This window comes from Hyperolius riggenbachi, chromosome 2 (genome assembly GCF_040937935.1).
Source record: "Hyperolius riggenbachi isolate aHypRig1 chromosome 2, aHypRig1.pri, whole genome shotgun sequence".
NCBI classification, from domain to species: Eukaryota; Metazoa; Chordata; class Amphibia; order Anura; family Hyperoliidae; genus Hyperolius; species Hyperolius riggenbachi.
The window spans coordinates 133878327-134166684 of NC_090647.1; the positions used below are offsets into that span (position 1 = coordinate 133878327).

The window sequence follows — 288358 nt, forward strand, 5'->3', positions numbered from 1 at the left end:
AATATTTAGTGGTCCTCTCTTTCCCCTATACAGTTCCCGGCTGTCTAGTGCTGTGTTCCTCCCCATAGGGCTTCCCTGGTGATCTAGGGTTTACCCTCCAGCATAGCTTCTCTGGTGGTCTTGAGTGGGCCAAAACATAATGCAATGTGGGGAAACCACCTGAGGGCCAAATTTGATGGCTCTGAGCGCCAGATGTGGCCTATGGGCTGGAGGTTGACATGTACTGTATGCTTTAAGGCAGTTTTCCCTAACCCTGTCCTTTGAGACAACCAACAGTGCATGTTTTGCAGAAATCCACAGAGGTATTCAGCTTTGCTGCAACACTAATTACCTCACCTGTGAATGTTTGTGGTTTCCTGCAAAATATGTGCTGTTGGTGGGCCTTGAGGACAGGGTTGGGGAACTCTGCTTTAAGGTATGCAAGCACTCTTTTCATTGCAGACTAATTTGCATCATTAAACTTGTGCATTTGTTTGTTTCAGAAATGCGGGTAATTACATGCTTTTTTCCACTTCTTGATCTGAAAAAACATTTGCTATTAATTAAGCATACTTGCAAGAGTAGTGACTCCATATTTTTGCCAAGCGTGTAACTTGTGGCTTGCAGACCTTTATGAGAAATACTCTAGGTGTGAGGTAGGAGTTCCCTCTAGTGGCAAACAGCAATAATGCAGCTGTGTTTTCATCACTATTTATGAAAACTGCAAGCGATTCCTATTCACAGAAGTTTTTCATTCAGTTAAAATCCACAATTAATGAATTTGTAGGTCTGGGCAATCATTTCTCCAAATCCTTCAAAAACTATATGATGAATTATTGTTATCGGACTACAGGGTTTAATCACAAAACGTATCTCATGAATTACCTCACCCGACATACATTTTCTCCTCAACTGGAAGGAGATCTAATTCATGAGATAAGACAGATAAGCACCAAACACATCTTTATGTTGTGTCCTCTGGCGGCTCCTTGGCACACTGGCACTTTTTTTATTATGACTTATGCTGAGGGCAGCTGGCAGGATGGCTGGAAGAAGTACCTTCTCCACCCCCCATAGATGGACCAACAGGAATGTTGAAGCACGTGCACTGCATATGCTTGTGTTTGTCTAACATGCAATGATTGGCCAGCTAGTAAAGGAAGCTTTAAAGAAAACCTGAACTGAAAATGTAAAGTCAAACTAAACATACACAATCTCTTTCTCCTCTCCTGCGCCTGTTTGGCCACTGCGATCAAGGGAATTATCCGTCCTCCATTTTGAAAATGGCCATTACCTCATAACAGATTTCTGGCCAGCACACTGTTAAACAGTAACATCGCCCACTTGAGCCATAGGGAAACATGGACATCACCTGGCACATCAGTTGTCCTCTCAGCTATAACTGGTATATAACTGAAAGTAACTGATATATTTCAGTTCTAACAAAATGTTGTCAGAACTGGAAGGGATCATTGTCAGAAGAAAATGGTGAGCTTCTGAGAGAAACTGATGGCAAGGGAACTATGTAAATTTAATTTGAAGTTACCTCATGTGTTTATTTTAAATAATTTGACTCCGTTCAGGTTCCCTTTAAGATATGGTGTATTTAAAGAGAACCCGAGGCGGGGTTCTCACAACGAAAACCCAATACAGAGGCTGGGTCTGCCTATAGAGCCCAGCCTCTGTTGCTATTCAGATCCCCCCTAAATCCCCCCTGCGCTCAGCGAGGGGGGTTGTGGAACTAGTGCGCATGGGGGGTGAAGGTTTGTGGGGGGGCCTGCCTAGGGCCATTTTTAGTGGCGGGGAGGGGGGGCGTGCAGCACAGAAGGGGAGCAGTGGGCACACAGTAGTGGGGAACCTATACTGGGACACCTATAGACCAAATGCAAAGGAGAAAGGAAGACTGGGTCTCTACCTGGATTTAAGCAATTGTAGCAAAAACTTTTATTGTGCCATAGCAGCTGAAAACCACAACGTTTCGGCCCTGCGGCCCTTATCAAGTGTAACCAAATACAACCAACGCTCAAATATATATGACCAACTCAATAAAAAAACACACCCAAAACTGGGCGGGCACATGCTTAGTTAGAAACAGAGAGAGAGCAGCCATAATTTAAAGAGACAGTACAATCCAAAGTTTTGCAGAGGGCCCAGTGATTTCTTTTTACACTTGTTTGTATCAGTTTTGCATGTGTCTCTGTGGGTGTGTTCAGGTGTACATTTTCGGTCCAGTCAGATTAAACTGATAGGAAATGTATACATAACTGACAGGACATGTTTGTACCGCACTACAGATTATTGTGTGAACTAGGCCCTATAGATCTGCTGTAACTCATAAGATTAAATTAGAAAGCAGCATAAGGCTAATCTAATAAGGATGTAATAAGGGATAATCATCCCATCTCTTAAATCAAAATGGCAACAAAGTCCATATGAGAGGTATTGTCACACGGAGTCAACCAAAGCAAAGACCCTAATATGACCTAACTTATATACCAGAAGCAGGAGAAACAAATCTGAGGACTTAACTAGCAACACTTAGGCAGGGAACACACTTGAATGTTTTTGTGCGCGTTTTGTCAGCGTTTTCTGAGAACTCCTGTTAATCAATGGGCTAGTTCACACTTAATAAGTTTTTTGCAAGTTTTTTGCACGCAAATAAATAAACTGACATTCTGCATGATGACTCTGCACATTTTTGCCAGTTTTCTCTATCAATTACATCAGTTGCTGTGAAAAAAAGTGCCCATTTTCCTACATAGAAACACACTTAGGGCTTGATTCACTAACCAGCGCTAAGCCGGTTAGTGTGCCCTAAGTGTTAATGTGCGCAAACCACGGCGGTAGGTGGTTTGCGCCCACACAGTTGAAACAATCCCGCTCACTGCGCGGGTAATAGTGCGCATTGCTGGCCCTTAGAAGTCGCACCCGATGCAATGAAAATGACGCATCGGGTGCCCATTAAGCAGCGCTATGATGCGCCATTTCGGGGGCACCCGACTTTTAAGGGCCAGCGGGTGCAACTTTATTGTCGCACCGCGCACTAATATCGGTGCACCCACGCTGCACGCACAGTGCACAGGGCCGCGCGCAAAGTAGCTTTGCGCACACTAGCGGCCAAAAAGGGCTTTTCACACCGGCGCTAACACTTAGTGCCGGTTAGTGAATCAAGCCCTTAGTGTGCAGAAAAAGTATGCAGAAAAACGCACGCAGAAAACTGAAAGACAAGCGTGTTCCCTGCCTAAATGTTTTCCCTTATGTCCTCACCACTCCCCACCAGCGCCCAATTTAATTCCATGCACCAGCAGCACCCAGATTGATCCCATCTTACCCACCAGGACCACCCAGTGAAATCCCTCATCACTACTTCCATTGCAACATCCATTATGATCCTTCATACTCACCTACCCAACCTGCATTGAATTTCATAAAACAAACCTGAAAAAACGGCATGACAACAAAGTGGTGGCAAGGCTGTGTACTATACAGTCTTGTCATATCAGCAGCATAGGCTGCTACCAAAAATGAGGCTCTGATTAGCTCCAGTGAACCCTGTTTTGTGGCCGGACTTTCAGGTCCGGAAAAGTAGCCAAGATCTGACTGCTGCATCTTATCTGCAATACTCCTCAACGTATACCAGAAATACAGTTTAGTTGTACTTCAGTTGTACTTTTTCAGTCTGGATACTGATGGGAAATACCAAGATTGCATGATACTTGGCTGCCACCTGCTGGGCATGTCGATAAATATTAGTATCAGCTTCTTTATACAGTACTTGATATTTTATAAAAAGCGGAGAAAGAACCCAGTCAGACATAAATTACCTTATGTCATTAAGAATCTCTGCAGGAAACCCCACTAGCATAAATATTCTCAGGCGATGATCTGCAATTTTACATGGTGCCTGCACCGTGCCCATCAACTAACTTATTCTATTATTATTATTGAATTGGTTGAAAAGTGGTGCCTCTAAGTGCAAGCCCAACTGACGATGCAACCAATTTCGGGCTGAAATTGGTCATGTTAATGGATCGCGTCTGATGCAAGATGTCGGGCTAAGGTTGGTTGAGCAGGTGTGCGGCAGTACGGTGGCTGATTTCGGAACGAGCAACGAAATGACAAAACACCTGCCACTGCCCCTGTAACGTATAAGTAAATTGGGGGGTAAATATGCCCCCCATGAGTGCATTTATACATTACCTGTTCTGTGTCAGCCTCCACATGATGTCCGTCTCTGAAACCTCCGGGGTGGCTCTTCCGTCAATTCTGTACACGACACTGACGCATATCGTGTGGGGCAGTAAGAGCAAAGGGCAGTAAGTGTAAAAGACCTTGTAGGCATCTGCGGCCTTTGCCTTTCCCGACCTCTAGAAAATAGCATAAAACTGTCAGCAGCGGTTTATGTCTATGGTACATCAAAACAAACCGGGCAACTGTATCCTTGTTCCGCTTTCTTATTTATTGTGTCTTGATGCCAAACATATTACAAGCATACATACAGTCTTGATACGTCAAACCTGTTGCAGATGTCAGCGCTGAGGTGTGCCAGGGTGTGGGTGACCAGGGTAAGGGGACTGCACAACGCCGTTTCGCGCCTGACTGGCGCTTGTTCACGTGCTGGTATCCTGTGTTCAAAGAAGCGCCGTGCGGCTTCCTGTATATATCTTTGGAAGCCGCACCCTGGGCGCTTGTGATTGGTTGGTGGAGCTGGTGTCACTAGGGGTCGGGGGTGAGAGGGGCGGGGCCACGCCGACCAGCGGCGAAGAGTGATGATGCGCTGCATATCCATGGGGAACGTGGGCAGCGTTCAGGTTGCTATGGCAACAAATGACTGTGTTTCATGCAGCTTACGTATAGTGCAAGTGAAATAACATGTGCATTATTGTGCAACATTGAAAACATTTTTAAAACATTATTCTTGATTAGTGTTCACATCTAAAGTGCTCTGTGCTTGTTCAAATGAGTGCATAGGAGGAACTTCTAACAACATTATGGAACAAAATGCAAGCATGCTATAGCATGAAGCAGAAATCATTTTATCATAGTCACATTTACTTGTTACCCACCAGGTTAAAATTACCTCTTTATTTCTAAATCTAATAAAACCTCTATAAAAAACCAAACCCCTTTAAAAAGACTGGGGTGATATTATCTATTCTGAGGGAGACCCTGGGGATACATAATCCTCCTCACTTTTCTGGACGTCCACATCCATTGCTAGGAGTCACAGGCAGGCATCCATCGATTTTGTCTGCTTGGATCTATAATCTTATTAGTCAAGGGGAGGGGTACATAAAAGCTCCATGGGGTAAAGGGGTACATACTTGCATCCTGCATTATGGGGCTGCAGGGTCGACTTCCCCTACAGCCACAAAGGGAATACAGATGTATGAAGATCAAGTGTACCAGATCCATGCTATATGTCAGAACTGCAATCCGGGCATTCCATATAAATATTATAGATGATACGTGTGCTTACGTTACAGGGGCCAATGTGGGGGTCCACCCCCTCCCCATATAATCTTACAGCACACTGAGACGGGTCCATTTATTAATGGATCCACATTGCTTATTGCACACGTTTTTTCGCTTTTGGGTCCTGTGTACAAGGACTTACAAGCTAATAGCCCAGATTCGTTATGGCATATTCCAGGGTACCAGTAAGAAAGGAAATAAAGAGAAAGGGGGAAGGGGGAAAAAAGAAGTCACACATTCGGGGAAGCAAGGGCCAATGGCTACCCGGACCAGGTTTTAGGGTTCCAAGGAGGTCAGAAATCGATAAAGGCCAGTGGGGGTAGAAAGAAGAACTTGTGTCTTCCAAAGCCCGGACACAAAGATCTCACAACCAAGGAGAGGGAAGAAAGGGACGGACCTATCCGGTTAGCGACATAAGTACAAATCACGGACTCAAGAAGGCAGGGGCCAATGGTTAAACAGACTACGGTTTTGGGTCTCGAGGAGGCCAGGGTTCAAAACAGACCAATGGGAGCAGAGGGGAGAGCATGTGTCTACCAGAACCCGAACATAAAGATCCCACCACCAGATGAAGAAAAGAGAGGAAGGGACTTTTCTGGTTTATACCATGGGTGGCTCCTATCCCATGGTTTTGAGGTGCCGGACCCATCGAGAACGAGGGAAGCTTATGGATCAATGAAGCAAGCTAATTCCAGCCTATCATTGAGACCTATTGGTCCCATTGCTTCCGTGCGTAGAATCACCCGCGACTCCCGCCGAGTCAACTCACGATCCCGATCTCCACCTCTTCTGGAGGGGCTGACATGCAGGAGACCCGCAAATCTCAAGCATTTGGCATTGCCTCCATGCGCTTCCCTTATATGCTCGATAAGTCGGGGGCACCCCTTCCCAGATTTAATGGACCTAAAGTGCTCATTTATTCTCTCTTTAAGGGGCCTGGTGGTTTTGCCTATGTAATAAAAATCACATGGGCAAAAGACCACATAGGGTCCGGGTAGCCATTGGCCCTTGCTTCCCCGAATGTGTGACTTCTTTTTTCCCCCTTCCCCCTTTCTCTTTATTTCCTTTCTTACTGGTACCCTGGAATATGCCATAACGAATCTGGGCTATTAGCTTGTAAGTCCTTGTACACAAGACCCAAACGCGAAAAAACTTGTGCAATAAGCAATGTGGATCCATTAATAAATGGACCCGTCTCAGTGTGCTGTAAGATTATATGGGGAGGGGGTGGACCCCCACATTGGCCCCTGTAACGTAAGCACACGTATCATCTATAATATTTATATGGAATGCCCGGATTGCAGTTCTGACATATAGCATGGATCTGGTACACTTGATCTTCATACATCTGTATTCCCTTTGTGGCTGTAGGGGAAGTCGACCCTGCAGCCCCATAATGCAGGATGCAAGTATGTACCCCTTTACCCCATGGAGCTTTTATGTACCCCTCCCCTTGACTAATAAGATTATAGATCCAAGCAGACAAAATCGATGGATGCCTGCCTGTGACTCCTAGCAATGGATGTGGACGTCCAGAAAAGTGAGGAGGATTATGTATCCCCAGGGTCTCCCTCAGAATAGATAATATCACCCCAGTCTTTTTAAAGGGGTTTGGTTTTTTATAGAGGTTTTATTAGATTTAGAAATAAAGAGGTAATTTTAACCTGGTGGGTAACAAGTAAATGTGACTATGATAAAATGATTTCTGCTTCATGCTATAGCATGCTTGCATTTTGTTCCATAATGTTGTTAGAAGTTCCTCCTATGCACTCATTTGAACAAGCACAGAGCACTTTAGATGTGAACACTAATCAAGAATAATGTTTTAAAAATGTTTTCAATGTTGCACAATAATGCACATGTTATTTCACTTGCACTATACGTAAGCTGCATGAAACACAGTCATTTGTTGCCATAGCAACCTGAACGCTGCCCACGTTCCCCATGGATATGCAGCGCATCATCACTCTTCGCCGCTGGTCGGCGTGGCCCCGCCCCTCTCACCCCCGACCCCTAGTGACACCAGCTCCACCAACCAATCACAAGCGCCCAGGGTGCGGCTTCCAAAGATATATACAGGAAGCCGCACGGCGCTTCTTTGAACACAGGATACCAGCACGTGAACAAGCGCCAGTCAGGCGCGAAACGGCGTTGTGCAGTCCCCTTACCCTGGTCACCCACACCCTGGCACACCTCAGCGCTGACATCTGCAACAGGTTTGACGTATCAAGACTGTATGTATGCTTGTAATATGTTTGGCATCAAGACACAATAAATAAGAAAGCGGAACAAGGATACAGTTGCCCGGTTTGTTTTGATGTACCATATCCATTTAGACTTTCTTCCCAGTGATTGCACCGGTTGCACGTTCCTTTGCTTTGGTGTACATGTTGCCATATGGAGCGTAGAGGTGAAGAGAAGGGACTTATGCAGGCTGTCTTTCTGTCCTCCCTCAAGAAACAGTACTGAGTGTCGGGTGGTGTGTGTTGCTACAGTGTACTACAGTGGTTTATGTCTGCACCCACAACAAGGACAATCACAATTATTCTTCACTTGGACAGTGACTGGTCTATTTAATGCCTAGATGGCCTGCCCAGTGAATTTCATAAGTTACTTTCAACAACTGTCCACTGGGTAAAATGAGCTTTCTTGTCAACTCTTAACTCATTGCTGCGAGTGGGCAGAGCATCACTTTACAGCCTCCAATTGTCTCAACATACTTTCTAGTGACACCTACACTAGGATGGCTAGATGCTTAGCCCTTAAATAACTAAACACTAATTAAAGTCCCATCAAGTTGTTCAGTGGCAAATAAGGTCAGTGGCTGAGGCTCAGTGGAAGCTGAATCCCCTGTATCATGGCTCTAAGATCTTAAATTGGTCCTCTGCAGTTCAAGCTGCACTGCACTTACACTTGCAAACCATTTTATTATGTTTATCTGCATTCGATTACATAGTTACCTGGCCTAGGGATGCATCCTTCATATCCAATGGTTCAACAGCAGCACCATCTGGCTAGGGGATAGACTATCCTTTCTTTTGGCAGCATGTTCCTCTGTGATCTGACCTGTTTGGCATTCTGACTCTATTAAGTCTTTACTATGAATGTGTAGTAACCACTATGGATGTTGCAAGCAATTGTGTCAATATAATAGAAATTCTTGACGTTTCATTCTCTATGGTCCTCAACAGTGTCCTCTTTAGGTATTATCATTAACTCCTATGTAGTAGCTGATTGGCTACTACCCGTAACTCACTGCTTGGGTGCCCAATTACAGATATTGAACACAAGCATCGATTAGACGCCTGTGCTCATAAGAAAGAGAAGCTGGAAATAGGTCAGTGGAGACAGGAGAGCGGTGCCCTAGTAGCGGCATATATACAGGAAGTGCTTACTTTCTGATTATGCGCCGTTACTAGGGGAACCGCTCTCCCATCTCCACTGCAGGTCACCGCAGATATGAGGTCTCTGGCAGCAAGGGAAATCCCAGGATAATGTGGTGGAGGAGGGGGCCGCCCGACTCGATCAGGTAAATGAGTGACGGTAGGAGGGACATGCTGGCTAACTATACTGGGGGCACCTATACCAGGCTACCAATACTGGGGGCACCTATACCAGACTACCTATACTGGGGGCACCTAAACCAGGCTACCTGTATTGGGGGCACCTATACCAGACTACCTATACTGGGGGTACCTATACCAGGCTACCTATACTGGGGGCACCTATACCAGACTACCTATACTGGGGGCACCTATACCAGGCTTCCTATACTGGGGGCACCTATACCAGTCTACCTATACTGGGGGCACCTATACCAGGCTACCTATACTGGGGGCACCTATACCAGACTACCTATACTGGGGGCACCTATACCAGGCTACCTATACTGGGGGCACCTATACCAGACTACCTATACTGGGGGCACCTATACCAGGCTACCTATACTGTAGGCACCTATACCAGGCTACCTATACTGGGGGCACCTATACCAGGCTAACTATATTGGGGGCACCTATACCTGGCTACCAATACTGGGGGCACCCATACCTGGCTTACTATACTGGGACAACTATACCTATCTATACTGGGGGCACCTTTACCTGGACACGTATACTGGGGCAACTATGCCTGGCTATCTATACTGAGGGCACCTATACCTGGCTACCTATACTGAGGACAATTATACCTGGCTAACTATACTGGATCCCTGTCTCAAGCCATGTGAAGATGCTCGATTTTCAATGCCGAAATGTAATCTCATAGCTCTGCTGATAAAGAATCCTTTCAGTAGACATATTCATATTTTGTTCTTTACACTTAATTTTGCAATACAGAATTGTCTTCCTGCTCTTCATTTATTCACCCATATTTTAATCACAGCCATATAAAACACACACATAGATCGGTTCAATAAAGCAATACTGTCAAATGAGACATGTTTTATTGTCTTATTATGAAAAAAGGCTATCAAAAATGAATTTACAAATATAAAATACACACTGTACAAAACAGTAAACGGATTTACAAGCTATTAAAAAATAAAACTTTTTTTGTGTGTTTCATTATTTTGTACATACACATTCTTTAAACCTTTGGATGTAGATAAGAAATAAGGTTACAGTATCCTTTAAGCATCACTCCCATACTCTACATTTATATTGTTTTTGTTCCAAAGTAAAAATGAAACATACAGTAATATGAAGAAAATAATGAATTTCATTGAGGATAGGTGTTCTTTGGCATTTTGTATTAGGAGAACTTATTGTGTAAGAAGAACCCTCACAGAAGTTAGGATAACTTATTGTGTGAGAAGAACCCTCACATAAGTTATTCCTTTTACTTCATGTCACTATTTAGGAGTGATTTCAATTAGCTACAATCTTCAGGCCATGACTTGACAACCTCCATGCTTGACTAGAACATCACCTTGTAGCTCAGAGGTCCTATTTATCCCTGTAAGAAGGGACAATGGTCAGGAATCAGGAACCTTCACCTATGAAAAGCAAGGGGCTGAAGTAATTCAAGACAGAGCAGAATACTAATTTTCCCAATAGGGTTAATACTTCAGAATTGTACAGACATACGACTGGTGACCAATCTAACTGCAAAATGTCATACTGGGCAAAAGTAAACTAATGTCGCTAATGTAGCTTTACTAAAGGAGGTGTAAAAAAGATAACCTCTGTTAGGTGCATATAATTATATAAAATTACCCTAAACCTGAGTGGGTATCTGAAGTGAACACAGTTTCCCCTCACTGTACATCTCCCTCAGTAAAATCACCTCCAGTGACTTGGAGTAGATATGTAGCTAGCGGAGTCCGAACTTCCAGTCTCCACACTTGTTACATGTTACTGAACAATGCGTGATTAGCATAGATCAGCAATGTGGAACTCCAGTCCTCAAAGGCCGAGGTCCTTACACATTTTTGGCACATCTTAAATGAATTGATGGGACAAATCAGGAAAGGCGTGGTTCATCAAGTAGAGCGCATTTCTCTATTTTTCTGCCCATCCTAGAGACTGGCATGAATATGGTCCACGAGGACTGAAGTTTGACACCTGTGACACTCGTGGTATAGGTCATGGATCTAGTGACTCGAGAATACCAGCAAGCATACTTCTCTTCTAATAAAATAATTCTAAAAAGAGCTAGTTTTGTGTTAGGCCAGCGTAGAAAATGGAGTTCAGAGGAGTGGTAACAGTCCTATCCTGCTCTCCAAGTGTCAGTGCAAGCAATACCCCACTCACCTCTTATCTGTGAATAGCAGCTGTCAATGACAAATTTACAAAGTTGCAGGCAATGTGCTATATAATTACAGTAAGCAACTAAGCATACAAAATAAGGGGTAGAGGATCCAAGTAAATCACTTTATTTGGAGTCTTAATTTTCCAGCATGAAGTCATAGATGCTTACAGTTCTATATAGATGCCAAACTGACCCAACCAACAGTGCACCTCCAGGCTCCATATTGTCCACCGACCACCCTTGTCTATAGGACACAAGCTATATATGCCAACTCGTCTCTCATGAGGCCTTATAATAGATCTGATTTTAATTTGAACTCTGCAGCTCTGTGTCACTGCTGTATAAAGCAGTGGGCTTAAACTCGTGCACAGCACACAATGAAAAGTCTTTATTCCACATATAGTTGCTGATGAAATTCACTGCTCTGTGTTTGTTTAGCAAAGTGCCCAATTAGTTCGTATCATTAGCTGTGAATAGACTGCAGGAACTCTGTTAAGAGATCTGCCACAGCTGTCTTCTCATACAGTTACACTGAGGCTTAACCCTTTTAGTGCTCCCTGGAAAATTAATCCAAGTTAAAGGTACAATTTTTTTTAGGATTTCCATGGCCCTGGCATTTTTTTCTTTCTAAACAATAGGTGCAAAGGATGCTGGGGGATTGATGTCATAACTCCACCCCTCATGTCCATGTGATCTAATCTAGGCAGGCAAACAGACATCTGAAATAAGAATTATAGCAGACAGACAGGATAATACAGTCTACAGCAGTTCTCTATCGTCTCCTCCCTGTTAAACACCATGCAAAGAGATATAATTTTATCCAGGCAGGCAGAAAGAAGGTAGGGGGGGGGGGCAGAGGAGGGAACCTGGCTGGAGGGGAGGACACATGCTGAGGATGTACGGTACTTTAGAAATAAGAAAGTGCTACTAAAGATATAGATGTGAGTCTGTTCTATCCACTATGATGTACCAGATGCAAACTTTATACGTTCATCTAACAGTACACAGTGCATTATGGATCCATTTGAAAATGGCGCCTGCGAATAATGGCGCATGGTGTTGCCGCTAATCCATTTTTCGCTTATCGCTATTTAACGTTGAAGCCTTATCATTATTTAGCGTTAAAGCCTTATCGTTATTTAGCGTTAACACACAGAACCCTCTATGTACCTATCCCTAAACCCTAAACCCCCCTGGTGGTGCCTAACCCTAACCACCCCCCTGATGGTGCCTAACCCTAACCACCCCCCTGGAGGTGCCTAACCCTAAGACCCTTCTGATGGTGCCTAACCCTAAGCACCCCCCTGGTGGTGCCGAACCCTAACCACCCCCCTGGGGGTGCCTAACCCTAAGCACCCCCACTGGTGGTGCCTAACCCTAAGACTCCCCTGGTGGTGCCTAACCCTAAGACCCCCCTGGTGGTGCCTAATCCTAACCACCCCCCTGGAGGTGCCTAACCCTAAGCACCCCCTGGTGGTGCCTAACACTAAGACCTCCCTGGTGGTGCCTAACCCTAAATCTCCCCTGGTGGTGCCTAACCCTAACCTTGACAGTGTTACATTAAATCCATTCACCGTTTTGCAGTTAACCCTCCTGGCGGTTTGAAAAAAAATCGCCAGGGGGCAGCAAATCTTTTTTTTTTAATTTTTTTTTTTTTTTCATGTAGCGAGACAAAGTCTCGCTACATGATAGCCGCTGCTCAGCGGCATCCCCCCAGCCCCTCCGATCGCCGCCGGCGATCGGAGATCCGGAGATCCCGTTCAAAGAACGGGATCTCCCGGAGGGCTTCCCCCGTCGCCATGGCGACGGGGCGGGATGACGTCACCGACGTCATCGACGTCGTGACGTCAAAGGGGATTCCGATCCACCCCATAGAGCTGCCTGGCACTGATTGGCCAGGCAGCGCACGGGGTCTGGGGGGGGGCGGCTGCGGCGCGACGGATAGCGGCGAATCGGCGGGTAGCGGCGGCGATCGGGCACTGCACGCAGCTAGCAAAGTGCTAGCTGCGTGCAGCAAAAAAAAAATTATGCAAATCGGCCCAGCGGGGCTTGAGCAGTGCCTTCCGGCGGCTTACCCCGAGCTCAGCTCGGGCTTACCGCCAGGAAGGTTAAATAACGTCTGCAGTTTGGCTTATGTAGGTTAGCTATTGATAAATAACGTTACTGAGCGCAATGGCATCTGCTGTTTGGCATATGAACGGCGCTATTGATAAATAATGTTACTGTGTGCCGTTTTTCTTCTTTTTTCCCTGTGCACCATTATTATGCAGTACTAACGATAAATAGCGATAAGCGTATCTTTTTAATGCGGCGCCATTTTTATGCATGTGCACTGTGCGCCATTATTCACTGATCCGAGAGTACATATATGTAATGCTATTCAGACCTTTTTTTGGCTGGAGGTGGTCTTTAAGAAGTTTTAGGAACAGAAATAATTTTGGGGAATCTGTCACAATGGTAAAGGTCAGTTTGTGAAGCTTACAGATGGACTCCGCCAATATCTGACTCTTAAACTTCATCGGAATTCCACTTCAGCGAAACCAAATGATATAAACGTTCCAGAGATACTTTGCAGCTCACCAGTCACAGAATGGCAGGTGTTTTGTTTTGTAAAACATTCCCTTTAAAGAATACAAGTTTTTTTTTAATAATATACTGCACTTAGTCACCTGTGGCATCCATGTGGCACATTAACATCACATATAAGGGAACCTGAGGAGTTGATAAAGGCAATAACATGGCAGCTCTGAAATCTCTGGTGTCTCCATTTGACCAGATTATGACTAGAGTGGCGGAAGAGAGATTGATGGATTATATTCATCATACTATTACTATTTACACAGTGAATTGGGAAGGCTGGGCAAGCTCCGGGATATTTGAAGATGGAGATTATACCAATATTTCCTAGGTTGGCCTGTGAATGACAAACAGTGTCTAACTGCTTATGCTATAAAACTATATTTGTCCCAACAAAGATTTTACTGAAATCTGAGATTATTTAGAAACTTTTGTTTTTTTAGTTGTTTGTTCTATGGTTGCCTTTAGGGTTGTACACTTTATTGCACCTGACTGATACTGTCTTCTAATGATAATGTAAGCTTCTATATGCTTGACTTGATTGTTTTGTATTATTTCCATTTTTTTCGAGTTTATGCAATAAAGACTTAGTGAAAGAAATCTCTGGTGTCTCTATATATCTGTTGAGGTTCTGTTTTACTGAGGTTGTGCACTGCTAGCCAAAGTAAAGTTATTCCAACTAAAACATTATTATGTTATAGAAGAGATTGTGTCACTGTTACAAGCAGCTACTTTAGGCCAAACGTGGAGATTAAAACACCCCAGTATTACTATGAGGGCTCTTTTACATTAGGGCTCTTTCACATGTGTGAAACAGTGAAGTGTGAAACTTAATTGAAATTCATTATGTAGATGCCAATTATTAAAATAATCTACTTGAAGGTATTATATTGATGATATGGGAACCCTACCCCCCACCTCCACATGCAGCTTAATGATATGCATGCTGACTAATCACAGCAAATGGATTTCAGGACCACAGGAAATAGCAAGCATGCAAGTATGTTGACACCACGGGGAGAGATACTGTGGCAGTGAAGAGTAATTGTTATGAATATGTGGTGTGTAATATCTGCATGCCTGTAATTTCTGTATGTATTTCTAATGCTTGAGAACCTTTCCTTTTACAAGTTTATGCTTTCAGGGAAATATGCTCTTCAGTATCCATACAAATAATGCATACAATAACAATAAAGAATCAAGTTGCGTATAGATCCTAAGTACGAATAGTTTTTAGGGGGCATGCTGGTTTCATCCTTGAATTTGGCCAAAGGATGTTGTCTAGTATGTAATCCTGAGTTCGAGGCACCAGTCCAGACACATATTCAGGTAGTTAAAATTCCCCTTCATCGACTGTTTACAGGACCACTATTGTGAAAAATGTTAAAATGTAAGATAAAAATGTGAGTAAAATGCTCTATAAAGCACCTTTTTTCGCTTTATTGCTGTCACACAATAGTTGGTAAAAATCTGACATGTTTTGGACTAGTCCAACTCCTCATGGGGGGATCAGTACCAACTTTTATTTTTTTATAGAAGCACTCCTAGGAAATTATATTTAAAAAGGTGTCAGTCAGCTTCCAGATTCATTTGCAAGTGCTTTTGCAAATAAAGAAATAACAGAGTTCCCCATGAGGAAATGGATTAGTCCAAAACCTGACAGATCTGTCAGAAATGTACTACCTACTGTAAGTGACAGTGATATAGGGAAAAACAAGTCATTTATAGTGCATTTCACTCTGGGAGAAATGTACATTTATATGTATGTATTCTATTTTGTACAATTTTTTTTGCGATAGATGTCATTTAAAGCGGAATATAACCCTGCATTTCAACTTTGCTCTAAAACATTATTTACAGCATATTATATGCATAAAGCATTTTTTTTTTACTAGACCAGCATTGGAAGGGTTAAACACAGAGGTTTAAAGTTCCGTGGAGAGATATGCAGAAGTTCAGATTGTTACATTCTATTTAGTTAAATGTATCTATTGAGAAATGTTACACACTCTTTGGCTGTCCTCCAGCTCCTTCTCAGTCAGAGAGAGTGAGTCACATTCAACACTTAGATACATTTATGTAAACAAAATGTATCTATGTCAGCTTCGGATGCGACTGCAGAAATCTCCAGGAACTTTAAAGCTCTGTGTAACCCTTCCAATGCTGGTCTAGTAAAAAAAAAAAGCTTTTTGCATATAATATACTGTAAATAATGTTTTAGAGCAAAGTTGAAATGCAGGGTTATATTCCGCTTTAAGCATTCATTTATATTACTTTCATAGCAAGCACTAACACCCATTTAAAAGTAAAATCATGTCATCTTTGCCTGCTGATTAATTTAAGGTCTCAAGGCCAAAGATGGACAATCACACAGAGCAAATTCCACCAAGTATAGATAAATGACTTAGTAAGAACTATGGATAACCATGCTGAGGCTGTAAAGTCCATGCATGTATTTTTTCCACCTGGCAAAGTAGAGGAACAAGGCAAAAGTTGTCAGGTATATTTACACTTCCCAATTTTCCCAAATAAACCTTATTTGAACCAGAGCTTGGAGTTCTGTATTAGCAAAGTTGTGCTTATCTTGACTGCAACCAATGGAAGAAGAACACTTTGTGATTGTGAGTTTAGCAATATTCCTGAGAACCTGACATAGATCTTTTAGTATCCAGTGACATATCCACTTATGAAATCAGGCAGTGCAAAGAGCAATAACAATGTGCAAAGTCAAAATAAAGAAAGATGGTTTCTGATCTGTTACTGCACTTTGGGCACTGCACTTTTCCTCATTACATAAGTCCCTCTGTATAAATGATGGATACTTTACTATACTGTCACCAAGCTACAGCTCCTGACTAGCTATTGTAACACAGCATATTAACAATTCCAAAGATAAAATGACTATGAAAATATCTGCATGTGGCTCCTGGCAAAGTAGGATGTTGTGGTTAGAATTAAACAGTTCAGGGTTACTGTTAAAAAAAGAAACGTGTCTGCTATTCTAGGCAGAAAAGTATTATGATTAATGTTTAGTAAACAGATAATGAAAGATTTTCAAATACTGTACATCTGACAAACATAAAGCAAATGTGCAAATCTGTCATAATGAATACATTTATGACACAAAGATAAGACATAGTATTGGAAAGGCTGCACGTTTCAGTGCCACCAAAACTAAAATATTGCATTTTTTGTAAGCACACTAAATAAGAATGTCCCAGCATATCTGTAGAGAAATCGGGATAACGACCAAGCTCTGCACCGTGAATGATCCATTAGATCTGGGCAGTTGTCACTTATGTCCCCATGAGAGAAGTTCCAGGTTGCTCAAGACATAGTGTTCAGGAACTTATTTTCGCCAGCTAAAGAAGACAGCATAGAGTTCAAGTCTGCTACAGCCATGTTTGGAACCATGGTTGATGGATTGCGTGGTGTGCTCAAGTGTGAGGATGGTTGAGAGGATCCCGACAAGCCAGTTGGAGTCACATTGTCTGACATTAAAGATGTGTGGTCAGGGTCATCTATGATGGCAGCAAAATCAATCTGAGTGTTCTCTAAGTCCAGACTGTCCAAAGGATTTGATGTTGGGCAGGAGCTGCTGTATGGCATGGAGTCCGTCTTCATAAAATTCATGTTTGAATTGTACTGTCCATGGCCATCACAGCTGCTTTGATGATTTAGTGGGGGAGCAAACTTTTGAATTCCTGTTTTAACATGATGCATCTCACCTTGCCCTGTGTAATACATAATGCCAGTGGTGTCATTGTCTGACTGAGAGTGAATGGGGGGCAGAGGCACCATTCTTCTAGGACTAGACTCAGCTGAATGGTAAGATGGACTGAGCTGTGGTGGACTACCCACATAGGTGGACTGACTTGCTATACTGTGTTGCCGACTTAGTGTCTTTGGCCCACTGGGTGGATGGGGAACCATTTCATAATTGTAACACTGACTTCCAGGACTTTTCAAAGTTTTAGTGTGATTTGTCTGGCTGTCCTGTGAGTTTGGACTTAATAAGTTGCTCTGCACCTGTTTTCCCTGATAGTTCATGTATTTAGGGCTGATATATGCCTGGGAATGTGGTGTATTCCTATGTTGATTCTGCCCTGTATCCACATCCTCCCCTGTGCTGTTCATCATTGGCATATTTTTAGGTTGTTGGTCCCACATCAGAGCTTGCTGGGATTGTACATAATTTCTCACCATCATCTCTTTCACTTGCATCATAGGCGTGTGTGACCTACGTCCTTGAGGGCTTAATGCATTGGGATTAAGGGCAGCATTGTAGCATGTATTTTGCTGGTTGTCCGGTTGTCCTTGATAATCACAGGTCATGTTTCCTGGGGACATAGCCATGGTGTTTGGCTGGTTGAAGGCCTGTTGCTGTGCAGCATGATGCTTCATGTTTTGGCAGGAGGCCATCGAGGACATGGATTGATGAAACTGTTGTTCTGGTTTAATCTGGACTTGCCCCAAGTGGTTGTACTTTGGATTATTTACATACATACTCTGTTGACATGATGAATTGTTATTCCCAAGGGAAACTTGTTTGGCGGACTCTGATATTGCATTGGAATAATGTCCCTGGCAATTATTTCCTGGTGATAAATGTGGTTGCATTGCCTGATGGTTTGGACTTTGATTGGCAGTCATTTCAATGGTTGCTGAGCTTACTTCGTGCCACTGAATGGGTAAATTAGAGTTGTTGGCCATTTGCCTTGGATTTTGGTACGTCTCACTGTGAGTTATCATCTGGCAGTGGTTGAAATCTGAATGACTTAAAACATTGCCTTGGGCAGAATGACTGTGTGGATTTATGGGTAAACCACTCATAACTCTTGGAGAATTTGGGTATGCATTTTGATGTTGAACATCCAGCCCTTGACCTTGGTGACTTGGATTAATTTGATTAGTTGAAGCAGCCATCTGAGACCCTTGATAGTTCATATACTGCTGCATGTCGTTATTGGCCAATGGCATCATATTGTGTTCCTTATTGTGAGATGGTCCACCTGTGCTGGTTACTTCCATAAACACATTCTCACTGATGCAGGGTGGCCTAGGTGAAAACATATGTCTATGTAGGTTTACATCAGAGCCTCCATAACATTGTTGTTGACCAATGGCCTGTCTTCCCATCATGGCTGTATTCATGTTGGACATACTTTTGAAACGCTGAACTTTGGGAACTGCCTGAGGATCAGCCCCAGGCCTGGCTGGGTCACTAGCTCTTCTTATACCAGCCCCTGGAACCTGAGCTGGGTGAATTATTCCTGCCCCATAAGTATGGTACTCGTTATTGCTATGCCTCCTTTGAGAGCTATTACCTAACATAGATGGTCCTCGACAGTCACCAATAGGATAAGCCATTCGATTATTTAAATTAAATCTCTCCATGTTAGGAAGAGGTGTAGGTGGTGGACCACCAGTGGCCGCAGCATATTTTGCTTTTAGTCTGTACTGCTGTGCTGGAGTTAGGCCTGGAAGACAAGGGGCACCGGAATGTCTTAAAGAGTCTGAAGTCATTTGGTCATATGTGTCCACCATGTTTCCAAGATCACTTGCTCTCTGGTTGGAAAGATATGGTGACACTACTGAAGACCTACGGCTGACAGTATATGCTGAACTCATCGTACTGGTTGTGCTGTTACGTCTGTCATTCAGTGAGCTTATATGATCATTAGAAGACAATTCCATTAGGTGGTTGCCATGGCTCATAGCAAGGGGACTGCACATTCCTGACATTTCTCCCTGAGAAGCTGTGGATTAAAAGAAAGAATGTTAAGAAAAATTGCACTGGAGGAAAATTATTTAGTTTTTTTCTGGTTTAGTTTAACCATTTAATAACCACTTCAGTCAATCTGGACGGATATATCCGTCCAGATAGACTGTACTGCTGCTGTTGCCTGAGTCGCGCTCCCGCTGCCTGCCATTACCCCCCGATCAGTGAATGGGAATATAATTCCCATTCACCGATCTAAGTCCCCCGCAGAAAAGCTTGTAAATAGTGATGGACGCAAATTAAAAAAATGCACCTTTATTTCTAAATAAAATATGAGCACCATAAATTGTGATAGGGACATAATTTAAATGGTGTAATAACCGGGACAAATGGGCAAATAAAATACATGAGTTTTAATCATGGTAGCATGTATTAATTTTAAACTATAATGGCCAAAAACTGGAAATAATGAATTTTTTCAATTTATTTCTTAATCTTCCTGTTAAAATGGATTTAGAAAAATTTTTTTTAGCAAAATGTACTACCCAAAGAAAGCCTAATTAGTGGCGGAAAAAAACAAGATATAGATCAATTAATTGCGATAAAGTTATTGGCGAATGAATGGGAGGTGAACGTTGCTCAGATACATATGATTTTAGACACTGTAGGCTGAAGTCGTTAAAGAAACATATGGGATTCTATTAACATATTTGTTCTATTGATATATTATTTTTAGTATTAAAGGATATCCGAGGCGAATAAGATTGTAAGAACGAGGGGAGCAGGCATGTACAGGGAGCAGTCCTCATGCCCACCGCTCCCCCCCATTCACCTCTGTCCCCCTGTGTTCTTTCCTAAAAGCCAGCAGAAGCTGCTTCCTGCTCGGCTGGGTCAGCAGCAGTGCACAAGAACTAGGCCTAGCAGCGCATTATTGATGATGACCCCATGGCCACTATGAGTTATCTATGAGCACATTCTCAAGCCACCCCCTGCACGCCTTCATACCTTTATTTATGTCTACCACACTCATACCACTTGCCATGCATGGCTACAAGACTTCTCTCAGGCTGTGCCATTTAGTGGACTTCTTTTCCTTATTCTATAACACTGTCCACCACCTTAAATTTTCTCAAAACCTATTTCTTCACAATTGCCCACCCTCTGTCAATTCACTAACTAACAACCAACACTTAAAGAGGAACTCCAGTGAAAATAATGTAGTAAAAAAAGTGCTTCATTTTTTACCATAATTATGTATAAATGATTTAGTCAGTGTTTGCTCATTGTAAAATCTTTCCTCTCTCCAATTTACATTCTGACATTTATTACATGGTGACATTTTTACTGTGGGCAGGTTATATAGCTGCTCCTAGCTGTTTTGGCTGTGACAGACAGCTGTAAACAGCCATTTCCTGTCTGTGAACATTGTTACATTGTGGCAGTTTGCCCAGAGTACCGCGGTACTCAGAGCTTCTTGTGGGAGGGGTTTTAGCACAAAATCAGTCATACAGCGCCCCCTGATGGTCTGTTTGTGAAAATCATTATATTTCTCATGTAAAAGTGGGTATCAGCTACTGATTAGGATAAAGTTCAATTCTAGGTTGGAGTTTCTCTTTAAGACTTTCCTGCTGTATCCAATATCCTATCATCTCTGTTCTTCCATACTCTCTATATTGCTATTATGTATATGTATTATGTTATATGTTAGTCAAAAAACCAACCAGAAATATAACAAACATCCCATGGTACATGAAAGTACCTTCTGTAATGTTATTATTTGTTATTATATGTAAGGCTATCAAATTTCTTTTTGCATTACCTTAGCATTACTCACCTGTATTATGGATAGCAGGTAATTTTACAGACTTTCCCGAAGGAGGTGCCTTTCGCATCTGGTTCAGTTTGTCAATTCTGAGGTTCTCCAGCTTCCTAAGGGCTGACGTTCCTGCAGTTCCGACAGATTCTACAGAAGGAATATCATCCAGGTTGGAGAGGTCCTCAAAGCTTCCTCCAGCATTGGCATTCATTTCCACGCCACTGTCATTATTGTTTGTACTGCCTAGAGGAGACCTTTCACTGCTGCAAGATGACTGTCCTCCAGGGCTGGGCTGGGACTTCTGTGGAATGACAAAAAGATAATGCTAATTCAGTTGCTTCACAATGTCTAAAAAAAAAGCAACATTTTGGTTCTCACTAAGTCTGCTGTTCTGCATTTACTGCAGTGCACATACAAAGATGTAGAAAGGGCCCATGCAGGACAACAGGGATTTATAAAACTGTTGCCTAGTATGATCAGCAGCAGTCATCGTGGATGACACTGATTCAATGTCTGTGAACAGGTAAACTGATGAAATCAAACTGTGATAACAATTTAAAGTGATCCTGTAGAACATGACATGGTTGCAAATGGGTAGGACGGCAGCCTTCCTACACATCCTACGTGACCCTGCCAACTCAGCAGCATAGTCCTTTGGTGCTAACAGGTCTCTGCTGAACCCAACCAAGTCTTGGTATTTAGTCATATACTTCTTTCTTTTGTCATGTCTCTGCCTACTGCTACTGTCTCCTCCCATACTGGTCACATTCTACTCAGCCCCATACTGACGCATTGTCTATCCTCTGTACCAATGCTGTGGACAAGGATGAGTCATGTGGGGTGGGGGATAGAGGCTTGGTAGTTAGGCCCCTAGCTGAGTTCTCATCTGACTGGAGGGACTCTCCAGAGACCTAAAAACGATTGCAACCAGAGTGGCAGAAGTGATAAGGTGGCCTTACTGCCAAATAAGATCACAATGACCCACTACTGGGTTACTACAAGAGTGGGGAATTCAGATTGCTATAAATCCCCTATCATGATAAGGCAAAGCTTAAAATAAAGCTGAGGAAAAAGGCAATATTTTTGGGGATTACACCAAAGCAATGAATTCTAGTTTTTGGTGTAATGGTAGTGAGGATTGGGGGAGTTAATTATCAGGACTCCCCTTCCTGACAGGTATAAATAAACGTGTTGAAGATAAGAGGGGTTAGAGCTGGTTAAGTATTTGGGTTAAAAGCCTGGTACACACCTTCAATTCTGATTGGTCAATGATTTAGTGTTAGTGTAAGGAAAGAGTGTACTATATTGCAAGTTAAAAGTGAGGCAGTTTGCAGGGCACTGGGTAGTAGATGGTTACACTAATTATTAGGCAGAGGATAGGCTATTAGGTTAGTGTAAAGTCAAGTACACATGCATGAGGGATGTCTGGGCAGAGATCAAAACTCAATCCCTTGGACGACAGTTCATGGCTGAGGCTGCACAGACATGCTGATAGCCTGTAGGCTCACAATGCATTATGTTACTATAGAAGGGGGAGGAGGGTTGACAGAATGGGTGGGTCAAGGGTGAGAACAATGCCAGCCAGTGTTTTACTTTGAGGGGGTTATTGGGCTGCCATAGATTTGCTAGATTCTCAGCAATCATGTCCTTTACCGGACTTGGTTGAGAATCATCTAGTGTGTATATGATATTTAAAGGGAACCAGAGGCCCCAGAAAAAAGATTTTATACATACCTGGGGCTTTCTCCAGCCCCATACGCACGGATCGCTCCCACGCCACCGTCCTCCGCTTCCTGTATCCGGCGGTACCGGGTTCTGTAGTTTCGGCCAGTCGGCGGCAGCACGCGGCCAAATGTCCGGATCACAGGGGCTCCCGGCATACCCTTACGCGTGCGGCTGCATATTGTGCAGTCGCAAGCGTAAGGGTATAGAGGGAGCCCCTGCTCATGCGGACAATTGGCCACGTCCGCCGGAAGTGATGGGACCCAGTACCGGCGGATCCAGGAAGCGGAGGATGGTGGCGTGGGAGCGATCCGTGCGTATGGGGCTGGAAGAAGCCCCAGGTATGTATATAATGTTTTTTCTTTTTATAAGTCCGGCGTCTCTGGTTCCCTTTACGGGTAGGTAAGATTGTTAAAGCCAGTTTGGGTCAGACAAGGGATTTATACATTATGAAACTGTGGAAACTTGATATCTAGCACAGAATTAACCAGGTGCCTGGATATTTGGGTCAAATAAATATGTACTACATACATATTTCAACCGTTTCTCACCAATGACATATCTGGCACAGTTAGCCTCCCCTCTTCCTTCCGTGCTTGGGAAGAGTTTACTTCTAAGTCTTGCTGGATATCACTCTTCATCCCTTGAGGTCCATTACCCTCATGTGAGGAATGGCTCCGAGGCAGGCCATCTCCACGGTGTTTCTTAGTGATGTGAGCCTCAGGACCATGGACTGTCTTCACATGCTTTCGTAGAGAACTAGGATCAGTATACCTCTTTGTGCAACCCGGTATCTTGCACACATAAGGTTTCTAGATAAGATAAAATGTAATTATTATTATTATTATTATTATTATTAAACATACTGGTTTGAGTTATTCAGTAAATACATTACCCACAATTTAAATATAAGTGCTGTAACATTGCCTAGGCTGGCCTTCTGCACAATCTAGATGTACATCAGAAGTATTGAGTGCTTCGATCAACCACATTTGTCCCTCACCATAGATTATCATACTTGTCACATATTGAATTTCTTGTAGATCCCATTTATGGCCAACCTCACTGGTTGTTTTATTTCTCAACAATTTATCAAAATGTATGGCAAGTTATTAAAATGCATAAATCCTGTACAGCACTCGTCTGTCTTTATTTTGGAGAGGCTAAACTTAAATCTTTTTGGAAGTATCCACCTGTCCCTCTGTCCTCCTTTTGCCTCTCTTTTTGGCCTGATGCATATATATATATATATATATATATATATATATATATATATATATATATATATATATATATATATATATATATATATTTGCCGAAAGCCCAATAAAAAATATATCACATTGTGCTAAATTTTATGTCCAATCACTAATTTATTGCCATGTTTGTCTTCAAATGCTGATGCGCTTTGAGTCCTATGGGAGAACAGCGCTTTACAAATGTTATTGTATTGTATTGTATTGTATTGTATTGTATACTAGAAGATTTGGGATGGTAGAAATATCCAATGTGGTTTTAAAATGAAAATGTGTTTTGCTGATACATTTTTTATTGTGCCTGACTTGAGGTCTGATGAATGTGTAACTGAAGGTGTGGTGGGGGCGTGTCCTTTGCCCAAATATGGTTGCACCAATACTGTACAAGTCTTCTCAGAAAGTCATCTCAGAAAGTTATAATCCAGTATCTTCCAGTTGCCAGTTTGCAGTCTATGTCATACCTCATTGGAATGAGTGCGGTTCTGGTGCTTTGCTCGGTCAGAGGCATTAGAGAAAGCTTTGTTGCAGCCTTCATGTTCGCACACGTAGGGCTTTTCTCCTGTATGGGAACGCAGATGGGTCTTCAGGTTCTCCAGACGGGAGTAGGCTTTGTTACATCCCTCAAACTGCCAGGAAAATGAAAACACAGATTGAGTTTATTTAGAAGTTAGACTTGGGAAAAAAATCTGACAAAAAACATGCTTCTACTTCTACTTTCAAAGACTTATAAAATCCTTATACAAAATTGGACACCTGATCAGAATGCAGGGCAACAGACATAGTGAGCAGAAGTGACCAAGAGGCATGAGTCAACAAGCAAGAGACTTTGCACATGCCCAATATGGGCTCACATGGCTTTTGACAAGGGAGAATATCTTGCAGAGGAGAGGGAGTCAAGTACTCCCAATGCAAACTGATCCAAACGTTAAGGGCAAGGCATTCTTCCCCAACCAAAGTACCCCTGAGAAGGTGCGGTAATAACATGGGAGCTCATGGTGTAATCTGTCATCCTTTTAAATAGAGGGCAACCAAAACCACCCACAGCCAGAAAGTTAAGTAAAAGGTGTCTTCTGTCCTCTTGCTTAAAATTGTTAAAAGTAAAAAACACCCTCAGTACTATAAAAAAATTATTTTAAAGAAACAAAACACATAGGCTCATCCGTAATTAACTTTTTTCTCTTGAGTTATCTCCTAGGAGATCATTTTCTTCTTTCTTCTTTTTAAAATAACTTTTCATCATTTTACAATTGGTGAAAAGATACTATCAACATTATTTTGAGTATTTTCTTGCTTGTTTGTGGTTTAAATGGCTTTTATGACAAGGTGTGATAATATCACAGAGGAGAGAACTCAGGAGAAAAAGTTAATTCCATATGGGCCATGGATATTTCAAATGTTAATGTACCTTATCAAGATTAAAACAACTTAATATGAGACTCTGATAAGTAATAAAATGTACTGTCAATGTTTACATTACAAAACAGAGTCATAGGTAGCCCATAATATCAATACACATTGTCTGCAGGTGCTATCAATGCTCCAACAGAGATATACTGGTACTAATGATATAAATCCATGCCTGAAAAGCAGTATCACCAGCTACTTGCTGGGGATAAAAATAAAGAATTGATTTTAGATTTTATGTCCGACAGTTACTCTTTAAGAAAAAGTTAATGCTTAAAATGTGAAAAAATTATTTGAAAATAAAGTTACAGAGACAGGTTCTTTTTGAGATGAATCTTACAGTGCACTTGTGAGGTTTCTCTCCAGTGTGTCTTCTCATGTGGACCACAAGCATATACTGGGCCTTGAAGGGTCTCAGTTCCCTGGAGCAGTCCTGCCAGTGACACACAAACTCTTTCTTCTCCCCGTGGATATGTTCATTGTTGATGTGCTGTGGAAGAGATATGTGAATAGACCACTCTAGAATGAATGTGAATGAACAGGGCAGGAACCCTTATTACACTTTTGTGCACCTTGATTAGTTAGGTGAATGGCAATACAGATGTGATACATCTATCTAGTATTTTCTGTTATGAATGCATTGAGATGTCTGTGTTTGCAGGTGTACATAAAATAATATAAGCAAGGGGAAATCATACTTAGAAAAAATCTTGCACGGTATACAGGTGGACTGCGAGAAGTACTTGTGTTCCATGAAAATGTATACTTTACTCAAATGACAACTACCAAAGTTAACTAAAATTCTAAATGCCACATATATTTCTAGTAATTACTAGCAAATAGCAATGCAAAGGCCTCTTTTTTCATATTTTCATTTCTTATGTGAAGAAAATATGACATTTACAGATAACAGTGTTCACTGTGGGAGTTACAGTACTATGGAGGAGTCTAGCACATCCAACATACAGAAACAGTCCTTACTGGCTGTAATCCTTTGACTCAAATGTCTTCAGAATGACAGAAAACAGAGATATAGCAACAAATTAGTATGCAAATAACTCATCAGTTGCAGCTCTGTGTGCCTTGTTCCTATATCTCTGCTTCATGCAGTTCTAAAGTAAAAAGTCAGAAGATTACAGCCAGGAAGAGCTCATTCAGAAAGGTGGGTGTAAGCATCCAAGAACAGGAATTAAGTAAGGGCCCTTCTCTTTAGATCCTTTTCTCTGTAGTTGAAAAATGTCTCAGCTGCTCACATATGATCTGTGTGGAAGCAGTGTGAGTGGTCAGGGCAGAAACAAACATTAAATTATTCCTCTGTGAATAGTGACAGGTAAGTGGCACCTATCTACCTGGTACAGCTCTGGCCTCGACGCTGACTTATAAAGCAGGGACCTGATAGACAAGACATTTACTTCACACAGGCTGTGATAAGAGACTTCTTAAAAGTCTTCTATTGTTACTGGCTAATAGCACTATAGGTATGTGGGGTTTACCCCTCAACAGTTTATTTGATAGTTGTCCTTTAGGGCTGGTTCAGACGGACGTTTGCAGAGCGTTTACAGCCAGCATTCAGGGCTTGGTGTTAAACGCTCCCATTCAAGTGAATGGGAGCGTTTGTACCAAGCTTTCAAGCGCGTTTACACAAACGCGGCGTTTGGGTCCCGATTTTCCCTGGCGTTCAAGGAGCCCCTGGAAGCTACATGTAGCTTTCAGGGGAGGTTAACCGCGACGGCTAATGTCCCCCTAGGGGAAGAAAAAACGCGACCGCATCCAAACGCACACGAACGCTGCTAAACGCGACGCCAACGAACGCAACGCCTCCAAACGTCCATCTGAACCAGCCCTAAAATGGACTCTATCTAGAAAAGCTAGGAATTACATTGAGAAATAGCATAAGTCAGACTGAGAACATCTGTCTTACATGTACAAGATGCTCCTGCGTATCAAACTCCTTAGTACAGTTTTCCCAGTGACAATTAGTCTCATACACGGCTTCTGGTTCATGTTTCCCGTCTTCCTTCTCCAAGTCATCGCGACCATCGAGCAGCCCGAGCAGCGGATCCTATTTCAAAGGAAAACAATGAACAGATGCCGGAAAGTATTCTGTATAACCTGATCTTTCTATTTTTATAATTTCTTTGAAATGCATACAATATGCTGTATGGTATCTGGCAATGGAGTGGCTGCACTTAGAACTTATTCTGTTTTAGGCACAGGAAAATGCTGACTCCCCTTGGTACATATTCCCTTCCTTCTTTCGTCCTACCGCCACATATGTTAGATGGTTATTGTCGGAATTCACAAATGAACTGCTGGAAAAGATATCTTCTTTACATAGAGAGACATCGATGGACTGTATCAGTTAAAGGAAACCTGAAGTGATAAGTATATGGTGGCGGCCATATTTAATTCCTTTTAAACAATACCCTTTGCCTGGCAGCTCTGCTGATCTAATTGGCTGCAGTAGTGTCTGAATAACACAAGAAACAGGCATACAGCTAATCTTCTCAGTTCTGAAAATATTGTCAGAAACGCCTGATCTGCATATATATATATATATATATATATATATATATATATATATATATATATATATATATATATATATATATATATGTATTAGAGGCAGAGGATCAGCAGGATAACGAAGTATCTGGTATTGTTTAAAAGGAAATAAATATGGCAGCCACCATATCCCTCTCACTTCAGGTGTCCTTTAAGATATGACAGGATATGAGCTATTGCATGTTATTAGACTTACTGAGAATGTAGTAATTGTCTTAAGTACAAACCAGCTTGCACTTCATTTATTGATGCTGGATTTATCCATAAGGCTCCAGAGGTGGCCAATCAAAACTAAGATAACAAGTAAACTAAAAGTGAAAATATTGTTCTTTCCATCTAACCCTAAACAAAGCCACAGCCTAGTGTCTTGTGGAAAATATAGCCTTGAACCCAAAGTATTTAAACCTGGGCAATGGAAAGTGAGTATAGGATGAAAAACTACATTGTTGGAGGTTAGCTCTATTGAAAACCGCATGTCAAAACTAAAAAAATCAGCAGATACAAAGATAGAAGCTGATGTAGTCGATGTGAAAGTAACAATTACAATAAACTAGGTGAAGACTTGAACCTTCCTGTAGGGTGGTGGAAAGGGAAGCAGGAAGGAAAGAGGGCACATTTGGACAAAAAGGGCTAATGGACAAAAAGGGCGCCACCATAGGCTAAAATGCAAAATATCTGCTATTGGGCGCCTGACAGGAAATTAGGGCGCCCAAGAAATAGCGGTTGTAGGGATTGTGTTAACAAAAGTTTTCGTTTACAGAATAAGGTTTATTACAAATATTGTTTATAACAAATTAATTTTGACTTTTGCTTCTACTTATTAAGTTGTTTTTAAATTTCGCTTTTAGGAGGTTTTACTTATTTTTTCGTTTTTAAATTTCGCTTTCAGGAGTGTAAGTAAATTTTTGTTTACACTTATGGTTTTAAAATTCGTTTTCATACGTATAATGCTTAAATATCGTTTTGAACCTTATTGTATTAGAAATACATCGCTTTTGGTATTAACTTTAATTTCAGAATTATAATGCGTCGATTATAGTTTTCAGATTTTTTATCTTACTAATATATCTCTTTTAATATTACCATTATTTTAAGATTTTTAATGCGTATGTGATTGTAAGGCTGTTTATTCCATTATACTTATATAACTTTTTCTATTTATAATATTTTTAATGTGTATGTGATTTTAAGGCTATTTATGCTATTAAAAATATGTAAATTATTCTATTCATGTTATTTGTAGTGAAGTATTTTAAGGATTAAATGTATTATTGTTTATATGTGTGTAAGGGTGTTTGTGCAGTGGGGATGGTTAGGGTTAGGCAACACTAGGGGGTGGTTAGGGCTAGGCTCCACCAGGGGGTGGTAAGGTTTAGGCACCACCAGGTGGGTGGTTAGGGTTAGGCACCACCAGGGGGTGGTTAGGGTTAGGCACCACCGGGGTAGGGTGGTTAGGGTTAGGCACCACCAGGGGGGTGGTTAGGGTTAGGCACCATCGGGGTGTTAGGGTTAGGCATCACCAGGGGGGTGGTTAGGCACCACCAGGGGGGTGGTTAGGGTTAGGTACCACAATGGGGGTTTTAGGGTTAGGCACCACCAGGGAGTTCTAGGGGTTAGGTACAGGGAGGGTTCTGTGTGAGAGTAGGGTTAGGTACAGTTGCAGTAAAATACCTGTAACATCTACAATTGTATTACTATGCTTAATACAAGTGTAAATATCGTTTTTTGTTATAGATGGTATTTTGCCGTTTCATTTCCGTTTATTCAAAATAAAAATATTTAGCGCTTGATTTTTGTTTATAAGCTATAAACGAAAAATATTGTTTTATAGAAAAACTTAATTAGATAAAAACTTAATTTTGGCTATATCCTGCTCCCTTTTTTCCAGGTAATTGCTTCAGTCGCATCAGTCTGGGTATTCTGCGCATGCGAGGGAGGTCCACTCATGCACAGTAGACCCAGACCGGACCTGACTGAACCAGTTACCGGTGCTGATTGAGGCTCGACGAAAGACCGCGGGAGGACGGCGTGGGACTCACATGTGTTTATGGGGCTGGAGGAACCCCCCGGGTAAGTATTGAATCTTTAGATTTAATTATCTCTGGTACACTTTAAGAGCTCTGCCTCTGACACAAGAGACCAGGGTTCAAATCTCTGCTCTTCCTATTTGGTAAGCCAGAGCCTATTCAGTGAAGAGTTCTTGGGCAAAATTCCCTAACACTGCTACTGCCTACTGAGTGCGCTCTAGTGGCTGCCTCACAAGTGCTTTGAATCCAACGGGAGAAAAACGCTATACAAACGATTTATTTAGACAAAATGCAACATGTAGAGGCTGACATGTTTCAGACCTAATAGATTCTTAGTCATAGAACAAAGGTCACTACACACTTCAGTTTGTTTTTCATCCATATTGTTAATGTGACCTCTACCATCTGATAAGACTCAGAATTTGAGGGAGGGATCACACTTCTGCTGGAACCACAGAAGTTTTCCGCAAGAGTTTTGCCGCATGATATGTTCGTGTTTTCACGCATGCGTTTTTTGACATTAGCCAGTGAGAAATGGCATGTAATGTGTGTAAAGGAGTACAGGCCGTATATTTTTTCTGTGCTACACAGAATCGCAAAACACAGCAGCCCCATAGAAAATCATTACATGTGATTTTGCATTGCGGTAAAACGCTGCTGAAATGCATGAAGTGTGATCTCTCCCTGACGGTGTGTAGGCAGAATTCATGCAGTCTATTAGGGAACAGACACAGACAGACCATAACCTTGATATTTGCTATTAGTAGTGTTGGTATTCTAATTTCACTAACCCAAATTCAAACACCAACACTAGCGATTATACCTGAGTGCCAGCTGAAGCTGGGCTTGATATATCTCCCTCTGATCCCTCCTCCAGGCGTTTGGCGTTCATGGCATCTAAGCTTGTGCCTGATAATGGCTCTGATTTCATCTGCAAAGAAAACCGATGCATTGGTATTGGTATGCAGGGGGACACATATTTCCAGATAAGTTAGCACTGCGAATAGACACCCCTCCATTTAGAGGAGAAAATTAAATAATTGTTTCTTTTACATTCAGTATTATCTGTATTTTTGTTGGATACAATTTAAAAATATAGCAAATAGATAAAATATAGGTAATCTTACCGATATTCAACTATCGTTTTCCCTAATGCATCCCTCATACTAACTTTCATCCACCTATGCCTAACAGTAACCTTCCCCCTACCTATGCCTAACACTAACTCCCATCCACCTATGCCTGACACTAACCCACCCTCACCTACACCTAACATTAACCTTCCTCCTACCTATGCCTGACACTAAGCCTCCATACCTATGCCTAACACTAACCCCCCACCTACACCTAACACTACCCTCTATCTACCTATGCCTAACACTAGCAGCGTGCCGCAGCCAATACAGGTTTGGCTACATAATAGCCGAACCCTGACGCCCAAGGAACCCTGAGCACTATTTGCTCACCACTCCCACTATGTCTGCCATTATCCGAACGGTGACTACACGGTAGCTGACCTTTGTGCACCCCTTACTGACTCCAGCCGCTGCTAAAACCGATGTCCAGAGTTTGGCTAGGGGCGCTGCCATAGCTGCAAATTACATTGTGGTCTATGGTAGTGCCACATCCTCTGAACAAGCCATGTGCCATGATTACCTGCTTTGCATAGACAAGAGAATATAGGTGGGTGGGGCAATATTTGCTCACACAGACAGGAGATAAATGACTATACATCTCCTTGGGGAAATGTATAGTCATTTATCTGTGGCCATGATCATATACTGCAGAAACCATATACTGCAGCACTGCTTCAAGTTATTACTTGTAAATGGAACAGTTGGGGAAATGTATAGTCATTTATCTGTGACCATGACCATATACTGCAGCAACCAAATACTGCAGCACTGCTTCAAGTTATTACTTGTAAATGGAACAGTTGGGGAAATGTATAGTCATTTATCTGTGGCCATGATCATATACTGCAGAAACCATATACTGCAGCACTGCTTCAAGTTATTACTTGTAAATGGAACAGTTGGGGAAATGTATAGTCATTTATATGTGACCATGACCATATACTGCAGCAACCAAATACTGCAGCACTGCTTCAAGTTATTACTTGTAAATGGAACAGTTGGGGAAATGTATAGTCATTTATCTGTGATCATGACCATATACTGCAGCAACCAAATACTGCAGCACTGCTTCAAGTTATTACTTGTAAATGGAACAGTTGGGGAAATGTATAGTCATTTATCTGTGACCATGACCATATACTGCAGCAACCAAATACTGCAGCACTGCTTCAAGTTATTACTTGTAAATGGAACAGTTGGGGAAATGTATAGTCATTTATCTGTGGCCATGACCATACACTGCAACAACCAAATACTGCAGCACTGCTTCAAGTTATTACTTGTAAATGGAACAGTTGGGGAAATGTATAGTCATTTATCTGTGACCATGACCATATACTGCAGCAACCAAATACTGCAGCACTGCTTCAAGTTATTACTTGTAAATGGAACAGTTGGGGAAATGTATAGTCATTTATCTGTAGCCATGACCATACACTGCAGCAACCAAATACTGCAGCACTGCTTCAAGTTATTACTTGTAAATGGAACAGTTGCTTATGGAAGAGCATATAAATCTGGAACCCTCTATAGATCTCTTGAAGTATTATATTATTTTGTGTTTGTTTGTTTCATGCTTTTTGTGCAGCTATAAATAAAGGGAAAGTAATTCAGCACATTAAAGTTTTTAGCATGTCTTTTATTTGAAATAATCATGACACTATTGTGATATATTCCTACTTCATAAGTTGTTTGTCCAGAAAACTTGGCTTAAAGGGACACTTAAGCCAGAAAAAAAAAGGTTTTACTCACCTGGGGCTTCTACCAGCCCCCTGCAGCAGTCCTGTGCCCTCGCAGCCACTCACTAATCCTCTTGTCCCCCGCTGCCAGCTATTTTCTTTTTTGCCGACAGGCCCGTCAGGACTGGCCATGCGTAGCTTTTTCTGCATTGTAATTAGCGGTATTGTGGGCCGCAATGTATACAAAAATACGCGTTGCCGCATTATGAATGCATAGATATGCGGCAACGCGTATTTTTGTACGCGTTGCGGCCCGCAATAGTGCTAATTACAGTGGGGAATGCGGAAAAAGCTACGCGTGGCCAGTCCTGACGGGCCTGGCGGCAAAAATGAAACTAGCTGGCAGCGGGGGACCAGAGGATTAGTAAGTGGCTGCGAGGCACAGGACTGCTGCAGGGGGCTGGTGGAAGCCCCAGGTGAGTAAAACTCATTTTTTTTTCCTGGCTTAAGGTTCACTTTAAGACACTTTAAATAGGCTGCGTTACTTTTACCAATCCCAGTTTTTGCACGTCTCACATTAAATACATTAGCGCTATGAATATAAATCTGTTTTTTAGGTTTCCATTGGCTCCGGAAATGATCACTGGATAGATAGAACACACCCACCTGGCAGTGCTTGATGGAGGTGCGAGACTGAAGAGCGCCCACCCCTCTGCTGGATAAGTGCTCGTGTGAGTTGTAAGACATATGGGCGTTTGCTCCATAAGAGGTGCCCTGAGGCCTCTGGTGATTGAGGCAGTTCTGATACCCAAGCGATGGACTGAAAACAAAGTAAAGTGATTTAAATATAAATTAACATTTAAAAATACAAACTAAATTGTATTGCAGTATTGTCAATAAATAAGAATATATTGATCCTAGAATTTATACAATTGTGATTTAGTGAGTCAGACAGCAGCCGTATGTGAGTGAGGTTATATATACTTTACCACATCTAACAGTATATGTCTACCTTAAAGTGTACCTGAGGTGAGAGTGATATAGAGGCTGTCGTAAGTATTTCCACAATACCAATTGCCTGACAGTCCTGTTGATCTTCTAGCATCAGTAGTGTCTGAGTCACAACCCTGAAACAAGCATGTGGTCAATCCAGTCGGACGTGAGTCCTAGCACCTGATCTGTATGCTTGTTTAGAGTCTATGGATATACAAGTACTAGAGGCACAGATTCAAGGAATTAAATATAGTAGCAATAGGTAGAGTTGGGCCGAACCTCCGATTTTAGGTTCGCGAACCGGGTTTGCGAACTTCCGCGGAACGTTCGGTTCGCGGAAAAGTTCGCGAACCGCAATAGACTTCAATGGGGAGGTGAACTTTGGAAAAAAAAATTCTGCTGGCCACAAAAGTGATGGAAAAGATGTTTCAAGGGGTCTAACACCTGGAGGGGGGCATGGCGGAGTGGGATACACGCCAAAAGTCCCCGGGAAAAATCTGGATTTGACGCAAAGCAGCGTTTTAAGGGTAGAAATCACATTGAATGCTAAATGACAGGCCTAAAGTGCTTTAAAACATCTTGCATGTGTATACATCAATCAGGTAGTGTAATTAAGGTACTGCTTCACACTGACACACCAAACTCACCGTGTAACGCACCGCAAACAGCTGTTTGTGTAGTGACGGCCGTGCTGGACTGGTGCACACCATGGCGAGAGTGCAGGTTTTGGTGGCTTTACAGCCCATATGGTCGCCTGGCTGATGTAGCTGAATGACAGAACAGTGACTGTCCAGCTGATCAAATTTGGTCTGACCACAATGAAGCAACGACCTTACTATCTTTTGTGTGCCCCCCGAGACACTCATCTAGGCGCCGGTCATTGCTTCATTGTGATACGCAAGCCCCTTCACCACAGCAAGGTAATGATCACGAAGGGGAATGGGCGCATGTACATGCCTTTTCTTTTGTTGTTGCAGCTGCCCGCAGTGCAGCCAGAAAAATTAGGCAGTCATGTACACGCACCAGAAAAATGATTACAGCGGCCGCTGCTAGCAGCGGCCTAAAAAATTCAGCAATCCGCCTGGAGTCCCGGACCCTGTTGGTGGTGGCGGAGAAGGTAGTCAAGCGGCCTGCAGGCAGACATGCTGTGTGGAGGGACTGGGAGCGACTTAGTCTTCTTGGGGCAGGCCAGGCAGCCAGTCACACGGCGTGCAGGCAGAGATGCTGTGTGTGCGGGGACTGAATTAGTCTTGGGGCGGGCAGCAGCCCTCCGGGATCCATGCCTCATTCATTTTGATAAAGGTGAGGTACTTAACACTTTTGTGACTTAGGCGATTTCTCTTCTCAGTGACAATGCCTCCAGCTGCGCTGAAGGTCCTTTCTGACAGGACGCTTGCAGCAGGGCAGGAGAGAAGTTGGATGGCAAATTGGGACAGCTCTGGCCACAGGTCAAGCCTGCGCACCCAGTAGTTCAAGGGTTCCTCATCGCTGTTCACAGCAGTGTCTACATCCACACTTAAGGCCAGGTAGTCGGCTACCTGCCGTTCCAGGCGTTGGTGGAGGGTGGATCCGGAAGGGCTACGGCGAGGCGTTGGACTAAAGATCGTCCGCATGTCCGACATCACCATGAGATCGCTGGAGCGTCCTGTCTTTGACTGCGTGGACACGGGAGGAGGATTAGTGGCAGTGGTACCTTGCTGGCGTTGTGCTGTCACATCACCCTTAAAGGCATTGTAAAGCATAGTTGACAGCTGGTTCTGCATGTGCTGCATCCTTTCCACCTTCAGGTCAGTTGGTAACAGGTCCGCCACTTTGTGCCTGTACCGAGGGTCTAGTAGTGTGGCCACCCAGTACAGCTCATTCCCCTTGAGGTTTTTTATACGGGGGTCCCTCAACAGGCAGGACAGCATAAAAGACGACATCTGCACAAAGTCGGATCCAGTACCCTCCATCTCCTCTTGCTCTTCCTCAGTGACGTCACGTAAGTCAACCTCCTCCCCCCAGTCGCGAACAATACCACGGGAAGGTTGAGCAGCACAAGCCCCCTGCGACGCCTGCTGCGGTTGTTCTCCTGCCGACGTCCCCTCCTCCTCCTCCTCCCCCAAAGAAACACCTTGCTCATCATCCTCTGAGTCTGACTCGTCTTCTGCACACGACTTCTCTTCTTCCTCCTCCTCCCCCCTCTGTGCTGCCGCAGGTGTTGAGGAAACAGCTGGGTCTGATGAAAATTGGTCCCATGCCTGTTCCTGCCGTAACGGTTCCTGGTCACGCTCATTCGCAGCTTCATCCGCCACTCTACGCACAGCACGCTCCAAGAAGTAAGCGTAGGGAATTAAGTCGCTGATGGTGCCCTCACTGCGGCTCACCAGGTTGGTCACCTCCTCAAACGGCCGCATGAGCCTGCATGCATTTTTCATCAGTGTCCAGTTGTCGGGCCAGAACATCCCCATCTTCCCAGACTGTTTCATTCTACTGTAGTTGTAGAGGTACTGGGTGACGGCTTTCTTCTGTTCTAGCAGGCGGGAGAACATGAGCAGGGTCGAATTCCAGCGAGTCGGGCTATCGCAAATCAGGCGTCTCACCGGCATGTTGTTTTTCCGCTGAATTTCCGCAAAGCGTGCCATGGCTGTGTAAGACCGCCTCAAATGCCCACAGAACTTCCTGGCCTGCTTCAGGACATCCGCTAAGCCAGGGTACTTTGCCACAAATCTTTGAACAACTAGATTCATGACATGTGCCATGCAGGGTATGTGTGTCAGCTTCCCCATATGCAAAGTGGCAAGCAGATTGCTGCCGTTGTCGCACACCACGTTGCCTATCTCCAGGTGGTGCGGGGTCAGCCACTCATCCACCTGTTTCTTAAGAGCAGCCAGGAGAGTTGCTCCAGTGTGACTCTCCGCTTTGAGACAAGACATGTCTAAGATGGCGTGACACCGTCGTACCTGGCATGCAGCATAGGCCCTGCGGAGCTGGGGCTGTGTAGCTGGAGAGGAGAACTGCCACTCAGCCAAGGAGGAGGAGGACAGCGAAGAGCATGTAGCAGGAGGAGAGGAGGTTGCAGGAGGCCTGCCTGCAAGCCGTGGAGGTGTCACAACTTGGTCCGCTGCGCCCTGCTTGCCATCGTTCACCACCAGGTTGACCCAATGGGCTGTGTACGTAATGTAGCGGCCCTGCCCGTGCTTGGCAGACCAGGCATCCGTGGTCAGGTGGACCCTTGACCCAACGCTCTTCGCAAGAGATGACACCACTTGCCTCTCAACTTCATGGTGCAGTTGGGGTATGGCCTTTCTCGAAAAGTCCACCAGCCGGTATGGTAACAGCTGGCGAGCTAACAGTTCCGCCACGCCAGCTTTCAGACGCCGGGCAAGGGGGTGACTGGCCGAAATTGGCTTCTTCAGCTCAAACATTTCCTTCACGGACACCTGACTGCTGCTGTGGGCAGAGGAGCAGGAAGCACTCAAGGGCAGAGGCGGAGTGGAGGAGGGTGCCTGTGAAGGTGGAAGGGAGAAAGCGGCAGAAGCAGATGATGCACCTGAAGGAGGAAGAGGAGAAGGAGGGTGACTTTTCTTTTGTGTGCTGCTGCTGCTTTTGCTCAGGTGGCCATCCCATTGCTGTTTGTGCCTTTTCTCCAGGTGCCTTCGTAAGGCACTTGTCCCTACGTGAGTGTTGGCCTTTCCATGGCTCAATTTTTGTTGGCAGAGCGAACAGATGGCTTTGGTCCGATCTGAGGCACACACATTAAAAAATTTCCACACCACTGAGCCACCCTGGGATGTGGGCACTATGGGGACCTCGGCAGCTGATGCTGAAGGGCAAGTTGGCTGGCTGTACATAGGTGGCGATACATGGTGCCGGACACTGCCACCAGCTGTTTCTGACGAAGAGCTGCCCCAGCTTCTTTCAGCAACTTCTCTCCTCCTACTACTCTCTGACTCCCCCTCTGAACTGTCCCCCTCTTCATCTCCTCTATTGGGAACATACAGAGGATCCCTATCATCGTCATCATCGTAATCATCCTGCCCAGCTTCGCTTGCCTCAGAAAAATCCAAACATGCACCATCAGTAGGTCCTTCATCCTCCTTACACGTTACATCCATAGTGTTGCCGCGTAACTCAGACATATGAGCTGGTGAAAATTCATCTGGCTGTAACAACAATGGCTGTGCATCAGTGATTTCAACACTAAATAATTCTTGCGAAGTGTCAAATGCAGCGGAAGTGGTGCTAGTAGTAGCGCTGGTGGCTGAGCAAGATGAGGTGTTCTGTGTCGCTAAATACTCAACCACGTCCTGACAATCTTGGGACGTGATGGGACGTGCCTTCTTCCGAGCACTGTACTGTGGGCCAGGTCCACACGAAATTACATTTACACGACCTCGCGCAGACCTGCCGGGTGGCCTTCCTCTGGCTCTGGCACTACCTCTTCCTCTACCTGTTTTGTCCATATCGGGTATGCACGGAGTGGTATATCACACTGCGTGCACTCACGTAGGTAGGTGGGTTCACTTAACTGCACAGGTATGCGCACTGATGCGGTGGGTTCACTGAACAGAACAGGTATACAGTGGCGGGTTCACTGAACACAACAGGTATGCAGTGGCGGGTTCACTGAAGAGGTATACAGTGGCGGGTTCACTGAACACAACAGGTATACAGTGGCGGGTTCACTGAACACAACAGGTATGCAGTGGCGGGTTCACTGAACAGAACAGGTATACAGTGGCGGGTTCACTGAACAGTACAGGTATACAGAGGCAGGTTCACTGAACACAATAGGTATGCAGTGGCGGGTTCACTGAACAGAACAGGTATACAGTGGCAGGTTCACTGAACACAACAGGTATGCAGTGGCGGGTTCACTGAACAGGTATACAGTGGCGGGTCCACTGAACAGAACAGGTATGCAGTGGCGGGTTCACTGAACACAACAGGTATGCAGTGGTGGGTTCACTGAACAGGTATGCAGTGGTGGGTTCACAGAACAGGTATGTAGTGGTGGGTTCACTGAAGAGGTATGCAGTGGTGGGTTCACTGAACAGGTATGCAGTGGTGGGTTCACAGTACAGGTATGCAGTGGCAGGTTCACTGAACACAACAGGTATGCAGTGGTGGGTTCACTGAACAGGTATACAGTGGCGGGTCCACTGAACAGAACAGGTATGCAGTGGCGGGTTCACTGAACACAACAGGTATGCAGTGGTGGGTTCACTGAACAGGTTTGCAGTGGTGGATTCACAGAACAGGTATGCAGTGGTGGGTTCACAGAACAGGTATGCAGTGGCAGGTTCACTGAACAGGTATGCAGTGGTGGGTTCACTGAACAGGTATGCAGTGGTGGGTTCACAGTACAGGTATGCAGTGGTGGGTTCACAGAACAGGTATGCAGTGGCGGGTTCACAGAACAGGTATGCAGTGGCAGGTTCACTGAACACAACAGGTATGCAGTGGCGGGTTCACTGAACAGGTATACAGTGGCGGGTCCACTGAACAGAACAGGTATGCAGTGGCGGGTTCACTGAACACAACAGGTATGCAGTGGTGGGTTCACTGAACAGGTATGCAGTGGTGGGTTCACAGAACAGGTATGCAGTGGTGGGTTCACAGAACAGGTATGCAGTGGCAGGTTCACTGAACAGGTATGCAGTGGTGGGTTCACTGAACAGGTATGCAGTGGTGGGTTCAATGAACAGGTATGCAGTGGTGGGTTCACAGTACAGGTATGCAGTGGTGGGTTCACAGAACAGGTATGCAGCCAGGAACAAGCTAAGCCTAACTAATCTTTCCCTATGAGAGACAGTCTGCAGCAGCTCGCCCTACTCTCACTAATGCAGGCACACGAGTGACCGTAATGGCCGCCGCTGCCTACCTTATATAAGGGGGGTGGGGCTCCAGGGGCTAGTGTAGCCTAATTGGCTACACTGGGCCTGCTGACTGTGATGTAGAGGGTCAAAGTTGACCCTCCATGGTGCATTATGGGGCGAACCGAACTTCCGCAAACATTCGCCTGCGGGACGCGAACGCGAACCACGGAAGTTCGCATGGAACCGTTCGCAGGCGAACCGTTCGGCCCAACTCTAGCAATAGGGTATTGTACCGTGTTAGCCATCATGACAGCCTCCACATCACTCTAACCTGGGATTCCCTTTAAAGCTAATATGTGGAGAGGACATTTAACCATCCAGAACATATTGGGTTGTGGGAGGATAATGGATGATCTCGAGGATGCCTACACAGCCATCGGGAGAACATAAAAACTGTTAAACACAACTATGTAAGAGTGTTGTCATATCCTGACTAGTCAGACTTACCAAATGAAGAGATCTTGCAAAACTGGCTTGAATTCAGTACATTGTAATGTTCTTTGGTGGCAAGAGTGTACATCCCTTGCCTGGGTCATACTGGTCCAATCCAAAAGAGTATTATTGGCAGGACCAAATACATTTAGCATTGCCAAAGCATGGGAGGGGATGGTTGTGGGATTATAGGCATGGGGAGGGTATAGGGGGTGCTATAGGGGGTAACCAGTCCATGGGGTATGTTCCTCTCAGTTGGTGACTGGCAGGCAGTGGCATCTCAGGCTGCTATGTGCACATTCCCCAGTAAGTTTCCTCTCCTCAACTGCAAATAAATGTGTGTATTGTGCAGAGATTTTGTAGGTACATAAGATGCAATGTCAGCAAGTTGTTATTAAAGCAGCTGTGGCTGTCATGGGGAAAATTGGCATGATCATCAGTTGCTAGGCCAAAGGTGCAAGAATTTCAGAAATAGTAGAGCGAGTGAACTGATGGCAGGTGGCTGTGGTTAAAGTGGTCCATGAGCTAACATGCTTCTAAAGGTGGTTGTGCTGGATATTAGCAGATAGTAACACACAGGCAGCAGATTTTAACAAAAAAAAAATAAAAATACATAACATATACCTTATAGTCCCAATTGATAAGTGACCATAAGAACCATTGGCTGAAGAACATCTGGAGTTGATAAATGCCACCAGAGAGTTGGGAGATGTCCGTATCATGGTCTGCAGGTCAATGCTGGCATCTGACAGAGGGGAAATAGACATAGCCCTCTTCTTGCTTAGCTTTACTGAACTTCGAGGGGTAGAGAATCTCGATCCTACATGATATAAGGAAGCTGTTACAGAATTACTAGAGTCCACAGATATTGCATTATTTGTATTATGTTGCTACAGCATGTGTTCTACTTTTTTATGAGTGTACTTTTGACTTTCTTCCCTAATCCCCTTTTTGTTGCTTTATGCACTGGAACAAAAACATAATTACAGATAACTGGATCATAACACTAGGACTTCAGCCACTTATAAAGAGTGGGAAAAGGAAGTCCTGTTGTTTATGGCTCTGCACTACCTTGTAACTAGTGTGAACAGGTGCTACTGATTCCAACAGAAAAAGTCCCACCAACAGTGGAATGTTGACATGCCCTTAGAGCCGGGGCATTACTAAACTTAATAGGGCCCCCCCCCTGCAAAAATGATTGGTGGGGGCCCCTTCGTCCCCGAACCCCATGTGATTGGGAGCTGGCGAATGGCAGCAGAGAGTGTTCTGCTGTGAAGCATCTTCTAGAAGCAGAAAAACATTTCACAAGCTCCTGCACACATTTTTTGGTGAGTGAATGGGAAGGTTTATTTGCTAATTGGCTGCACTTGCGGTTGGGGAGAGGGAGGTGGAGGGACTCCCAAAGCCCCACTCCCCCCCCCCCACAATGGCAGAGTCGCAGGGGTGATTGCTACGCCTATGCCTTAGAGTGATTAACTTTTACTTCTTGTACCAAAGCCATGACAGGGAAATTAACAGAGTTCTAAATTTTCCCTTTATTGTTAATGTGTATTAAATTGTATTGCATGTAATATTCATAATATGCAACCCAGTTTGCAATTGTCAAATGATTGACCTTACAATTTAAGAGGTGATAGGCAAGAAGGAATCCAAGAGCTTCAACTTCATGCTAATATACTGTATGCCACATTGCCACATAATAAGTGAGGCCCTGCCATTTTGATTGCCAAGTTACCTTGGTTTTATCTTCATAAGCTTGGCCTTTCTGACAGCACCCCGAGTATTTATTGTATCAGTTTTAAATTAGTGCAGGCGATGACACCTGAAAAGTTGCAATTGTTTTCTGCAATGTGCATGTAATTACATTTGCAGGAAGGGAGAAATTATTTGGGCATTTCTGGATGGGTAGCAATTAACAAAGAGCAATTTCCTGATTGGAAAACATTGCTATTTGAGCATCCAGTCCCTACCAGACCAGCAGAATAGACTGCAAACTGCAATGGGAATATTATTTTATTTACATTAAATTATAAGATGCCATTTGTCATGGCATTTTTTTTTAACAAAGGAAGAATGTCCCTTTACTCTGCTCCCAGTCTAATTGTAAAGTATATGTGAACCACAACAGTGAATTATAAATTGTCTCTCCTAGCCCAGTCCTGCTTTGCATGCTATTCAATTTTATGTTGATAAAGATGTTCAAAGCTGGCTTTCCAAAGACAGCTGCCGAGTGAGAGAGAAGTAGGCAGAGGAAAAAGGATGGTTTCTAATGATTAGCAGCATGTACAGCACATATATAGGTAATCATTACCACTACAGAACTAATAAAGAGCTAGAGCAGCAACTGGAGGAGGACCCCATTTGGGCCCTTTAGGTCCAGGTGTCCTGTTGTGGCTTCAGCATCTGCATCCTCTATTGCTATGCCAGTGTTAAGGGGTAGGGATGGTCAATGAGATGCAAATAATTCTGAGATGATGCTTTATGCAAATTTTAAATGCAAAATTTGGGGCACTTAAAAAAAATAGACCAATAAAATCCTGCTGAGGTGGTCATATCCTGCATCAACTCTGAATTATTTGCATCTTATTGACCATCCCTTCTCAGGAGTTATACTAATACCCCCAGCACGAATGGAGCCAACTAATTTTTTATGTGATGCAAATGCAGATAGTGGAAGAGCAATATAAGAAAAAATTAGAGGTGGCAGAAAAAGCAAAAAGGGATGAGGAGTATGATGGGTTGCATAAACGGTAAGGAGACAAATATACGGGGCACACATAGTGGAAGGTCAGCGGCAATGCTTTCGGTAATGGTGGAACATTGCTGGTCAGAAGAGTGATATGAAGGGAACACATGACATCTCTAGGCAACAGAATGTTGGCACTTGATGGCACAAGACAGCCATGCTTTATTTAAAATCAACCATGGTTACAACCTTTAGTCCAACTTTCAGCATCCAAATGTAAGTACTTACCATCTGCACTAGCCATATGGTCACTGGTTTGTGCCAGTCCAAAGCTATGGTGGCTGGTCATGAGGTTGTTCTGATGGCAGTAAGGCATCTCATGCATGCCTAAAAAATATATGCAAATTATAACACATTAGATTATGATTTCAGCTCAAGAGAAATAATGTATGCTCGAATATTTTGCAGTCAAACTTTGCTATGTCAGCAAACATGGTTCTCTCAAACAGAACTCTCCCATCCTATCGTCTCCAAAACTGCTTTTATTTCCACTGGACCTGTCAATATAAACATTGATTACTTCAACAAAGGTCAGCTGGTCAGATGTCTGAGTAGACACACAGTTTAGAGAATACTAACTCTTTTGTTTAGCAGATATCGTTTGAAGGACAAAAAATGATACATTTGACATAAATTTCAGAAAATAGGACGTGTCCCAGACCACTGGAGTTGCTTTGTGTAATATGAGGACTGGAGCCAGTAAGACACAGCGACAGCAACCTGCCAACCTCCATGTTATGCTAACTTCCATAGAATTTAATGTGTAAGTACTTCCAGAGAATTTCTTTGCAGAAAAAGAAGTCCACCTTGATCTTTAATATGAATAGTCTGCACACCTGATTTTACCTTCTTTGCAATTTACTCAGTGTCAGGTCAGTGTAAGGAGCCATAGTTTGTAGCTCATAGTAATGATTATGCACCCAGAATTCAGATCTAGCTTTACTAGGGTTGCCAACTAATTGTTTAAAAACTGGACACATATGGGCTGCATAGCTTTTTGTAAATAATTAGACCCAGTCAAGGCCTTAGCTGTGTTCAATCGGCCTGAAATCATCTGCCGTTCATATTTTTCTGGTTGGAGGATGAGATAGTAACTGCAGTCTCCACTGAGCTCAATATATGTTTCCCCAGGTACTTAATGACAGTACATGAAGCACTCAGGGACAAGCCGAGTCTACTCCTGGAAACTTCAGAGTGAGGAACACAGACCACTGTCATACAGAATCCTGCCCAGTTATAAAATACTAAATTCCTGAACTTCTTATGCCTGGCATTTTTGGCCATTGCCAATTAGCAGGCATAAGTTCGTAGTGCTCGCTATGCTACATTGATAAGGCGTGTTAGCTTTGATAAGATGTGATATTTTTTCATAAGGTGTGATATCTTTTCATAAGGTGTGATCTTTGATTAGGTGTGATATTTGAGTTATCACGGTTTAGTGAATCAAGCCCATAATGTGTACCTTCTGGAATTGGTCATTTGGATTGCTTGAAAGTCTAAGTAGTATTTACAGGGGCGCTTGACTGCTTTTCTTAGGACAATGGCAGAAAGATAGAGACAATGGGCTTGACTCACTAAACCGTGATATCACACCTTATCAAAGTTAACACACCTTATCAGAATAGCATAGCGAGCGCTACGAACCCATAGGGGCTCAGGGCAGGACGAGTGCCATTGCCAATTAGCAGGCACAAGTTTGTAGCGCTCGCTATGCTACTCTGATAAGGCGTGTTAACTTTGATAAGGTGTGATATTTTAGTTATCACAGTTTAGTGAATTAAGCCCAATGAGTGATAGCTGACAGATGCAATGCAGTCTATGTGTATTAACGATTTGTGAAAATACGTAACAAATATATATAATCATGCAGCTACAGATCAGGAGCTTCAGATAATTTTCACATTGAACATCAGAATGAATGAAAAATGTAATCTCAGTGATTTTTACACCAATGAAGCCATACATAGGAAACACCAGCACCTCTGCACTGGTGCACTAATGCTATAGTGAGCAATCCACGTAAAGGTAATTCGGGGTTTTGGCAATTGCCAAACCATCAAATTACTTTCCCCTCCGAGTTGTTACAACTTGGAGGGGAAATACGCCGCCGGGAATTTGAGCAGCAGTAGGGTGAGTCATCATTCGGCTCACCCTGCGCCCAGCTCACTGGCGTTGGTATTACACGTACGCTCAGCCTACCACTAACCATGAGCAAAAAAAAAGTTTTGGGGTTAGCACTTATACTCTATGAAAAAGTTTAGAAATCATACATTCTGCCAGGGCTTGTAAACTTATGAGCACTACTGTATGTTGGGTTCCACTGCTGTCAGGTAAGGACAGAATACTGAGGCTGCAGTGGACAGAAGCTCACCAACACTGGATATTGCCTCGTCTGAGGAATGTTGACTAATCCTGAGAACCACAGATGGTAGAGTTAGAATTTAGTGCGCAAAAAAAAAAATGAATGGACCCAACCTGTCATGTGTTAAGAGTACAGGTTAGTGGTGGTTTGGCACGATGGAATATTTGTAGCTTGTACAACTGTACAGTCTGCAGAAAATGCAAATATGATGACAAAACCAGAAGCTAAAAGGAATGTTCCTGGGACCATCATCTTCTGAAACACAAGGCATGAAGCTCTGAGGCTGTTTTGACGGCAAAGGGAGATCCTACAGAGCATTAGTATAGTGCTCATAATAAAGTTCTATGTGAGTGTATATAATTCTTTATTTTTGGTTCTACATAGTGCAGATTTGATGTTGACATACTGACTAAGAAGAGCATAGTCAGAAAAGAAAGCGTTTCTTTGAACATAATCCAAAATCTGAAGGGCACTTATCAGTCAATGGATGGCACTCAGCACCAAGACTGTTTGTTGTATTATCTCATGGAAGATTGCAGGAGCATCACTTCTGAGAAGTGGAAATGCTCTGACCTCAGCGTGGCCTTTTGCTCAGTTATCTGCACCCAGTTTACAGACAGAAAGTGTGTGAAAAAAGAACATTCATCATTGCTCTTAAGGATAGTTTAAGTGGACAGTATGCCAGCATTTAAACACCATGTTTAAAAACCCAACCCCTACTCTGGGAAAAAACTGTGAAAACTCATTTCATGCCTATGTGCCAATATGCCATGGGAAAAGATGCACTGTGGTTTTCAGATTTGAGGACATCTAGAAACCTTTATGGGCATAAGTTCCTACAACACACACAAAGCTAGAGAATCTCAAACTGCCAAATAAATCAAATGTAGGCTCCTTTCACACTGCATCTGTTGCATTGGCATAGCTAGAGATTATTGGGCCCCATAGCAAAACTATGATGGGGCCATCAGTTGTAGGCACTTTTGAGCAATGCCACCTACCCCTACCTTATGGATATAAGTTAATTGGGCAATTTACATTCTCATGATATCTTCATTGCATATAGTCCATGGGCAGTAAGACAAAGTGAGAGGTTGGAGAAACACAGGCAAGGTAATAGTGAATACATCAAGTACCACCTGAACACCCTCTGCTCCAGGGCCCCATAGCAACTGATATGGCTATTGCTATGCCCCTGGCAAGGAACAATATAATCACATACGAACATGATGCAATTATATGTCTATCTATGGTACATTCACATCCACATCGGCTCTTCAGTGATGCAGTGAGGCGGGTTACGTTGGGTTAATGCACAGCATGCAGTGCGTATAGAGGGCAAAGTGTGGTTTACAGTGGCGGTGAAGCATACTTTTCATGTACTGTATGCTTCACTGTATGTGTCACATTACGCTTTTAACATGCGGTATAACTTTTTAGCACCACTGATTGCAATCTTTTTGCAGCTAGTAAATATGCATCATGCCACATCTTCAGGCATCAATGTAACTGCAGCAAGCTATGTTTGGGTACAAACTAAAAAATCATTAGTAGATCAGGCTTAGTTCATTACGGTAGTTTTTAGCACAGTTGAGGTTGCACTTTAATCACATGAGGTCACATCACTGTTCACTGACCTTCGGCCATGACATTAGGAGACCTCAAGTAGCAGTGCTCCATGTAGCCATTCATGGGAGGGTTCATGGAGTTGAACATAGCAGGTGGACACTGGCGAGATGCCATCATGGGACCGTCTTAGTCACTGACGCATCTGAGAATATATTTTCAGAAGACCTGCAAAATAATATAAACATATTGCTATATATACTACTACATAAACATGAATACAGTATACAAACATATTTTAAATGTAACATATACAATTACAATTTTAATACAATAAATCAGCATTTATGCTATTAAAATATGAAAAGTAACCAAAGTCCCGTGTCTATAGGCGCCTTAAAGTTTTATGAAACTCAGTATTTCTGCTTTGCTCTAAAATATTATTTACAGCATAAAATCTACACCAGACTTTCCCTGGAACTCCAAGGTTACTTGAGTACTCTGCATGGGTTCCTTGGCATTTCCCATGATCGTGGGGTTGTCAAAATAATAATGTGCACATCAGAATAAGGAGACAATATAATGAGGGACACTGTAGTAAGTGGTAGCGAAATAAACAGCCATCCCCACTTTTATAGTCCATGCCACCTGCAAAATAAATGCAGGAGTTCCTCGAGATAAAAAAATAAATATTTGCAGGGGTTCCTTGAGATCCAAAAATTATTTGCAGAGTTCCTCCAGGTTAAAAAGATTAAAAAAGGCTGATCTGCACAGTCACGGGAGGTGAGAGCATAGAGCGTCAAATCGCCAGTTTAGGTGCATTACGATACTGGCAATCACACGTTGGTTGCATTTTTTTTATAAATTAAAAGTTCTATGAAGTTTACATTGGACGATTATTCCTTAGCACATCAACTATTCTGCTGTGGTGCTAATTACATGGTTCACATTAGCAACTGCAATGTGTACAAGCGACAGTAGGTGGTGCTAAAATAGTACAGTTCTGTGCAAGTAAAAAAAAAAGAAAAAGAAAAAGTGACTGTATCCAGATGGGCCATGTCCGAATGAAGCTTAATTTCCCTTTTCTCGTAACTGTAGGTGGTCTGTGTAAAACCAGAAAGTGACTGGGGTTATTAATAAGTAACCTAACAAACCAAATCAGCTTTCAAGATGTAAGTAATAAAACAAACACATTCGCAAGGAAAATATTTTGAAATTATTTGCAGAGTAAGAGGACTTGCACAGAATTCCTTATATTCCTCATGCTGTGGTCTATAGCGTACCAGACTCTCATACCGCTGACACATTTTCACTGATACACTTTTACTCATAACAAGAGGTCTTATTTCAAAGCCAACCCTCAACATAAATACCTGCTCTTCCTCTGACAACCAGCATGTACTTATTGCCATCTTCTAACCAGTCTAGGGCTGGATGCCCTATTGTAATTGAAAAATCACTCTCAAAATGCTGATTTTGCAACTTAAAACAGAGTGATTCCGGAGCGTTTTAGAGGAAAGCAATTTTGGACCATCACGTTCCTCTAATGAGTCACTCCAAAATTGCTTCAGGTCCTGCGTTTGTGATTTTGGCAAATCGCAATCACTCTGTGGGCTCCACTCCATTCACTTTAAAGTATACCTGAGATTAAAAAAATCCGAAAATATATATATACCCGGGGGCTTTCTCCAGCCCCCCTCAGGCTCACTGGTCCTTCGCCATCCACCTCCGCCGCTTGGATCAGGTAGGTGGTCTGGCAGTGGCGTCAGTTGGGGAAACTGCGCATGTGAGGTTCCGCTGCAAGTGCACCCCCTCATCGCGCTCTTGTCATCGTGAGCGTGTAAGGGAGATCGTGCGGCCGACCGGCTGAATTACTGGGCCACCTAGCATAGGATCTAAGCGGCCTGGGAGGATCGCGATGGACCGATGAGCCTGAAGGAAGCTGGAGGAAGCCCCAGGTATGTATATTTTTTTCATCTCAGGTATACTTTAATTAGACTAGCACTTTTGGAATTGCCGGCAATTGTCAGCAATTTGAAAGCACAGATAAAAGTGCTCTAGTGCGCTATATCGCTAAGAATATGGGCTTAACCCCCCTGGCGGTATGATTATTTCTGGATTTTATGGTCTTTTTAAAAGGTTTCAGACCATAAAATCAGGAAAAATTCATGCCGCCAGAACGCCAGCAGCAGCCCCAGCACTCACTCATCTCCCTGGGCTCCAGCACTGCAATTTTACCTCCGTCCTCTGGGTGGCGCTGTAACACTTTGGCGAGATCTATGACGGTGATCTCACCAGAGTGATTCAGAGCCTCCAATGATAGGAAATAGAAGGGCTACCGACGCCTGGATCCCCCGGGAGGTGAGTAAAAATGCCTGCTGCGCGCTATACTCTGCATAGAATTTCCAGCGCCTAGCCCGAGCGTAGCTCAGGATTACCATCAGGGAGGTTAATTTGTCAATGGTGTCTATAATAACACTCTCTATGTTACACAGAGAAGCCACTGAATTCTGTAATTTTGTTGAGTCCGCACATGAACAATAATGCACAGGATCTCATTTATTAAGAAGTAACATTTTCACTTTAAATCTGCAGCCCTAAAATGAGTTGGCCATTTAAGACTTCCAAGAAATTATTATTATTGATTTATATAGCACTAGCCTCTTCTGTGGCACTGAACAATTGAATACAAGCTATAGCAATACAATATAAACAATACAACCGTTAATACAAGACAATGGTGGATTACAGCTGATCCAGCAAACAAATCAACAACAGATCTTCACGTAGGGGTGGAAGAAATGTACACATATTACACTTATCATCTCTTATTAAGTGACAAAGTGAAAAAGACCCCTGGTCAACCGACCTTACATTCACTACACTAAATGGTTAAGGGATAAAACACTAAAGGGTTAAGGGATATACACTAAAGAGTGAAGGAATAGGACAGTAGGTAATGGGAAACTGTGTATGAGAGATGGTAAAGTAGAGGTTAATGGCCGAAGTGTCCTATGTGAGATAGTATGCTTGCCTGAAAAGGTGAGTCTTTAGGTTACACCTAAAAAGGGTAAGTGAGGGTGAGTGGCAGATGTGTTGAGGGAAGGTGTTTCAGAGAAGGTGAGAGGATGGAGAGAATGCTTGTAAGTAAGAGTGAGAAGAGGTGTCCAGAGAGGAAGACAGGAGAATATTGTTAGAGTGGAGATTGCGTGTAGGATGGTATCTAGAAATACGTTTATTTAAAAGAAAAGGAGCTAGGTTGTACAGTTGACCAAATTCTTGCTTTAGTATAGGCCATACACAGTAGATGAAACAACAATTTACTAACAATACGGTAATTTTACTGATTTAATAATGAATTGTTAGCTTCAGCAGACAAAGAAGTTATTAGATTGTTGGATGAACGATCATAGCATTCGTTGCAAAGAGGGCAAAATGTAAGACAATCGTCCAACACTAAAGCGCGCCACTAACAACCAACGTAAGCTGCCAGACTTCCATTGTCTGTGGTCCACCGAATATACCAGTGCACATTGGATCAGTGAATAATGGCGCACAGCGCCTATGCATAAAAATGGAGCCACATTAAAAAGATACGCTAATCGCTATTTATCGTTAGTACTGCATAATAATGGCGCACAGGGAAAAAAGGAAGAAAAACGGCACACAGTAACGTTATTTATCAATAGCGCTGTTCATATACCAAACAGCAGACGTTATTGCACACAGTAATGTTATTTATCAATAGCTAACCTACATAAGCCAAACTGCAGAAGTTATTTAACTGCAAAACGGTGAATGGATTTAATGTTACACTGTCAAGGTTAGGATTAGGCACCACCAGGGGAGATTTAGGGTTAGGCACCACCAGGGAGGTCAGGCACCACCAGGGGGTGCTTAGGGTTAGGCACCTCCAGGGGGGGGGGGGGTTAGGGTTAGGCACCACCAGGGGCGTACTTAGGGTTAGGCACCTCCAGGGGGTGGTTAGGGTTAGGCACCACCGGGGGGGGGGGGGGTGGTTAGGGCTAGGCACCACCAGGGGGTCTTAAGGTTAGGCACCACCAGGGGGGTCTTAGGGTTAGGCACAACCAGGAGGGTCTTGCGGTTAGGCACAACCAGGGGGGTCTTGCGGTTAGGCACCACCAGGGGGGTCTTAGGATTAGGCACAACTAGGGGGGTGGTTAGGGTTAGGCAAAACCAGGGGGGGTTTAGGGGTTAGGGCAGGTACAGTGAGGGTTCTGTGTGTTAACGCTAAATAACGATAAGGCTTTAACGCTAAATAACCATAAGGCTTTAACGTTAAATACCGATAAGTGACAAACGGATTAGCAGCAACACCGTGCGCCATTATTCGCAGGCGCCATTTTCAGACGGATCCGTGCACATGCCCATGTGTTTTCATCTGATAAAATCTTCAGATGAAACCCTTAAAGAGGAACTCCAGTGAAAATAATGTAATAAAAAAGTGCTTCATTTTTAGAATAATTATGTATAAATGATTTAGTCAGTGTTTGCCCATTGTAAAATCTTTTAAATCCCTGATTTATATTCTGACATTTAACACATGGTGACATTTTTACTCTTGGCAAGTGATGTAGCTGCTGCTTGCTGTTTTGGCAGTTGGAAACAGTTGTAATCAGCTATTTCCCACAATGCAACAGAGTTCACAGACAGGAAACTGCCAAGAGTACGTACTCAGAATATCTTTGTGGGAGGGGTTTCACCACAATATCAGCCATACAGCGCCCCCTGATGGTCTGTTTGTAAAAAGGAATAGATTTCTCATGTAAAAGGGGGTATCAGCTACTGATTGGGATAAAGTTCAATTCTTGGTCGGAGTTTCTCTTTAAGGTTGACTGTTGCATAGCAACAACTAACAAAAAAAAGTTAAAATATGCTTCCTGGAGGTGAAGAGAAAGTATAATAATAGAACTTTGCATATCTTAAGTGTAAAATACAGTGTTTTTGATAATTGACCTGGGACTATTTTTTAAGTTTTTCCCTAAATACCACTTAAAAAAAAAAAGTAAACTGTTTAAGTCAATTTAAAACAGAATTAAACTCTGTTTTTTAAATGATAAAACAGTTTGGATACTGTGTGACAAGTACAGTATATTTATTGTGAGGGTGCCAAATAATGTTTTTTTAATTCATCATGTATAGATTTTAATCCCACTTAAGGCTCCCTGCACACTGCAAATCCGATTTGCGATTCCGATTTGCGATTCCGATATTCCCTAGATGCTATCAAAAGTAAATAACAGAAAAAACGCACCATGCAGTATCTTTTAAAAATTGGAAATAGGAATTGCATGTGAAAATCAATTTAAAATCGAAATCTGAATTGCATGTAGTGTGCAAGAGGCCTTAAACTGTTTGCCAGAGCAACCAACCATGTGCTGTTGTTTGTTGGGTAATGCATAAATGTTGACCTCACAACCAAACTTTTCTCTTTTCCTGCATTGGTAATGTTGCTCACATAAATCACTCATAATAAATGGTCATTACCTTACCTGTACAGCTTAGATCTGATTGGCTACTGTAACAGATACATTTCCTTTGATTATTGCGTGTGTGACGTAAGTCAAGCCAGTAATATGAGAACGCTGTGACTGACTTGAAGTACGTCAGACGAATAACTCTGAAGTGAAACGGGCTGCCTGGAAACTTGAAATGTACTTTCTCTGCATTTTTATTGGGTGTTGTTAGCCATGAAAAGAAGTAGATTTAATTCAGTTTTATTACATTATCTTTCATTGAAAACACAAGTTCTAGAGACCTGGGGAGTGAAGAATCCTTGGTGTGTAAAGGGGCAGCCTTCTGACATGTATTCCACCTACAGCCTCCTAACTCACACAGAACATTTTAAGGAAGATTACAGTATTTACAGGAACTATCTACTTAGGTCAAGGGAGGTCACAGAAGGTATTCACATTGCAGGACTGAACTGTTCAACAGCTGATAGGCTTGATAATGAGGAGCAGCTCAGCTGACACTAGTGCTGTGCTCCTCCTTCTCCTTGGGTGGTAGAAGGGAAGCCTGAGAAAAGCCAGCCATCCAGTCAGTAAGGCAGTCAGCATAACAATGGACAAACTGCATAGAGCTGCTCCCTGAAGGGATCTCACTTCCTGACAAGCTAGACTAGACCTAGCTGATGTTATTCTCTTCTGCATATTTCTCCATCACTTCAGCCGGCTCTACTTAGTCACTTAGTTGTCATCTGCACTACTTATATCTACTCACATCTACTTCACTCCTGAGCTTGCTTCAATTATTATTATTGATTTATAAAGCACCAATATATTCTGTGGCGCTGTGCAAAGTAAGAAAACAAACAAGAGGTACCTAATGATACAGACAATGATATACATCAAATATGGACAGTGGTATAAAATACAGAATTGGTGATTGCAGTAAAAAATATACTACGATGAATAAAATGTATAACAGAATGCAAGCTACCGAATGAATAACAAATTTGAAAACACAAAAGGCAGAGAGCTCTGCCCTTGCAAGCAGGTTAGGTTATCTAGTAATGAGTATAACTTTGCGAGAGGTCGAAGGGGGAATGGCCTAAGTTAGAGCATATACTTGTCGGAAAAAGTGAGTTTTGAGGGAGCATTTAAAGATTTCAAAGTTTGGAGAGTGACGGATGTGGAAGGGGCATTCTAGAGGAAGGGTGAAGCATGTGAGAAGTCTTGTATACGTGAATGCGTGGAGGTGATTCTAGAGGAGGACAAAAGAACATGGACATATGCAGATCTGAGATTGTGGTTGGGTTGGTATAGGAGAGAGATCATAGAGAGCTTTGTAAGTTAGGATTAGGAAATCCTTTCTTAACCACTTCACCACTGAGGGGTTTTACCCCCTGACCACCAGAGCAATTTTCACCTTTCAGCGCTCCTTCCACTCATTAGTCTATAACTTTATTATTATTTATCGCAATGAAATGAACTATATCTTGTTTTTTCCGCCACCAATTAGGCTTTCTTTAGGTGGGACATTATGCCAAGAATGATTTTATTCTAAATGTGTTTTAATGGGAAAATAGGAAAAATGTGGGAAAAAAAATAATTATTTTTCAGTTTTCGGCCATTATAGTTTTTAAATAATGCATGCTACTGTAATTAAAACCTATGAAATGCATTTGCCCTTTTGTCCCGGTTATAAAACCGTTTAAATTATGCCCCTATCACAATGTTTGGCGCCAATATTTTATTTGGAAATAAAGGTGCATTTTTTTCAGTTTTGCGTCCATCCCTAATTACAAGCCCATAGTTTATAAAGTAACAGTGTTGTACCCTCCTGACATAAATATTTAAAAAGTTCAGTCCCTAAGGTAACTATTTATGTATTTTTTTTATTGTACATTTTTTAATTTTTTTTTAATTACAAAAAAAAATAAAAAAATTGGGAGTGTGGGAGGTAATGAGTTAATTTTTTGTGTAAAAGTAATTTATTTGTATGGGAAAAATGTTTAGGGTGTAGTTTTACTATTTGGCCACAAGATGGCCACAGTAACTTTTTGTTTTAATGCGACCTCCAAGCGTCCTTCCGGAAGCTTGGAGCAAGTACTTGGAGGCTGGGTAAGTGTGTTTTTTTCACAATGATCGTGCTGCCCATCGGAGAGCAGCGGATCATTGCGGGGCTTAGATCAATGAACGGGAATGGATTTTCCCGTTCATTGATCTCCGGGCGAGCGGGCGGCGGCGTGTTTACTAGCGGCGGGCGGCGTGTTTACGAGCGGGAGCACGGACAGCGGCGGGACCGCGGAAAGTACGAATTTCTCCGTCCCTGGGGGTTAAAGGATGGAAAAAGGGACGGAGAAATTCGTATGCGTGGGGGTAAAGTGGTTAAAGAGCGTGTCGGTTTTATGCATAGCTCACAGCTATGGTTATGTTGTACTAAAATATATGTCCAAATGCTAAATTCTGCCTTGCCTATTATTATTTTGTGTGTATATAGTGCTGACATCGTCTGCAGTGTTTTGCAGAGTATATAGTCTTGTCAGTAACTGCCAGCTGTCTCTCAGATAGGCTCACAATTTAATCCCTACCATAGTCAAGTGACCATTGTAGTCAAGGACAAATTTGTGGGGAGCCAGTCAAATATCTGTATGTTTTTGGTGTGTGGGAGAAATCCGGAGTGCCCGAAGGAAACCCACACAAACACTAGGAGAACATACAAACTCCTTGTACATAGTGCCTTAGCGATGATTCGAACTACCGAGGACCCAGCACTGCTTGTCTCATAAGTTTGATATAAAGGAAAATGATTGATTGGCCTCAATTCACTAAGCAGTTTAGACTAGTCTACATATGGCTTTTAGTCTACTGATGGTTTGGTGTAATGTTTTAGACCTGTTTTTAGACCTGGTCTAACATTCAGTAATTGCACAATTCACAAAGGCAAACAAGGAGTAACCACGCCCACTTTTTCTGACAGAGATTAGACCAGCTGATTTCTTGTCGGTAAAGTAATTCTGTGTGGTATTTTAGATGTGAGGATGGAAACTTTTGAATTCATTATGCAGGAGTTTAATTGTATCCAGAGGAGAGCTCATCAAAGAAGAAGGATGTCAGTCATAGCTACTTGTGCGTGAATTGCATCTTTTGATCATTTCCCCTGCTTTACCCACCTAATTACCAAATGTTTTAGGCCAGGTCTAAAAACAGGTCTAAAACATTTGGTAATAGTGAATTCACCTTTGATGGAACTGACCAAACCATCAGTAGACTAAAAACAATCAGTAGACTAGTCTAAACTGCTTAGTGAATTGAGACCATTGTAGAAAGGTCCAGTGTGATTAGTAAAAGAAAATGTCTTTTGCTTATTCATTAATGATGTTTGAATTGTGACTGTAGTGCAGAGCAGTAACCAGTGATGTAGCAATAGGGGATGCAGAGGTTACAACCTCACTGGAGCCCCTGGATCTGAGGGACCCACCAGGTGCCCTTTTCCAATTGCTGCATTACCTCATTATTGGTGCTTTTGATGCTGTAGTGGTAAAGATTACCTCTATATCTGTTTTAAATAGTGGTAATCATTAACAAAACCATTCCCTTTTCGTTGGTTACATTTCTCTCTTATAGGGGCTGTCCTTGGAGAGCCAGTTTTACAATATACAATACAATAATACAATAACATTTGTAAAGAGCTTTTCTCCCATAGGACTCAAAGCGCATAGTTGTGTCTCAGATCAACACAAGACAAGGTTGCAGGCTGGACTGTGTTACAGAGTATATAGTCAGGTGTTCATAAATGCCAGACTAAAGAGGTGGGTTTTCAGTTTGGACTTAAAAGCTTCTAGGGATGGAGCTATCCTGATTCAGTATGGCAGGGAGTTCCAAAGTGTAGGGCAGCATGACAGAAGGCTCTGTCTCCAAAGGTTTTGAGGTGGACTCTGGGGGTGACCGGATGAAATGGATTTGAAAACAAAGAAAATTATGAGAAACCCCTAGTCCAAAACCTGTTGGTTCTGTCAGATTTTAACTGCTTACTTTTTTCGCTATAGTAGTCCTTTAAGTTAATTGGCTTAATTGACCGTAGACTGCGGTAGGTAAATTAGATTGTGAGAGCCTCTGAGGCACAGTTAGCTATGTGAATTGTTCAATGTTATCTATAAAGGGCTGTGGAAAATCTGTAAGGGCTGTAGAAATGCATAATAATAGTACATAGTGCCAATAAAAAAGTATTCACGCTCTTTGATGTTTTCTTATTTTTTTAATCATAAAACGTTGAATTTCAGCGTAATTATATTTTTACATTGATCAACAGAAATAGACGCTTTCATGTCTAAGTAAAAGCAGATTCCTGTGATTTAAATAAATTGCTGTATATTAAATAAAATACTGTATAGCAAAAGTCGCAACATAAGTGCATAATCAGCCGTTCCTTTCCATTCCTCCAACTCAGTGTTTCCATATATACTCAAATTAGCGTCAACTGGGAGAATAAGTCAGCCTTCTGACATTGGAAATTGTGTAGTCCTATATGTAAAGCTGAATACTCACCACCCGATGGAGGAAGATAGATCCAGCAATGTCTTCCTGACGACGAGTGTTCCACGATCCATATGCACAATGGCATGTGACGTTACACGAAAGGTGTGAATGGGAAGTCAAGTGATTGCGGTACTTTGAGCAGAGTCGTCGGCGATCTTAAAGTTCCGATCCTCTGTTACTGTTGTTAAACATCATTCACGTGATCGTGCTCTTGTACCCGCGATGCTCAAAGTATCGCTGGTCATCGGCAAAATCATCAGGAAAATTGCATTGTGGGTAACGGCCCTATGCTGGGAATACACCATGTGTTTTTCCAGCAGATAGATAATTTCCGACATGACCGATTTTACGTTTGATCATTTACCGCTCGATTTCTCATAGAAGTGAACGGAAAAAGATACGAAAAACGAGTGGAAGATAAGAGAATCGATGTGTTTTTTCCGCTCGATTCTCCACTTGATCGATTTTGCCGCTCGATTCTCCACTCGATTCTTTTATCTTCTGCTTGTTTTTCTTATCTTTTTCCATTCATTTCTATGAGAAATCGAGCGGTAAAATTATCGAACGTGAAATAGGACATGTGGGAAATTATCTGTCGAACCATCTATTTGCTGGAAAAACGCATGGTGTATTCCCAGCATTAACCACAGATACACTATTTTCTCTTACCAATGTGGTTTGTGTATTGTGATCTAATATAATCTAATTATTGACTATTGATTTGAGGAACCTAAATTTGTGATTCTTTTTAAATTAACTATGTTGTCTGTAATGTTTCCCCTTCTTTCTAATATGTGCAATAAAATGCCATGGAGTTAATGTGGTTTAATGACATGACGTTCTTCCTTTTTGGACTTACTACAATATTATTGATCCCCGCTAAACTCCCATAGATCCCTATTTAGTGCTTATGAAGTCTTCAAAGCAAGTTTTGTCACATCTAAAATTGTGATTTCCCTTCATTGCTCTATCTTTCCATCAGTATTTCCAAGTACCCCATCAGTTAATCCCCTTGTAAAAAGTACCAGTACTGCTATGTCCGCCATAAGTATTGACAGGTTTGTTACGACCATGCATGGCATCTTGGGCATCATGAACCATACTCCCTCTTATTGAATTTATCTCCATCTCTCTGTGACCTTCTCTGTGCCCGCCTCTATCTCTTGAAGGATTTCATATAACATCACGAGTCCTCTGTAGTGCCAGAGAAAGTGGCACAGCTACTCTTCCAGGTCCCACTGCTGGGCCTCCTCTGTTTGTTGCCTGCATCTCCTGTGAGTCCTAACACTGTGTCTTTTGGGTCTTCTACTTCCAAAGTCCTCTTGCCTCCCCCTGGGTTGCGATCTGCATTGTCGATATATTATTATTATTATTTAGTTTTTATATATAAAGTTAATATCAGGACCTTGGAGAGCATTGACAACATAGGTCACAGTGGTGGGATCGAGAGGAGCCAGAGGTCATGTAGGCATGCAATGTTGGAAGACAAAAGACCCAGTGGTGAAACCAGTTGCGGTATTTATGGCTCTTCCTCTTCAGTAAGTACTGCTGATGATATTCTGCAATAGGGAGGCAGGAAACCAATGGCAGCCTGGTAGGATTGGTGGGGGGAGCTTTGTTGTAAAATGTTATCTTTCCTCCACCATATTCCTTCCAAAACTCTGTGTTAGCCTTTCATATGACGGGTCATTTCACTGACCAACAAGAGAGGTCTGAAGCTCAATTCAGTTTACTTTCATATTCATCAAATTTCAGCTGCTTATATATCTGGAAACACTGAACGTACTTGCATACAATTTTCATAGAAAATAACCTCTAGCTGTTTATTGTTTATGTATTCAGTTACTTTGCTTGATGTGAAAAATGTAATAATAATATTAAAATTAATACTTGTATATATACTTTACCTACTAGTAAACCTGCCGTCCAGAAATACATAAGAGCAGCCTTTATGCTCATTGTGTCTCATTATACTTAGTGTAATTTGCATTCTTAAAACAGAAGGTATTTGCAATAATTCAGCTTTAACTGAGCAACTGTGGTTACCCACAATGCATATCTACTGAATATGCAAATTATCTCTTTATGCCCCTGAAGCCAGGCTTACATCCAGAGCTGCTGGTGTATAGCAAGCCTATAGCTTATACATTTTACAGAGCCACATCAACCCAACATGCAGACAGCCTGTTATCAATCGCTGCCATGTGCTGATAAGGACCAAAAATCCGAAACAGGCTGTCTGCATTCAGTAGTGATGCATTGTGGGTAGCCACAGTTGCTCACTTAAAGTGTAACTGTCGGGCATTAAATCAAAAATTAATTCTTTATTTTTATCTGGTAAACAAGTAATACGGATGCTAACCAGGCAATCCAAAAGTTAAAATCTCTATTACTTTTCTTGTTTATAAATGATCATTCCCCAGTTTCCCTGACTCTTATTTGGTACGTTGCAGCACAAAGGAAGTTGCAGGGCATGCTGGGTTGTCTTTTTTTTTTTTTGCTTCTTTATTTCCCCCTCAGACTTAACTAATGTACAGAAGCAAAAAAGACAACACAGCATGCCCTGCAACTTCCTTTGTGCGGCAACGTACCAAATAAGAGTCAGGTATACTGGGGAATGATCATTTATAAACAAGAAAAGTAATAGTGATTTTAACTTTTGGATTGCCTGATTAGCATCCTTATTACTTGTTTACCAGATACAAATAAAGAATTGACTTTTTATTTTATGCCTGACAGTTACACTTTAAAGATGAATTATTGCAAATACCTTGGGCTCGATTCAGTAAACGGTACTAACCCAGTTAGCATGCCTAAAGGCTTTGGGCGTGCTAACTAGGGTGCTAAGTAGTTAGCACATACAAACTACTTAGCACCGTAGTTAGCACATGCAAACTTAGCACCGTAGTTAGCACATGCAAACTACTTAGCACCATAGTTAGGACATGCAAACTACTACTTAGCACCGTGCTAACTAGGGTGCTAAGCTCCATGGTTAGATACCCCTGGTCTTGCTAATTATGATCTTGTAAAAGATAGAATATTTGGAAATTTAAATTCAATCTGAGCTCTATATATTATGTGACGATCATTATATTATTGTTAACAATACCTCTCATCTTCCACAGTGATAATAGATGCTGAAGCTACTGTTGTAAAAGTTAGGAGGCGCACTGCTACACTGCATATTCTGTCATATGTTCCTTTTCTTTGTTGAATAAACACTGATTTTTTTTTTAAAAACTACGGTGCTAAGTAGTTTACATGTGCTAACTACGGTGCTAAGTAGTTTACATGTGCTAACTACGGTGCTAAGTAGTTTACATGTGCTAACTACGGTGCTAAGTAGTTTACATGTGCTAACTACGGTGCTAAGTAGTTTGCATGTGCTAACTGCTTAGCACGTGCAAAGCATGTTAGCACATGCAAAGTGGCTTTTCACTGGCGTGCTAACACTTAGCACCCTTTTCTGAATCAAGCCCCTTTTGTTTTAAGAATGCAAATTGCGTGTTGTTTTTTAGTAGGAGGGATTTTCTGTCTCTTTTAGTCCCCTATACTTTCCTAGTGGTTTTAGGTCCCCCTGAGCTGCTTGGGTATTCTGTTGTCTCTTTATCAAATCAGCAGATACTGTATCCTACCACAACACTCTCCAGGACTGGAAAAGGTACCAGCAAATGTTACTCCCTGAGAAGACAGATCTCTTACAGAAAAAAGAAGGCATGCTATGGATTAGCCAGGTCCTCTTTCCCTGTGGCTGATGCAAGATATGTCAGTTACAGGAGAGGTATTTAATATCGGGACCCAGTTTAGCTGTGTGTATGGGTTACAACAGACAGTGTGGTGCCATTTTTCCTTTATATAAACTTTATAAATCTGTATGTGTGACAGAAGCCAGTAACCAGCTCCATTACAGGACTGCAGACCAGGCCATTTACAATCCTCAGATTCTGAACGGATAAACAAATGAGCACAGTCTTTGGAACTGGCGCTTGGGCATCCCAGATTGTCATCTAAAAATGTACTGCCCTTATGCTCTGCACACAAGAAGCCATCCAAAATGCGCTGAATGAAACTATTACACAATTGCATCACAGGACAGTTTGTAATCAAAGACACTATCATAATGAAAAGCAAAGCCGGATCTTCTACAAGGCAAACCTGGGCAGTTGCCTAAGGCCTAGAGATTTTAGAGGCCTGGAGGATGCTAGTCCCCTCCAAATCCCACTAAACAAGCCTGGTGATGATCATTAGCAGTGGGCAAAAATGCTATCATGCCCAGGGTCCCATTTCATTCCCTTTTCTGATGAAAAGCCTAAAATTCTGACAACAACTGTACTCTAAAAACATTTACCCCACTGCCGTCTGCCATGTTTATTGCTTCTCAACTTAAGAAACATCACTGTTGTCAGAAAACTTGAGAGAGTTAGGTAGGATGGCAACGGTCTCTATACAGGCCTTACAAACAAAGACCGGTACCACCTTCAGGTAGTACAGAAAACTGCTGCAAGGCTGTTAAGCCCACCTGGCCACTGCCACATAACACTGATCCTTCGCTCACTCCAGTGACTACCAATAAAATGTAGAATTCTATCTAATGGTGTCCATATATGGTACAATTGTTTTCATCCAATCTTACAATTTCTATGTAATATAAGGGAACTGCCTAAATTATCCTTTCAGTATATTCACTTAATTTACCCTTATACTACATAGAAATGGTAAGATTGGATGAAAAAAAAATGTACCGTGTATGGGCACCATAAGATTGGCCTTTTGACATTTAACTCCTTGCTCAATCTTGGCCCTGGATACCTGAAGCATTTGCTGAAATTGCATCATACTTCCCACAATCCTAGATCAAAAGGATAACATTAACTTGGTCACCCCCAGAGTCCACCTCAAAACATTTGAAGCCAGAGCCATCTGTCATGCTGCCCCTACACTTTGGAACTCCTTGCCACACCCAATCAGGACATCTTCATCCGTGAAAACATTTAAGTCCAAACTGGAAAGCCACATGTTTAGTCTGACATTTATGACTATTTCCTCTGTAACACAGTCCACCCTGCAATTATGTACTGATCTGAGACCTATTTATGTGGTTTGAGTCCTATGGTAGAAAAGGGCTTTACAAAAGTTATTCTATTGTACTGTATATAGAACTAGACTGCGTTAAAGACTTACTGTAGTAAATTATGTCACACTGAAGACTCAGCAGAGGTAGATACCGGCCTTGGGAAATATGCAGCGGGCCATCTCAGGCCCACAGGATGTGACCTGGACGGGCCAGACTTAGAAATGTTTTTTCTAAATGGCTGCACTTCATTCTATGTGGACTGAATGGAGTAATATGGGCGTCGAGTAAATATGTTTAGACTAGCTATTGCCTGGCCCACGACAATTCCAAAAAATATATTTATTTTACCCAAATACACGCTTAAGTAACATTAAATAAAGAAGAAGGTAGGCGCATGAAACGTCGCTATGGTAACAAATGTGCTGAGATGACATTCCTAAAAACCACTTAATGGACTGAGGCAGGAAAGGAAGAGGCCTCAGAGCAGCGAGAGAGGACGCTGACACCCTGCATCTGCATTCCTGCGCAGCCACCCAGCGTGAAAAGATGGAGACGAGAGCTTATTGGGCTGCAAACGCACCTGAAGGCAGGAAAGAAGACAGGAGGAGAGAATGCGAGAAGGTGCCAGCCCAACACAGCCAATACGTTTTCATAAGGGAAGGGAAAATGAAAATATGTTTACTGAGAATTGCTGGAGAGGGGCGAGAGAGGAACACAGGGATGAATATCCATTTATTGTAAAGCATGGAAACAAAAGCAGAGCTGTGCAGCTGCCACATAAACAAAACATGGTCCTGTGAGGAGGATTTATGTATGTCAGTTTTAAGGGGTATGAAATCTCCAGGACAAAAAGCAAACATCCATACTGCCCATAACAAACAGATACTATTGTCATCATTCTTTATTCACTTTAAATTCACCTTTAAACACAAAATCTACGAAACTTTTATTCAAGCCATACGTTTTTATTGTAGTTTTGGATAGAGCGAGGAGGGATTAGAATTCCTGTGACATTTGTATTGCTGTCTGTGTTCCTGTGTTCCCCTTCACTTCCTGTGGTTAGCAACCTCGTCACTGGAAAAGGAAGTGAGATAAATCATGCTGATGGGGGCAGAAGGCAATTATAAAACTTCACATGGGACTCTACCACAATTTCTAAGGGCATAATGCAGGGAGGAATGATGTCATGGTGGCCACAGTTATTATGGGTAGAGAGACATGGTCGTCACACATGATTTCTGGCTGAAAAAAAACCCTAGCTGTGGGCACCACCACTGAGGGAGCTGTATGAAAATTTTGAGTCCCCATAATTAGAAGCTCCGCCTCTTTATGGGGATGTCTTAGTAAGCTACTTTAGTCCAGGTGTTTGTTTACCACTGACTGTATGCCCTTTTTTTTTTTTTTTTTGCATCATTTGCAATACAAACAAGCTACGTTACAGGCAACATGATGAAAATCATGGGAACTTGTTTCCATTAGTGTGATCCGATTTCACCCCAAACCCAAACGTAGTGCCTGCTGCCCCTACCCTGTGGAATGCCTTGCAAAACTTAAAGGGGCACTATGGCAAAAAATGTTAACATTTAAAATATGTGCAAATATAGACAAATAAGAAGTACGTTTTTTTTTCCAATGTAAACTGAGCCATAAATTACTTTTCTCCTATGTTGCTGTCACATACAGTAGGTAGTAGAAATCTGACAGAAGCAACAGGTTTTGGACTAATCCATCTCTTCATGGAGTATTCTCAGGGATTTATTTATTTTCAAAAGCATTTAGTGAATAGCAGTTGCTCTGTTCAAAATGGCAGTTGCTCTCTCAAAAACTGTGTAGCGAGCAGGGAAGCTGGCCAGCATCATTGTTTAAATCCTTTATAGGGAATTTCTTTATAAAGAATAAAAGCCTTGCTGAGAATCCCCTATGAAGAGATGGACTAGTCTAAAACCTGTCACTTCTGTCAGTTTCTACTGCCTACAGTAAGTAACAACAACATAGGAGAAAAGTAATTTATGGCTCATTTTACTCTGGAAAAAACGTACTTCTTGTTATTTGTCTATGTTTGCACATATTTTAAATGTTACAATTTTTGGCCATAGTGCCCCTTTAATCAAGACAGTTCCAACCCTGGACACATTTAAATCAAAACTGAAGCGCCACCTGTTTAGTCTGGCATTTATGATCACATAACTTTTCCCCCTTTACACATCACTATGTACTGATTTGAGACAAGCTTGTGTGCTTTGGGTCCTACGGGAGACAAAAACGCTTTACAAATGTTTTGCTGTTGTTGTGTTTGTGTTAATGGGGGTGCATTGCAGTGAGTTTTCATGCAGCATCATGACTTTAAATAACGCCATCCGTTACAACACACAGATGTGATCAGCCCCATAGAATTGATTGGGCATTGAGTTGCCATGTAGAATTATTCTGCAAAGCAACATATGCCCTGGAAATCCACCATTATCACTAAACAGAAGCCATTTAGCAGTAAAGCAAAGTCACATGAAAACAATTCAGTGGTATTTTTAATGGTGTCTGTAGCGTTACACTTTAAGTTTGGATGTTTCACTCAATAAATACATAAATACAATAAATAGCTAACTTACAAAGGATATGCATCAGGTATGGAATTAATTACAAATGATTAAAAAATTAAACTTCCTAATATGGATTGTACAAGAGGAAATATATAGAGACCACAACAGGGAGACTAGAGGTAGTCCAACTGAACCATTGAAAGAGATAAATTAAATACATAATCTTCCTTCTGATAGTGGAATCCATTTCATGTTGTCTCCAGCAGAATGGGATCATCTACAAGGCAAATATAGGCAGTTACCTAGGGCCTGTAGAGAGACCAGGAGCCTGGTGGACACTAGCCCTCTCCAAATCTTACTAAAAAAGCCAGGTGACCATCAGCAGTGGGTAAAAAGTGTCATCTTGCCTAGGGCCCCATTTCATCTTATAGGATAGCTGTAGTTAGAATAAGGCTGCCATATTTATTTACTATTAAACACTACCAGTTGCCTGGCAACCCAGCACATCTATTTACCTGCAGTAGTGTCTGAATCACAGACCTGAAACAAGCATGCAGGATGCAGCTACTCTTGTCAGATTTGACAATGATTGTCAGAAACGCCTGATCTGCTGCATGCTTGTTTAGGGTCTGTGGCCGCATGGCTGGCCCCACGCTTTTTTGCCAGAATATTTTCTGCGGACGACCCATGATAGCCAGGCAACTGGCATTGTTTACAAGGAAATAAATATGGCATCCTCCATATACCTCTCGCTTCAGTTGTCCTTTAATCCATTTCTGGCCTCCAGCATTCATTTGAAGCATGACAATTGGGATCGAATTGGCTTTTACATGTGGCACAGACACATCTGAGTCATCTCATTCTTACAAACCAGCAGCAGTATAATAAGTTAGCGTTAGCAGTGTATGATGTGGAGTGAATGAGAGGGTGGTGCTGTCTTACTAATTCTGTTACAAGCGTGGTGGGTGTTCAGGGCTAGATCTGGTTTGGAAGCAGATACTACACAGACAACCATGAGCAGCATGTAGCTGCGGTGCTGTTATGACATTGCACAAGTTCGGTTTGCTTTGGGAGGAAGCCAAGCCAGCAACCAAGGACTAGTAATTATTTCAGAAGTACTTAACCAATAAGACACAATATTCCCTAAAGAGAATATGTGCAAGCATACATCTTTATTTCATTCCTTTCTTTATATAACGAGAGATACTGATAACTGATACTATAAATCTTACATACAGTATAAAAGCAAATAAAAAACTAGGGCATGGCCTTAGCTTAGTACATCACACACCCCTTCTACATGTAAATAATACATATAGGGAAAGTGTAAGGCTATTTTATAAGTATTCATATCCCTGGCAAATTTTCACTTAAAATTACTTTTATTCAACCAGCAATTAGATTTTTGAAGAGAAATTGCATACGTGTCTCCCAAAAGATAATAAGACGATGTACAAGACGCATTATTGTGAAAAAAACAACATTTCTCAGCTTTTATTTACATTTGAGCAAAAAGTGTCCAGTCCAAAAGTATTCATACCCTTCACAAACTGTCACAGTCTGTGGGAAAATCCAAGGTTCTATACCATTCCAAATAGTCCAAGCTGTTCTAAAGCATCCTAATTACCCTGATTAATTGGGAACAGCTGTTTTAATCAACTCAACAGGTTAAAAACAGCAGCTCTCTGCATCTGGTTTGTGGACAGTCATGGCTAATACAAAGGTGCTATGTGAGGACCTGCGGCTGCGCATTTTGGCTGCTCACAAGTCAGGAAAGTACTACAAGGCCATTTCTAAATGTTTTCAAGTTCCAGTGGCCACAGTGCAAAGTATTATTAAAAAATACAAGATGTTCCGCACTGTGGAAAATCTCAGAGGATGTGGTCGGAAGCCAAAAGTGACACCTGTGCTGCCAATGGACAGGAGGCTAGTGAGAGAGGTGAAAAAGAATCAAAGGATCACCACCAAGGCCATCCTGGTCAATCTGGGCTCCGCTGGTGGCAATGTCTCAAGGCAGACAATTGAACGGACACTGCACACTGCGGATGCAGACCAAGGAGGACGCCACTTCTCCAAATAAGGCACACAAAAGCTCGCTTGGCCTTTGCAAATGCTCATCTGGACAAAGAAGAAGACTTCTGGTCTTCTGTGTTATGGTCAGATGTAAAAAAATTTTTTAATTGTTTGGTCACAACCATGTTTCCTTCATTTGTCTTGAAGTCTTCAACCCAAAGAACACCACCCCCACTGTCAAACATGGTTGTGGGAACCTAATGCTTTGGAGGTGTTTGGAGGTGTTTTACAGCCAATGGCCAGGGAACCTAATCACAGTAAACGGCACCATGAAAAAAGAGCAATACATGAGGACTCTCAACAACAACATTAGGCAGTCTGCAGAGAAACTTGGCCTTGGGTACCAGTGGACATTTCAGCATGACAATGAACCAAAACACACAGCAAACGTGGTGAAGAAATGGTTAGCAGACAACAGCATTAACATTTTGGAGTGGCCCAGTCAGAGTCCTGACTTGAATCCAGTTGAGAATCAGTGGAGGGAGCTAAAGATCAGGATGATGGCAAGAAGACTCTCTAACCTGAAAGATGTGGAGCTCATTGCTAAAGATGAATGGGCAAAAATACCTGTGGAGACATGCAAAAAGCTGGTCTGCAATTATAGGATGCGTTTGATTGCTGTAATAGCCAACAAAGGCTTTTCTATTGATTATTGAGGGTATGAATGGGTATAAATAATTATAGATATGAATAATTTTGGACTGTACACTTTTTGCTCAAATGTAAATAAAAGCTGAGACATTTTTTATTTTCACAATCATGCCTCTTGTACATCGTCTTTTGGGAGACACCTATGTCATTTCCCGTCAAAAAAAAAATACTTGCTGGTTGAATAAAAGTAACTTTAAGTCAAAATTTGCCAGGAGTATGAATAATTATGGGCAGCACTCTATACGTAGCCTTGCATATCCTGATGTATAGTGTTACGGTGCAGCATACAGTCCATAGCAGTAGCGTAACTACAATTCATGGGGCTCACCAGCGAGACTTTGATGGGACCCCCAAATGTTCACACCCCTTCCCTTGCCTTGGCATCCATCTCACAAGGGTCATAAAACAAGTGTGGCCATCATGATCTTCACACCCATAACAAGTGTAGCCACAAAAACACCTGATCTGAAGAATGGTCCCCTGTTTGGAGTAAGGTCAGGTTGGTAGTTGGGGCTCCCCAAGGCTCTGGCCCCCCTGCAATTGCAGGTGCTGCTTCTGTCTAGTTACACTCCTGGTCCATAGTCTTTTTGCTTGCTCTGCTTGTGTTGCCTGGGAGCGCACTGCATCCAGCATATTATCCTGTAAACGCAGTGCGTTATCCTTATGGAACCAACCACACTGTGATAGCCCCATAGCAATATCACTGCATTTGCATTGTGATGTGATGATATTGTACGTAGGGATGCGCTCACGAGTAATTACGAGCAGCTAACTACTCAAATTCATGATTCTAATTAGATTTAATTGCGTCAGGTGTGCGGCTCGGAGAGAGGGGGTTAACTACCCAGCTGCCCGCCACTTCTATGCGTATCACAGCCTTGGACGTGTTCCACGACTCAGTACCGCGCACTTCCTCCTTCGGCCAGAGTCGTGTTGCGCGTCCCATTGGCTGTGATACGCATAGAAGCGGCGGGCAGCTGGGTAATTATTCCCCTCTCTCCGAGCCGCAAACCTGACGCAATTAAGCCTAATTAGAATCACGAATTCGAGAAGCTAGCTACTCGTAATTACATGTGAGCACATCCCTGACTGTCCATTGGGGCACGATGCAGCAGACATGGGCTTGATTCACTAAGCCAAATAGCATGCCTTATCAGAGTTAATGCACCTTATCAAAGTTAGCATGCCTTATCAGAGTTAACACACCTTATCAGAGTACCATAGCGAGCGCTACAAACTTATGCCTGCTAATTGGCAAAGACAAGAGCTCCACTCGTCCTGCCCCGAGCCTCTGCGGGTCCGAGCTCTTGTCATTGCCAATAGGCAAGCATAAGTTTGTAGCGCTCGCTGTGATACTCTGATAAGGTGTGCTAACTCTGATAAGGCGTGTTAGCATTGATAAGGAGTGTTAACTCTGATAAGGCATGCTATTTGTCTTAGTGAATCAAGCCCATGGTGTGAAAGGACCCTCGACTATATTTAGTAACCTTGGGAAAAGTTTCCATGTGCAAAGAGCACATGACAATTATGAAGACTACGTAGTGCATATTGCACAGTTAGAACACTTCCATGTCAATTTTACCACACCCATGTAATATGAGAGATACTTGCACAATCTGTTCTAAGTATTCAAAATCTGTTGGCCTTTATACTAAATGGAACTGTTAAAATTGGCCAATCAAAATTGAATGTGTGTCTATACACCCTTAGGCAGGGGTTACACAAATCAAAGGCATTTTGAAATGGCACCAGAAAATGCAAGTGCGCTTTCCTATGGGCGCTGCATTTTCAAGAGTCGTCTGCAAATTTAAACAGAACGCGTGCGTTGTGCGGGAAAAAGCAAAATGCTGTCCAATTTTTAAATCATGGCAAAAAACATGAACGCAAAAGGTGAATGACCATGAATGACGTCCATTTCCCAAGTGGGCTCTATAAAACAATGGCCAGTGGGGTGGTGGGCATGTTTCTAAATGTGGCAAAACGCTCATGATTTTGACAAGTGTGCTTCCTGCCTAACTAAAGTCTACAGACAGAACAGAATAGAACTGACCTCCTAAACAGCCTTACAGTGCATTAACTACAATTTATGCCCCCCCCCCCCCCCAACAAAACATTGATTGGGCCCCTCCAATGTTATGCCCTGTAGTCTTATGAGCAAGGAACTCTGAGATGCAGTGTGCCTCTGGATAAGTAAATGGATCTAACATATTTATACAATCTTGTGCTGCTACTAACTATTAAGAAAATTGTTCCCATAAATCTTTCAACAGAACATGCCTGCTTTTTGCTTGTGAATTTATGCATTGCATCATTCTGAAAATGAATGTTACATCAGTGGTGGTGATCTCAAGGGTGGTCCTAACATGGGTTAAAACAGATGTTTTAATTTTACATAAGAAATGAAGGTGTATTTTTAGCTTGGGCCTGCTCTCCTTTTACAGAGCATTGTGTGACAGGCATTCAGCAATAACATTCTCCTGCTGTTGTAAGAATGTATTTAACACCCATATCTTTTTTTTCCTTTTGTACAGGGCATTTAATTCACAATGAATGCAACTTATCACATAGCATGCTCTAAAGCAGGGGTCTCAAACTCGCGGCCCGCGGGCCATTTGCGGCCCTCGATACAATATTTTGTGGCCCGCGCCGGCAAAAGCAAAAGAGACACGGAAACAAACTATTTTTGCCTATTTTACCTTATAGTTCGCTTCAGTGCTCCCAAGTAATCTGCCGCATCCCCGCCGCTAAACGAGGGCTGCAGAGACCCCAAATCCCCCGGGCAAACATCCACGACTGCACTGAAGGGCAGAGCTTCCAGCTGTAGCTCTGCCCCTCCTGACGTCAATCGCCACACGGATTGCAACCTCTTCCCGCCCCTCTCTGTGAAGGAAGAGTGAGAGGGGCGGGCAGAGGCGGCGATCCGCCGTGATTGACGTCACAGCTCTGCCCCTTCCAGGAAATGTCGGTGGATTGCCCCCCGGGCGATTTGGGGGCTCTGCAGCCCTCGTTTTGCGGCGGGGACACGGCGGATTACTTGTAATGGGAGCACTGAAGCGAACTATAAGGTAAAATAGGCAAAATAGTTCGCTTCAGTGTAAATTTGATTTTGAATCAAAATAAAAATCAATGCAAGGGACAGGGGGCGGGAGCTGCTGATTGCGGAAATGACATGCCATCATAACAGTTATATGGGAAGACGTTAAGGCAGCCAATTAGAATTAGAACAGGCACAAGGGAGAGAAGGACTTTTTTTGTGAAATTCCTTATGCGGCCCAGCCTCATCCTGACTTTGTCTCCTGCGGCCCCCAGGTAAATTGAGTTTGAGATCCCTGCTCTAAAGTCACGTACACTGTACATATGCACAAGGACTGTTCCTGCAAGGACTGAGACTAGATACCTCAGGTTGAGAGTTCAGTGTAGAGTGCTGTACAGACATATCACTAGCCCAGAGAGACACGTCTGTTGCTATTGAGCGGGGAGGAGAGACAACCTGAGGCATTTGATGGAATGGCTCTTGGCAGGCAGTGTCAGCGGCAGAACAGAGCAACTGAAGTCGGATGTTACTAATGATCCATTATGCCAGATCTTTAGGCCTGGAACCCACTAGGAATCGCTGCAGTGCTTTGAAATCACCGCAGTGCTGTGTGCAGCAATTCCTAGTGCGATTGCACTCGTGATTCCCCAGTGCAAGCGATTCGCGCATTTTTTTTAAACAAAACTTTTCGATACTTACCAGGTGTCCTTCTTTAATCTGCAGCCCGCCTCCTAAAGAAAGTGGTCATAGGTGCTGCTCTATGACCAATCAGAGAAGTAACCTGCGACCTCTTCCTTTAGGGGGCGGGCTATGGACGTAAGGAGGAAATCTGAACACCTGGTATTATAAAATGTATTGAAATATTGCAATCGCACTAGTGGGTTCCCCACCACAAACTTTCATTGGCAAAGCAATTTTGGGAATCCCTGAATGTTGCCAAAATCGTCCTAGTGGGTTCCAGCCCTAAAGCTATGTTGGGAATCTCCTGTACACATGCTAAATTCTCAGCAGAAGCGGTCTTAATTGGCTATCTTTGCTAAGTTAAGACTGCCTCTGCTGAGCATTTCTAGAGTTGCACTACAATTAAGAAAAGTGCACATCCATCCCTAAACTGTTGCAGATTAAGGTCTCTTTTCCACAGACAGTTAAACTGTGTGCTCAGCAATTTACCAGGCAGCAGTGAGCAGTTATCTGGCAGCAGTGAGCAGTTACAAGGCAGCAGCAAGCAGTTGTGAGAGTTTGAGAGGCATTCACTGCTTATCAACTGTCTGTGGAAAAGAGGCCTAAGCAGTGCTTAATAGCACTTCTACAGATAGTGCAGCAGTGCAGGCTAGGCATGATTTGTGAAGTGCTCCTCCCCGATGCCAGGTGTCTTTTGAAGCTGTTCTGTGCTTAACCCTTCCAGTGCTGGGTATTGATGCAATACAGCAGATGTATTGGTTACTTCAGCAACAGCAATTTCCCTTACACACTGCTCTGTCTGAGAAACCTTCCTAACTCCTCCTCTTTTACAGTTTTAGGAATCTGCACTGTCTAGTGATTTCTTAACCACTTAAGGACCACGGCAATTTCTAATGATCGGTGCTGCGTGGGCTCTACAGCCCGCAGCACCGATCAGGGTTTAGCCAGGGCGATCAGACTTCCCCCTGATCGCCGCCGGCTTGCTGCGTTTTGCGGGGGGGCTCTTCAAGGCCCACCTCCGCAGCGTTTTATGCGCTCCCTCCCTCCCTCTCCCTCCCTACCTCTGCCACCATGTATTGCGCAGGCCAGATATCCGTCCTGCGCATTGTAGGGTAGGCTTCAGCCTATCATATGCCGGCGATCAATGGCCTATCTGCCGATCTGCCTTACGGATTTCTTCCCCGCGTGTTTCCATTACGTGTGCGAGCCGCGATCGGCGGCTCGCACACTGTTCACAGAGGCACCCTCCGTGAACTGGCATGGAAAGGCCGCTTGTACGAGCGGCCGTTTCCATGCTTTACCACTAACGACCAGGCGCCGCCTATCGGCGTTAGCTGGTCGTTAAGTGGATAAGATGCCTGAGACAGTTCTGCATGGATTTCTAAAAACCTACCAATATTTTGTCTCAGACACTCTTGATCAGGGGTCTCAAACTCAATTTACCTGGGGGCCGCAGGAGGCAAAGTCAGGATGAGGCTGGGCCGCATAAGGAAAGTCACAATCGCGGCGCATCACCGCCTCTGCCCGCCCCTCTCACTCTACCTTCACAGAGAGGGTCGGGGAGAGGCGGCGATCCGTGCGGCGATTGACGTCAGGAGGGGCAGAGCTGAAGCTGAAAGCTCTGCCCCTTCCAGGAAATGCCAGTGGATTGCCCCCCGGGCGATTTGGGGGCTCTGCAGCCCTCGTTTAGCGGCAGGGATGCGACGGATTACTTGGGAGCACTGAAGAGAACTGCGCTGCGTAATATGTTGGCGCTTTATAAATACAATAAATAATAAATATAAGGAAGCTTTTGCCAGCGAGGGCCACAAAATATTGTATCGAGGGCCGCAAATGGCCCGCGGGTCGCGAGTTTGAGACCCCTGCTCTTGATAAATGTCCCCCAGTGTGTGTACATGGCTATGCTCCTATCCATCTGTACATGCAGCAGTAGGGATGGTCAATGAGCTATAAATTAATAAGATGATGCAGGATTATGCAAATGCTGTATGTCAATTTATGCAGCTTGCAAATGGCTAGTGGAATTCCACCTTAGTGGGATTTGATTGGTCCAATTTCATGCTGCATACATTTGCATACAGACTTTGAATAATCCTGCTTTAACTCGAAATGATTTGCATTTCATCTATCAAGTTATTAAAGGGTACAAAATTAGATACGTACCTAAAGAGAGGGCAGACTTAGGATCCTTTTGAAGCTTCCCTCCTTGCTCTGATGTCCCCCGTCGCAGCTCTTGCGCAGCTCTTCTTCCTCCAACGTGGCCACGCAATAGCTGACCCAAACCGCCTGCGCATGCACAGTAAGTCAGTACTGATCCCCCCATTTCTTGTGGTCATAGGAGGCCTACATGCGTAGGTCATAGGAGGCCTACAGTTGAGATATAAAGAATTCTGTGTGGGCCAACTCCTGCAAGGAATAGCAGTGAGATAGTTTAGACCCTGCACATTCTGGCAAGCATACGCAATATGCATTTCTTGTGGCATTTTTTCCATGGGCAGTTGATAGGCAGTGGAATGCCTCTCAAACTCTCACAACTGCTTGCTGCTGCCTGGCAACTGCTTGCCTCTGCCTGGTAACTGCTCACTGCTGCCTGGTAACTGCTTGCTGAGCACACAGTTCAATTGTCCATGGAAAAGAGGCCTAAATTAGTCAATTGACAATTGGCAGCCAGTATATAAGTCAGGTGATACATGGTCTGAGCACACACCTATTTTTTCTTTTGTATGCAGCTATTACAGCACACTGAAGGGGTGGACTTGTGTGGTGCTGTGGGCAGACCAATTGACGTGGACAGGAGAAATATTTAATTGTGCGGCTACAGAGTGGAGCCCACCAGAGGATCCTCCAGTGGCCCAGTCCGGGACATTTACCGCCAATGTCGGCGACAGGCTAGCAGATTTACTTAGTGGCTGGGACATTTTTTTAACTTGCAGGGACACTGGGACGGGGGGACCCTAATTTTTTTACTGTCCCAGCTAAACTGTTTATGGTAGCATGGAAGAAGCCCCATGTATGGAAACCTCTTTTTTTATCAGTTCAGGTGTGCTTTAAGCCAGGCATATGCAAATTAAATCTGCCACCAATCTTTCGGTACGCCACGTCCTTCCTAATTGATAAGCTTCCTATCAATGAATTGATTGAAGCATCGAGTACACCACAGTAACTTTTTCCTGATCAAGTGACGAGGCATCAAGGATTGTACATGTCTTGAACCTGTGGAGTAACTAGAGGGGGCCCAGAGGTGTTTGTGGCCCCAACTACTGATCTTCCTTTCATCCAATACAGGGGACTATACTTCAGTACCGATGTTTTTGTGGCTACACTTGTTATGGATGGGAAGATCACGATGGCCACACTTGTTTTATGACCCTTGTGAGATGGGTGCTAAGGCTTTGAAGCGCACAAGGTGGGGGGGGGGGCAAGGAAAGGGGTGTGAACATTGGGGGCCCCCGTTAAAGTTTTGTTGGGGCCCCAATGAATTGTAAATAGGCCTCTGTCTTGAACTTTATTGAGCAGTAAAAAGCTGGCAGGGCAGCAGTCTGATCAATTCTCAGCCACATTTCTTCTGATATCTAATTGAGATAGAGTGATGCATTGATTGATACTTCTCAATCGTTTTTTGATTGGGGTGTAATGAATTATTGAAAGAATTGGGCTGCTAATGACCAGTGTAGGCCCAGCATGAGCCTCACATCCCACAGTCTGTCTCTCCAATGGTGAGCTAACAAAAAAAAAGAACAGGTAAGCACATTTTAGAGTCTCAGCTGCCCAAGAGTGAAAAGGGATCTTCAGAAATATACAAACGTACAGTAAAAGAACAGGCTGACAAAACTTGTGAAAATAGTGCATTGTTTTTTAAAAACGCAAGCATTCATTTTTTGGAAAGGCAACTTCCATCTGATTACATTTGTCTCCAATTAATCTCCCGGCACACAGCGAGCTGCAGCTGCATGTAAAAGCAAATTGGAAAAATCTGTGAAGAGGGGGAAGGGCGAGAGTCTGTGTGTGGCATTGCAAGACCTCAGTGATTCACTGGCTGCCCTTCCTCCCCCCACCCCACCCCTGCCGCAAGCCTGGAAAAAGAAAGCGTAAAAGAAATATAAAACGTAGTGGGAGAGTGTGAGAGAGAGACAGAGAGAAAGGGGAAGAGGAAAAGGGCCAAATGCTGTAAAGAGGAGACACATGGAAAAGAGGGTCAGAATACGAGTTTTCAGGGTGTTTTTTTATGTGTGGTATCTCTCATTCAAAGCTGGTCTGGTACCATAGTGATTGTGCTGTGTGAATGGGGGATAAGAGTGGAGAGAAAAAGGGGCAGTGTAAAAGCCTGGGGGAAAGGTTAGGGGCAAGAATGAAACTAAAGCTGATGCTGAATAATATTAGAATAGTAAAGTGCTTAACACATTAACTGCTGAACTGCACAAAGAGGGGGTAAGAACAGTGTAGAAGGTGAGAAGTGAGTTTTCCCGTCAGTTTGTAGCATGTATTTTAGTTCTAAGAAAGAGTATAATGGCATTGAAGTGCAGAAAGAACAACTCTAAAGCAGTAGTCCTTTTTGGGACTGTCAACTGTCAACTCTTTGGGACTGTCAACCATTGAGAGGTAGCACCACAAAATAAGTCCAGAGTACAATATTGCTGCATAAAAAGTCCAACATTTTTCAAAGATTTTCTCGTCTTGCATCAACTCTAAATGATACTGCCACTTTGACTAGCAATATGACAGCCTCCACCACACTTGTTGTGTGAGACTTACTGTCCTCGGCTCGTACACATGCTGATCCGCTCGTACACACACATGCTTATTCGCTGAGGCGATAACAATCGCCTCAGCAGATAATCAAGTGTGTGTACGGCAACCCCAGACTCCCAACCCAGAGTCCTGACTGGCCATTGCCGCATGTACAACTTCACTGCTCTCTAGGACACCAAGCTGTCGCACATGTTGTTCTGCTAATTACTAGGTGTATCATCTGGGGCACCTATTTGGGACTGTGCCATTTGGACACTAGACCCCAAAGACATCTGATACAGCACATATTGACATAGTTCATGATGACAATCATGTAAAAAAAAACTTAGAGGCTTAGAAAATTCAGGGAAGACTATGGTTAGTAGAGCTTATGGCAATGTCAGGGATGCCTGTACTCACAATAGATTGTCACCTGAAATGACCATGAATGATCATTTCTGGCAATACCAATCTAAAGTGTATACTTAATATGAACCAAGACCACCATACAACAAAAAGAAAACAAGCTTATGGCTATTACACCCACAAGTTTGTTCTTAACTAGTACAGTGCACGTAAGACAGCAAAAGGGTTAACGCTATAAATAAAAACAATAAAAATACTATTTTAATGAACATTGAGAAAGTCAAAATATTCTTTCAGGTTTTTTTGTTGAGCCCTTGATGTAATTAGGACTGGACGTGAAGTTGGCTCCAAGTCACAAGTGAATTTCATGTTGCATTTTTAGTCGATAATGTATCCTATTCAGGACAACAGAATGGGAATTTGCAAGCACACCAAAATTGGATTTCAAATACACAGAAATAAATGATTCCATTCGGATATGCTATTTCTATAGAGAACTGGACCTCTGCAGCGTAATGGACAACCAATCTCCCAACACTGACCTTCGATGTTGGGCTTGGGCTGTTCCAGACTCACATCAACAATACTACCCTGGGCTGCAGACTCTGGTGGCTTAAGGTGGCCAGCTGACTAAAAAAAAATATTAATCTAATCAACGTTTTTTTTCTACTTCTTCAACGTATAACCAGAACGCTTACTATCTAAAAGAGGCACACTTTTGAGGAAAAAGAAGGCAGAGTAATTCTGGTCTAAAGAAATGTATCATCTCTGAATGCAAGACAATAATATCTTTTATGTTTTTTGATGATGGTGACTGATGCTGTTTCCCGTGTGGTTTGTGGATATTTTGAAATTAATTTCAAATGTAAACAAAGAATCGTATTCCCAGGAGCTTCCTGAGTGAATGTACTAAACCAGAATTTTCCGATCATTTTAATGTTCTAGGTTGGATTGAAGATATTGTCTTAAACTCAAGAAATAATAAAGCTTCTCAAACATTCTCTCAAGTGGGACTTTGCTTGAGGCATCACATGTTGTTCCCAAGGCTCCCTGTTTTAGAGATTAACACAGGTTGGTTACTACTGGTAATATCCAAGGTCAATTTAGTACTTCAGTTATGAAGAATAGAAATGGGCACTTTTTCATAAAAAAATATGAGATAAAAATACAACTATAAAAATATTGTGAAAATGCTTAAGACCCAGAAAGTTCCTAAGATAGGTCTACAGCAATTGCATTAATGCAGTCTGAAAGCTGGCATTCTCTGTGTTGGCTTTCATATATCACTAAGGTAAGAATAGGGGAATGGTACTCACAATATGAAGTTTATTATCTACTAGCTGATGGCCCGGCGTTGCCCGGGCATGTATTTGGCTGGTGTTTGCCCTGCCCTCTTTTTCTAACCCTAACATGTGATGCAATTATTTAATTACTCAACAACCAAGTTTGGGAGCTTTGTGGTCTTTGGCATCAATAATTTGCATGGAAATGAAACAAATCTGATTGGTTGTTTGTGGCTCCACCCCTTTTCCGAATTTGAACCCCACTCACCCAATGACCAACTGTACCGGGTTTGAGGCTTGTACCATAAACAGTGCAAGAATGGCAGCAATTAAATATTCCCAAATTTTGTAGGCTCCACCCACTTTTCTGAATATTAATCCCAGTCATCCAGTGACCAACTGTGCAAAGTTTGAGAACCATGCCATTAACAATGTTAGAATGTCTGCAATTTACATTTTCCCCGTGAAATTTGTATTTGTTTCTGACCACTTTTTGGTTATGGGGATAAAAATTATCCTATATGTTATTCCAGGTAATGTACTATGTGTGTGCCAAATTGCATTCAAATCCGTTCAGCCATTGTTGCGTGATTAAGTAACAAACATGCAAACATCCAAACTTTCCCATTTATAATATTAGTGAGATGGTACTCCATCTTCTGTTGTCTCTTGAACCTCAGGATCATCAGTAGGATACAGTTGTTTCTTATTCCCATATTTGATAGTCTTGGTTCCTCAATCCTACAAAAAATAACTGTTTTCTCTGTTTGTCTATAATTACTATTATTAAACTTTATTTATAAAGCAAAATCGCTAACATAATACGCAGCGCACTACAATAGATAGGGGAGACATTACAATATTAAATAAGGTCACACATGGACATTACAGAATTAAACAATAGTACACAAAATAATGATGTAACAATAAACAATGAGGTGCAGATTGCAATGTAGGGATAACTATATAGCAGAAGAGTCACTGATTCCATATGGTGGCAGAGAAGAGCACATGGAGAGGAGAGCCCTGCTAAATAGGCTTACAATCTAAGAAGTGGGGGAGAGCAAACAGGGAGTGGGGGTGCATGTCCAAGGGAGGGGGTTGGAGCGATGAAGATGGCAGCTAAACATTGGTGTACAGATGATATACAGATGTGCTGTGATGACATATGCGCATGCCATCACAGTGGTCGATGTTAGTAATGCACAGATGGAAGGAGGAAGAAGACAGGCAGTGTATGGATCCCGGAGAGGTGAGTTACTGCTCCCTAAGCACTCTGCATATGCTCGTGCTACACCCTGGCCACTGCCCCCCCCCTTCCCCCATCGCTGAACCCCGGGTGGTAACCCACCCACCACTAAAAACGGGGCTGTTTTGAGTACTTCGAGCCATATCTGAGTTCAACACTACTCAGACTAACATGATGAATTTTTTTGCTGTCGGATAACCACATGAAATTGCAGCTGGAAGGCGCTCGGTGGCCAGATGGAAAGCTCAACTGCTTACAAGCGCACACTTCTACTGTGTGAAAAGGCCCCTGAAGCTTTCGTACAGTTTTGTCATTTGGATCCATTTATGCTCAATGCAGCAAAGGCTCTCAACTAGAAAAAATGCAGGTAAGTCAAATGTATGTTTAAGGCCTTGTTCACATTGTGTATGGCTCGCGTGTCCGTCCGCGTTGGGCTTTTCTTGAGGAGTCTTTTTTTTCTGATTCCCGGTGCTTGTGTGGGCGATTTGTTTTTGTGCCTAGTGGTTTTCTATGGCGTTTTTCCAAGTGGTTTTGTAATTCACTTCCTGACGCAAGTCAGGAAGTGAACTCTTTGACCCGGAAAATAATAAATACAATGTATTTATTCTTAAAAACGCGAATGCAATCGCTACACAAAGCGATTTTGTGAGCGTTTTGCATTTCTCCTATACTTTCCATTGAGGCGGAATCGCTTAAAAAATGGAACACGCATCGCTTTACTAAACGGACAGCGCACGATCCGCACTGATATGAACCTTCTCATAGACATTTGTTTTCCATGCGGCCGGGGGGCGTTTTTAAAAAGTGCACGCCGACAAAAAAAGCCGAAAATGTCTGCAGTGTGAACAAGCCCTAATACTGACACTGTATAGTAGAAAAGAAACAATATAGGAATAGAAAAATACATTTTGTTAAAAAAGAAGCAACCCCTTCAGTCCAGCTTTATACATTGCTAGGACTAATTGTAAACATAATTTCTGCTTGCTTAGCTTGTTTATTGTTCATGCAGAACGACCCTTTCACAGTGTTCCTAATGGAAACTGTCAGAATCAATGTTTTAGCTCTGGTACTAAAAAGGACTTTCACTCTGTTCATCTACTTACTTATATCAGAAGATGGGAATGCTATTCATAGTCCAAAGTCTACACATTTTGTGGTTGCAAAAAAAGGTGCAACTTTTTGCTTAGAGTCAGATTTGGAAATTCCCAGCTGGCTGCCAACTGGCATGTATACAGTATATTGTATTGTGACAGCTTGGTAAACAGCAATGGTAAAGCAGTATTCTGTCATGACAGGTTTACTTTAATTGGCTCAGCTCTCGGTGTGGAGGGATGGTCTTTATGATATGCTTTTATATCTCTTCTGCAGTTCGATGCTAAGGAATACCCATGCAGCTCTTGGTGACCCAGAAACAGGCTGTCTGCATGTTGTTATCTGTCCTCCTACTCCTAAAATGACTGATAGCAACACCACAGGAGAAATGCTAGCACAGGTTTCCAGTATCTGTAGTTTCAGGTGCTGCACATCTCGTATCTTCACAGCGTAGATAATTGCCTTCAGATGACGGTGTGGTATATGGGGTACAAAGATAGTGGGGCCAATCTTCATCAATGGAAACCTCAAGGCCACTGGATATGCGAAATTGCTACATGATGATGTGTTTCCCTCTTTATGCACTGAAGCTGGCACGTTCCCTGAGTTTTTCCAGCAAGATGGTGCACCACCACATTATGGGTGTCAGGTCCAAGCATTCCTAGATGAACAGTTTCCTGGAAAGTGGAATGGCCGTTGTGGGCCAGTTGAATGGCCCCCAAGGTCTCCCAATCTGACCCCCTTAGACTTTTATCTTTGGGGTCATCTGAAGGCAATTGTCTATGCTGGGAAGATATGAGATGTGCAGAACCTGAAACTATGGATACTGGAAGCCTGTGCTAACATTTCTCCTGCGGTGTTGCTATCAGTGTGTGAAGAGTGGGAGAAGAGGGTTGCATTGACAATCCAACACAATGTGCAGCACATTGAACACATTTTATAAGTGGTCAGAAACTTGTAAATAACTCATGAAAGAATAAAGTTATGTTAAAACCAAGCACACAATTGTTTTTCTTGTGAAATTACTAATAAGTTTGATGTGTTACATGACCCTCTTCCTATTGAAAAAACAAAAGTTGGATTCAAAATGGCTGACTTCAAAATGGCCGCCATGGTCACCACCCATCTTGAAAAGTTTCCACCCTCACATATACTAATGTGCCACAAACAGAATGTTAATATCACCAACCATTCATATTTTATTAAGGTGTATCCATATAAATAGCCCACCCTGTAGATTGAATGTTTTATTGTCTCTGTTCTATGGCTCTCTTCCAGAGGTCAAAAACTTTGGAGAAACTGGTGGAGCAGGCATATACTACCACCCGTCCTTACGCCCACCGCTCCCCCTGTTCTTCTGTCCCATGGCCGGGAGCACACTGCGCATGCTTATGACATCACTGCATCATGGGGCATGATGTCATAAGTATGCGCGGTACGCTCCCAGCCACGGGGGCGCGCGCTGTACAGCCGGCCGGCGACCTGCGCAGTAAATCCCGGCCAACTGGAAGAGGTAAGCTACAGGGATCAGAAAGGAGAGCGGGGGGAGCAGTGGATATAAGGACAGGTGGTAGTATATGCCATTTCTCCAAAGTTTTTGACCTCTTGTATCCTTTAAGAGTCTCAGAGTTAAGATACATGAACTGTTGATCTTTTTCTATCTCTCTCCTGCCCTCAGAAGTTGTATTCTGCCCGGAAAACGTTTATGGCTGTAATTTGCTTAATTATATTCCAAACTACTGACAGGAGAGAAGCTGTCACTTGCATGCCTGAAAATTCACTGTTTCAGGCGGTAAAAGAAAAAAAGAAAAACAACCTGGTTATTAATATGGTTTGCACTGTACATACACATGTTTATCTCATCATGTCACATCTCGCCTCAGGTACACTTTAAAGGGAAGGTTCAGGGACTATCTAAAAAAAATAAAAATCCATTTCCACTTACCTGGGGCTTCCTCCAGCCCGTGGCAGGCAGGAGGTGCCCTCGGCGCCGCTCCGCAGGCTCCCGGTGGTCTCCGGTGGCCGACCCGACCTGGCCAGGCCGGCGGCCAGGTCGGGCCTCTTCTGCGCTCCATGGTGCGTTCCACGCCGGCGCGCTGACGTCATCGGACGTCCTCCGGGTTGTACTGCGCAGGCTCAGAACTACTGAGCCTGCGCAGTACAGCCCGGAGGACTAGAAAGTCAGAAACAGGTTGTCTGCATGTTGGGTTGATGTGGTTCCGTAACATTTTGTAAGCTATAGACTTGCTGTACACCAGCGGTTCTGGATGTAAGCCTGGCTTTAAGGGAACCTAAACTGAGAGGGATATGGATGTTTCCTTTTAAACAATACCAGTTGTCTGGCAGTCCTGTTGATCTCTTTGGCTGCAGTGGTGGTTTAATCACACACCTGAAACAAGCATGCAGGTAATCCAGTCTGACTTGCATGCTTGTTGTGACTAAAAGTATTAGAGACACAGGATCCGCAGGAGAGTCAGGGAACTGGCATTATTTTAAAAGGAACAATCTATATCCTTCTCAGTTTAGGTTCTCTTTAGGACCATAAAGAGATAATTTGCATATTCAAGAGTGATGCATCATGGGAAACCACAGTTGCTCACTTAAAGGAGTGCTGTAAGAGGGGTAGGGGGAAAAAGAGTTGAACTTACCTGGGGCTTCTAATGGTCCCCCGCAGACGTCCTGCGCCTGCACAGCCACTCACTGATGCTCTGGTCCCCGCCGCCGGTTCACTTTAAAGTCGCAAAACACTGCACCTGCGCGGCCACATCCTGCACACGTCACCAGGAGTGGCGTCTGCGCCTGCACAGTACGCTCCTGGTGACGTCAGGGGGAGCAAAGACGCAGCCACGCAGGTGCAGTGGTTTGCGACTTTAAAGTCGAAAATTCCTGAAGTGAACCAGCGGTGGGGAACAGAGCATCGGTGACTGCACTTGCACAGGACATCTGCGGGGGACCATTAGAAGTCCCAGGAAAGTTTAACTCTTTTTCTCCCTACAGCACTCCTTCAAAGCTGAGCATATTTAGATACCTTCTGTATTAAGAAGGCAAAATTACATTTAGCAGTTGGATGCTGGGTTGTAGACCCTCACACTGGAATAGCCATTGGGGAGATGTTGCCACTGAAGTACTTCAGGCATACAGGACTCCAATCACCCATATTAGATCAGGAATTCAGAGGACCCAAACATTTTTGTTTGGGATCTTATTAGATATAATTATGCTACTGATTCCAAACATGATTCCGTCATTAGCATTATGAACATTTTGTGTGGCAGTGCCTTTAAGAGATGTATACATAACATGAGAAGTGAGAGTTTCCATTGAGAGCCTCTTCCATCCTTACACAAGCCCTCTACATATGCATGGGCTGCTTTGAGGCCCTTGTTTGCCTCATGTAGTGAGCTGTCTGAATGTCTGTGCAGCTGCACTGTGTTTAATGGTAATGGAAGTGAATGAATGTGGTAAGAGTGAAAGTGAGAGATAATTCCCTGTAAAGAGGATTGTATAGGTAAAGCCTTTTGTGATGCTGAATGCGGACATGGTCCTTCTCATTTGAATTGCAAATGTTCCCTAATTGGAAATGGATGCCATATACAACCTTATTTATACATCATTAAAAAGAAACTATCTCTTCTTCTCACACTGGGGAAAGCTCGGAGAGGCGGCCCTCTGCATGTATTCACCCACTAACTACTGCTTGAGTCATTTTCTATTTGCACTTTGCTAAACGTTCTTTAAACTGACATTGGTTAAATTAGATTAAAAGAGAGTAGAGTAATCATGTTGCACGCCTGTCAAATAAAAGTTGACAATGTTACCTAAGATTATTTACACACATACAGCTGGTTTCACTAAAGAGAACTGTAACCAAGGATTGAACCTCATCTCAATCAGTAGCCGATACCCCCTTTCCCATGAGATATCTTTTCCTTTTCTCAAACGGATCATCAGGGGGCTCTGTGTGGCTGATATTGTGGTGAAACCCCTCCCACAGTGTGATGTCAGGACCAAGGTACTGACATCAGTATGTGGGAGCCTTGTTGCATTGTGGGAAATAACAGCTGTTTCCAACTGCCAAAAAAGCAGCATCTCTTTCCACAGACATCACCTGCCAGCAGTAAAGATGTCACCATGAGATAAATGTCAGAATGTAAATCAGGGAGAAGAAATATTTTACAGTAACTAAATCATTTATACATAATTATTGTAAAAATTAAGCACTTTTGCTTGTTATGTTACTTTCACTACAGTTCCTCTGAATCTAGGAACACACTTAGCAGAAACGCTAGCGTTGCGGAAAGCGCAGCGTTTTTGCTGCCAATGGTAGTCAATGGGCCGCATCAAAACACACATATTAAAAACGGATATGCATTTTGTATGCGTTTTCTAACATGCATTTTTAAAAACGCTGGCTTTGTTGCATAGTTTTCAAAAATGCACATAATGAAAGTCAATGGTAACGCAAAGTAATGCGTTTTTGTATGCATTTTACATGCTTTTTTATATGCATTTTTTACATTTTCGGATGTATTTCAGCTTCCTGTTGTCTTCCTAGTGATTTGCATAAAACACAATTTAAAAACGCATGGAAAATGCATACAAAATGCATATGAGTTTTGTATGTGATAACTGCAAATGCGTAAAAACGCACTCCAAAACACTAGAAAAACGGATATGCAGAAAAACGCAGATGCACAAAATGCACTAAAAACGCACACACACCAAAACCCACACATGACAGAAAACTCGACCTTTCACTCACAGCCATGGGTGCACACAGCCTCAAACAGAGGAATAGTCATTTGCATTCCTTCGGTTTAGTATGTCTGTTGTGGCCACAATCACCTGGCGGGAGGTGATCCTGTATCAGGCCTAGGTTGTAGTGCTGCCATGATGTATAACAATTACCAACAGCTTTCTGCATATCAAAAGACATGAAAGTCTCTATTGAAATCTGCATCTAGAAGTGCATGCTCAGGCCCATTTCCTTCTTCATTGTAAAGCTTGGTACACACATCCAATTTTGATTGAAGAGCTTACTTGCATCTGTTCATAGTATTGAAAATCTGTTGACTCACATACAACATGGGGGTCTTAAAATTTGCCAATCATTGACCTATCAAAATTGGATGTGTGTACCAGGTTTTAACCCATTAGCAGCTTCACGTTTGAGATAATTACACTGCTTTTGACCTCAGTTGTCAGAATTCATTGTGCTATAAATTCTTGGAATGCCTTGATGTCTCTCTGGTAGCAGAAAATATAGAAACTTAAAGTCCTCTGTTATTGCCTCACACTGCCCCTAGTGACAAGTGGCCATAGATACACATTACAGCAGTACTAATTAGTAACATGGAACTGTAACAAATAAGAAAAAATGTGCTAAAATAAACTTTCCTGGAGCACTTGCAAGCCTCTAAATAAAATAGCTGCTAAAGGGTTAAGGGTGCTATTTTTACCACTTCCATGTAGTAAGATGGCCAACAGATGTTGAATACTATGAGCTCTCACACTACATGGAAATGGTAAGACTGACCAATCATTGGCTGATTAAAACTGGATGTGTGTACCTACCCTAAAGCTCGGAACACGCCTTCAATTTTGATTGGGCAATCACTGACTAATTTACCATCACCAAGTAGTATGAGAGTTCACAATCTGTTCATATTACTCAATATCTGTTGAATCTCATACAACATGGAAGTGGTGCCATTGGCCAATGCTGTCATTTTATTTTACATTTTTGTTTTATTTAAAATGAGAAATGAATGAATGAACACTACTTTTGTTTCCATTAGTCATTAAGCAAGTGTTTGACCTCTTAAACATGTTGGCACTTTGGGGCAATGTATTTAGACATGATAAAGTTATTAATATTAATGACAGAAATAATAGCAGCTGGCTGGCTGTTGTGGAAACAGGTTGCAGCTGTGTGGTTGCTTGGCTAGGTATAGGGCTATTATTTTGCTCACCATTCTTCCACATTCCTCATCCAGCCATTTATTCATTTTTTTATCATAATGAAATGTTCCAAAATATTTTCCTGAACTTGATACGGTAATGCATGCTGGCAACGGAGGAAACTTTTCAAACTAGACAGTTCACCGTTTTCCGTTTCACTTGACATCTCTTCTTCCCTCTATCTCACTCTGGGAGTAGCCATTGCAAATGAAGGAGCATGTTTACATTTTGCTTCCTCCGTATGGGTTAAATAGGATTATGTGCTTATATGAGCATTCTTCAGGCAAGCAGCGCTGGGACCCTGGCTTGAATCCGAGCCAGAGCACTATCTGCTCTGAGTTTGTATGCTCTCTCCATGATTGCGTGGGTTTCCTCCGGGAACTCCAGTTTCCTCCAACAAGGGGAGGGGAGAGGATGCCTCTGGATCCTATAGAGGCTTCCTACACCATCCTCCGGTCCCCCGAGCGTGGACGCCCTGAAGAAAACCAACAAGGGCTTGTCAGTAGGAACATTGGGGCCATGCTTGGGGGCAAGTCCTGATGGTGTGTCATGTGACACCCTGTGGCCATGGAGACCCGACGAAGGAAGTGACGATTGCTGACTGTTAACTCTATATTTCCTTCCACTTGTAATTCTACAGGGAGGGAGGAGGGAAGGTACTTTAGGAATGCGGCCAGCGGTCCGCAGCAAGCGGCCAGGGCTGCGTAAAAGTTTGCCCAGCCTTGGACTAGATCGTGAGCCTCTCTGATGGACATTTAAGTGACAAGACTATATACTCTGTACTGCGCTGTGGAAGATGTCGACGCTGCATAAATACTAAATAATACATGTAGGAATTTTTGGACTGCAGTGCTAATGGCCGGAGGACCCAGGTGACTTGAGATGGGTTTGGGGGCTCAAAGAATTAATGTGTCATTTTAAGCTGCCAATTCAGTTGCGGAGAAATAAAGCTTGTGTTGAAATACACAATGCTGAGTGATCAGGGCTAAAAATACCACTTTGCTGATGAGTTCACATCGGCTACAATATTTCATTGTTCTACATGATAATTTCATGTTTGTCGAAACTGGATTCTCTTTTACATAGCTCGAATGTAAAATGCCAGAAACAATTATCATTCTGTAGTAGTGGAAGGTGAAGGGTGTCATGCACCCAATTTGTATAGCAAACACACAATCAGTCACACCCTCTGCTTTCTTAGATTTCTATTTATACGTGGACTCAAAGGGTTACCGTACATTTATGTGGGGATATTTGTAGAGCAAATCTTTTCACCGGCAAAGTGGGTGCCAATGAATGGCCACTTTAGAAGTCAAGACGGCAGAGGCCAAAGCCTTAAAATCATACAGTTAAAGCCAAGGCACTCCAAGATCCTCCAAGCCGTTTGCAGGACCACTTAAAAAGTTTGTCTTGTAATTCAGTAAATTGTTTACTCTTTTCTTCCAACTTTCTCCTCCCAATCCTTCCTGGTCTTGTCTTGAATGCTCTCCTTTTTATCCCACTGGCCAGCACTCTGCACAGACATATAACCATGCCAAACAACCCTCTGCATGACAATGGTTGGGGCTCTTCTGTGTCTTGTAATTGGACGGGGCTAAGGGTCGGTTTTATTAGCTGTGTGATTTAAAGCTAAACCGTTGTGACTGTCTTTTTAACACAGGCCTGAGCAAGCAGCAGGCGTGGGCTGCATCATAATGACTGGGGAAATATGCCAGAAAAGGAGGGGTGAGGCCTGCTGAAAATGATCCCCCTCTGTTTAGATAGCGGAGATCACAGATAAAACCAAAATATTCTTCCTTAGTGCATGGCCTGTCGTTTTGCATTTTATGCAAACACCAAGATAAAGATATGTGAACATCAGGATACAGCCACTTTCCAACAACTCAGAACTTTGAGAGTGTTCTTTTGGTCAAAAATATTATTACAATCGTGGCAAATGCGTCCTAAGTGAAGTTTTCTATATTGTTTTAAGCAATAAAGCTATCAACTTTCCAGTTTGAGTTTCTTTTTCATTTTTCTTTCAATTTCCATAACCAATCACTTTCAATGACCTATCACAGAAAAAAGTAAGGGCTACTGCTGATACATGAATAGACTTTAGAGCGATCCTTTAAAACTGTTGATTTTAAACTTATTGCAAGAGATTAGAAATCGATCATTTGACTACTTTAAAGGCTCGTACACTTGTCCAACAAAGTGCACGACCAACTCCACGACATGACCAACTCCACGACAAACCGTTTACACCACTTGTATTTTCCACGCACCAACCAACTAAATGACAACTCATCAGCATACCCCATGCGCAAGCAGAATGACGGCCTGCACCATATGGCCGCTTTCAAAACAAGCGTATGTCACTGAAATGACTTGTACTCACGTGGCCAACGGCACAATATCAGCCCAACAGTCAGATGAGCTGGTCCTAGAGATGGATCAGGTAAACAGCCTGTTATCAGTTTCTTCTCTAGTCGTTTGCCACATGTTCACATGCCTGATTGTCACCTAACAGACCAAAATCAGATGACAATCAGGTGTTTTTTTTACGTCTGTACGACCCTTGTCACTAATTGTTCAGTTAAATTAGATGTACAAAGGCTGTTGCTTTTGATGTGGCATTTGAACCTTTAGCTCACAGTGATCATGGGGTCAGGAACTAATGAAATCAGCTTCTGACCGGCTCACGTAGCTCTGCGGTCATAGCGATGGCACAGTGAGTGGCCTGCAGAGACAGGAGAGTAGCACCATCGGTGGTAGCGGTGGGTCCAGGTGGCGAGGTTATTGGAATATATGCCCTGGCATGGATAACAGTTGCCAAACAGGGAGTAGATTTCAATTACCATGGTCCAGAAGCAGTTACATAAATAAATAACTGAGAATCCAATATTAGGAAATGGACTAGTCCAAAACCTGTCAGAACTATCAGATTATCGCTGCCTACTGTAAGTGACAGCTACATAGTAAAACAGTAATTTATTATACATTTTTCTCTAGGAGAAATTTACATTCATATGTATGTATTTTAAGTTTTACATCTTTTCTCTATAGTTGTCCTTTATATACTTTAATACATTACAGTGGATGTAATCAGAGTCGGTAAGGAATTCTTTTTTTACCTTTTGGGACTAATTGGACCATGCCTTGTAAGGGTTTTTTGCCTTCCTCTGGATCAATAGGAATATGTGAGGGAGTAGGCTAGTGTTGTACTTTGTTCTCTGGTTGAACTCGATGGACGTATGTCTTTTTTCAACCCAAATAACTATGTAATGTACAGTATTGCTTTTGAGCCCATAAAAAATATAAACATTTTGTTTATATAGAAAGCACAATTCAGTAACCGATAGGCATACTTTTGGCTTTGGAGAGTATAATGCCATCAATTCACTTGATAGTTTGATGCAGGCTCACTCAATCATTGATGCAGAAGCACTCCTCACTTTTGCTATTGGCGCTCCTCAGAACCCCAGTGGATCCCAAAAGTTGGATAAAAATCGAACACCAGACTTGACAGGCCTGCCCCTACTTCCTGTAAGAGCGTACCAGCCTTTGCATTCAGGCAAAAGCCAGTGTCACGATTGTGGATCTTTCCCCGTGATCAGCGCACAACGCGTGCGCTGACACGGCGGAGATCCTCCACAAGCGTATAATTTGCAGGAACCCAGCAAAAGGTGCTACGCACCTGTAGAGGGAAATTCCTGTCGGCAGATGGCGCTGGGGAGTGCAGAGGAACCAATCCTCTGTACCTCCACAAGTGCCAGACAGGAATTGTACGAAGCGCAGAACGCAATCGCAAGAGAGGCGATTGCGAATGAGATTGAGCAAAAGGGATAGGTTGTATGTGTGTGCGCCAATCCAGTCGCCACTCCGCGACCGCGCACACACAACAGCAGATACGAAATAGGAACGCGATCGCGAGAGGTGCGATCGCGAGACGTGACACAAGGCAGAACAGAATACAATTCGAGGGTAGCAAAGGCACAGCAAATACAATAAGGAGATACGGAAAATAACAACCGCTAGCTAACCGCGAACACCGCACTCATTCGCAACAGTGCACGCGGTTATGCGCGATCTCCACGTGATAAGCACAATAGAGACAAGCACGCCTAACTAACCATAAACAGACAAACATGAAACAGGGGACGCGAGCGCTTGCTTAACGGTTACCTCACCGAGCCTGTAGCAAGCGCAGCGGACAAGACAGACACACGAAAAACAAGAACTAGGCAGGAAGGATCCACCGCTCTTCCGCCAGAGCAAGTGTGATCCAAGCAGGAACACAGATCAGAAAGATCCACAGCCGCTAACGCTAGTGGCTAGTGCGATCTCAGCAAGACAGAACGATTCGCTATCAACCGCCGCTGGTGACAGCGCAATCGCGACCGACAAGACAGAACAGAAGGATCCCCAGCGTTCGCACAAAGTAGCTAGCGCGATCCCAGGAGACAGAACAGAAGGATCCCCAGCGCTAGCACAAAGTAGCTAGCGCGATCCCAGAAGACAGAACAGAAGAGATAGCTGGTAGCAACCGCTGCACCAGCTATACTCCAAGAACATAGATCAGAACCATTTCCTGTCAACCACCATAGGGACAGGACAATGGCAAACAGGCAAGACAAGACAGAACAGGCAATACAGATAATACAACCTGACTGGGCTAGAAGGGGAGCCAAAAGCAACCCCCAGGAATTAACTATACTAGATAGCAATGGCTGACACTCCAGCAGTGTCCATCAGGAACTGAGCAAGGAAGGGAAATGACCAGCAAAGCATTCTGGGAAACATAAAGCTCTTATAGTGCCAGTCATCAAAGAAGGCAGGTAGGGGATTTGCATAACGAATGTATGCAAATTCCCCAGCAAGAGAACAGAACAGAAACTTGCAATGAAAAGACAGGTCTCTGTTCCAGAGACCTGCAGCCCACAGACTAGAGGAATGGACAAACAGCTGTCTGCCTGTGCAGCCAGCTGAGCGGATCATCACAGTACCCCCCCTTCTAGGGATGGATTCCAGACATCCCTCAAGACTGGTAACATCACAAAACTCTAACTGAAGACTCATGAAGGTCAGGACAGCCCGACAAGGCCCAATTCCAGAGTCAGTCCATCCGAAACCGAGCTCATCGGAAGCAGAAGCCACCGAAACATGCCCATCAGCACTACAAATCTCAGTGTAACACCCATCAGGACTGTGGACACCAGAGAAGAAGCCATCGACACCCTCCAGACAATACCCACCACCTTCCAAGGAGCGTCCAAGAATACCAAACCTGCCGCAATACCTGTTCGAAGTGTCCCTTACAACACCAAAGCCATTGCTGATCGTATTCAGGGCACCAAGCAAAACCTTTCCCGGAATCTCCCAGAACGCCTTGAAGCTCCGCAGAGATCCCAAGAAGCCAGAACGCTCACCAGGCTCACATGGAGAACCACCAAGAACCCCTATGGAACCTATGATCATTCCAGACTCAAAATTAGCAGGACACCCATCAAGATCAGGACTTTCAGGGACCACTTCTGGGCATGCAAGCAGGCAGGCTATATCAGAACATGTCTCCACTGAGGAAGCATCTGAGTACGCTGGTAACCGAGGCACACTTGGGCTTTCTGGGTCACAGAGCACATCGGGGTACACTAGTACAGGAGAAACCTTAGGACATGTCGGGGAACTGCCAACCTCAGAGTCCGACACGACAAGACCAAAACCAGTACCGGGCAGAAAATCATCACGAGTAAAGGTCACAGGTACGGGTCTTTCAAAAGAAGACTCAAATTCAGAATTTTCTGTAACTGTAATATCATCATTGACTACACATGAATGAAGCTCCACAAGAGCTGCAAAAGTAGTCAGCAAGGCAGCAATGCCTACTGAAGTGGGCAACACCTCAGAAGGACCTGGGGGGCAGGAGACATCTCCTTCAAGTTCTGCACCCTTTGGGAGGAACTCGGAGACCTTCAGATCATCAAACAAGACCTCAGGAACATCATTTTTCAAGTTGTCTAAGAAGGATTCTGTACTATCCACGTTACAGGGCAAAACTGGAACTTTACTTTGAGAACAGGGCAGATGTCCCAGGGAAGGTTCCACCATAAACTGAGACTGAATTTCATCATCATGAGTGGAACGTACAGGAATATTCACTGGACCACACACTGACTCCCTAACTTTAATCTCGCTGCACCCAGAACTCTGCGTAGTAATCAAACTAGCTTGCAACTCCAAAACTGCAGAAAGACAGGTAAAAATAGCAGCAATAGCTAGACGAGCCTCTAGGGGCAGGGCAGGAGATATTGTACAAGGCAATATTGACTCATCCAGAGTACTGGGTGGAGAGTCAATACTTTCTTCAGAATAAGACTCGCAAATGTCAATGCAAGTGGACATCATGCCTTCATTCATGGTACAGGGCAGGTTCAGAGAAAGCTTCTCTGGACAAGGCAAAGAAGCTTCAGCATCAGATTCGCAAAACCGAAGCGCTGTCTCACTCTTAGATTCGGCTAACAAGGTCGAATCCGAGGAGTCAGAACGCAAAATTTGCGGATCCACGATCGCTTTAGGTTGCGAAACTGACGCTTCCATATCGCAAACCTCCGCAATCTGCGGAGCAGACTGCAAGGCATCTAGGACAGAAACACTGGAGCAACTGTCATCAGGCAACAGGCCTGCACAGGCGCGAACAGAATAAGACATAGATTCATTTGCAAAAGAAGTGGCGACAACAACAGGAGAAACTTTATTAGACACATCAATAATTTTCTTAAAGTTGCATAACTTAGGAATTTTCCCCATGGCAGGCTCACAAACGGACGATCTTAGAGATCCTGAGGGAAAAAATCTGTCTTCCTTAGACACAGGACCACACAGACCTTTTGCAGTCATACGTGTGGTGGCGACATCAGACCGCACTGGTTCAACTTCCACACAAGCAACTGCTCTGAACGACTTGCACTCAGACTTCAAACACTCAGTTGCTTTGGGAAAGGGAATGCATTCAAAACTCACTTTCTTTAAATCCAGAGGATTGGAACAATCGTCCGCTGACAATGTGTTTTTAGCAGATTGAAGCGCATGTAGTTCATCCAAAATCATTCTCCACACGTCAAACAGCGGAGTCACAAAGTCAGAGATACATTCACCAGTCTTGATTAAAGTGCACGCAGACTCAATGCACGCATACAAAACTGCTTCGTTTTTAGAACGGTATTGATTGCAAAACGATCTCCAATCACATTCCAATTCATAGACCAGGAGCTCGATCTCCCATTTCTCAAACGGGGGCTCCCATGCACACTTAACAAAGGATGAACAATCATAGTGCGCACAGTCTACAGATGGAACTGGAGCAGGAACAGAACAGGAATCTTTTACCTCTTTATTGGGATCAATTAATTGGTGTGTGTGTAATTCATCCAAAATGATCTGCCACACATACATCACCAGATCCACAACACTCTTGTCACATTCATCAGAATCAATCAAAAGGCACACAGAGTCAAGACAATCGTTCAGGACATCCGCGCTTTTTGCGATGTAAAAATCGCAAAAGGCTTTCCAATCCAAATCAAATTCCTCCACCAAGGCCCCGATTCGCCCATGAGGCAAATGGCGGTTCGAACAACCCAGTATCTAAATAATCTCCATATGGGTGGGGATCAGGAACGAGCACAGATTTTTTGACTGCTTTAATATAGTGTGCGATCCTACCTATAGCAGGATCCACATAAGCTTTGGATTGGGGCAAAAAACCTGGAAACTGATCAGCAGATGCATTATAAACATCATTATCATCATGCATGGTTTTGCCCATTTCAGACTTGACAGAAATAACCTCTCTATCTGTGGTTGCCATGGGCAACGGATCTTTCCGCTGGGAAGCCTTCCTAGATCTTTTACGTTTAGACTTAGAGGCTTTGGATGGCTGCTTTATGGATGAAAGAGTAGATGGAACAGCTGATTGAGCTGCTGACAACAACTCATTAAGGGGGTATGGTAATTGAGGTAATCTCAGCCAATTGTGAATTAAAAAGGCCAAGAATTCCAGGGGTCTTTGACTCAGGGTGGTATGATCTAACACATCATAACCCCACATTGACATTTCGCCCCCCAACAGAATGTAGACCATTTGGGGGGCCCAGGTAGACACTGGGGTGCATTGGAATTCAGGGTTCGCTAACAGTTTCGTACACTCAGACAAAAATTCGTCTGCTGATTCAGGTTCAAGTTTTTTAAATCTCTTAAAGGTACAAGAGCCATATTCGACAAAATCGTACAAATCGGAAATTCCATCTACACTGGGGTTTTGGGTTAGGCTGGTCATTCTGTCACGATTGTGGAACTTTCCCCGTGATCAGCGCACAATGCGTGCGCTGACACGGCGGAGATCCTCCACAAGCGTATAATTTGCAGGAACCCAGCAAAAGGTGCTACGCACCTGTAGAGGGAAATTCCTGTCGGCAGATGGCGCTGGGGAGTGCAGAGGAACCAATCCTCTGTACCTCCACAAGTGCCAGACAGGAATTGTACGAAGCGCAGAACGCAATCGCAAGAGAGGCGATTGCGAATGAGATTGAGCAAAAGGGATAGGTTGTATGTGTGTGCGCCAATCCAGTCGCCACTCCGCGACCGCGCACACACAACAGCAGATACGAAATAGGAACGCGATCGCGAGAGGTGCGATCACGAGACGTGACACAAGGCAGAACAGAATAGAATTCGAGGGTAGCAAAGGCACAGCAAATACAATAAGGAGATACGGAAAATAACAACCGCTAGCTAACCGCGAACACCGCACTCATTCGCAACAGTGCACGCGGTTATGCGCGATCTCCACGTGATAAGCACAATAGAGACAAGCACGCCTAACTAACCATAAACAGACAAACATGAAACAGGGGACGCGAGCGCTTGCTTAACGGTTACCTCACCGAGCCTGTAGCAAGCGCAGCGGACAAGACAGACACACGAAAAACAAGAACTAGGCAGGAAGGATCCACCGCTCTTCCGCCAGAGCAAGTGTGATCCAAGCAGGAACACAGATCAGAAAGATCCACAGCCGCTAACGCTAGCGGCTAGTGCGATCTCAGCAAGACAGAACGATTCGCTATCAACCGCCGCTGGTGACAGCGCAATCGCGAAAGACAAGACAGAACAGAAGGATCCCCAGCGTCCGCACAAAGTAGCTAGCGCGATCCCAGGAGACAGAACAGAAGGATCCCCAGCGCTAGCACAAAGTAGCTAGCGCGATCCCAGAAGACAGAACAGAAGAGATAGCTGGTAGCAACCGCTGCACCAGCTATACTCCAAGAACATAGATCAGAACCATTTCCTGTCAACCACCATAGGGACAGGACAATGGCAAACAGGCAAGACAAGACAGAACAGGCAATACAGATAATACAACCTGACTGGGCTAGAAGGGGAGCCAAAAGCAACCCCCAGGAATTAACTATACTAGATAGCAATGGCTGACACTCCAGCAGTGTCCATCAGGAACTGAGCAAGGAAGGGAAATGACCAGCAAAGCATTCTGGGAAACATAAAGCTCTTATAGTGCCAGTCATCAAAGAAGGCAGGTAGGGGATTTGCATAACGAATGTATGCAAATTCCCCAGCAAGAGAACAGAACAGAAACTTGCAATGAAAAGACAGGTCTCTGTTCCAGAGACCTGCAGCCCACAGACTAGAGGAATGGACAAACAGCTGTCTGCCTGTGCAGCCAGCTGAGCGGATCATCACAGCCAGTCTATGGAGTGAGAAGGACATGGCTACACTTCGATACAAGGGAGGTCAACCAAATTTGGTGGTCCCACAGGAGCCCAGAAAAGCCCCATAAGTGATCGTGAACATCACTGTTGAGGTGGTAAGGCAGCATCGTACGCAATCTTGCTACCAGCTGGATTTACCATATTTCAGCACAGGAAGACTTTAAGCATCTTGGGCATTAAAGTTATTTGCTCAGCTCAATTCTTTGTAGTAAGTAGACTGTATATAAAGTTTTATTTACTGCCATGGGTTAAAGTACTTTGTTACTGTTTGTACCATATTATCCGGTAGAATTATTCCCAACCAATTCCAGTAAAATTAGTCTAGCATTCTCTAGGAATGGTGTTTTGAACACAGTTGTCTACTGTGACTTGGAAACAGATGGAAAGTTAAAATCATTCTGTCTGCCAATTTACCTTTCAGCTTTACAGTTATTTCTGGAACCCAACTTATTATTCTGCTAGCAGTATATTTATTTCGGACATTTAAGATTTACCTATCACTTCATCTTGGTGTCTATTTTGAGCTTTCTGCTTTTCTTAATGTAACACCTTTTAAATTGAACATTTAACACTTTCATGTTTGTCTCCCAGAGTGCTAAACGAATATGACTGTTGGAGAGGCTTGGAGGGTGTATTTTCGTATTTTAGCTGTACATGCACAAGAGGTCTTGGCTGCGGTGGTGTCACAAGCTCCTGGGAGCATGACAGGTAATGTCTACGTCTTTTCAGAATGTGACCTCTGACCGAGTATTCCTCTTCAAATATTGTCTACTGACCTCTGAAGAGCCCTTAAAATAGGAGTTTATCTCATTCATGATCTCGTTCTTTAGGGCTAATAGCTAATAAAAGCCTCACAATAATGGAAATTGCACACAGGTGTAGAAATTACTAACGTAGCCAATTTACACACCCTTTTACTGCTCATTAGAAAAGCACCTTTGCACCCTGTTGCAGAACACAAAACTAAACAGATTTTTTTAATTTATATTAACAAAGGTGTTCTAAATAGTAATTGGCTTCCCCCTAAATTGACCCTAGGCTATGATACATACACTACACGATACACACATAGACATATGACTGTGGTAGGGAGGGACAGTTAAGTGAAAAGACAATATTATTATTTTTGATTTATAAAGCGCCAACATAGTCTGTGGCGCTGTACAAAATAAGAAACAAACATGGGGTACAAAATAATATACACAATGGTATGCACCAATATACAAAATACAGAGTTGATACAAAATACAGAATTGGTAATTACAGTGACAAAATTAATATGAATAAATGTGTAACAAATTCCAAGACACAATAGGGTGAGAGAGTCCTGCTCTTGCTAGCTTACAGTCTAAAGGAATGAAAGGTGGCGTAGCATACAATATTCATACCTAGAGGCAGTGTGGTTTAGGTTATGTAGTATGAAGTACTACTTGGCCAGAGGTCAAAAAGGGAACTGGCAAAAGGTAGAGCATATGCTTGATGGAAAAGGCTGAGTTTTGAGAGTACATTTAAAGAAATCAAAGGTTGGAGAGTGACAGATGTGTTGTGACAGAGGATTCCATAGGAAGGGTGAAGCACATGTAAAATCTTGTATACGTGAATGTGAGCAAGTGATTCTAGAAGATGACAAAAGAAGGTCATGTGCAGATCTGAGATTGCATTTGGGTTGGTATTTGGAAACTAGTGAGGAGATGTACAAAGGAGAGAGATTGTGGAGAGCTATACAGCACGGTGGAAGATGTGGCCACTATATAAATACTAAATGACAATAATGCATACTTGAAACGTGTCCCTATCTGCACCTGAACACCTTATCTGCACCCTATCTGCCTATAACAGTACATAACAACTATTAAATATATGTATTACAAGTGATTTTTTATTGTGTATACAGGGTCAGGGAATGCCCACCTTCCTTGAGTTGTCTTCACAATAGCTTGGTAAATTTCTGTGAATTCTCTTTGTCACTCTGTATAGTGATTCCACCTTTGACGTATTTATTAGCCAGAAATGTGCCGGAAGGGAGTTAAAGTGGAACTGTAGTGAAAATGACATAATGAATAACGTTGCTTATTTTTTACAATATTCATTTATAGATTATTTAGTCAGTCTTTGCCCATTGTAAAATCTTTCCACTCCGTGGCAAGATTGTTAGTTCTGCCAGGTGCTCTATACGGAATATTCATTTACTGAGAGTACTATGTACAGAAGGAGATACTGCTTGTTTGGCAGTTGGAAAAAGCCATTATTTCCCACAAACTGTCAGAACCATGGCCATGACATCACACTGGGAGAGGGGTTTCACTACAACATCAGCCACACAGACACCCCTCCCCTCCCTCCCCTCCCCCCGATGATCTATTCAAGAAAAGATAAAGAATTCTCACGGGATGGGTGGTACCGGCTACTGATTGGCATGAAGTTCAATCCTTGTTTATCAATCTTTGATAACGTTCTTTAAATCTCAGCTTTAAATGCTGAGCTGAACATCTCTGTATTTAGTCTGCTGGTTTACTTGAAAATATTGTCCAATAAAAAGATGTACTTTAAAGTGTACCTGTATACACTCTTTTGGAGGAGAAAAAAGCCCCATATGGAGAAAGGATATTTAACTGCTTTTATTAATGAGTTTTCTGAAGAAGAGTCTTTGAAAGGTGCCTTGAAGTGGCCTTAAATTGGGTGCCACTCTGAAGAGCTTTGAGTCCGCCATAAGAAAAAGGCAATATAAATGTTATATATCTCGTCTTATAGTGCAGCTCTGATTTACAATGGAGTGAATAAGATAAGGTACTATGTCCCCATGTAAAAGGACCTTTTCCATGCCAAAATTCTGTCTTGGCCTTTGGGGGCAGGAGTCCCACTTGACAGTTTTCATGATTTTCTACATACCTACTTGATTTGAACATCACATGTTTTCGGTGCACTGCCTTGAAGCATGTAAAAAATTATGCTGAGCATAAAAGAGCAAGATAGGAAATATTTTACTGTAGTTTATTTAAAAAATGCTACTGGTATGCTTCTGGTCTATCTCTCATCTCTCAACAAGCCAGTGATGTGCAAATGTAGCGGACATTTATAGAGTTTTTATTTCGTCGTATGCTCGTATGCCGAGAGCTTTATGCCTACAGGCAGTAATTTCAAATGAGAATACACTTTATGATCCAAGTACTGCTTAAAGTTTACCCGAGGCAGAGCGGCCGGGGGGGGGGGGGGGGGGGTGTTGATGGGTGTCAGATGGGACACAGAGGCACGTTCCCGTTCCGCTCTTTGCCTCCCCACCGCCGTGCTATAAGCATTCTTGCAGGCTTTCCCCAGCTGCTATTGGGCAGCTGGCTCCCCCTACCGCCCCCCTGCCACCTCGTGCAGGCAACTCTCTCTCCTTCCAGCATCATTACCCCAGAGGTTACGGAAATAAAAGTAAGGAGATGCAGGCCACAGGAGCGGCGGAGAGCGGTGGAGATGGCAGCTACCTGATCCACCCAGCCCCCCTGGATCAGGTAGCATAGTTTTTTTAACTTAAAATTCCCACCTCAGGTTCCCTTTAAAGAGGAACTGTAGTGAAAATAACATTATGAATAAAATTGCTTATTTTTTACAATATTAATTTATTGTCTCCTTCGTGATATAATTTCTTATTTGTGTTGGTTTTCCACTTTTTAGAGGCACACCACTTCCTCGCTGCATTACAGTTGTTCTATAATATTAATGTATCGTTAGTAGTTGCCAGGTGATCTGTGCGGAATGTTGGTTAGTTCTTTGCTCAGAGGGAGCTTTTGCTTGTTTGGCACTTGGAAAAAGCCATTATTTACAACAATTAAATAAGCTTCACAGAAAGCAAACTGTGAGGACCATGATCATGACATCACACTGTGGGTGGAGTTTCATCACAATATCATCCATATAGACCACCCAATCAATATATTCACTCCGTTTACCCTTCTACTACATAGATTTAATAAGATTGGACAAAAAATATTAGATCATTAGTGGCCACCATTAGATAAATGAATGATCCATTATCTACAATAATTGATTTATCTGTTTGAATTCAATTAACATCAAACAATGCCGCCTTTGCTGCGAGTTTGCAGGCCATGTCCGCAAGTATTCTATAGACAAGAGGTGAGTAACCGCAAACTCTGCAAGTCATCACTGCGGGTGTTCACAGACAACTAGTCACATTCCTGTTAGGTTTAAATTCTCAGGTCACTTCAACTTGTCTTCCTTGACCTAAAAAAGATTCCTTATATAACCTCTCTGGGCTGGGTGACACTTTTATAGCAGGATTTATGTTTGATAGAAACAGACTCTGCCAAATGGCTCACAATATGGCACATATGGAAATAATCTGCAGACTATGGTCATGAAATCATCTGATTGCCAGAAATGCTTCCATATATAACAGAAAATCTTCCTATGTGTAAGACTAACATACTGCTATTCATTCTCAGTTTTTGCCAAAAAGGAAAGAGGAACGTTATTGAACATCTAAAAATGTCCTATAGCTGACAGATCATCGTAGGTTGTTATTGTACAGTAGTGCATACATTTACTAGCAGTAGTAAATTGTTCTTAGTATTACATAGTAGTACTTACATTAGCCAAAAATCCAATCCTCCTACTACTAATGCTTCAAAAATGTCCCACTAATTTTATATTGTTATATTTTTATTACATTGAATTGAAACAAGTTATTAAAAGCTTTGGCAATAAATGATAATTATCAATTTACTCATACTGAAGTTAAGCCAAGATTAGGCTAAAGCCTCATACACACTTACAAGGTTCCGGCAGGAAGCGGGACTTGATCCCTTGGGGGGCTGTGCAGAGCTGAGGCTGTACAGATGCATCACTAGCCTCCAGGCTAGCAACACTTCTGTTGCAATTTGGGGGAGGGGGGGTAATGACAGAGTAGCTTACCTTGGTTGGGGAGAGTGGGTAGAACAATGGTGTCGGCAGCATAATTTTGGTACCGGGTTTATTGCAGCAATGGCGGGTGCTAGAGTTCCGCTATATTATTGCAGAAGTCCTGCTTATAGTGCTGAAGGTTAGTGTTGGGAGCAGGTGGGGAAGCTTTTGTGTCAGACATAGGTGGGGGGAGTTAGTGTTAGGTATAGGTTAGGTAAGGGCTCATGTGAGAGTAAGTTTAGGGTTAAGTCATAGTAGAATATTGGTACATTTCTGGATATTCTACGAATGGTGAAAGTAAATAGTAAAATATAAGTAAATTAAATGATATTCTAGCAACCAGTAAATCCGCTCCCATTTTAACTTGTCACTTTATTAAATGTACGCTGTCATCACTGATGCAAAACAAAGGACATGTGTTTAAACAACAAAAAACAGAAAGCTTTTATCTGTTCAGGAAAGTTGTGGCTTAAGGTGGCCATGATTTTTCCTGATTACTGATTTTTTTTTAAATTTACAAATATCACTGACTGAAAATCAATCATTGAAGCAATGGATTCACTTGGTTGGTATCACAATCCAGTTTCTGATCAAATCTGATTGAAAATAGGTTGAAACACTGTTTTGCCAGTTTTGTGCTGCTCAATGCTTAATACAGAAATATCGACTCACCCCCGCCACAGCTGAAACTTTACTGTTTTTCCAATTATGCTTACAACTGATATGCTGTCAAAACTCAAAGTAAACAAACAGAAGGTATATCACCTACATTAAGGTGCACACGCAGTCAGCAGGGACATCCCCGGACCCTGATGTCCCTGCTGAGAATCTAGTGTGTTAACAGTCACCCTGATGCATTGCCAAATGAGTGCTGGATCATTGCGGATGAGTACATTGTTTCCTTCCTGTCAGAATCCATTCTGCTGTGTGCCTCGTCGTAATCCCACCTCCCCCCTTAGTAACAGAATTCAACACTATCCTGTAGGCTTCTGCCCCGGACTTTACCCCAAAGAAGTCCCAATCCCTGCAATTATAGGTATTGTGAGTGTGTACGCTTAGATCAAAGTGATCAAATCCGGCAGAAAAATCTGGCTATGTGAATTAACATTTTGAAATTGAGTTGATACATATCTGTTGAAGTACTGTGTTGATATTTGCTGATAGACCCCGAGCCTGATTTACTAGGGCATAGAGCAACATTAAAAAAAGATCACAAATAACATAACTATGACATAATATATAACGTAAAATAAATCAAGTTCATGAATGTTACTAATTGAATTTTACTTCTAAAGAGACAGTGAAGCGGAAAAAAATTATGATATAGTGATTCGTATGTGTAGTACAGCTAAGAAATAAAACATTAGGAGCAGAGACATAAGTCTAATATTGTTTGAAGTACAGGAAGCGTTAAGAAACTCGAGTTGTTATCTATGCAAAAGAGCCATTGAGCTCCACGACTTTCAAAGGCGCAGAGAGCTCTGTCTTCTGAAGCTTATTAGTTCACGTGTCTGTAAATGTATTTTTATTTTTGTCTGCAGAGAAGGGTTCAAAAGTTCACTTGCCTGTTCTGTAAAATCATTTAGAATGTGGAGTAGTGTGTAAACTGCAAATATTAGAGAATGATGCAAAGTTATAAAAAACATATATATATAACTGAAAATAAAAATATGAGAATATTTTCTTGGCTACTAATGTTCTAGTAATTATCTGTACTATACAACCAATCCATTATATCATCATTTTTTTTTTTGCTTCAGTGTCTCTTTAATTTTCAGTCTGCATAACGTTTGTAGGATTCCTGGGTGCTAATAGGAGAAGCATTCTTCCGGGAAAATCTGTAACAAGCAGGAGGACTCTGATTTTACATTTACCATTCTTTACTTTTTAACCTGCTTCTCTGTGTCCCTCTTAACCCTGCTCACACTTAATTAACCAATTCAGTTTATATCAAATAGTAAAGGAAACCTAATTGCCTCTTAATGCTTCAGATGGCCTTCTGAGAGCTTGCATATAAATCAAAATCGGTAAGAGAATGTTAACTGGGGCTCTGTATACACTTTGTCTTTTTTTGTTTCCATTCAAATCCTAATTATTCAGTATTTTCCTGTATATAGCACTTCAGGATTCGGGTCTATATGGCATTCAGACATGAGTGGAGACGCTTTTGAATATGGCATTGGAAGGGTGAGAGCCTAAGTTCTCAAAGACTTCATTCTGCTTGCTGTGCTCTTGAAGTTACCATAATTCTCTATGGCCTCTTCAGGAGGACCCATTCCCATAAATCTCATTTGTGTGGAACGTATACTAAATGCTTTTAAGATACGAATAAACCTGGCAACTCGGTGCAGATAAATAATGATAGACTCTTCAACATATGACTCACTTAACCTCTTCTTAGATTGGGGCCTTTAAGGTCCAGTTTGTTGTTTTTATTGAGAAAATGGAGGTGGCCCTGAACAGAATCCAACTAATTTTGGCATGCCTATTAACCAAGCAAATTTAATTTGGGAATCCTGTCATTTAGGATGGACAACTCTGCCGTGGACAGCAATGAAAAGAAAAATAGGTGGCTCACTAGATGCTGTGTTGGCTCTTTTGCTGGCACCTTTGTCCATAGCTTGTGTGGTCCACAATGCCCCTCTCCAGCAACAAGTAAAGTTCAACAGGAGGTGGACACGTCAACAATATTACAAGACTATGGCACTGTGCTCGGGATGGGGGCAACTTCCACACATCATGATATGTGAAAGCCTTTCTTTAGGGATATCTAGCCATTTAAAGACATGCATGTTTCTCAGACTTTTCGTACATTATATTGGTCCAATCACCCACTTGAAATACTGCTGGAGATCCATATGGTCATAGCAATAATCACTTCCATACAAAATCAGACTCCACTCTTATAAATATGGTGTCGTATGATTTTAAGAAAAGGTAAACAAATAAGTGGTTACCTGTAATCAGATTGCAACTTTTTTTTAAAACAGCCCCCCTTGTGTAAATCAAACAGTTCAAGATGTGTGACTCTAAGGGGCCGTTTCCACTTGTGCGGTGCGAATTAGTTGCGGGAAACGTGAAAACAAATTTGCATGTGGATGCAAATTCGTACGAGTTTGTATGCAAATTTTAATGCAAATTTGCGTTCATTTTTGCGTGTTTTTTTAAGTATGCAAATTTAAATATCAGTGCCTGTGTGCTTTTACATTGATTTTATGCAAAAACGTATGCAAATTCGCATAGAAAATTAGCATAGTGAAAACGCATGCAAATTTCCTGTTAATTACATTGCATACGGCTCTGTTGTGCAGATTGTTCCTGCACAGCAAACTGCATAGATTTCTTGACAAGTGGAAACAGGCCTATTTACTTTCATTAGCTATGCGAATCTGCATGCAGAATCGCTATAGTGGAAACGGGCCCTAACTAACCTTAACCACTTTGTCCTCCTTGACGTATAAAAACGTCAAGGAGGACAGGCGCGCTCCCGCGCGCTCCTGCGGCCGATCGTGCGCGTGCATGCGCACTCCCGGCCGTGGATTCGGTAGCCCAGGAATCAATGTATCGGGCTATGGTGCCCGATCACTGATTCCTCTCCCCCGCTGAAAAAGCAACAGCTTCTCTCGGAAGCTACGCTTTTTCTGAGACTATGTCCCTCTAAGCGTACATTGTACGCTTAGAGTGACGTCATGTAAACAAACTCAAGGTTGCCATCTTGTGGCCAAAGAGTAAAACTACATCTAAAAGTAAAAAAAAAATACATTACACACACTTTTCCCTAAATAACACACTATTTACTTCCCCCCCCCCCCTCCCAAAAATACCCACATAAAATGTTTAATAAAAAAAAAAAACATTACAATTTAAAAAACAAACAAACACATAAATATTTACCTAAGGGTTTAAACTATTTAAATATCTATGTAAAGATGAAATATTTGTATATATTTTTTTTTAATAAGCTTGTAAATAGTGATGGATGCAAAATGGGAAAATTGCTCTTTTATTTCCTGATAAAATATTTTCGCCATACATTGTGATAGGGACATAATTTAAACGGTGAAATAACCGTGACAAATGGGCAATTACAATACGTGGGTTTTAATTATGGAGGCATGTATTATTTTAAAACTATAATGGCTGAAAACTTATTCTTACTGTCAAAATGCATTTACAGTAAGGTAGCTCTTAGCAAAATGTACCCCCCAAAGAAAGCCTAATCGGTGGTGGAAAAAACAAGATATAGATCAGTTCATTGTGATAAGTAGTGATAAAGTTATAGGCGAATGAATGGGAGGTGAACATTGCTCGGATGCATAAAGTGAAAACGACTGAGAGCTTAAGTGGTTAAATACCAATTGTGCATGAAAAAAATACATTATATATGTTCCAAAAGATTGATTTGTTTACATTTATGTTTGTTTAGTAGCATCAGACAGATTAAGCCTTTTGTGCACCTGAGCCTTGGAGTACACAGGTCAAGCCTTCTCTTTCTTTTATCTTTTTCTTACTTTCAGTATCTGGTAGTAATAGAGGGCCCAAGGATAAATTGTAAGGCTGCATACACACGCTAGAGTTTTGTCACCTGAAACAATTATTTATGATGATTTATTGTGAGTATGGGTGTTCCCTGGTGTCGGTGGCCTCCTTCTCAGCAGTCTGCAGAGCTGACTACTAGTGACTACAGCAGTGACTACCTCAGAGTCACTACTGTAGTCACTACTGGGAAGAAGTTTTAAATCAGGACGATACCATTTATAGACAAAAAAATAAAAGTAAGCTTTCGGCTATTCCGCCTTCATCAGACTCCAATCCTGTATGCTGACAAGATGTTAGCTATCTACATGCAACATCAAAAGGGGATACACAGATTTTTTAGTCACTGCTGTGAGCTTCCAGGGGACATGCTCTGCTTGTCCTTCCTCCTCCATTCTTTATGGAACAAAATGGAGTCGTTTTTAGACAGCTGAGTGGTAGATCTGTACATTGAACAGGGGGTAGAAATTATCATTTTAGATCCAAGGCTGGATTTATACTTTTTCCGCTTCTAGGCCAAGCTTGCTGGGGCCCCCCTTCCATGTACTGCAGCACCCTCTTCCATGTGTAACATCCATGTATGCAGGCCCCATCTTTCATGTACCTTGGGCATCAGCTTCCATTTTCATGTGTTGTTCCCAATTTGCAGCCTTCTCTTTCATATTTAGTAACCCCTATTTCATGTCCAGGTGCCCCTTTTGCTGCAGCTGCCCCAAGCTCAAGCCTTTTTTGGCCTTTCCAGAAATCCGGTCCTGTTTAGATCACAATGATCTCACATGAATACATAGCTCAAGGTAAACAGAGACAAATACTACAGAGGAACCCAGAACAGGTTCTCACTTCTTTTTGAACTACCCACAACTGAAATAATTTTCTTTTTTTTTTGTAATAGAGCTTAATTGCAATCAGTTTTTTCATTCATACCAGCAACAAGAAGACACTATGAAAGGCTCGGCGCTGCTAACGTTAGTTTATTGCTAATGCACTTACATTCAATTCTTATCAATAAACTTCATCTTGTGTAATACAAATAACGTTCATGTTGATACTTATCGTGTGCATGGTAGATGGGATGTGCCGTCTGGTGCACGGATTGACGACCGTTTCGTTACAATAGCTTCTTCTGAGGCATGGATGTGCACAATGTGTTAGATACAAAATGGTGTTTAAAGAGAAACCGTAACCAAGGATTGAACTTCATCCCAATCAGTGGCTGATACCCCCTTTCCCATGAGAAATCTATTTCTTTTCTCAAACGGATCATCAGCGGGCTCTGTATGGCTGATACTGTGGTGAAACCCCTCCCACAAATTATTTCAGCGCTTCACAGCACTGAGGTGCTGAGATCACACTGTGGGAGCCTTGTTGCACTGTGGGAAATAACAGCTCTTTACAACTGCAAAAAAAGCAAGCAGCATCTCCTTCCAGTGACATCACTTGCCAGCAGTAAAAATGTCACCATGGGATAAATGTCAGAATGTAAATCAGTGAGAGGAAAGATTTTACAATGAGCAAACACTGACTAAATCATTTATACATAATTATTGTAAACATTAAGTCCTTTTTTTATCATATCATTTTTACTGGGCATTTGGGGAAGAAGGAGGCCTGCGGTGTCATGCGTATTTCGTAGCGCGTCACGCGTATTGCATAATGCGTCACGCGTAAAGTGACGTCATGAGTAAAAAGTGACGTGTAGTACTGTCTCACATTTAAAAGATTTTTATCAACCCCTAAAATTTGCAATGGTGCATGGGTAACTTTTAAAGTTTTCATTCATACCTGCTGAAATTTAGAGACGTGCTAAATTACAATTGAAATTACAGAAAGGCTAAGACATTTTTAATAAATAGGTTAGTCACACCTAAGTGATGATATTGTGCTTTGGTTGGTGTTTTGGACCACAGCAAATAACCTGGGCTTGAGTGACTTACAGATCAACCAGCAGACTTTAGGTGGAAAAATTTGGCTCTAGGAGTACAAGTGGCTCACAACCCCACTCTCACATCTGATAGGCGTTTGAAATAGCTTCCATGGGAACCAGATGAAGAGTGGTTTAATGTGTTTGCAGAGGTGGGCTAGCCGCTCTTGCCTGTTCCCCTGCCATGTATTCAGGGTGGTTTGCTGTGTTTTTCCAGGTGGTGACATTTCTCTTCCAGACGATTAGAAGCTGTTTTTTTTACTTCATTTTTCTTTACGACTCACAATCATTCTTAACTCATTAGGTGCTTAAACACCGATGGTGGTTTAGTTAACACATTTTCTTCACAACAGCTACATACAGCGATGTAGTTGTTACATTATTCAAAATATAGTTAGATGCTTGCACAAAAATGTGGTGTGTTATGTACATCTGGCATTAAAGCAGCTTCATTTAAGAAATGCAGGCATGAATAGAGGTGAAAATGAGATTTCCTCAATATTTAAAAGCTTACTTATCATCATCGGAGCATGCATCAGAACTGACATTTACAACATAATCAAGTCTCATAAAAATACTAACATTGGCTCTGATGCATTAAACTTTTCCTATTACTTTTCTATGTATCTTTTTCTTTAGCGCTCATTGTATTATATGATACTGTGTCAACATTTACAGAGAGTAAAATTGTGAAAATTAGATAAGACATCAAATCAAGCTTTAGGCCTCTTTTCCATAGACTGTGAATTCATTATAGGAGTGAAGAGGTGCCAAGAGAAGAATACAATTAAAAAGAATAATGGATTAAAGAAATGCAGAGGTGGCTTACCTCTGGAGTGACACAATATGTAAATAAAACAGGATAAGTTTTATTAGCTCAGGCAACGTGTTTCGTAGGTGCATGCCTACTTCCTCAGGCCAAGTAAAGTGTCACTAAGTGAATAGCCCAAAGCTTGGATGTCAACCGTTTTTCGATCCATCTTCCTGCCATCTTCCTGCAACATTACGCGATGGGAATGAACAAGAGTTCAAACTATCGTGGCACTTTGCGTGGGAGTATTTGGGGATCTTAAAGATCCAATCTGTCATGACAGTCCTAATCGCCGTGCATTGAAATTGTCATTCGTCTATTGGCGCACTCGTACCCACGGTGTGAAATTGAGGAAATAATCGATCTTCGTTCAAAAATTTGCCGGTGATCAGAAGAATCCCACATGAAATCATGATGAGGGTTTGAGCTTTAAGATTAGCACTGAAGACCATGTCCAAGAAACTATTTAATGACCGCTCCATGCCAATTAACGTAGATGCGGCAGCAGCCCCAGGACCGCAGTCCTGGGGGCATGTTTTGCAGGAGATTGCACGTGCATCGGCGTGCATCTCCGCATGAATGACGGAGCTCCGCTCCGTCATCCGTCTCCCAGTGGCGATAGCCACTAGGAGACTGTTAGATGGCGAAACCGCTTAAGCCTATGACAGCCAATCACAGTAATTGGCTGGCAGGAGGAGGGAGGGAGGGAATAGAATAATAATTAAATAAAAATAGCAAAATTTATTTAAAAATTAATGTAATAAAAATATTTGTATAAAAATAAACATCCCAGCAGGGATCAGAGCCCACCAACAGAGAGCTCTGTTGGTGGGCAGAAAAGTGGGGAGGAATCACTGAGTTGTACGGCACTGCAGGGAGCCGTTAAAGCTGCAGTGGTCTAATTTGTTAAAAATGGCTTGGTCACTAGGAGGATTTAAGCCCATGGTCCTTAAGTGGTTAAAGGGATACATTGCCAGTTTTCCTGCGCTGTCCATGTAAACTATCCTAATCTGTGAGACAACCACTTCAAGCCAGGGCCCGATTTACCATAAGGCACTGTAGGCATGTGCCTACAGGCGGATGATGATGGAAACGCGGTTCACTCCCCTTCCAATGTGCCTCCCTTCGACCCTGCTTATGCAGAGTCCCAAGCAGAGTGTAAATGAGAGATTACTCTCCCTGGTCTTGGCATTCCAGAAAACAGATCTCCCTTCACTTGGGGGCACCGCTAGCTATCTAATCATTGGTTGCACCTCTAACTACTTAATGCTGAGGATAGCTCTGACTACCTAATACTAAGGGACACCTGTAGCTACCCATGAGAGGCAAGAGGAAGTAAGGGAGAAGTGACAGCTGGGACAGCCAGCACACTTGCGGTGCGGATTTTCGGGTGTTTGTAGGTTCATGGAGGGTGAAGTTTAGGGTGCCAGGACATCTGTGCCTATAGGCTCCTGTAATGTAAATCTAGGTCTGCGCACAGCCTTTTTTAATTCTTAGCAAGATAATTCAAAATACAGATTTCACTAAAAATACACTGTGCTCAAGTTTTCAAGTAGCGTGTTGAGATCTTACACAAGCAAAGCGCTACAATAAAAAATATAAAGCAAGGAGACGTCAGTTCCTCCTTCTAAAAATGTACTGTATAGCAGGGCAATATCAACAGCCTTTCCTTTTGATAAATGACTTGAAATTGGAGATCTTGTTAAACACAGGAAAAGGGCCTTGAACTTAACATTACATTTTTTTTATAACGAGGACCCAAAATGAATAATTACAAATGGGTATTGCAAAATGCATATCATTAAAGAGCCCGAGAGTACTGACACGAGTCCAACAAACAATGCAGGCAGGTTACTAGCAATGAAAGAGAAGTACAAAAGATCAGTAGAAACTGAGTCGATCCAGAAGAATGGAAAAACATTTCATCATTCAATATACACTGCAGAAAATACCTGCTGGTGCATGTTTTCAGTACCTTTACAGGCAAATCACACCACAAAGTCTTTTGGGTCTAGACAAAGCTGATTGATTTCACACATTGTTAAAATGAATCTGAAGTGAAAATAAACTTATGAGATAATGATTTGTAAGTGTGCTATAGCTAAAAAATAGAACATTAGAAGCACATATATGAGTCTTAATATTGTTTCCAGCACAGGAAGAGTTAAGAAACTTCACTTGTTATCTATGCAAAAGAGCCTCTCTGAGCTCTCCTACCCAACTTGGGTTACTGTTTTCTGGAGCACTTATACATCAAAGAAACAATCAGAGACAGATTGAACGCAGCAGCCAGGTTCCTAAAATTAAACCTGGATAAGACTGAACTCCTAATCTTCCCACCCCGTGCTGCCTCACCCCCCACTGACCTCTACGTCACTATCAATGGCACAATCATTCATCCAACCACACAAGTCCGCTGCCTGGGTGTCACCCTGGACTCTGCCCTCTCCTTCACCTCCCACATCCAAACCGTAGCTAGGGCCTGCTATTTCCACCTACGCAACATCTCCAAGATCCGGCCTTTCCTGACCCCAGACACTGCCAAACTCCTTGTCCATGCCCTCATCACCTCCCGCCTGGACTACTGCAACTTCCTCCTGTCAGGCCTTCCTCAAAACCCCCTACAATCCATCATGAACGCAGCAGCCAGACTCATCTACTCCTCCCACCGCTTTGCCTCCACGACTCCCCTACGCAAATCCCTTCATTGGCTTCCAATTCACTTCAGAATTAGCTTCAAGGTCCTATGTTTGGCCTACAAATCCATACACAAGTCCTGCCCAAGCTACATCTCTGACCTGGTCAGCAGATATACACCTGGCCGCCCACTTCGCTCCTCCAACAACCTCCTCTTAACCACCCCACGCATCTCGCACTCCCATGCACGACTACAGGACTTCACTAGAGCTGCCCCCATCCTGTGGAACTCTCTCCCACTGCCCATCAGGCTCGCTCCCACCTTCAACACCTTCAAAAAAGCACTCAAAACTCACTTCTTCAAGGAGGCCTACATCAACTCAACACTGCCCTAATCCTTTCTGCCAATAACTTCTTGCTGTACCCCCTCCTTTTGTGTCACCAACCCCTCCCTCTAGATTGTAAGCCTTTGGCAGGGCCCTCTCCCCTTGTGTATCATACATAACTGTGTGCACTTTACCCAGAATTTGGAACTTGTTACCACTACCAGTCCAGTTTATGATCTGGCATTGTACTACTGTCTGCATTGTGTTGTGTATCTTTTTCCTATTACCTATATTTAGTTGTATCTATTGTCTATTACCTGTATTGTTCTGTCACCCCTGTTATCATTGTCTGTAACCTTATTTATTGTACAGCGCTGCGTAATATGTTGGCGCTATATAGCGTAAATCTAATAAATAATAATAATAATAATAATTTAGATAATATTTTTCCTGCAGGAAGTTGAAAAGGTCTTTGGCTCTGCTTCTGCTTGTGTTACAGCTTAAAATACAGAGTGTGGCTTGTAATTGCAAATAACAAATTCCGCAAAGTTATAAAAAAAAAGCTATATATCAATATACTAATGTTGTATTAAATATCAGTACTACACATGCAAATTATTACATCATACATTTTTTTCATTTCAGATTTCCTTAAAAAAGAACCCGAGGAGGGCAGATGGGGGGCAGATGGGACACAGAGGCATGTTATCTGCCTCCTGACATGCCTCTGTGTCCCCACAACGCTGCACTCTGCTCCCCCCCCCCCCCCACCGCTGCGCTATAGCTCACCAAGATTAGCAACAATATTTGTTGCTATCTCGGAGGTAAACATTGAGGAGAGGAATTCCCTGTTTAAAATACCTATCAGGGGCGTGTCTACAGGGTTTCCATCTCCCTGGCCACGCCCCTGTCGCTCCCCTGCCTGCACGCTATGAAAGACACGCTGTCTCTCATTGCAGTGCCGTGACCTATAGATCACGAAAGTGAAAATGGCCCATTGCGGCCCATAGGTGCAGCGGGGAGCGGCAGTTTTTGCGGCTACCTGATCCGCTCAGCCCCGTGGATCAGGTAGCCTAATTTTTTAAAGGGCTGAGTAGAATATGCAATATAACAAGCATACAGACATGCAGCATATACAGAAGAAGATATGCTTTGGTAAACTAGTAGCTAAATTCACCCAGATGTCAAATGAGTCATTTTACAAAGACAGTCATTTGTGTAATTCTAGGGTTCGAGGATTATCTGATTATTACTTGAATAAGATCTGTGTTGACCAATCGTGGCTAAGATTTTCATCTACAGCAGTTATTATCCGAGAGAAAAACAAAATGGGGAACTGACAGACATACTTTCATAATTAGACATCAAATGGTTCATCCGTAAAAAAATCTCTGCACCCAAAATGTTTAGACACCCGCAGTAAAATTTTTAGGAGCCATGGGTTCATGACCCTTGCAGTGTGTCTTACCATGATTGGTACCACATGTATCACTTAAACAGATGTCAGCTAGATGTTGCACCTAATATATTGAGAAGCAGGAAGCTGATGGAATGGTTTCCCAACATATTCATTTTTTTAAAAGGCTGCTGTGATTTCTTGGAAAGCTAGTCTTCTGTAAATGCTTATGACGCCTACTGTAATATATCATAATACAGGTAAATATAATCTCTATTGTTGCTGCTTGGATTTGGGTGTAAGTCAAATTCATCACAAAATATCAATAGTTTGGTTCGGAAAACACTGAACCAAACACCAACAGAGCTATCCCATAAAGCCATATAAATCCATGCCATGCACTGATGAGGAGCAAAACTCCGAAACAGGCTAGATGCATGTTGGATTGGTGTGGTTCTGTAAAATGTATAAGCTACAGGCTCTCTAAACTCCAGCGGTTCTGGATGTAAGCCTGGCTTTCAGAGGCGTAAAGAGATGATTTGCATATTCGAGAGTGCTGTATCATGGGAAACCACACTTTCTCACTTAAAGCTGATTTATTGCAAATACATTCTGTTTTAAGAAAGCAAAATTAGATTAGACTTAACGGAAACCAGCGCTGAAGAAAAGAAAAAAGTTTTATACATACTGTACCTGGGGTTTCCTCCAGCCCCATAAGCTTGGATCACTCCCACGCCGCCGTCCTCCTCTGTCTGCAGCTCCTGTCCCGGGTCCCATCACTTCTGTCATTCGCAGCCAGTCTGCCATAAGGGAAGTGCGCTCTTTGAGTATCTCTCCAGCAGCCGCTGCGATCTAAGCTTATGGCGCTGGAGGAAACCCCAGGTATGTATAAAACTTTTTCTTTTCTTCAACACTGGTACACACGAAAAATAGTGGGATGGGCCGGTTTTTGCATAATGCCCTTGTTCAGTAGTGCATCCAATCAGAGGCTGGGGTGAGGACAAGTAGAGGACTTTAGAAATCATGTTTGTGGTTTGCAGAGTTCCTATTGGACACCTTGATTACCTGGTATATGACCCCACCCAGGGGTATGCAAATAGCTGCCATTTTCTAGGATCATTATCTTTCAGTTGTTCTAGTTAGATTAGTGTAGTTTAGGAGATTATTAGAAAGGACATTTTAGTTTCAAAGTATTTTATTTAGGTGGCTTAAAATGAATAGACTAGACCAGTGGTTCCCAACCTTTTATGAGGTATCGCCCCTTTGGGGAAGACGACTCACCCCTGTCGCCCCCCTTCTCTTAGTACGGTATACCCTTACGCCAGGTGGTGGTGCCAGTGGAGGGGGTAGCGCTGTGACCTTGCCAGCTAAAAATAGCCGGTGACTCAAGTACTTTGCGCCAATTCCCTTACCGGTGTAATGCAGCCACGTAAAACGTCCTAAATATCTCCGCTTCTGCACCACGTACACTCCCAAAATTTTCAGGGGCGGGAGGGGACCCCCAGATCTAGCTCTGTGCCGAATTGCAGCCCCCGAGCCCCGCTGATTCCCGAGACTGATTGCAGCAAACCTATCTCGGGAAGTAGCGGGGCTCGGGGGCTGCAATTCGACACAGAGCTAGATCTGGGGGTCCCCTCCCTCCCCTGAAAATTTCGGGAGTGTACGTGGTGCGGAAGCGGAAATATTTCAGGTAAATAATATCTAACTTCCCACTGAGCATGCGCGATACTCAGTGAGGAAGGCTGCTTCCGGGCTGCAATATCTGACATTACACCGGCGCGTGACCAACGAGCCTTGAGGAATTACGCAACTCTATCATGCACACTTGCATATTTTATACAGATCATATTTTTTGCCCATAATTTTCTCAAAAACGAGTGACACTGCGACACTTTATTTTTTCTGCCTTTTCATACTGATCGCCCCCCTTTCGCCCCCCACAAATTTACCGCCCCCCTTAGAACCCAAATTGCCCACCTGGGGGCGATCGCCCCCAGGTTGGGAACCACTGGACTAGACATTTTATGTGCAGGATATTATAACTTTATACAAGGGGCTATTCCAACTTAGTACTGGTTGGGTCTGTGTCAGGCACCTCTAGTTTTAGCTTTGTTGTAAACGTCTCATCATACCCATTGATTTGCAGTGTCTGCGAGGATTGTGAGATTTACAGCTGCAGAATATTACATTAGACATTCAGCAGCACTGCTGCTTTTCTGCATAGTGTAGCCCTAACTATATGCAACTGTACATCACTGTCATCAGCATTATCACTTTGTGCTATGGGGCCTCTTCTACTAGAACTGCAATTGCCACATATTAGATCAGCCACTGTGCATCATTGTTGCTTGTTTGTACAATATAGCCTTTCCAAAATTTTCAGGGGCGGGAGGGGACCCCCAGATCTAGCTCTGTGCCGAATTGCAGCCCCCGAGCCCCGCTGATTCCCGAGACTGATTGCAGCAAACCTATCTCGGGAAGTAGCGGGGCTCGGGGGCTGCAATTCGACACAGAGCTAGATCTGGGGGTCCCCTCCCTCCCCTGAAAATTTCGGGAGTGTACGTGGTGCGGAAGCGGAAATATTTCAGGTAAATAATATCTAACTTCCCACTGAGCATGCGCGATACTCAGTGAGGAAGGCTGCTTCCGGGCTGCAATATCTGACATTACACCGGCGCGTGACCAACGAGCCTTGAGGAATTACGCAACTCTATCATGCACACTTGCATATTTTATACAGATCATATTTTTTGCCCATAATTTTCTCAAAAACGAGTGACACTGCGACACTTTATTTTTTCTGCCTTTTCATACTGATCGCCCCCCTTTCGCCCCCCACAAATTTACCGCCCCCCTTAGAACCCAAATTGCCCACCTGGGGGCGATCGCCCCCAGGTTGGGAACCACTGGACTAGACATTTTATGTGCAGGATATTATAACTTTATACAAGGGGCTATTCCAACTTAGTACTGGTTGGGTCTGTGTCAGGCACCTCTAGTTTTAGCTTTGTTGTAAACGTCTCATCATACCCATTGATTTGCAGTGTCTGCGAGGATTGTGAGATTTACAGCTGCAGAATATTACATTAGACATTCAGCAGCACTGCTGCTTTTCTGCATAGTGTAGCCCTAACTATATGCAACTGTACATCACTGTCATCAGCATTATCACTTTGTGCTATGGGGCCTCTTCTACTAGAACTGCAATTGCCACATATTAGATCAGCCACTGTGCATCATTGTTGCTTGTTTGTACAATATAGCCTTAAACTAGATTTATGGAACTATCATCATCAGTTCATTTGCTATTGAACGTTGCATTACTGTTGTGGAGCAGACTGTCCAGTTATGGAGTCTGCCATTTATTTTTAAACTCATTTGTCATAACAAGTTAATGTTACTGTTGTGAAAAAATAAATATTTCACATAGGGTGAATATATTTGTTATCACACAAGCCAGACAATTTAAATGGTGTTCTGACATTTATTTTATGCCTTGCCTGTCACCAATGTCACCAATTAATGTTACTATTAGAACAGAATCAATTACTAGTCTGTTTAGTATGTGTACAGGTTTTTGTTACACAAGCTAGCCAGTTGTAAAGTTGGTCTGCCTTTTATTGTGGCTCAATCAACACAACAAATTAGTGTTATTGCTAGAAACAAATTTGCATGATGTACATATATTTCTTGTCACACACAGACCAGCCACGTGTAAAGGGGGTCTGCCGTTTATTTTCTATCTCACTTGTTGTCACAATACGATAGTGTTACTGTTGGGGAACAAACATTTAGTACTCAACTTAGTGTGTATACATCTGTCATCTTTCAGGCCATCCACTTGAAAACCTGTCAATCATTTTGTTTCACATTTGTCATAACAAGTTATTGTCACCACTGTAAAAAAAAAAAAAAAAGAAATTACAAAAAACATTGCGTTGCGACTGAAGAACAGTCACGTCGCAACATAATCTTTATAGTGTGAAAAGAGCCAAAACATATTAGAGGTAGTGGATCAGCAGGACAGCCAGGCAATATGCATTGTTTAAAAGGAAATAAATATGTCAGCCTCCATATCCCTCTCACCTCAGTTTCCCTTTAAGTTATGTTTCTAGTGATAATCTTACAATTCAATGGAACTGTAAACAAAATGATGCAATAGTCCATATCAGTATGAATATGCCATGTTATGTTCACATGTAGGTCAGATCTTATTTTCTGGTAGCTGAAACACTCTGAATACAGTCGGTACAGTGTTCAATGGCCCAATATTACAACAGAAGGTGAAGTGCAATTTAAAGGCAAAGTTTCCTCTTCGAGTGGATTTTTCATCAGAAGCAGGGAATTATAATCTCCCCTCTTTTTTTGATTAAACCTGTAAGAAAAGATTTAGCCTGTGGAAGAATAGGCTAACCATGGTGAGAAGCAGGTTGCCGTAATGTATGATGGAAGAGAATATAATACAGCTAAGCCTGGACCAGCCAGTGAATGGAGGAGGCCACTGAGGGATTGTTCTGTACAAGGAAGGGTCTCAGCATTATCGGCTTTGATCTTCGACTTAGAGCATTGTGAATGGCTGGGAGAAATGTTAATCTTTTAGACCACACCTTCTGTCCATTTTTCCTGGCTATAGCACATAAGAAGGGGACAGAAGGTAGCCTTTTAGCAATGAAGGGAAATCAGCAATAAAGTCTGCCCGCTTTATCACTGTTACAATACAATAATCAGGGATTAATTTGCTTGAAAGTTTTTGTGCTACGTGTGTGTTTTGGAAGCAGATCTGGCGTCATATTAAGTGTTCAATATTACGTTATTGATGTGTTAGAATCCTCATCTTATTCACATTCAGGTTCCGTTTTATTCACCTTCGGGTTTGTTTAGTAAGCAAGCTTCTGTTATTTTATAAAGCTAAAACTCTAGTTAGAACTCTCTCTCTTTCTTCCAACACTGATGTTATATCTTTCCATTTACAACTTAGCGTGGCTATCTTGGCAGCCAGGTCTAAAGGTGGTCACATATCTAGCAATCTGGCTGTACTATCGACCATTGGATTTGATCATTTTATAGAAACGAGTGTGTTTCAGTATGCCCAATTGATTAAAAATGACTGCTATCATGTTGAATCGACCAGCTTAGTTGATCAAGCAAGATGCAAGTAATCGGTCGACGGCTACTGTTCACATTTCATTCGATTGACTATGAATTGTTTTTAACATTCAAAGCATAGAGGCACAACATCGGTCAGATTTATTAGTGAAAATGAATTGCATATGGTAGCGTGTGGGCCACTAGTCGATCGACTTTTTGTCAACCGCATGGAAGTCGATCGTGGCTGGATAGTGTACTGGTTAAGGGCTCTGCCTCTGACACAAGAAACCAAGGATCGAATCTCAGCTCTTCCTGTTCAGTAAACCAACACCTATTCAGTAGAAGACCTTGAGCAAGACTACCTAACACTGCTACTGCCTATAGAGCACGTCCTAGGGAGCTGCATCTCTGACACTTTGAGTCTACCAGGAGAAAAGCGTGATATAAATGTTTTGTGTCTTGACTTAATAAAGTTCATTACTTTGGTGATTGAATCAAAATCGCTAGATGTATGGCTGCCTTTATTCAGAGATCCCAGAACCTCTCTATTGCTCCTGACTGCCCAGGTACTGTGGTTAGAAATGTGAGAAGAGAGCTCTGATTAAAAGCAGGAACCCCAGTTCCATATGGGTGACATTAAAGTGTGGCAGCATAGGATATCTCAAGGAAATAAAGCGCAGGTGCCACATTGATATCAGTGGGCGAAAGGAAATTATTTTCCCAAGAATATGGTAGCAGTATCAGGATGGAGCACTCTCCTCTGTCTCTTGCCATGAGCAGGTGGCTGAAGATTTGGATGAGGGCCACAGAGCCTTCTGTAATGCCACCCCTACATTATGGAACTCCTTACTTCAGCAGATCAGGACAGCTCCATCTCTGGATGTAACTAAATCCAGATTGAAAGTGTTATAGAAATGTTATTGATATAACATCATTTTTGGGGGGGTTTTCTGCTTATCTACGTACTGTTACCCAGAAATTCTGTTTGAGCGAGCAATCCTGGACTTTGATGTTGAGGATTATTTATAGGGTCCCAGCGCAGCACAGGAGAGGCTAAGGAAGATCGGGGATGCCCCTGGACTATCCAGAGGTGTTCCCCTACTGACATATACTCTTCAAGGATCTGGCATGTCAGACCTCTAAACAGCATATTACTCTCCTTCTTACCCCTCCTGCTGGAAGCCGCTCCATCTTGTGCCAAGCCATCCTCCCTTCTCCCTTTCCTAAAGCAACATTATGTGTCGCCCTGGTAAACCTGAACAAACCGCCTATACAGTACTCATTTCCTGGAGTGTTGTCCACAGAATTGAGAGTATGTATTCCAAATGCTTGCTTTATCATTATATAATTACTTATCTTACTGTAGTGTTGTATTCTATAGTAATAAGCAATGCAGTTCTCCAGCATCGGTTCATGACATTAAGGGGGGCGGGGACATTCATTGAGAAAGATTCGTGTTCAGTGGTGGCATGAGGGCATAGTTGTCATTGTATTGTGAGTGCATGCTAATTTAATAAGAAGATCCTTATCCATATTTTGATCCACAGCGGTATCTGCACCAGCCTTCATATCCAGGAATTTCTTACTTATTGTCAGTATACTGCAGATGTATGTTTCCTTATATAAAGCGTTGGAAAGAAGACAAGAAAAGTAACATTTATATTGCGTTTTTTATCCTGGCAGACTCAAAGCACCAGAGCTGTAGCCACCAGGGAACACTCAGTAGACAGTAGCAGTGTTAAGGAGTCTTGCCCAAGGTCTTCTCACTGAATAGGTGCAGACTTACTGAACAGGAAGAGCCAAGATACAAACTCTGGTCTCGTGTGTCAGAGGCATAGCCCTTAACCAGTACACTATCCAGCCACTGCTTCAAAGCTTCAGTTTTCCTTTATTTGTTCAGTGTTTTACAAATTCCCACTGCAATATGCCAACACCAATAATTCCAAGTACTGAGAACACACAGGGAATGTTCAGATGTACACACACTGTGTCCCTTGTTACTTGAGGACAAAGGGCAGCCTCACCTGTTTACGCACATGTGGGTCACTCTGGTGACAGCTACAAGAACAGGTGGTGGAAGAGTTTCTGGATGTTTTCTCACCATAGTAAATATCTCCCAGGTGAGAAATGGGCTTTGGAAGGGTCACTCCACTCCATTTAAGACAATGAAGGGAGGTACAAGAATAAGACACTTCTGAAAGGAAACATATGTTATCTTCCTGTCTCTAAATCTGGATTCCGAGATTATAAAATATTTATTATATATGTGTAAAAAGAAAGAGTCTGTGTTGCCTACCAACTAACGTTTCATTTGCCAAGAGCAAAGTTTCAAAGGGAACTTTTCCTCGAAAAATTAAGCTCGGAAAGGCATGATGGAGTCAAGATTTTTTTTTAAATTACATAGCACTGTGTTTGTATGTGCTTTTCTGGCACTCCCGTTGAATAAAACACTAAAGTAGAAAAAATGCAGCAGGCAGTATGTTTGCATTTGGGGAGAAATCAAATGGCTTTGGTGGAAAAAAATGGCAACACGATAATCATGGTGCCCTTGTTATCATGTGGCACATGTGGTCTAAAAATCGGATTAAAACTGGATTGGAGGATGAGAGTCCCCCTAATGTTTTATGTACAGTAACCATATATTATATGGGTAAGGACAACATATGCTATTAGATATTTTTTGTAGATTAAATGTTAAATTCAATAACTACCTTTAATGAAAATCAGTAAAAAGTGAAAGCTCTCACAACCGATTGTTTGATCAGCCTAGAACTTTGTCTGATTGCTGGCTTCATAACCATCTACTCTAAATATAGTATTAATATTTAGTATTTATATAGCACTGATTTATTCTGCAGTACCTACAGTACAGATTACAGTTGTCCCTCAGAAGATGTCACAATCTAATCCCTACAATAGCCAATTTTTAGGGAGAAGCCATTGAACATATCTGTAAGTTTTTGGGAGGTGTAATGCTGGGAATACACAATGAGATTTTTCAGTCAATTTATTGTCCGATCTTATTTTCGATCGTTTTTCTTATCAATTTCCATTCACTTCTATAAAAAATCGATTAGAAAAACGATCGAAAATAAGATCGGACATGCCGGAAATAATCTATCGAACCATCTATCTGCTGAGAGAATTTATGGTGTATTCCCAGGGGAGAACATACAAACTCTGTGCAGATAGTGACCTGGTGGTAATTTGAACCAGGGACTCAGCAGTGCAAAGCAAGACTGCTATCCACTACGTCACAGTGCCTCAATTCACATTAACCATCCTGGCGTTCTATTAAGATCGCCAGGCTGGCGACCGGACGTTTTTTCTTTAATTGAAAAAAAACTATTGCATGCAGCCAACTGAAAGTTGGCTGCATGAAAGCCCACTAGAGGGCGCTCCTGTTGCGTACTTCTGATCGCCTCCGGCGATCAGAAGAAACAAGAAAGGCCGCGATGAGCGGCCTTTCTTGTTTTGCTTTGCGACGAGCAGAGTGACATCATGGACGTCAGCCGCCTCTGATCCAGCCCATAGCGCTGGCCAGAACTGTTTGGTCCGGCTGCGCTGGGCTCGGGCGGCTGGGGGGACCCTCTTTCGCCGCAACACACGGCGGCGATCAGGTAGCACACGCGGCTGGCAAAGTGCCGGCTGCGTGTGGTCCTTTTTATTTGAAGCAAATCGGCCCAGCAGGGCCTGAGCGGCAGCCTCCGGCGGTAATGGACGAGCTGAGCTTGTCCATACCGCCAGGCTGGTTAATCTGGTAAGCAGATAAATGACCAATACCAGGTAGATATCAGTTGTTTACCTGATCTGGTAGTGTATAATCACCTTAAAGAGTGTGGAATATTAAGAAGAAGAAACATGTATTTCACAGTAGATATTTACATTTGTAAGCACACCATCTGTCTGGTTTAGTACCTCAGTGTTCATTTATGAGCAATGGTTGGCTGCAGCCCAGGGCAAATACTAGTGCAAATAAAATGCACTGAATGCATTACTTTCTCAGTAGGCTCCTTTGCGTTCTGTTACCTAGTACATTTTGCAGTCAGTTTACTCTAATGAATAGCGCCATAGTGTTATTAGTCTTTGGTAATGTTTTTGTAAAAAAAAATATGAGCATAACAGAAATTTTGTATTTTATTTTATTTTATGCCCTAAAAATGACTACTGCGAAAATAAAATAATTCACTCTCTCTTTTAAAGCAATGCACATTACAATTATGTAGAATTAGCTTACATCACTGGTGAATAGCCACAGATTTGCCCCAGGCTATAAAACCTTTTCACTGTCAGCATTTGCTTATAAACTACCTCACCTCTTCCAAAAGAGCCCTATGAACTTCCAAATTTTGTTTTCTTCCCCTGTTAAATATTGATCAATTTATACATTTATAATGTAGTAAAGATAAAAAATATATATATCATTAATACCACACACCTTCTCTCCTGTGACCTTTATATGCATACTCTATGCTTTCCATATCAGACACTAGTACCCTTTATAAATACTGATGAATGTTTACACTAAATGCTAGTGAAAGCCAGCAGACCCAGGGCTGCAGACCTGAAAGGATATACAGACCTAAATTCCATAAATCTTTACAGCGCTTTACAGAGTACATAGTCATGTCACCATTCACCAAATGTCTTTAGAAGGAGTTCACCTTCTAATAACTACCATTATTATTATTATTATTATTTTTTATTTATATAGCGCCAACATCTTCCGTAGCGCTGTACATAGTACAAACAAATAATGGGGAACAAATATACATAAGAAATACAAGACACTGTACAGTCATGACATTGAATAGAGTAAATACAGATACATACATAGTTGATATGTAGTTGGTACATATACATATGTTAAAATTACAGCAGTATGAGAAACACTAGGAGGAGGTCCCTGCCCTTGCGAGCTTACAATCTAGAGGGTAGTGGGGAGGAAACAAAGGGGAAGGAAACACAAGGATTAGTGGGTGAGCCAGTGTGCCTTCAGTGCTGCCTATAGCAAATTATAGGCTTGTCTGAACAGGTGTGTTTTCAGAGTACGTTTGAAGGTTTCCAGACTCGTGGCATGACGAACTGGTTGAGGGAGAGAGTTCCACAGGAGAGGGACTGCCCGTGAGAAGTCTTGGATGCGAGAGTGAGAGGAGGTGACTAGGCTGGAGGACAAAAGGGTCTCCTGTGAGGAACGGAGGGTCCGAGCGGGGAGGTATCTGGAGATTAAAGAGGAAATGTATGGAGGCGATAGCTTGTGTAGAGCTTTGTATGCAAGTGTGAGAAGTTTAAACTGGATCCTTTGGGCAACTGGTAACCAATGGAGGGATTGGCAGAGAGGGGCTGCCTCAGAGGATCTAGAAGAGAGGTGGATGAGACGGGCCACAGAGTTTAGTAGTGATTGGAGAGGTGCCAATCTGCTTTTTGGTAGACCACAGAGTAGGGTGTTGCAGTAGTCAAGACGGGAGATGATTAGGGCATGCACAAGCATTTTAGTTGCTTCTTGTGAAAGGAAGGGACGGATTCTGGAAATGTTTTTGAGATGGAAGTAGCAGGAGGTAGTTAAAGTGTTAATATGTGGTTTAAAGGAGAGCTCAGAGTCCAGAGTTACCCCTAGGCAACGAGCTTTGGGGGTTGATGCTATTGGGGTGTTCTCTACATTGATTGTGACAGTGGGAGGTGGAACAGAGAGCGAAGGTGGAAATATTACAATCTCTGTTTTGCTCATATTGAATTTAAGGCGCAGCGTGCATGCACCAATCATTTACAATTCAGTGACATACTTCCTGTCCCACAGGGAGCACCTCACTTAGCAGGGGCAGAGCTATGCAAATCACCTTGTTGGCTTACTCTGTCGTAGGTCATAGACTAACTTAGGTACCATAGTCTAAGGCTCCTTTCACACATACCATGTTTTAATGCATTGTGGTACTCCCCCTCTGCTCCCAGGCCGTAGCTTGTTGCAGTAGTCTTTATGAGAGTGGCTACAGTAACCGCAGTGACACAATGCGATAGAAGTGTTTTTAATGGCACAGAGGCAACACAGACTTTGCAGTGCGTTGCTGAGTGATACAAGCGGTACCACTTGGCATGCAACTGGATTGGAGTCAATGGCACCGCAACAATCTATTTAAATAGTTGCAGTAGCGGCGCAGCGTGCATGCACCAATCATTTACAATTCAGTGACATACTTCCTGTCCCACAGGGAGCACCTCACTTAGCAGGGGCGGAGCTATGCAAATCACCTTGTTGTCTTACTCTGTCGTAGGTCGGCACACTTTGCTGCATTCTGCATACCATGGGCTTGATTGACTAAACCGTGATAACTCATAGCATGGCCGTGCTAGTATTTTTGTGCAAAAACGCTAGCGCGGCCGTGCTATGCATTATCACGGTTTAGTGAATCAAGGCCTATGTGTGTAATTAGCCTCCGGCTAATTTTGAGGAACCAGTGAACTTATTAGTATATTTTGGGGTGGGGAAGAAACTGGTGTACCTGAAATAAACTCATGTAAACATGGCTAGAACATATAAACACCATACAGATAGTGTTTTGGCCCTGAATTTAATGTAGGACCCAAGTGATATTCACTACACCACAGTATTAACTCATACATACATAATGCAAAACTTTAAAGACAAACTCAATAAGGAGAGGCCCTGTACTTGCAAGTTAATAATGTAGAGATGCAGGCCCGGCCCTAGACCATTTGCCGCCTGAGGCAAACTTTAAAGAAATCGCCGCTGCGCCCCCCCCCCCCCCCCGTGGGTGTGGGGGGGCCGCCCGAGCTGGAGGGGATAGCGGGCAGGAAGGGGGTATTGGGGCTAGCGGCGGGGAGGGGGGTCGGACCCCCCCCTCCCTCGCCTGGGTCCCCCGTCCTCCGCTCCCCTCCAGCTTGTTATGCGCGCTGGCTGGCTGGCTGCAGCTGTAAGAGGCAACGGGCGGGGATCACTCACCTCTTCCTCGTTCAGCCTGCGCTCCACTGACGTCACTTCCTGCTACGCCGCAGGAAGTGATGTCAGTGGAGCGCACGTTGGAACGAGGAAGAGGTGAGTGATCCCCGCCCGTTGCCTCTTACAGCCGCAGCCAGCCAGCGCGCATAACAAGCTGGAGGGGAGCGGAGGACGGGGGACCCAGGCGAGGGAGGGGGAGGTCCGACCCCCCTCCCCGCCGCTAGCCCCAATACCCCCTTCCTGCCCGCTATTACCTCCAGCTCGGGCGGCACTCCACACCCACGGACGGGCGGGTTCCGCCCCCTCAGAAGCGCCGCCTGAGGCAAACGTTTCACCCCGCCTCATGGGCGGGCCGGCCCTGTAGAGATGAGAGATGCGAAGACAATTAGGAATGCAACAAACTAGACCGAAGGAGGTGGCAGGTTCTTTGACAGCCAGTTTTGCAGGAGACAGAAGTGTGAACCTGTCAGTATAGTGAATACATAGAATCATCCTGTGTGGTTAAGGGACCGATTTGTGACATATTTTTTTTATATGGAGGCAAACAATGTGAGACTTCAATGAAAGCTCAGAGTCAAATATTACTCCCAAGCATTGGGCTTGGTGAGTTCAGGTAATTGGCCATAATCTACATTATAATAAATACAGACTTCGGAACAGAAAGAGATGGTGGAGACATCACAAGTTCAATTTTACTCAGTTAAATGTGCAAACAGAGCTAACAGGCAGATTTGGGAGTTTCCTACATAGAAGTAATATTGGAATCCAAAGGAGCCTATTAGTTGTACAACAAGTAGTCCATAAGTCTAGATGGAGAAAAGAAGGTGTTCAAAAACAATTTTTGAGGTATGTTAAGGAGAGAGCAGGCATGTATCAGAGTTAGTATGGGCGTAGGTGATTATGAGAGAGTGCCCCATAAGGTAGGTTGGAGAAGATCCAGGAATGAGTTGCACCCCTGATGCCTGGAGATGAGTAGTAGAAAATGATCAACTGAGACAAAGGCAAGATCTAAGCGGGAAAGTAAGGAGAACTAATCTTTGGTCTCTCCAGTCGGAAGGATGCACTGCCAAATTTGGTGTGAGCTGTTTCAGTAGATTGGTGGAGGCAGAAACCAGAGATATACACCCTTGCAATCCAAGCTTCATTATATTAAACTTAACAACAAACTTTTGTCACCTGTTTGCAGACAATTTATCTTTAAAAGATCTGCAGCCTTGGTAAATCGGATCCACACTCTATTGATGCAATCTTGTCCTTGTGGAAGTAAGTAAATATCAATGTTCCTTTGTAAATGCAACCCTACCTTTAAATGGTGCAGAAATGACATGCAAGTGCTTTCTCGCCCTTTCAGCCTACCATTTGCAGCATGAAAGGTCACTTCCACAACCAATGGATAAATGCCTCTTGCCCCCCCTCCCCAAAAAAAATCAATCTAAGGAGACAGATTCTTGCAGCAGAGCAGTGGGCTACTATTGCGTATCTATTGTAATGTTGCCTGGCAGTCAAGGGTGATTCTCTATTCACCACCACATCCCTGCAATGTTGACAAACATTCAGCTGAACATTTGTCTTTAGTGCGTATAGGCTGGTTTGAAGATGGTAGGCTGCCAGACATACTTGTCAATTTGCCCTTCAAAGATTACAATTTTTTGGTCCTCTTTAAAGTAGCCATTGACAACTAGGTGATATCAACCTGACCAGCTACTGTCCAGTGGACAAGGCTACTAAGCATTGTTTTAGCAAGTCTTCTTCTTATTATTACAGCATTTATTATTTATACAGCACAGACATATTCTGCAGCACTTCACAAAGTCTATAGAAAATGTCACTAACTGTCCCTCTGAAAGATCATATTCTAATCCTTGTCATAGCCATTTTTTTGGGGGGAGGGGAGGTAAGCCAATTGCCTTACCAGTTTTGGGATATGGGGAGGAATCCTGAGTGTCCAAATAAAACCCACTCAAACACAGAATAACATACAACCTCCATGCGGGTGGTGTCCTGACCCAAATGTGAACCCTAGCACTGCAAGGTTAGACTCCTGTACACTATGCCACCATGAACAATGTTAGTGCAAAAGGGGTATATTCCCAAACGTTCATCAAAAATTTAGTGCACAAATAGCACACACACATTTTACTCAGCGTTATGCAAACTACGTAATGCATATAGTTTGCATGACTCAAGTTATACACACAATACTTTCACTGCTTTGTATAGCACATGTTAAGCAACGTTTGCGTTATGTGTGTAACCCGAGTAACGCAAACTACAGTAATTAACCACCCTGGCGTTCTATTAAGATCGCCAGGGTGGATGCGCTAGCTACATGATGCTCCCCTCCCTGCCCTATCCCTCCCACCCCTCTGATCGCCGCCGGCGCACTCGCCCATAAGGAAATCCCATTCTGAACAGGATTTCCTTGAGGGCTTCCCCCGTAACCATGGCAACGATCGCGATGACGTCATCCGGAGTTCCGATCCACCCCGCAGCGCTGCCTGGCACTGATTGGCCAGGCTGCGCATGGGGTCTGGCGGGGGGACCTCTAACGCGGAGCGTAGCGGCGCATCAGCGGTGGACGGCGGCGATCAGAGTAGACACGCAGCAAGCAAAGTGCTTGCTGCGTGTTTGAAAAAAAAAATGAAGCAAATCGGCCCAGCAGGGCCTGAGCGGCACCCTCCGGCGGTAATGGACGAGCTGACCTCGTCCATACCGCTAAGGAGGTTAATATGCATTAGTTTCCATAATGCTCTACTTTTCATGTTTATAGTGTTATAAAATCACTAAAGAGGACAGTATCTCCCAAGCTACACCAGTTAATTTGAACACTATTTACCCATATCTAAAAATAGTCTGAATGAATACCCATTTTCTCCTCCTGAAAAATCTGTCTTGGCCTGAGTAGTTTCAGAAGATGTTTCTACAACCTCTGCTGTGTTAACCAAGATAATCAATGTCTCCCAGGAGGACTTGCCCTTTTTGTTACTCTGCTATTATTTTATATGTTGATCAGTGTGTCCCTCTCACTTATCTCCCACCAATTCCCAGAGTTAGGGAAATAGGCTAAATGTCCACCCAACCCTTGGTCTCTGGATCATAGACTTCCTCTCGAACAGGTCCCAGGTTGTTAAGCTGGGTGACATATCCTCCAGACCCAGAGTGACCAACATTGGAGCCCCTCAAGGCTGTGTCTTGTCACCATTTCTGTTCTCTCTATACATGAATAACTGCATATCCACAGAGGACTCTGTCAAAATCATCAAATTTGCGGACGACACCACAATTATTGGCCTTGTTAGTGAGAACGATGAACAGGCTTACCGTAAGGAGGTGGACAGAATCTGCAATTGGTGCAGTGAGAATGGGCTGGTTCTTAACACTGCTAAAACAGTGGAGATGGTCATTGATTTCAGGAAGCATGCCAGTATTCCTCCCCCAATATATATTGGAGGTACCGAGGTCGCTAGGGTTCCCAGCGTCCGCCTCCTGGGTACAACCATCTCTGATGACCTGACCTGGAGGGCAAACACCACCGCAACCCAGAGGAAGGCGCAACAAAGACTCTTCTTCCTTCGCCAACTAAAGAAGTTCGGTATGGCCCATGAACTTCTGAGGTCCTTCTACTCTGCTACAATCGAGTCAGTCCTCTGCTCTTCCATCCTGGTCTGGTTCGCTAGCTGCACCGCCAGCGACAGATATAAACTCCAGAGGGTCATCAGCTCAGCGGAGAGGATTATTGGTAAACCCCTCCCCCCTCTAGATCTCATCTACAACACCAGACTGCGTAATAGAGCATTGAAAATTGTGGGCGACCCCTCTCACCCTGGTCACAGTTCTTTCAGCCGACTCAAACTGGGCCGGAGGTTCCGGTCCATCCCTGCCAAGACTAACAGGCGCATAAACACTTTTTTTCCCACAGCCGTTAGACTCTTGAACTCTTCCCATTCCTCTGACCCCACTCCCTGCTGCCACCTACGGACTAATACCTGACTTCGGCTGCGGCCGCTCTTGCTTACTGCTTTACCTGGTTGTACTAGAATCACTATCCTCCGCTACACTCTGTTATTCCTGATAGACCCACAATTGCGCTACTGCAAATGTTGTATTACTCTTGTTCTGTTGCATTGCTCGTGTTGTATTACTCCTGTTCTGTTGCATTGCTCGTGTCCTGTTGTACTACTCTGTATCATCTTGTCTGTTGTATTATTACTATCTCTATGCCAATCAATGTGCCAAATCCAATTCCGGGCACGGTCCAACCGTGCTTGGCGAAATAAATTCTGATTCTGATTCTGATTAAAAAGATTTGTGGTGGCTACATTCTAAAGAACTACTACTACTAATAAATGAATAAGTATAAACTAAAAATGTTACTCTAAGTCAATGTCCAGCCCAACAAAACTTTACGGAATGCTTTTTAAAGAAAGTCCTTGGAAGGGAAAGGGTGAAGCCATGAAGCTGGTGGGAGGGCCCCAGAGGACATCTGTGCACAGCAGTGTTTAGACTAAAAGCAGACCATAGTAAATATGGGATATTCCTCTACTGTAACGGGTGCTGTGCACCACACACTCATAGCTGCTGCTTCCTCTATTGCACTTTAAAATAAATACATCATATTGATATAACCTTTTAGCAATCGTGTTTGCTTTCTTTTTTTTTGTCATTCTGCTTTATTGTGCATTATTGGAACTTTGGAATAGTTTCTTTATTCTCCATCAAGGCACGGTACAGTGGCTCTAAGGATCCTCCAAAAGGGCTGGGTGTAGCGAGGAAACAACAAGACATTAAGAAACAAATATTGTGATCTTATAAGCCATCTACACGGTCAATTGTCAGAAAATGAAAAGCCATCCCGAGGAGGAAGAATTTGGGCAAAAGTTTGCAGCCCATAAAAACAGGCCCTTTTCCAATGTGATAATACAAATAGTTTATGAAGAACATAGTACGAAGTACACATTTATGGAAACAAAGGGTCCTGTTTATTTCACTTTTTCTCCCAAGTTTTTTCCTAGGTGATAATTTCACGTTACAAATAATGATGATCGTAATCTGCTACACCCATACATAATTATGATTTTGGCATTCAACTGATTTTGTGTAATCGATTCGTAATTTTGTGTAATTTCATGCCGATTTTAGTGGTTAATAGCAAAGCTCCCATACATGCTATCGTCGCCAACATTGCTATGCAGTTTAAGGAGCAGGGTTAAGGAATCATTTTTTTTAAAAGACCTTGTAGTTTTTAAGAAAATCTATATTAAAAATGCAAAGGAAAAATGCTTTTTTAAACCCAGAAAAATGACAGTTCAAAAACCATTTTCCTTTGCATTTTTAAAATCAGTTTTCTCAAAAACTACAACTACTTTTTGAAGTGCTAAAGTCGGCACGAAATTATGCGAAAATTGCAAAATGACGGCTTCTGATTATGTTTACAAACAAAATTAATCACGGTTTTACCTGAAATTTTGCATTAGGTTTCGCATCGTTATAGCAAATTACAATGCAAAATTACGATTATGCGAAATTTGTGCTCATCGCTAATTGTAAATAAAATACTCACCAGCAAGCAATAAAATACTATATGATTTTGACAGTACTTTTTTACCTACCTTTTAGTATTTTTTTAGTTGCAGTGTTCAAACAGAAGATGAAAATTATCTTGGAGAAAACTTAAGAGAACAAGGGAATTGGATCGGGCCCAATAACTGTTAGGGCCATTCACACTAGAGCGTTTTGCCGGCGATTTTGGCGAAGCGCTCAAGGGCTAGCGCTTTTGAAAGTGCTAGTGCTATAATACCCTAAGGGCCCATTCTTACTTGGGCGATTTGCGCAAATCTCCAAATGCAAACGCGTAGCCTGCACCATTTTCAGGCAATTTCCCGGCGATCACATTTCAGTGCTATAGAAGCGCTAAACGCGATCACGGGGAAATCGATGCAGTGTCATGGAAAAATCACTTCCATTTTGCGCTTTCAAGTTTGAATGGGGCCTAAAGGTGCACATACATGGTACAATTTTTTTTTTTCAATTAGATCATTTAGTTCAATTATTCCATTAGATTGAATATAAAGACTTTTCCAACATGTCTGATCGGATTTTTTAAAGAAAAAAATGGATAATCGTTCATTTGTCTTGATCGAAAAAAAAAAGATTCTTTTCAACTTTCATTCGATTGGATCATTTTGGTCAAAACCACTGGAAAATTAAACGTTTTTATTGTACCGTGTATGGGTATCATTAGTCTAATCCATATGACGGTTGCAGGGCATTCAAAATATATTTGACTTGTTTTTTTGCAGACAGTACAGCTCTTTTTTTAGGAGAGTAAACATTATGTCATGTGAAATTAGAGCACAATCTTGCAGAAATTTGGGAAAAAATAAGAAAATCCAATTCTATTTTTATATTTGAATTTTTGCCACTGCTTGTTTAAAGTGAACATCACTGGAGACGCATCAAAATGGATGGAAGTGGATACACAGGAACTGCTAAGCCCTAAGCTAAGGAATCGGAAGGTTGCAGGGATGTCTAGGTGTGACTTGTAGACCTGCAGGGGAAGGAAGTAATCCAGTGTATAGATCTGAGTGCTAAAGGGGGAAGTATCAGTTGCCAGTTCAGGGACTTTTCATCCAACAATCAGGATGACAGATGTTTATTTCAGGTCTAGCAACTTTACTTGCAGGGCTTCTTATCTACTCGAGAAGATTATAAGTTGACTTCACGTATAAATTGACCTTACTGTGTGACCATATTAATTTGAAAATTGTGAAGTCTCAAGTGTAAATCAGGAAACAACTATAGCCATGACCCTTACCTAACCACAATAACAACTATGGACATATGCTTACTCCTGTAAACATGTTTATCCATGTACTTCCTCCAGCTTATAATATAGCCTTGTGTTCTTCTTCCCCAAATAAGTATATCTATGTCCATTTCCCCCATTAAAAAGTACACAACAATGTCAGCCATTTATTTGACTCCACTCTCAAGCAATAGTCCTTCTTATATATAACAATACTGGAATGTCTCGAATGACTCGAAGAAGGCACACCAATTTATTATGCACCGGTGTAGTGAGTGAAGGTAAGAAAATAGGAACAGTCTTATCTCATATTAGGAGGTTAAGAATTTTATCAGCCACCAATTTCAAGACAAGGTGTTTCGAGAGGCCTGCCTGCTTCCTCAGGTCAATAGAAGACAGTGTCTGTGTTGTGTATTCTCTGTGTGCGGAACGCTAATTTTTTTTAAGCTGTTCCTATTTTCTTACCTGCACTCACTACACCAGTGTATCATAAATTGGGGCGCCTCCTCCCATCCAGTACTGTCTCATCCCCCGCCACTGGGGTCACCCCTGCAAATGAATCCGGTGGTCCTTTTGTTCTTGGAGTGCAACTTTCTTAGACCCAGCAGAGTCATCATATCCGCAAGCAGACAGAATTTTCCACATGCCTAAATCTGTATTACCATGTCCTCACTTCTCCACCCAATCAAGTATAGCCATGTCATCCATGTCCACCTCCCAAACAACTATAACCACACCCCCTCTACACAGGCAACTGCAGACATTTTAGCGCCCTTCAACAAATGCTTCTCCCACACTACAGAGTGACACAGGGAACCACATCAAGCAGAATGTCATTGCCTTTTACACCTGCTTGTTGTCAAGCACCCTCTCTTGAATGTATGTCCTTAACTCCCAGGTCATACAATAGTTCAGCATGCTTCCTTGCATTGCTCTTCAATATGTGGTGAGGCTACATAAATAGCAGATGGAGCTGGGAGAAAGATATGGTTGTACAGGAAGTTGTGGGCAAATGACATCTGAGCATAAAATAGGGGAGTTTGACTCCCCCTCCAAAGTTGACCCCTTAATTTTCCAAATGATACTAAGCAACAGTTTATTGACTTTTAGTGGAGTATATACAGTAGATCAAGACATGTTTGAAATGTAATTTGTTCAAGAGAAGTTCATGAAATACACACAACTGAAACAATTTCAAACACAAAAAATATGCTGTTAATCCTTTGTTGTAAAAGTCAGAGCCACATATGGGGTTGCACTGCTGCACAGATGTTTACACATTATATAGATGTATGAATTGCAATGAAAATGTAATTATTTTTTTTACCATAATCCACTCACCTACTATACAGTAATTCCTAAACTTTACAATGACCACCTTCTATGGGATAGTTCTTCAGGTGACCCTGGTGGTGGGTGGGCAGCTGCCTGAGAGCTTTATATGTCTGCCTGAGGTTATCAGAAAGTCAAACATCAGATGGCACTGCATAGACATGCTAGTGCACTGGAGGCTTTGTTGCTGGAAGCTGTTTGCCTGTACAGTGTGGTGGGAAAATGATGTGCATGTTTTATGAGATTTGTTCACGATACACGATCCAGGACAACAAAGATCTCTATCTGGAGACTACATAATGCTGTAATGAGGCCACCTGGATGTTGAGGGAGTAGCCTACAGACACTGTATATCAGGATTTTGGCCTTTTCAAAAAGAAATGATGTTGGCCTTTGTTTACTGGTAGTAAATGGCAACACATCCAGAACACTTCCAGGTCCTGCCACTTCCATCTTTGCAGCATCACCAAAATTCAACCCTACCTAACCCCCAACACCACCAAACTTCTGGTCTATGCTCTGGTCATCTCCCATCTGGAGTACTGCAATGCCATCCTTACTAGACTTCCTGAGGCCAGACTCTAACCCCCTGCAATCTGTTATGAATGCACCTGCCAGGCTCATTAACTTCTCCCGATGCTCCTCTTCAGCTGCCCCTCTTTGCAAGTCCCTGTCCCCCTCAGAATTACATTTAAAACTGCTATCCCTGGCATACAAATTCAATCACCATACCTTTCCTTCATACATCTCAGACTTTGATCCCCCCAACTCAGGTTCAAACCTCGACACCTCGCATCACTTGCTCGCGAACAAGGCTCTAGGACTTCGCCAGAGCAGCTCCTACTCTATGGAACTCACTCTCCTCCATCAGGTTCACCCCCACCTTAAACTCATTCAAACAGGCCTTAAAGACCCATCTCTTCACCATTGCTTAGCTGCCTTCTTCATCGTAGCTCCAAATATAAATAGCAGTTTAGTCAGATGATGGAAAACTGATAAAAAGATAACCTAGCCCTAGATAACGACTGAGCTAGGATTATGGTACAGGAGAGAGTACTACTGTGGAAACATTTGTTAATAAAGCATTAATAAGTTAAAACAAGTCCAGTATTTCCACCAGTGAATGCCTAGAAGAATGAACCAGTATGTAAGAATGGACATTTTGGGGCTCTGTAGATGTAAAGTAATATACAGCAAGTCGGTAGATGCAGACAGTTCCTGCTGCTAAAACTTGGGGTAGGAACTGGGTGCTAGTGCACTTCTAAGAAGGAACTATTGTAGTGTAGTGCATCACATTAAAGTGTCTCGATTTGTGGTGAAACCCTTTACAAAATATCATACCTGGGTGGGGGAGGTGAGATTATATTTACTTCTTCCAGCCCCTTGCAGTGTATCAGGTCCCTCACTGTAGTTCCGATGTCCTCCAGGGTCCCCTCCAAAAAATCCTTGACCACAGCTGTAGTTGTGGCTACTGCGTATGCGCAAGCCTGTCCACCTCTCTTGATCTGCGCTTGCACAGTTCACAAAGACCTAAGCTGCACATGTGCAAAGCCATGGGAGTGGGATTGAGAAAGGCACATGGACAGGTCCACGCATACGCAGTAGCCACGATCACAGCTGTGGTCGAGGATGTTTTCAAGGGGACAAGGGCACCCTGGAGGGCATCAAAACTACAGTGAGGGACCTCATAGACTGTTAGGGGCTAGGAGGGTGCCCAGGTAAGTAACTCTACCCCTTCCTCCCCAGCTTTGATATCCATAAAGACAACTGATCAGGATTTAGCTGGTAAATAAAACAAGAATACTAGCTGGATTTGTGAATTACTGCTCTATGTGGCTTCCGTTTTCTTTACATTGGTCTTTATAGAGCTCCCTTTCTGATTATTTGGTAAATGCTCTATTACTATTAACAAGCAGGTAAAAACCTGGTGGTGTCAATATGGTCTGAATGAAGCTAAAGAAAAACACACAAAACCATAGATTAGGGGGGAAAAAACAACGTGTATCAATTTTGTTTACATCCACCACATACTGATTAAAATGAGTTGTGTGTGAATGAACTGCGTTCCAGAGCTATGAATGTATTATTTATTTCAGGCTTGTGTATATAAATAAGTGGATCACAGCAATAAAAAGTTTTCCTGCCGTGTCGTTTTTTCTTCATCGACCCAATCTGTTCTGGAAACCACATAATGCACAACAAGCCACAAACTACATAAGTACTTAAGAAAACCCAAGGTTGGTATAAAATCCATTTGTTTTTATCCACGAATGCATTCTGCCTGCCTGTCTCCCTTAGCTGCTCCCAGCCTGGTATTCCTGGAGGTGGAGGTACGTCCCGTTTCTTGGCAGGCAAGTCGAGGAGAGAGTGTGTCTCATTTTGGATTCTTGGCTGGGGAACAGGCAGGGGAAGAGCTTGCTTGCGTCTAAAGGCCTCAGCACTTAGATTTATGCCCATAGGCTTTCAACTTGTGTGGCCTACTCTACAGCATGAAGTCAAAACCTGGGAATGTACAAGTTACAGCTCTGTCTGTGTTATGCTGCTTGCAAGTGGAAGAGGGTGTGTATGTATGTGCTTAGTAGCAGGAGACATATGTGTGTGTTTCTGTGTATGGTATTTTATAATGGGTTAGTGACTTTTAATCTCTCTAGTATTAGTACACTAAAAGCAGACCGAATATTCTGTTAATAATAAATACAACTTTTTTTTTCTTCTTTACTTTCATTCGTTTGTTGATTTTGGATGAAATCTATGGTTGGTCTAACCCTTACTGTACTGTTCACACATTCCTACATTTTATTACAAGTCAGGAATCGACTGCACAGCACTGGCCAAACTGCATATGCTTCGTAGCTCTGCTCTGGTATTCAGGCATGTTGAACATAGCTTCAAACTGTATTAGGCCCGGTTCACATTAGCGTTAAAAAACGGAATGGATCCTAACAGATGCAATTGGATCCAATGTTAACCCAATGGATCCGTTCACATTGGTCTGTTAGAACGGATCCATTCCGCAATGGACTGCAAATTTGGTTCTGCAGCAATTTTTCTGGACCACTGAGCCCAGCGGAACGGAAATGGATCCTGAAGCGCTGCATTGGAGGCAATAAGAAAACGGAACGTTTCTTCACACCAGTGAGGAAATAGACCATTCTAGCCAGCAAAATTCACTTTGGTGATGGGGCTCTGGAGGGATGTGGGGAAACGGAACAGAAGCAACTGAACGGCAAACGGAGTGAAAACGGATCCGATCGACCGTAATCAGATCCGTTTGCCACTAATTGCCAGTGTGAATCGGGCCTTAGTGAGATGAGGATGAGAATTCCAGCCCTGGACATACATAATGCTAACTTTCATCCTAATTGTAGTCACTTCCATGCGCCTAGTGTAACCAATTTCTAATACCTACGGTAATCCTAACCTTTGCCTTTAAAGTGAATCACTCCCTAATGCCTAACCGTAACCATCTTGTCCTTAACCATAAAACTAGCCTCCCCTACTCTATCCATATTCCCAACTCTAGCCCTCTTAAAAAGTATCTGAGCTGAAGCTTGGCTGCACAACACCAGATACTTACCTAAATAGAGGGAAGCCTCAGGATCCTTTTGAGGCTTCCCCCATTGGTCTGCTGTCCCCCGTCGCTGAGCGTGGTCCCTTTGAAGATTAGTGACAATGCATTGTCAATAATCCTATCGGGGCTGTGCGGATCCTCTTCCGCAATCATGACCGCGCATTGTAAGATCGAGTCTGCCCGCGCAAGAGCAGTGGCACAGAGGCGCTACTGCACATGCGTGGGCGGGCTCAATCTTACAATGCGGGTCATGTTTGTGGAAAAGGAGCTGCGTCGCCAGGACAACCGCTGAAGTTTTGGAAGCTAGCTTCAACTATTCAGTATCACAACTCAACCCGTTACTGCCCTTATTATAGTAATATGATTTCATCAAAACCAATGGCATTGCACTGACCAGCTTTGTGGTAAGTAGGGAAGGTAGGAAATGTCAATTTCCGATTCCACAGAAAGTCCAATTTCCGCAAATGCCGATTAACGATTCCCAGATTTATGAACAGTTTTTGATTTCCGAGTTCGGATTTCCGAGTAGTGTTTTTTTTTGGTCATTTTTTGCATTCTCTGATTGGCCGAATACTTCTGAGTTGACTCTGCATTCTCTGATTGGTCCAATGCTTCCGAGTTCAGTGATTGGGCTAAAATTACTGAGTTGTGGTAATTCAGCATTTCTACAGAAATCTGATTTCCGAGTTCCGCTTTCCGATTGGAAATTCGGATTTCTGATCGGAAATTTGGAAATTTCAATTCTGCAAAATCCGAATGAGCATCCCTAGAGGCAAGGTTACATAAAGTAGGTATCTGAGTGTAAAGATCCTCCTTTGAGGTCCAGGGGACCCTTTAGCAGTGTTCTCCAGGCATCCAGTGTGTTTGGTCTTCAAAGAAGTTGGCTGTCCGTCATGTGAGTTGGTCTGCCGGGCGGATCATTTGTGAGTTGAGGGCAGTTGGGCACACTTGATTATCCGCTGAGGCGGTCTTTATCGGCCTCCTCCTCAGCCGACTTTAGTCAAGCGTGTGTACGAGCCTCAACAGATCAAAGGGACTTTGCAGTCATCTTTTCACTGCTTGCATGATGAACAAAGCATGACTTTAATCGTAAGGAAAGATTTGCACTGGACCGTCAGTGATTTCTTTCAACAAGGGCTAGATCAAAAGTTACTGTCTCCTTCAGACACGAGATGCTCATATAAAACACCAGCATTAGTCTTTGCTGACATATGGGCACATTCACCAGAATGTAAAACTACCTGCAGAAAGATACATTTTTTACTTGTGATAGTATCTTGCTGAATGAGATTCCTCTATATGTGTGGCCTGCAAACTTTGGAGAGCAATTCACTATAGTCCAGGGATCTTAAAGGAAGCCTACACTGTAACGAATATAAAAGGTGCAATGACTGTGCACCTGGCTTTTGTGTTGATCCTCTGCCTTTAATAATCCTCCCTCCTACATCCTAAAACATACTGATATGTTTATAGGTTCCTACAAAACTGACCTCACACTGTGGTTGGGATTAGCTTGGGTGCTCCTATAAGGGACTCTTAGTGACATGACCACATACTTTATATACTGTGTCTGAGCATAATAATGATGATAATAATAAAACATTTACTCATAAGTAATATACAGATTAGGCTTTAGACTTTATTCAAGTGTATCACCAGTGGCTGCATGCTTGTTCAATAATAATAATAATAATAATAATAATAATAATAGATGCGTGATTAGGACACTACTGAAACCAAATGGTCAGGTTGACAGCTAGTTAACTGGGATTCGTTAATAAGAAAGGAATAAAACATGGCAGCCTCCATATTGCTTACAGTTCAAGTATTCCTTAAAGGGAACCAGAGACGAGGGGATCCTTAAAAATTATAAAAGAGTTTATACATACCTGGGGCTTCCTTCAGCCCCATAAGCCTGGATCGCTCCCACACTGCCATCCTCCGCTGCCTCTATCGCCGGTACCGGGTCCCGTCACTTCCGCCGGACGCGACCAGTTGTACGCATGCACAGGGGCGCCCTCCGGCTTTGTACGCATGCGCCTGTGCAGTACGGAGGGAGCGCACTGCGGTTGCGTCGACTGGCTCGACTGGCCGAAATTACGGGACCCGGTACCGGCGGACAGAGGCAGCGGAGGATGGCGGCGTGGGAGCGATCCAGGCTGATGGGGCTGGAGGAAGCCCCAGGTATGTATAAATCTATTTATTCTTCATCTCTGGTTCTCTTTAACCTCCTTGCCGGTCTAAAAAATCCGGCAAGGAGGCAGCGCCGCACATTTTTTTAATTTTTTTTTTTTTAAATCATGTAGCGAGCCAAGGGCTCGCTACATGATAGCCGCTAAGCGGCGGCATCCCCCCACCCACTCCAATCGCCTTCGGCGATCAGAGTATGCAGGGAATCCCGTTGAGAACGGGATTTCCTGCAGGGCTTCCCCGGTCGCCATGGCGACGGGGCGGGATGACGTCACCAACGTCATGGACGTCGGGACGTCATAGGGAATCCCGATCCGCCCCTCAACGCTGCCTGGCACTGATTGGCCAGGCAGCGCAGGGCTCTGGGGCGGGGGGGAGCGACTCGGCGCGGCGGATTGCGGCGGATCGGCGGCGAGCGGCGGCGATCGGAAGTTACAAGCAGCTAACAAAGTGCTAGCTGCTTGTAACAAAAAAAAAATTATGCAAATCGGCCCAGCGGGGCCTGAGATATCCTCCTGCGCAGGTTACCCCGTGCTGAGCTCGGGATAACCGGCAAGGAGGTTAAAATGAACCAAGCACCATTTTTAGCACCCGAGGCCTGCCGACTGCAGAAATTTCAGGCAGGGAAGGACTGATGTAATTATTTTATTGCACACATTAGCAGAGAAAACAAAGGCTTTCATCAGCAGGGAGGTGGAGAGATAGGACCCAATGCTTCAACGAGTTTAGAGAAGGTACATATACTATCTTCACGCCTTCCCCTGGATAAATAATGGGCAGATGGAAGCAGGGGGGGGGGGGGGGGGGACATGGCAGCTTCTATAGCTATTAGAAACCGGGACAAACTACAGAAAAAGTGGAGCTTGGTCCCCTTTAAAACCCTAGGCTGTGAACAGGGGGATATGCCAATACTCACAACTTTTTCAGATGTGATGTTAATTCTCTGTACCCAGGACTGCAGCTCAGCAGTCTCTTCATCTTTCAGCTCCATTCCTGTATGGTCCAGGTGTAATATACCATTGAAACCTTCCCACACCCTCCCCAGTGCGTTTGTAAAGGCCATGTGTATCAGTCATCACACTTTCCTGCTTGCAGTTACAAACCATCTCTCACTGCTCTTTGGCTTAACCACTTCCCGACCGCCGTATTGACAATTGGCGGCCGGGAAGTGGACCCCGCAAGGACCGCCGTATTGACAAATGGCGGCGGTCTTGTAGGGGCATGGGCGGAGCGATCGCGTCATCCGTGACGCGATCCTCCGCCGGCACCTGTCTCCGCTCACCCGCCGCAACATCCCGCCGGCCATACGGAAGCGCCGTTGGGATGTTAACCCGATGATTGCCGCATACAAAGTGTATAATACACTTTGTAATGTTTACAAAGTGTATTATACAGGCTGCCTCCTGCCCTGGTGGTCCCAGTGTCCGAGGGACCACCAGGGCAGGCTGCAGCCACCCTAGTCTGCACCAAGCACACTGATTTCCCCCCCCTGCCCCCTGATCGCCCACAGCACCCCTCAGACCCCCCCTGCCCACCCCCCAGACCCATGTTTACACCCAATAACCCCCCTAATCACCCATCAATCACTCCCTGTCACTATCTGTCAACGCTATTTTTTTTATCCCCCCCCTGCCCCCTGCTCCCTACTGATCACCCCCCCACCCCTCTGATTCTCCCCAGATCCCCCCCCCCCCAGACCCCCCCCCCCCATGTACTGTATGCATCTATCCCCCCTGATCACCTGTCAATCACCTGTCAATCACCTGTCAATCACCCATCAATCACCCCCAGTCACTGTCACCCATCAATAGATCGCCCGCAGATCCGACATCAGATCACCACCCAAACGCAGTGTTTACATCTATTCTCTCCTCTAAACACCCACTAATTACCCATCAATCACCCATCAATCACCCCCTATCACCACCTGTCACTGTTACCCATCAGATCAGACCTTAATCTGCCCCTTGCGGGCACCCAATCACCCGCCTACATGCTCAGATTGCCCTCAGACCCCCCCTTATCAATTCTCCAGGGCATTATTTACATCTGTCCTTCCCTTTAATAACCCACTGATCACCTGTCAATCACCTGTCAATCACCCATCAATCACCCCCTGTCACTGCCACCCATCAATCAGCCCCTGTCACTGCCACCCATCAATCAGCCCCTGTCACTGCCACCCATCAATCAGCCCCTAACCTGCCCCTTGTGGGCAATCTGATCACCCACCCACACCAATAGATCGCCCGCAGATCCGACATCAGATCACCACCCAAGCGCAGTGTTTACATCTATTCTCTCCTCTAAACACCCACTAATTACCCATCAATCACCCCCTATCACCACCTGTCACTGTTACCCATTAGATCAGACCCTAATCTGCCCCTTGCGGGCACCCAATCACCCGCCTACACGCTCAGATTGCCCTCAGACCCCCCCTTATCAATTCGCCAGGGCATTATTTACATCTGTCCTTCCCTGTAATAACCCACTGATCACCTGTCAATCTCCTGTCAATCACCCATCAATCACCCCCTGTCACTGCCACCCATCAATCAGCCCCTGTCACTGCCACCCATCAATCAGCCCCTAACCTGCCCCTTGCGGGCAATCTGATCACCCACCCATACCAATAGATCGCCCGCAGATCCGACATCAGATCACCTCCCAAGTGCAGTGTTTACATCTATTGTCTCCTCTAAACACCCACTAATTACCCATCAATCACCCCCTGTCACTGCTACCCATCAGATTAGACCCCTATCTGCCCCTAGGGCACTTAATCACCCGCCCATACCCTCAGAACGCCCTCAGACCCCAGCCCTGATCACCTCGCCAGTGCATTGCTTGCATCTATTCCCCCCTCTAATCACACCTTGAGACACCCATCAATCACCTCCTGTCACCCCCTAGCACACCTACCCATCAGATCAGGCCCTAATTTGCCCCGTATGGGCTCCTGATCACTCGGCCAAACCCTCAGATCCCCCTCAGACCCCCTTCCGATCACCTCCCCAGTGCATTGATTGCATCTATTTTCCCCTCTAACCACCCCCTGAGACACCCATCAATCACCTCCTGTCACCCCCTAGCACTCCTATCCATCAGATCAGGCCCAATACAACCTGTCATCTAAAAGGCCACCCTGCTTATGACCGGTTCCACAAAATCCGCCCCCTCATAGACCACCTGTCATCAAAATTTTCAGATGCTTATACCCCTGAACAGTCATTTTGAGACATTTGGTTTCCAGACTACTCACGGTTTTGGGCCCGTAAAATGCCAGGGCGGTATAGGAACCCCACAAGTGACCCAATTTTGGAAAAAAAGACACCCCAAGGTATTCTGTTAGGTGTATGACGAGTTCATAGAAGATTTTATTTTTTGTCAAAAGTTAGCGGAAATTGATTTTTATTGTTTTTTTTCACAAAGTGTCATTTTTCACTAACTTGTGACAAAAAATAAAATCTTCTATGAACTCACCATACTCCTAACGGAATATTTTGGGGTGTCTTCTTTATAAAATGGGGTCATTTGTGGGGTTCCTATACTGCCCTGGCATTTTAGGGGCCCTAAACCGTGAGGAGTAGTCTACAAAACAAATGCCTCAAAATGACCTGTGAATAGGACGTTGGGCCCCTTAGCGCACCTAGGCTGCAAAAACTCAGGAGATGTACTATAATGTGTTTTGGGGTGTATTTTTACACATACCCATGCTGGGTGGGAGAAATCTCTCTGTAAATGGACAATTGTGTGTAAAAAAAAATCAAAAAATTGTCATTTACAGAGATATTTCTCCCACCCAGCATGGGTATGTGTAAAAATACACCCCAAAACACATTATACTACTTCTCCCGAGTACGGCGATACCACATGTGTGGCACTTTTTTGCACCCTAACTGCGCTAAGGGGCCCAAAGTCCAATAAGTACCTTTAGGATTTCACAGGTCATTTTGAGGCATTTGATTTCCAGACTACTCCTCATGGTTTAAGGCCCCTAAAATGCCAGGGCAGTATAGGAACCCCACAAATGACCCCATTTTAGAAAGAAGACACCCCAAGGTATTCCGTTAAGACTATGGTGAGTTCATAGAAGATTTTATTTTTTGTCACAAGTTAGCGGAAAGTGACACTTTGTGAAAAAAGCAATACAAATCAATTTCCGCTAACTTGTGACAAAAACTAAAATCTTCTATGAACTCACCATACTCCTAACGGAATACCTTGGGGTGTCTTCTTTCTAAAATGGGGTCATTTGCAGGGTTCCTATACTGCCCTGGCATTTTAGGGGCCCTAAACCGTGAGGAGTAGTCTGGAAATCAAATTCCGCAAAATGACCTGTGAAATCCTAAAGGTACTCATTGGACTTTGGGCCCCTTAGCACAGTTAGGGTGCAAAAAAGTGCCACACATGTGGTATCGCCGTACTCGGGAGAAGTAGTACAATGTGTTTTGGGGTGTATTTTTACACATACCCATGCTGGGTGGGAGAAATCTCTCTGTAAATGGACAATTGTGTGTAAAAAAAATTAAAAAAAATGTCATTTACAGAGATATTTCTCCCACCCAGCATGGGTATGTGTAAAAATACACCTCAAAACACATTGTACTACTTCTCCTGAGTACGGCAATACCACATGTGTGGCACTTTTTTGCAGCCTAACTGCGCTAAGGGGTCCAAAGTCCAATGAGCACCTTTAGGCTTTAGGCACCCCTCAAAATGCCAGGACAGTAAACACACCCCACAAATGACCCCATTTTGGAAAGTAGACACTTCAAGGTATTCAGAGAGGGGCATAGTGAGTCCGTGGCAGATTTCATTTTTTTTTGTCACAAGTTAGAAGAAATGGAAACTTTTTCTTTCTTTTTTTTTTTTGTCACAAAGTGTCATTTTCCGCTTACTTGTGACAAAAAATAATATCTTCTATGAACTCACTATGCCTCTCAGTGAATACTTTGGGATGTCTTCTTTCCAAAAATGGGGTCATTTGGGGGGTATTTATACTATCCTGGAATTCTAGCCCCTCATGAAACATGACAGGGGGTCAGAAAAGTCATAGATGCTTGAAAATGGGAAAATTCACTTTTTGCACCATAGTTTGTAAACGCTATAACTTTTACCCAAACCAATAAATATACACTGAATGGTTTTTTTTTTAATCAAAAACATGTTTGTCCACATTTTTCGCGCTGCATGTATACAGAAATTTTACTTTATTTGAAAAATGTCAGCACAGAAAGTTAAAAAAATCATTGTTTTGCCAAAATTCATGTCTTTTTTGACGAATATAATAAAAAGTAAAAATCGCAGCAGCAATCAAATAGCACCAAAAGAAAGCTTTATTAGTGACAAGAAAAGGAGCCAAAATTCATTTAGGTGGTAGGTTGTATGAGCAAGCAATAAACCGTGAAAGCTGCAGTGGTCTGAATGGAAAAAAAGCGCCTGGTCCTTAAGGGGGTTAAAGCCCATGGTCCTCAAGTGGTTAAAGAGACACTGAAGTGAAAAAAATAAAGAAATATTGTTACATAGTGTTATAATATTGTTTCCACTACAGGACGAGTTTTGCAACTCTAGTTATCTATGCAAAAGAGCCATTGAGCTCCACGACTTTCAAAGTCGCAGACAGCTCTGTCTTCTTAAAGAAAACCTGAACTGAAATTAAAAGTCAATATAAACATACACAAGTCATACTTACCTCTCGTGTAGTCTACTTATCAATCTCTTTCCCCTCTCCTGCGTCCTGTTCGTCCACTGTGATCAATTAAATTCTCTGTCCTCCATTTTGAAAATGGCCATTATTCCATAACAGCTTTCTGGTCAGCACACAGTTAAACTACAACATCGCCACTTGAGCCATAGGGAAACATGGACACATCAGTTCTCCTCTCAGCTGTAACTGACAGCAACTGATATATTTCAGTTCTGACAAAATGTTGTCAGAACTGGAATGGATCATTGTCAGAAGATAATGGTGAGCTTCTGAGAGGAACCGATGTTAGGGTAACTATGTAATGTTCATTTGAAGTTACCTCATGTGTTTATTTTAAATAATTTTACTCAGTACAGGTTCTCTTTAAGCTTGTTATCTCAACTGTCAGTCACTGTATTTTCTTTTTCTCTCCAGAGGACAGATCAATAGTACACTGGGCTGCTCTATAAAATCATTTAGAATGCTGAGTAGTGTGTAAACTGCAAATATTAGAGAATTATGCAATGTTATAAATATATAAAACACTATATAACTGAAAATAAAAATATGAGAATATTGTCTTTGCTACTAATGTTCTAGTATTTATCCGTACTACACAACCATTTCATTATATCATATTTATTTGTTTGCTTTAGTGTCTCTTTAACCCTTCCATAAATGTACTGCAATAGACCCAAGCAGTTTGGTGTGACGCAGAACCACTAGGAAAGTATAGTGGTATAAAAGAAACCGAAAATACCTCTTACTTAAAAGCAATGGTCGTGTAATTTTGCCTTCTTAAAACAGAAGATATTTGCGGTAATTCAGCTTTAAGTAAGCAACTGTAGTTTCCTACAATGCATCACTACTGAATAGGCAAATTATCTCTCTATGCCCATGAAGCCAGACTTACATCCAGAACCGCTGGTGTACAGCAAGTCTATAAGCTATAAGCTTGCTATACAGTACTTTTTTACCTACCTTTTGGTACTTTCTCCATTGCAGTTTGCTGAAAAGATATTTTTTAAACAGAAGATAAAAAATTATCTCCTAGGAGAAAATTTAGGGCACACATGGCTAATTTGCCCAACATCTAGACAAGACAAATAAGATTTATATGGTGCTTTTCTCCTGGCAGACTCAAAGCGCCAGAGCAGCAGCCACTAGGGCGTGCTCTATAGGCAGTAGCAGGATTAGGGAGACTTGCCTAAGGTCTCCTTACTGAATAGGTGCTGGCTTACTGAACAGGCAGAGCTGAGATTTGAACGCTGGTCGCCTTTGTCAGAGGCAGAGCCCTTAACCATTACACCATCCAGCCACTGCTGGATCTGAATCAAAAGAATACAAGGAGGCAGTTAGGGTTTGTTCACACTGCAAGAGCTTTTTCTAGGCGTTTGTGATTTTAAAAGCTCTTGCTAATGTTATCCTATGTGTGTATTCTCACTGGAGCGATGTGATTTTGTGAAAATTACCCATAGCATTGCATTAGCAAGAGCTTTTCAAATCACAAGTGCTAAAAAAGCTCTTGCAGTGTGAACCAACCCTCAAACTACATTAGCAAACATGTTTGGCCCTGCAGGAGAATATTCTGTTCACACTTTCCTTTATTTATACAGTAACCCCGATCACCATTAGAATTTACCGTGTTCAACTTCGGTTTTAATTGGGGTTTTACATTTTCAACATTTTGTGTAAACATCTGTGGTAAACCTGTTGGTGTCCATAGTGACACTGCTTAGTCATAACGCAAAGTAATGCTGGAGGTAATGCATTGTTATCTGTAGCCTAGAATGGAAGAGAGACCAGAGAAAACATCAGAGGAGATGCAGTAAGAGAGAGACAGACCAACTGCTTCACTGTGCCATCGAAAGCCTGCAGCTAAATGCTGGGAGCGCAGTTCAGGCTTGTGCTAAATGAGAAAAAAACTTCATTTGAAAGACTAATTATATATGAGTCAGTTAAGTTCAGCTCAGTTAACTGTTTATTATACAGCCAAAGAGGATGAATATTCATTTTCCAGATTCCTGAATTGTAACGTTAGAAATTAAACTTACAAACAGAAAATGTAGTTGTAGACTTTACTGACCATACAGGAATACTAATGACACAATCGCTCTCCACAGCTTTCCAGCTTTTATACTTTAGGGCCATATTTCATCACTTTTAAAGTGAAACGCTAGGCACAATGTTTTTGTTGGATTAGTGTGGCTCTGTAATATTAAAAAGCTGACACATCATTGCATTCCAGTGGATCTGGAGGTGTGTTTAGCTCAAGGACAACAATGGGTAAGTTGCATATTCAGCAGTGATGCACCGGGAGAAATCTCAGAGCTCACTCCAACCTCAATTATTGCAAATACTTTCTGTTTTAAGAAAGCAAATTTTTGTTTCTCATAGCATTTTAATAAGAGGGCTTTTGGTCCATTGTAGCCCCTTACACACTCCAATGAGTTCTGGTTTACCATGAGCTGGCTGGGTAGTCTGTTATCTTTGAAAAGGACAGGGTTTTAGGCCAGTGAGTTTTCTCATAAAGAACGCTCTGATATACCTCTTGGAAAATGAGACATTCTCTGGTAAAAAAAAAAAAGAAGAGAGATCTGGGCCCATATTCGATTCACTTTTTCTCCTAAGTTTTCTTTTAGGTGATATTTTGACACCTTATTGATAAACTGCCTTTTAAAGGATACCCGAAGTGACATCTTGCATGATGAGATAGACATGTGTATGTACAGTGTCTAGCACACAAATAACTATGCTGTGTTCCTTTTTTTCTTTCTCTGCCTGAAAGAGTTAAATATCAGGTATGTAAGTGGCTGACTCAGTCCTGACTCAGACAGGAAGTGACTACAGTGTGACCCTCACTGATAAGAAATTCAGACTATAAAACACTTTCCTAGCAGAAAATGGCTTCTGAGAGCAAGAAAGAGATAAAAAGGGGAATTTCTTATTATTGAGGGTCACACTGTAGTCACTTCCTGTCTGAGTCAGGACTGAGTCAGCCACTTACATACCTGATATTTAACTTTTTCAGGCAGAGAAGGAAAAGAAGGAACACAGCCTAGTTATTTGTGTGCTAGACACTGTACATACACATGTCTATCTCATCATGTCACATGTCACTTTGGGTATTCTTGAAGCCACCAGCAAGCAAGAAAATACTCAGAATAATTTTGGAAGTACTTTTGTCACCTAATAGTTGGTACATTTTCAACTGCAGAGTGCTGAAAAGTTATTTTAAATGCAAGATTAAAAATTATAATCTAGGAAAAAAACATAGTAGAAAAAGTGACTTGAACAGGGGCCCCTGCAGATGTTCTCATACTTCTTTGCTAAGGACAAAAATAAAAAGAGTTTTGGTGGGAGTTTCACTTGAAGCACAATCAATTTATATTTAAATCTGACACATTTTTAAGCATTTTGAAAGTTTATTTTTATGTCTTGGCTCACAGTGGTCCGTTGCATAAGGCATGCGTTATAGTGAGTGTGAACTGCAATGGAGACTGGACATAGGCTTTAATACAAAGCTTGCATGCAGCAAATTAGAATAATGTGATCCATTACAATGCAGTACCGTGAGCAGGCCCATAGAATTGTATGGGCAATGAGTTAACATGCAGAATTATTCTGCAATGCAGCTTAGCACTGTGAACTAGCCCTAAAGGTGAACTCTTATCAAGTCTATACTACTATTATTACACATCTATAAGGCACTGACACTTTCTATACAATACTAAACAAAAAGCATGTGTCCCTCAGTGGGGCTCACAGACCATTGGCCATACCACAGTCTAGGACCAGTTTGGAGGTAAGCCACTTAACCTCTCATGCAAACAGCTCATTCAAACACAGAACGTTCATACAAACTCCATGCAGATAGTGGTGAGGATTCAAACCTGGACTGTAGCCCTGCAAGCAAATGAGCTTCCCACCACCATTCCACCTTTCTGTGTGGGTTTCTGGCTTAGTGGCTTAACATGGACCGAACTCTTGCACAGGACAGAAGGAAAACGTACCCTATATGTATTTAGAGAGTTTAGCCTGTCTCATTCCCACTCAACTGTGTCTAATCACAAGTTGTAATTTGATATCTCCCCAGTGTCACTTGACTGCCCCAGCAGAGATGGCAGATAAGCTCATTTGAAAGCACAGGATATTAACAATATGTCTGTTTCCATGAAAGCAGGCAGTAGATACACTGCAGTTTTATTGCAGGATTTGTATCAGCTGTAACAAAGAATTGTTATTAAACAAAGAAAGCTTATTATGCTGTTATGTATCTTTTAGAGCAGACAGGACATTCTGAGTTCAGGTCTGCTTTAACCTCCTTGGCGGTATGAAAAATACCGCCAGGAGGGAGCGCAGCAGTTTTTTAAAAAAAATTTTTTTTTTTTATCATGTAGCGAGCCGAGGGCTCGCTACATGATAGCCGCTGCTGAGCGGCATCCCCCCGCCCGCTTCGATCGCCTTCGGCGATCTCCGATCAGGAAATCCCGTTCATAGAACGGGATTTCCTGGAGGGCTTCCCCCGTCGCCATGGCGACGGGGCGGGATGACGTCACCGACGTCACTGACGTCGGGACGTCATTGGGAGTCCCGGGCCACCCCTCGGCGCTGCCTGGCACTGATTGGCCAGGCAGCGCTGGGGTCTGGAGGGGGGGGGGGCCCGCGCCGCAGCAGATAGCGGCGATCGGGCAGGGGCCGGCGGCGATCAGAGTGCTGGCGCAGCTAGCAAAGTGCTAGCTGCGTCCAGCAAAGCAAAAATTATGAAAATCGGCCCAGCAGGGCCTGAGCGGCACCCTCCGGCGGCTTACCCCGTGTCACACACGGGGTTACCGCCAAGGAGGTTAAGGGAAAGACATTATCAGCTCCTTGGAGGATATAGAAGCAGTGTGACTGCTTGCTACTGTGTGCAAATACAGAAGAAAGACCTTTATCAGGATACAGATACTATTATGTTCTTTTTGCAGCTCCCTGCTCTATATTTTCAATTACAAAAATTACAAAATTCAGAGTTAAAGTGGCAGCAAGAAATAATTGACTGAACTTTCTCACCATTCTCAGACTTTCTGATTACTGGGAGACACCAATAATACCAGCATAGGGATGTATTGACTGGAAATGCCTTGCACAGTTTTACTGCATGTGTTCTAAATGTGTCCCTAATTAGCTATATGATCTGCCAAGCATATTACTAGGCGAAGGAACTATAAACATCTGTTAGTATTTCCAACAATGTCGTCTGATGAGGCTTAATGTGAATATATGAATGTTAAAACCGCTGTTTTCATAACACTGAATAATTATCTAAAAGTTGTATCCAGTGGCATAGCTATGGAGCTATGGGCCCCAGTGCAAGTTTTACATTAATACCCCCAAGCACTGTGTACATAACAATTGATACGGCGCACCAAAATTTGCCAAGGACAACCACAACCAGTGATTATTGCTCACTAGGAATGAAGAATTGTGGACGTTTTTGAGAATTAATAGCATAGTTTGATAACACTGCAGAAATGCTGCCCATAAATATCATCTATACCACTGAATGATGTAACATTATTGTTGAAATGTTTACTTTTTCTTCTTTCTATATTATTTTGATGCCAGAACCACAAGCATAATAAGGTTCCAGTGACCATCATAACAAAAATAAGCAGTAACTGTGAAATCTATGGGTGCCGTTAAGATCAAAAAATGACATTTTAGTACTTTTCAGTGGCATACCTACCATAAGGCTGCAGGTGCTCACAGCCCCGGGTGTAGCCATGGCTAGGGGTGCCGTTGTGGTGCTGTGTTTATCCACCTGGAACCTTTTTCATAGTTTGGGCAACATTCAGGAAAATAGCAGCAGGCAGTGCAGGGGCGAGTACTACTTACTGCATTAGATCTAGCACCCCTCCCCCTTCCTGTCCCATGGGTAATGTGTCTCCTCACTCCCTAGACACAGCCTGCAGTGAGTGAATGTGCAGAGCAGCAGGGTGAGTAGAGAGAAAGATTGCTGTGCTGCAGCTGGGACATTAGCAGGGAGAGGTGGAAGGATGTATTTAGTGCTTCAGAAGTTGCCTGTCATTAGTAACTATGTGCACTGGCTGCTGTAATACCAGAGTGCCCTAGACTATTGATTATTTATCCTGATCAGAGTACTTAATCAATAATGCAGGGCAGTCTGTTGATGCAGAAGCCAGTGGCACTGACATCTTCTACAGCACTGTATAGAGTACAGAGTTTCATAACGGTTAGCTCCGTCCACATCCTGATGACTCCTTTCCCCCAAAAATGTGCAGCGACATGCTCTGTGCCCCAACGCGTCAACCCTCCCATCAACAAAATTGGTTGTTCTTGGGGGTTGTCTGTAAATAATCAGCACACTGGCACTTTTCTGCCAAAAATGTGTTCTGTTATTGCCATAGATTCTTACAGTTTAAGGCAAATGCGCTCATAAGAAGGTAACAGTGGTGTAAGCATGCATCACAAAGGCTTTCATTGATCAGCAGGTGATCCAGACATTAACCAGAGATACTGAAAGTTGACATCAGCCAGACGTGCTCATCAGCATGGGTTTAGCTGTAAAAAGTAGTTGTCAGTTCATGGTAGACATTGTTTTACTAGCTAGGCAATATCCATTGTTCAGCAGGGCCCTCACACACTTTTGTGAATAACTCCAGCAATCCATTCAGTTATAACCTTCTTCTGCTTTCTTCCCACAGACAACTGCTGGTCATGACCTCTGCTATTCTGACAAACCCCCTGGGGTCAGTCTGATTGGTTTAACCCTAGGTGTCCTAAAAATAACATTTCCCTATTTCCATGAGTGGCTATCAGGCCACCCTGGCTGGGTTAGAAGACCAGTGACATTACAAATAGGCACCAGTTATTCTGTTAAGACCTCTAATGTAATGTGTGTTATTGTGTATTAAAACTTGCTGTCATGTCTACAGGTAAAAAAAATACCAGAATTTATACTGCAGGGAACCAAGGTGATTGCAATATTATGGGCACACAGTTTAGCAACTTAAGCTACTGACACATTTCTGATTATTGCCACCCATCGGGGTTCACAATCCCTCGGCCAACAAATCGAGGACCGGTGGCATATAGACACATCTCTAGCCTTCCAGCTAGTGATGCGTTCTGTTGCTATGGAGGGGGAGAAGGGACAATGAGCAATGCATGATGGAGCGGTCTCCCACAGTTGAGGGAAGCGAAAATAACGTGGCAATCAGTAGTCAAGGGTCATTAAGGATCCAACATGATGAATCCTTAAGCAACATTGTCAATATGCTGTACACACCATAGAAAGGCAATGGTCAGCTGAAACTGCTGTTATCAGCCATTTCGGATGACTTTTATCTAAAGTGTGTACATACCTTTAGCCTTGAGTGCCAGAGGACCTCATTTTGAAAGCCATTTTAATAGACTGAAGAAGATAATTTGAGTTTACAATATAGGTGGAAATAATAGTCTCAGTAGGTTTGAGTATATAATCTTTATAAAAAGCGATGGGGAAGATGTCAGAGCTATATAAATACTAAATAATAATGATAATATCTCATATGCCTCTGTTTTGGCAGAACAATCTCAACTTTTTGTTCCCAGAACGGTCATAACCTGGTATTCGTTTAAACAAACATGATTAAATTTAGCTCTCTGGGATTGAGCATAACAAACTTTCCAATGAGTACCCTATGGAATTGTACCGCGTACAATCTGCTCTTCCCACAATCGTGGCAAAACCTGTGAAAGTTAATGAGGATCGGAACGATCATCCGCATTTCAATCGTTTCAAACACGAACAATTGCTGCTGGTGTGCGTCGTGAAACATTGTTGACTGAATTTTCATTAGCCAATGTTGCGTGATATAGTGGAAAAATCGCTTGACTTGAAAAATCGTTCCCGAAAAATCGCGGCATGGGTACGATCCTTTAGACACCTGCCGATCACAGCATCCAAATAACCCGATCTGGTCTGCTACACCCATAGACGCCCAGTCTATGTAAAAAAAAGTCCATGGCCAACTATCGATGAACGGTTGGAACGATGGATCTTTAAATGACAGTTACCCCTAAGCACATTGTTCTCCTCACCGAACCCGCCGGAAACAACTCTGGTATACGCCATGCTGGTGTCTTTTGGTCCAAGGTGGTAGACCAGGAAAGCAATCAATATCAGGAAGTTATAGCTTGGTTACCTGATCCACTAGTACTCATCTAATAGTGTACACCTAGCATTACTCAGTTTAGTTAGGACATTTCTGATTGGTTGCTGTGCATTACAACATGTTCCACACCTTTACAGCCACTTACACTGCCATAATAAACTGAATGAAATGTCCTTCTGTATCCCAACATTCTATAAAATTACAAACCTAAAATTATTTGATTTACTGTAGATGAGTCTTGCAAAAAGCCTCATATGCTGGAAATGAGCTTGTGTATTATTTAAATGTCCATGCAACAGTTGAGCTAGCCAGTTTAACTATTAAGGTGGCCACACACCATATAATTAAAAGATCCAATTTTACACCAATTCGATAATTACGATCGAATTATTATGACTTTTTTTCCATTTGTTCGAGATATCCGATTGAATTTCCCATTTTTATTTCATAAAAGAAGATCAGGAGTGCTGGATTTTTCTGATCAATTTTTAACAAAATTGTATGGTGTGTGGTAGATTATTGATGTACAGACCTAAGCAATTTTTTCTCAGTTTTCAATCTTTTTATTTTCATAAATGGGGAAAATTTTAACAAATGTGTGTGGTACATTGGACAGATTTTTGAAATGTTACAATCAGAAAAATTGATTGTAATTCTTGAAATTGAAAAGACATTTAAAAAATTGTATCGTGTGTGGCCACCTTTACAGTTCATGTTTATGAGCTTTTGATTTCAGTTTGATGTCAGTTACCTGTCAATAGATCAGTTTGGCATCATCATAAACCTCAGTTTGCCATGCTAGTATAACTAGGATGTCAACTGCAGAGCAGGAAAAAAGGGCGCATATGGCAAGTGGACTGAATGGGTGCCACCATAGGCACTAATACAAAATAGCGGTCTTTAGGCACCAGAGTGGAAATTTGGTGCCCGATATACAGCGGGTGCTGACACAGCGCCCAATATATATCAGGCATCGCAGGCGCCCAAATGCCGCTACTCTGCGGCACATAGTTATCTTCTTTTTTACTTTTTTGTACGGTGCGTGGGGGTGGGGTAGTTTTAGGCATTAGGTAGGTAGTGTGTGTGGGTGGGGGGGGGTAGTTTTAGACATTAGGTAGGTAGTGTATGTGGGTGAGGGGGGGGGTTAGGCATTAGGTAGGTAGTGTGTGTGGGTGAGGGGGGGGGGATAGTTTTAGGCATTAGGTAGGTAGTGTGTACGGGGGATGGGAAGTTAGTGTTAGGCATTAGGGGTTACTTTTAGGTATTTTGTAGGTAGTGCGTACAGGTGGGGGGGTTTAGTGTTAAGCATTAGACAAGTAGTGTGTGCGGATGGGGGGGGGGTTACATAGTTACATAGTTATTTTGGTTGAAAAAAAGACATACGTAAATCGAGTTCAACCAGCCTAACACTAACCAGGGTTAGTGTTAGGCATTAGGTAGATAGTGTGTGCAGGTGGAGGGTTACTTTTAGGCGTTTAGTAGGTAGTGCATACAGGTTGGGGGGGGGGGTGGGTGGGCAGTGTTAGGTATTAGACAGGTAGTGTGTGCAGGTTTGGTGTTAGTTTTAGGCATTAGGAAGGTAGTGTGTGCGGGTGGGGGGGTTAGTTTTAGGCATTAGGAAGGTAGTGTGTGCGGGTTGGGGGGGGGGGGGTTAGTTTTAGGCATTAGGAAGGTAGTGTGTGCGGGTGGGGGGGTTAGTTTTAGGCATTAGGAAGGTAGTGTGTGCGGGTTGGGGGGGGGGGGTTAGTTTTAGGCATTAGGAAGGTAGTGTGTGCGGGTGGGGGGTTAGTTTTAGGCATTAGGAAGGTAGTGTGTGCGGTTGGGGGGTTAGTTGTAGGCATTAGGAAGGTAATGTGTGTGGTTGGGGGACTTAGTTTAGTTTTAGACATTCGGTGGGGGTGCAGTTATGGTTAGGCGTCCGGGGTGAGGGTTCTGTGTGAGATAGGGTTAGGTTTGGCTATAGCAAAATATCGGTATTTAACATCGATATTTTACTAGCGGTGTTGCTGGGCGCCCTTCTTTGCATATATCCCTTCAACTATCCATCTGAAGGAATACTAAAAGCAAAGGGTTGTCAAAAGCTTGTGCGCACGATCTGTTACACAGCAGAATGGTAGCAAAAGCTCCCTTGTGCTGAAAGTCTGGCACTTGCAAAGTGAGAGTGTCTGAAGAGAATGCTTTTAAGTTTTGCTGATTTTAAAATAAACCTGACTTCTCTGTTTGCAGCCTGTGCTTGTATTTATTAGCAATACTTAATTGGTTCCTCCTGCATGCCCATCAGTTAATGACAATGCATACTTTTCTGATGGTTCTAATTTACTGTCCCCTTCCCTGTCAAAACACTGGTTGCCTTGTGAACTTTCCTGGAAGTGGGGAAGCCTCCCCCCCCTCCCCCAAAAAAGAGAAAAACTTTTTCTGTGTGCCCCTCCTCGGAGCTCTCCTGAGCTACTAATCTCTGCAGGATAGACAGCTGCCTGAAAGCAGATTGTGTATGGTTCAGGGAGTCTGTAAGGAATTTGATCCTGTAGAGTAAAGGGGCACAGAGCCAGCAAGTATTCAGGGTGGTCTGAAGAGAAGGGAAAAAAATGCAGAGGAAAACAGAGCAGGTTACGCATGTATGTATTTGCCTGCCTGTACATTATGCTTGAGCGTGTACTGTATGCTTCAGAGAAATGTGTCCTGGTGCCTTTTATTGCATTTAAATGCATTTGTAGGGATCTTTGTCAATTTACTTCTACAATTTTATAAAATATGAGAAAAAGCAGAACTCTATAGGAGCATTAGCTGTAAAAAAAAATTACAAAAAATAAATAAAGCACAATAGTGCATCCTTAAAGGGACTCTGACTTCCAAAAAGAAACGAAATTGGTACTCACCTGGGGCTTTCTGCAGCCCACCGTAGGTTGGGAGGTCCCCCGGTGTGGTCCTGGCTCCTCTCTCGGTCCCTCCGCCGCATATCGCACTGGAGACACCCGCGCTGGGTGTCGGGATCCCACTTCCTGAACGGGGACGCTCTTGGTCATTACGCTGGTCGCTGCGCGTCATCACGGCGGCCAGCGTGACAGTACTGCGCATGCGCAGTTAAATCGCGCATGCGCAGTACTGTCACGCCGGCCGCCGTGATGACGAAGAGCGTCCCCATTCAATTCAGGAAGTGGGAGCCCGACACCCAGCCCAGGTGTCGGCAGTACGGTATGCGGCGGAGGGACTGGGAGAGGAGCCAGGACCACGCCGGGGGACCTCCCAACCTACGGTGGGCTGCAAAAAGCCCCAGGTGAGTACCAATTTTGTTTCTTTTTAGAGCTCGGAGTCCATTTAAAAGGAGAAAGGATTGGTTCACGCATAAAAAGATGTCCAGTCCTGTCCTGTCAGTTTTTGAGAGTTAGTAACAATTTTGCATTTCTACAGCTGTATTCTCACATAAATCTGTACATTGCCGTCCGGTCCAGCCCTGTCAAGTTTTGTATCAGTTTTGTATTTGTTTCTATAGGCTAAGTTCACACATAAAATGTGTACATTTCCCATCCATTCGAGTCCAGTCAGTTTTATATCAGTTTTATATGTGTTTCTATGGGTGTGTTCACACATAAAAGATGTACATTTTTCGGTCCAGTCAGGTAAAACTGATAAATAATGAATGGAAAACTGACAGGTTAGGACACTTGTCATCTACTATAACTCATGTAGACATTACATGCATGTAATGTGTACACAGCATGACATTTAGTGCACCACAAGGTTTCAGACACATCAGTTCCTCAGAGAATGATAAGCTGATACGCCACATCAAGGTAACCTCAAATCATACACATAGCTGTCTTTCAGTCTCATCTTTCAGCGTGGCTCTTACTTAATACGGAAGGATTGGAAACATAAAGTTAGTGTGACTAAGACGGTAGCAAAGCCTTTGTATGATTTCCTGAGTATATAGACAGGTATTTAACATGGGTAGTGAGAAAACTGTCACTGTATAGCCAGGGCCGGCCCTAGACTATTTGCCGCCTGAGGCAAAAAAAAAAATTTCCGCCGCCCCCCCCCCCCCGGTGGGGGGGCGCGCTCTGGGGGGCCGCCGAGCTGGAGGGGTAGCTGGCAGGACGGGGGTATTGGGCCTAGCGGCGGGGAGGGGGTCGTACCCCCCCCTCCCTCGCCTGGGTCCCCCGTGCTCCGCTCCCCTCCAGCCTTAAATACAAGCAGCAGCTATGTGTAAGAGGCACGGGTGGGTAGGACTCACCTCTTCCTCGTTCCAAGCGTGCGCTCCACTGACGTCACTTCCTGCAACGCTGCAGGAAGTGACGTCAGTGGAGCGCACGCTGGCCTGGAACGAGGAAGAGGTGAGTAATCCCCGCCCGTGCCTCTTACACATAGCTGCTGCTTGTATTTAAGGCTGGAGGGGAGCGGAGCACGGGGGACCCAGGCGAGGGAGGGGGGGGTCCGACCCCCCTCCCCGCCGCTAGGCCCAATACCCCCGTCCTGCCAGCTACCCCTCCAGCTCGGCGGCCGGCTCCCCGCACCCACGGACGGGCGGGTGCCGCCCCTGGAATTTTGCCGCCTGAGGCAAAAGTTTCACCCCGCCTCATGAGCGGGCCGGCCCTGCGTATAGCATACTGTATGTAAGCAGCAAATGTTACCAATGTAAAATCCAGACACGGACCACTTCCTGCTTCACAGACTGTCTTTGCTATAGGCTGCAATATTCTCAAGGAGATTCAGTCTGTGCCGATCCACTTAACCTCCCTTGCGTTCTGATTATTTCCATTTTTCAAAGTATGAAGTAGTACACTGCTTAGATATATGGAAATAATCAGAATGCTAAAATAGGTATGCAGAAAGGTCCTCAGTATAGGTAGGCAAAGAGAACCCCCCAGTATGGATAGCCAGAGAGTGGCCCCACGTACAGATAGCCAGTGAGGCCTTGCATTATTGGCAGCCAGAAAATCCCCCCTGCCCACCCAGTATGGGTAGCCAGAGAGGTTCTCCATGTATAGATAGGCAGAGAATGCCCCTATTAGGTAGTCATACAGTGCCCTCCCCCCAGTATAGGTAACCAGAACAGAAAATGCCCCCCCCCCCCTTAATATTGGTGGCCAGAGAGTCCCCCCAATATAGGTGGCCAGAGAGTGCTCCCTCTTCAGTATGGGTAAGTAGACAGGGTGCCCCCATCCCCTATGCAGAGTACACAGTGACCTGTTTCCTTGTAGGCAGGGGAGGACTGGGACCTTTTCGGACAACACAAACTAGAGGCCCGTTTCACGCCATCCCCAGCCCAAAGCCATATCTTTCTTGTGTGCAAATCTTCAAATTGTGATGACTAACAGCCCCAGACACACACGCATGCACGCACACACACACATACACACACACACTCACACACACACACACACACTCTGATGCCTAACCCCATTTCTCCGCACAATCTACCTGTCTGTGTCTGATGCCTAACCTTAAAGGAGTTATCAGGCTTTTTTTTTTCATGAAAATAAGTGCTACTTACTCAAGGCTCGTCCAGCCCCAAGCTCCCAGCATGTCCCTCGCCGCAGCTCTGCAGTCAGCTGTTCGCTGCCGCTGCCTCCCAGCCCCCGGCGATGACGTCAGGCCGACTGCGTCTGTGCGAGCGGCGCTGTCAATCACCGCCACATGGACCAGAGCGTACTGTGCAGACGCAGGGACATGCTGGGAGCGTAGGGCTGGAGGAAGCCCCGGGTAAGTAGCACTTATTTCATTAAAAATGCCTGATAACTCCTTTAAACAACCCCCACCCCCCCCCCCCCCACACACACACACAAACCTACCTACCTGGTGATGCCTAACCCCACTCCTGCCCACCCACCATACAAACTACTTGTCTGACACCTACCCCCCCCCCTCCAACTACCTGTTTGACAGTGCCTAACTGCCTGCCTCCCCCCTCCCCTGCCGACAATCACACCACAAGAAGAAAATACGTTCCCCCTCAGGCCAGGGACAGAATGGGGATGATTATCACACACAAAAAAACTCAGAGGGCACTGGCCTGGGCAGAGAATTGAATTTGACAGCAGTAGCAGGCAGGCAGCAAAGTGTGAGTAACTCAGTGACAAGAAGGGAGAAGCACAGAAATAAAATTTATAAAAACCACCTTCTCCTCTGGCGACCTGGACCCGACCTCCTCTATCCTCCTGTCTCCTCAGTCCTACACCTCCTCCTCCTCCACAGCAGCAAGCAGCTATAGGTGGCATCTCCGACTCCCAGCCCCCCGAGTGTCCGACTCCTCCAACCAGGCCAGCCAGCCACTCGTAGCCACAGCTTCAGGCCCCCAGCCCCCCCAGCACAGAAAGCTGAAGAGTGAGACAGCTCACTCCGATGACACCACAGGCACAGCAGCACGTTGCGGGCGGCAATGGCTCCAGGCGGGGGGCGGAGTCAAGCAGGGTCAACCCACCGGGCCGGAGAGGACCTAAGCTATTTGTGTCCTTGTGCCGCTCACATCCACCGCAGGCGCAGCCACGCACAAGGGCACACCACGGCCGGCCGCCTCAGCCCCTTCAGCCCCTTCTCTGATTGGATACTTCAACTTGCCGGGAAATATCGCGCGAGGTTGCGATCCCCACTGCGAACCTGTCACCTGTGGTATGTCTGCGGCCGCTGCGTATAGCAGCGGCTGGCCCTAATTACTTAAGATTTGGGCGGCCCGGGGGGCAATTGCCCCCCGTCCCCCTGGGCCAGTCCTCCCCTGCTTGTAGGTGTGTTGTCTCTATGGTAAGAGCATCATCTGTTACTGTATCATGTGACAGATGGCGCTCACACCATAGAGATGGAACACCTCATTGGACACGATGAAGACAAGCTGTGTGTGACCTGATACTGGAGAGGTGAGTTATATACGGCTCCGCTGCAATCTCTGCATGTGCCACAGCTGGTGGTTTCTCCAAGTGTGGCTCTCAGTGTTACTGTTTTAGGAACTGAAAATGAATCTCAAGCCAAACTTGGGAATACTGCTAGGAGGGTCCCAGTGGGAACAGTAGGATGAGTCAATCCAGGCAGAAGCCCCACCCACAGATCCTGGAACTTACTTCCTCAACTCCACTTTTGGTCATATGATCAAAATTTTAAGACAGGATTTATATCTGCACAAGCTTAATTTCACTAAGAAAGTTTACCTTTGAATACTCTAATTATAAGCTGGTAGTGTTTTTAGGCTTGTACCTAGAAGAGGGGTTTTCCTACCAGAATTTCTCTGTCAGAGCTAAAATGGAAATACTTCATATGTTCCTCTCCGCATTCATTCAGCCACCTTCTGCCTACTATCCACTCCGTTTCATGTCCTCATCCTCTTTGCTTTGTAAAGGAAGGCTGATGTTGAAATTTAAGAGGGATTAGGGCTGTGTTCATATGCAAAGACGCATTTTCTGATGTCAGCTTCAGAGGCATGGAGGAGAATCAACAACATTTACTTTCTAACGGATAAAAAAAAATCATCTAGGCATCCAAGGCTCATTTTGGACAACAGTTATTGAAAGTGTACTTAGAGCCTCAAATCGTATGTAAATGATTCCACTCATGGACACTGACTGAACCCATCTTCCCCTGCCACTGATTTTTGGTTACAGAATGTTTCACTAGAGTGGATACAGGATCAGACCAATGAACAACAGAGAGTCTTGTAAAAGACTTCAGTAGCCTTTGATTTATTCGCAGGTATGCAAGGATGGTCAGGAAATACAAAATAGGAGTGAACAGTAAATAATCTGCAAATGCTATTGTTCAATACTTCCCCATAATTTCCTACTGCCCTTTGATTATCTGAATATTGATCTTAAAGCAGACCTGATCACAGAACTTCCGCTCTGCTCTAAAAGATAAGCAACAGTATAATAACCTTTAAAGAAAAATGTTTTCTTTGTCACAGCTTACAGAGCTCCTGCAATACGTCTGTACTGTTTTCATAGAAGCAGACAAGGGGTTAACATCCTGTGTTTAAATATTAGCTGTGTCTGCTGAGGACTGCTGAATTTCTGTGCTGACGCAGCTGGGAAATCAAATTACACTTTTGATCCCTTACAGATGAGGGGGAATTAGACAGGCACTTCTCTCTAAAACACAAAGGGTGCATTCTCTATGTTTTCCTTGTGTCCTGTACAAGAGTTCAGGTACTCTTTAATGAATGCCCTGAAATGGGTAGATGGACAGTGGAGGCACGTCTGACTTACTGACCATCAATAAGTATCTGTAGTCAACTTGATCTAAAACAAAATAGACTATATTTACTGTAGTTAATAAATTCTGCTAAACGTATTTCCAGCAGGTCGTACATTCTAAGAAACGGTGAGCAGAAATAAAATATAATACAGTAACTAGCAAAAACTAAGTAAATATCAAAAACCTCAGGAGATAATAGTCGTCTTAAAGTACACCTGAAGTGAGAGGGATATGGAGACTGCCATATTTACTTTCTTTTAAACAATACCAGTTGCCTGGCAGTCCTGCTGATCTTTTTGGCTGCGATAGTGTCTGGATCACACACCTGAAACATGCATGTGGCTAATCCAGTCAGACTTCAATCAGAAACATCTGATCTGCATGCTTGTTCAGGGTCTATGGCTAAAGGCATTAGAAGCCAAGCAACTGGTATTGTTTGAAAGAATATAAATGGCAGCCTTCATATCTCTCTCAGTTCAGGTGTCCTTTAAAGATCTCCTCACATTTCCTCAGCAAATTCGAGAAAAAGTACAAGCTGACAATCTCTATAACTTGCTGACAAAAAAGAAACCTCCCATGAAGAATCCACTGGAAAGACCGCTCACACCTCCCCAGGACAGTGCCAGAACCAGGACAGGCCAATCCAATAAGACAGAAACGAAAAAGTGTCCGCACAATGTCTTGTAGATCAAGTTCCTTTATTATGGACGTATCCACACAAGCTCACACATCATATAGCTGACATGTTTCGAACCTATAGGTCCTTACTCATAGCTAAAAAATCAATGGCACTAGACACCATATATACCATCCTCCTGTGGAGGGGGAGGTCCCAAAAGAACAGACACTCCCCTTAGTCACCACATCCAGGAAGGGATATTTACATTTCAAAAGAAAATGCATCCTATATGGTATGTCTACACTCTGTCAAGTTTAAAATATATAGAAAAAGATCATAAAATAAATAAAATCAAAAAATGACAAGCAGGATGAGAGCAGCAAAACAAGGAAAAGAGAAACTCCACGTTAGGTTACCAATGCTAAATCCTAACGGGAATTTAAGCCTTTGGGAATTCTCGTGCCCAATCTAAAGATCCATAGGGCCTCTCGACTAGTGAGTCGCTAAGACAGGTCTCCACCTCTTTGGGCTGGGAAGACCCTCTCCAGGCCATGAAAGGAGAAAGAAGACATGTCGCCACCATGAACCTGGCGAAAATGTTTCGCCACGTTCGAAATATTGGTACTAAGCCAACCTGGGCCACAATGATGTTCCCTAATTCTGGCACGTAAGGGTCTAGTAGTGCACCCCACATATTGTAGGGAACACTCGATACACGTGATAAAATTTATCACGTTCGACGTACCACAATTAATTAATTCTTTAATGGGGAACTTGCGCCCATTCGAGGTTGATAGTGCCTCCCGTGTTCGTTTGTGTACACTGCAGTAGCGACATGTTCTCACTCCACATTTATATGAACCAGGCAAACTAAGCTAGGTTGAGGATCTAGGTCTAGACTCAAAAAGGCTGGGTGAAAGGAATTGGGCCAAAGTGGGAGCCCGCCTGCTAGCAAAACGTACTCCCTGCTGGAGGATGACACGCAGATCCTCATCCCCCTTCAAAACAGGAAGATACTTTTTCAAAATAGAAACTATCTTGTTAAATTCTACACTATAGGCTGTAACAAAAGTGGGCCTGGAATCTGTAGTGTCTCCTCCACCAAATGTTGCCAGTAAATGGTCCCTACTTTTTTGGTTGGCCCTAGTTTTTCCCCTGTTAATCATCCATTCAGGATTACCCCTATCTAGCAGTCTGTTCTCTACCTTCTCAAATTCTTCCCCAAGCCACGACTCCTCCGAGCAATTGCGGAGCGCCCTGATGTATTCGCTAACAGGGACTGCACAAATAGTATGCCTCGGATGACAGCTCGTGGCCCGGAGGGTAGTATTGCCACTGCAGGGTTTCCGGAATGTCCTAGTATGGACCCTCCCCTGGACAGGATCCCCCACTAAGGTGACATCCAAATAATCTATTGAGCCAGCCCCCCAATTGGAGGTAAACTGTAGATTTAAAGAATTGTTATTTAAATCATCCAAAAAGGCAGGGATATCCTCAGGAGCTCCTCCCCCAGACCAGTAGCAGGTCGTCGATATATACCTCCCGTACCACGCAACACTCCCCAGACGGCGACTCCCACCCCCAAAGATGTGGCACTCCTCCCACCACCCCATGTAGAGGTTGGCCAGAGATGGAGAAAATTTGGCCCCCATGGAGGCGCCACACCTCTGGAGGTAGAAGCCGCCATCAAACATGAAGTAATTGCGGGTCAGGAGGTACTCGACGGCCAAACATATAAAGGTCGGTATCGGTTGAAAAGGGCGCCTGAGCTGCCTGTATGAAAAGGGCGCCGCCATAGACATCAATGTTATTTCTGGAAATATGGGCTACGAGGTGTAGAAAAGGGCGCCCGAGTTTTGGTATAGGCTACAACCGGGCGCCCCTTTGTAGCCCATATTTTTTCGGCTACAAGGTTTTCGGCTACAGAAGGGCGCCCCTTTGTAACCCATATTTTTCGGCTACAAGGTTTTCGGCTACAGTAGGGCACCCCTTTGTAGCCCATATTTTTTATTCGGCCGAGTTTTGATATAGGCTACAGGCGCTGAAAGCCGAATTATTTCATTCCCCCACTATCCATGGCGGCCTGGAGGGGGAATAGTAATTAACACATCCCGGAGTATTTTTGTAGCCGAAGTGTTTATATGGGCTACAAGTGCTGGAAGCCGAATTATTTCATTCCCCCACTATCCATGGCGGCCTGGAGGGGGAATAGTAATTAACACATCCCGGAGTTTTTTTGTAGCCGAAGTTTTTATATGGGCTACACCAGGCGCCTTTTTGTAGCCGAAGTTTTTATATGGGCTACACCAGGCGCCTTTTTTGTAGCCGAAGTTTTTATATGGGCTACACCAGGCGCCCTTTTTTACAGGCGCCCTTTTCATATAAACCCATAAAGGTCCGGAGCTCCCCAGGATAGGAGGAATATTTCCCAAGGTGGTAATTAATAGCTTCAATAGCCAAACCGTGGGGGATACATGAATATAGGGCCTTCACATCAATGGTAATACATATATGGTGACTTTCCCAAACAAAGCCCTTTAAACTAGAAAGCAGATGTTTAAGGCTCGATTCACAAAGCGGTGCTAACCCAGTTAGAGACTTTAGGCGTGATAACCATTTCACCACGCTGGTGAAAAGCCAGTTTAGGCGTGATAAGTTTAGGTGTGATAAGTTTAGGTGTGATATATTTAGGCATGCTAAGTTTAGATAAGTGTAGATAGCGTGCAAAGTCCCGCACGCAAAGCAGCGACATTAAACTCTATGCGAAGTGCACCAGACTTTGCTAGCGCGAAACATTTGATCAGCTGTGCACTGCGGTGCTAACGCAGTTGGTGCCTAAACTTATCACACCTAAACTTATCACACCTGTTACGGCTGCTCTTAGCAGCAGACTTGATAGATCACAATGTGCAGCAGAACTGAGACGGAAACCAACGAATGTGAAATAAACAGTTTTATTGTCAATCAGTGCAATTATATACAAATTAGCAAATGGTAAATCCCACAGTGCAACCCACATAAACACAGCAATCCTAACTAACTAACTATACAACAATATACAGAAATATTTACAGACCAGGCGGAACAGCAGACAAGGGCAAGGCAAATCAGAGTCAGAGTAAGCAAAGAACAAAAACCAGGAGATCAGATCAGAACAGAGCTTCTCAGAGCAGGGAGCACAGAACACAGCGATCAGGACAGCCAAGCTGAACTGAGGTTCTGGCAAGGTTCTGAGGCGGGTGGAGTCCTTAAATGCAAATCCCATCAGATGATGCATAATTGTCCAGGATGGATAGCATGAGGGCCACCTGCTGGTGAATGATAGAATTACTGCTGTCCAGATGCAGAGAGCCACCAGCAGGTGAACCAGGAAACTGCAGGCAAAGAAATGTCCATGACATGCTGCACAATGCCACCTGCTGGTGATAGATGTTAGCATAGTCCCGAAACCAAGTGCCACCAGCAGGTGCAACCACATAGAGCCGGATTCCTAACATAACCCCCCCTTTTAGGAGCGGCCTCAGGACGCTCCACAATGTTCTTACAAATCCTCCGCCAGAATCACAAAAATTAGCAGGAAATAAAATAAGCAGCAAATGCCAAGACTGGGTGGGCAGGGAGGGAAATAATTCAAAAATAAATATTACCGGATCTGGCTGGGTGACAGGAGTGTTTGAAAACTGGATGACAGGAAACTGAAAAGTCTTAATAGAAGATGGATGGAAAATGTCAGGCAGGACCACAGACAAGAGACTAACAGGTGAAACATCAGGCCAGGCAGTGAACTGGATCCCCTCAGGCTGGACGGCAGGCAGGATCGCCTCAGGCTGGGCGGCAGGCAGGATCGCCTCAGGCTGGGCGGCAGGCAGGATCGCCTCAGGCTGGGCGGCAGGCAGGATCGCCTCAGGCTGGGCGGCAGGCAGGATCGCCTCAGGCTGGGCGGCAGGCAGGATCGCCTCAGGCTGGGCGGCAGGCAGGATCGCCTCAGGCTGGGCGGCAGGCAGGATCGCCTCAGGCTGGGCGGCAGGCAGGATCGCCTCAGGCTGGGCGGCAGGCAGGATCGCCTCAGGCTGGGCGGCAGGCAGGATCGCCTCAGGCTGGGCGGCAGGCAGGATCACCTCAGGCTGGGCAGCAGGCAGGATCACCTCAGGCTGGGCAGCAGGCAGGATCGCCTCAGGCTGGGCGGCAGGCAGGATCGCCTCAGGCTGGGCAGCAGGCAGGATCGCCTCAGGCTGGGCAGCAGGCAGGATCGCCTCAGGCTGGGCAGCAGGCAGGATCGCCTCAGGCTGGGCAGCAGGCAGGATCGCCTCAGGCTGGGCAGCAGGCAGGATCACCTCAGGCTGGGCAGCAGGCAGGTTCACCTCAGGCTGGGCAGCAGGCTGGATCCCTTCAGGAGGAGCAGACTGGATGCCATCAGGAGGAGGAGCAGGCTGGGATCCACCCGGAGGAACAGCAGCAGAAGACTGTAATTGCTGGACAGCAGCAGCAGAAGTCTCTTGTGGCTGGGCAGCAGAAGCAGAAGTCTCTTGTGGCTGGGCAGCAGAAGCAAAAGTCTCTTGTGGCTGGGCAGCAGAAGCAAAAGTCTCTTGTGGCTGGGCAGCAGAAGCAGAAGTCTCTTGTGGCTGGGCAGCAGAAGCAAAAGTCTCTTGTGGCTGGGCAGCAGAAGCAAAAGTCTCTTGTGGCTGGGCAGCAGAAGCAAAATTCTCTTGTGGCTAGGCAGCAGAAGCAGAAGTCTCTTGTGGCTGGGCAGCAGAAGCAAAAGTCTCTTGTGGCTGGGCAGCAGAAGCAGAAGTCTCTTGTGGCTGGGCAGCAGAAGCAAAAGTCTCTTGTGGCTGGGCAGCAGAAGCAAAAGTCTCTTGTGGCTGGGCAGCAGAAGCAAAATTCTCTTGTGGCTGGGCAGCAGAAGCAAAAGTCTCTTGTGGCTGGGCAGCAGAAGCAGAAGTCTCTTGAGGCATAGCAACAGACAGGTTGGCAGCAGGCATAGCAACAGACAGGTTGGCAGCAGGCATAGCAACAGACAGGTTGGCAGCAGGCATAGCAACAGACAGGTTGGCAGCAGGCATAGCAACAGACAGGTTGGCAGCAGGCATAGCAACAGACAGGTTGGCAGCAGGCATAGCAACAGACAGATTGGCAGCAGGCAGGGTAAGAGACTGGTTGGCAACAGGCAGGGCAACAGACTGGTTGGCAACAGGCAAGGCAACAGGCATAGCAACAGACTGGTTGGCAACAGGCTGGTAGGCAGTTGGGAGGGCATTAGACTGGTTGACAGCTAGCAGAGCAACTGGCTGGGCCGTTGGCTGAGCACCTGGCTGGGCCGTTGGCTGAGCACCTGGCTGGGCCGTTGGCTGAGCACCTGGCTGGGCCGTTGGCTGAGCACCTGGCTGGGCCGTTGGCTGAGCACCTGGCTGGGCCGTTGGCTGAGCACCTGGCTGGGCCGTTGGCTGAGCACCTGGCTGGGCCGTTGGCTGAGCACCTGGCTGGGCCGTTGGGTGAAGCAGGGCCTGTGCGGGCTGGAGCAGGGCCTGTGCGGGCTGGAGCAGGGCCTGTGCGGGCTGGAGCAGGGCCTGTGCGGGCTGGAGCAGGGCCTGTGCGGGCTGGAGCAGGGCCTGTGCGGGCTGGAGCAGGGCCTGTGCGGGCTGGAGCAGGGCCTGTGCGGGTTGGAGCAGGGCCTGTGCGGGCTGGAGCAGGGCCTGTGCGGGCTGGAGCAGGGCCTGTGCGGGCTGGAGCTGAGCCTGTGCGGGCAGGAGCTGAGCCTGTGCGGGCTGGATGCAAGCGTCTGCAGGTTGGATGCAAGCGTCTGCAGGTTGGATGCAAGCGTCTGCAGGTTGGATGCAAGCGTCTGCAGGTTGGATGCAAGCGTCTGCAGGTTGGATGCAAGCGTCTGCAGGTTGGATGCAAGCGTCTGCAGGTTGGATGCAAGCGTCTGCAGGCTGGATACAATTTTCTGCAGGATGAGTACAATGTTCGGCAGGCTGAAACAAAGTCTCTGTAGGCTGGATGCAAGTGTCTGCAGACAGCTGGATGCAAAGTTCTGCAGGCGGCTGAGTGCAAGAGTCTGCAGGCGGCTGGAGGCAAGAGTCTGCAGGCGGCTGGAGGCAAGAGTCTGCAGGCGGCTGGAGGCAAGAGTCTGCAGGCGGCTGGAGGCAAGAGTCTGCAGGCGGCTGGAGGCAAGAGTCTGCAGGCGGCTGGAGGCAAGAGTCTGCAGGCGGCTGGAGGCAAGAGTCTGCAGGCGGCTGGAGGCAAGAGTCTGCAGGCGGCTGGAGGCAAGAGTCTGCAGGCGGCTGGAGGCAAGAGTCTGCAGGCGGCTGGAGGCAAGAGTCTGCAGGCGGCTGGAGGCAAGAGTCTGCAGGCGGCTGGAGGCAAGAGTCTGCAGGCGGCTGGAGGCAAGAGTCTGCAGGCATCGGGAGGCAAGAGTCTGCAGGCATCGGGAGGCAAGAGTCTGCAGGCATCGGGAGGCAAGAGTCTGCAGGCATCGGGAGGCAAGAGTCTGCAGGCATCGGGAGGCAAGAGTCTGCAGGCTGTACTGGAAAATGAGCAACTGATTGTATAGTCAGGGATGGAGACAGATCAAATGCTGCAGGTGTTACAGACCCAGGTTCAATAGGCAGTACATGCTGAATGGAGGTAGTGGGAACATATTTTCTTTTATGCTTTGATCTCCGCTTTCTTTTAGCAACTGTGGGGCCTGCTTTATAAGAGATCAAATTATTTTCTGGGCTTACTGAGGCTGTGTGCTGCAAGCTCTGATCAGCAGAAAAGGAAGGTAAGGAAGTAGACTGAGGAGTGGAAGAGGCAGAAAGCAGTTTTTGCCAGACAGAGGTTAAAGTAAGAGCATCTTCATAGATACACAAACCCTGACAAACAAGAGAATATGCAGATTCTATACACTCCAACATTGCTTCATTACCTTTCCCCAAATATTGTTCCTCAAAATATACTGGATCCTCTTCTAATAAATACAATAATGATTGGATTTGGACTGGCTGTAGGGGTGCCGAGAAATCATCTGAAGGCAAATTAGACAGTGCTAAATCTACCCATATTTTAATTAAAGATTCTACTTCCTGACTACAAAATATTCCTTGGGCTACAAAGCCATGCACCAGATCAACTAAAGCCAGCAAAGATTCTCTGGGATGATCAGAGAAAAACTTCCTGCAGGAAAACTCATTTTCCTTTGCTAGCAATGCATAATATTGCACCTGATTGGGATACATTTCCAAAACTCAGGCTCGCTGCTGTGATCAGTGTGTGGCCAGAACCTACTGTTACGGCTGCTCTTAGCAGCAGACTTGATAGATCACAATGTGCAGCAGAACTGAGACGGAAACCAACGAATGTGAAATAAACAGTTTTATTGTCAATCAGTGCAATTATATACAAATTAGCAAATGGTAAATCCCACAGTGCAACCCACATAAACACAGCAATCCTAACTAACTAACTATACAACAATATACAGAAATATTTACAGACCAGGCGGAACAGCAGACAAGGGCAAGGCAAATCAGAGTCAGAGTAAGCAAAGAACAAAAACCAGGAGATCAGATCAGAACAGAGCTTCTCAGAGCAGGGAGCACAGAACACAGCGATCAGGACAGCCAAGCTGAACTGAGGTTCTGGCAAGGTTCTGAGGCGGGTGGAGTCCTTAAATGCAAATCCCATCAGATGATGCATAATTGTCCAGGATGGATAGCATGAGGGCCACCTGCTGGTGAATGATAGAATTACTGCTGTCCAGATGCAGAGAGCCACCAGCAGGTGAACCAGGAAACTGCAGGCAAAGAAATGTCCATGACATGCTGCACAATGCCACCTGCTGGTGATAGATGTTAGCATAGTCCCGAAACCAAGTGCCACCAGCAGGTGCAACCACATAGAGCCGGATTCCTAACAACACCTAAACTTATCATGCCTAAACTGAGTTTAGGCATGATAAAGGGCTTTTCACCAGCGTGCTAACTGTTAGCACTGCTTTGTGAATCAGGCCCTTAGTATCCCTAATGTAACCTGGAAGACGCCTAACCAATGGCTGTAGTATGGAATCAACCCACTCACTTAAGCGCTCCCCCAGAGAGCCAATACCAGCCACGATAGGCCTGCCCTCCGGGGGAGCGCCCGGTTTGTGGATCTTAGGAAGATGGTGGAAAATTGGGGTGATCGGATCGGGGACACCCAGATAATCAGTCATCCTCTGATCTAGAACGCCCAGGCTCCGTCCAAAAGATAGCAAATCAAAAAGTTCTTTCTGGAACAACCTCATGGGGTCTGCCCCCAATTACTGATATACAGCAGAATCACCCAATTGCCTCAGGGCCTCAGACCTGTAGCTATCACTATCCAGGATAACAACGGCACCCCCTTTGTCCGCATTACGGATAACTATGTTGACATTACTCTGGAGATTAGAGAGGGCTTGTCGCTCCTGGTATGATAGATTCGGTCTATTATTACTTCGGGCCCCTTCTAATTCCACCATTTGCTGCTCTCATCCTGCTTGTCATTTTTTGATTTTATTTATTTTATGATCTTTTTCTATATATTTTAAACTTGACAGAGTGTAGACATACCATATAGGATGCATTTTCTTTTGAAATGTAAATATCCCTTCCTGGATGTGGTGACTAAGGGGAGTGTCTGTTCTTTTGGGACCTCCCCCTCCACAGGAGGATGGTATATATGGTGTCTAGTGCCATTGATTTTTTAGCTATGAGTAAGGACCTATAGGTTCGAAACATTTCAGCTATATGATGTGTGAGCTTGTGTGGATACGTCCATAATAAAGGAACTTGATCTACAGGACATTGTGCGGACACTTTTTCGTTTCTCCCATGAAAAATGCTGCTCACTGGACGCTATTCATCCAGCCAAAATGCTTCTCCTTTTCTCCCCATCCTTACTAGTGAGTCATTTCCTGATTTTCCTCCCAATACCCCATACCATAGAGTGCCAAGCCTCACGAGGAGAGACTGGCAGGCATGGGGACCTTTGTAGAGAATGGGGTCTTGATGTGAAGGCATGGTATGGTATTCCTGTGATGGAGGGGAGCTAACTGACTGTGACTGACTGCCATGGTGCAGAGAGGCCTGTGACGTCCAAGGAGACAGTATAGCTGTGCTCTGCCTGAGGAGTTTTGCTGCTGTGTTCAGGAATCTTACAGAATCCTCCAGAGTGCTATAACACTGCAGGAACATATTTTAATTATTAGAAGCTCCTTTTAAAGCCATTATTGTGCTTTTATTAAGTTACTGTTGCAGTGTTTCTCAACATTATTTTAATATTGTTTCTATTGTACTTAAAGAGACACTGAACCGAAAAAAAAATATGATATAGTGAATTGGTTGTGTACTATGAATAATTACTAGAAGATTAGCAGCAAAGAAAATATTCTCATACTTTTATTTTCAGGTATATAGTGTTTTTTCTAACATTGCATCATTCTATAATATGTGCAGATTACACAACACTCAGCATTCAAAATGAGTCTTTCAGAGCAGTCTGTGAGGTAATGACCTCTCCTCTAGCAGAGAAAAAGTAAACAGTTCACTTACAGTTGAGATAATAAAAGTCAGATAACAGCCCTCTCCACGACTAACTTTGTCGGAGAGCTTAATGGCTTGTTTGCATAGAGATAACAACTGGAGTTTCTCAACTCTTCCTGTACTGGAAACAATTAGACTGATGTATCTGATCTTAATGTTTTATTTCTTAGCTGTACTACACATACAAATCATAATATCATAATTTTTTTTCCGCTTCAGTGTCTCTTTAATCTAATGAATGTTTCATGTTGGTGATGTTTCAAACCACACCTACAGATCTCCCAACACAAGTACAAATACAGTATGTATTGTGAAATGTCAGTGCTAAACTAGTCATGTTTCTATGTCCCTCACTATTCATTTTGTACTACGGTATGTACAGCACTACGGAAGATGCTGCCAGTATATTAATAAAATAATAATAATAAAATGTACCCCTTCATGAAAGATGGTGTGTGCCACAAACACATGCTGTAAGTAACAAAATCTCAAGTGCTCCTTAAAGAGAGTCTTGAGTGAAAAAGAAGTGTAGCAATTTACTTACCTGGGGCTTCTTCCATCCAGCCCCCTGAAGTCCTCCTGCCCCCCCCCCATATCCTTAGTGTCCAGTTACGTAAACTGTGTGACTCAGCGAGTCACTGGCCACTGCGCATGCATGGTGCCAGCCTTGCTCCTCTTCAATCGTGCTCCCAAGCAAGAGCAATTTTTACTCACTGTGCAAAAGCAGAATGCTCCCAACCACGAGACTTCGATGCAGGAGGCACGTGGCACGAGGCCGTGCATGCAGTGTTTAGACAAGTGGAGGAACAAAGCAGTGTGGTATGACAGTGAAGGACCAGGAAAACTTCAGGGGCTAGAAGAAGCCCCAGGTCAGTAAATGGCCACATATTTATTTATTTAAAGTTTCCTTGAAGACCTATGCAGCAGACGTGTGTGTGTTTTATGTTTTAGCAGTATTCCATAGTTGTGAATTAATGCTTTCCAAATATTTGATACATTTTACTTTACTCCTGTACTTTGTGCTTTAGACCTGTTAAAAAAAAGCTCCACCGCACAACTCACCTAATCCTGGATCAGATTGCGCCTTGTCAGCTCAGCTCTCTTGTTCTGCTGCCGTGTCCCCCGTATCTGCCAGCATCTTCACCACGCTGACCCGGAAATAGCCTGAAAGTACTTCCGGGTTAGCGTCATTACAGTGAAGATGCCGGCAGATACGGGGGATACGGCGGCAGAACGGGAGAGCTAACAGGGCGGAAAAGGCAGCGATCGGATCCAGGAGTAGGTGAGTTGTGGGGGGGGGGGGGGTGCTTTTTTTCTTACAGGTCTTTAATGCATGACGGCACAAGGGAGAGTGATTGGGGAGGATAACTGCCATATCATCTCCATCCATATTCGACGTTCTAGTCTAGTTGAAGATTTTGGCTGACTAGAACAGGGACCCCTGGGGGCACTGAACTAAGAGATTGGTGTTGGACATATGTCGCAGCACCACTTACACAGCATATATGTTATTGATCAAATCCCCTTTCAGTTCAGGGGTACTTTAAAAACGTACTATTATGAATTGATTGTGATACGTTCAAGTGCCCCCTGAATCCAACATATGAACCCTTGTTTAGAATCTAGGCACTAAATGGAGTGTTAGGGTTATTTTGGTGCATCCTACCAAGAAAAGCACAAAAAGCCGATGATTGTTCAGGATGGAAAACCGTCCGGTGATTTTTCTTTTTAAGTGAGCACTCCCCTCTTTCCACAAAGCCAGATTTTCACCGTATCCACTGCTCTTAATAGTATTTATATAACAAAGTATGGAAAGACATCTTCAAGCTTTTTAAAAGTGAAGACTTTCATTGATTTATCAAAGCAATCATTTCAATGCCAAAACTCTTGAGATTAAAGGATAAGAAATATCACCAAAGTACATCTACGAAATAGCTGTCTATGCTGAACAAATGTCATGTTTCCAGGAAGTGTGACTGTCCTGCACTTTTTGAGAACCGTTCCCATCAAATTAGCCTCCCGTTATAACCACACAGCAACTTCATAACATCCTCGGGGAAAGGCAGGATCACACCAGTTGTTCACACCTTCTCTAATAAGTTGATACAAGGATTTAGGAGCTTTTAATAAAGGGTTTCCTTCCAGAATTAGAGTGAAATGGGTGTGCCATACAATTACTTATCTCGGTGTTTACAGCTCATTGATGGGGGATCTTTGAAACTTTTTAAGGGATTTCTGCCTAAGCTCATCCTCAGGAGGTCCGGTCCTAATCAACTGGAAAAGAAACCATTGTCGCTTTACCAATGCATTGCAATACATACCAACCTCAAAATGTGAATGGGCTACAAATGCCAACACAAATGTCTCTATTGACACCCTGCCCTGAAAAATATCAGTTGTAGAGAGAAAAAAATAATCTGATTGATTGCTGTGAGGCAAAGTATTATGCTGGGATTACACGGTACGTTTTTTTGTAAGAGTCGTTCCGATAGATGCCTTTGATGATAAAATTCCGACATGTCCGATGTTCCGCTCGATTCGTTTCCGCTCGATTTCTTATAGAAGTCAATGAAAAAAGATAAGAAAAACAAGTGGAAGATAAGAGAAACGAGCAGAAAATCGAATGGCATATACATCACGTGCCGAATCGAACGCGAAAAATGTACCATGTAATCTCAGCATAAAATTGTAAACTCTTAAAGGAAACCTGAGGTGAGATATGAAGGTTGACATATTTATTGCCTGGCTGGATAGAGTAATAGTTAAGGGCTTTGCCTCAGACACAGGCGACCTTGGTTCAAATCTCTGCACTTCCTGTTCAGTAAGCCAACACCTATTTGGTAAAGGGTACATGGGCTAGACTCCCTAACACTGCTTCAGCCTACGGAGTGTGTCCTAGTGGCTGCAGGTCAAGCGCTTTGAGTCTGCCAGGGGAAAAGCGCAAAATAATTGTTATTTGTCTTGTCCGTTAAACAATGTGCATTGCCTTGCTGTTCTGCTGCTCCTTGGCCTCTAATGCTGAATACTACTACTACTAAAGATAGATCTGGGGAACCTCACAGTGATGCCTCCTGATGAACGATGTTCCCCGATCCATCTTCTTACCCATGGGAACACACAACATCACACGATGGCATAAAATGGGCGTGAATGAGAGGTCAAACGATTGCAGTACTTTGCGTGGAAGTCGTAGTGGATCTTAAAGACCCGATCTATCATTGTTGTCAAACATATTTTGTGTAATCCTGCGCCTGTACCCACGTCGCAAGATCATGGAAACGATCGTTCGTTGCATTAAAAAAATCACAGGTCATCAAAAAAAAATGCCGTAATAATCACATAGTGGGTACGGGCCTTAATACTTTTAGCCATAGACCCTGAACAAGCATGCAGATCAGGTGTTTCTGACAAAAATCTGCCGGGATTAACTGCATGCTTGTTTCAGGTGTATGATTCAGACACTACTGACCAAAAAGGTCAGCAGGTCACCCAGGCAACTAGTATTGTTTAAAAGGAAATAAATATGGCAGCCTCCATATGTCTCTCACCTTAACTTCCTTTTAAATAAATTAGTCTTATTTACTACAAACCTGAAGTAAACTTTTCTTCCCTTGATGTCCTCTCTGCTATATTCTACATACCTCTTACTATTACTATACTTGCCTTGCTGGTCAAAGCTGCAAAATGTGCCCCTGATTTGTAGAGGCTGCCACCTTGCTTTCTGCAAAAAAAAAGCACAGTATCTGTCTCTGACACTCTTTGTATTCTGACTATTATTGCTTATGTTAGCAGGGTTGGTTCTCTCATGAAGCAAGGTGGAACATTTGCATCAGGTGCAGAGATTACAGATGCCATTTTTCCCCAGATGGAAGATGCCATTTTTCCCCAGTAAGTCTACTTGCTTTAAAACTCTCAGTAAATGAACATCCCGCAGAGATATCTGACCCTAATGTTTTTCTCTTATGTGACAGAAATGGAAGATGCCATTTCCCAGTAAGTCACTTCTCAGTATTTAGTGGTTTCAGAGCCCATTATCATACAGTGTAGTATATTTTAACACACATTGAAATACCTTAAAATGAATCCCTATCCTGCTGATTTGTTCAGGACTAGGAGGTTAGTCTGTACTCTACAACATTGCGGTACATTCATAGTTGCTAAAACATGTTGTTTCCTGCTCGTTCAAAGACTGGAAGTTGTGAGCGAAGATTTCTCAATGAGCTGTGGAAACTAACATGTCATAACGATGGAGTCTGATGAATGAGTGTCACTTCAGGCTGTTTACAGACAATATGCAGACCTCAAAGAATATACAAATAAAACAACAAGAAAGGCAGCTGGGAAAATGACCATATGGCTATTAGGGTAAGTACTGGTTAGTGCAGGAGAGAAATAATGGGGTGGAACCCATCTGAGTCAAGAAAAAGACACTAAAGACAGTAAGTATGACCATTGTTTGTCACTGACGTCACACTGATCATTAACTTTACTTATCTGTAAGTTCAAGTTCGTACATGTAGTTAAACTGGAATCAAAATATCAAATAAATAAACCTGATACTCCGACCCTTTCTGCCCTCAGATGACCTATGGTGGTTCCATTCCCACCTAGAATAACAGTAATCTCCCTTCTCTCCAATGCTTCCCAAAATCCCCCACACTGGTGGCCAGTCCAGACAATAAGAACATTTAGACTGCTACACATGATCCCAACAGTATTGGCATTAATAATACACAGGAAAACTTGAATAAATACAAAAATACCCTGTCTCAACCCTGCCAAAACCACTGGATGGTGATAGGGATGCCATGTAAACCCCCTTTTTCACTACACAAAGCACTACAACAAAAGACAAAATGTTGATTTATATATCAAGCTAATTTAGCCAAAGTTTTTATTTTTTTATAATTTTTGCTGTGTTTTTGATTGGAGGCTTTTGTACTAAAAAGATTAAAAGGAATTCTTGGAACAGATTGAGGAAAAGCTTTATGTCTTCTGGTCCCCACTGAACTTCCATAGCCTTTCACACAGTATACCAGCACCTACATATTAGTGTGTGGATCACAACACACAGAAGTGCCAAATTGAATAAATTTTTACAGCCTGGTACACACTTTTTAATTATGATTGTGGTAAAATTGGTCAGTGATTAGCCATTTAAAGGTGTGCACCAGGCATGAGACTAGGGGAAATAAGCCATTAGGTTTTTGTAACTCACAATGTCTTAAGGTGCGTACATACAAACTACAGCCGGCAATGACGGGTCCGCCGGACCCTCCTGCTGGGCGGACGTTCAGCCGACAGTAGTGCGTGTGTACACGCTGTCAGCGGACTGATAAGGCTGTTTCTGAACGATCCGCTGGACAGAGGCGCTCACTTCTGCATCTAGACCCATTGAGTTATACTACTGTTTGCCTGATGAAGCAGGACCACACCTGCGAAACGCGTTGCACTAAGTGGAGTTCAATAAAATATTTTTGTATTGATATATTGTGACTCAATTGAGTTTTATATTTTTGAGGGAGATAAGTCCACCTGAACATCCCCCTCTTTTAGACGGTTTTTAAACATTTTTATTCTACTCTGGTGCCTCTGTACAGCAAGCCTTGCTGAAATCTTTCCATACTGTTTTCTCCTTACCTCTAATGTGCTTAGACTTCTATATACACCTTCTGCAAGAAGCAGCTTCTCCCATGCAAAGAACAGGCTCAGGAGAGTGTGTACAACTTATGCAGCTGCTAACTTTTGAAGCATAGGTATAACTGACAAGCAATATTGTTTTCTAATGCCCAATCCAAATACATTTTATTGAGTTCTCTATTAATGTTTGCTCATCTAACAAAGTCCTCCTAAGCTAGGTACACAAGCCTGATTAAACTGAGGCGGCTGTGAAGGACCATCTCGGCCGATAATCTATTGCGTGTACAGGATTCCCTCAATGCCACCTAAAGATCCAACATGCTGAATCTTTAGCTACATTTGATGCCTAACCGAACCCCTAGCTAATTCCCCACCTCAGTCCACCTGCTGGAAGCCGCTCTGTGAGTCATGCATGGTCCCTCTCTATCAGTCCCGGATTTACATCACTGGAGCCTATTGGCACAGATGACCTTGCACCCCTAGACTTCACCCTCCATGAACCTACAAACACCCACTGAACTGCACCGCACGTGTCCTGGGTGGCCCAGCTGTCACTTCTTCCTTACTTCCCTTGCCTGTTATAGCTACAGGTGCCCTTTAGTATTAGGTAGCCAGAGCTATCCTCGGTATTATATAGCTAGCTAGAGTAGCCCTCAAGTATTAGCTAGCTAGAGGTGCCCCCCCCCCCCCCCCCCGACTGAAGGGAGATCTGGTCAGAGTAATGATGAGACCTGGGTGAGTAGTGTCTCATTTATTCTCCACTCGGGACTCTGTATAGATGAGGCTGGAGGGAGGCACTTGGGGAGGGGAGTGAGCCGCCTTTCCATCATCAGAGTGCCTGTAGGCCTACAGTGCCTTATGGTAAATCCGGCCCTGCCCATTTATAGCAACAGCCTCTAAGCTAGCGTCATCATGTTTGTACTACACTCCACCCCGAAGAACTGTCACCTAAACGGACAAAGTTAAGGAGATGCATTGCTGACAAATGTTTGTGTACATTCACAGGAACATCTGCACATTACACTTCAAGTGCTACAAATAATAACTTTATTTTTTTTAATTATTGTTATTATTTAATAAAGCGCCAAATTAATCCGTGGCGCTGCACATGTCCAACCCATGGCCCACACAACTGTTCTGTATGGCCTCATCATTACTTCTTTTTTTTTTATATAGACTTGCTTTCATCCAAATTGTGCTCATTTTTGATTCTTTTTTATACTTTTTCAATAGCTATGGACTAAAAAGTTATTTTGTTGAGAGGATAAAAAATTATCTCCAGGTTAAAAACTCAGGAAAAAAGTTAATTAAACAAGGACATAGGCCTCAAATATGAAAACCAAAAGGATTAACTGATACTCATAACAGCTAATTATCTGCACTGAAGAAATAAAACAATATTTCTGATTGGATGCTATGAGAAAAACAGCCACTTTCTTTAGGTACCTCTTCTGTATGATGCTTTTGATTGTTTAGAGAAAAACTTAACTCCTTTTCCCTTGAAAATGACTTTGGATAATAGATTGTATACATTTGTTGGCAGAAAATGGGAAATTAAATGATTGACATGTTACTTCTGAAAGACATATTTAACATTGATCCAGATCCACGGTCTAAAAAAATTAAATATTACCCTTATATAGTGTACTTCATTGTAAAAAAAAGGAAAGCACACTGTATATGATAACAGGCTCAACTCTTCTACGCACGGGTCAGAAGAGAGGAACGCTGGCAAAGCGCCACTTAATCACTTGCCTTTAAAAAGCGATAACTTTACTGCAAAAGTATATAAGAAAGCAGGTCAACAAAGAAAGCTGCTTCCCTTGTTGCTACTGAGTGTTTGTTGAAGGACTTAGCTCTTAGTGCTTGCAATACAAACACAAACACAGCACTCATACAGCGAAGTGAAGTGAAAGTTTCCTCTAAAATAACCTCTCACACGAGTCTTCTGCTGGGAAGAGTACAGCTGAGGACACAAGAGGAAGAGCGGATACTTTAAAGGAGATCTACAATACACAGAGCTTGGGTCAAGCATTTGTGGAGAATAGTCCAAGAAACATGGACTGATTTAGAAAGTAGGTATGAATAACAATTAGCCTTCATCAATCAGCAAATATCCCATTTTCAAAGAACAACAGTATTAAGTGCCATCAGCTCAGGAGCTGGAAAACATTAGTATATATACATTGAAAAATACGTTCTTCAGAGTTTTAGCTGCAAAGGTTTTCATTATTCTCCAAAGTGTATCACTGGTGAATGGTCTTACTGCCTCTCCTAAAAAACAGGGAGATCGCCTCAATTGCTTGAATAACAGCTGTAGACACAATGGAAATGATGGTTTTAGGGTTAGCTGGGACCTTCACAAACAATGGAATGGGCAGTCCCCTGGCATTGGCACAGGTAAAATTGCCACATGCTTCCTGCGCATGGCTGGTTTACCAGACTTACTTGAATCATGATTACTATGACTTAAAGTGATCATTCAAAACAAATAGCAAGCAAAGAATAACAAGGTATTTGCCAGTTAATTGCAAGGCCCTGGGCAATTGCCCAGTTTGACCCTATGGAAGCATCAGCCCTGTACACATACTTAAATTAACTCTCTGAGAGAAACAAAGCAGTGACCCTCACCTAAGAAGGGAATTTTAACTATAATTTTAAATACAAATAAAATATAATCAAGTTAGTGACTAAGGCCCTTTCACCATTTTTGCAAAATGGTTTGACATTTATGGTGAAATTCCACTCCAGGCTTTGTTAATACTTGATAGATTGCTAAGATTTTAGCCCACCTTATTGCGGCCATTTACTTGCTTCTGTTGCATGTATATTGGCAAGTGTTACCACCAGGAGTGTCAGTTTGTTATAACCACATGAAAAAAGAAGGTGCTTGGACATTACTATTTTTGTGTATTTACACAGCGCTATAAGTACACAGTCCTGTCATTAACAATGTCTTAGAGTTCATCATCTAATCCCTATGTCACACTCACTAACACAGTCTTAAGCCAATTGTGTGGGGGAACCAAATAATTTAGTAGTTGAAGGAGGAAACCAGGGTGCCCAGGAAAGAACCCAAGTAAACAATGGGAGAACCTTCAAACTCCATACAGATAGTGTTCTGGCCAACATTTAAACTTGAGACTCTGCTGTTGAACAGAGAATGTCCAAAGTATGTCCACCATGTCACCATCCACATCGCTTCATCCCTGGCTGAAGAGATCATCACCATCACATCACATAGTCTAATGACCATCACATAGTCTAATGACTTTATGCCTAAAATGGTGGGGAATAATTTGAGACAGTATAGCCCATCAGATCAATTTGTACACTGCTACAATGATGTAGGGTTACCTATCACAAACATTCTCATACAACATGTTCAGTTATCAGAAAATAGACTGGCAGTATATGTTAACAGCACTAAAATGAAGCAAATTCAATTAAACAAATTAGGTATAAAAAAGGCTGGACAGGTAAGCCCACGTTTGGTTCCAGAGTTTGGCTATTATTAGCCAAAATTATTATTATTTAGCATTTATATAGCGCTGACATCTGTAGCACTGTACAGAGTATATAGTCTTGTTACTAATTGTCCCTCAGAGGAGCTCACAATCTAATCCCTACTATAATCATATGTCTATCATAGTTCAGGGCCAATTTTTTTGAGGTTAATCCAATCAACTTACCTGTATGGTTTTGAGATGTGGGATGAAACTTGAGTGCCCGTAGAAAACCCACACAAACACAAATGTTAATAAGGGTTAATATTAGGTGTATGTAGGGGTAGTTAATGTTAGCCATAGAAAGGGGGGTTAAAGTTAGGCATAGGTAGATAGGGGTTGTTAATGTTAGCCATAGGCAGTGGGTTAATGTAACATGTAGGAGGGGGAGTTGTTTTTGGGGATGACAGAAGCAGGTAGTAAAATATTAGTAATAGTACATTACTGATATTCTAACTATTGGCACCACTAGGTAGAGACATATTCATCTCAGGGCTGGTCTACATTTGACATCAGTTGAGCATCACATTTTCATAGACAAACACACCTTGTTGTAAAGAGGTGAAGGAGCTAAGAGAAATAAAGTGCATAAAACTACTGCAGAAGCTACAGTGTCTTCCCATGGGTCACTTAGACGCTCCCACCCTGCTCCACTTGTGATGGGAATTTGCAAAAGCAGATGAGAAAAGAGAGTAAGAACAATACATTACTACACTGGGAGCAAGAGAGAATCACTTAAGAACAATACACCTGATTAACATACTAGGCCAGTAAAGAAATCCCAGACATTTGTATAGGAAGATTCCTCTTTCGGTGTCATATACTTGGAGACAATTGGAACAGCTGAGTACACATTCTATATTGTTTACCTTCTTTGGGCATTATCATTATATTAAATTATTAGCTACATGGAGGAGATTTGCATCATCTCCCCTAGTGTGCGTATTATAAAGAGTTCCCTGTATTGGAAGAGTAGGAAGTTCATGAATGTAACACATTTAAGGATTGATGTTGGGAAAGTCTAGGTAAAATGGTGTTCTGGTAACCTGATCCTAATTACCAGATCAATACACCTGTGCATCCACCTGCAAGCTATCCCTGAGGAATGGGTAAGACAACACTAACCTAATACAATCTACTTTGTTTGAAATGGACATATGTGCATCATCAGGATTAACGTCAACCCAATATACAATGTAATGAAGTGATGTCAAGATCCACCACCTGCTTAGGCCAATCCTTAAGTAGCCTATGTTTTTACCACTTGTACTAATCGCATCGCTTCCTTGTGAACCCTCATACTGCATAGCACACAAAAGAATGTTTTAATCAGATTAAAAATAAATAAGCCACACAAAATCAGGTAAAATAAACCTGTGTGGAGGTTGCCATTATTATTCCCTTTAAAATGATGCCAGTTGCCTTAGTGCCTGCTGATACCCTGCCTCTGATATTTTAAGCTACTGACTCAGAACAAGTGTGCAGCCCTTATTCAATTCCCTTTTTATCCTGGGAGATAATGTTTCATCTTCTCTTTAAACAGGAACTTTAGTGAAAAGGGGAAAAAAATAAATCAATACATTGCAAAGTGAGAAGTAAAAAAATAGAAGCGAGATCAAGAAATGATTGATATTCGCCATGTAGTTTGTTCATATTTTTGATCCACAATCGGCCTGCACGTAATCATCTTTACTACTGGCAGACATGAAAAAAAACCAGACAGCACCAACTGCTATTATCTATAACCACATCTCCTATCTATGCAATAGGCTAAAAGGTTGTTTTTTTAAATAGATATAATATGCACAGTGTGAGATAGTGGTTACTTGGCAGTTGCAAACAGCTGTTATTTCAACAAAGCAACAAGGCTAACAGACAGGAAACTGTCAGGACCTAGGTCCTGACATCACACTGTGGGAGGTTACCAGCCAATTAGACCCCCCTGATGCTCTACTGGAGAAAAGGTAAAGATTTCTCATGGATAAGGGTGTATAAGCTACTGATTGGGATGAAGTGAAATCCTTGGATACAGTTCCTCTTTTTTAGCAAAGTACAAAAAAGTAGCTGAAAAAGTACTGTAGAATTTATTCTGAGTATTTACTTGCTTTCTTTTGACTTCAATCGCATTTAACTGATAATGTGTAAAAATATAGGCAAAAACTTTGGGGAAAAAGGGAATTGAATAGGGGCCCAAAGTCTGACCACACTGACCTCATGTTTGTTTCAGGTGTGTGATTCGGACACCACTGAAACCAGAAAAATAACCCCCTCACCTCTCAAAGAAATAAAAAAATCAGCAGGACAGCCAGGGAACAGGCTTTTTTAACTATTTAGTATTTATATAGTACTGGCATCTTCCACAGCGCTTTACACAGTACCAGGCATATCACACATGGTAATAAATGTACACACAAGTCCTGAGAATCTTCTAATTTCATCCCTTAAAGCATGCTGAAGTATGCTGTTATAATGTGAAAATATATTCATTTTTCTCAGCTGTATAAAAGTTAAATAGTGAATACATTAGCAAAACCCTACCAGGCGTATCGCTGCCGGTCGGGGGTCTCTGTACACAGGACTGACTATCAGCTGAGGCGGTTTTTATCAGCCACCTCAGCAGACTTTAGTGAGGCATGTGTATGAGGCTTCATGTTCTGTACAAGTGCTCAGATACTGTCACCTGAACTGATCATTAGTGATAGTTTAAGGTGCCAGTTTTTGATATTACATATATTGGAAGTTACCTGGCAACTTTGAACCTGACTTATGAAGGTGTCTCCAGGATCGATCCCTAAATATATCATTTTTGATTATGTTTAGGTTACTGACAACTCAGCTTAAAAAGCCTGGATCAAGCTGCATGCAGTGTATAACTATGCCACACTCCATTGAAGCGCGACGCACTTTGCTCTCTGGTTGAACTCGATGGACGTATGTCTTTTTTCAACCCAAATAACTATGTAACTATGTAACACTTGCGGCACCACGAACGTCACATAGGTGGTACATTGCTGTGCGGTAAGCTGCGTTACAAAGTGACCATTACACCTCGCAACAATCCACCACTGTGAATGTGGCCTAGAGTCCCTTAAGGGTGTGTAGTCTAAATGATCAGTGGTGACTGCACACAATGCAGTCTGATTGAACAATGTTCTTTGGTCAACCTTACTAGCAAATGTGTATCATAAGAGTCAGACAGATGGCATATAACTCGAATAACTTGCTTAGATAAATCCTCACATTACACAAATGTGGTAAATTATCCATGGATTGCTTTGTCAGATTGCTAACTGTGTGGCCATTCTAAGTCATCTTGATGTTTTAAATGTGGCTTGTCAATATCTCCGACCTTTTCTAACACCGCTACATCATCTAATAATATCCCTCAGGAGGTCATTTCCTGAACATTTAACAGCCCATAAGTGACCTTGTCTCAACCTTTTTTTTCAGCTATGTCTAGTCATCTCAGGAATTCTGGACAAAGGCCATTCAGTCTAATGATATCCACCATGGCTATCCATATTCCAGCACCGCCTATCACTTAATACAATGGCTTTTCATCTCAATTAAACCCTTCACACCTCTACTGAAAGGATAACAAGTAAGTGGTAGAGAAATTGGCTTAATGTTGGTATGTGATGGGAGGGATGGTTCTTAATTTGCTGCATCAGGCTTCCTAATGTCTTCTTTTGTCCTGCATATGATGGACATCAAGACACAATAGACTCTTAAGGCAGGACTTCATTGCATGTCAATAGGTGTACAAATGGTTCCAGGTGTGGAGCAACATGAGTGCCAGAGTAGATCACATCAGCTTTCTAAGGCTTTAATGTAAACTTCCTATTTATGTGTAAGACTAGTAAGTCACATTGGAAAACCCCCAACTGCAGTGTAAACTAACTCCTGTGTCCTTTCTGAAAATTCCTATAAAACCTGAAGAGTCCCACTGATCATGAAACTGTAAAATCCTAGACACACTAATAGTGATTTTATAGGCACAACAATTATACCACATTAGGTGGCTTAAGCAGTCTAGTTATATTTTAATTACTCATTTTTATCAAGACTATGTTTATCATAGAGGCTTAAACTGCATGGTGGTTTTGAGTCACACTAAACTGTGACTCGCCTAGGATCAGTTGCTTCATGAAAATCAATTGAACTTAATGGAGTAAGTTACACTGCAACAAGAAGTTGTGACTAATTTTGCATAATTACAGTGCTGAACAGCTGTAAGGAGTTAATTAATGGTAATCATGCAAACCTTAAGGCAGCCATACACTGGTCGATGTGCCATCAGATCGACCAGCTGACAGATCCCTATCTGATCGAATCTGATCAGAGAGGGATCGTATGGCTGCCTTTCCTGCAAACAGATTGTGAATCGATTTCAGCCTGAAACCGATCACAATCTGTTGTGGTGGTGCTGCCGCCGCTCCCCCCGCCGGTATACATTACCTGAGGCTGGCTCCCGGGCGTGATGTCCCCGTCATGTGGCACCTCCGGCTCCGGCATCCGCATAGAACTTAAGCTATCACACCAGTGACAGCGGAAGTTCAAATAGAGCGCCCTCTAGTTGTACTTCCGCTGTCACTGGCATGACAGCGGAAGTTATACGAGGATGCCGGAGGTGCCATGACGGGAGCAGTGACGGACGGGATGCCCGGGAGCCAGCCTCAGGTAATGTATACCTGATCGGATCGGCTGCCGCTAGCGACGCGCTCCCTACCCGCGGGCGATCGAGGGTAATTTCCCGCACGGCGCGATCGACGGACCGATCCGATTTCGGGAGGAAATCGGATCGGCGGGTGCGTGTTGCGCGAACGATTGGCAGCAGATTCGATCCCAGTGATCGAATCTGCTGTCGAAACTGCCGCAAATCGGGCCAGTGTATGGCCACCTTTAGAGTACTGGGTACCGCCTATGTTCTGAAATTCCCTGTCACTGTTGCAGAGATGTATTTGGGCACAATATTCTCAATTTTAAATAGACTTCCAATAAAGAAGGTCAGCACGAGATTATAAGCATAACGGCAGGAGTTTCTTTACCACTTCACGTATAGACCTTTTGACATTTCAGTCAGTGATAACTTTATTGCCACTTATGAAACCTAAATTAAATTTAAGAATCTTTTTTTTTGGCACAAACCAGACTTTCTTTCGACTGTATTTCTTCCCAAGGATAATTTTTTCAACACTATTTAATAAGAAAAAATAGAAAAAAAAAACTTTATTTCTCAATTTTCACCAATATAGTTTTTTTTTTAAAGTGGTACTGTAGATAAAAAACACAAAACTGACTTGGTTTTTTTATCTCTTTTATTCCAAAACTTAAATAATGTAGCTGAAACAATTTATGGTGAAGAGATTTGCTTGATTCACAAAGCGGTGCTAACCTACTTAGCACGTCTAAAGTCTTTAGGCGTGCTAACCATGGTGCTAAGTAGGTTAGCACCGGTTTTCTCAATCAGATCGCGCGCTAAGTACTGCGCGCAAAGTTTTGCGCGCGCAAAGTTATATGCGCGCGCTAAGTCCCATAGGCTTTAATGGGCACTTCGCGCGGAGCGCCCTGCGCTCTGTGCAGTGCGCGCGTAAAGCTTTACGCGCATAAAGTTTTGCACACGAAAAGTTTTGTGCGCGAAAAGCTCGTTTAGACGTGCTAAGGGGGTTTTCACAGGCGTGCTAACAGTTAGCACCGCTTAGTGAATCAAGCCCATGATCTTTATAAGATTGCTATTCTATATTGGGCATTTCTTTCACCTTGAACTGTAAAAATGATAGAATATTTTTAATGGTATTACAATGTCAATATTACAAGCTGGTGATACATATAGTATATATTGATGATGTAATCTTTCAGGCTACACTGTTCTTGTGATGCTGGATAGGTATGGTCAATGAGATAAAACTAATTCCAAGTTGATGCAGGATTATCTGTGGAGGAGTAATAATTAAAAGCTGTTGAGTACTGTGGAGTCATCTAATCTTTACTGCATAGCAGTATATCAAGGACTTTTTCAACATATAAATAAACCCTGCTAGCCCTACCAGGCAGGTGAAACTTAAACCAATAGGAAACATCAATTTGGAATTAATAAGCATATATATATATATATATATATATATATATATATATATATATATATATATATATATATATATATATGAGCTTTGGTTCAATTTAGGGTTAAAGTTAGTGCCAGTCATTTTTTGGAGTGTATGTGAAGTGCTAAGCTTAGGTGAAGCATGATGGTTATTGCTAGGCGTGCTTTGTGGGTATTGGGTAAGTGTTGAAATAGTGTGGACAGCAAGCTAATTAATTGGATAGATGGAATTAACGTTATGTGCTAGCATCACTATATCATGACAAATGCATGTAATGAGATCTGATGACAACAATACTTTACCCATAATAATTATGCAGCTCTTACACAATACAACTAATCCCAAACTCATTATTTTTGGGAATAAGGCAATACATTTTCCACCTGTTAACTTTTCAGTTCCAATGTAGTGAATCTTGTCCATAAATCTCTTTCATTCTCTACTCCCTTTGCCTCTGCTGTAGGTGTTGGAAATTTAATAGGTCTGATGCAATAAAGCAAGAAGCTACGTCAGCATGATCAGAGTGAGGAGGCTCAAAACAGATCTCGCAAGCAGACCTGTATGTTTTAACTGGCTAGTCACATGGTTATGTACCAATGGCGCAGAGGCGTGGCTGGGCTTTACAGCGCCCGGGGACAAATTGGGCATGGCCACGCATCAGAATGTGGGTGTGGTTATGGGTAGAGCCCATGTACAAATGCTGTTTAGATAGCCAGATGTGTCTCCCTTCCCCTCATTTAGATAGCCAGATGTACCCCCTATAGTTAGCCAGATGTGCCCCCCTTGTTCTGTAGCTGCTAACACTTCTGCTCTCCCCTGCAGAGGTAGGTAGAGAAGCAGGGGCACTTCAGGCAGCCAGCAAGCTACCTCTCACTCACTTGGGGGTGTGATGGCCATGCTCTGCGCCCCCTTACAGTGCTGCACGCAGGGACATGTGTCCCCCCTTGCCCACCCATGGCTACTCCTCTGCAATGGCGTACTTGTACCAACAGTGTACTAAAGACCAATCAGTAACTGTGGAACATAATCCAATGTAACAGCTATATTTATACACAAGAATGGCATCATTAGGTAGCCATAAGTTTCAGATTACGGTATGTTAGTGGACTATTCAATCAAAACTGAGATCTATAATTCTAATCCTAAAAAAGACTTTCCTGGAATCATATAGACTTATATATTGATTCTAAAGGTTAAAAGTGTAGGTTTAAAGTATGACTATATCAGGTAAATGAGGACAGGTTTAAAAGAAAAAAAATGTTTTACAGCTCCCACACAGTAAAAACTCGAATTGATAAACTTTTTATCTGTTCTCTGTTTTAAGAAGTGTTTCTCAGCCACACATGAGTCTTAGCACCTTAAATTAGTTTATCATTAGGTATTATGTTCCAGTCTGACTGCAATCAAACTGCAGAGAAACCTTTATTTAGAGCCCTGGGGCCTGATGCACTAACTAGCGGTGAAATTGCCTTTACTACCGCCGGGAGGAGAACTGCCCCCAATAGCGCCACGCATGCTACTGGGTTGTAATTATTGTACTGAATAGAAAAGTACTGAATAATAAAAGTCAAAATAACCATACACACGTCATACTTACCTCTTGTGTAGTCTATTCCTCAATCTCTTTCTCCTCTCCTGCGTCCCATTTGTCCACTGTGATCAATGGAATTCTCCATCCTCCATTTTAAAAATAGTGATGACCTGTAACAGCTTCTGAGTCAGCACACTGTTAAGGCTTGTTCACACTAAGAGCGATTTCTCTCTTCTTTAAGTGATGGCGATTACACTCCATTCACTCCTCCCATATACTCCAAGCTTGTGCTAATGCTCAATGTGAGTGTTCTCACATGAGCGATGCGCTTTGTATTGAATCGCAAATGCGTCTCCTGCACCATTTTCTGTGCATTTGTGATTCAATAGAAAGTATAGGGAAATCGCAAAGTGCTTGAAAAAGCACTTTAAGAAGCGATTTCCCGAGCACTTTTATGAATAAATACATTGTATTTATTCAATTCCAGGTCAAAGAGTTCACTTCCTGACTGACGTCAGGTAGTGTAAAAAATCATCGCTCCACAAAAGCGCTGAGAAAATCGCTTTTCTAAGCGCAAAGAGCAGGGAAAAGCGCTTTTAAAAACACTAACTAAATCGCTCAGTGCTTGTGATTGCTCTAGCGATTTTAAATGTGAACAAGACCTTAATCTGTAATATTACCCGCCTGAGCCATAGTGAAACATTACCTTGCATATCATTCAAAAGCCCTACTCCATAGAGCCAAATTAATCTATGCCATGCACTGATGAGGATCAAACAATCCGAAACAGTCCGTATGCATGTTGGACTATTATGGCTCTGTACAAATTAACAAGCTGACACATCATTGCATTCCAGCGGTTCTGGAGGTGTGTTTAGCTTATAAGGGGAACAATAGTTAATTTGCATATATTCAGCAATGATGCACTGGGAGACATCTCAAGCTCACTCCAACCTGAATTATCACAAATTCTTTCTGTTTTAAGAAAACAAACTCTTGTTTTCCTTAGTATTTTAGTAAGGGGGCTTTTAGGACCATTGTAGCCCCTCACACACTCCAATGAGTTCTGGTTCACCATGAGCTTGCTGGTTAGTCTGTATCATTCAAAATGTTGACAAAATGTAGTCAGAACTGGAAGGCTAACTCATTGTTAGAATATAATAGGGAGCTTCTGAGAGGAACTGATGGCGACGTAAGTAATATTCATTTGCAGGTACATCAGTAGCAGTAGGGTATTGTACCGTGTTAGCCATCAGTAAAATCAAGCATTTTAAATCAGGATGATACCATTTATTGGCTAGCTTAAAAGAATAAACTTAAGCAAGCTTTTGGCTTTGCAGCCTTCGTCGGGCTTACAATCCTGTATGAGCATACAAGATTGTAAGCCCAACAAAGGCTGCAAAGCCGAAAGCTTGCTTAGGTTTATTCTTTTAAGTTAGCCAATAAATGGTATCATCCTGATTTAAAATTCTTGCAGGTACATCAAGAGTTCATTTTAAATAATTTAACTTGGCTCAGGTTCACTTTAATGTAAGTAAAATGTGTTGAGGCCTAAGGCCCCAAACAAATAATCCAAGATTCTAACAGGACCTACACGTTGGTTCGTATCTTATTATTGTTTTACAGTTATTAATTTAGTACAGGGGATGGAGCTGCTGCTGCTCACGTCTGGATTCACCCAAGTTTTTACGCAGGTTTTGCCCTATAATTCCCAGCATGGCCTTTATTCTGGCCAATAGGGATGGAGTTTGCTGCTGTAAACTCTCATTCACGTCAGGAATTGTGCATTAACCGCTTGTTCGCCCGTGCACGCTAATGCCACTCATCCGGTTCACCTATCGATAATTAGCACCATAAAACTACAGGGAAAAAGACTTTCAGTTACCATATACCTGTACGTCATATAAATGTATGTATTCATGCAGTGTTTGGAGATATGTACATACGGAAGCACAATGTTTTCTCTCAAAAGGCTCAGTAAAAGTACTTTGGGAATGAATAAACAATTGCCTTTAGAATCATTGGACTAAATAGCTTCCATATTATATTATAGTATATTATATTATAGTAATCATATTAATGAATTAAAATAAATGTAGAATGCACACTTGGCATTCTCAACGTCTGACCTTAAACAGCGACTTACATGTTTGGCTAATGCAACGCCGAGAGAGAGATGTTCTCCAACAAATGTTAAGAGTATATTTTGAAATCCAGACGGGGTTTAAAAATATGAAACGACATTGGTTGTGGTGTAACAGAGCTCTGCCTCTACCACTTCACAAGCTAATGGTCTAACCACAAGGCCACCAAGCCTTATTCCTTTAAAACTGCAGCCATTTTCCTTGTAGAAGTGATTCCCAGCCAGCAGCCTGCATTCGGCAAGACAGCTTCGTGTTTGTTTATGTTTGGAATTTCAGCATATTTCCTACATTGGTGGAAAAAAAGGGCCAGATTTAACCCTGTGCTGGTTTGTAGATAAGAAATACTTAGAAGGGAGTAATTTATAGTGAATCAGAAGGGAAAAACATTCCAATAAAAAATAAAGAGAAGCACGTACACAACCTGGATGCAATTGACAAGCACCTTGTATTTTACACTGAAACTGAAAGCTGGTCTCTCCTTGGCTGCTATACCTGAGTGAAAACTGAATAGTCTGCCTATCTATTGGCTTGTCTGGAGATAAGTCCAGTTAATTCATATTTTAAATAGGGATGCTCATTCAAATTGCATGGAAAAATAAATTTCCACATTTCTGATTTCTGTGGAAATACCGCATTACTGCAATCACAGAACTCAGAAGCATTGGACCAATCAGAGAATGCAAAAAATGACCAAAAAAGACTCCTTAAAAATTGAAAAACAGAAATAGTACATCAGATTTTTGCAGAAATACCGCATTACTGCAACTCGGACATTTTAGCCCAATCACAGAACTCTGAAACATTGGACCAATCAAAAAATACAGAGTCAAATCGGAAGTATTTGGCCCATCAGAAAATGCAAAACATGGCAAAAAACACCTACTGGGAAATCAGAATAGGAAAACAGAAATCGGAATTTCCGCTGAATCGGAAATCAGCATTTCTGACCATCCCTATTATTAAAATTAAACTGCACCTGTAGTTATGATGACAACCAGCTTTTAACAGAATCAGGCTATGTAGTGAAAATACTTTATTTCTCATTTGCTTCAATTTTTTAAATTCTCCTATAAGTTTGCAATTCAGTTTTCTCATTATCAATAAACAGAAGCAGAATGATTGGCGATCAATATTTGCTGAAGTGCCAGCTGTCTGGTGTAAATCAATGCTTTTGTCTGCCGTTTCCTGTTCCACTATTTGCAAATACACAGTGTAGCCTAGTATAAGTACCTTACAAACACTCTACATAAATGTTGACCGAACAAACACTGCTATCTAAGAATGAGTTAATATTTGCTTTATTAACAACTTAGATAAAAATAGATACATAACTCTTTCTGTGTATGTACAATTGTACGTGGCTTTTAAGTTATTTATGTATGGCCAACATTTGACAGTTTCCTCAAGTCATAAAGTATGATGAGCAAACTTAAGTGACACACAAATAGTCAGGTGACATATACGGATGATAAGGAACAACATACCTCCTGTGCGCTGCTTATGTACACACATGCATACACACACTTCAGGCAGACACACAACTCAGGGAGACACATTTATTGTGGGATATTTACAGAACCAAAGGATGGCAAATCGGGATTAGTCTGCCTGTCTTGCCATGGTTTACTTGATGATATGCCATCGTATTCTGCTGAGGCAAAGATACAGCTATGATTTTCTACACATCAGAAGCCATGGCAGGCTTCACTGAAATGAATACAGAAGAGAGCTTGCATGTTCACTACACTCTATTTATCATACTGGCTGGCCGGCTGCACATAGTATTTATTAAATAAACGTGCTGGTGCCCTGCAGTGTGATGACCTACAAAGAGGTTCTTCAAAGCACTGTGAGGCTCTGTCCTCTGGCCAATACCAACCCAAACGGCTGTGACCATTGGTGGGGGGTCAGCTTACATAACCCAGTTGCATCAGCCTGTTGCACCAGCCCTTCTATAAGTATAGGTGGGGCCAACTGAATTACATGAGCAGAGTGCTCAATTATGATGAAGATGGGCAAGATGGAAGTGTCCCTTCAATTGATTCAGAGGAAGCAAAGAGGTAAAATACGGCAGGGCATACTCTACAAGCAAGATAAGATTTTTTTTAAGCATCATAGAAGAAAACTTCTACCAAATGTGGGTTGTGGTTCAAGACAGCAGTCTAGGAGGACCAGGACAACCCTGAAGACTTCAAGAAGAAAATACAATAATACATTATTAAAGCCTTATGTGGTTTACTGACTACCGTTTTACAGATTAGGAAAATGAATAAGTGGTCTGCTGACCTGATTTAAATCTACAGTTCTTGGGACACAACTGAATTCAAAATTAGATTTTACCCATGAGGTAAATTATCAAACGTTTGATAAAGTGTTTGATAAAGCTTAGTGAATTGAGGCCATTGTAGTGGAGCAGATTGATTTCAGGCAGGTTTAAGCATTTTGACTCAAGGTGGCCATACACTACAGATTTGCAGCAGATTTGACCATCAGATTTCTGTCAGATGCTTGTCAAGTCAAATCTGACAGGAATCGATCTGATGTGTGCCACACACTAGGAACAGCTTTCCAATATATTTCAGAATGAAATCTATTGGAAATCTATCTAAATGCATTTTTGGACCATTAGATCCAATGCAACTCTATGGGCCATGGATCTGCTACCAGCAGCAGATCGACCTAGATCTTCCATCCAATCCATTCTATATAATCGATCGATCGATGGCTGAAATCGACCAATGTATGGGCCCCTTTAGTTTGCTTGAAATCTGTTGAACATCCTGCAATTCTAGCCATTCTTGAGGTCCTTTGCTATGCGCATAAGGAGCTTTTCAAATCTCAGGCTTACGTTTAACAAACATTTTGACTTCTGACTTGGACCTCTGCCCCACCCCCTACTGTCTACTAACTAATAAGATTGTTGTTATCGGCAGTGGTGGCGCTGTTGGTAATTTATGTATGGCAGGTTGGGGTGTGATAAAGCTCTAAGTTAGAAGACCCTATGCAGTGTGGGCCTGTGATCTGTAAAAGCTCACTCAGTGCGCAGTAATGGTTCAGCGTTAGGCACTGTTGCCTAGTACAGATCATAGATGCAGTCTTTTTCTTCTAGCCGGATCTCAACTCACTCTAATGCACAGTAACTGTTGACCAGAATTACAGATCCCTGATGTGCCAGTTAGACCTGAAGGGTGGCAGACAATCCTTGTATCAGGGACCTGTCAGCTCTGCCAGTGCCAGACAGGAGGTGGTTATTAGGGATGGTCAGAATGCCAAATTCTGCTTCCACGGAAAATCCACTTTCCGTCATTGCCGAGTACCGCTACCACTACCAATTCCGCTTTCCGATGCAGATTTTTGCAGAAATTTCTGCTGATTTTAACATCGATTTTCTCAAAAACTACAAGATCTTTTTGTTCCCACTCTTCTGCTTAACATACCCTGTATTTTTGGTGTTTCTAGCACCTATGGGGGCTTTGCTATTAACCTCTAAAGTCGGTGGCATACCGTATATCGGTAATGCGGAATTTCCGCATTTTACATTACAGTCAATGGCTTAAGCGGTTAATAGCAAAGCCCCAGTAGGTGCTCCAAATTTTCAGGGTATGCTAAGCAGAAGAGAGGGAACAAGAGGAAAAAAAAATCTTACAAAAAGAGCTTGTAGTATTTAAGAAAATCAATATTAAAGTCAGCTGAAATTTCCACTGAATATCCGCCTACCGCACTTGCATTACCGATTTCCGAATTTCAATGCGGAAATGCATTTCCGCGGAATCCAACCGAGCATCCCTAATGGTTATACAATATTTATTCCTCCAGCAGGTTCCTTTTTAAAATTTGTTAATCCGCACTAGTTTGCAAACCCCGAGAACCCCACTGATTCAGTTGAATAAGATTACTTTTTAAAGCCAAAGGATCAGTGAGCAGCAGAACAAGCTGTAATACCAATGCATTAAATTATCTGTTTGCATCTAACAGCTCCTTGAACTCTATAAAAAATATGTTTCTTAATTGCTAATTTCTCTGTTTCTTAATTAGTAATAAATTATGGAAAATGTTTATAATGTTAAAGCACAGCATGTAATATTTGTGTATTGTCTTCATCATTGTAGAGTTTCATTGGATAACTGCTGTTACAGCACATACAAATGTCAGCCTGTTCACACTTGCCAGTGACATCTTCTGCACTTCGCTGCATCTAAAGGCATTTCAAGCAATCTCATTCATTTTTAAGTGACTTGTTCACATCAGCTAAAGAGTGCAGCTTCTTACATTTAAAGTGGACCTGTGTCCAAATCCTGCGAGGCAAAGCAAAACTGTAAGAAATATTATACAAGTCAGTATCACATAATGGTTCCATGTCTACTCTGGAAATACATGTTTTATTTGTCTAAATCAGGGCCAGATTATCCAGAGCTGGCCTTTGGGGTTGGCAAGTGGGGCAATCGCCCCAGGCCCCATGTCTGAAGAGGCCCCGCACCCTCTGCGGCAGTGGGGAGAGCGGGCATAGTAGTTAAAACTCACCTGTCTTCGCCGATGCTCACAGCTTCCATCTATTTCCTCTCCCAGCATCTGACATAATGGTAACAGCGCCCTCTGTGATGACGTGACCGCATGTCACCACAGGGGGCGCTGTTACCAATACACAGATGCCGGGACAGGAAGGAGATGAAAGCTGTGAGCATCGGCGGAAGACAGGTGAGTTTTAACTACTATGCCCAATCTCCCCACCACTGTAGCCACCTTCCTATCTAACCTGTACTGCAGGGCACCTACCTATCGAATCTATACTGCAGGCACCTACCTATCTAATCTAGACTGCAGGCACCTATCTAATCTGTACTGCGGGGTATCTACCTAACTAATCTATACTGCAGGCACCTATAATCTATACTGTTGGGTACCCAACTATCTAAACTGTACTGCAGGGCACCTACCGATCTAATCTATACTGCAGGGCACTTACCTATCTAATCTATACTGCAGGGCACTTACCTATCTAATCTATACTGCAGGCACCTATTTAATCTATACTGCGGGGCACCTACCTATCTAACCTATACTGGAGGCACCTACCTATCTAACCTGTACTGCAAGCACCTACCTATCTAACCTATACTGGGGGCACCTACTTATCTAAACTATACTGCAGGCACCTACCAATCTAACCTATACAGAGTGTGTGTTTCCACAGTGTGTGCATGTGTTTTCACAGCATATCTGTGTGCGTGTGTGTTGTGTGTGTGTGTGTGTGTGTGTGTATCCACAGCATATGTCTCTAGGCCCCGCATATGACACTCGCCCCAGGCCCCGCGTACTCTAAGGCCACCTCTGGATTATCCACAGGGCAAGCTAGGCAGGTGCCTGGGGCCTGGAGAGAGCAGGGGTCTGGTTGACAATGCCCCCTACCAAATATATAAAGCAAGGTGGACATCAGGGTTGGACAAAATTGCTATCATGCCTAGGGCCCTATTTCACCTTCATCCATCTCTGGTCTAAATTGCCTATTATGTGCCTATTATGTGTATGGAGTAACACCTCTAAGAACTCAGCCAGTGTTCTAAATTGTGTTTACTCCTTACTGTGTCACAAAGCTGTTCCCATTGGCCAGCTGTCATCATCTCTAGTCATATATGAGGGCACCAGTCTTCAATTAACTTAGACCAGTAGGGCAAACATTTTATGGGAACCAACAGTCATTCTCATGTAAACTAAGGAAGCCAAATGCAGGGCACAGACTTCCTGTGCTCATGTTCCACTATCAGAGATAGAAAGCATGAGTTAGAAAACCTACAGACCACAAATAAGAAATCAGATAGCTGGCAAGTCCTTATTTAAACCGATTATCTGTACATAAATTCAACTTCTTAAGCATAGCTTTTTTTGACACAGGGATGAGTGAAAATCAATAGAAATCCACTGCACGTATGAATGATAAGAAACCACAAAAATAATTATCAAGCATTATTTAATCCTACAGTACTAGGAAGAGTACTATAACATGCTATCTGAAACTCACATGAGCTGATTTTCCTAAACAAACTAATATGATAGCAAAGCTTGATCCAATAAGTTGTTAGAATCAACACCTAACTTTTAAATTGTTGGATCGGCCCACATAACTCAACCAAAATCAGAAGACATCACTGTACTTGTCCCTCATTAATAAGGTGGATTAAAGCCATTTCAATTAATAAATCATTGCATGGTTCTATAGATGAGTTGAACTTGAGGGGAATCACATATTAGTATGAAAAAAGCCCAGCGTCATCCAAAGAAATATCTATGTACCATGGTTATAATTTATATACTGTAGCAATTTTAATTTAGCCTAGCGTATCAGTAATGTCGGCGGAGCGTGGAACTATTAGAGTCTGACACATAATAACCATCAGCTAATTCATACTTTATTTTCTTGATGCAGTTAGTCTATTTATCCAGCCTCTGCTTTGTTTATTCCAACTTTTTTTCAGTATAAACACAAGGAAACGGCAACAGAGCAGTAGTTGCGTGTTAGTCAAAGCAGATAATACTATAAAAGGCGAATATAAGCTAGAGGAGGCACAAAAATGAAGGCAAGATTAAGACTGGGTTATTTTGTAACAAGCAAAAAGCAAGTGTGTCATGTTAGCAGAGGGGTAAACACTGACTTTGCAGCACTGATGACCTGGGCCCAACTCCCACTAAACATTTGCATGGAGTCTGCCTGTTTTCCCCCATGGTTGTATGTGTTTCCTGTGGGACACCTCAGAGCTCACTCCAACCTGAATCATCACAAATACATTGTGCTATAGCAAGACAAACTTCTGTTTTACCATCAGATTCCTGGCAGATGCCTGTCAGGTCTAACCTGACAGGAATGTGTCAGATGTATGCCACACACGAGGAACAAATTTCAAATAGATTTCAGAATTAAATCCATTGAAAATCGATCAAAATGCATTATTGCACCATTTGATCTAATGCAACCCTATGGACCATTAATCTGCTGACTTAGATTTTCCATTTGGACCGATCAAGCAAATCGATCAACACTGGTCGGAAATCGATTATTGACCGAGTCAGATCGGCCGTAGATTGATGGCAGAAATTGACCAGTGTCTGGGCCTTTTAACTCTATGTGTGCTTTGACTTCATACAACAATCCAGAACCAAACGGGCAGATAAGTTGTCTCTACCATGAGCACCTGTATATCTGTGATAAGAAGATAGTAATAATAGATAAGAGTAATAATAATACTGTAGGTTTCTCTGTGGGTAAAAAACTGGTAATGGATTTTCATTGTCTATAAAACGATGAGAACAAAGTTATACAAATAAATAAAAAGAGTAACCTTAAATATGTTGCCATTTTCTTTATGTTAGGATAGAGGTTTAATAATGACTATGGCGTATGATGAGCAATATGATTGAAACACCATAACATCAGCAAAAGCATTTGAGATGTGTAGCCAATACTGTTACTGTCAACTCCAGCCTCCTGAAACTAGCAGCCATTTATTACTGAATTAATTTTAAGCTAGCTTTTTTACTGAACGTATAAACCTATGATGGCTTTAATAATGTTCACTCTTGCTTCTGTTCTGCGTCAGATCTTTTTTTTTCTTTTTATACATGGTCAACATCTTGTTGCCAGGTGGTTCCTAAGGCATAAACTAGAGTTTGATGCGTGGGTACAGTCTGCGGAAACTATAGAAAAGATTCATTATATAACCTTTAAAGTCCTCTAGAACAGTCAAAAGAAACCGCTCATGATCATAGAGCTGTAGAATAAATTAAAATAAGATGGAATTCACTTTTTTAAAATTCATGCTTTCAGCGATGATGGAGCAACATTTTCAAGCTTGGTGTCACAGCAAATCAGCCCAAATCTCGCCTAGCTTAGCGAAATCCTCACAAGATTGGCAGCCAGCTTTGACATAAAGCCACATTATGGGGAGAAGAAGGATTTTTCAAAAAAACAATAGTAAATACAAGTAAAATATGTTAGTACAATCAATTTTAGCCCTTGATTGCAATCAAAACACAAATTATTGATTGTTTCACTTTTGGTCATTTTATTTCAATTCATGATTATTTTGCCTAATCAAATACACCAGTTTTGCCAAACTGATTCATGAGATTCTCGCAGACCAATCGGAAATTTGAGGAAAATCTTGTCAAACTACCAGCAACAATTTCACTCATCTCCATTGATCATTAGTGTGAGATCAGTGCAGTAAAGTGTGCTTTTGGGGCCTAATACTCGAATGACCAACTCTACAGCAGAAGGCTGCATGGCATTCAGGGCCCTCAAAATTTCTCTGAACCTCCACACTGGAAATAATTATTCAACATGGCTGAGGCTTCAGCGACTTGTAGTATCTCACTATAATATGGAGAACAGTATAGACACATGGAGCGGAAACATTACATTATTCTTATTGGTGAACTGCTGCATCCCGACGATGTTTTCTTGGAGACAGATTCCCTTTAAGGAATAGGTACTGCCCAAAAAGACTTAACAGAGATTTACTAAACAGTCTGCCAGAACAATAACACTGTGCTTACTTCACACAGCCAGTCATCAAGAGCAATGATGAAAAATGAGATTTCACAGTAACTGTAAGGCAATTAGAAACAAATGTTTGACTGACCACCAGGATAGTACTGTTTTCATGAACGACTCTTAAATGTGTCTGAATTCATTATATTGCCTATCTAGTAATATACTAGAGCTTACTACAAATATAAGCATATGTCCAGCTTATTGTAGAGGTTATGACACAGAGCCTACTAAGCAGTATTTTGATTTTAGTCATTAGTTCAGCACCACATGCTTATTTCATGAGACTATCATAGGTCAGGTCTTAAGAGCTCTTGATCAACTTCAGTTTTTAGGAGAAATTGAGCTGTTACAAGTACCACCAAAAGGACAATTGTTCAATGCAAATCAACTCCCATTTTCTGTGTTTTTTATAAAAAAAATACATCCTTACCCCTCTTTTGTTTCCTTTTCTGTTTAACGTACCACCATGGGCCTATTATTAAGAGAGATTTGCATGTGAGCAAAAACAACACAAAACTGTCAAACTGGGCAGGCCTAGAGCATAGTATTGGGATATAACATGAATGCTATGCTGATAAAACACGTCGGGCAAGTGGTCCTTATTTGCTTCCAACATCTTACATAATGGTGACGCACTTAAGAGGGAAAGGATATCAAACATCTCTTGTTTATCAGTCATTGAACCCTGTCACTGCTGGATCCTTAAACTTCACATATGAAACACACTGTACAACGTCTGCTAAGAATCTCCAAACAATAAATACCAGAGAAAAATAGAGTAACACCTTTAAATAAAAACAATAGTCAAGTCAATTCATAATTCTCAAGTTTCATTACACATAACAAATCGCAACACACTAAATTCACTAAATTTACAGCTAGATCTGCTTTATGGATTTTTTTTTTTAAGTGACGTCATTTATGTGAATGCCTTTCACCGGGTGCGATGTAAATTTTACACCATAAAACTTAAATGATCTTCGGTGGGTTTCAAGTGCTACCAGAGAATGTCTATTATAGACCATACATGCTATTCATTCTGACAGCTCTGCTTAGCAAGCTGGAGGATTATATCATTAGGCCTGTAATTGTACATAGCAGACCCCCCTGCAAGACAACAGGTGAAGTTTTACTATCACCAAGATGAGCTACCCAAACTCACTTTGTGTTTGCCAAAACCTAGAAGACGTTCTGTTGCTGTGGTATCGTTATAGCTGTTTGCGCAAGAAGCAAATTAGGCCACTGATGTGTTTAATGAACTTTGGAAGTTTAGGAGGTCAGTTGCCGTGGGAGGAAGTTTTATTCACAGATGAAATATTCCTTGCTATTATCTATCTATCTATATGCTGTGTTAAGTTATTGTGGTGTAGCAGTTATCTAAAAAAAACAAGTTTGTCACACTGCCAAAAACATCACCCCATTGAAACATCTCACGGGTTATAAAATGCGTTATTAGTTAATGCAAGTCACATATGTTAAGCCTAATGTTTTAATACATACATTCACATTCAGTGATGTCAGCCAATTAATATACATAATAATGACACAAAGTTTTTATTAATTAATTTTTGCACAGAACGTGACATGATCACTATTGATAAGGAAGTACCAAACCGACAGATAATAAAGAGAAACAACTGAAACATCTGCTAAAAGGTAGCCAGTCCACCATGCTGAAAATAGTTTGCCTTTCTTTTAGTCAGTTAAAAAAATAGGGGAAAACTTTTAAAACTACCCGAGAAGTAAGGCGAAAGTTCTATACTTGATTTATGAGAAAAGAACCCTGCTACTTTCATATCATTTTCTCACGTTTTTTTCAGAGCATTTCAAGGAAAAAAAGTGCTCAGAATAAGTCAGCCTGATCAGGTCATTATCATTTTCTTGAGTTATAAACTCATGAGAAAGCAATAGCTCACTGGGCCTCTTTACTAGAGACAAATGGGGAAAATGTGTCCCGTTACCAAACCAAGGGCCCAATCCAATTCACTTTTTCTCTAAAATTGTTCTCCTACGTGATATTTTCAGATTATAAATAAAATGCCATCTGATGCTGATGGCCTTTCAAGCCATCAGCAAGCAAGGAAATATATTGACAATACTTTTTCATCCAGTTTTGGTACTTTTTCAATTGCAGAGTGCTGAAAAATTATTTTAAATAGAAGATGAAAAATTATCTCCTAGGAGAAAACTTAGGAGAAAATGAATCACAAAGCTTTTTTACCTGTTTCCACCTTATCTATGTTTTTGAGCTCCCAAAGAGCAAACATATAATATAATTAAGGTAAGAAAAGTAATATTGAAATGAAGTTAATCAGGAACAACTTACCTTGAGTTGTTGTTTTTTTTTGCTTGTAAATGTGCTGAAAGGTTATTTTTATTAATTAGGTGATAAATAAGTCATGTATGAGAAGTTATGTGAATAGAGCGCATAGTGAATTGAATCGGGCCACAAATTTCTTATTTCATTTTTCTTTCTTTCTTATCATCATCAACACAAGTTTAATTTTATATCTCTTGATTTTTTTTTACAAATAGGCTCCATTGTCATGATAATCCTCAACGGTCATTATAATACGAGAGATTTCCTGATGACCAGCTAAGGATGTGCTAATGTGTATCCAGCTCAACACCTTCAGCACAATGAATATTGACATGTAGATCATACAGCCAGTAGCTTTATCTATAGACTCTGATAGTGACTGCCCTGGTGGTACACAAGCAGGCTGTATGAACGCTAAGAACATTTAACACTGTGCAAACAGTTTCACTTCACCAAGATAAAGTTCACACCCACGTGCGAATGTGCGTGCACTCGTCTCCCTGACAGCTGTATGACTTCATAATCAAACACACACAACTTCACTTTTCACAATAATCAAAGTTTACACATCACAACAAAAAGTCACTCTACTGATTTCCAGCCTCATGCAAAAATAACAGCAGTCATCTGATAGCGTAGCTCGCCTGCCCACCACTTTGCCATCATTGCCCATTGATCTTACCTTTGCCAAGTACCCTCCAAATGATCTCTCTAGTGTCCTGTGTCTTCCAATTCACATGAGGACATGAGATCCTGTAAAATCCACTTTTGTTGTTGTTGTTTGCAGAAGTTTAAAATAATGGCACATCCAGCATGAAGGTGAAGAAGAAAATCTGAAAAGGGTATAAAAATAATCACATACTTCTGTTTTTGTTCTTTAGTATCCTTCTTGGATGCTAATCCTTTTAACCCTTTAAGGCGCAGAGAGTTTTCAGCAAAGTTTGTGCTTGTTTTGTCCTCTGGCTGCAGTTATAAATATTTCATTCTCACAGGAGGACCACCCTGAAGCAGAGAGGAGTGAGCTGATTTCTCTGAATTCTGCCTCTTCTATGGGCTCTGGAAGTACAGCAATAACTTTTCCTGCAGTTTCAGCCTACACATGTCCCTTAGCAGTAGAAAGTGTTTGCAGTTGTCCTGGTTTTGGTGTCTTTTGCTCAGTTTTTAGGGAACACTTTAAAGGCTGAGCAGTCAGACTAGGCACTGTGTGTGGTTGGGATGGGGAGACCCAGAGGATTCTCAGTTCTCAGCATGCTGTCTGTGGTTACTTGGGCTGGAAGGAAAATGTGGAGTGGATAATATGTGGGATGCGGATTGGAATGCATCAAAGTGAGGGGGAGGAGGAAGGCACATTCATTGAGCCACATTCCAATGGGAGAAGAACAGAGAAAAGGCAAAAGACACAGGGGCATGAAGACTGCATGCATGATAACATTCACATTCATCTTTCTTGACAAATCATTTCTCTCTGGCCAGGGAAGAATTCTCCTTCTCTGTGGTTAAAGTTAGGAGTAATACAATAGCTATCAGTCTGCTATTCACTGCAATGCAAACTTATTCTACTACTAATAGCTACTCCATTCTATTACTCTATTACTGCTATTGAGTGACAGCAACAATGACAATGGTAATGATGATTATAGCGACAATAATAATAATAATAATAATAATAATAATAATAATAATAATAATTATTATTCTTATTATTATTCTTATTATTATTATTATTATTATTATTATTATTATTATTATTATTATTATTATTATTATCGTATAATTTTATTGTTTTATGATTTCTTGTCATTCTATATCAGTGATACCATAGCTGTTGCAATGCAGAGTTTAAATGGGAATTATTATTATAGATTTATAAAGCGCCAACATATTCTGTGGCGCTGTACAAAGTAGGAAATTAACATGGGGCACATAATAATGCAGACAATAGTGTACACCAATATACAAGATACATAACTAGTGACAAAATACAAAAATGATACCAAATACAGAACACAAATACAGAATTGGTAATGATGACAGTGATAAAAGTAACATGATAAATAAAATGTATAATAATTTTCAAGACACAAAAGGGGGAGAGAGCCCTGCCCTTGCGAGCTTACAATGTAAGTAATAAGAATTATTTTTATTAACAACAATAAAAATAATATAGTGCTGGCATATTATGAAACACTTTGCAGGGTTCACTGAAGAAAAAAATGACTTGGTAATAACTGTATCAAGCTGAGAATGCATTGTTTTTGTTTTTTGGTGAATTAGCCTGGACCAGTGACTAGAGAGCTGAAGAAATCTCAGCAAATCACTGGATGCTGTGTTCTGCTTATCATACACTGAATCAGAAAAATAGTCTTTTGGACCATTTGCTTGTTTGAAGGGATCCGACACAAATGTCATTCATCCACAACCTAAGCCTGACCCAACTGGGTGCATTTAGTGAGTTTCCTGTCACCTAGAATTTGAAGTTTTGTGAAATAATACAATTCTCTCAAAATGTTTATATTTATTTATTGGCTTGACGGTATATAGCACCAACATATTACGCAGTGCTGGACAATAAATAAGGTTACAGAAAAGTATAATAGGGGTGACAGACAACACTATACAGCAGTAAGACACCCAATGCCAGATCATACACTGGAGTAGTAGTCCCAATACTAGTTCATACTTTTCTGTGGGCAAGTACAATACACAAGGAAGAAGGGCTCTGACAAAGGTTTACAATCTAAAGGGAGGGGGTGGTGACACAATAGGATGGGGGATTAAAGTCATTGGGAAGGCAAATTAAAGCAAGTTCAAATGGAAACCGTTTTTTTAATTGGACAAATATGATGATTTTTTTTTAATTTATGACACGTAACACGACTGGAACCACTGGGATATGTGAGGGAATGGGATAGAAATGCACAGTATTTTTTTCTATCCTGGATATATTTGATGGATAGAGGTCTTTTTTTAAACCAATAAACTATATAACCATTACATTTTTTTTAAAATGTATTTTCTATTAACATAGTGCTGACATCTTCTGCAGCGCTTTACAGAGTATATAGAGATGCTCACAATCTAGTCCCTACCACACCATAGCCAAACCCTCGTTAACAGTGGTGCATTGCAGTGCAGCATAATGCCCAATTTGTGTAACGCGGCTTGCTGCATGGCAATGCAGCACCTATAGCGACATTCACTATACGGCGGGTGCGATGTAGTACAACAACGTGTAGTATGGTAACGAACTGCATATGGTGCATTACCACAAAACACACAAATTAACAGTAAATCATACTTTTAATTGACTATAAGCTTTACTGTATACGAAACAATGTGGCTGTAACATGCGCATTTTAGCTCCTTTGTGTTGCGTTCCTGTTATCCTGGGAACACAACGCAATGTGCCACTGCTAATGTGGTCTAAGGCCATTTTTTAAGGAGACACCAATTAACTTATCTGTATGTTTTGGGGATGTGGAAGGAAACTGGGGTGCCTGGAAGAAATCCATGTAATCCATGTAAACATGGGGAGAGCATACAAACTCCATGCAGATAATATCCTGGACCTGATTTAAACCAGGGACCCAGCACTGCAAGATGAGAATGTTATGCACTATGTCATTGTGTGCCGCCCAAGGACGTTTTTTTTTCATCTTTGGTGGTAAGGGGTATTTATCTATTCATTTTTTTTATGTGTATTAAAAAATATTTTTTACGCCATTGTTGTACAAATTATTACAATCATGTCTTTAAGATTAATAAATGACAGTATACTGGTGGCAACAGATAGAGAAACCAGTAAGAGCAATGCCTTTCAGGACAGCACTTTTTTACGTTGTGATGGGAAAGTGATGTTCCTTCTGCATCTCATAGCTACGCAAAAAATGACAGACGACTGAATCATATGCATAGCACCTTCCGCCGCTCAGTGACGTATTTCCTGCTGGGCAGGAAGTATGTCTTTGGGATTCCCGCCGGTCCACACATGCACACCTCGACGCACCCGCTCCCATCGACGTAATTCCTGTGTCACTCACTGACTCCATTGACCTCTGTCACAGCTGCACTGCCGCAAAACTATTATGGTAATGCGCTGCTGACTTTGCATAGGCACTGCTGTGATTCGTAAACTTCCGGTGCAATGCCACACGGTAAGTGTGCTAGGTCTCATTGACTTGCATTGCTGTTGCTTTGCCCTGCGATAAAATAGGGTAATGCAACGCACACTTGCAATACAAGTGTAAAATGGGCCTCAAGAGACAGTGGGTCTGATGCATAAAGCAGTATTATGCTGTAGCACCTTAAATACATTATCACTGTATTAGTTAGGGATGGTCAATGAGATGCAGATAATTCCAAATGTTGAAAGTTTTGTAATTGCAAAGAGCTTTAAAGTGGACCATTTAAATCCTACCTCGGTTTCATTCAATTTTCAACTACTACCTACATGCAGAGATGACATCCAGACCTTCATACTCCGTGCCTTTCCACCACCACCATGGAGAAGGTATCCTCCTGCCTCTCAACCATCTCATCCTGGATGTCAGCCATGTTCCTGAAGTTAAACCTGGATAAAACAGAACTCCTAACTTTCCCATGCAATCTCACCCCCCACAGACCTCTATGTCACTGTCAACAGTACAATCATCCACCGTCCACACAGGCCTGATGCCTGGGTGTCACCCTGGACTCAGCACAGGAGCGCAACTAGAGGAGGGCAGCACCTGTGATCGCAGGGGGCCCAGAGCTGTGGAGGCCCCAACTACCAACCTTTCCTTTCTCTGATACAGGGGACTGTACTTCAGATCAGGTGTTTCTGTGGCTACACTTGTTATGGCTGTGAAGATCATGATGACCACACTTGTTTATTACCCTTGTGAGATGGGCCCTCAGGCTGTAGAGAGCACCAAGTGGAGGCAAGGGAAGGGGTGTAAATGTTGGGGGTCCCACCAAAGTTTTGCTTGGTGCTTGGGGGACCCCATGATTTGTAGTTACGCCACTGACCCGGCACTCTCCTTCACCTCCCACATGCAAACCAATACTAGGCCCTGCAATTTCCATTTACGCAACATCTCCAAGATCCATCCCTCCCAGACATCGGACACTGCCAATCTCCTTGTTCATGTCTTCTTCATCATCTCCTGCCTGGACTATTGCAACACGCTCCAGTCAGACCTTCCTCTGGTCCGCATTGATCACCTACAATCTATCATGAGCGCAGCAGCTAGACTTATCTACTCCTTCCACCGCTCCGTCTCCACAACTCCTTTATGCAAATTTCTTCACTGGCTCCTGCTTCAGAATCAGATTCAAGATCTTATGCATGGCCTAAAAATCTATACACAAGTCCTGCCCAGCCTACATCTGTGACCTGTTCAACAGATACACACCTGGCCTTCCAATCCACTCCTCCAACGACCTCCTACTAACCAACCCATGCATCTCGCACTCCCACAGTCCTCTAGGACTTCACTAGAGGTGTCATCATCCTGTGGATCTTTCTCCCACTGCCCATCAGGTTTGCTCCCTCTTTCAGCACCTTCAAACAAGCCCTCAAAACTCACCTCTTGATGCAGCACCCCAGCTATCTTGTCACTACTCTCTTTCTTTAGATTGTAAGCCCTTGGCAGGGTCCTCCCTCCTTGTGCTCCCTGCCCACAGAATAGCCTGAACTTGAACTTTTGAACCTTGCACAATGTTGATGGGGTGATGGGCACCAGTGATATCTGGCAGAGGTGCTGAGGTTTAGCTGTTATATAGATAAGCTTTGCATATATCGGCACTGAAGCCAGGAAGGACGTTTTAGGTGCAGCTAGACATCAGTCCATTATGGGGTTGTGTATTACCAATGGTGTTCTTGGTGACTTTCAGCCCAACTCCTTTAGATTATTAACAAGCACCTCCCATGTAATTGTGGGCTGACCCCTCACCATTCTCATGATCATCCACACACCATGAGGCAATATCTTGCATGGAGCTCAATACCAAAGGAGAATAATATATTTCTTCAGTTTTTGAATAGTTGCACCAACATTTCTCACCTTCTAATTACAACAGAGAGAGAAAAAGTGTGCTTCAACCAAGTGAACCTGACAAATCTGGCTTTGCAAATTTGGCCTATTGGCTAATCACGAGACATTGCTCATGCAAATAAGCATTTGCTTTCGCATGCCTAAATATGCAGGGTCAAAAACCAAAAACCGCAAAACAATCGCCCTGCGGGAATCAGTTCATGCTATACAGCACTATCCAGGGGCGCCACGAGGAGGCTTCCCATTGCCCCCATACAACCGGGGGGCCGCGGGGGTCCCAGGCACTCTCACCGCCTGGAACCCACACAGCGGCACCCCGGAGGCGGAGGCTGTGGGGTGCAGGCGATCTCCCCAATGTGATCAGCACCGGGAAGAGCCGCCCGCACACACCTCCCAGAGTTAAAAACAGGCACTTACCTTGGCGTCTATTGCGTTCTGCTATATGCGCATAACCTGGGCGCGACACATAAGGGGAGGACAGGCGCAAATAGCCTGCTCCAGGGCTCACACCTCCTAGAACAAGCCACTCACCACCTGCCTCCAAAGAAAAGAAATGCAATGCTAATTACAACAGAGAGAGAAAATGTGTGCTTCAACCAAGTGAACCTGACAAATCTGGCTTTGCAAATTTGGCCTATTGGCTAATCACGAGACATTGCTCATGCAAATAAGCATTTGCTTTCGCATGCCTAAATATGCAGGGTCAAAAACCAAAAACCGCAAAACAATCGCCCTGCGGGAATCAGTTCATGCTATACAGCACTATCCAGGGGCGCCACGAGGAGGCTTCCCATTGCCCCCATACAACCGGGGGGCCGCGGGGGTCCCAGGCACTCTCACCGCCTGGAACCCACACAGCGGCACCCCGGAGGCGGAGGCTGTGGGGTGCAGGCGATCTCCCCAATGTGATCAGCATCGGGAAGAGCCGCCCGCACACACCTCCCAGAGTTAAAAACAGGCACTTACCTTGGCGTCTATTGCGTTCTGCTATATGCGCATAACCTGGGCGCGACACATAAGGGGAGGACAGGCGCAAATAGCCTGCTCCAGGGCTCACACCTCCTAGAACAAGCCACTCACCACCTGCCTCCAAAGAAAAGAAATGCAATGCTAATTACAACAGAGAGAGAAAATGTGTGCTTCAACCAAGTGAACCTGACAAATCTGGCTTTGCAAATTTGGCCTATTGGCTAATCACGAGACATTGCTCATGCAAATAAGCATTTGCTTTCGCATGCCTAAATATGCAGGGTCAAAAACCAAAAACCGCAAAACAATCGCCCTGCGGGAATCAGTTCATGCTATACAGCACTATCCAGGGGCGCCACGAGGAGGCTTCCCATTGCCCCCATACAACCGGGGGGCCGCGGGGGTCCCAGGCACTCTCACCGCCTGGAACCCACACAGCGGCACCCCGGAGGCGGAGGCTGTGGGGTGCAGGCGATCTCCCCAATGTGATCAGCACCGGGAAGAGCCGCCCGCACACACCTCCCAGAGTTAAAAACAGGCACTTACCTTGGCGTCTATTGCGTTCTGCTATATGCGCATAACCTGGGCGCGACACATAAGGGGAGGACAGGCGCAAATAGCCTGCTCCAGGGCTCACACCTCCTAGAACAAGCCACTCACCACCTGCCTCCAAAGAAAAGAAATGCAATGCTAATTACAACAGAGAGAGAAAATGTGTGCTTCAACCAAGTGAACCTGACAAATCTGGCTTTGCAAATTTGGCCTATTGGCTAATCACGAGACATTGCTCATGCAAATAAGCATTTGCTTTCGCATGCCTAAATATGCAGGGTCAAAAACCAAAAACCGCAAAACAATCGCCCTGCGGGAATCAGTTCATGCTATACAGCACTATCCAGGGGCGCCACGAGGAGGCTTCCCATTGCCCCCATACAACCGGGGGGCCGCGGGGGTCCCAGGCACTCTCACCGCCTGGAACCCACACAGCGGCACCCCGGAGGCGGAGGCTGTGGGGTGCAGGCGATCTCCCCAATGTGATCAGCACCGGGAAGAGCCGCCCGCACACACCTCCCAGAGTTAAAAACAGGCACTTACCTTGGCGTCTATTGCGTTCTGCTATATGCGCATAACCTGGGCGCGACACATAAGGGGAGGACAGGCGCAAATAGCCTGCTCCAGGGCTCACACCTCCTAGAACAAGCCACTCACCACCTGCCTCCAAAGAAAAGAAATGCAATGCTAATTACAACAGAGAGAGAAAATGTGTGCTTCAACCAAGTGAACCTGACAAATCTGGCTTTGCAAATTTGGCCTATTGGCTAATCACGAGACATTGCTCATGCAAATAAGCATTTGCTTTCGCATGCCTAAATATGCAGGGTCAAAAACCAAAAACCGCAAAACAATCGCCCTGCGGGAATCAGTTCATGCTATACAGCACTATCCAGGGGCGCCACGAGGAGGCTTCCCATTGCCCCCATACAACCGGGGGGCCGCGGGGGTCCCAGGCACTCTCACCGCCTGGAACCCACACAGCGGCACCCCGGAGGCGGAGGCTGTGGGGTGCAGGCGATCTCCCCAATGTGATCAGCACCGGGAAGAGCCGCCCGCACACACCTCCCAGAGTTAAAAACAGGCACTTACCTTGGCGTCTATTGCGTTCTGCTATATGCGCATAACCTGGGCGCGACACATAAGGGGAGGACAGGCGCAAATAGCCTGCTCCAGGGCTCACACCTCCTAGAACAAGCCACTCACCACCTGCCTCCAAAGAAAAGAAATGCAATGCTAATTACAACAGAGAGAGAAAATGTGTGCTTCAACCAAGTGAACCTGACAAATCTGGCTTTGCAAATTTGGCCTATTGGCTAATCACGAGACATTGCTCATGCAAATAAGCATTTGCTTTCGCATGCCTAAATATGCAGGGTCAAAAACCATGCGAAAGCAAATGCTTATTTGCATGAGCAATGTCTCGTGATTAGCCAATAGGCCAAATTTGCAAAGCCAGATTTGTCAGGTTCACTTGGTTGAAGCACACATTTTCTCTCTCTGTTGTAATTAGCATTGCATTTCTTTTCTTTGGAGGCAGGTGGTGAGTGGCTTGTTCTAGGAGGTGTGAGCCCTGGAGCAGGCTATTTGCGCCTGTCCTCCCCTTATGTGTCGCGCCCAGGTTATGCGCATATAGCAGAACGCAATAGACGCCAAGGTAAGTGCCTGTTTTTAACTCTGGGAGGTGTGTGCGGGCGGCTCTTCCCGGTGCTGATCACATTGGGGAGATCGCCTGCACCCCACAGCCTCCGCCTCCGGGGTGCCGCTGTGTGGGTTCCAGGCGGTGAGAGTGCCTGGGACCCCCGCGGCCCCCCGGTTGTATGGGGGCAATGGGAAGCCTCCTCGTGGCGCCCCTGGATAGTGCTGTATAGCATGAACTGATTCCCGCAGGGCGATTGTTTTGCGGTTTTTGGTTTTTGACCCTGCATATTTAGGCATGCGAAAGCAAATGCTTATTTGCATGAGCAATGTCTCGTGATTAGCCAATAGGCCAAATTTGCAAAGCCAGATTTGTCAGGTTCACTTGGTTGAAGCACACATTTTCTCTCTCTGTTGTAATTAGCATTGCATTTCTTTTCTTTGGAGGCAGGTGGTGAGTGGCTTGTTCTAGGAGGTGTGAGCCCTGGAGCAGGCTATTTGCGCCTGTCCTCCCCTTATGTGTCGCGCCCAGGTTATGCGCATATAGCAGAACGCAATAGACGCCAAGGTAAGTGCCTGTTTTTAACTCTGGGAGGTGTGTGCGGGCGGCTCTTCCCGGTGCTGATCACATTGGGGAGATCGCCTGCACCCCACAGCCTCCGCCTCTGGGGTGCCGCTGTGTGGGTTCCAGGCGGTGAGAGTGCCTGGGACCCCCGCGGCCCCCCGGTTGTATGGGGGCAATGAGAAGCCTCCTCGTGGCGCCCCTGGATAGTGCTGTATAGCATGAACTGATTCCCGCAGGGCGATTGTTTTGCGGTTTTTGGTTTTTGACCCTGCATATTTAGGCATGCGAAAGCAAATGCTTATTTGCATGAGCAATGTCTTGTGATTAGCCAATAGGCCAAATTTGCAAAGCCAGATTTGTCAGGTTCACTTGGTTGAAGCACACATTTTCTCTCTCTGTTGTAATTTGTCACCTTCTAACCAAGTTTCTTGCTAAAGGCCTTGAAGCCCATTCCAGCATTGTGCAGGTCTACAATTGTTTCTTGTATGTCCTTCAACAGCTCTTTATTCTTTCTGATAGTGATAAAGATGTTGTAATGGAACTGATTCTGTGTACAGGTGTGCTTTATGCACATAGTGAGTTCAGATCAGGAGTATCTGTAATTGATTGATTGTAATCTGTGTGCCACATGGGCACATAACCAATCTGTGGGAGCCAGAAATCTGTCTGGGCTGTAATGCTGGCCATACACGGCATACTATCGGGCAGATAGTGCACCGGTATTGAGCCAGTGGCTCAATGCCAGCGCATCACCGCTCGTCCGCACGTGCACGCGGATCGATTCCCGCTCGTCCCCACGGGCGCTGCTAATCACCCGCTCCTTTCTTCCTATTGTTCCCCCCTCCGGTATCGAGCGCAGTATCGATCCGACGAGGTATCGGACAGGTTGAATATTATCAATCGAGCCATTAGTGGCTCGATTGATGATATAAAACGTGCCCTGTATGCCCAGCATTAGGGATCAAATACTTATTTCAGTTAATGATATGCAAAGCAATTTAAAACTTTTATGTAAGGTTTTCTTTTTCAACTTTTGGTTGATTTTCTGCCTCTTTTCATTAAAATGAAACTACCATGAAAATTACCAACTGGTCATTTCTTTGTAAATTGAGAAACTTACAAATTTAGCAGGGGAATGAAATAATTATTTTCCCCACTGTGCGTACTTGGGAAACTCAGGGATTACATGAAATGTAATTGTAGGTACATGTAGAGGACATTGTCTATAATTTATGTAACTGATGCTTATTCTTCAAGTGAAAGAGGACTAGTGAGACAGAACTTTGCAGCACATGCAGGCATGTTACTTTCTGCATCAAACACTGCCATGCATGGCCAACTGACTCATGCCAGCATTTGTGGGGGGCAGCAACAAAAACCTGCCACATAGTAGTTGAATTCCATGCACCATTAGCTCATTCTGCCAATTTTAGCCAGATTTTGGCTTCATAAATAATAGCTGAACTCCAGCACCAAATTATGCACTGGGCGCCACTATAGCAGCAATTAACATTGCAGTCTATGTGGCGCCAGGGGCGCCTCTGTCCTTTTTGTCACTCCAGGCAAGAAAACCTGTGCCCTTAACCCCCTCTCCGTTGTGCAACCCCCCCCCCCTTTCCTCAGGTGCAACACCCCTCCCCCCTCAGTGACGCAACACCTCCACCACCACCTCCAAACAAACATAAAAACAAAAGTCAGCTGTGCTTCCAGAAATAAATACCCCCCTTACAAATAGTGTGCCCCCAGACAGAATTAGATGCACCCTTCCCCGTAACAACCATTGTGCCCCAGAACTAGATAGCCCCGCCCTTACCCATGGCAACCAATGTGCCCTGCAGCCCCAGAATTGAATCCTCCCGCCCCAAATAACAACCATTGTGGCCCAGAATTACATAGCCTCCACCCTCCAGTAACAACAATGTGCCCTCAGAGAGGATTGCACAGCCTCCCCCGCAGAATTAGCCTCCACCCCCCACCCTCAAGTACAACAATGTGCCCTTAGAAAGTATTAGGTTATTCCTCCCCCCCCCCCCAAGCCCCCTTCCCCATCAGTACCTTATTCAAATGGAGAAAGGCAGCTGCAGTGGGGGAGAATGACAGCACTCATGTTCACCTATTCACTTATGGGGATCCATACAAAACCGGTCCTATCCCATCCTCCTAAGCCCATCTGTCTCTTCTAGAGCACTGCCGCTCTGTTACTAGTGCTACTTTCTACTTCCTGTCTGATCTGAGAGACAGGAAGTTCAAAGCAAGTGGCAGCGCTGTAGAGGAGACAGATATGCTCCGGAGGACGGGACCTCTATCGCTTGGATCCCCATAGGTAAATAGGTGAGCATGACTGCTGTCATTCTACCCCGCAGCAGCTGCGGTTCTCTTAGGGATGGGAGGGAGGGGGGGAGCGGGCAGTGGTGGAGCGCACAAGAGGGGGACCCAGGAGAAGAGCCTCAGCCTGCTTTAAAGTAAGTCAGCGGCGGGCAGCGCTCCCTGACAGGCTGCCACTAGTGTTGGGCGAACATCTAGATGTTCGGGTTCGGGCCGAACAGGCCGAACATGGCCGCGATGTTCGGGTGTTCGACCCGAACTCCGAACATAATGGAAGTCAATGGGGACCCGAACTTTTGTGGTTTGTAAAGCCTCCTTACATGCTACATACCCCAAATTTACAGGGTATGTGCACCTTGGGAGTGGGTACAAGAGGAAATTTTTTTTTAGCAAAAAGAGCTTATAGTTTTTGAGAAAATCGATTTTAAAATTTCAAAGGGAAAACTGTCTTTTAAATGCGGGAAATGTCTGTTTTCTTTGCACAGGTAACATGCTTTTTGTCGGCATGCAGTCATAAATGTAATACATATAAGAGGTTCCAGGAAAAGGGACCGGTAATGCTAACCCAGCAGCAGCACACGTGATGGAACAGGAGGAGGGTGGCGCAGGAGGAGAAGGCCACGCTTTGAGACACAACAACCCAGGCCTTGCATGAGGACAAGAAGCGTGCGGATAGCATGCTTTGTACCACCATGCAGTCATAAATGTAATAAAGATAAGTGGTTCAATAAACAGGGACCACGCGGCAACGCTAACCCAGCAGCAGCACACGTGATGGAACAGGAGGAGGCGCAGGAGGAGAAGGCCACGCTTTGTGAGACACAACAACCCAGGCCTTGCATGAGGACAAAAAGCGTGCGGATAGCATGCTTTGTACCGCCATGTAGTCATAAATGTAATAAAGATAAGAGGTTCCATAAACAGGGACCGGCAACGGTAACCCAGCAGCAGCAGCAGCAGCAGCAGCAGCAGCACACGTGATGGAACAGGAGGAGGCGCAAGAGGAGAAGGCCACGCTTTGTGAGACACAACAACCCAGGCCTTGCATGAGGACAAAAAGCGTGCGGATAGCATGCTTTGTACCGCCATGTAGTCATAAATGTAATAAAGATAAGAGGTTCCATAAACAGGGACCGGCAACGGTAACCCAGCAGCAGCAGCAGCAGCAGCAGCACACGTGATGGAACAGGAGGAGGCGCAGGAGGAGAAGGCCACGCTTTGTGAGACACAACAACCCAGGCCTTGCATGAGGACAAAAAGCGTGCGGATAGCATGCTTTGTACCGCCATGTAGTCATAAATGTAATAAAGATAAGAGGTTCCATAAACAGGGACCGGCAACGGTAACCCAGCAGCAGCAGCAGCAGCAGCAGCACACGTGATGGAACAGGAGGAGGCGCAGGAGGAGAAGGCCACGCTTTGTGAGACACAACAACCCAGGCCTTGCATGAGGACAAAAAGCGTGCGGATATAGCAGCAATGCTTTTTGCCGCCATGCAGTCATAAATGTAATACAGATGAGAGGTTCAATAAACAGGGACCGGAAACGCTAAACCATCCCAGATGTTCATCGGTCATGTTACTTGGTTGGGGTCCAGGAGTGTTGCGTAGTCGTTTCCAATCCAGGATTGATTCATTTTAATTTGAGTCAGACGGTCTGCATTTTCTGTGGAGAGGCGGATACGCCGATCTGTGATGATGCCTCCGGCAGCACTGAAACAGCGTTCCGACATAACGCTGGCTGCCGGGCAAGCCAGCACCTCTATTGCGTACATTGCCAGTTCGTGCCAGGTGTCTAGCTTCATGCCCGGTTTCAGGTCCAGCGGTGCCAGCCACAAATCCGTCTGTTCCTTTATTCCCCTCCAAATTTCCTCCCCTGTGTGCTGCTTATCCCCAAGGCAGATCAGCTTCAGCAACGCTTGCTGACGCATGCCAACAGCTGTGCTGCACTGCTTCCACGATCCTACTGCTGCTGGTGCTGGGTTAGCATTTCCGGATGAGGTACAGCTTTGAGATGCGTTGGAGGAGAAGGAGTCAGAGAGGTAGGTGCTGCTGTTGTTATCCAGCTGTTTGCGGCGTGGGCAACACCCGCGCCGTAGCAGGTGAGGAATCGCTGCCAGGCTCCACAAGGTTCACCCAGTGCGCGGTAAGGGAGATGTATCGACCCTGGCCGAACGCACTCGTCCAGGTGTCAGTGGTGAGGTGAACCTTGCAGGCAACGGCATTCTTCAAGCTTCGGGTTATTTAGCTGACCACGTGCTCATGCAACTCAGGCACTGCAGAGCGCGCAAAGTGGTAGCGGCTGGGAACCACGTAACGTGGGATGGCCACTGACATCATGCCCTTGAAGCTGTTTGTCTCCACCACTCGATATGGCAGCATTTCGCAGGCCAGAAGCTTGGCTATGCTGGCTGGCTGGCTGTTACTGCCACGGCCCGGGGGTCATTTGCTGGCAATTTCCTCTTGTGCTCAAACATCTCAGAGACAGACAACTCAACCGTAGCGCTGCACACCGAAGGGCTGTTGGTTGTTGTGTTTGATGAACACTGGAAGACCTCAAGAGCACTAGTCCGGAAAGTGACAGTGTCAGCATCGTCTGATGTTTGTGAATGTTGTGAACCACGCAATGGCTGGGCTACTGCTGCTGCTGAGGCGGGTCTGGTGGTGAGTCTGGTGAACCCAAGGGAGGCAGTGTTGCTGGTGGTACCCTGTCCTGCCGCGTTTGCCCACAGAGTGGGATGTTTGGATAGAATGTGGCGGCTCATGCTGGTGGTGGAGAGGTTGTTAATACTTTTCCCCCTGCTCAGGCGGGTCTTGCACACCTTGCAAATCGCCATGGTAACATCCTCAGTGCAGTCTTCAAAGAAAGCCCAGACTTTAACTGGCTGAGGACTCGGACCTCGTGCGTGATGTGCTGGTGCTGCTTAACCCACTGCTGGACGCTTGAGAGGTCATCCAAGTAATTATCTGGTCCTGTTCTTTTGGATCTGTGAGGGTTGTTGTCCTGGACAACATGGGCAGTATTGAGTGGGTTTTCTTGGGTGCTCCCCTGTGGCCTGTACGTAAACCGTCAGGGGAAACACCTCTTCCCTTGCCCCTCCCTCTTTCACCGGATTTCTTCCTCATTTCACTTATCCTTAAAGTACACGCTGACTGGCAGCAGTACAGTGGCAGTACAGAAATGCTATACAGTGGTGGGTGAGCGGTGTACCACTATTGTCAGCAGTGACACAGAGCACAATGCTATACAGTGGCGGGTGAGCGGTGTACTACTGTTCCCAGCAGACACAGAGTGGAAGTAAACACAATGCTATATAGTGTGGCTGAGCCGTGTACACAGAGTGGCATTAAACACAATGCTATATAGTCTGCTATATAGTCACCCCGAACAGGGTGATGTTCTGCAGAACCCGAACAGTGGCAAACACTGTTCGCCCAACACTACTGGGAGGGAACGCAGATTTTAGTACCTAAACACACGATACAACATGTTTTCCGGGGTCGGACTCTGAGGCACATACAGATGGTCCCGATCATCATCCTCATCATACAACTCTTCTCCTGAGTCTGACCCACCCACCACCTCTGCCACCCCAACATCCCCAGACACAGACCCCTCATCGTCCTCAACATTAACTTGGGATGCTGGCCTGAGCCAGACCTCCTCCTCCACATCAGGCCCCATCATCTCCTCAATGGCAGCCCTCATTAATCGCTCTGGCGACGGACTGATGGACACAACGTTCTCCTCCGGGGAGGGCTGCTGCTGACCACTGGCTGCTGGGGTGGATGTTATAGCTTGCATGGGGCGTTGGCTGTTGCTGTTGTTGGGAGTGCTGCTCACAGCGGAGGTCTCTGGGGAACTCATGTTGAGCTCATATAGTGGTTGACGGTGAGTGGAGTATTACTGATCCCAGCAATATACACACTGACTGGCAGAGTACGCAATGCTATATAGTGTGGCTGAGCGGTGTACACAGAGTGGCAGTAAACACAATGCTATATAGTCTGGCTGAGCGAGCGGTGTACTACTGTTCCCAGCAGAATCAGAGTGGCAGTAAACAATGGTATATAGTCTGGCTGAGCGGTGTACACAGAGTGTCAGTAAACAATGGTATATAGTCTGGCTGAGCGAGCGGTGTACTACTGTTCCCAGCAGAATCAGAGTGGCAGTAAACAATGGTATATAGTCTGGCTGAGCGGTGTACACAGAGTGTCAGTAAACAATGGTATATAGTCTGGCTGAGCGGTGTACACACAATGCTATATAGTCTGCTATATAGTGTCAGTAAACAATGGTATATAGTCTGGCTGAGCGAGCGGTGTACTACTGTTCCCAGCAGAATCAGAGTGGCAGTAAACAATGGTATATAGTCTGGCTGAGCGGTGTACACAGAGTGTCAGTAAACAATGGTATATAGTCTGGCTGAGCGAGCGGTGTACTACTGTTCCCAGCAGAATCAGAGTGGCAGTAAACAATGGTATATAGTCTGGCTGAGCGGTGTACACAGAGTGTCAGTAAACAATGGTATATAGTCTGGCTGAGCGGTGTACACAGAGTGTCAGTAAACAATGGTATATAGTCTGGCTGAGCGGTGTACACAGAGTGGCAGTAAACACAATGCTATATACTCTGGCTGAGCGAGCGGTGTACTACTGTTCCCAGCAGACACAGAACAGTAAACAGAATGCTATATAGTGTGGCTGAGCGAGCGGTGTACCACTATTCCCAGCAGACACAGAACAGTAAACAGAATGCTATATAGTGTGGCTGAGCGAGCGGTGTACCACTATTCCCAGCAGACACAGAACAGTAAACAGAATGCTATATAGTGTGGCTGAGCGAGCGGTGTACCACTATTCCCAGCAGACACAGAACAGTGAACAGAATGCTATATAGTGTGGCTGAGCGAGCGGTGTACCACTATTCCCAGCAGACACAGAACAGTGAACAGAATGCTATATAGTGTGGCTGAGCGAGCGGTGTACCACTATTCCCAGCAGACACAGAACAGTGAACAGAATGCTATATAGTGTGGATGAGCGAGCGGTGTACCACTATTCCCAGCAGACACAGAACAGTAAACAGAATGCTATATAGTGTGGCTGAGCGAGCGGTGTACCACTATTCCCAGCAGACACAGAACAGTGAACAGAATGCTATATAGTGTGGCTGAGCGAGCGGTGTACCACTATTCCCAGCAGACACAGAACAGTGAACAGAATGCTATATAGTGTGGCTGAGCGAGCGGTGTACCACTATTCCCAGCAGACACAGAACAGTAAACAGAATGCTATATAGTGTGGCTGAGCGAGCGGTGTACCACTATTCCCAGCAGACACAGAACAGTAAACAGAATGCTATATAGTGTGGCTGAGCGAGCGGTGTACCACTATTCCAAGCAGACACAGAACAGTGAACAGAATGCTATATAGTGTGGCTGAGCGAGCGGTGTACCACTATTCCCAGCAGACACAAAGTGGCAGTAAACAGAATGCTATATAGTGTGGCTGAGCGAGGTACACAGAGTGGCAGTAAACAGAATGCTATATAGTGTGGCTGAGCAAGCGGTGTACTACTATTCCCAGCAGACACAGAGTGGCAGTAAACAGAATGCTATATAGTGTGGCTGAGCGAGGTACACAGAGTGGCAGTAAACAGAATGCTATATAGTGTGGCTGAGCAAGCGGTGTACTACTGTTCCCAGCAGTGACACAATGACAGGGGGGACCCTGGCTAGCGTGGCTGGAGCGCGAACTACCCTGCCTGCCTACCCAAAGCTAAACCCACAGACAAATGGCGGAGATATGACGTGGTTCGGGTATTTATTTACCCGAACCACGTGACAGTTCGGCCAATCAGAGCGCGTTCGGGTCCGAACCACGTGACCCGTTCGGCCAATCACAGCGCTAGCCGAACGTTCGGGGAACGTTCGGCCATGCGCTCTTAGTTCGGCCATATGGCCGAACGGTTTGGCCGAGCACCGTCAGGTGTTCGGCCGAACTCGAACATCACCCGAACAGGGTGATGTTCTGCAGAACCCGAACAGTGGCGAACACTGTTCGCCCAACACTAGCTGCCACCACAGGTGATCGCCTGTAATGTCTGTGCTTTAAAACGGTATAATATTCAATAAAAACATCTTTTCGTACTTTTTATATGCCATACGGTTATCATATTTGCTTTTGTACATAAGTATTATTATTCATTTAGAAATTATACGTTCCCAAAGTACACTTTTTTTGCTCTGAAAGCTGACTTTTAGAGTCAGCAGACACATGGCAGCCAATCAAGCATGCACTTCCTCCTGGAGCCCCCGCCCCTCCTTATATAAGGCAGCAGCATCAGCCATCTACTCACTCTGTGTACTGCTGTATTAGTGAGAGAAGGGAGAGACATTTGAGAGATAGGGAAAGTGATAGTTAGGAGGTATGTTAACTTGCTCCTTGCTGATATTTGTTGATGAAAAGCACCCCAAAACAGCTCTTTTGAGAGCTAATGGTCTTGTGATGTGTTTTTTTGTGTGTGGCCCACTGACACTGCATATACAGCCCTGTCTGTCACAGCTGGCCCTTGCTAATTGCTATACTGTGCCAGGCCCAGCACATTCAGTGCCTAGTGTGACTGCTGCACATTGTATTATAATACCAGTCACTGCATGCCTTTCACTGCACCTGTGTGACCGCACACTGTTTTATATACCAGTCACTGCATACCTTTTACTGCATCTGTGTGACCGCATGCTGTTTTATATACCAGTCACTGCATACCTTTTCACTGCACCTGAGTGACTACACATTGCATTATACCAGTCAGTGCATACCTTTCACTTGAATGGATGGCAGACTTGTCCTCCATAACAGATTCTCGTTATAGGATTTCAAGTGTATTTGTCTCACCATTATACAGCAGTCAGTGTATATCTTTCACTACATCTGTGTGACTCCACATTGTATTATACCAGCAGTCAGTACCTTTCACTGCCTCTGTGTGACTGCACATTGTATTATACCAGCAGTCAGTGTATACCTTTCACTGCATCTGTGTGACTGCACATTGTATTAGTCAAGTCAGTGCATACCTTTCACTTCATCCCCCCCCCAATATAGACAAAACAACAGGCAGAGGCAGAGCCAGAGGCAGGCCACCCGGCAGGTCTGTTCGAGGTTGTGCTGTCATGATTTTGTGCGGCCCTCATCCAAAGTACAGTGTTCAGAAGAAGGCACGTGCCATCAACCCCCAGTATTGTCAGAACATAGTTGACTATTTAAAGAGACTCTGAAGCGAGAATAAATTTCGCTTCAGAGCTCATACTTAGCAGGGGCATGTGTGCCCCTGCTAAACCGCCACTATCGCGCCGCTAAACGGGGGTCCCTTCACCCCCAAACCCACCCCTCCAAGACTTGGTCATAGTCTTGGTCGTAAATCTTCCCTTCCTGGAGGCAGGGCTAGCGGCTGCAGCCCTGCCTCCAGTCGCGTCTATCAGACGCGCATCGCCGCCTCTCCCCCGCCCCTCTCAGTGAAGAAAGACTGAGAGGGGCGGGGGAGAGGCGGAGATACGTGTCTGACAGACGCGCGTGGGGCAGGGCTGAAGCGGTTAGCCCTGCCCCAATGCGGAAGCACTCCCCCGCTTTATGGAGGGGATTTGGGGGTGAAGGGACCTAGTTAAGCCGCGGGATAGCGGCGGCTTAGCAGGGGCACACATGTCCCTGCTATCTATGAGGTCTGAAGCGAGATTTATTCTCGCTTCAGACTCTCTTTAACACAGAACACCTCATCTTTCGCAGCTTCCGCACGGAAGTGTGACATATCTTCCTCCTCCTGCTTTGATTCTGGCACCCCACTTGACACTCCGTCGGCAGCCATCACCAAAGTGCCATCATCCCAGTGCTCAGTGGTGTGGAATTTTTTTTGCGTGTCTGCCTCAGATGAGAGCGATGCCATCTTTACTCTCTAACACTGAAAATTGAGCTGTGGAAAGACCAAGACCCGCATAGGGACAACTACTTTACGAAGGCACATGATGAAAAAGCACAAACTGCAATGGGATGACCACCTGAGGAAAAGCAGCACACAAAAGCAAAGCCACACACCGCAGTGGAAGATACCAGGCTGCAATTATTTCTCAAAAAAAGCGATACCCAAACTGTAAAGTCATGTTGAAAGGCATATGGTGTGACGTCATCTCTGGCACACAGCGTTGGGTCAAGGGTCCATCTGACCACGGATGCCTGGTCTGCAAAGCACGGTCAGGCCTGCCCGAAGACTAAGTCAGTCTCCACACACAGCATCTCTGCCTGCACGCAGTGTGACTGCCTGCCCCAAGACTAAGTCGGTCCCCAACTCCCCACACAGCATCTCTGCCTGCAGGCCACTTGACTGCCTTCTCCGCCGCCACCACCAACAGAGTCCAGGGCTCCAGGTGGATTCCTGAATTTTTAGGGCCACTGCTAGCAGCGGCCGCTATACTAATTCTTCTGGTGCGTGTACATGCCTGCCTAATTTTTCTGGCTGCACTGCGGCTGCAACAACAAAACAAAAGGCATGTACATGTGTCAATTCCCCTTTGTGATTGTTACCCTGCCGCGCTGAAGGGGCTTGCGTATCACAATGAAGCAATGACCTGCTATATGAGTGTGTTGGGGGTCACACCTGACCCAAGATAATAAGGTCGTTCCTTCATTGCGGACAGACCAAATTCAATCAGCTGGACACTCAGTCACTGTTGTTCTGTCATTGAGCAACCTCAGCCCGACCATATGGGTTTGAAAACCGTCATCGCCTGCATTCTCGCCATGGTGCGCACCAGTCCAGCATGGCCATCGCTACACAAACAGCTGTTTGCAGGTGCGTTACACAGTGAGTTTGGTTTGTCAGTGTGAAGCAGTACACTACTTACACTAACTGATCCATGTATACACAAGCAAGATGTTTTCAAGCACGTTAGGCCTCCAATTTAGGAATGCAATGTGATTTCTGTCTTTTAGGGATTATAACCCTGCTGTGCGTCAAATCCGGAATTTTCCCCGGGACTTTTGGCATGTGTCCCACTCCGCCATGCCCCCTTCAGGTGTTAGACCCCTTGAAACATCTTTTCCATCACTTTTGTGGCCAGAAACAGTGTTTGTAGTTTTGAAAGTTCGCCTGCCCATTGAAGGCTATTGCGGTTCGCAAAGTTCGCCAGTTCGTGAACGTTTGCGGAAGTTTGCGTTCGCAAACTGAAAATCGGAGGTTCGAGCCATCTCTACTGACTTTGCATTTTGCTCGATTCCGGCGCATCACCTCTCGTCCCCGCAGGCACCCGGATCGAGTCCCCCTCAACCCCCACGGGCGTTTCCTTATCTTCCGCTCGTTTCTTCTTTTGTCCTGCCCACCGGTATCGAGCACGGAATCGATCCGGTGGGGTATCGGACACGTCGGAAATTATCAATTGAGCCATCAGCGCCTCGATTACACGGTAGAAAACATACCGTGTATGCCCAGCATTAAGCAGAAATGCTTTCTGGTGCTTTCTGATTGTCTCACTGTCTTCAGCAGAGCCTGCAGTGTCAGAGAAGGGTTTGTTTACATTCCTCACTTGATACAATTAAACACAAGATAACATTATCTCTAGTTCGGATTCGTCCAGCTTTCCCTGCAGGGGAACTTCTAAGGCCTATGTTAAACCCTTTGAATGCTGTTCTAGTAAAAAAAAAAATGAAAAATGCTGGTTGTATATAATATGCTGTAAATAATCTATTAGAGCAAAGAAGAAATGCTGGGTTTCATTCCGCTTTAACCACTTGAGGACCACAGTCTTTTCGCCCCTTAAGGACCAGAGCCTTTTTCTCCATTCAGACCACTGCAGCTTTCACGGTTTATTGCTCGGTCATACAACCTACCACCTAAAGGAATTTTACCTCCTTTTCTTGTCACTAATACAGCTTTCTTTTGCTGCTATTTGATTGCTGCTGCGAGTTTTAGTTTTTATTATATTCATCAAAAAAGACATGAATTTTGGCAAAAAAATGATTTTTTTAACTTTCTGTGCTGACATTTTTCAAATAAAGTAAATTTTCTGTATACATGCAGCACAAAAAATGTGGACAAACATGTTTTTGATAAAAAAAAAACATTCAGTGTATATTTATTGGATTGGGTAAAAGTTATAGCGTTTACAAACTTTGGTGCCAAAAGTGAATTTTCCCATTTTCCAGCATCTCTGACTTTTCTGCCCACCTGTCATGTTTCATGAGGTGCTAAAATTCCAGGATAGTATAAATACCCCCCAAATTACCCCATTTTGGAAAGAAGACATCCCAAAGTATTCACTGAGAGGCATGGTGAGTTCATAGAAGATTGTATTTTTTGTCACAAGTTAGCGGAAAATGACACTTTGTGACAAAAAAAAATAAAAAATAAAAAATTCAATTTCTGCTAACTTGTGACAAAAAAAATGAAATCTGCCACGGACTCACCATAGCCCTCTCTGAATACCTTGAAGTGTCTACTTTCCAAAATGGGGTCATTTGTGGGGTGTATTTACTGTCCTGGCATTTTGGGGGGTGCTAAATTGTAAGCACCCCTGTAAAGCCTAAAGGTGCTCATTGGACGTTGGGCCCCTTAGTGCACCTAGGCTGCAAAAAGGGGTCACACATGTGGTATTGCCGTACTCAGGAGAAGTAGTATAATGTGTTTTGGGGTGTATTTTTACACATACCCATGCTGGGTGGGAGAAATATCTCTGTAAATGACAATCTTTTGATTTTTTTTACACACAATTGTCCATTTACAGAGAGCTTTCTCCCACTCAGCATGGGTATGTGTACAAATACACCCCAAAACACATTATACTACTTCTCCTGAGTACGGCAATACCACATGTGTGGCACTTTTTTGCACCCTAACTGCGCTAAGGGGCCCAAAGTCCAATGAGTACCTTTAGGATTTCACGGGTCATTTTGAGAAATTTCATTTCAAGACTACTCCTCACGGTTTAGGGCCCCTAAAATGCCAGGACACTATAGGAACCCCACAAATGACCCCATTTTAGAAAGAAGACACCCCAAGGTATTCCGTTAGTAGTACGGTGAGTTCATAGAAGATTTTATTTTTTGTCACAAGTTAGCGGAAAATGACACTTTGTGAAAAAATCTAATAAAAAGCAATTTCCGCTAACTTGTGACAAAAAATAAAATCTTCTATGAACTCACCGTACTCCTAACGGAATACCTTGGGGTGTCTTCTTTCTAAAATGGGGTCATTTGTGGGGTTCCTATACTGTCCTGGCATTTTAGGGGCCCTAAACCGTGAGGAGTAGTCTTGAAATAAAATTTCTCAAAATGACCTGTGAAATCCTAAAGGTACTCATTGGACTTTGGGCCTCTTAGCGCAGTTAGGGTGCAAAAAAGTGCCACACATGTGGTATCGCCGTACTCAGGAGAAGTAGTATAATGTGTTTTGTGGTGTATTTTTACACATACCCATGCTGGGTGGGAGAAATATCTCTGTAAATGGACAATTGTGTGTAAAAAAAGCAAAAGATTGTCATTAGTATCAAAACACAATATATGTAATCCTATAAATCAGGGGTGGGTGTTCAGTTATGAACCCCCCAACACCCTTAGAACCCGGGTTCAGAACCTCCTATAAACTGATAAAGTGCATATGTGCAAAACCTGTAAACAAAGATTAATTAGGTGATATATAGGGACTATATGTGCAGCCTAGAAATAACAACCATATGAATATATGTGCTATGAACACAGTGTATGGAGGAGCGTGATGTTGAGGGGGACAGACAGAGCCTGACATGTCCTCCCGAGGACAAACCTCTCCTCCCCCATGGAACAATGTGCGAAGTGCAAATCGCACAGAGTTGTGGCGAAGTACATTACGCAATTTGTCCCAAGTGAAAGGAGAGGTTTCTGGCAGCCCTGTGTATTAGGGTCTCTGAAAACCCGATGTTTGGTTTCACACTGCATATTGACATATCCGGTGGGTCGAGCCCGCCGCACCGTATCGTCCAAAACAGACCTTCAGGCAATACCACAAGAGTAGCATTCGGCCTAGTAATGAACTGCGTCGCCATAGACCAACATGACTTCCGGGCCGATCGATATTGCCACAGAAGCCACGCAGTAACGTAGGCATGCACTAGCGTTAAGTCAAGCACTTCCGGCGTAGGGGGGGGACCGCAAAGTGTGACTTTTGCTAGGCATTTTGCCCTAACGCATCGCAGCAGTGTGAAATAGCACTGAGAGACCCTTGTGTGCCTACCGCTGTGTGTGGAGTTCCCTACTCTCTAATAGTGTACCTGCTCGTGGTACCTCTCAAAACACTCCCCTAGGCATAGGCCAGGCTGGTCAGGACAGGTGGGACAATAAACAGTGGTGTCACGCCTTATTCCAGCCCTGCTGCAGACACGACAGCGTTTTCTTCGGATTCGTTGACCTGGGGTACTCGGAATTGGATAGGCGTAATGCCTTCCATGCAGCCGGCTAGTTGCATCTTGGGGTTGGGCCACGGCACCTCCTGGATACAGGAGTTCCATCACGATCTGTTTATTAAATTGAATAAACGATCCAGTTCTCCCAGCCTTACTGTAGAGAACAAAGCTGTTGTAAATTGCCAATTGAATGAGGTAAAAAGACACTTTTTTATACCAGCGTCTTGTTTTTCGGGCAACTAAATAGGGCGCTAACCTCTGGTCATTGAAATCCACCCCTCCCATGTTAGTATTATACTCATGGACAACAAGGGGTTTTTCAATGACCTGAGTTCGTCGTTGAATTTCAACTGTCGTGTCTGCGTGAATGGTGGACAGGAAGTAAACCTCCCTCTTGTCCTTCCATTTCACCGCGAGCAGGTCGTCAGCACACAAGGCGGCCCTCTGCCCCCGTTCAAGTCTGGTGGTAATGAGCCGTTGGGGGAAGCCCCGGCGACTAGGCCGCACGGTGCCACAGCATCGGATTTTTTCGATTTTTAAGTGCTGAAAGAGGGCCACACTTGTGTAATAATTGTCCACAAAAAGATGGTACCCTTTCTGGAACAAGGGTGACACCAAGTCCCACACAACCTTTCCACTGCTCCCCAGGTAGTCAGGGCATACGACCGGCTCCAATTTTGAGTCTTTTCCCTCATAGACCCTAAAATAAGATGTATAGCCTGTGGCCCTTTCACAGAGCTTATAAAGTTTCACCCCATACCGGGCGCGCTTGCTTGGGATGTACTGTTTGATGCGAAGGCGCCCGGTAAAGCGTATGAGGGACTCGTCTACGCATATGTCCTGGTCAGGGGTATAAGCATCTGCAAATCTGGATGACAGGTGGTCTATTAGGGGTCGAATTTTGTGGAGCCGGTCAAAAGCAGAGTGGTCACTTCGATGACAGGTTTCGTTGTTATTGAAGTGCAGGAAGCGCAGGATGTTCTCAAATCGTGTCCTGGACATGGCAGCAGAGTACAGGGGAACATGATATGCTGGGTCCATAGACCAATAAGACCGCAACACATTCTGCTTTACTAGTCCCGTGTGAAGGAGAAGGCCCAAAAAAATTTTCATTTCGGAAACTTGGACTGGTTTCCACCGAAAAGGCTGGGCAAGGAACTTTTCCGGATTGGCGGTTATATATTGTGTGGCCTTACGGTTGGTCTCTGCCACAATTAAGTCTAAGAGATCCTGGGTGAAGAATAGATAGAAAAAGTCTAGGGCCGATCCTAGATTATCTGTCTCCACCTGGACTCCAGACTGGGCGGTGAAAGGGGGAAGTACGGGTGCGGCGGAATCAGGGGATTGCCAATTTGGGTTTGCCAGCACCTCTGGTAAACTAGGGGTAGTACGGGCCCGTCTTCTTGGTGGCTGCGACTGGGATCTTACTGCACGTGCCACCGAACCAGTTTCAACTTCCATGCTGGTGCTCGCCACTTCACCAGGGTCTACGGAAGTACTGGTGCTAGGTCCAGGAGATGTTGTGCTGCTGGTGCCTGCCCCACCATGAAATCTCAGACCAGCACGAACACCACTCTGCTGCCCTTGAGGCCGATCCTGCGCCACCTGCGGTCCAACAACATGGGGTGTGGTACGCCTGGCTTTAGCCGGGACCTCAACCTCGTCATCACTATCGGTCAGTGAGCCACTGCTCAATTCAGGTTCAAACTCTGACCCGGAAGATTCGTCGAATGAGGCGTCCCAATCGTCCTCATCCGACTGGGCCATGTACCTGAGAACCTCATCATCGGAATACCCCTTTCTTGCCATGGTGGTCTGCTAAATTTAGGGGGTATTCCTCTGAGACTACCCAGAAAAAAAGAGCACCTACCTAGCAAAAGGGAGTATTTGAGAGGTAGAAAGCTGTGGTCACTGAGTTTTGATAAAAAAATAAATCAAAACTGAGGTTTACAGTGCCACAGCTATTGTACAGTGTTTTTTGCAGTGATCAGAAAAAAAATTCTGTCACTGCGGTGGGGCGGGCTGAACGCAAGTGCAGGCGAACGATCAGGCCTGATCGGGCAAACACTGCGTTTTTTGTGTGGATCCTAGTGACCCTAATAGATCTGACTGCGATCAGTAATGATCACTTACAGATACTATATAGTACCAATGTTGATTAGCGACAGTGATGACGCTAATTAGTGACTGTGGTGCAGTGGGCTGAGCACTAACTGACACAAAAGGGGCCTAGCTAACTGGCCTAACTGCTAACACTAGTGATACTAAAAAAGTGACAGTTTTCACTGATCACTGTTTTTAGATCACTAGGATAGTGACAGGGGGGTGGTGGCGAGTGAGGAATCAGAGGCAATCAGAAACAATCACAGGACAATCAAAGGCAATCACAGGGCAATCGCAGGCCAATCACAGGGCACTCAATTCACGGGACAATCGAAGCCAATCACGGGACAATCAAAGCCAATCACAGGGCAATCAAACCAATCACGGCACAATCAAAGCCAATCACAGGCCAATCAAAGCCAATCACAGGGCAATCAAACCAATCACTGCACAATCAAAGCCGATCACAGGCCAATCACAGCCAATCACAGGCCAATCAAACCAATCACGGCACAATCAAAGCCGATCACGGGACAATCAAAGCCAATCACAGGGCAATCACGGGACAATCAAAGCCAATCACGGGACAATCAAATACAATGACAGCACAATCAAACTGAATGTCAGCACAATGAAATACAATTACAGCACAATCAACTACAATGCACTGGGAAGGTGATTGGGGGGGGGGGGGGGGTTCTGAGGGCGATCTGAGGGTTATGGGGGGTTGGTTAGGTGCCCGCACGGGGCAGATTGGGTCCTGATCTGATGGGTGGCAGACACAGGGGGTGACCGATGGGAGATTAGTGAGTTATTACAGGGGAGAATAGATGTAAACAATGCACTGGGGAGGTTATCAGGAGGGGGGGTCTGAGGGCAATCTGAGGGTCTGGGTGGGTGATCAGGTGCCCCCAAAGGGACAGTTTAGGGTCTGCGCTGATGGGTGGTGTATTATATGCAGACCCAGCCTCTGTATGCTAATTGGATTATTAGAACCCACCTTGGGTTCTCTTTAAGGCAGCCCTGTGTGGTGCCCAAATTACCAGCCGGCTGTGGGCACCCAAACTGCCTGCTTCAGCTAATGAGGAAGAGGGGGAGCAGGAGCCAGTAGGAGACACTGCTTTTGTGACGGAAGGAGCTTGAGCAGCCACAGGTCTGACCTTGAGCCAATATGTTGCACTTTTCTTAGCAAGGGTTTCCTTATAATGTTTCTTCCACAGACTAGGACCAGTTTGAGGGGAAGAAGCCCATGAAATAATCAGTGATTTTTTTTTCCAGTTTGGGACAGGAAACTGGTGCACTGGGAAAGGGTAACAGTAAATTCGGGCGCCTGAGGCTAGTGGACAAATCGGGCGCCGCCATTCACTCCTATAATAAATATCGTTTAATGGGCGCCCGATAGGAAAAAAGGGCGCCGGAGAAAAATAACGTTTTAAAAGCGGCGCCCGGAGACTTAATGTTTTATTACTGTTTCTCATGATTACACATTATTTAATGATTTATACATTTTTAAATTTTATTTTTAAACGAAAAACAGTACAATATTTTTTTTTTTTACATTATTTTTCAACGAAAAAACCAACAGGGGGGTCTTAGGTTTAGGCACCAACAGGGGGGTCTTAGGTTTAGGCACCAACAGGGGTCTTAGGTTTAGGCACCAAAAGGGGGGTCTTAGGTTTAGGCACCAACAGGGGGGTCTTAGGTTTAGGCACCAACAGGGGGTCTTAGGTTTAGGCACCAACAGGGGGGCCTTAGGTTTAGGCACCAACAGGGGGGGTCTTAGGTTTAGGCACCAACAGGGGGGGTCTTAGGTTTAGGCATCAACAGGGGGGTCTAGGGGTTAGGGGTAGGTACAGGGAGGGTTACTTAGTAATTTTTTTTTTTAAACGTTATTATACGTTTCACTATTTAAACGAAAGATTAACGTTTTTACAATTGCCGATTTAATGCACATTATTTAATGATTTATAACTTTATAAAACATTAATTTTAAACGAAATACAGTACAATACATTTTTAAACGTTATCCATGCTTATCGTTAAAATCCCGGCGCCCTTTTTTCCCAGCGCCCCTTTTTAACGTACGCCTGGGAAAGAACCAATACAAACATGAGGGCTCTTTCACATCTGAGCTGGTTTTGGCCGTTTTGACACAAAGTCGATAGTTTGCGTTTTCCAAGGTGAAATGAAAGTCCATAGACTTTCATTTTACCTTTCACATCTAACGCTGCATTTTGTGTGTTGCGTATCAAGGCTCCCGGGAACTTTTAGTCGTCCGACACTTGCGTTATGCATTACAGTTTAAATCAATGTAAAACACAACCTCCAAGGAGAGCATGCATTTTTAAAACGTTTCAACACAAACAGTTTCAGTTAAAAGCCAAAAAACAATAACATCACCTGCGTTTTCCTATGTGCTGTAACGGATTGAAAGCACATTAAAAACGCATACTCATTGCGGTAAAATGCAACGCAATGCACAAAAAACGCATGAAAAACGCACGAAAATGCACACATCAAAACGTATGCATTGAGCGTTCTCCAACTCCAGCTCTGATGTGAAAGAGCCCTGAGGAAATATTGGCCTGGCCAAGACCTTGGAGTCTGGTTCTGAAGACCTAATCACTTTTCCATCATGTCAGAAAAGTTTGTACACAAATACAAATTTACACAGTTAATATATAAATACTGTACATGTGAGAGTCTGCGATTGCAAATCATAGTTAATATACAATGTAAAACCCAGGCGTATGATAGTTATGGGAACTGACAAACAAAAACAAACTGTGGAAATAATATATATTTTATATATAAATCAGGGCAGACAGTAGAATTGTTTAGAATTAGTATCTAAGCATTTACTACTACTGCCCAGAATACATGTTCTTTTTCTCAGTTGATCCCTGAGTAATGAACATAAGTTTAAATGTATTTAAATGTACCACTAATACCGATACCTTGCATGTCCTCTATTCCATTTATTAGCGGATACATTTAAACATTGTAAAATGGCAAAATTGCATACATGCAAAAAGTGTGGCGGGGTAGCTGCTAGTAGAATATCAGTAAAATTACCAATATTCTACCGCTAGGCAATGGATAATACAATAGAATATCGGCTATTTGTACCAATATTTTATTGTTGCTAAACCTAACCCTATTCTTACTTGAAACCTCCCTCTATTGATTCCTAACCCTAACCGACCCCCTGCCACAATTTCCGTCTATATCTGCACTGCCTTCGCTGCCAAAAACCTATCTGCCGAAAATTTCCACCTTTAGGCAAAATTTGCTCTAAATTTGAAGCTGGGAAATAGCCCGAGTCATGAAAAAGTTAAGAGAGAAATAGTTGGTGCTTAAAGGGAACCTGAACCGAGTAAAGTTATTTAAAATAAACACATGCTGTACCTGCAAATAAATATTACATACTTACCTCACCATCAATTCCTCTCAGAAGCTCACCATTTGCTTCTAACGCTGATTCCTTCCAGTTCTGACAAGATTTTGTCAGAACTGAAATATATCAGTTGCTGTCAGTTATATATCAGTTGCTGTCAGTTACAACGGAAAATACAACTGATGTGCACGGTAATGTCCCTGTCTCCCTATTGCTCTTGTGGGCGATATTACAGTTTAACAGTGTGCTGACTCAGTAGCTGTTACAGAGTCATCACCATTTTGTAAAATGGAGGGCAGAGAATTCCATCGATCACAGTGAAGAAACAGAATGCTGTAGAAGAGAAAGAGATTGATGAGCAGACTACACGGGAGGTAAGTATGACGTGTGTATGTTTATTTTGATTTTAATTTTCAGTTCAGGTATGCTTTAGGCTGGTTTCACAGTGGGACGTTACAGGCGCACGTTAGAGCAGCCTGTAACGCAGCCCACCGCACAGTAATGAAAAATCAATGGGGCTGTTCACAGTGCGGACGTTGCGTTACATTGTAACGCTGCGTCACAAGGCAACGTACTGCATGCAGTACTTTAGACGCGGCTGAGCCGCGTTAGACTGCTTGCACATGCTCACTAATGTTGGGGAGGAGCGGAGAGCGGCCAGGCACATGGCTAATTAATATGCACTGCACGTTATGACGTGCAGTGTTTACTTCCTGGAGCAGCCGCTCTGTGCGGCGATTGGCCGGCGGGACCACGTGATGCCGCATGCGCACAAGAGTGCGCATCACGGCATCACTGACGCCAGAGTGAGCTGCACAACGCGGCTCACTCTGACGTCCAGATCCAGCACCACCAGGCGTTGAGTTAGGGGGACGTTATGCGACCTTAACGCCCCCTCTAACGCAACGTCCTGGTGTGAAATTAGCCTTAATGTATTTTATTTTGCCTAGTTAACACTTCTCATTCCCCTACATTTTTTTTACTGATAACATTGGCATTAGATTGCAGGTTTTGATAGATACTTTCATCAGAACGGATCATACTTAACTTTACAAGACAGAACTCCATGACTAAATGCAAAAGTATTAGGTAATTAGTGGCCCTTATGTGCTCTGATGATACACAATTATATGTTTCTGTCCTGTTGAAGGCAGAGATGTCCCGCTCTTACTAATGGAATACGTACTAATTATCAGTTTTACCCAAGAAAAGGGAGACAGTCACAATGGGAAACAAAAGGTAAAATGAATAAATTGGAGTGTAAGGGCTCACAAAATCCTGCCACACCTTGTTCTTTGCCCAGGGCACTGAATGAGGTGCCAAATAGCAAGCTTAAACCATGTTATTTCAATTTTGTAAGTGTTTACATTTTTGGTAACAAGCTATGTGGGTGTTCTGTTCATTTCTCCTTCTTGGAAAGAGACGTCATCAACTGTAAAGGTAACATAGGTCACACAAGAATTCAGCAGGGTGATTTATTACTGCATTTTAGAGGCGTAAAGTTGTGTACAACAAAACTGGTATACACACATTTACATAGTAAAAACTGCCAATAGCTATAGGGGAATTAGCAACGGTGCAATGCTCCGTTGGTCTGTAGCAAAGGAAACTGCTGTACTGATACATTTACAGTGTGGAGGGATATGTTTTGTATATCTTTATTTAAAAAAATTTGTTTTAAAAAAATTTATAAAAAAAATATCTGCAATGTTCTTGTTTATTAAATCATTTTTTATTTAACACAGACACACAAACACACACATATATATATATATTTCAATAAACATGCCCCCAAGTGTCTTTAACCCCCCTCCTCCACGCAGGCTTGTAAAACTCAGGGATTGCGGTGCTAATCTAAGTTATACCACCCCACATAGTCCATAAAGGCTTATACCCACCTAGCGATTTTCACAAACAATTTTGCGCACTGAGCGACATCCTTTTATTGAAAATGTGTTAAACGATGTTTAATGGCACATGCCACCTGCAGCGATCATTTGTTTTTGAACGACCTACATTTCCGATTAAGTCGTTGAGGATCATTCCAATCCTCATTGACTTGCCTGGATTTTACAGCGATCACGTAAATGATCATTTACATGATTGTTTGTTTCCAACGCCGCAAACGACAATTGCAGATTCGGCCAGATATATCTGGGAAACTATCGTTTGTCAGCAGAGATTCCTGATCCATCTGCCCGCATCTGCCGGTGGGTACGTAGCTTAAAGGAACGTACACACGCACTACTAAAGAGAACGACGGGTCTGTCAGACCCTCCCGCTGAGCGGTCGTTCTCCCGACAGTAGTGCGGGTGTACAGTCTATCTGCAGACTGATAAGGGTTTTTCTGAATGATCCGCTCTCAGTCTGCAGATAGACTGTACACACGCACTACTGTCGGGAGAACGACCGCCCAGCGGGAGGGTCTGACGGACCCGTCGTTCTCTTTAGTAGTGCGTTTGTACGCACCTTAAGCTTGAAGGGGCAATCGGAAAAAGGGTGGAGATAAAGCCCCCCTTATCAAATTTCCCTTGTCCAGTATTCTTTACAAGAGGCTAATCTGTACCTCATGCGTTTGAGGGTAGGCTCTGTGGGAAGGGTATCTTTCATAATACAGGGACACAAGATGTCTGCCTCCTCACCAGAGGCGGGACAAGGTCCTCCAGCACCCAAGGCTGAGACACCAAAGTGCGCCCCTCCATCCCTCTCACCCCAGCCGTCACACACTGATTGCTATTAGACTAAGAGGGCCACAGGGCCCACAACCTCCCCAACACCTTAATATCTAGTTATCTGGCTTGCAGTCACTGCCATGTATCCCCTTTTCTTATTTCTTTCTGCTTCAAACACAATTAGGAATGACAGCTGAATGAATTGTGCGCCCCCTCCTACACGGCGCCCTGAGGCTGGAGCCTCTCCAGCCTATGCCTCGGCCCGGCCCTGCTCCTCACAGCAAAATAGGTCAATATGGTGGACATTTTATCCCCTTACTTAAAAGAAAGAGTTAATGTTTAACTGAGATAAAATATAAATACAAATGTATTAAAACAATAGATAAAAAATACTTTTTTTCCATCTGTACTTTATCATTATATCTTCATGCATGTTTACTTCTTTTGTGTTCTGTATACTTCTATACTCTCTTCTCCCATTATTCTTAAAGTGAACTTTAACTCACAACATCCTCTCTGCTCTAGATAAATATACAACCGCATCATATAACCTTAAGCCTCATACACACGGGGTACGGCCGTCGCCGCAACCACGTGGCACGCGCGTGTTGCGGCGACGGTTCGTCCGTGTGTATGACGCGCGCGCCCCGAACCGTCGCCCGTCGGAGCTGTTGCCAGGCGATTGACATGTTCAATCGCCGGCTACAGCCGTCGCCGCAACATCGCCGGAACTGTCGCTAGCCCCGCATGTGTATGCGGGCTAGCGACAGCTACCCACACACAGTACACGGAGCATCCGGCGGGGGGGAGGAACCTCGGCGACAGCTTCCGCCGCATCGCTAATCCCTCTGCTGCCATGTGTATGCAGAGGGACTTGGCGACGAACTGTCTCCGAACTGTCGCGCACACGCTCCCGTGTGCAGCGACAGCTACAATTGTCCCCCCGTGAGTACTTAGCTTTAAAGCCTCATACACACGAGGCACAGAAGTCTGGCAACAGACAAAAAAAAAAAAAAAAAAAAGCAGCAGCGACAGTTCGTCGCCAGGTCCCTCTGTGCAGCAGCCGTACACAAGGCACACAGAGGGACAGAGATGTGGCGGAAGCTGTCGCCGAAGGTCCCCCCCGCTGGAAGCTCTGTGCATAGTGTATGGGTTGCTGTCGCTAGTCCGCATATACATGCAGTACGCGTGGCGGACTAGCGACAGTTGCGGCGAAAGCTTTTGCCGGCGATTGGCCACGTCAATCGTCTGGGGAAAGCTCTGACTGGCGACGGTTCGTGGTGCGCGCCTCATACACACGGGGACCTGTCGCCGCAACATGCGCGTGCCCTGTGTGTGTGGCGACAGTTGTGTCCCGTGTGTATGAGCCATTAAACAAAAAACATTTCTTTGTTACAGCTGATACAAATCCTAAAATAAATCTGCACTGCTTCTACTTCCTGCTTTCATGGAAGCAGACATATTGTTAACAGCCTGTGCTTTCAAATGAGCGTATCTGCCTTATCTAATGTGGCAGTCATGTGACCCAGGGGAGAGATCAAATTACAACGTGATTAGACACAAATGAGGGGGAATTAAACAGGATAAATTCTCTAAATACTTACAGGGTGCATTGCTCCATGTTTTCCTTCTGCCCAGTGCAAGAGCTCAGGTCCACTTTAACTGTAAAGTTATTTTTCTTTGTTGTTCTATTCTTCTATCCATATTCATGAACCAATAGAGATGCTCGGAAGAAGACAAAATATACAAATGTCAAAAAGAGGAATACAGCAGAAAAAAAAATATTTTCTTTTGAACAATTGTTTATTCTTGTATTATTAATACAAGAATGGATGTGTAAATAAATTCCTAGTATACACCTCAGTGGGAGTGTCTGAAGACTCTAGGAGGAGGGCAGCTAATTAATACACAATGGGCAAGAGAAGGAAGGGGGGAAAACAAAAGCCAAGGAAGATATGATGTCAACATTAGCTTGGCAAGATGGCCACTGCCTAGAATTTCTGCTTTTCCTTTATAAAATTCACAGGGATCATTAATTGGATAGCACAATACATATCCACAAGAATCCAGGAGCACACAACCGGCTGCGAAAGAGATGGCGTGCCCAGGTCCTCACCCCGGTACCAAGGGGTCACAATATAACGTCCACAGCAAAGGACCGGCACCACACAATGTGATTATAGCTCTTTGTATTTATTTATAGCAGCATAATAGCTATTGGTTGCTATTATGCTGCTATAAATAAATACAAAGAGCTATAATCACATTGTGTGGTGCCGGTCCTTTGCTGTGGACGATAGCACAATACATCTGTTATGTAAGTAGAAGTAGTATTTATCTACTTATATATGTGTTTTTATTTCTAGGTTAGCATGGGTGTCGCTTGTTCTTTAACAGCACATGAGCAAGTGGCTTTTGGCAGGTTGGATAAATGTGAACACGATGAGCTCATGTGTCACTCACTAGTTTGTTGGTGTCCTTTAGAGATTGGGCATTCCAGATTGCTAAAAAAAAGAAGTTTGTGGGGTACTTGTAAACATGCCAGGTTCTCAACTAAGATTTCACATAACGATCTACTCAAGAAAAGTGGTAGATCAGGTACACAATCGGTATCTTCCAGATGAAAGAATACCCAAGCTTGTTTACCTGATCTATCACAAATTGTATAGTATATGTTGAGCAAAAAGTTTACAACCCATCCCCAAGCACATAATCTATTGCTTAGTATTCAGAAAGCTTTTATTATTTAAAGGGGCTCCGAGCAGTGCAGTAACTATGGAAAGATGCATACCATTTTGAAGCTCTCTTTCTCCTCTTTCCAGTGATATATAAACCACCACCCTACGCCTTTTAGTTTTCATTATTTTTGCAATCGAAATCACACCCGCCATCTTGGATTCCTTATTCAGCATTGTATTATGCAGGACGACACTTTCCCCAGTGTCAGCAGCTCCATTCAGTGCAATGCAATGAAATACAAGGAACCCAGTGGGATATAATTACAAACATCATGCCGGTAGGTGTGAGGATATAATTAATTAGTTGTGGGTATACTTAAAGGCATACCCACAGGCACTGCTCGGAGTCCCTTTAAAAAGAGTTTTCTGCAGATAAGAATCCTGTCTTGATATTGTGCACCCATTAGGAGCAGCTATTGTGAGAGTCAGATTTCAGCCACCAAGAGTGTGGCAGCTCCTCCTAGTGCCAGTATATCATCTTTTTCCCTGTTCAGACTGGAAGGGGGCAGGCACAGTCTAAATTTGCCTGAGAAGCACAGGTTCACCGATCCTTCTTCCCGTCCGCAGGAACAAGACCTCACACGATGGGTGTGAACAAGAGTTTTAATGATCGCGGCACTTTGTGTGGGAGTCGTTGGAGATCTTAAATATCCGATCCACCATGATGGTCGTTTTTGCTGCGCGTCACAAACAGGCGGGTAGCTGAGAAGCTTTGGGGCCCCAGTGTGAGTTTCACATGGGGCCCCAAGCACTCTATTAATATGGAACCTCAAAACCTACCAAGAACAGTTTCAGTGTCAGAGACGTGTTATCAGAGTAAGGAAAAGATTAAGGATTACCACTATTCAATGTACATACAGAAGTGAGTATTACCAGGATAGCAACAATGACAAGCTAATAAGATGGATGAAGGAGGGCCCCTAATGGGCACAAAGCATTGTTTGCCTAATCCTGCACTTGTACCCACCTTGCGCGATCGTGGAAATGATCACTTGTTGCTCAAAACATCGCTAGTCCTCGCAAGAATTGCGCAAAGAATCGCAAGGAGGGTATGAGCTTTGAGGCATCCCATAGATTACAGAACTGAATGAACAGCTGAAGTGCAAGTGGATAGGAGATTAAAGCGGTATAAAACTCTAACATAATATTCAATAAAAACATGTTTTCCTACATTTTATATCCCATAGTTATCATATTTGCTTTTTTGCATAAGTATTATTATTCATTTAGAAATTACTAGTTCCCAAAGTACATTTTTTTGCTCTAAAAGCTGACATTGCATTTTATTCATAACTGGTGTATTCATATTGTAGTGTATCCAGAAATGCTTTCTGAATATCTGTCTGTGTTCTGGAGTGTGTGACTTGCCAGAGAATGTTTACATTCCTCACTTGATACAATTAAGTAAACACAAGATAATGTTGTGTCCAGCTTTCCCTGCAGGGAGCTTGGAAGTCCTGTGTTTAACTAGTTGAATGCTGTTCTAGTAAAAAAAAATGGTGGTAGTATATACTGTAATATGCTGTAAATAATCTTTAAGAGAAAAGAAGAAATGCTGTGTTTCAAACCACTTTAAGACTTATGACCTTGCTCATGGACGTTCCCTCTAGTGCCTTTTCATGACCCATTTTATTTTATGCTAAACTGTGTAATTTAAACAGTATGGATAATCTGGTGAGTGGTGCATATTACAGTAATGCAAAGTAACAACCCTCACTACTATCAAACTTTCTTTATCTGAAAGTGCTACATTATATTATGTCCTCCCAGCCAGAGCCGGGACAAGGTCCTCCAGCACCCAAGGCTGAGACACCAAAGTGCGCCCCTCCATCCCTGCCACCCCAGCCATCACACACTGATTGCTATTAGACTAAGAGGCGCCACAGGGCCCACAACCTCCCCAACACCTTAATCTCTAGTTATCTGGCTTGCAGTCACTGCCATGTATTCCCTTTTCTTATTTCTTTCTGCTTCAAACACAATTAGGAATTACAGCTGAATAAATTCTGCGCCCCCTCCTAAACTGCGCCCTGAGGCTGGAGCCTCTCCAGCCTATGCCTCGGCCCGGCCCTGCTCCCAGCCCTGCACTCCCCCGAGAACTGAAAGAAATAATAACTGGGCAAACAATATCTTTATATCTTTTTTTTATAGTGAACCTCACCTTTTCTGGAGGAAACAAATACTGTTTCAGACTCTTACCTTGCTTTATCCTGTATATGCCAACCAAAGCAGTTACAGCCAGGACCTAACAGGAAGTGGCAAATAGTCAGTGGGCCTTATTTACTAATGTTTCTCAGAAATATCCAAGCATATCCAGTAAATGATTCAGTGCTCTGTGCTACTACACGGTGTGGGCGCGCTCATGAGAGTGCGGCCGTGCAAACCATTTAGACAAGCCCCCGTACAATAGGTTCAGAGGTTGGAGAGATTGAGGATTTTGATTGTGTACGTCTGCTGAAACCGGCATCAAAGTTGAAATCCCTCATATTAATTGAGCTAATTGAATTTGCCACTTTCGCAAGTAAAGCATTTTGAAAAGTGCACGTTTCTGGCAATCAGGCTGTTTGCCACCTTCATAGGTTTTATTTGCTAGTATTTAAAATAAATTTGGTCAAGTATAACTTAAAAATGATGAATTATATTTATATAGCATTATTTTATTTAATCCAGGTTGCAGAAATTTTTGTTATCATGACATCTGTTCAAAATACAAGTATAATTTTAGAAGTCACAGTATGTCACTCATTGAGGTTCATTGAAGCCGTGTACCACTGCATACTAAAGTAGCGATCTGTGGCAAAAGTAAAGTACACGGTGCTTAGAAAGTGCTATTGTTCTTCACTGTTTCTGGTGGGGATCACCACTGTGTCCGTAGTGATCTCCATGGGCCCTCATAAATGAATGATTAAGATGGAATGATTGTCATCACTTTATGAAAGTGGTGAATGCTATAAAGGTGACGTTAACTCTTAGATTGTCACGGACATCTACGGGCATTTCAGTGTTTCCACATCCATAAGTCACGGACATTTGAAGGCGTTATAGTACAAAACTACTTTCGCCTGCCTTGGACGTCTATAGGCATTTTTTGTTTCTCCATACAGTATCCCTTTGCCACTAACTACACAGTTTTGGCTCAGAGTCAAATTTCTACTTGGCTTTAGATATGCAAGTAATTCTAAATTGGTGCAGAATTATGCAAGTGTTACTGCACATCAGTGCAGCTTGAAGTTGGACCAATCAAATGCTTTCTTAGCAAGATATGATTTACATATTACATGCTGATAATAATTAGCATAATTATGTAGCATGATAATTAGTATAATTCACGATCATCTCAAATTTCTTTGCATCTCAGTGACAATCCCTTCTGACTAATGTACTGGACTTTGGTACAGGTATATTTGGGAAAGGCATTTAATAGACACAATTCAAACATAGCTGCCACTGGCATGTAGCTTTTAAAAAATGTAGCTGGCAGTCTAAGGGTTAAATAACTGCACTTAAAGGACCTCTGTCTCGAAAAAATTTTTAAATACAGGTAGTCCTCGGTTAACGAACGAGATGGGGACTGTCGGCTCGTTCTTAAATTGAATCCGTCCTTAAGTCGGGACTACCTGTACTGTTGCCGGTTGTAATGCAGAGTAAGAGCAACAGAAGGGAAATGGCGGACATCTTACCTATTCCATGGCTGTAGAAGGTCCCAGCGTGCTGCCTGGAAGCTGCGCGGTCCGTCCTCTCGCTCCGTCCACTGTCCCTGCGGCGGCTTCCCATGCGTTGTGTCATTATGCGACGCATGAGAAGCCGCCGTGGAGACAGTGGACGGAGCGAGAGGACAGGCTGTGCAGCTTCCAGGCAGCACGCTGGGACCTTCTACAGCCATGGAATAGGTAAGATGTCCTCTATTTACCTTCCGCTGCGCTTACTCTGCATTACAACCGGCAGCAGTACAGGTAGTCCCCGGCGGCGTGACGTCATCACGGCGGGTCGGCGGCGTTCGTATCGGCGCGGCGTTCGCAAGTCGGGCTTTCGTAACCCGGGGACTACCTGTATATGTAAACTTATACAATTAAGAAGTAGAGTAAGTTTCTTCCAGAGTAAAATTAGCCATAAATTATTTTTCTCCTATGTTGCTGTCACTTACAGTAGGTAGTAGAAATCTGACAGAACCGACAGGTTTTGGACAAGCCCATCTCCTCGTGGGGGGTTCACAGAGATTTTTTTATTTTCAAAATGCACTTAATGAATGGCAGTTTCTCCGTCCAACTGCCAAAAAAGTGTACGGTGAGCAGGGAGGCTGGCCAGCATCACTGTATACATCTTATTCAGGGAGTGTCTTTGTAAAGAATAAAGGCCATGCTGAGAATCCCATATATGGAGAGATGGACTAGCCCAAAACCTGTCGGTAATGTCAGATTTCTACTACTTAGTGTAAATGCCAGAAACATAGGAGAGAAGTCATTTATGGCTCATTTTACTCAGGAAGAAACGTACTTCTTATTTGTATGTGTTTAAAATTTTAAGATCTGCGTGACAGTTCCTCTTTAAGTAAATGTTGGTGGTTTGCTGGTGTATAAATAGGCAGTCTTGTGCTGTATGCTATAGTCCTTTACATTGCATAAGGCATTTTTATGTTTCATTCACATGTTAACTTTTACCTATTTTTCCAGGAGAGAAAAAAAATGAAGCCGATGTTGTAATGCTCGTGGCAGGTTATTAATAGAACAAGGAGTTTTGGTTTTCTTCTTTACATAAAAATCCTGATGATGTCACTGTATTTTATTTCTCCTGGAAGACAAGCATATACAAAAGCACACAGCAGTCTCTGCACTCCATACCCAGGGCTTTTAAGGATTATCTGAGATGGAAACTGTGGCTGACTCACCTCTGAATCAGTATGGAGAGTAATATTGTGAAGACAGGTAAATGCAGAGAGTACAGCAGCAGCATACCCGCTGTGTGAAACAACACCAGGGCCCATATGCAATTCACTTTTTCTCCTAAGTTTTCTTCTAGGTGACAATTCTTCATCTTCTCTTTAAGGCTAGTTATACACCAGGACGTTGTGTTTAGGGGACGTTATAGGGCACATAACGTGCCCCTAACGCAACGCCTGGTGCTCTCTGGTGTGGACGTCGGAGTGAGTAGCGTTGTGCAGCTCACTCTGGCGTTGGCGATGCCGTGATGCGTACTCTTGGACGCATGCGGCATCACGTGGTCCCGCCCGGCCAATCGCCGCACAGAGCTGCCCCTCCAGGAAGTAAACACTGCACGTCACTGAGTGCAGTGAATATTAATTAGCCATGTGCCCGGCTGCTCTCAGCTCCTCCCCAACATGACTGAGCATGTGCAAACAGTCTAACGCGGCTTAGCCGCTTGGAACGCACAGCATGCAGCACTTTGCTGCGTTACAATGTAAAGCAACGTGGGCAGTGTGAACAGCCCACTTGTGTTACATTCTTGTGTTGGGGGAGCGTTACAGGCTGCACTAACGTGCGCCTGTAACGTCCCTGTGTGCAAGAAGCCTAAATGAACATTCCAACATTTCACAATTAACAAAGTACCAAAAGTAGTAAAGAAAAAGTACTATTAAAATTATTGAGTGCAACGTGTAGAGAAATGACCAGCACATCAGCAAGGAAAAAATGACCAGGATGTAAGCACAGTTCTATGGCTCCACATACAGCGTGCCTCTGCCGACACAAAACTTCCAGATAATGTGAAGGGGGCCTCCTCTGGTTTACCATCTGATGCCAATTAAAGCTTTCATGGTATACTAACTTCGGTGTCCGCCATCCCTCTTTTCTTCACACTATTAAAATTATGTTGTGAATATTCTTGCTTGCTGGTGGGTTGAAAAGGAATTATATTAAGAAAGGTGTGAAAATATCAGCTCACAGAAATCTTAGAAGAAAAATTAATTTGCATAAGGGTCCAAGTCTGTATTTACTTAGGGCCTGAGCCCACTAACACAGTTGTGTCCGCTTCTGTCCGCTTTTCAGCAGCATCTGTAACATTGATGGGTTGCTGAAAAGCGGACACAACTGTGTACATACTGCCTCTGAAGAAGCTGGCTTAAACCAGCGAAACAGCTGTCAGGCACTTGATACCCCCACTGCATGTACCTGCTGTCTCCCCCACCGGAATAAAGGGACTTTTAAAGGAGTGGTGCCCCGCTTTTTTCTTCTACTCTATTGGATTACAAAGACTTCGGATGAGCACGCCCTGTGTCCCAGTCCTGGTGTGTCTGCCCTGCTGCGTTTGGTGCCAAGTACTGTTATCTTCTCCTCATAATTTAGCATACAGAAGTCATACTTACCTTCCATGTAGTCTACTCCTCAGTGTCTTTCTCCTGTCCCGCGTCCTGTTTGTTCACTGTGATCAAGGGAATTTTCCATCCTCCATTTTGAAAATGGCCTTTACCCATAACAGCTTTATGGTCAGCACACAGTTAAACTGTAACATCGCCCACTTGAGCCATAGAGAAACATGGACATTACCTGGTACATCAGTTTTCCTCTCAGCTATAACTGACAGCAACTGATATTTTACTGACAGCAACTGATATATTTCAGATCTGACAAAATATTGTCAGAACTGGAAGGGATTATTGTCAGAAGAAAATGGTGAGCTTCTGAGAGGAACTGATGGCAAGCTAACTATGTAATGTTCATTTGAAGTTACCTCATGTGTTTATTTTAAATATTTGTTCTCAGTACAGGTTCTCTTTAAGTATGTGAGTACAAGCTAATTTGGCCAATCAGAGAGGTGGGAGGAAAAAGACAGGCGGAGTTAGGTGTACGAGCAGCCAATGGGCTGCTGCCACCTGTGTGAGGTGTATAAGGTTGCTGGGTGGCGGCAGCCCATTGGCTGCTCGCACACCTAACTCCGCCTGTCTTTTTCCTCCCACCTCTCTGATTGGCCAAATTAGCCTGTATTCACATACTTAAAGAAGATAGCGTCCTCACTACTCTACCGAGGCGCTATACATGCTACTACCGAATTTCTGGTGAGTTGTTTATGTTGTAATCTTTGCACTTTATTCATTTTTCTTCCTCCCTCCCTACTTTCCCTCCCCATAGTCACCTTGTATAGCTTTACTATGCGTTGAGTGTTTCCTTACTAGCACCCTAGTCTTTTTTAGCCCCCCCCCCCCATGTTAATTGGTATATACAGCACTCTTGTAACGATTGTGGAATTCCCTCCGTGATCAGCGCACAAGACGTGCGTTGACACTGCGGAAATCCTCCACAAGTGTGTAATTTGAGGGAACCCAGCAAAAGGTGCAAGACCTGAACAGTGGTCAAAAGGCTGCCTGCCTGCGCAGGCAGCCGCACGGATCCTCACAGTACCCCCCCTCTAGGGTCGGATTCCAGACGAGCCTCCAACCTGACATTTGCAAAAGACTCTAACTGAAGACGCATGAAGGTCAGGACAGCCCAACAAGGCCCAATTCCAGAGTCAGTCCACCCGAAACCGACCTCATCGGAAGGAGAAGCCACCAAAACATGCCCATCAGTACCACAAGTCTCAGTGTAACACCCATCAGGACTGTGAATGCCAGAGAAGAAGCCATCGACACCCACCACCTTCCAAGGACTGTCCAAAAATACCAAACCTGCCACAATACCTATTCGAAGTGTCCCTTTCCACAAAGCACCCACTGCTGATCTCATCCAAGGTACCAGGAAATATTTCTCCCAGGATCTCCCAGAACACTTTGAAGCTCCGCAGAGATCCCAGGAGGGCAGAACAATCACCAGGCTCACATGGAGAACTATCAAGAAACCCCTATGGAACCAATGACAATTCCAGATTCAGAATTACCAGGACAAGCATCAAAAACAGGGCCTTCAGGGACCACCTCTGGGCATGCAGGCAGGCAGGCAACATCAGAACAGGTTTCCACCGAGGAAGCATCTGAGCAGGCTGGCAACCGAGACACACTTGGGCTTTCTGGGTCACAGAACACATCAGGGTACACTAGCCCAAGGGGAACCTCAGGACACGTCGAGGGACTGCCAACCTCAGAGTCTGTCACGACAAGACCAAAACCGGGCAGAGAATCATCACGAGCAGTGGTCACAAGCACTGGACTATCAAAAGAAGGCTTGGACTCAAACCTAAAAATCTCTGTGACAATAATATCATCATTGACTACATATGAGTGAAGCTCCACCAGAGCTGCAAAGGTAGTCAGCACAACAGCAATGCCTACTGAAGTGGGCAACACTTCAGAAGGACTTGGGGGGCAGGAGACATCTCCTACAAGTTCTGCACCCTTTGGGAGGAACTCGGAGGTCTCCAGGACATCAGACAAAACCTCAGAAACATAATTTTCCAAGTTTTCTGAGAAGGATTCTGAACTATCCATGTTACAGGGCAAAACTGGAACTTTATTTTGTGGACAGGGTAGATGTCCCAGGGAAGGTTCCACCATAAACTGAGACTGAATTTCATCATCATGAGCGGAATGTACCGGAATATTTACTGGAACACACACTGACTCCCTAACTTTAATCTCACTGCACCCAGAATTCTGCGTAGCAGTCAAACTAGCTTGCAACTCCAAAACTGCAGAAAAACAGGTGAGTATAGTAGCAATACCTAGACGAGCCTCTCGGGACACTGCAGCAGACTCTAAACAAGGCCATATTAACTTATCCAGAGTACAGGGTGCAGAATCAGAATTTTCCTCAGAACAAGAAAGGGACTCACAAATGTCAGTGCGAGTGGAGATCATGTCTTCATGCACGGTACAGGGCAGATTCAGAGAAAGCTTCTCTGGGCAAAGCAAAGAAGCTTCAGCATCAGATTCGCAAAACCGAGTCTCACTCTTAGATTCGGCTAACAATGTCAAATCCGAGGAGTCAGAACGCAAAACTTGCGAATCAAAAATCGCTTTAGGTTGTGAAACTGACGCTTCCATAGCGCAAACCTCCGCGATCTGCGGGGCAGACTGTAAGGCGTTCAGGACAGAAATACTGGAGCAACTGTCACCAGGCAACGGGCCCTTACAGGTGTGAACAGGGTGAGACAAAGACGTATTTGCAGTAGAAATAGCGACAACATCAGGAAAAATTTTATTAGACATATTCATTTTACTTTTGATGCTGCATAATTTAGGAATTTTCCCCATAGCAGGATCACAGATGGAAGATCTTAAAGATCTGTCTCTAAATGACAAGGGGTCCCACACATCCTTGAGAAAACTGGCACATTCATGCTGATCACAATCTGCTGGAACATCAGAGAAACAGGCATCAGATCGCACAGATTCAAACTGCACGCAGTCAGGAGAGAATACTCCAGAATTCGCCCAGGAATCAACCACAGTGGCACACCCACTCATTTCAGATCGCACAATGTCACAACTCACATGCTTTACCCCAGAAAGGCAGGAACAATCATCCGACAACGATGTCTCTTTATTGGAATGAATTGATTGGTGTGTGTGCAACTCATCCAAAATCGTCTGCCATACATAAATCACCAAATCCACATCACCCTCGTCACATTCATCGGAATCAATCAAAAGGTACATAGAATCGAGACAATCATTCAAGACATCTTCGCTTTTTGTGATGTAAAAATCGCAAAAGGCTTTCCAATCAAAATCAAATTCCTCCAGCAAGGCCCCAATGTCCCATGAGGCAAATGGAGGTTCAAACAGGCCAGTATCCAGATAATCTCCATATGGGTGGAGTTCAGGAACAAGAACAGATTTTTTTAACTGCTTTAATATAGTGTGAGATCCTACCTATAATAGGATCCACATAAGCTTTGGATTGAGGCAAAAAAACCCGGAGACTGAGCAACATCATGGTAAACATCATTATCATACTGAATGGTTTTGCACATTTCAGACTTGACAGAAATAACCTCTTTATTTGTGGTTGCTAGGGGCAACGAATCTTTTGGCTGACAAGCCAAATCAGCAGATTGGCCTGCAAGCACCAACTCATTAACATATGGTAATGACACAGAAATGTTGCATAACCTAATCTGATCAGCGTCATGCACTGCAGGAAAAAACTCATCTCTGGTTTCAGAGTCCAGTATCTTAAACCTCTTAAAGACACAGGACCCATATTTGACCAAATTGTACAAATCGGAAATTCCCTCTACACTGGGAATTTCGGTTTGGCTTGTCATACTGTAACGATTGTGGAATTCCCTCCGTGATCAGCGCACAAGACGTGCGCTGACACTGCGGAAATCCTCCACAAGCGTGTAATTTGAGGGAACCCAGCAAAAGGTGCAATGCACCTGTAGAGGGAAATTCCTGTCGACAGGTGGAGCTGTGGAGTGCAGAGGAACAGCTCCTCTGCCCTGCCACACACGCCAGACAGGAATTGTATGAAGGGAAGGAACGCAGGGCAAGATAGCCCTGAAGGAGAGAGAGCAAAGCGACAGAGGGTATGTGTGTGCACCAATCTAGTCGCCAACCCGCGACAGTGCATACACAACCATGAAGAACAGGAGAGAAGGCAATCACCAGAGATGGCGATTGCTAACAGCGACACAAGACTGAATAAGCACAGATGAGGAATGTATGTATGTCCACCAATCTAGCCGCCACCCTGCGACGGCAGACATACAACAAAGGAAACCAAGTGAGAACACAATCGCAAGAGAAGCGATTGCGAAAGAGAATGAGCACAGGGACAGATTGTATGTGTGTGCACCAAACTAGTCGCCAACCCACGACGGTGCATACACAACAGCAGATATGAAGTAGGAACGCAATCGCGAGAGAGGCGATTGCCAGAGGTGACACAAGGCTACAGCAAGGCAGAGCATGAGAGTAGCAAAGGCACAGCAAATCATACAATGAGAAGATAAGGAAAATAACAAACGCTAGCTAAACGCGAACACCGCACTCATTCGCAACAGTGCACGCGTTTATGCGCGGTCTCCGCGTGATAAGCACAACAGAGACAAGCACGCCTAACTAACCACAGACAGACAAACATGAAACAGAAGACGCGAGCGCTTGCTTAACGGTTACCTCACCGAGCCTCCAGCAAGCGTTCGTAGCAGACAAGACAGAAACACGAAAACAGGAATAAGCAAGAGATAGGATCCACTGCTCTTTCCGTCAGAGCGAGTGTGATCCAAGTAAGGCAACAACAGAACAGAGGGGCCTACCAGTAACAACCGCTGCTCTGGTTAGCACCCCACAGACAGACAGAACAGGCAATACAAATAATGCAATCCTGACTGCCCTAACAAGGATGCCTAGTGCAATCCCTGAGAATTACTCTAAGCTAATCTTCAACAAGAAGTAAGGCTGACACTCAGGAGTGTCTACACAGGACTAACCCTTATTACCAGCAAAGGACTCTGGGAAACATAGCTCTTTATAGAGCAAGCCTACAAAGGATGTGGCTAGGCAATCTGCATGACAAACGTATGCAAATTCCTCAGCAGCAAGCTGCACAACTAACAAAAGGTCTCTCTTCCAGAGACCTGCAGAATGCAGACCTGAACAGTGGTCAAAAGGCTGCCTGCCTGCGCAGGCAGCCGCGCGGATCCTCACAACTCTATACCTTCCACATACTATGGTCTTTCACCTGTTTCATTTTACTATATGGCAGTATACCTCAACATTGTATATTTCAAATTATGCATTTGTCAACACAGAAATCATTTAGCATTGTGTACTGTCTCTTGTTTACAGTTTGTCCCCACCCTATTGCTTGATGAAGCGGGCGTTGCCTGCAAAACGCGTTGCACTTTTTGGGGGTACTATTTAATAAATGTGATTGTTACTATACAGACAGTCTTTCGTGTCTGCTTTCTGGAGGTAAGTCCACCACTTCCTCCAAGCAAATTTTAAACGTTTTATCCATTTTTATCCTGCTGGCACCTCTGTTCTACAACTGTTATACCGTGTCCACCCCTGGTGGAGGTGTGATCTACCCCCTTCTTCTGATCTACAGAGAGCGACTTCTTAACCCTGAGTGAGGACAGGTCTAATCTCCTCACCTGCTTATACAGTGGTTGTCTGTGTGGTAACCCATGTTTGTCCCCACCCTATTGTCCATCTTTACTTCATTTGTGCTTAACATACTACACTATATTTGGCTCTTGGTCTCTCCAATTTTTGTATCTCCACAAGCCTCTCAAGCCTCATACACATGAGGCACCGTTGTAGCTGTTGTTAGCACACAGGAGACATGTGCGCAACAGCTCGGCGACAGCTCCGCCTGAGCGACAGCTGTCTACACGACAGGCAGAGACGCGGCAGAGGACCTGTCGTCGCAACATGCGCGTGCCACGTGTTTGTGGCGACAGTTGTGCCCCATGTGTATGAGCCTTTACACTTTAATATGTTGCACTTTAATAATCTTCTTTCAAGAGACAGCTTGCTTCCAGCAACATCTGCTGCTTATTCAAAAAAATCCAGAGAGCTACACAAAACATCTGTCCATCTTCAACTTGGCTGGATCTGCATTCTTACAGGAAAATTAAAATGCTTTATAGTTTGCTTATGAGCTAACGGAAACCTGCCAGAACCGTTGATCTGGCAAATCTGTCAGGTGAACTATAAGGACCCAAAGTCTTAAGTGTGTGAAAATTTGTAAAGATGATCTTAAATATAATTTTGTTTTCATCTAGTTGCTATGATTTCATTACTTTAGAAGAATGGAGCTAGTGATGTGATGGAAAATACATTGTGGTCTAGAGGTTACAAAAAGAAGAAAAAGCTTGAGTGCTCTTCCACTACATTTAAATGTCATATTTTTATCTTTTTAAACACTTCTTAAAGGGTCTTTGAAGTCCTGAGTACCTCTCACTGCCACTATATCGCTACTTATCACACCACATTTTTTTTGTGTGTGTGTGGTACTTTTTTCTAAGAGTGATTTCATTTTGTATACTTTTTGAAAAGAATAATGAAAAAGAAAAATCATTATTTCCCAGTTTTCAGCCATTATATTTTTCAAATAAATGTGCTATTGTAGATAAAAAAAGACATTGTATTTGCCCATTTGTCCTGGTTATTACAACATTTAAACTATGTTCCTAGTACAATGTATGGCAACAATATTTTATTTGGAAATAAAGGTGTATTTTTTCCATTTAGTGCTTTTTTATACCAAATCAATAATTGCAAGCCTCTATTTGCAAAAATAAGAGTAATATACCCTCAAGACATACATATTAAAAGTCCCTAGGTAACTATTTGTGTATTTTTTAAAATTATGTCACTTAAAAGTGTTTTACTTTGGTGACTATGGGGTAGGGGTAAACTTAGTAAATCAAGGTTATTATCCATCCATATACTTGTTGTTTCCACAATATCATAATTTTTATTTCTCATAAGCAACTGGTTTGGTAATTGTATTTCCTCTTTGGGTCATTATATTTGTAAGGCTACTTGCATTGTTTACCATGCATTTTTTGATCTTATCATCTCATTCTAATTTGTAAAGACACCACTGTTATCCCTACAGCTAAGTTAAAACCCAGGGTCTTAGTTCACAAAAGAATGCATTCTCTTGCTTAGTCGCCTACACTGCACAGAAGTACCCAGGTAATCGTAGGTGTCCTAACTCTAGCCCTGTAACATGCATAGTTACAGACATGCAAACATTCATTGCATCAAAAACCTACCTAAGGATTAGGAGCACACATCCTGATGTCCTCTTCTGGGACAGATAGTGCATCATACCAATCATACAAGGGAGCTAACGTAATGTATTTATGTGCACTAGTGATGCTCGGATACCCCTTTTTATTATTCGAGTTTGGTCGAATTCGAATAGTAAATTATTCGAATTCGGTCGAATATTCGTGTCAAATATTTTTTACTATTCGATTCGACCTCGGACTTCGAGCTCACTATTCGAGTCGGTATTCGAGCTCATTATTCGAGCTGACTATTCGAATTGGCCTTAAATAGCTTCCAACACTTGTTTTGAGGGTGAATGATGCAAGAAACATCTTTTTTCCCAAGTAACAACAGCAAGTGATTATGTGGGGATGTTCCTTTAAAAAAAAAGGTGCAAAGAGAAGAGAAGTTGTGTCCAAAATTCTGTTCAGTAGTATATATACTTCTTCTTCTTCTTCTTCTTTATCTACTATATCTTCTTCTTCTTCTATATCTTCTTCTTCTTCTTCTTCTTCTTCTTCTTCTTCTATATCTTCTTCTTCTTCTTCTTCTTCTTCATTTTCTTCTTCTTCTTCTTCTATATCTTCTTCTTCTTCTTAATTTTCTTCTTCTTCTTCTATATCTTCTTCTTCTTCTTCTTCTTCTTCCTCATTTTCTTCTTCTTCTTCTATATATTCTTCTTCTTCTATATCTTCTTCCTCTTCTATATCTTCTTCTTCTTCTTCTTCTTCTTCTTCATCTTCATCTTCTTCATCTTCTTCTTCATCTTCTTCTTCATCTTCTTCTTCTTCTTCATCTTCTTCATCTTCTTCATCTTCATCTTCTTCATCATCTTCTTCTTCATCGTCTTCTTCATCTTCTTCTTCTTCATCATCATCTTCATCTTCTTCTTCATCTTCTTCATCTTCTTCATCTTCATCTTCTTCATCATCTTCTTCTTCATCGTCTTCTTCATCTTCATCTTCTTCTTCTTCATCATCATCTTCATCTTCTTCATCTTCATCTTCTTCTTCATCTTCTTCATCTTCTTCATCTTCATCTTCTTCTTCATCTTCTTCATCTTCTTCTTCTATATCTTCTTTTTCTATATCCTCTTCTTATTATTATTTTTCTATTTCGTCTTCTTCTTTTTCTATATCTTCTTCTTCTTCTATATCGTCTTCTTCTTCTTCACTTATTTCTCTTTTATATATATTTTTTTAAAGAAATGCAGCTATTTTTAAGCGTAATAAATAGCTGGTGGCGCACGCATGTTGGAAGCGCCATTGTATGTGCTCCCTGGCAGTGGAAACACACAGACAGCATGAGGTAAATTCAGCAGCAGCAGCAGGAGGAGGAGGATGATTGTGTGGCAGCAGGCAGTCAATGAGGCAGGCAGCGAGACATAATAGGCTGTGTGGTACCTAGCGGTGGTACCAGGCCGTAAATACACAGCATGAGGTTCCAGACAGCGGTCGTGAAGCCCACATCATGTCCAATACACAACTGGGACAACACAGTTTTCAACCCGGACACCTCTAAAAATAATATCACAAAGTATTAATAAAAAGAATATATATTTTTTTTGTTTTTTTAAAGAAATGCAGCTATTTTTGAGCGTAATAAATAGCTGGTGGCGCACGCATGTTGGAAGCGCCATTGTATGTGCTCCCTGGCAGTGGAAACACACAGACAGCAGGAGGTAAATTCAGCAGCAGGAGGAGGAGGATGAGTGTGTGGCAGCAGGCAGTCAGGTAGGTAGGCAGCGTGACATAATAGCCCTGGTACCTAGCGTTGATACCAGGGCTGTAAATAAACACAACAAGAGGTCCCAGACAGCGGTCGTGCAGCCCACATCGTGTCCAATACACAACTGGGACAACACAGTTTTTAACCCGGGCACCTCAGAAAAATTAAACCTTTTTTTTTTTTTAATGGTTTACTGTTTTTTTTTTTACAGCAAATTACACAGATATAGCTATTGTTGGACGTAATAGCTGGTGGCAGAGTGGCAGCAGAAGGTAATTCTGTGTACCCTGGCAGTGGGAAACACAGACAGACAGACAGCAGCAGCAGGAGGAATGGAGGAGTAATGAGAGTAGCTATTGTTGGACGTAATAGCTGGTGGCAGAGTGGCAGCAGCAGAAGGTAAAATCTGTGTACCCTTGGCAGTGGGAAACACAGACAGGCAGCAGCAGGAGGAATGGAGGAGAGTAGTGTGAGTGTGGCAGCAGGTAGGTAGGCAGCGTGACATAATAGCCCTGGTACCTAGCGGTGATACCAGGGCTGTAAATAAACACAACAGGAGGTCCCAGACAGCGGTCGTGCAGCCCACATCGTGTCCAATACACAACTGGGACAACACAGTTTTCAACCCGGGCACCTCAGAAAAATTAAACCTTTTTTTTTTTAATGGTTTACTGTTTTTTTTTTTTTTTACAGCAAATTACACAGATATAGCTATTGTTGGACGTAATAGCTGGTGGCAGAGTGGCAGCAGAAGGTAATTCTGTGTACCCTGGCAGTGGGAAACACAGACAGACAGCAACAGCAGCAGGAGGAATGGAGGAGTAATGAGAGTAGCTATTGTTGGACGTAATAGCTGGTGGCAGAGTGGCAGCAGAAGGTAATTCTGTGTACCCTGGCAGTGGGAAACACAGACAGACAGCAGCAGCAGCAGGAGGAATGGAGGAGTAATGAGAGTAGCTATTGTTGGACGTAATAGCTGGTGGCAGAGTGGCAGCAGCAGAAGGTAAAATCTGTGTACCCTTGGCAGTGGGAAACACAGACAGGAAGCAGCAGCAGCAGGAGGAATGGAGGAGAGTAGTGTGAGTGTGGCAGCAGGTAGGTAGGCAGCGTGACATAATAGCCCTGGTACCTAGCGGTGATACCAGGGCTGTAAATAAACACAACAGGAGGTCCCAGACAGCGGTCGTGCAGCCCACATCGTGTCCAATACACAACTGGGACAACACAGTTTTCAACCCGGGCACCTCAGAAAAATTAAACCTTTTTTTTTTTTTTAATGGTTTACTTTTTTTTTTTTTTACAGCAAATTACACAGATATAGCTATTGTTTGACGTAATAGCTGGTGGCAGAGTGGCAGCAGAAGGTAAATCTGTGTACCCTGGCAGTGGGAAACACAGACAGACAGACAGCAGAAGGACAGTACACAGCAGCCCACTGTAGATGTAAAATGTGTGGCTGCAGGCGACGTAATAGTCAAAGTGAACCAGGCTGGCTTAGTGAGCAGGAGCCAGGAGGTGGTAAAGGGTGGTAAGGCACATTAACGATGGTTCTTCCGGCAGCCAGTTCATGTCCCCCTCTTGCCGACAACAGGGGCCAGGAACTCGCCTTCCACCCACGCCTGGTTCATCTTGAGAAACGTCAGTCTGTCCACAGACTTGTGAGACAGACGTGAGCGTTTCTCGGTGACCACGCCACCAGCTGCACTGAAGCAGCGCTCGGACAGCACGCTGGATGGGGGGCAGGACAGCACTTCCAGGGCGTACTGCGCCAGCTCGCTCCAGATCTCCAGGCGCTTGACCCAATACTCCATGGGATCAACAGGGGCATCGCTGTCAAGCCCGCTGTAGGACCCCATGTAGTCAGCCACCACTCGGGTCAGGCGCTGGCTGTGACCGGAGGAGGATGCTGCTGCATGCACCTCCTCTCTAGTCACTGCTGCCGGAGCCTCTACAGTCCTGTAGAGCTCGTTGCTGAGAGACAGCAGGTCTGTGGGGCGCTTGCTGCTGGATGCAGGCACCTGCTGCTGCCTCTGTGCTGGCTGGACAGTGGGGGTGGAAGGCTGGGGGAAGGCTTCCTCCAAGCGCTCAACAAGGGCCTGCTGCAAGCTCCTTATTTGTTGCGCTGGGTCTCCTCCTGCAGGCGGCAGGAACTGGCTCAACTTCCCCTTGAGGCGTGGGTCCAACATCATGCTGATCCAGATGTCCTCCCTCTGCTTCATCTGGATCACCCTGGGGTCCTTGCGCAGGCACGTCAGCATGTGCGCTGCCATTGGGAAGAGGCGGGCCACGTGTGCTGGCACATCGACGGCAGTGCTGTCCTCATCCTCCTCCTCTGCCGCCTCATCCTCTCTCCACCCCCGCACCAACTCAGCTGCGCTGTGCTGATCCCCCTCATCAGCAGCAAGGTCAGGGACCTCCACCAAGTCCTCCTCCTCCTCCCCCTCAGAGGTGGACTGTGCAGCTGCTTGCCGCTCCTGCTGGTCCAAGGCTGCCGCTCCCTGTTCCAGCAAAGCATTGAGGGCCCTGTTCAGCAGACAAACCAGGGGCACCCACTCGCAGACCATAGCATGGTCCCTGCTCACCATGTTAGTGGCCTGCAGAAAGGGAGCCAGCACTAAGCACACCTGCTGCATGTGCCTCCAGTCATCATCGGGGACGATGGACGGGATGTTGCTGGTCTTGTCCCTTCTCTGAGCGGCGGAAACAGTGGCCTGGGCAAGGTACTGGTTGACAGCGTGCTTCTGTTCAACCAGACGCTCCAACATCGCCAGGGTGGAGTTCCAGTGAGTTGGAACGTCAAGGATCAGCCGATGGCGTGGCAGCTCCAGCTCCTTTTGCACGTCTTCCAGGCTCGCACAGGCTGCAGCCGAGCGCCGGAAGTGACGCACAACGTTCCTTGCCGTTTCCAGCAGTTCGCCCATCCCCTGGTAGGTGCGCAAGAACTTCTGCACCACCAGGTTCAGCACGTGGGCAAGACAGGGGATGTGGGTCAGGTTTCCCCTGTCAATCGCGGCAACCAGATTGGCCTCATTGTCGTTTACCACCTCTCCGACTCTGAGGCCTCTGGGGGTCAGCCAAATCCTCTCCTGCTCCTGGAGTTTGGCCAACACATGGGTTGCCGTCAGTTTGGTCTTCCCAAGGCTGACCAAGTGCAGCAGCGCTTGGCAGTGGCGGGCCTTCACGCTGCTGCTGAGGCGGGGGGTTTGGCCAGGTGTGCCGGAGGATGGCAGAGGATCGGAGGAACCTGCTGCAGTTCCCCTGACCCTGCGGGGTGGCACCACCCACTGTGTTGCTGCTGCTGCTGTGCCCGCTGCTGCTCTCCCATCCTCACCCCCTTCCACCAAGCTGACCCAGTGGACAGTGAAGGACAGGTAGCGGCCTGTCCCGAAGCGGCTGCTCCAGGAGTCCATGGTGACGTGGACCCTTTCACCAACCGCGTGCTCCAGCCCTCGCTCCACATTGGCCATCACAAAGCGGTGCAGTGCAGGAATGGCCTTGCGGGCGAAAAAGTGTCTGCTGGGGAGCTGCCAGTCTGGGGCTGCACAAGCAAGCAGCGCATGCATGTCGCTCCCCTCCTGCACGAGCATGTACGGCAGGAGTTGGGAGCACATGGCCCGTGCCAGCAAGCCGTTCAGCTGACGCACGCGACGGCTGCTGGGAGGCAGAGCCCTAACCACCCCCTGGAAGGACTCGCTCAAAAGGCTCTGGCGTGGCCTTTTGCTGGCACGGGAATCAGCGGACACAGCAGAGGAGGCCACTGAGGACTGGCTGCCAGAACAGGCCTCAGTGTCGGCGGCAGGAGTTGCAGAGGGGGGAGGAGCAGTGCGTTTCCGCACTCCTGCTGGTGCTGCTGGAGGAGCAGGAGGGCGGGTGGCTGCTGTTGCTGCTGCTGCTGCTGAAGGCTGTGCAGTGATGGGTGTGGTGCCACTGCCAGCACCAGATGCCTTCAGCCTCTGGAACTCCTCATGCTGGTGGAAATGTTTCGCAGCAAGGTGGTTGATGAGCGAGCTGGTGCTGAACTTTAAGGGGTCTGCACCTCTGCTCAACTTCCGCTGACAGTGGTTGCAAGTGGCGTACTTGCTGTAAACTGTGGGCATGGTGAAAAATCGCCAGATTGGTGACAAAAACAACCCCCTACGGCCTGGAGCCGCTGCTGCCTGTCTCCCTGTGGTGGTTGGGGCGGGGGCTTGGGTGCGGCTGGTGGTGGTACTGGCAGATGCTGCTGCTGCTGCTGCTGAGCCTGAGACACCAGCAGGCTGTGGGACCTGCCTACTGCTGCCAATGCTTGCAATGATGCGCCTCCTTGCAAGGCCCACAAGCGCATCCTCCTCCTCCTCCTCAGAGCTGCTGATGACGACATCCCCAGGTGCTGGTGGTGGCGGCACCCAGTCTTTGTCTGTCACCAGGTCATCATCATCATCATCATCCTCCCCCTCCTGAAACATGTCCTGCTGGGATGATGACCCCCCCAAACTCCTCTCCTGATGCATGGATGGGCTGCTTGACTGTCGCCACAGTCTTGCTGTCCAATCCCTCCTCCCCCAAAGTGCCCATCAGCATCTCCTCCTCAAAATCGCCAACAGCAGACAATTTACTCATGATGCCTGGGGTCAAAAGACTGCTGAATGACAGGTCGGCGACTGACAGTGAACTGGCCTCCTCCCCAGGCCCTGCTGGGCGGCTGCTGCGAACAGGGGTGGTGGTGGTGGTGGTGAGGGTGGAGGCCTCGGATGCAGAGCTGATGGCGGGCTACTCATCCTCCGTCATCAGTTGCACCACAGTGTCTGCATCCTTTTCCTCAATGGGACGTTTCCGACCCGGCTGAAGGAAAATAGGAGCAGGTACTACACGCTGCTGCTGCTGTGTCTTTGCAGCGTGAGTTGCTCCTGCTGGGCGGCGCCCAAGGCGTCCACGGCCAGTGGCTATAGGAGGAATGTTAGCCACTGACGCAGCTGCTGCGGAACTGTGCATGGTGGTGCGGCCGCAGCTTGCCACAATGCTGCTCCCTCTCCTCTTGATTCCCTTGCTGCCCTTCCCCTTGCCCAAACCACGCTGGCTGCCACTTCCAGACATCTTTGATGTTTTGGGCGTAAACAAAAAAGTTTTTTAAAAGGGCGGGTGAAAAAGTGGGGTACTTTAATGGAGTGGGTTGGTGGGTGAGGTGACACTAATCACTAAGTGATTAGATCGCTAAGTGATTACTAGTACAGTACTAATACAAAATACAATAATTCAGTAATCAGTATAAGTGTGAACAGTGAACAGTGAGTGTGTCCCCTAGTACACTAACTAGAAAATACAATAATCAGTAGTAATCAGATTAAGTAGAAGGAAATAGAGTGTGTGTGTGTACTGAGTGCACGCACACACACACGCAGGAGCTAGCCTATGAACAGTGACTGAGTGTCCCTAGTAGTAAGTAGTAAGTAAGTGTACAACTAGAAATTACAATAATCAGTAGTAATCAGAAGGAAATAGAGTGTGTGTACTGACAGTGCACGCACGCACACACACACACACGCAGGAGCTAGCCTATGAACAGTGACTGAGTGTCCCTAGTAGTAAGTAGTAAGTAAGTGTACAACTAGAAATTACAATAATCAGTAGTAATCAGAAGGAAATAGAGTGTGTGTACTGACAGTGCACGCACACACACACGCAGCGCAGGAGCTAGCCTATGAACAGTGACTGAGTGTCCCTAGTAGTAAGTAGTTAGTAAGTACAACTAGAAATTACAATAATCAATAGTAATCAGAAGGAAATAGAGTGTGTGTACTGTGCACGCACACACGCAGGAGCTATGAACAAACAGTGACAGTGAGTGTCCTAGTACAGTTACTACAAAATACAATCACTCAGTAGTAAAGGTAGGACAGCAGAAACACTGGTATAATAAACTAACAGAGGACAGTCACAGGAGGACAGCTGCCCACACAGGCAAGGCCCTGAGGCCTAAAGCAGTGTAAGCTTGCCTGCAGCAGCTGTGTCTGTCTCTATGTAACACACAAGCTACTAACTAAAATACAATGTCTATCTAACTAACAACAATATAGGTGTGTATAGGAGGTGTATGTGAGCAAAAACGCTAGGTAGTTGACCACAATAAAGCTCTTGCTAAGCCAAAGCACAAAGGAGCAGATCTCTCTCTGTACAAAGTCAGGCAAGGACGGAAAAACGGAACATGGCGGCCGCTATTTATAGGGTAGGGGCTGGCCAGGGTCCCCCTCTGTGATTGGCTGCCGTCAGAGGGCCTGGGAGCCCTCTGATTGGCTCTAAGGACATCAATCTGGGCTATGACGCTATTCGAGCTCGGTATTCGAGCTCGAATAGCGCTGTTAGCTCGAATAGCTCGAATAGTGAATGGGCTATTCGAGTTCACTCGAATAGCCCATTCGAGTAGCTGCAGCTATTCGAGCTCGGTATTCGAGCTCGAATAGCTGAAAAAGAGCTCGAATATTCAAGCTACTCGAATATTCGAGCTCTGCTGAGCACCACTGATGTGCACCATGCACATACACTAGCATAAGTTGTGTGCATAAGCTGTGTGCATTACTGACCCTTGTGGCCAGGGTTTTAAAGAGAACTCGAGGTGTGTTTGAAGAATGTTATCTGCATACAGAGGCTGGATCTGCCTACACAGCCCAGCCTCTGTTGCTATCCCAAACCCCCCTAAGGTCCCCCTGCACCCTGCAATCAGACATAAATCACAGCCGTGCTGTGCGGGCTGTGTTTACATCTGTAGTGTCAGTCTCGGCTGCTCCCCCACCTCCTGCAGAGCTCCGGTCCCTGCCCCCATCCCTTCCCTCCAATCAGCGGGGAGGGAAGGGACGCAGGCGGGGACCGGAGTGCTGCAAGAGGCGGGGAGAGCAGCAGACTGACACTATAGAGATAAACACAGCCCGCTGTGACACGCTGTGTGTCGACAGCGAGGCTGTGATTTATGAGGGATTGCAGAGTGCAGGGGGACCTTAGGGTGGTTTGGGATAACAACAGAGGCTGGGCTGTATAGACAGATCCAGCCTCTGTATGCAGATAGCATTCTTCAAACCCACCTCGGATTCTCTTTAATCTTGTGCACTCCCTCCTTCCCATGTCTTCCATTTCCTCAATATGTTCCTAACTGTGGAAACAGACAGGTGAAATCTCTGAGACAGCTTTCTGTATCCTTCCCCTAAATAACACAAAATGTCCCTCTATGCTGAATCACATTAATAAAACTTAACCTTTATTGATTATATTTAAAAACTGTCTGGCTGAAAAATATCTTACTAAACTTGCAAATATTGCTGGACCAACTCTGTCAGTGAACATTAAAGAGATGGCTATGCTGCCAGCTCTGGTCCTATCGCAATATAGGACCAGATATAGCCTGTCGGCTTATAACATAGTAGCAGCCAGACTGGCTGCTACTATGTTATAAGCCGACAGGCTATATCTGTATACTTGTTTTTAAGAATGTTATCTGTGCACCTTATCACTATTAGCACTTTTTAAGCACTTTTCCCTTGAAAAAGCTTCGTTGAGAAGTGAAACATGTCGGGTTGTTTGGTGGGGGATGTGTAATTTAACTATTTCTATATTGCGATAGGACCAGAGCTGGCAGCATAGCCATCTCTTTAATGTTCACTGACAGAGTCGGTCCAGCAATATTTGCAAGTTTAGTAAGATGGGCAGTTACTAAACTGGTTCCGTACCATATGCATGCTTGAGCTATCTTAGCGAGAATTCCAGGGGGAATCTGGGTGATTGGGGGGAGCGGGTGGGTTTTATGTGGATGGTGGTCTTTGGCGGGAGTTGTCTTATGCTGTATATGTTTTTACAATTTTTTGATAAGTAATCAATAAAGTTTTGTACCCCTTTTTGAATTATAAGTGTTTGTGCTCAATCAGGTCACACCCCTCCTTTACCTTATCTCAAAGTTTATTTCCATTTCACTTTGGAGTTGGGGGACCTGCATGACTACAAATTTATTACGCTTTCTTGTACCCCGGGAGTTTAATACCCACATTACATGGAATAATTCGATCCTCAGGATCAGGGATTTTACAACAAGCGTTATAGATAGGTGAGCTTGTGAGATGCTCCAGTGGGACAGTCTTCTTGCCCGGGTGGAGAGGGAGTGCATGCAGACGCAGGGCGCGAGAGATGCACAGCAGCTTATTAACCACCCTGGCGTTCTTATTAAATCGCCAGGGTGGCTGCGGGAGGGTTTTTTTTAAATAAAAAAAAAACTATTTCATGCAGCCAACTGAAAGTTGGCTGCATGAAAGCCCACTAGAGGGCGCTCCGGAGGCGATCTTCCGATCGCCTCCGGCGGCAAGAGATAACACGGAAGGCCGCAATGAGCGGCCCTCCGTGTTTCGCTTCCCTCGTCGCCATGGCGACGAGCGGAGTGACGTCATGGACGTCAGCCGACGTCCTGACGTCAGCCGCCTCCGATCCAGCCCTTAGCGCTGGCCGGAACTGTTTGTTCCGGCTACGCTGGGCTCGGGCGGCTGGGGGGACCCTCTTTCGCCGCTGCACGCGGCGGATCGCCGCGCTGCAGCGGCGATCAGGCAGCACACGCGGCTGGCAAAGTGCCGGCTGCGTGTGCTGCTTTTTATTTGGTTAAAATCGGCCCAGCAGGGCCTGAGCGGCAGCCTCTGGCGGTGTTGGACGAGCTGAGCTCGTCCAGACCGCTCAGCAGGTTAATGGTGGTTTTAGGAAATTGACCAAATTATATGAAAGAAAGTCCAAAGTATGGTGGAATTTGAAATATAATAAAGTATATTTGGATGACCAGTTTGCTCCTCTCTGGCTACGGTTTCAGGTTTTCCCCCACCGTCGGAATCTGACTGAAGATTTCAAGAAATGATTGGAGAGGAATTTTGAATGTTGTGCTAAAATTTGTCTGACTCTGATGAATGAATTGGATACAGAAGATCTAAAGACAATTGAAGAAGAGATCCAAAAGATCTCAGATTCTCTAAAAGCATTTGAAAAGGAACCCTTATACAAAATCCGTAGCGAGGAACTTGACAAACACACTACCCAATTTAATAAGAATCTAGTTGTACACAGGGACCAAAAGGTCCTACGCGATAGAACGGCATACAAAATTGGCTCCGCCTACAGGTGGAGTAACCCGAGGAGACGACCACCAGTTAAACCCAAACCCCCGAAGGGAGAAAATCCTAAGCAACCTCAACCAGCGGAGGAATCAGATTCGTCGGTTGGCAGTAGTGTCCTTGTTTCGGATAGTTCTGCTTCTGGTATTGATAATCCTAAACAGTACAATTTGTGACATAAACAGACTGCACAGACTGCACCCAAGACGGGTAGCAAGAAAAGTAAGGACAAAGAAAAAGACAACGTTCAAAGAGATACCGATTCATCATGCCAGGAGGACTCAGATGGGGTCTCACCTTCCTCATCCTCAACCTCAGCTTTTTTAGCTAACGGTCGGGGGTCGGGAAGGTGATTAATGCGGACTGTAAGGGTGCCAACCCCTCAAATGCAGGTCTGGAAGTCATTAATCTGACAGGTGAAATTATTCCCCAGGCATACCTAACACTATTGTCAAAGGGTTTGGGTTTTTGTCCCACACATAACATAAACGTTTTTGATACTATAGTAGACTTGCATTTGTTTGGGAGACGGATTTTATTGCAGGCCCTTTACGGTGATAAATCAAGAAAGGTCCCTTCGCACACCTGGGAAAAACTGTGGTCAGATGAGGACCTGACTGCTCTCCAAATTTTGAATGAGCTACATGATAATACTGAGACGGGGTCTCAACCTGAAGAGACCGACCCAGTTGCATCCTACTTCGTCCCCAATTTGGACGAAGTGGGATTACGTAATTCCTCTAAAAAATGTCCACCTTTCTCTATGTATCCCAATTTGAAGACCTTCATTGAGGTGGTGGAGAGGGACATTTCTAAATTGAAAGGTCATAAGTCAGATAGGGATAATTTAAACCCGCTGGAACGGGATACACTTATGGATTTGGTGACCAATAAGAAATGGGTCATCAAGCCATCAGACAAAGGAGGTAACATAGTGCTTATGAAGGTGGAATCATATAGAGAGATGTGCCTGGAAATCCTCAATCAACGTAATTGTTACGTGAGGGTCCCTTCGTCCAGGGCCGCACGCTGCCAGAGGGAGCTGTTTGCAATTATTGATGATGCTTCATCCCGCATGGTGATTGATCTAGATACGGTGACATTTTTAAAAGTACCGCATCCAATTTTGCCCACGTTTTATTCACTTCCCAAAGTCCACAAAAACGTAAGAAAGCCTCCGGGGCGCCCGATTGTGTCGGGTCGGGGCTCTCTTACTGAACGCGCCAGCGTTTATGTGGACCGACATCTTCAATCGCATGTTCAAACACTACCATCTTATATTCGTGATTCCTCTTATTTATTACAAATTCTTGAGGATCTTCAGCTTCCCCCTGGTGTATTGCTTGTGACCTTGGACGTTGAGGCCCTATACTCATGCATACCGCATGATCTTGGGGTAGAGGCCGTAAGAATTTTTCTTACTGAACTAAGCATACAAAACACGGCCCACAACATGTTTTTACTGACCCTGTTAGATTTCATTTTGAGAAATAATATCTTTTTATTTGAGGATACCCACTACCTCCAGGTGCAGGGGGCTGCGATGGGCACAACTTGCGCTCCGTCGTATGCCAACCTGTACCTGGGGGCGTGGGAGCGAGAACTATTTTCTGACGAGGGCTTGTCGATGTATCTGTGTCATGCTTTGGCCTGGCACAGGTACATTGACGACATCTTGGTTTTCTGGACGGGCGGTGGAGATCTTTTGTCCGAGTTTGTTGAGATGATTAACAGGAACACATGGAACCTCAGATTCACGATGCATATGAGCCATGTTGAGGTCCCATTTTTGGATTTGTTGATTCTGGTCTCGGCTGAGGGTCTCGTTTCCACACGTCTATATAGAAAATAAACTGCTACAAATGCATTGTTGAGAGCTGACAGCTTTCACCCAAGGCATACCATTAAAGGTATCCCTACTGGACAATACCTACGGGTTCGACGTAATTGCTCTGAAGATGACGTGTTTCGGAGTGAGGCCGTTCAGCTGAGATCCAGATTTAGACAAAGAGGTTATAAGGATAAGACCCTTATAAGGGCATACAAAAGAGCAGACGCAAGTAATCGAACAGTACTGCTGAGGAGGAATATACACACTGCTCGGGACAAATCTGAGGTTGTGAGATTCTGTACCAAATTCTCAGCACAGCATCAGGAAGTGTCCAGAATTTTAGAGAAACATTGGCACATTCTTGTCAATGATACCAAATTAAGCACATTTGTAACAAGTACCCCACTTTTCTCATTCCGCAGGGCACCATCTCTGCGGGATTTTTTGGTTAACAGCCACTTTGTCGATCCCCAGGCTAGCACGAGGCATTGCAAGGCTACTGGTACATACACTTGTGGTGGCTGCTCAGTATGTAGATATATTTAGGTGGGCAGATCTGTTCGCCTACCAGATGGTCGTGAATGGCATTACCCACATTATGTAAACTGTAGTACTCCTCTTGTGGTGTACCTATTGATCTGCCCCTGTGGGGCCTTCTATGTGGGAAAGACCAAAAATGAATTTCGGTCGCGTATTTCGCAGCACATCACAAGTATCAAAAGTACAAATTTTAACAATCTTACCCCCGTGGCGAGACATTTTAAGTCCGTCCATGGGGGCAATTTCCAGCAATTGCGTTTTGTTGGCCTGGATAGGATCCACAGTGCTGTGAGAGGTGGGAATATGGATCGCCTATTGTTACAGCGTGAGGCACGATGGATTTTTGATCTTAAAGCTACTATATCACCTGGTCTCAATGAAAATACAAGTTATGTCCCGTTTCTCCCACTTTAGTGAAGGGGCGTCTCCCGCCCCCTCCCCTGGGCCTGCGTGCGGGGGGCGGGGCTTGGCGGACGCGCCGGGCGTGCTATTCGGCGCGCCCGTCGTGTCTGCCTGCCCCGCCCCCCCGCGGGGCGTCGCATCTGTGGCCGGATTGGACGGCGGCCTGCACATAGCTGCGGCGCCATGACTGGAGGGACACGCCTCCTGAAGAAGCCGGAAGAGCCGGCGAAATCGATTGAGGACGCTGTCCTCCGCCATTGGGACACTGGGTCCGCTTCTCCCTGCCGCTTCCATGCATCTCCAGCTTTCCTCATCTCAGCACCGTCTCCCCCTGCTTGCCTGAGTAGCCATACTCACCATCCACCATCCGGAATCAACCTCTTAGGATACAGTAAGAGCCCAACGGGCATAGACATTGCTTTCCATTAACAGCCTGGCTATGCAGCAACATATGTGCTGCTTCTGCAACAACCTGATGTTTTGATGTGACCATCTGCTGTGCCTTATTGATATAGGCTGGACTGCTGATTAATGTGCTGATTCATGTGCTTCAATGCCTGTCTGCTGACTGCATGCATATGCTCACTGCTTACTGCATACTTATGCTCATTGCAACCCAATGGCTGTTCATCAAGATATAAGTCTGGCTTTTATGACATGATCTGCTTGACACATGCTGCACTATAATCCTTGAGTTGCTGCCTCTGCTCTAACACACCATACTGGTTGCTTTATATCCTTTTTGTTATGTGGATACTCATTGTGGTAAACTGCAAGTATTGGGGGAGATGAAGATGCCTCTTGTTCTGATATGCTGTTGCAATTTTTGGATCCTTTTTTGAATTCACTATCTGCCTGCGGGCAGTATACATAAATTTATCTAGTGGAAATTCTGGACTGGCTCGGTGGATCCGAGTCCATTGTGAATTCACAAAACAACCTACATCTTATGACCAAGTTTGTATCCTAACTGCGCAGTTACTAAACTGGTTCCGTACCATATGCATGCTTGAGCTATCTTAGCGAGAATTCCAGGGGGAATCTGGGTGATTGAGGGGAGCGGGTGGGTTTATGTGGATGGTGGTCTTTGGCGGGAGTTGTCTTATGCTGTATATGTTTTTACAATTTTTTGATAAGTAATCAATAAAGTTTTGTACCCCTTTTTGAATTATAAGTGTTTGTGCTCAATCAGGTCACACCCCTCCTTTACCTTATCTCAAAGTTTATTTTCAAGTTTAGTAAGATATTTTTCAGCCAGACAGTTTTTAAATATAATCAATAAACGTTAAGTTTTATTAATGTGATTCAGCATAGAGGGACATTTTGTGTTATTTGATTGAACTCAGGGTCTGGTTTATTATCCTTCCCCTAAACCATGATGGTGAACAATCTTTGTCTTCGGGTCATTTGAGAGTTGTTATGAGACCCCCATGTTGCTACTCTTCAGAGAAATTTAAAAGAGGAAGGAAACTTACAACTTACTCTCTTAAATACTTTTTCTTATAATTGGATTCACCTGTGTATGTAAGTCAGGGGTCACTGAGCTCACCAAGCCAATTTGACTTACAATTATTGGTTCTAAAGGTTTTGAAATCAATAAAATGACATCAGTGCCCAAATTTATGCACCTGCCTAATTTTATTTAAACAATTATTGTGTACTTTCTGTAAATGCAATAAACTTAATTTCACTTCTCAAATATCACTGTGTGTGTCTCCTATATGATATATTTAACTGACATTTTTTTATCGTAACAACCAACGATTTATACAGGAAAATCATGACAATTAACACCGTTGCCCAAACTTTTGCATCCCACTGTATCTGGGGATGTGTGCTTCTAATCCCCAGATAGGTTTGATGCCATGAATGTTTGCATGTCTGCACTATGGGCTTGATTAACTAAACCGTGATAACTCATATTACAGCCACACTAGCGTTTTCACGGTTTTGCTCAAGTTTTTGCGTGCAATCGCAAAACTTCATGCGAAAACGCGGGCGTGGCCGTGATAAGAGTTATCGCGGTTTAGTGACTCAAGCCCTGTACATGTTACAGGGCTAGCGTTAGGACACCTATGTTTACCTGGGTATTTCTGCGCAGTATAGATGACTAAGCATGAGAATGCATTCTTTTGTGAACTAAGACCCCGGCTTTTAACTTAACTGTAGAGATAACAGTGGTGCCTGGGTGAGTAAATCTGTGAATGCATTTGTTTGAACATTTGCATGCGAGTGTGCAAAGGGTTAATTTTTTTTTTGCTATTTTTCTGGCCACATCCCCTTTAGCACCTTCCTTTCCTTACTAACCTATTAAAATGTCCTAACTAGAGGTGATGTGCCTGGATATATATGTGTTTCTTTTCTCATTCTCTTTTTTCATAACACTATCTCTATCTTTTTTGCCCAGATGTTTTCTCTATTCCCTTCCTCTTCTCTACAGGGCCCATATGCAATTAACTTTTTCTCTTGAGTTTTCTCCTAGATGATATTTTCAAACTTGTCAACAAAATGTCCTTAAAACCACCAGCAAGTAAAAGAAATACTCAAAATAATTTTGATAGTACTTTTCCATCTACTGAAAAGTAATTCTAAACTGAAGATGAAAAATGATCTCCTAGGCGAAAACTCTGGAGAAAAAGTTAATTGCATATGGGCCCAGGTATTAGTTTAAAATCTCCAACATTTTAAGATATTTTTAAACATTTCATTCTCATATAAGAAGCAGCATCAATCTATCCACGTAACCTTTCTACAAGTATGGTGCAGATGGGCTAAAATGATTATGTCTGTGGGGTAGTAAAAACTATTTAAGGTATTTCTTGCCTTAATTTTTTTTTTTAGTTTTAAATTTTACAATGATCTTAATCAAAAGTAGGCCAGAATTGTGTATGAATTGTTTTTGTGGTCAGGAGTTTCTCTTTTACCTGGATGTTAATGTTAATTTAACATCCAGGAATGAAATCGCTGCTGTGCACTCCCACATGTGCATGCATGCGCACCTGGCAGACAGTACTCCCAGGGGCTGAAGGCCTACTTCTTATGTTGTTTGTGGGCTCTGCTGTGCCTAATGACTGGGTTCCACAGCTCCACCAAGATTAATATACAGTACTTTCAGTTGCTGTATTTTAACATTTAATACAGAGGTCATGGTATGTATATACAGGGAGTGCAGAATTATTAGGCAAATGAGTATTTTGACCACATAATCCTCTTTATGCATGTTGTCTTACTCCAAGCTGTATAGCCTCGAAAGCCTACTACCAATTAAGCATATTAGGTGATGTGCATCTCTGTAATGAGAAGGGGTGTGGTCTAATGACATCAACACCCTATGTCAGGTGTGCATAATTATTAAGCAACTTCCTTTCCTTTGGCAAAATGGGTCAAAAGAAGGACTTGACAGGCTCAGAAAAGTCAAAAATAGTGAGATATCTTGCAGAGGGATGCAGCACTCTTAAAATTGCAAAGCTTCTGAAGTGTGATCATCGAACAATCAAGCGTTTCATTCAAAATAGTCAACAGGATCGCAAGAAGCGTGTGGAAAGACCAAGGCGCAAAATAACTGCCCATGAACTGAGAAAAGTCAAGCATGCAACTGCCAAGATGCCACTTGCCACCAGTTTGGCCATATTTCGGAGCTGCAACATCACTAGAGTGCCCGAAAGCACAAGGTGTGCAATACTCAGAGACATGGCCAAGGTGAGAAAGGCTGAAAGACGACCACCACTGAACAAGACACACAAGCTGAAACGTCAAGACTGGGCCAAGAAATATCTCAAGACTGATTTTTCTAAGGTTTTATGGACTGATGAAATGAGAGTGAGTCTTGATGGGCCAGATGGATGGGCCCGTGGCTGGATTGGTAAAGGGCAGAGAGCTCCAGTCCGACTCAGATGCCAGCAAGGTGGAGGTGGAGTACTGGTTTGGGCTGGTATCATCAAAGATGAGCTTGTGGGGCCTTTTTGGGTTGAGGATGGAGGCAAGCTCAACTCCCAGTCCTACTGCCAGTTTCTGGAAGACACCTTCTTCAAGCAGTGGTACAGGAAGAAGTCTGCATCCTTCAAGAAAAACATGATTTTCATGCAGGACAATGCTCCATCACACGTGTCCAAGTACTCCACAGCGTGGCTGGCAAGAAAGGGTATAAAAGAAGAAAAACTAATGACATGGCCTCCTTGTTCATCTGATCTGAACCCCATTGAGAACCTGTGGTCCATCATAAAATGTGAGATTTACAAGGAGGGAAAATAGTACACCTCTCTGAACAGTGTCTGGGAGGCTGTGGTTGCTGCTGCACGCAATGTTGATGGTGAACAGATCAAAACACTGACAGAATCCATGGATGGCAGGCTTTTGAGTGTCCTTGCAAAGAAAGGTGGCTATATTGGTCACTGATTTGTTTTTGTTTTGTTTTTGAATGTCAGAAATGTATATTTGTGAATGTTGAGATGTTATATTGGTTTCACTGGTAAAAATAAATAATTGAAATGGGTATATATTTGTTTTTTGTTAAGTTGCCTAATAATTATGCACAGTAATAGTCACCTGCACACACAGATATCCCCCTAAAATAGCTAAAACTAAAAACAAACTAAAAACTACTTTCAAAAATATTCAGCTTTGATATTAATGAGTTTTTTGGGTTCATTGAGAACATGGTTGTTGTTCAATAATAAAATTATTCCTCAAAAATACAACTTGCCTAATAATTCTGCACTCCCTGTAGAGTAGGGTATAGTGCTGAATTAGCTAGGTCTATTATTAACATTGAGCCTCAAGCAACCAGAAAGCACTCTCATCCAGCGTCAGCCAGATACTGCATAATAAATAAAATACGTTTTTCTAATGTTACCTGTTTAATTGCTAGCCCCCACCCCCCCACACACACACAGTTATTTTGGGAACCTGCCAACTGTTAAATGTGTAGTACTGCGATCATCGGTGTCCGCAGAAAAATTTCCGGGGGGGGGGGGGCAAAAAAGTGGGGGGGACCACGCTGAAATACAGAGATGGACAAACAATTCGTATGTTGCACACGACAGCTGCGTACTATGATTCTACAGTCCATGCAACATAGGCTATTAAGTGTCCAGAGTCTTCCTTTGGCTTGAGTTTCAGCTGACCAAATCGAGTTGACCACCACCACACCCTGAGCAGTGGGCACTCACCGTTATTGTTTGACCCTCTGCTAGATGGGTCCTCAGCGCCTATGGGGTCATCTGGCCGCCCCCTGCCATACAAGGACGTTACTCTGTAACTCTTCTCTGGCTACAGCAGAACCATATCACCTCAAGAAATATAATCAAAAGGCTCCCATAGCGTAAAAATGTAAAACCAGTTTAATAATAAAAAGAATTTGTGTAACGATCGGTGTCAGCACGCAGAGAGAATCTGATTATTGTCGATCTGCAGTATCACCAAGAATGCAGATATATACCCGATTATTGATGATCTGCAGTATCACCGATAATCAGATATATTGCTAACCTCTGGACACCCAGCAAAAGAACACAATAAAGACAGTAATATATCACGGAAGTGTGGAAATATCTACCACAAGGCAATTCCTCAGAGGTGTGGTTACCTCTGAATGGGAACCCCGTGAGTGAGATCCTCTAACCAGGCAGAGTGAGAAATCTCAACCCCTAGCAGTAATCGTCTGCTTTGGGCAGGCTTCTCGGAGAGGCAAGCCTCAGAGATAACCCTCCAGTGGGAGACGTTCCACTGAAGGGAGAAAGGTCAGACAGGCAAGGGTTCAGCAACAGAGATGACGGCAGCGGTACAGAAGCGGAAGGCAGAAGAGTAATCGGTAATCAGGCAGAGGTCGGCAACAAGAATCAGATAGGCAAAAGCACAATAGCGTAGAGAGAGAGAGTAGTCAAGGATAGCCGAAGTCAAAACACAGATACAATATCAAAGTACAATCCTAACTAAGGTGTGAAATCCTTAGTATCAACACCAGGGCACTGAGCTAAGGTCTGAGCGCTAACACAGCAATGTATTCACGACAGCAGACAACCTGCTACTGACACACAAGCCCCATATGTAGCCAGAGAGCTGCCCAGCGCTGCCCCAGAGTCCTAACCAATCAGGACACCTCCTGAGGTCAGCTGACTGGGGAGTCAGCTGAGCCTCCTACGTAGGAGGTAAAAGTCCTGCCTCCTTGCGCGCGCGCGTGTGACCCTCTGCCTCTGAGTAATGGAGAGGCCAGGCCCCGGGTCCGTGTCCGCCCGCGGACTGAAGTTGCGGCGGCGGTGTCCCTGCCAGCCTGTGCCGGCCGCTCCGCATTAGCGACGGAGTCCGCCGGCTGGGAAGCAGAGAACTCCGCCATGCTGCCCCGCATGGCGGCATTGTCTCCGCTATCCCTTACAATTTGCACTCACAAGCATTGACGTGGTTAATAGCATAGAGCTTTTTGGGGCTCTACCCCACACGTGGGCCGCCGGGTCGGCTAGGCTGCGCTGTCCTCCTGCCTCTTCCCCGCTCATCCTCACGTTCCCACGTCCTCCTGGAAAGAAGCCCCGCTAGCTTGACTAGTTTCGTGGCTTTAAGCGACTCCTCAGAACAATTCGTATGGCCTTGTCACGAACTGTTTGGCCGCAAACTGCAAGGTCTTTCAGTAATGAGCAGGCACTGGCCAGCGGCGCACGTCCTTGGTCAGTCCTAAGTTAAGGAAGACGAGACCGCAGAGGAGGGGTTGTAGCAATTTGTGGCAAAACAACCCTGCAGCTCAGAGCCCTGAATATTGGCTCAACAAAGTCCTTTGAATATATAGGTGCCCAGATCTCAGCTGGTAAAGGCTTCAAAATTTTAGTGGTTTATCGTCCCCCCGGAGATGCTGACCCATTCCTACAAGAATTCTCAGAACTTCTGGTAATGCTGACTCTGTCTTATCCGAGATGGATCATCCTTGGTGACTTCAACGTCTGGGCTAATGACACTCAATCACAAGATGCAAATGAACTAATAAATCTCATGGGTGGACTAGGCTTCACACAAGTTGTATAATCTGCTACCCACAGAGGAGGGCATACCCTAGACTTACTGTTCCACCTTGGAATGGACATTAGTAACATAACAGTAACCCCAGTGGTGTGGTCAGACCATCACATAATACAGTTTACTATTGAACATCACCCTATCAAGCAACACCCTAAAGAAACAATCAAAATCTGTCCCCTGAATAAATTAACACCGGAGAGGATAACTGCCAACCTGGATTTTACAAATCTGCACCACAGTCAAATGGACCCAAACACTCTAGTAACCCAGTACAACAACACAAAATATGAAACACTTGACCGTATTGCCCCATGGCGCACCAAATCAGCAACCAAAAAGCAGAAAGCGAATTGGTTTGACAAAACCATCATGGATCTAAAAAAGAAAGGGCGCAGACTAGAAAGACAGTGGCGTAAATCAGGGTCTGAGGAGCACAAATCTAGCCTAGTTCAACACCTCAGACAAAACCAACAAGCAATAACCAAGAAAAAAATCAGACTTTATCTCGCACAAAATATATACAGCCAACAACAGAGCTGCTCAACTCTTCCACACAGTGGAATCACTCTGCAATCCTTCCTGCCTAAAAGCCCCAACCACATTCTCCAGGGAAAGGTGTGAAGAATTCTATGCCTTCTTCACAAACCGGTGTCTGCCATCCATGCCAGCATTACACCAACACCATCAATTGACCACTGGACTTTGCATCTGCCTACTACCGTATCACCATGGCAAGTCTTTGACATTCTGAGTGAAGAAGATTTTGGAATTCTCATTTAACATCTTTGATACTTTTCAGTCAGGATTCAGGAAAAGACACAGCACTGAAACGGCATTAGTCCGAGTAATGAATGATCTACTTACTGCAAGGGACAAAGGTGATTGCTCAATTCTGATTCTTCTTGACTTGTCTGCAGCATTTGATACTGTGGATCATGAAATACTAATCCAGCGACTGAAGAATTACTGTGGCCTAAGGGGTACTGTTCTTAGCTGGTTTCAGACTTTCCTATCTGGCAGTACACAGCAAGTATATCTGGGCACACACTACTCTAATCCAGCGCCACTTGCCTATGGAGTTCCACAGGGTTCTGTACTATCACCATTACTCTTTGCAGTCTACATGCTCCCACTGGGCAAAATAATACAAAACTATGGCCTAGGATACCATTGTTATGCAGATGACACACAACTGTATCTGTCCTTCAAGCCTGGCACCCAAGACCCATCAGCATCCATAAATGCGTATCTAGTGGATTTACAAAATTGGATGAACACCAGCTGGCTGAGCCTGAACTCTGACAAAACAGAGGTGTTGGTGGTAGGTGGTCCACACATGATGGATAAAGTTCAAAACACTCACCACCTCAAACTAGCAATTGGGGGAGATACTGTACAGTATAAAGACTCTGTGCGAAACCTTGGGGTGATCCTGGATGGAAATCTAAAACTCAGACAGCAGGTATCAGCTGTCGTCAAGTCTTCCTTCTTCCATCTAAGAAATATAGCCAAAATCAAACACCTTATCCGTGCTGAAGACCTACATGCCCTGGTTCATGCATTTGTATCCTCCCACCTAGACTACTGCAACGCCCTGTTCATCGGATCTACAGATAAGGTTCTTTGCCCCTTACAGCTAGTACAGAATGCTGCAGCCAGACTCCTAGCCAATGCCCCCCGCAGCTCACACATCACCCCAGTACTGCAAACTCTTCATTGGTTGTCAGTAAAATGGAGAATCAGTTTTAAGATCTGCCTGCTGACATTCAAGGCTCTAAACCATATGGGGCCCAAATACATAGCGGATCTATTGGAACTTTATGCCTCTCCACGCACCCTCCGCTCTGCCAACAAGATGAAGCTGGTTATTCCCTTAACATTTGGTGCTCGGGCATTTTCCTATGCAGCCCCTACTCTATGGAACTCACTTCCACAATCAGTACGAGAGGCTCCTTCTCTGGACAGCTTTAAAAAAAGGCTAAAAACTCACGTCTTTTCCCTAGCCTTTGAGACTGCATAATGCAGGGTCACAGCGCTTTGAGTCCCCACTCCCCAGGGAGAAAAGCACTATAAAAATATTATTATTATTGTTATGTGTCCGTGGCCAGGAGCACTTTGCACATGTGCATGACTCCGAACGACAATGTTGTGCACATGCACAGAGCGCTCCTGGCCGATCGATCACTGATTTTTGGACAACGCTTCAGAATCCCCATAGCTTAGAGGGATTAGAATCTCAGAGCACAAATGCTGGTGTCTGTCTCGGAGATGGACACTTGACACAAGTGGAAACCCGCCCTTATGCAAATAGCATAAATAACATTAAACAACAGCTATGTTGAGTGTATAACATGCATTACTAACAATAGACATTGCATATATAATGCGACTTATGCTCTCTGTATAAAGCACATTAGGTAGTTTGAAAACAGCTGCTAAACGTTATGTGCATTGCTTGTGCACACAATGTTTAAAGAGACTCTTAAGCGAAGAAAAATTGCTATTTTTACCTCATAGTTTGCTTCAGTAGTCTCAGTAGATGTAAACCGCCGCATCCCCGCCGCAAAACGAGTGCTTTAGACTCCCCAAATCTTGAGGCAAACATCCACGACCATCTTGGTCATGGATTTTGCTGCCCGGGGAGGCAGAGCTTTCAGCTGCAGCTCTGCCTCTCCTGATGTCAATCACTGTGCAGATCTCTGCCTCTCCCCACCCCTCTCTGTGAAGGAAGAGTGAGTGGGGTGGGGAGAGGCAGCGATTGACATCAGTAGAGGCAGAGCTGCAGCTGAAAGCTCTGCCTCTTTCAGGAATCGCTGGCCGGATTGCCCCCAGGGATTTGGGGGGTCTAAAGCCCTTGTTTTGCTGCGGAGATGCGGCGGTTTACATCTACTGAGAGTACTGAAGCGAACTAGAAGGTAAAACTAGCAATTTTTGTTCGCTTCAGTCTCTCTGTAACAGAGATTCATAGGAGCAGATCTGGAGGTCAGCAAGCAAAGGGCTGTTACTAGGGCTACTTTATAGAATGCATTATTTTCATTGGTATTTAAAAGAGAGTGAAGTATAAAAAAACAAAACAAAAAACAAACAACAAACAGATATTTGCTGATTGCGTAAGTATTCAACACACCTCCCTGAATCAGGAACTGGAAGAACCATATTTGGCAGCAAGTCTATTTTGGCAGATCTTGACCCGCTATGTGTATCTTGCAATTGCTAGTTATTATTTGCACCAGTCTCAGGTCTCTTGCAGAAGTAGCATATGGATAATACGGGGGGGGGGGGGGGGGGGGGAGGTGAATATTTATGCTAGGTACTTCATATTAGGTAATTACATATTTTAAAGAGGAACTGTAGTGAAAATGTCATAATGAATAAAATTGCTTCTTTTTTTTTACAATATTCATTTATAGATTATTTACTTAGTGTTTGCCCATTGTAAAATCTTTCCTCTCCCTGATTGATCAGGTGATCTGTACGGAATGTTCATTACTGAGAGTTCTATGCACAGAGATACTGCTTGCTTGGCAGTTGAAAAAAGCTGTTATTTTCCACAATCCAATTAGATTCACAAACAGGAAACTGTCAGGACCATGGTCATGACATCACACTGTGGGAGGGGTTTCACCACAATATCAGCCACAAAGACTGATATTTTTTTCCATCATAAATCTTTACCTTTTCTCGAATAGCTCATCAGGGGGATGATCTATTCGAGAAATGGTAAAGATTTCTGATGGGAAAGGAGGTATCAGCTACTGATTGGGATGATGCTCAATCCTTGGTTAAAGTTCCTCTTTAAGTACATATGCAGAGAATTCTGCATGATGTGTAATGTGTATGAAATAATATTGTTCTGATTCCTGCAAGAAACTGGCTAAACCAGCCAGTAATTGCTTTTCCATATATAAAAGATTGTCTTAGCCAGCAATTTCTGCCTTCAGAGATCCTTTTTCTATTCAGCTTGCATGCATGACCGAACAACCAGCCCTTTTTAAAGTGAGCATCTTTATAAAGCGTTTCAGATTTCTTTGCTATGAGTAATGTTTATGCTATTTCTGTGTGTGAGTGCATTTGTTACTGTGTGTAATTACATGTTTAAATTTGGCTGCTATGCTCTCTCCTGTCTCTTTACATGAGCGGCAAAGCATCTAAGGTGAAACTAAAAAATGGCTAGAAAACCCTAAAAATGGCTCATCCTAAATCTGCAGATTATTCAAACCCCTCCTTGGAAGGATCACTGGGTAAATCCATAATTTCATACTAGATAATGTGCACTGCAAACACAACTATTAGAGAACCATTTAAACTCTAGTTCACATTACCAACATTTTTATTATTAGTAGAGGTGAATAGAGGATTTCAACAGTAACCTGTAAACTCTTCTGAACACTATGCCCAAGGGATTTAGGGCAGTGCTGGAAGATGGTGAGCATACAAAATATTGACACTGAGCTGAATTGTAACATTCTTCATGTATGGGGTGCACTCACTGTTGTTTCAAGAGGCTCAGGCATTAATGGCTACGTGTTGAATTATTTTGATGGAACAGCAGATTTATACTGTCATACAGTATATGATGCCATATCTTCACAGTAGTCCCATGAAAAGATATAATAAAATATCTACAAAAATGTGTGTGTGGAAAGTGTTTTTTGTGAGAGAAATGCTGGGTTAGAGGTAGAAGGTGTGTATATTTCCCCCAGATTTCTCTCTTATACATGTTAAAGCTCCAGGGCAGCAAGCATTTCAGCAGTGAAAGGGTGTTCTTTCACTGCATTTGGCTTTTTGGAAAAGCCAGTAAAAGGGGCCCTGGAGTGAAGGGAAGTGAGCGGGTGGGACTTTCATTCACCAGGCTATCCAGGCTTTTGAAGAAGCCTGGCTAATTAATTGCCTCATTAGGCTTCAGGGGAAACCCTTTAAATATGGTGTCTCCAGTGTTTGTCTCTCTCTCTTCCTGGGATCTGCCTGCATGCATGCAGTAAGGAGAGAGCCAAACACAGTGAGTAACCAAACTAAAACATACTGTTCGTTTTGTAGAGCAGGATGCTAGATCCTCTCTATTGCATAGGCAGGGAATATATGTATGTTAGTTAGAGCCGGACAGGCTAGGGTTTATCTTTATGTTTTGTTTTTGTTGTACTCCTGTGTTTTGGAAATGTAAATATTGCTGATGCAATCAGCTTACAACTTGGTCTGCTGACTGAACTGTTGTTTCTGAGACCAAACTGGTCCCTGCAATCTGCTTAAACCCCCTGAGACTACACCATTTGGACTAGTTCCCTTACTATATATATATATATATATATATATATATATATATATATATATATATATATATATATATATATATATATATATATATATATATATATATATATATATAAATATACATACATACATACACACACACAGTGGGGTGCAAAAGTTTGGGCAACCTTGTTTTCCTGTATAAATCGTTGGTTGTTAATACAAAAATGTCAGTTAAGTATATCATATTGGAGACACACACAATGATATTTGAGAAGTGAAATGAAGTTTAATGGATTTACAGAAAGTGTGCAATAATTGTTTAAACAAAATTAGGCAGGTGCATAAATTTGGGCACCACAAAAATTAAATGAAATCAATATTTAGTAGATCCTCCTTTTGCAGAAATTAAAGCCTCTAAATGCCTCCTGCAGTTTCCATTGAGAGTCTGGATTCTGGTTGAAGGTACTTTGGCCCATTCCTCTTTACAAAACATCCCTAGTTCATTCAGGTTTGATGGCTTCTGAGCATGGACCGCTCTCTTTAACTCACACCACAGATTTTCAATTATATTCAGGTCTGAGGACTGAGATGGCCATTCCAGAACATTGTACTTGTTCATCTGCATGAATGCCTTAGTGGATTTTGAGCAGTGTTTGGGGTCGTTGTCTTATTGATAGATGCAGCCCTGGCGCAGGCAATTCCAAGTCCGTGGAACAGGTTACTGAGAACAGAGAGCATGTCTTTCCCTTGATGCCTGGGGCAGAATTAACAGGTGGTGTGCTCTGAAAATCATAAGAATGAGACAAAATTCTTTGCCAAGCGATTACTAGACCAGAACCTGATTCATATTTACAAGTCTTTTGATCAACCATCTAGATAGAACTCAAGAAATCGATCCAAGTCACTCTTAAGGTAACCAAACATCTGATCAATCTGTTCAGGATGGAATACTGGATCAAAGCTGACAAACTTATTGCTGGAACTGACAGGGTTAACATTGGCTGCGGAATGCTGCACAAACTGACTACCAGAAAACTCAGAAGGATCTTTTTTATGCAAAATCTTTTTCCATTAATCAATCAAGGGAAGCACACAGTCAGACTTGCAAACATTCAGGTTCATCAGAGAAGTTGCAGATTTTATACATGCATCCAAAAATGTCTCATCTTTTGCGGAATAAAATTCATTAAATGACTCCCAATCATATTTTAATTCATCATTTAGTGCATTAATTTCCCATCTACTGAATGGGGGATCCCAATCACTCTTAATGGGAGCTGGCAGATTACCCTGAGCATAATTGGAGGACTGAACTGTCTGTTTGGAAGTGGTATGAATATGATCAATTTTAATTGGCTTGGTTTGGTTTATGACTGAGGAGGAGTTATTGCAATAGACAGGCAGGGATCTAACTTGGGTCCAGGAGGTAGAAGGATCTCTTACTGCAAGTGGGGTTTGCAGAACCTGCAACAATGATTGCATTATGGATTCTGCAGAGTTGCCCTGCTGCATAAAAGATTTAACATGCATAACAATTTGCATTAGCTCTTCACGAAAATATGCTGACAATTTTTTTATAACAATCATTTTGGTCTTTTTCTGCTAGTAAGGAGTAGTAGTTATTGTGCTGAGTAGTCCAGTCAACTTCCAAAGCTGAAACAAATGAGATTCCAGTATTAATGGAAGTAGCAGGATCAGGAGTGGACTGAATTGGTTGAATCTGGATAATTACTGGCCAGGATCTGGCTTGATTCAAAGGGGCAGCGGGACTTTTAATGGGGCCTGATAAATTACCCGGAACATGTATTGTGGAATAAGCAACTGAATTTTGTTGGGCTTCAGAACAACATTCATGCAAAACTGACAAGAAGTCTCCTAAATCATAAGGAAAGGTTCTTTCATTACTCACGGACTGAACCCATGAAATCAGCTGCTGCAGATCCTCATAGGAATCGTCTGCAAACACATGATAGCAAAGTTTCCTTTTGTTTTTTGCTAGAATAGCGTATTCAGACAGGTGCATTAAATCCATGTCAATCATGGATGGAGAAAAAGGATCTCAGACCTTTTCCTAGTGACAAATTTTTCGGGCTAGCTCTTCTGTTATGTTTGCATGGAGTTTGTGCGCTGCACCTGGAGCAAAACAGAAGCAAACGCACAAACCCGCAACCAGGCAGAGTTGTCACTGTTAGGAAAGGACTGACAAACCAGGAGTAAATGAATAATAAGGATTTATTATTAAATGAAAATAAAGTAATGCTGTGCATTAACCTCATGCACAGTATTAATCAGCATTGACTTGCAGGCAAAGTATTCAGCAGGCATACATACACTGCAGCAATAACACAGGCAGATATATTCATATATACACAGCAATGATGATACTAGCGGATGTATACAATAAGCATACAAATGTATGAAATACCAGGGTATATACACAAGAACCTCACTGCATAAGATGGTTTATGCAGAGTAGATCCAGTGTGTATAAGGCTCCCTGCACACTGCACATCCGTTTTCCGATTCCGATTCCGTTTCCGATTCCGATTCCGTTTCCGATTTTCCTTGAATACATTCAACAGAAAAACGGATCAGGCCTCTTGCACACTGCATGCATTTCAGATTCCGATTGCGCTTTTTAGGCCTCTTGCACACTGCAAGCAAATCAGATTCAGATTCAGATTTTTAATCTGTTTTTACATCCGATTCCGATTCAGATTTTTAATCTTAACTGCATGCTGCGTTTTTTGATCCGTTTTTCTGTTGAATGTATTCAAGGAAAATCGGAAACGGAATCGGAATCGGAATCGGAATCGGAAAACGGATTTGCAGTGTGCAGGGAGCCTTAATCTGTTTTTACATCCGATTCCGATTCAGATTTTTAATCTTAACTGCATGCTGCGTTTTTTGATCCGTTTTTCTGTTGAATGTATTCAAGGAAAATCGGAATCGGAAACGGAATCGGAATCGGAATCGGAAAACGGATTTGCAGTGTGCAGGGAGCCTCAAAAAACGCAGCATGCAGTTAAGATTAAAAATCTGAATCGGAATCGGATGTAAAAACAGAAAAAAGCGGAATCGGAATCTGAAATGCATGCAGTGTGCAAGAGGCCTAACTGTGTGCACACTGACCCTGGAACCAGAATATTATCAACAATATAAACACAGAAATATATACAGGTACAAGATGCAAACTCAAGGAGGAGACATACGGACGGTCAGCAAGCATAGGTCATCAACAGGAGATCAAAACAGTACAGTAATCGCTAGGCAAAGAATAGTTGGTAATACAAAGCACAAGGTCAAATGTGGGAGATCAATAAAGCAGGGAATCAAGGAACTATAACACCAGGAACAGGGAACTCAGAGCAGGATGGCTAGAACCAGAAACAAAGAGCTAGCAAGTAGTGAGTGTTCAGGTGTGGCTTAAATGCCATGCTGAGAGACCATGTGACAGTCCAGGCCTCCTCCCTGTCTGTGGAGAGATATCCAGAAAGTCCGCCCTCTGCTGGTGGGCAGAGGAAAGTTCAGGTTGCAGATTCATGGAGGAGGCTGGTGACATCTGCTGGTGAAGCAAAGTTAGTTCATGCATGGATTTACCAGCAGATGCAGATTGTGACAGGGCCCCATTTGACCTTAATCCGGCTTAATCTGTTATACATACCAATATGTTTAAAGCGGACCCAAACTGAATATTTTTTTAATTCAAAATATTTACTTCACTCCTCACCCCCAGCCCCCATCCACTGTCTGCTAATCACTATAAAAAGCACAGGTCACCTTTTGACAACCACTATAAAGAGCATAATGATTAACCTACCAATCAATCACCCCACTATTGGGTATACAAAATTTCCATTTTATTACGCCGTAACCAATCAACATTATACTGTACCCAATCTATCACCACCACATTGAGCCCTTATATATTAATAATCCAATATATTACGCCATACCCAATCAATCCCAATCAATCACTATCACATTGAGTCCTTATATGATTATCCACTAACATATGACTGTGGTAAGGTGCACGCGCCTACACGCATCTATGTATATATAAGTATAAAAACGCATGTGTATATGACTATATGACTACATTTGTTTTTTCTTCTGTTTATATATGAGCATTTGGTTTTTGACACGCAAAATGTGCCTTCGTTCATAGATGTATGCTCCTATTGTGTATTGCCTGAGGAAGCGGGTGCAAAGCCTGTGAAACGCGTTGCGAAATCCCCCTGGAGTATACCCAATAAATACTTTGTTGAAATAATACAGCCTCTTGGGTCTGCTTACAGGAGGTAAGTCCACCACTACCTCCAAAGCAATTTTAAAATTTTTAAGAATTTGTTTTATACTTTTGGCGCCTCTGTTTTACACGTGTTTATTCATATCAATATAAGAAATTATTATCCTCGTTCAATATTCCATCTACAGATTTGAACCAACGTATAAATGTTGTCTCTGCTATCAGTCTCTCATTTTGTGATGTAAATTCAACCTTCAGGACAGTAACCCGGAGATCATTGTAGGAAAGTATTGCAGAGACACTTCCCATTGTACCATTGCAAATTGTAATGCTTCCCCCAGTGCCTCTAAGGCAGTATGCTAATTGGCAGTGCTCTCCCCTTTACTGCCCCTTGAATCGTTGCAAAAAAATACCTTTCATCTCGCTCTCCCCTTGAGTTCCTGTGAAAGTTATTATCTATTCCAGTGGCTCATGTCCATCTTCTGTACACATCACTATTGCCTCCACATACTTTTGCCTTGATCATAGCAGCCCCATATTGCAAGCGAGCAGAAGTCAGCTGCTGCTGGCAGGCATGGTCATGCTCTTTTTGGAAATGGGTATGTTGCCTGGTCTGTGTCTGCTTGCCTGCCACTAGGTGTGTCATAAACCATTGGCATAGTGTGACGGTTTATTAACCCAGGGTGCCACAGTATGATGCAGTGCAAATGTTTATTATGATCAGTGCAGCATTTATCTACATATCAATTCATTGATAGACAGCACACCTAATTCTTCAAAGCTGCAATGAAGTAAAAAACCTTCATCAAAGCCTTGATTCCCTAAAATTAGACTTTCCTTAAAGGGAAGGTCCAAGCTCCCTAAAAAAAAATCCACTTACCCGGGGCTTCCTCCAGCCCCTGGCAGCCGTCCTGTACCCTCGCCGCAGCTCCGGAGCCTCCCGTTGTCCCGCGCTGCAGAAGCTGACCTGGTGAGGGTGGCTTCCTGGTCGGCTTCTTATGCGCTCCATGGCGCGGATCACGTGGTCTGGCCAATGTCATCAGCATCGTACTGCACAGACGCCGAACTACCTTGCCTTGGTTATCCAGAGTGAGATGGTTCCAGATTGGAGAGGAACGAGCAGGAGGCGTCAATTCTCCTACCAGAGAGACGCATGGGACAACATCACACTCTGGGGTTGCCAACAGAGGGTGTCTCTGAAACAACTATACACACGTAAAGGCTGGAAAGCTGAGGGTTGGTGGTTCTCAAAACAAGAAGTAAAAATCGAGATCGAGCCACATTTCCAGGTGACAAAGAGGGTGGAGAGAGCGATCCCGGGGGAGGGAAAGCCCACACAGGGAACCCCATTCACACTACACGGGTCACCACAGGGGACAATATTACACAGTCCATATGCAGCCGCTTATCCTCATGCTAGTTGGGTAAGTGAAGAGGTACTCTTAATTGAAAGATTGCAGAGAGTACAGTCTTCCCGACCTCAGGTACATATTGTGCCTCAGGACATAAGGGGGGAAGAGGTCCAATCAGGACAGTTGGGGAGTCCCAATGGGGACATATTTTGTCAGGGAGATGCTTAAAGATCCTGTACAACTGAGATTGGACAAGGGGAGGTATATCGATTTTTCTGGAGAAGGATCTTTTGCATGGAAGCCTCGAGATGTTTGGGTGAACAAATGGAAACGGTGCAACATTTCTTTAGGCACTGCCACTTAGTTCCCACCTCAACACATGTCTTACACCATGACCTGAGAGGTCAACCTTTTTTGGTGCTAGAAGGGAAGGTGAAACAAGTAGAGTTGTCCTCATGCGGGCAATTCTCACAGAGGTACCTGTGTTTGCCGGGGCAAGTCAAATTTAGTGAAGAAGCCTGCTGGCTCAATAACACAGAATGCGAGGCTACCATTCAAAAGATCCACCCTGAAGCCAAACCGATAGTTCCGGTGGCTGAAGGAAAGGTTTGTTTTTTTAACATAAGGTCTAATGACCCATTCAAGGTACATTTTCATAATTGTTCCGATATGGTTGATTTCTCAAGGGGAACATATTGTGTGAGCGGAGATCCCATATGGATCAAGTCATCCAAGTTTGATGACGTTATTTCTCAAATTGTTAAGAGAACTCTAAAGTTCAAGGGTTCACGTGAAGTTCCCATCCTGAAAGAGAACACGACATAGGACAAAGGGGAACAGGTTTTGACCCAAGACGACCACACTTTGTTACAAGGGTTAAACAGACAGTACACTAAGTTAGAGGTAAGATTTCACCAGGATCCAGGTGATCTTAACGAGGTAGAACACAAAAATAAGCAGGTGAGTTCCAGTCTGACCTGGAGGAAAAGGTTTCCGGCGATGTTCCAGGGACACTCGGACTGGGCCTCTGCAGTTCACAAGTTCTTCCTACACCCACTGGTCGTCTGGATGGGGATGACAACTTTAGGCATCATTATCCAGGTGAGGTTGTGTGTTAAATTACGTAAAACAAATTAACACGGTCAAGAGATTGGTGCCTCATAAACAATCTCATGAACCAATATTTCCAAATTAAGGGATATACAGGGTTACGGGTATAGGTTTAGTAGTACCGGTGATGGAGCTGATTGTATAAAGGCGCTCTTTTAGAAGGCACCTGGCACTGCTCCGTTGTGTAACAAACAAACGGGTTTCACTTTTCTGTGGTCCTGCAAGTTTGTGAGTGATACGCAAGTGACGCAAATGCTGAGCATGTGGTATAGAGGGACTTAGAAGTAGGGCATCCCCAGAGAGCCTGGTTACAGGAAGACCAAGAGGTCTTGCCCTCTCTCCCAGGGATAACCGCCTAGAGCAGAGAAGTTGTGTGAGCACGAACATCGAAAAGTGAAACATAAAGAAAAGAAACCAGGTACGGTTGGGTTCAGCAGCCGGGATCTGCGGATCAAGCCATTTTAGGGGGGATTGTTATAATTTAAGTAGGCCTCAGTTATTTGGTCTGAGTTTTATGTAAAAGGCTTGTCCGCAGAGTATGCCTTTAAAATAAATAGAGTTTCTTGTGATTCGGGCAGAAGCATCTCAGTGTCTGCGTGTAGCAGATGTTACACGCAGATGCTGAGAACATGTTCCTGAAAGAAGGCCACAGGCCTACACTGACCTCAACATGTACACCACAAGAACAATCAACATAGGCCATGTTTACCAAAATACCACATTCCTGTAAGTAAGGAAAAAGCCTCATTAAATATTAATCGAGTAGGTGGGTATTATGACACCACGAGGGGGCTCATCCAATAGTCTGGTCTGTGGGAGGGCGAAGATGAGGTCACATTTAACTCTTTCCTAATCGGTATTAAAAGAAGCGGATGAGCTGAAAGAGGGCTCTCTGATTCCTGCTCTGCTTCCTACTTCATGCTACCTAGATGCTGACTAGGACCTCTAAGTATTTTCATTCTATATGTAATCTAATATAATGTATGTGAAAGGAAGGAAGGTCCGCACCAATGTCTCCAAAATCGATATATCGGTATATTTATTGAGGACGTATCCAGACATGCAGAAAACACTCGACTAACATGTTTCGGACGCCAAGTCCTTAATCATAGACTATGATTAAGGACTTGGCGTCCGAAACATGTTAGTCGAGTGTTTTCTGCATGTCTGGATACATCCTCAATAAATATACCGATATATCGATTTTGGAGACATTGGTGCGGACCTTCCTTCCTTTCACATCTTGACTACCTGGGCCCGGCTGCCTGTGTTCCTGCACTGACTGCCACGGTACAGTAGAGCGGTATCCCTTGCTTGTTTCTAATATAATGTATGCTGTACATAGGTAGTCTAGATGTAACTTAGAATAGATCTAAGAAGACCTGATTACAGTCACTAGGACGGTAATCAAGAGCTGTAACGCCAAGAACTTAAACATGAAGATTGGCTTGGCTAGGATATGATGAACTGTATCTATCTGTATTTCTGTTTCCTGAATAAATAACGTGAATATTGAAGAAGCCTGAGAAAGTCTATCTCCTGCTTGCTGTGATGAGTCGTGTGTGCAACTCTTGCTGATGAGTTTGCTGGTGCCAGAAAAAAAGTGATAAGAACAGTTTATAACAGGCCGGAGCACGTGGCCCGCACAGTGGAGCGCAGAAGAAGCCGACCAGGAAGCTGACCTCGCCAGGTCGGCTTCTGCAATGCGGGACACCGGGAGGCACCGGAGCTGCGGCAAGGGCACAGGACGGCTGCCAGGGGCTGGAGGAAGCCCCGGGTAAGTGGATTTTTTTAGGGAGTCTGGATGTTTCCTTTAATTAGTGAAACAAATCCTCCTTACTCTTTAACCAAGAGTACATTCTTAACTCCTCCAGAGAACATCAGGATTCTTCAAGACTTCATACTTTAGCTGCTCCAACCATCTTCAGACCATGTCTGGATGCAAAATATGCTTTTAGAGACTCTTACTGCCAGTTTGTGATACCAAAAGGCATTAAAACAGGTAAACCAGCCTCTTCAAGAGAACGTGCAGTGTGAATTGTGATACTGACTCAGAAGATCCCCAAAGGTAAAAACTGGACCTGCCATTAGTCAAATTTTAGTTACTCTGCTCCTTAGACCCACTTTTCTGATTTGCCAATGGGTTAAACCAGTGACTTAAACGATACCTGAACTGAGGGATATAAAGGCCGCTACATTTAGTTTCTTTTAAACAATACCAGTTGCCTGGAAGCCATGCTGATCTCTTTGGCTGCAGCAATGTGTGAATCACATACCTGAAACAAGCATGCGGCTAATCCAGTCAGACTTCAGTCAAAAAACAGCTGATCAGCATGTTTGTTCAGGATCTATGGCTAAAAGTATTAGAGGCAGAGGCTCAACAGGACAGCCAGGCAATCTGTATGGCATCCTCCATAGCCCTCTCCAGTCAGGTGTACTTTAACTTCAGCGGAGCAGAAAGATAATTTCATCCAGTATTATTTCTGCAAGATAATTTATTTCTGTTAAAACTTCTTCAATCTGTTACTGTGTGCATTACACCCTTGGTATTCTTTACTTATTACTCATTGGTATACTGCAAATGAAGCACCAGAGAAATAGGAAAATTATACAGTATTATACAGTATAGTATCAGTACTCTTCCTTTCCTGGTGCCTCTCAGTGTCAGCATTATTTCCCAACTTACTGTTACTGGTTCACTTTTTAACCTTCTTAGCGGTAACCCCGTGCCAGGCTTGTGCCGGAAATCTGCAGCTCAGAGACGTAACCCCGAGTTGGATCCATGGGAGGTGAGTAATGTGCAGGGCTGCCACAGATCTATCTAGCAGTATGATATTTAGGCTCTAATAGCTTGTGAAAAAAATTGCACCGCTTTCAGAAACTAAAATCTCGAAATAATAATAAGGGGAGGTTAATATAGGAATACCAGATCGGGACCTGGGGGATGGGTGTGGTTAAATGATTCACTGGGGGATCTTCTGGGGCTGTTAGCGATGTAGTACTGCCACTTAGTGTGCTGCCTACTACTGTGCTGTGCTACATTAGGAAAAGAAAATACCTAGGCAAGTGTACAAGTTTCCTATATTTATAGGAATTATTATTATTATTATTATTATTATTTTTTATTTATATAGCGCCAACATCTTCCGTAGCGCTGTACATAGTACAAACAAATAATAGGGAACAAATATACATAAGAAATACAAGACACTGTACAGTCATGACATTGAATAGAATAAATACAGATACATACATAGTTGATATGTAGTTGGTACATATGCATATGTTAAAATTACAGCAGTATGAGAAACACTAGGAGGAGGTCCCTGCCCTTGCGAGCTTACAATCTAGAGGGTAGTGGGGAGGAAACAAAGGGGAAGGAAACACCAGGATTAGTGGGTGAGCCAGTGTGCCTTCAGTGCTGCCTATAGCAAATTATAGGCTTTTCTGAACAGGTGTGTTTTCAGAGTACGTTTGAAGGTTTCCAGACTCGTGGCATGACGAACCGGCTGAGGGAGAGAGTTCCAAAGGAGAGGGACCGCCCGTGAGAAGTCTTGGATGCGAGAGTGAGAGGAGGTGACTAGGCTGGAGGACAAAAGGGTCTCCTGTGAGGAACGGAGGGTCCGAGCGGGGAGGTATCTGGAGATTAAAGAGGAAATGTATGGAGGCGACAGCTTGTGTAGAGCTTTGTATGCAAGTGTGAGAAGTTTAAACTGGATCCTTTGGGCAACTGGTAACCAGTGGAGGGATTGGCAGAGAGGGGCTGCCTCAGAGGATCTAGAAGAGAGGTGGATGAGACGGGCCGCAGAGTTTAGTAGGGATTGGAGAGGTGCCAGTCTGCTTTTTGGTAGACCACAGAGTAGGGTGTTGCAGTAGTCAAGACGGGAGATGATTAGGGCATGCACAAGCATTTTAGTTGCTTCTTGTGAAAGGAAGGGACGGATTCTGGAAATGTTTTTGAGATGGAAGTAGCAGGAGGTAGTTAAAGTGTTAATATGTGGTTTAAAGGAGAGCTCAGAGTCCAGAGTTACCCCTAGGCAACGAGCTTTGGGGGTTGATGCTATTGGGGTGTTCTCTACATTGATTGTGACAATGGGAGGTGGAACAGAGAGTGAAGGTGGAAATATCACAATCTCCGTTTTGCTCATATTGAGTTTAAGGAAGCGGGATGACATAAATGTAGATACAGCGGATAGACATTTGGGGACTTTTGATAGTAGTGTGGAGAGGTCTGGGGCAGAACAATAAATTTGGGTGTCATCAGCATAGAGGTGGTATTGAAACCCAAAAGAGCTTATTATCTGTCCCAGGCCATGGGTGTAAATGGAAAAGAGGAGGGGTCCAAGGACGGACCCTTGTGGTACTCCCACAGACAGTGGGCGTGGAGAGGAGTTGGTATTGGCATAGGAGACCATGAAAGAACGTCCAGACAGGTAAGAGTTGAGCCAGGAGTGTGCTAGGCCCTTGATTCCCAGTGTTGAGAGGGTCTGGAGAAGCAGGGTATGATCAACAGTGTCGAAGGCAGAGGACAGATCTAGGAGTATTAGTACCGAAAATCTGCCTTTGGCTTTCCAATTCCAAGGAATCCAAGGAATCCAAGGATTCCAAGGAATCCAATTATCCAATGTTACAAAAAAAATTATATATATATATATATTTTTTTTATCTGTATCCATAGGTGGAAAAGGTCTTCTTTCTTCCGGTCTTGTCAGAAATTGGATAAGTCTCTCCAAGAGGGACAAAAACAGCAAGAATAAAAAATATTTGTAGAAAGCTATGAAGGTCTCAGTAGACAGGACGTGCAGGAAAATATCTCCAATACAGACTCTAACAGCAGTTAATAAAAACAAGAAACAGAAAAAAAGTTTTCACTCCTTTACACACCATCTAAAATAATTATAATAATTGTTTTCCTGGAATCAGACTTTGAAATACGTTTTTGGCAGTGTTATGCAGGAACAATGCCAGGTTTGGATGATTATCCTTTAAAATGTCCTTGACCATGAGTGGCTAACAAAATAGTTTGGGTTTTAAAATGCATTATAACTTTACTTTATATTGGCTCTTACTTTATATTGGCTCTTTCTTTATATTGGCTGTTAAGAGACAATTATCAAAGAGCACGTTTTTATACAAACAACGCTATGTAAAAGTACAGTATTTTTAATAAAGAATAATTGGTTTAAAAAGTGTTTTTTATTTTTTCTTATTACCGTATTTTCCACCATATAAGACGCACTTTTTCTCCCCAAAACATGAGGAGAAATCGGCTACTGAGCCGCCACAATGTCAACAGCATGTTACCTTCTAACTTTTGCAGCGACGCAGCGGTGGCAGAAATAATGTAAGTCAATGGGCAATGCAGGAAATTTAACCACTTCACTACTGAGGGGGTTTTCCCTTTCTGTACCAGAGCAATTTTTACCTTTCAGCGTTCCATTCATTCACCTATAACTTTATTACTACTTATTACAACAAAACGATCTAGATTTTGTTTTTTTCTCCACCAATTGGGCTTTCTTTGGGTAGTACAGTTTTCTAAAAATTGTTTAATTATAAATGCATTTTAAAGGGAAGAATAAGAAAAAAAATTTAAAAAATTCATTATTTCTCCTTTTTGGGCATTATAGTTTTAAAACAATACATGCTACCGTAATGAAAACACACACATTTTTTTGCCCATTTGTTCCGGTTATTGCAACATTTAAAATATTTCCCTAGTACAATGTATGTCATCAATATTTTATTTGTAAATAAAGGTGCATTTTTTCAGTTTTGCGTCCATCACTAATTACAATCTCATATTTTCAAAATTAACAGTAACATACCCTCTTGACATACATATTAAAAAAAAGTTCAGTCCCTAAGGTAACTATTTATGTATTTCTTTTAATTCTTTAATTCTTATTTTTTATGCAGTTTTATTTGGGTAACTATGGGAAAGTGTGGGAGGTAAGGGCTTAATTTTAAATGTATGTGGTCTTTTTAATAAAATAAATGTATGTAGGTGTAAATGTAGTATTTGGCCACAAGATGTTCTCATGCATTATATTCCTGATCTTGAGTGTACTGTAAGTATGCTAACAGGAAGTAATGTGTGTATGTGTTACTACAATGACCGCAGACATCTCATTGAAAGTGGAACTTAGATCAATGAATGGAAACTGTGTTCCCATTCATTGATCTCCCCACTAACAAGCGGCAGTGAGAATGTGCCCCGGAGTGAGCATTGGCCATTCACCGCAATAGATGAGTATCTACGTCCATGGCCAGGAAATGAAGTCCTGCGGGACAAAAATATACCGTCTGTAACCACATAAGTGTGCGGATCAATGGGAATACAACAGGGAAACATGGGAAACCCAGTAACATACTTCCTGTCCAGCAGGAAGTACATCACTGGGCGAGGGGCAGCGGCCAGTTGAATGTATCTAGGTATCATTGCTAACTCTACAGACAGCCACATCATGAAATCATGAATGATCCCTCCCCCTTCCTATATTACAGTGAAATTCTGTGTATTATATGCAATAAAGAGAGTATAGCTTAGGGTAGAAACATGCAGCTGTCTGTGCTGAGAATGTTTGGAGAAGAGAGAAGACTATGAAGACTATACTGTAGATCAATAGCTATCAAATAGGAAAGTTACTGTAGCTGTCTGTGCTGATCCTCCTTGGAGGTTGATTAGCTAGCAAGCAATTCCTATCTGTATTCCCTACG

The 288358-nt window shown here is 43.7% G+C and overlaps 1 protein-coding gene across 2 annotated transcripts; it reads right to left on the minus strand.

Moving 5' to 3' along the window:
• Window positions 1-16970: 16970 nt before the first annotated feature.
• GLI1 (GLI family zinc finger 1) lies at window positions 16971-200815 on the minus strand. Of its 2 annotated transcripts, none has more exons than XM_068265153.1 (12): window positions 200708-200815; window positions 47141-47297; window positions 43370-43468; window positions 41020-41215; window positions 33776-33929; window positions 31118-31225; window positions 27624-27764; window positions 26043-26192; window positions 24760-24924; window positions 23594-23854; window positions 21339-21621; window positions 16971-19541 (listed from the first exon to the last, which is right to left on the minus strand). In XM_068265153.1, the coding sequence occupies exons 2-12, from the start codon at window positions 47247-47249 to the stop codon at window positions 17110-17112; spliced, it is 4098 nt and encodes a 1365-aa protein (XP_068121254.1). In that variant the 5' UTR covers window positions 47250-47297; window positions 200708-200815; the 3' UTR covers window positions 16971-17109. The 2 variants fall into 2 exon arrangements, with proteins under 2 accessions (XP_068121254.1, XP_068121253.1); XM_068265152.1 differs by having other exon boundaries at window positions 41020-41233.
• Between the last annotated feature and the right edge of the window lie 87543 nt (window positions 200816-288358).

Bases quoted from the DNA above. Each gene is read 5' to 3' on its own strand.
- GLI1 (XM_068265152.1), bottom strand. From the start codon at position 47,249: ATGATGGCATCTCGCCAGTGTCCACCTGCTATGTTCAACTCCATGAAC. The intron at 43,469-47,140 runs GTCAGTGAACAG...TATATTTTTTAG, and splicing joins TCCTAATGTCATGGCCGAAG to GCATGCATGAGATGCCTTAC. The intron at 27,765-31,117 runs GTATAATCGCTA...CCTTTGAAATAG, and splicing joins CAGCTTCAGCTGGCACTCAG to GATCCGCTGCTCGGGCTGCT.